General features: G+C 43.1%; 7 protein-coding genes and 1 long non-coding RNA gene across 11 annotated transcripts; 4 read left to right on the top strand and 4 right to left on the bottom strand.

The window, feature by feature from the left end:
- Window positions 1-6,403: 6,403 nt before the first annotated feature.
- On the bottom strand, window positions 6,404-46,836 carry ARK2C (arkadia (RNF111) C-terminal like ring finger ubiquitin ligase 2C). The gene is made up of 8 exons (XM_031597076.2): window positions 46,661-46,836; window positions 17,044-17,353; window positions 14,976-15,101; window positions 11,403-11,532; window positions 10,299-10,403; window positions 9,667-9,762; window positions 8,614-8,720; window positions 6,404-7,225 (listed from the first exon to the last, which is right to left on the bottom strand). The coding sequence occupies exons 1-8, from the start codon at window positions 46,719-46,721 to the stop codon at window positions 7,108-7,110; spliced, it is 1,053 nt and encodes a 350-aa protein (XP_031452936.1). The 5' UTR covers window positions 46,722-46,836; the 3' UTR covers window positions 6,404-7,107.
- A 4,918-nt stretch (window positions 46,837-51,754) lies between these two features.
- ARK2N (arkadia (RNF111) N-terminal like PKA signaling regulator 2N) lies at window positions 51,755-96,474 on the bottom strand. Of its 3 annotated transcripts, none has more exons than XM_031597074.2 (5): window positions 96,320-96,469; window positions 79,295-80,111; window positions 61,202-61,384; window positions 58,068-58,194; window positions 51,755-54,519 (listed from the first exon to the last, which is right to left on the bottom strand). In XM_031597074.2, exons 2-5 carry the CDS (start codon window positions 80,016-80,018, stop codon window positions 54,330-54,332), a joined length of 1,224 nt encoding a protein of 407 aa, XP_031452934.2. In that variant the 5' UTR covers window positions 80,019-80,111; window positions 96,320-96,469; the 3' UTR covers window positions 51,755-54,329. The 3 variants fall into 3 exon arrangements, with proteins under 3 accessions (XP_031452934.2, XP_089986735.1, XP_089986736.1); XM_090130609.1 differs by lacking the exon at window positions 96,320-96,469 and adding an exon at window positions 91,948-92,087; XM_090130610.1 differs by lacking the exons at window positions 51,755-54,519; window positions 58,068-58,194; window positions 61,202-61,384 and adding an exon at window positions 72,469-73,043 and having other exon boundaries at window positions 96,320-96,474.
- LOC116231362 (uncharacterized) lies at window positions 92,331-107,134 on the top strand. 2 transcript variants are annotated; one of them, XR_004167438.2, is made up of 3 exons: window positions 92,331-93,358; window positions 99,733-99,797; window positions 106,139-107,134. It is a non-coding gene; the product is annotated as an uncharacterized LOC116231362 (long non-coding RNA). The 2 variants fall into 2 exon arrangements; XR_004167439.2 differs by lacking the exon at window positions 92,331-93,358 and adding an exon at window positions 96,607-96,691.
- HAUS1 (HAUS augmin like complex subunit 1) lies at window positions 104,276-112,969 on the bottom strand. The gene is made up of 9 exons (XM_031597075.2): window positions 112,806-112,969; window positions 112,413-112,587; window positions 111,366-111,501; window positions 110,216-110,350; window positions 109,544-109,667; window positions 108,552-108,617; window positions 107,147-107,218; window positions 105,567-105,614; window positions 104,276-104,567 (listed from the first exon to the last, which is right to left on the bottom strand). The coding sequence occupies exons 1-9, from the start codon at window positions 112,863-112,865 to the stop codon at window positions 104,493-104,495; spliced, it is 891 nt and encodes a 296-aa protein (XP_031452935.2). The 5' UTR covers window positions 112,866-112,969; the 3' UTR covers window positions 104,276-104,492.
- A 2,964-nt stretch (window positions 112,970-115,933) lies between these two features.
- ATP5F1A (ATP synthase F1 subunit alpha) lies at window positions 115,934-123,397 on the top strand. The gene is made up of 12 exons (XM_031597071.2): window positions 115,934-116,101; window positions 116,660-116,738; window positions 117,838-118,007; window positions 118,778-118,951; window positions 119,046-119,212; window positions 119,349-119,497; window positions 120,388-120,539; window positions 120,673-120,897; window positions 120,997-121,104; window positions 122,081-122,225; window positions 122,426-122,576; window positions 123,189-123,397. The coding sequence occupies exons 1-12, from the start codon at window positions 116,042-116,044 to the stop codon at window positions 123,268-123,270; spliced, it is 1,662 nt and encodes a 553-aa protein (XP_031452931.1). The 5' UTR covers window positions 115,934-116,041; the 3' UTR covers window positions 123,271-123,397.
- Window positions 123,398-124,848: 1,451 nt separating this feature from the next.
- PSTPIP2 (proline-serine-threonine phosphatase interacting protein 2) lies at window positions 124,849-141,408 on the top strand. Its single transcript, XM_031597069.2, has 15 exons — window positions 124,849-124,951; window positions 131,577-131,677; window positions 133,273-133,350; window positions 134,262-134,296; window positions 135,439-135,545; window positions 136,298-136,360; window positions 136,487-136,585; window positions 136,780-136,825; window positions 137,136-137,215; window positions 138,234-138,332; window positions 138,737-138,833; window positions 139,149-139,230; window positions 139,789-139,823; window positions 140,317-140,374; window positions 140,558-141,408. Exons 1-14 carry the CDS (start codon window positions 124,919-124,921, stop codon window positions 140,364-140,366), a joined length of 1,005 nt encoding a protein of 334 aa, XP_031452929.2. The 5' UTR covers window positions 124,849-124,918; the 3' UTR covers window positions 140,367-140,374; window positions 140,558-141,408.
- A 657-nt stretch (window positions 141,409-142,065) lies between these two features.
- On the top strand, window positions 142,066-193,921 carry EPG5 (ectopic P-granules 5 autophagy tethering factor). Its single transcript, XM_031597067.2, has 44 exons — window positions 142,066-142,187; window positions 145,219-146,157; window positions 147,886-148,129; window positions 148,970-149,106; window positions 149,698-149,805; window positions 150,465-150,538; window positions 152,523-152,631; window positions 153,085-153,199; window positions 153,757-153,907; window positions 154,757-154,912; window positions 155,275-155,432; window positions 158,581-158,735; window positions 159,268-159,408; window positions 159,616-159,780; window positions 160,646-160,768; window positions 162,331-162,590; window positions 165,148-165,288; window positions 166,423-166,567; window positions 167,402-167,599; window positions 168,102-168,212; window positions 168,827-168,946; window positions 169,706-169,872; window positions 170,040-170,267; window positions 172,151-172,274; window positions 172,992-173,136; window positions 173,996-174,167; window positions 175,123-175,285; window positions 175,883-176,025; window positions 176,651-176,807; window positions 177,790-177,984; window positions 178,876-179,089; window positions 179,540-179,700; window positions 179,818-180,025; window positions 180,901-180,976; window positions 181,785-181,888; window positions 182,777-182,952; window positions 183,323-183,508; window positions 184,879-185,088; window positions 185,238-185,382; window positions 187,323-187,565; window positions 187,830-188,049; window positions 189,445-189,660; window positions 190,325-190,439; window positions 190,904-193,921. The coding sequence occupies exons 1-44, from the start codon at window positions 142,134-142,136 to the stop codon at window positions 191,084-191,086; spliced, it is 7,755 nt and encodes a 2,584-aa protein (XP_031452927.2). The 5' UTR covers window positions 142,066-142,133; the 3' UTR covers window positions 191,087-193,921.
- A 19-nt stretch (window positions 193,922-193,940) lies between these two features.
- Window positions 193,941-201,268, bottom strand: SIGLEC15 (sialic acid binding Ig like lectin 15). The gene is made up of 5 exons (XM_031597068.2): window positions 201,193-201,268; window positions 199,019-199,402; window positions 196,137-196,493; window positions 195,431-195,461; window positions 193,941-194,483 (listed from the first exon to the last, which is right to left on the bottom strand). Exons 1-5 carry the CDS (start codon window positions 201,242-201,244, stop codon window positions 194,387-194,389), a joined length of 921 nt encoding a protein of 306 aa, XP_031452928.2. The 5' UTR covers window positions 201,245-201,268; the 3' UTR covers window positions 193,941-194,386.
- Between the last annotated feature and the right edge of the window lie 8,377 nt (window positions 201,269-209,645).

Here is a 209,645-nt window from a genome sequence, read left to right as displayed (position 1 = left end):
ACATATTCCTGCTAAATGGAGAATGGAGAGGAAAAAAAAAAAAAAAAAGCCAAAATTGTCCTAGTGCAGGGCTCAGGGCATCTACTTGCTGAACTGGAGTCTGCTGAAGCCATGTGTTGGGTAGAGTGTCCTGTACCTTCCACCTTATTTTTTGCTCTTTACTTTTGCCTTCAGCCAAAAACCATGAATGTGAGTGAGAAGCAATAGCAAAGGACAAGGATGGGTGCCCAGCAGGAACCTGCAAAAGCAGACTGTCCCCTCTGTCTCTGTAATCCCCATTACTGGGGGTTCACAATGATGTCCTGTGATTATAAACGCTTTGGTGCTTCCAATGAAACCAAGGAGTCTTTTGCAGTGCCACATGCTGGGAGGGATGGGCTATTTCTTACTGCAGGATGTAGACAATCCAAAAATCTCCACAAAGTTGCTGTGAAACATCTGGTGGCATTCAATTTACCCACACCAACCCCATGTGTGCAAAGGGAGAGTAATTGAAGGCTATGAAGCATCTATCCTAAAACCTCTCCTACCTTGTCATTATGTGGAAGGAGAAGGAGGAGAAGGGGAAAAGGAAGGGGAAGGGGAAAGGGAAGGAGAAGGAGAAGGAGAAGGAGAAGGAGAAGGAGAAGGAGAAGGAGAAGGAGAAGGAGAAGGAGAAGGAGAAGGAGAAGGAGAAGGAGAAGGAGAAGGAGAAGGAGAAGGAGAAGGAGAAGGAGAAGGAGAAGGAGGGAAAGGGGAAGGAGGAGAAGGAGGGGAAGAAGGAGAAAAGAGAAAGGAGGGGAAGAAGGAAGGGGAGAAGGAGAAGGAGAAGGAGAAGGAGAAGAGAGAAGTAGGAGGAAGGAGGAAGAAAGAGGAAGAAGGAGGAAGAAGGAGAAAGAAAGAGAAAGAAAGAAGGAGAAAGAAGGAGGAGAAGAGGAAGAAGTCAAATAAGGGAAAGAAGAAGGAAGAAGGAGAGAAAGAAGGAGAAAGAAGGAGAAGGAGAAAACAAAGAAGGAGAAGGAGAAAGACTTACTCATAGTGTTGCACAGCTCTGGGCCGCAACCCATGGGCCAGCCAAAGGCTTGTATCCCACAAAAAACAAATAAGAGGTGATACAGGGAGAGTGAATGTTCACAGTGAATACCAGTGTCACAACATGGTCGGTGCTGCTGTCCCTTAAAGGGTGCAACTCCCTCCCTCCTCACTGCAGCGCCCAGTGGGGCTGTTATCAGATCACAGAGGCATACTCGTGTTCTGCTGCAGCAGCTTTGAAGCAGAACAGATTGCAATCTCAAGCAACTCTCAGAGCTGTAACCCTTTGGAAGGACATCAGCAAGATCTCAGTGAGCAAGTGTGCTTTCCATGTTTTCTGATAGGATTTGTAACAGTTTCCTGTAACGGCAGTCTCTTTTTGCCTGAATATGGTGTGTCCCTTACGCAGCCTTACAGGTTGCTGGGGGATCCAGCAGGTCCCCAGATTTCTATTATCAGCAGCACTTGTCCCCAGGATGTGCTCAACCCAATCACAAAGGGACTGCACAGGATGCAAAGTTAGGTGTTGACATGCTTTGGTTCTCCAAGGGTGACAAAAGGATGGAAAACGCGTTCAGCTCTCCCTGCATTAATATAAAAGTGCTTTTTAAAATTCCATTTTCCAGTAGATTTCTCTTTTCCTACTCATTCAGGGTTGGAAGAGGCAGAATAAAGCTCTACCACCATGCACTTGCTAAAGGATTTGCCCTAAAGAGGCCGCAGGCATCAACCTGGAGGGGATTTTACATGATGGAATGGAGTCAGGGTCAGGATGGTAAATAAAGACCACACAAGAGCCCTTCCAGCTCATTTTGTACGGCACAGATTTATAGTTAGCAATGCAGTTCATTTTATTAGTTATAAATAAAGTACAAAAAATCCACCAAAAGTGAATCTAAGCATTTACACAATTTCTAATGTCTTTTCATTTCTTCAATGCACTATTGCTTTAATATTAATAATAAATATTTTTCTAGCTTTCTTCTATAAAATAGTCTATGTAGCAAAATGTTGCACAGCACAACAGAACAGCAGTAGGAGTACAAAAATGTGGGTGATCCTTTCACTGGCTCGGGCCATTAAAGGAGAGGATTTTTGTTTGCTCGCTCCGTGCTTTATGCGTCCCTTTCTCGGTGTCTTTGCGGGGTTGACAACCAACCCCCATCCCCACACCGCCCAAAACCATGGCTCCAGGCTCCAAGGGAGGAGCAGCAAAGGGAAAAAACGTGAGTCTGAAACTTGGGGTAAGGCAAAGGCAAAGGCAACAAAGCAGAGCAGCACCCTGAAGGGAAAAGAGGAGGCATGAAGGTACGGTTACGTTATGCCTTCCGGCCCCAAAAGAGAATTGCATCCAAAGCCTTTTGGGGTGGAGATGCATCAAACTCCGTTTCAGCGCGGCTGAGCGTCTGCGTGGACCCAGAGCAGTTATGGCTTAAAGCTTAAAATAGTGTCAAGGGTGCTTTAACCTTCCTGCATGGCGCAAGCACTGGGTATCTGGGCTCCTCTGGGGAAGGGGCAGCATGTTAGCAGTACTGTGGTCATGGATGCAGATGGGGATGTGGACACTTGGACACCTGCACTGGGGATGGAGATATGGACCAATACAGGAATGGTACATCAGCTGGGAGCTGGTCCTCCTTAGGGTGACCCATTGAGGTCACAGGAGGGTTCTGGTGTAGCCCCAGTAACACAGTGGATTTAACAAGCCTCAAGTTGAGGTTTTTCTGCCCCGACTGTGGGAGCAAAACTGATTGAAAGGCTTTCAAGGTCATTTTGGAGGGCTGGATTATAGCCCAGTGTTTGTGTTCATCGCCCGGTGTTACAAATGGATCCCAGATCATCCCCAAAACCGTCCTATCCTTCTCTGCCCCATCCTTCCAGCCATATCTGGAAGCAGTGAAGGAGCTGAAGTCCCACCATCCCGATGAGCAGGAACCTCCATGTCAAAGAAGATGGGAGGCTCAGCTTCTATAAACTGCAGAAAAACTCTTGGGTTTGTAGTCTGTGAGCTCATCGATTCCCTCCTGCATCCTCCCCTGGAGCACCCAGCTGGGTGCTCATGGAGACGGTTTGACAGGGTGCACATAGCCAGAACAAGCACTGAAAATTAAACAGAACTGCAGCACCAGGGCTCCCTACCTCATCGTATGAAGCAATTTGCAGAGTCATGCACTGAAGGCATGCATTGCCCCTAGCACAGCCTTGCATTCGTTATTGCAGAAAGCATGCAGCAACAGCGGGAGCATCACCAGTGGCACTGGGACAGGGCACGAATCAACTGAAACATTTTGGTTTTGGAGAACGCCATTAATCCCCTTCAATGCACGAGGACGTGAGTGAAAGGATCACCAGAGTTTGATTATGAGTGCAAATAATATTCATATATATGTGCTAAACACAGTCACTATATTGCAGTTTTCCACTATGTCACAGCATACAGAATCAAAGGTTTGCATTTTTATGGAATGTATCCAAGGTAACAGCACCACAGTAATACAGTTTGTAATCACACACCCTGATTTTTTTTCTTTTTTTCTTTTGTTTTCGACAAGATAAGCATTATCCCCGACATCCCATGTTGAATTTCTTTTTAAAGTACCGACGCATGCAAAGCATTCCATTCCCAGAAACAATGCAAAAATGAGGTAATAGGAGTAATAAAAAAAATTAGTATTAATTTCTAAATAAATAAATTATAATTAAAAATGCAAAAAAAACCAACTATAAAAATAATTAAATAAGAACCCACAATATCTACAAGTTAGTCATAAATTATGATTGTTAAATATAAGGCATTTAAACTCACAAAACCCTGTAAACTATCAATGTTTTTGTTCCTGGAGTGTGTGTTTCTATTCCAGCTCCTCCTACTGTCGTGTACACACGATTTCAACCCACACAGGAACCTGCAGGTCCTCACGCACCGCGGGATCAGTCACTCACAACGGACCATGGGACTTTTGGTGCTTTTCTTCACCAATTGTTTTTTTTTTTTAAATCTTGTTCTTGTTTGTTAGTTAGTTTGTTTTTCCTTGCGTGTGTGTATGTGTGTGTTTCTTCTTCTTCTTTTTTTTTTTTTTTCTTTTTCTGGTTTTTCATCTAAAAACTGTGCTTGTTCATTAGGCAAATAGTAATACTTTCGCATAGGCTTTAAGAAAACACGCGGTTTGGATGCGCTCCTCCTTTCCTCCCTGCCCAGCCAGGGGCCCTATGGCCTCGCTCCTCCCCTGCTTTGCCCCCAGCTCACACCTAGGTGCACCAGGACAGCTTACAGTGTCTCTCAGGAACGACGTCTTGCTTTTTTCCTGTCCGTATTATTAGTAGCATGAGTGTTATTTTTAATGCTGCTCCAATCTGCTGCTGCTGGAGCAAGCCCCATGTGTGTCATTGAACCATGGAGCGGGTTGAGTTGGAAGGGAGCCTTCAAAGCCACCTGGTCCTGCAATGAACGGGGACACCCACAAGTCCATCGGGTGCTCGAGCCCTGTACAGTCTGACCTTGGGTGTCTCCATGGTACATCTCTCTGGATGTACTCACGGGTCATTCCTTGCCCCAAGGAGCCCATATCCCTCCTCACACTGGGGTCCCGTGCTCAGGCCAGGTGGTAAATATTTGTCCCTATGGCAATTATATGTCATCATGACCCTCCCCTTGCTTCCTCCCTTTGCTTCCTCCTTCCTACAGGCACAGAAAGAGGAGGAAGAAAGGCTTTTTGATCCCCATGTCACTTCCTTCACTTCTCTTTATGTTGTAAAAATTAGAATAGGAAACATTGGAGGAGGGCACTTTCCACTTAGATCTTACAGGAATGCCACCATCTCCCAGATGGCAATTTAGGGACATTTCTATTTGAGGAGCATCGCTTGGCTCAGAGGAGCCAGTGCTCAGCTCTGCACATCTGTTTTTTGAATATATAAAGTTTCCAATTCATCCTTCTGGCTCCTCAGCATACCTGTTTTGCTATCCCAGTGTGGGAAAAAAAAAAAGTATTTTCTTTTTTTTTTAAAAAAAAAAGGTTGTGAGTACTGGTTCTCTGGAGAGCTGTCCTCTGGCTCTCTATGGCTGATGTCTGTGTTTTGGGGGATGGAAATGTCCCGTTCCTCTGAGGAATGCCTCCAATTTTATACATTATTTTAATGAACATTGATAGATTAGATTCCATTTTAATAACCATCTCATTCTCCATATGAATACGGAGTGAAATATCTAACAATGCTCCAATGCAGGGCTAAACCAAGCCTTCCAGAAAGCATCAAACCCTCTAGATCCAGCATTCCCCTACTGTGCCCAAACAACCAATGCATCAGCAATTCCTCATGAGCAACGAGTTTCCTCCCATCCCATTATCAGAGCTGCTCGGGGAGATTCAGCCCTGCAGACTAAGAGCTTGAGTGGATTAAGGGGGAAAAAAAATGAAAAGAAAGGAAAAAAGGCTTCTACCTGTGTTGTACATCTGCTTATTCTCTCTACGCTGTGTTTTCTCACCAGGGAGGTGAAGCACGGCGTCTGCATGCAATAGAGTGATCCCCCACTCCCTTTCTCCCATCTACTATGGGTTGGGATGGGGGATGGAAATGGGGCAGTTTGGCTGCTGCTCTGCCCTGCCCAGTCACAGAGTGAGAAATCTTCCCAAAATCATAGAATCGCAGAATGAATCATAGAATCATAAAACCATAGAATGCCTTGGGTTGAAAGGGACCTCAAGGATCACCAAGTTCCAATCCCTCTGCCACAGGTGATCAGCTTCTAGATCAAGTACTAGATCAGATTGCCCAGAGTCCCATCCACCCTGGCCTTAAACACCTCTAGGGCCAGGGCATCCACAGCCTCTCTGGGAAGGGACCCTTAAAGGCCATCAGGTCCCACTCCCTGCAGTGCACAGGGACACCCACAGCTCCAGCAGTGCTCCATCCAGCCTAACCTTGGCTGTCTGCAGGGATGGGGCACCACCACTTCTCTGGGCAGCCTGTGCCAGGGCCTCGCCATCCTTATTGTAAAGGACTTCCTCCTTATATCCAGTTTTATCTCCCCTCTTTTAATTTGAAACCGTTTCCCTTCGTCCTATTGCAATGTTTCTGAGAAGCTATACCCTAAATCACAGGAGATGTCCAACCCTGGGGAGACTTGAGCCACGGGTGCTCTGAAGCCAGCCAGCCTCCAGCTTACCATATCAGTAAAATCATTCACAATGGATAACAGAGATCATGGAGACAGCCCACAGCTTAGCGTGGATTTCAGCATGCTGAGCTACACAAAGAGCAAAGAAACAGTATCCACCTCAACACTATGCCCCTACAGAAAGCATTCAGCAGCAGCAGAACGGCAGGAATGAAGCATCTCCTTATTGCTTCATTCATTCCATTTTCAATTTGTCAGTCGTTTCTTTTTTTTTTTTTTTTTTTTTTTTTTTTTTTTTTTGTTAATGTTTTTTAAGCATCTCTAAATTTGCAACACTGTAAAGGCAAGGGAAGAAAGCACGCGTGGCTGAGAAAAAGAGCGCAACCCTTCTGATTGTAAACAGGATTTTGCTTTTTCGCCTCTTCCCCCCAAGGGTGGGAAAGCTTGACCTCTGCATTCCCCTTTTGCAATGTATTAATCAGGCACCAACATAAGGAATCTATGAAAAAATATTTGGTGCAAATTAGGTAACAGCAACATGTCCACCACAAGATGAGTAGGGCATCAAACACAACATTTCTTAAGCTAACATGCTCCAGCTGCCATCCATAGAAATAGCTAAAGGACCCCTATAACATGTTTCTACGTATTCGAGAGGTATATATACAATCCTCATGAAATGCAGGATTGACAGGCCAGACTACCACAACTAGTTCCTTCATGTTCAACACTAAATCTTCTGTAGCATGGGGTCTCTGAGCTCCGGGAATGCCAGCTCCCTTTCACCAGGCCCGTATCCTGCGCATGTGCAATATCTCCTACCGCTAGATATTGTACCGACACCTCCTCCTCTCCCTCTCTAACGTGCCTGCAGACTTTTCCTCTCAATCAAATGGCTCAGAAGGCAAAAAATTTTGCTGCAAGGGTTTATGGCCATACGACCTGATAAGGAAAAATGGTGTGTCCAGCCAATTCTTTCAGCTGTCCGAGCCGAGCTGTGTTTCAATGTCCACCCTGCAGATTGGGCACTTCTTGCTGGTGGCCAGCCACTGGTCCACGCATACTTGGTGGAAGAGATGCATGCAGGGTAACCTCCTGTGGGAAGAGAAGCACCGTCAACTTTTTAAAATTGCAGAAAACCCTTTAGTTTTATAGTCTACGAGCTCATTGATTTCCTTCTGCACCCCCCATTAGGAAAAATGTTTTCTCAGAAAGAGTGGTGATGCAGTGGCATAGGCTTCCCAGGAAGGTGGGGGTGTCCCCATCCCTGAAGGCATCCAAGAACCATGGAGACTTGGCACTTGGTGACATACTTTAGTGCACATGGTCAGGGTGCTGGGGTTGTACTGGATGATTAGTGGCCTTTTGCAACCTGAATGATTCTATGATTTTGTAATTTTATTCTACTATCCATTAGGCACAATGTGGATGGAAGAAGCCTAAGAAATCCAGAAAACAGAATCCAGGACTGGGGAATGCAGCAATGCAGTGACACTTGTGCTTCCCAGGCCATACAGCCTCCACCAGCAACGTCAGCAGTAGGTCAGAGATTATTGTCCTCGGATATAAATCTTCTAGAAAACCCCGTGCCCTCCTGGCCCGAGTTGCAGTGACCAACTGCAATCAGCAATTACCCTGGCTACTACTTTAGACATCTCAGGAGTATTAAGTTATTGGGTTCTTGATGGTTGTGACTTCAGTGTCTTCCACTACTCCTACTTGAGTGACTGGAGTGCTCCAGGAAATGAGCTTGCTTTTCACCTGTGTCACCTTTGTCATCTCTTTGGTGGTTCTCATGAGCCAGAGGGATCCCAAATCACAAGGATCCACAGCAAGAGGATCAGAGCTTTTCATGATGGCTGGCTAATGTGTGAGGAGAAGGACTAAGTAGTGCCAACTCACAGCTCTTTCACCTATGGTAGCTCAGCCTCCTGCAATTTCTTGGCCCCATCCTCTGTCACAAGCAGAGCTTCAGCACAGCCAAGAGTCTGGGGATCTCTCTGATGGCTACCAGGGGTTTTGCTGTCACTCACAATGGCTGCTTGAAGACATACAGCCTGAGTAACCTCACTTATTCTGCAAGAAAATAGCCCTCTCCTGGCCACAAGCCAAATTCCCCCGTATTTGACATCCATGTTATCTTTTATCGTGCACTGGTCATCTGCAAAGGCCACACACTGATGACCACAAATCCCAGATGGCTTCCTGTGCCTTGCCACCCACACTTCTCTAACATCTGACCAACAGTATGGTTTTGGAGCAGGTGATCCACACCCATGAGGTCCTACTGCTCAGAGCTCTGATAACTATGGCCCTTACCAATGACCAATTAAAAAGAGTTTTCTTTCCTAAACCCTGAAATAACCCAAGTGAGCTTGTCAGGACAAGAACAGGGACAGTCTCATGAAAGCACAGCGGTGTTATTGAACAAACACAATTCAGGTGTCACTGAGAGACAGTCAAGAAGTGGGAAAGGGTCATACCTGACATCTTCTCCATCTTCAAGCATGGACAGGCAGATTGTGCATTTCTCATCAGTATCTGACTCTTCTCCATCCTCTTGCTCAGCTTTACCCTCCTGTGGTCTTCTCTGCAGCAAGAAGAAAGACATAGTTTGGTTACGACTCAATTTTCTAACACTCTGCTAAGCCTGTGTAGTTGCAACAAGGCAAAAAATAAGAGCTTAGGAGAGCCAGACAAAATAGTCACCACCTCCTCTGTTCTCCTAGGGGCAAGGATGGCCCCACAGTATCCCTTGATGGGGGCTTCTCTTGACGACTCCAAAAATATATAGAGTCACCTCTGCCAGTAAGGGCAACCACTGTGACCTATTGGCACAGCCATGGAGCAGAGCTTGCACTTTCAGCTCCTTTCTTTCCTTTTTCTCCAATGTATCCATTCCAACTAATAGAATTTCTCTGGATCCACTGGAGATGTGGTCACAGATAAGCGCAGCAAAGAGTTGACTCGCTTCCAAAGTGGACAGTGCAATATAGCTCCTTGTTCCCGCTCAGCTGGGAATGACAAAAATGAAATTTCTACCCAAGTGAGCAATATTATCATTTTATATTTAGTACAGCCCAAAAATTTGGCACACACATCCTTACAGACAGGAGATCAGCTCCAGCAGAGATGTCCCTTCGCAAAGCAAAGGGAGAAAAAATGCCCTGCCAGTGCCACCTTCTTGCAGAAAAGGGTGTGTTTCCATGCACGAAGCCCTCTTGCTGTAGACACTTCCTTTCCCACTGGGTGGGAGAAGGTTGAGAACCTTTTGAAAATTTGACTTGTAATTTCCTAGTCTAGAAGCAAGAATCAACCAGCTGAGCTTCCTCACTGCACCAACCTGGGAGTCTCACAAGTTATTAAAGAACCAAAAAGTACTCCTCCTTTTTGGGGTATATTTGAGCTGGTGGTGTTGGTTTGGCAGTGCTGAGGATTGCAACCCACCAAAATCCTTCCTTCTGAGCATTCTACACACACAGCACTCGGCCAACCAAGGGGGGCTGGTGGCTGCGTTGTGATTTCAGGGCTCTCACCTTCTTGTACTTGTGGGGGAAGGTGAATCTCTCAATGGTGTTCTGGACAGCCCCCCGACTCACACTGCCCAGCCTGTCCTCCAGCTGCAGCAGCTCCTGAAGCACAGAAAAACAGATGGCAAAAAAGCATCAGTGGAAGAACGCAAGGTTCCACTACCCCACTGCCAAGGAGCAAAGCTCCATCCTGCCCTGTCCTTGGTGGAAATGTCCATTGAACCCAAATCAGTCATAATTTGGTGATAGATCTGAGTTTTGGCTCTTGGGCCATATTCACCGAGGGATCAAGGCAAGGAGCTGAAAGCTGGATATCCACTAGTTAAGAAATCAGGGTGAAGTTCATTTGTCAGTTTGGAAAAATCAATCATCAATCAATCAAACAGTCGATAAAACAAAGAACTGGAGCACTTTTTTCCCAGACTTGGGAGCCAGACCAAAGCATGTGGGGTAGACCATCTTTCACCAAATCCACTCAACAGCTTTGGCTTCTTGGTTATTATTAATTGCTGCAGGTTCAGTCCCGTTCTTATCTGAGACTCCCATGCCAGAAGGCAGGGTCTGATGAGTTTATGCCAGTGCTTGCATGGATTCCCAGGGTTTAAAAACATAATTATTCCTGTCCCCAGGATACATACTTCATAGCTCTCCCGCACAGCCGATGTGTGCCTGCTTGGGTTCAGTCCCTGAAGAGCAAGTAACTGGAGCTGAGGATAAGGGTAATTTCTGATTTCATGAACAACCTGCAAGAAGCAAGGGAGAAAAATAAAGCCACCTGTGCTAGTGCAAAGAAATCCCTCGTGTACCCTGATTTAAATTTAGTGCTTAAAAAAATTGAAAATGAAAGAGCAGGCCAGCACCTTCCCCAGTGGGAATCTTTTAATAAGCAAAATGGAACAGAATAACAACAACAACAGCAACAAAATTAAATAGATATCCTATAAATGATAACAACCAGCAGGCATGTCTTCTGAATTAACTCTTTGCTATAATAATTCCCACTGCATCTGTAACACTGAAGTTCCAATCTCTCAACATGGACTGGATTGAAAAGAGATTTAGTTTAATTTTTATTTTTAAGTCGGTGCAATTTTCTTCATCCAGGCTCCAATACTGAAAGCCTTGTCGTAGTGTACAATTGTCAGGTTCTGAACATGGCAGGATGGGAAAGAACATCTGTGAGCTTTATAAGGCTGCTTTAAGGACGAGCAGGGTGGCTCAGCTCCAAATGCAACTCCCTGCTAGGAGAAGAACATGGAAGTGACCCTTCACATCTAATCCCACCTCCACTGGTGCAACAGGTCATGAAAAACTCAACGTGTGACATCAAGGCTGATGCTGATGGCAAACGTGATGAAGGTCCGTGAGCATGGGAAGGTGCCACCTACCACCAATCCTTCGGCTTGCAGGGAGCCCTGGCAACCCATGCTTTACTCCAGTATACCATAATAATATTATTACCAATAACTGCTAAGTCTCACATCCTGCCAAGGCTTATGCAGATCAGACTGTGAGTGCTCCGCAGGCAACGGACTGACTGTTTCCAGAGCAGCTGAGCTTTTCTTTCCTGTCTCTAATCCAGAGTGCAATGATGCAACATTATCCTTTCAGACACTCCCTCCCACGGCCGGAGATAAGTGGGATTCGCAGGAGACAGGTGATAGAAAGATAGCAGCCTTTATTTTGACTGCCTTCTGGCAGACAATGCATAAAACATTTCTCAGCGAAAGTGTTTCACTTACCATCTGTGTTGAGGATGTGCTTCTGGGGAAGTGATGCATCCGAGGTGTAGCCAAGTAATGCTGATAGGGCTGAGGGACCGGGCGGACCTGGAACTGGGCGTGAGTCAGTCCTGCATCGACACTGAGGTCCCTGTGGGTGCAAGGATGAAGATATGGTTCTGAATGTCTTCTTTCATGGTCCAGAGCCTGACAAAAGGGCTTACCTCTCTTCCCTCCCCTCCCCTCCCTAAAAATGGAGTGAGGGGTTGATTTTATGCCACTTAGCATTGGTGATAGCTGGGGACAGGAGCTATAGGATGCAGCGTGACAATTCTGGTGGCTTCATCAATCCCCAGGATGAGTAGCTCAACCTGGCCAACCAGGTCCTCTCTCTGTCACCAGTACTGCAGATGATTACACTTTGCCCAGAATATTTTGCAGAAATAGAGGAATGGTGGGTACTGTTAGGACATAGCTAAGCATCATCCATGCTGATGATCTCCCTGAAAGTGTCCCCACACAGGTCATGGTACAGTTTTGTGAGGAACAAGAGGGACTGCATCAAACTTGACCTCTTGGATTCCCAGACATTTTCTTTGTGAAAAAGAAAGAAAGGAAGAAAGGAAGGAAGGAAGAAAGGAAGGAAGGAAGGAAGGAAGGAAGGAAGGAAGGAAGGAAGGAAGGAAGGGAAAGGAAGGGAAGGGAAGGGAAGGAAGGAAGGAAGGAAGGAAGGAAGGAAGGAAGGAAGGAAGGAAGGAAGGAAGGAAGGAAGGAAGGAAGGAAGGAAGGAAGGAAGGAAGGAAGGAAGGAAGGAAGGAAGGAAGAAATTAAAAAAAATTAGGTTTTGGGAAATATCTGGATGATGAATCTCTAGGAAGCAGCATCACACCACCAGCAGGACGCCACTGATGCAACAGGACATCCCTGGAAGTCCCACTCAACCACACACATCATGGATGGGTTCCTTCCAGAAATCATTCCAGCTCCATCCTGGGATTTCAAATAAGCAAGATCCCAGCAAACACTGCAGCACTGCTCAATCCAGAAAGCAGAGCTGAACCTCAAATTCCATTCCAGCACTGCATGGATGGGATGAGAGGATACCTAACACAGCATCTCCATCTATCATCCAATTAGCTGGTCCCTTGTCTCTCCAGTCAAAGAGTCTTTCAGCAAACAAGTGCTTTGTATGTCATTTACTTTATCATAATTACAAAAGCTGGCACTCTGATAACCACTGTTTTCATGTTTGCCAAGGCAAAGCTAATTAGGGCATGAGGGCTTCTCATTTCAGCCTGAACTTCTCATCTCCATGGAGGAGAGTAGCAAGATCCATGGCTTACTAAGATCAGCCCAGTTGTGTCTTGGAGCAGCTGTGAAACTGCTGATGGCCAGCACCAGTTAATGGGGGACAGTAAGTGCAGAAATCCTTTAGCCAACACAGACTGTGTACCAGATAACAACTTCAGGGTATTGATACCCTGTAATAAGTTGCCAAGATGGAGTAAAAAGAGGATCTGTCTTTGCTGGCTATGTGCTGGCAAAACTTAGCAGAGAATAAATCACAGCAGGAGACTGGCAGGAACAAAACTGTGGTGGGAATCTACAAGGATGGGTATTTTCCAGCCCCTCCATCACATTTTTGGAGATTTATCCCATTACTTAAGACTGTTGAAGTTTGGAATGTTGTACTGGAAATGAGGAGACAGTGAGGTCATTCCTGGTGCTGGCATAAGGCATGACCTTGGCTATCTCCTCTCTGCCTCCCTATATTCTCTGCCTACAAAGTAGATGTGATAACCCACAGGGTGAGATCAGGGACTGAAGGAGTCTCTGAGAGATGAATGGATGTTATTAACTTGCATGAGTAATTGCAATGACAATACTTCTATTGTGCAGTGGATCCTTAAAACCACAAATAAATGTTCCTATGTAATGCTGTGAGCCAAAGCATAATGCTGGTGTTTGAAAATGAATAAGCAAAGCACATTAGCTGAAGAAAACAAAAAGAACCATCACCTTCCAGCCTGTGCTATGTGTACAGCACCAGGATGCTCTGAAATGAGGTTAAATAGTTGTGATGCCTGTAGTATATGGGCTGCCAACAACCAAAAACCAAAGGATAATGGCAACAGGTTGAATGGTCGTCAGTAGATGCATATCAGAAAACAACTGAAGAAATGAAATGGGAATTTATTTCTTCTTCTCCAGAAGGTTTTAACCTAGGGTTGACTGTCCGAGATGACAAATCACTGACAGCTCCAACTTCCATCCCTGTTTCCTGTGGCAGTGCCTACTACCCCCTGCCTCCAAGCAAGAGCTGTCTCTGCTCATGCGGTGGTAACACATTAGATGAAAGTTTTTGTATCTGTCACTGGGCAAAATTGTACATATGCCCCAAGGGGAAATGAGTCACCCAAATATATACACACAGTGTATGATTTCTGTCATCCTCACTCCTTAGGTTTATAAAGCTATGGAACAACACAGGAGGGGAGGAGGGAGAAGGAAGGGATGATTAAACGACAGTTTATCAGATCCTCCTAATGATTGTAATTAAGCATTATGCACAGAAAGAGGGGAAGATAAAAAAATGGCTGTATTTAGATGAAATGTGAATTGCTTTGCAACCTTATCTGTACAATGTCCCATCAGCCAAATTTGTTGCATCGTGGTGCCAACAATGGGAACACCTGAGAAGAAAACGACAAAGGGATCTGGCCATGTTTTAGGTTGTATATTATTAACCTGGAAGGGGAAAAATCCCTGTGTTAAAAGAACTCTCCATTTGCAGAGCAAAGTGCTCAGATGTTAGAAAATGTCACAATTAAGATTTCCTGTACCATTTTATTTTGGTCTCCTTGTGCTTATACATTATGATTGTCTATAATTGCATGTTCACATGCTATTTTCTGCATTCAGTGCAGAGAATGGACTTTGCTCAGCTAACAAGCAGCTATTCAGAAGCATGTTTCTATTTTCCTCTTCTTCCAAGTAGGGCTCTGTGTCTTATTGAGCATGCTAATGCTCAAAGCTTGCTCTGAAAACAGAGCTATCAATCATTTCTTAGGCTCTTCCAGAGTATCAGACATTAAGATGGGAGGATCATTAACAGCTATTTATCCATGCACCCCATCCTGGGGGGTGGAGCAGCACCATGCTCTCTAATTTCAACCATGGAAAAACTGTGGCTGAATCACGGGATCAAATTTTGAGTTCCTGGTGGACAACAGAAGACCTCATTCAGACGGAGGTGCTGGTCTGTGGGAAGCAGCCCCTGAGTTGTGCTTCCCTGCAGGCTGTGCCTTGCACCAGGCGCAAGTCCTGGGGAAATTAATGTATAGGTGTGTTATGCATCCATGGGGTGGAAAGATGTGATCAATCTCAGTGTTACCAACCACACACTGAGTGTGTACTCATGGCTCTCCCAAGGATGAATTTCCCCATCACACACTCTCCACGTTGTATTTGTTGAACTGAACCATCAACTCTCATGGAAGCACTGAGCCACGAAGGCATTCGCTTACCCATCCAGCCTCCTTAGGGCTTTCCGAGCAGCTCATTCTACATACTGAGGAAATGAGGATGACTTACCAGTCTGTACCTTCGGCCAAGTATCTGGGCTGGGGTGCCATGGGCTGTGGGGTTTGCAGTTGGTGGCTGAAGTCAAAGCTGGGGTGCAGACGGTGAGGCTGAACGGACATGCGCTCCTGAGCCCGCCTGGGGAGGAGACCAGAAGTGAGTCAGTGGACACTGCTGAGCTAAGCCAACACTGATAAACAGTGGGAAAATCCAAAACTTTGGGCTTGCGAGCATGCATCTGAGAGAGAGGAGTCTAGGTAGAGGTAAGGAATGATGGGAAGAGGAGTGCAGAAGCACAGAATTTTATCATCATGGACATGATGCAGACCTCCACTCTCACCTCTTGCAGCATCCATATGTTTACAGGAGCTGCAGCGTGAGAGGAAAAAGAGGAAACTAAACCTCTTCCTTAGCCATTCTGTGATAGTGGCACTATTTTCTTTTCCCTGCTGTCAGCCCCATAAACAACAGTTACAAGATAAAACGTCTTCCTGGTCCAAGCATTATCCATCATCATAAAGAAGCTGCAGGTTGTCTCATCTCCCTGCACAGTCCATAAACTCTTGGGGAACCTCATTCTTAACAGAATCAGTCAGGAGAAACTGCAGACAGAATTTTCTCCCACCAATATTTCCATGGATGATGGATATGCCAGGCTGGTACCAGCTCCTCCTGCTCCTGCTCTGCTGAGTTTGGAGTGGAAATACACTGAGATCTTTCTAAGGACTTCAGTCTTTTCTCACCTTTGAAGGCACCATCTAGAATCCAATTCATAGGACTTCACATCCCATGTCTGAAAGGTTTCTGAGCCCCTCCTGCTATGCTGGATGCTTTCAGAACCAGGCTGCGAGGCTGGGTGAGAGGCTGCTGCCCTCCTTGTATCACACTTCCTTCTCTCTGACAGCCCACTGGCTGAGATAATACTGCCAGTAGGTATCAAAGCAACTTCTACATGGAGCTGTGCTCTGTGGTTTTATTTGAACTGAGCTTATGACTAAGAGATAAATGCTTGTATCATCAGTGCCTCAGCCTTGCACATATTTGCTACCCAATTATTAACTAATCATTAAATCCACCTAAAATCCAGCTTATGCAAAATAAAAGCAGGGTGAGAAGAATCCACAGTTTGCAGACAGAAAAAGAAAGAAAGACCTTCCTGTCTGTAGCATTCTTTCCAAATGAGGCGTCACTGCAAAGACTCGTTCCCTCATTCTTGGTCTATGGGTACAATCCATAAATAGCTTCCATATATTTCCAAAAAAAGCACTCCTCTCCTACGTGTTATCTGAGCTTCTCTCTCAAGAAACACTATCAGGATAAGGCCAGGCATCCCTTCCCACCTCTCCTGAGCTACAGTAATCCTCCCTGCAGTCATCAGACCAACATGAATCTAGGCTGCTTTTCTTGATTGAAAGTGCTCCAAATCAGTGTCTTTATTCCCTCCCTGCACAGAGCCTGGATCCAGAGGAGTGAGCTCTTCAAGCGAAAAACCCAATGGGTTGAGTGGATGCCATGTCTCACGTGCTTTTGAAGCAGCAGCTATGAGAAGACGGCTCACTCATGCAGTCTGCTGCTCCCTCTGAGATGCAGGATAGGCTCACAGCAACATCAAGGTGTTTCCACTGTAACCGATGATGATGTGACTGACTGATCACGTAGGGCTGATGACCAGTGTGACTGACTGAGAGATGACACCAGGTGACGTTTGGACATGCTAGGTGAGCACAGCATGGATCCCTGCGGGAGAGGTTCACCCACTGGTGCAACCTAGCATGCAGCTTTCTGGTAGATGTGTTTTGAGAGAACGTGGGTGATCTTATGAAAAGAACCCGATGTTATTAGGAAGTTCTGCCAGAGCTTTGCTGAAGTGACACTGGCAGCTTCCCAGCATCACAGAGAAGGTGTGGATGCTCCATCCCTTGGGTGCTCAAGGCCAGGTTGGATGGGACCCTTGGCAGTTTGGTCTGGTGGTGGTGTCCCTGCCCATGGCAGCAGCTTGGATGCATATGACGCAAAGCATTCTGTGAACCTATGACTTCATACACTGTAGACCACATTTGGGAAACACAAGACCCCTTACCTGGGATGGGGCATGAGCCGGCGGTGCTGGGCCTCAAGGAGCTGCTGCTGGAGGAGGTATTGCTGGTGTAGCGCCTGAGGTAGGAAGGATGGTCCGGCCACATCTTGGAAGGGCAGGGCTGGCACTGGGGCTAGGGATTGGTGCAGGGGACCGCTGTGCTGGTGTGCAGGGGTCATGTGTGGGGTCAGCCCCGGCTGGGGCTGCACCGTGTGAGGCAGGGTGAAGTCGGCGGAGAGCTGAGGCTGGGGACCCAGGTGGAAATGTCGGCAGGAGGTAGCATGGGGATGCTGAGACCTTTGAAATGGAGCACCTGGAAGAGAAGAGCACGGCCGTCACCGGGGCCGGTGAGGTTCAGGGCACCTGGTTGCCCATCCAGAGCTGGAACTGGGCACACAGATGTTTGTCTCCTCTTCCAGAAGGCAGAGGGAGAAAGAAAAGGTCAGCTAACGCTGATTACACAGAAAACAAATGTTGATTTTGACTTTTTTTCCTCCAAAACACATCGGAATCAAAACATGGGATTGGGTTCAAAGCTGATTTTGGCTTCAAAGTGAAGTGTGTACTGCTGGAAACTGATTCAGCTTGTTTTGGTTTGTCTGTCTCAAAGAGAAGAGGAACAAAAGTCTCAATGTTTCAGAGAAGGAAAAAAGAAGTGTTGTCTGAAATTTGTTTCTGTTATCAGCTCAGAGAAGTTTCCAAAGGTTGCTGACTTTCCATGCAAGTCAAGGTAGTTCTTTGCCTGTCTAAAAAGAACAGAAATAATCTCTGTTTCCTCCTGACTGCAAGACATGAGAGGGACGTGCTGTCGTCGTGCTTTTTTGCTGAGGCCCTTTCCAGCTGATGGAGAGTGGCAGTAGAAAGCACAACATGAGCTGCTGTGAGATCAGCCATGAGACTGGTGGGGATGAAGGGGAAATGAGGTGTGAAAGATATCCACACTGGAGGCTTTTTGCAAACATCTGGTTCTGGCTTTCATCTCCCAAAAGATCTTTGCTTGGATGAGCCTATGACCCAAACCAGCACGTTCATTTCTACATTCCCAGAGCACTGCCAGGCATTGTGACAAAAATTTGGCTCTTAAACTAAGGAGAGAGGCAGTTCAGCACTGGAGAATGGGACTTGAGAGAGTCTATCCTTGATAGATGCCTCCTTGCTGGGGATCAGCCCCAGGACGGGACACCTGCCTCTTTATACACTTATTTGGACACCTCATCTTCCTAAAACCCACATAATTGTTGCAATCTTCAAAAATGGCTCAAAATTTCAAGGAGTAACAGCACCATCAGACACCGACTGCCATCCCAGACATGCACATGGTGCCTCACCAGCTTGAAACCCTTCTGCTTCCATCTCCCTTCCATCCAGCACAGGAGCTCAGGGAGCCCCAAGCACTTTCTATTCACATCCTTTTGGGAGCAGAAGGTGTACAAAGAAAGCCAGATGCCAGTAAAAGGAAACAGTGAGAGAATCTAGGAGAAACAAATGTTTTGCAAAACAGTGCATCAGTAATCGTACACAACATCTCTTAAATACAAACTAATCCTTCACAGTGCCCTCCGAGAGTAGCAACAGGTAGCAAATGTGTCTGTCACCAGCAGCAGAGCTTCTTAAATTGATAATTTCTCATGTTGTCAGATAACTGCATTATTCAACTGTCTCATTAATTAAAAGTGGAGGAGGTACAATCACACCCTGTATTCCTCAGGGGCAGAGCTACAAAACAAAGCTCACAAGATGTCTGGTTGCCCCCCGTATGGCAAGCTGTATTTGCTGCCCTAGGGCAGGATCCAGTTCCCAGGTAAAGGATGAATAATGAAATTTGGGCCTGCCCTTTGTTGGCATATTGCTCAAGCTGAGCAACACTGCAGTCAAGGAGAAGTGCCTTCTGTGTTTGCTCACAGAGCAGCTCATGCTGAATAGCTCAACATCTAATGGCCGTGGGTCCTCCCAATGGAAAATAGCTACAGCAAGTTGTGGGTGACCAATTTAACACCACTAAGTCTTCCCAGAACCTGAAGAAAAGGTGCAAGAGCAGGTTAAAGTGTGAATCCCACTGCTCACCCAAAAAGGACAGGCTGTGTTTTGTTGTATGGCGTCAGGCAAAACTGGCTTAAGACAACACAAGGCAATGGAGCTGAGTGACATTTCCTCCAGTTTCCTAAGCCAAATTCTGCAGCACATAAAAAAACCAAACAAACTAGACTCTCATCCTCTGCATTTCTCTCTTCTCTTGATGCTTGGTGGCAGTTTACCAAGGATTTTTGGCTTTTTGGTATGTTCTGGGAGGCCTCAGTCTGCTTTACCAAAACATCTGTAGGATCTCTAATGGTGGAGCCAATTGTGACCCAGAGGACATAGGGTAGGCAGATCATGCTGGCAGAGCTTTGACCTGATTTTTTTACTCATGCCAGGACAGCTCTAACAAAGGACTTGGTCATACCCTGTGGCCCAGAAAGCTCAAACTTTGCTTTTGATGTTTGTGTAGGAAGGATTTCATGGCCCATGTATAGCCAATATAACATGAATTAAAAGTCTAACAGTGTTTATTGGGGGGGGATTGGGTTTTTTTTTTTATTTGGAGGGGGGAACTGTGTTATGGACAGTTAGGCACTTGTTTTAGGCAACAGTCCATTAACTATTAATGAACTTAATATATTTTTTTTTAGTATTAAAAAAATACTTAGCTATTTTTTAGTATTTTTCCCTTGTATCCGCTGGTTCAATGATGTATTTAACTCCATAGAGAAAACACTATCAAGATTTGACTCAGACCGGAGGATTAAATAACTCCCACCAATTTACATAATCCACTATCTTGTGTTGTAGCTGCTCATTTTCTACAGCTAATCCAACTGCTGATGAAGATTTTGATAGCAAAGCTACCAAACAGAGAATATTTCAGCAAATCTGTGCTTATTAGCTGTCATCTAATCATACAGCTGGCATAACTGAGGCAGCTCGCACAACAGAGCCAATCCTTGCCAAACAGAGAACTGATGGACCCCAGAAAGATTTGGCAGACCAATAAACCATGAAAAACAGAATATCTCATACCTATACTGTCTACTATCAAGTTTACCCTGTTCTGCTCATATCTAGCTGCAAAGTGTCTTGTTGGAGAGTTCTTTCTATGTGTTGATCTTCTCTGGTTTAGTGAGTACTATTGGTGATAGGTTGGACTGGATGATCTTGAAGGTCTCTTCCAACCTTGGTGATTCTGTGATCCTGTGATTCGGTGATTCTGTGCACAGGGGCAATGCAGTGTCATCCTTCTGACACCGGAACACTATTCCAGATAACCCACCATGACCATAACCAGAATCCTGCTCATCACTTACCACCCTTACTCAATGACTGTTCATGATTACTCACTAGCACATCTTCCTTCTCTTTCCTGAGACTCAGTTTGGTCCCCAGATCATGCCAACTTAAAATCACTGCCTATAAAATGCTTCAAGAAAATATGATTTGTGAATTTAATATATATATATATTTTTCCATCTGGACATAACATCTGTGAAAACAGAGGACAATCACTGACTCAAAGTCAGTCCAGATACCTCACTCCATATTTTATTTCTACTCTCATGACAGTGGCAGGAATGACATTTTCATTTCTCAAGGACTTCTCTACATCAAAGATGGTGAAGTCAGAATCTGTGTCTATCAAGCTCCAGAGCCCCTAATTGCATCTCTATGAGCCTCATTCCCCACTGCCTGCCCTGGTAGTGATTGCAGGAAGACAACGCTGCTCCGCAAGGCAAAGACCATTTCCTCAACACAATGGGCTCCAGAGTTTTGGTCCTCACCCTACATCAGGATTATCCTTCCCACCTGTGTGTTTTGACTTTGTAGGAAGAGGAGCTGGCCAGCTCTTGGATTGTTTTTGATGACCAACCCTCAAGTATGGTTCATCATCATATGAATCATATAGAATCATATAGAATCATAGAATAGCTATGGTTGGAAGGGACCTTAAAGATCCTTTAGTTCCAACCCCTCAGACTCTGGGCAGTGTTGCATCACAGAATCATTAAAAAAAAAAAAAAAAAGGGGGTCAGAAAAGCACTTGTTTTCTTTTCTTCTTCTACCAGTTCCTCACTTACCTCTGTTGACCATGCACATCATTTAACAGCTATTTGGGAACTGCTCACAATACTGACTATAGTCTCAAGTTTAGGAATGATAAATCTGTTTTTGGAAATTCATCATCTCCTCATAGCTTCTTTCATTTTTCCAAATCTATTTATTTTTTTCCTCAATTCTACAGTCATATTTATTGTTTCTATAAACTATTTGAAGCTGCCTGAGCCTTTTTTCATTGAAGGATATGCTCTGAATTATTTAGCATTCCCAGGTGAACCATTGCAAATGAGGCAGGCACGCATATATTTTTACAGGTTGGTAGGTGACACTGAATCTCAGAAATGCACTGGTCTGCTACTGGCTACTTCTGCCTCTTTGGCATCAGGCAAGATTTGACTGTGGATAAGCACACGTGGATTTACTCAGTATTTCAGCCCGAAGGATGCTGGGATGAGCGTGCTCATTAAACACTGACCCATCCTGGAGATGTGAGAGGTGGAGCAGGGGATACCACAGGCTTTCTAAAATCAAAACCCCAGAAAGAAGAACAATCTCCTCTCCCTCTCCTCGTGGCAGAAACACTTTTGCAGCAGTCCGGCAGCTCCTTGGGGAGGCAGGATCAGGCCTGCAGCTCACTGGAGATGGGCATCTCAAGCAGACAGATGCAGCCCAGGGACCGCAGCCACGTTTGTAGGGAAAACAAAATCTGTCCGATGCTGTTAAGCTGCCTGTGATGCTTGTGAATTTTTCCCCCTGGGTAAAGCAACCTGGCCCTGCTCGCTGAGGCATTAGCAGCCGGTGTGTGAGTGTGCACGGGGCCAGGGATGCTGGGGCTATTTATACATCCCCATCCCAGTGTGGTGCGGAGGAGGATGGCAGCTCCTGGCTTCACTCACTGACAAATGGAAGCTCTGCCCTTTGCAATCTGCTGAGCCGGGGGCTGGAGACACACTGTCTCAGCCATTTGGGGCTGATTACAGCCCTTCTCCTGCCCGGGGAAGGCAGATAAAGCCCCCAGACCAGACCAGGCTTAGAATAGCATCACCACACACCAGACGCCTGAGCTTTGTTTCTCTAGATGTGCCCATGGGTCTGCATTCAAGTCCCCCCCACTGAAAGCAACTCAGCTGTACATTAACATCAGTCCCTATGCTTGAAATACAGAAATACAGATAACACAGCCAGGAAATCATGGGAGCAGCTCTGGGTTCACGTAGCCACGGGGGCTCACATCAAATTTACAGACAAGCCACAGATTGCCTAGTGCTGTGAGTTCACACCATCCATCATGTGTTAACCCCATGCAATTTTTTTTTTTTTTTTGGTGCATATATGCTTATTAAAATGGCTGAACTGACAATGCATCTGAAATAATATATATATAATAAAAAAATTAATCTCCAGACCGATCCCACAGAGCATTCTGCTGCATGAAAATGGAGTGGGCTTGCACAGATGGAGATATCATGTCACCTCCCTGCTGTTGTAGGACAACAAACCACACGGAGAGGAGATCAGGGAAGGGAGGACAGAGGAAGAAGAGGATGAAAGAACCGGAGAAAGATTTATCAGATTGGAAGGAATCTGTGCCAGTTTAAGCACCTTCGCCAACAGCTTTGTCATTTCGTTTAGCAAATGGGAAAATCTGTGCCAAAAATAATAGGCAGCCAGCTCCAACCCAGCCCGGGGTGCAGGCAGCCATCCCACGCGTCTAGTGCTGTGCAGAGAGATGCAAACCTCAGCACCAGCCCTGGAAAACGTTAGGGATAGATAAGGAGAGTCTTGGTCTTCCTAATGGGCTTAGCCAGGGATTGAGTCAGGATTCAGCTACTGCTGTGGGCAAAGGGATGGTCCATGTGGTTGGTGGAGCGTGGCTGGACTCTGTGTGGGAGCACCAGGATTTGGGGATTCCTGTGTTGTTGTCCTCCCTCTCGTGGTCTTGCATGTTTGCTTGGATTAAAGCATCATAAAGAATCATATTTAGATCATACGATTCTATGATTCTATGAAAGGGAAAGGGGCTGAGAGGGGACGCTCCTCATTGCCGTTTTAATGGGTTGATGACAACTGCCATACAACAACCCTGATTGAATCCCACCTCTCTGGACCAACTTGCTAGCATAGCAAAGCACAGCTCTTGTCATGAGCAGAGACTCATGTATGAACCCACAGCTCCCATCATTGCCCTCCTGAGCTTGCAAGATGCCCTGTGCCCTATGGAGCACCTCCTGTCCTACACACACTGCCCACACACCTGGAGTACCCAAAAAAAGGCTTCTTCCATACACCAGGCTCAGCATTCAGAAAACTGCTGACAACCAACATTTCTCAGCACAAGGATGAAAAGAAGCACTGAAATGATGCTGAGCAGTGGGACACAGTGAGATGGGTGATGAGATATAGCCTGGGTCCTTCACAGGATACACCTTCCATGATTTTCTTTCCTGCAGTCCTTTTCCACAGTCTTCAGAGTGGGGAAAGGGTTTTAGTGAAGATGCTGTTTCACAGGAATGTGTTGAATTCAGCAATGTTTTCAGAGGAGAAAGGAAAAACACTTTGGCAGTGTTGCTACACTTTAAGTCATCTTTTTGCTTTTGTACTTCGCACTAGGTTTTAATTATAGCTTTATTCTAATGCATGGCATTCGAGGGTGTATGTATGCTTTACAGATCATCACACCAAAAAAAAAAAAAAAAAAAAAAAAGTCAAAACGTGCTGGAAGAGATCTTTTTTTTTTCCTAAGATCCTGATTTCACTCCATCACTGCATCTGGATGCAATGAAAGAAGGGGAGAAGGTGAGCTAAGGGAGCTTGCAACATCCCCAATTTTATATGCCCTAGAGGGGAAAGGTAAGCAGATATGGAGTTTTTGCTGATTTCCTCTTCTGTAGGGATTAGGCTATTAGTCCCATTCACCAAAAAGGTTGGAAGATGATTTGGAAGGCCTTTGATCAACCAAAGCAAGAAACTTGGGCTTCCAGTGTTTTCTTGCTTTCAATGTGGCCAACACTGCCATGTGGAAATGCTCAGCACCTGGTTTAAAGGATGCTTTGCTGTCCACAACAAGCTGACAGGATATCTGCTGCCCCTTCCAGCATCCCTGCAAGCCTAAAACAGGCAGAAAGCCTGAATCATACACACACCAAAAAAAAAAAAACAACCAACCAACCAAAAAAAAACAAAAAAAAAACCCCACACCAACCAAACAATGCAAGGATCCAGAGGGACATGGAGTGTTGGGCTGCATCACTCACAGATCCTATTAATTCTGCCTACCCTGGTGGGTTTGAAAACCAAATGCAACTTCCACCTTCCTCTGGAGATGGTGTTAATGGGGAGAACCAATGCTCTGAGTCGGATTTCATTTAGCCCCACAGCCAGCAGCAGTGATGTGGGTAACATTTCACTACCTCTGGAACCCAAACATCAGGATGAGTGGGAACATTTTCTTACCCAGCCTATTTTTCTTTGCTAACTTCTCCAGCACATCAGCTCCAAAAACCAGAACGCATTGACAGATCCCATGAGCTCATCTTCTGGTCCTACAGCATCCCATCCCCCATTTACCCAAGGGTCTCTGCAAGTCAGAGCATCACCGTGTGTTGGCTGGAGGAATCATGCCCAGACTAGTTTGCACCACTGCAACAGTCAGAGCTGCTGCAGAGCTGTGTTCCCATCCTGATGAGGACAAGAGATGCTGAGCTGACCTGAACTCAAGGCTGGGGAAACCTGAGGTCCTGCCCTGTTTTACACTCCTGTTTTCCCTTTTTTTCACTCCGTGCTTAAAGAAGTTTCCAGCTAAAATCAGAGATCCTGGAAGCCTGCTGCCTATTAAACTTAACATCCTGAATTTCAGAGGTATGTGTTGCTCCAGGAAATGGAACTGTGTTTAAAGAACAAGTAAAACATCAGTATCTCAAGGCAGAAATAGCTCTTGCTTTACATTTCTGCGTGCAATCCTGGCATGAATTAGTGCTGCTAAGCCTTGCTGTAATAAGACAGAACAGAAAACTCGACCCAGACAGCAAGAAATACCTGTTTTATGAGTGTAGATGTAGAGTTATCCATCTAGGAAAAAGCATGCTGGGAGCAACCAGCCCCTTTTGTTGGTGCCAGAGGTGGGCAGAAGGGTACCAAGAGGAGAGGATTGATGACAAGGGACAATGTTGATGGCATTCAAGTGGCCCAGTGGTTGCAGACAGCCTCATTTCTCCCTGGAGGTGGCTTCTAATATAGCCCACGAACATCCATAGCCCCCTTTGGGTTAAGACTCAGTCAATGTTTCTGTCATCAACCTCTCTTTCAAGGGGCTCATAACTCTCCACACGAATGCTGTCAGGAGGCCAAAACTTGGCACAAAAGCAGATGGCCCAGATGCAGTTTTATTTGGTAATAAATTGCTTAAATCTCATAAGTCCTTTTTTTTTTTTTTTTTTTTTTCTTTTTTCTCTAACAGCTTAAAAATGTAAAATGGGAAAAGAAAAAATGTTTGGGGATTCTTCTTTTTTTCCTGTCTTCAGGTAATTTTGGAAAAGCAGCTTATGCTGAAGAAGGGCAGGTTGGTTTTATTTCAGACACACACAACCTGCTGTGCCACTTCTCACAGCTCTCTCCTTTTTAATACCCACTGTGTAACAGGATCAATGTCCTTTGCACGGCGCAGTGCTCTTCACACAGCTGAGATTTCCAGGGGTGGTTACAGCAAAGGATGTTTCGATTTCTGGCACATCAAGCTTGATGCTCAGGAAGAGCCAAAACACGAAACTCCCCAAGACCTTTCAGTCCATGTTGGTAACATTTTGAGGATGGAGTTCTGTTTTAATTGTGTCCCTGTGACATCTCACTTTTCCAGTTATTGGAGTCAGCACGTTCTTCTCACCAACTTTGGCTGGGGTTTCCATCACGCATCTGCTTCATTTTCTACCAGGGCCAGCTACTTTTTGGTGGCCATAAAGCCAAAGAGATGCTCCAAGCCCTCAACCCTAGGATCTGAGCAGGCTTTAGACATCTGCCTCAGCTAGATTTTGCACTGTAGGTCAGCCTCAGATGTCAGAGGGTCCCGAGTGTGATGCTATTATCTGAAAACTTCCTTCTCTATAGGGCTGCTTTGTTTTGTTTTTTTTCTGGATATCTGGGAAAGCTGTGCTGTTATAGGAGTGGGTGCTGGGTCAGGTTCCTGCAGCATGGCCTGAGGAAGGCTGTGCAGATGTTGAACTAGGAATGCTGATTCTGCAGATGCTGACCTCTCCCTGCAATAAGGATCTACCTACTGGCCCTTAGGAGCCATATTCATATTTAATAGGAGGAAGGATTGAAGGTAACCTTTCATGGTTGGAAATTTCCCTCCAGAACAGCCTCCCACCACCTCCTCCACCTCAGATCTGGGCTCTTGACCTAACCCTGTGTCTGGAGGCTTCCCGTGCTGTGACCACTCCACATCCCAGCAGACCTGGTGCAAGAGAGGGATCGGGATTTTTCTGGTTGAAAGCAAGGCTGGTGGCTCATCCTCACCCCAGAATGCCTCACTGCCTCCATGCAGTCTCCAGAGGGACAGGAACGTTTTGGAGGTACCTACAGTTGTAACAGAGTCTTCCCATCTCTTGTTCATACAAAATGCAAGAAAGAACAAAGCATGACCCAAGGCTGGGAGAATAGTTTTGTCACCTCAGGAGGTCAGAGAGCTAAAATGGGCACCTTGGGGTAGGATGCTGGTTCCAGAATCCCTGCCTGCACCATTCTTGTTGGCATGTAGCAGGCTCCTTGCGAGATGGAGAATGCTGGGGGACCAAGGAGAGAAAAGGAGCTCCCCAGAAGGCAACAAGCAAAACTGAATGACCTCTAAAAGGGTGGTTTCCAAGGCCATGGCAGGTAGTTCAGCTCCCTGAACCACTTTATTTTAAAGAACTCCCTCCTCCTATTGCATAGCACAGGAACACACTGCCTGCCTGGCACCCCGACTGACCTCTCATTATGATTTTTACCATTCCTGACAGTGGTTTTGCTAAGCCTGCTCAGACAGAAACATTCTTCCTCTGTCACGTGGATGTTGTTTTGTTACATCCACCTCGGAAACCTATGTGCTGCCATTCAGAGCAACAGCAAGCGCAGCAGGGACGGGGGCACGCAGCTCACTCCCTTGGAGAAGCCTGTTAGCAGCACCAGGTAGCCACTCTTATCTTGTTTTCCAAAGCTTTTGAGAAACAAAGCAGGAATTGAGAGCAGATTCAGCTCCTGGGGCCACAGGTGCTGCTCTTACAGCGGCGGAGAAATAAAAGGCAGAGCTGTTGGGTCTCGTTGCATTTGAGCAGCTTGCTCAGGTTATAGACTAACCCGTAAATTGTGGTTTACAGGGACGGTTAAGTGTCCCATAAATACTGATAGAGGCGATGAGTGGAGTGAGGGTGAACTGTCAGCAGGGAGGAAGGAAGGATGCTGCAGTGGCAGAATATTCCCTGGGCTTTCTGCATCACTGCTGTGCTCCTGCAAGCAGGGAGGAAAAATTTTAGCCTAATCCAGAGCATCCACTCGCATATTTTTGGGACCAGTCACTACCCACCACATATGAGGTGCTATTTTTCACACTCATGATTATTTTTTTCATGTTTGCAATGTATCATACAGACTTCTCATGGTTTTAATTGGCGTGAGGCTCAGCACCTCTCCAAAATCCTGGTGTTGGACCTCTAGAGATGGTAGAAGATCCCATTGTTGGACACTAGGAATTAGATTGGGAAAGAATTGCTGAGCCTAATTAGAACAGCCATTCATGCCAGCACAAGAACCACGGGACTCATGAGGTTGATCTGCACCATGCTGTTGGAGGAGGTTGGTGGCCTTGGTGAGACACCTGAAGCTCTGATGAACTCTTTCCACAAGATTCTAAGCCCCCATTTAACTGATGCTTTAACTCTGATTTTCCCAGCTGAGAATCAACACGGTTCCTGCACTGCCAACATTTAGGCAAGACAAAGCCTTTCAGAGTACAAATTTTCAAACCAGCACTGGATCTGGTGCTGTACATGGTGGATATCCCAAAATGGCCATGCAGATCCCAACAGGACTGACTACTCCCACCTCAGTGCAGATCTAGACAAACAGTTAACACATAATTGGACTGGCTCAATCTCTCCTCCACCCCCAGAAATTCATCCTTGACAATGGCAGTCCATCCATCAGCTGGCAGATGGACAACACTCTGCTTTACAGCTGCTGATTAAACTGGGATGGTGATGCTTGGCAAAATACCAAATTAATTACTCCTAGCCACAAGATCTGTAGGTCCCGTTTGGCTTCGAAATTTTAGAACCAATCAGATTCATTTTCACATGCCTCACAGCCTCGAATTTGCTGTTTCTGAAGCTGTATCTTGGACAAAAGGGGTTTGTGCCATTTTTAAACACCACGAGTTTGAGCACACGACAAGAGGAGCTCAGAGCATTTACAGCTCTTGGCCCTTCAGAGAGGATGGACTAATCCATGGCAGAGGCTTGCAGTGCAGCACACCACCTCCTGCTTGATATTACCATGACCTTTCAGCTTCATTTCTGAGGCCATTTGAAATTTGGTTTTGTCTCCTTTGCAGGGCCCTCCAGGAGATTTTTAATGCCATGGTAAGTCATGGCACAGCCACCACAGTGCTTTCCCAGGGTGGTGAGAACCAAACTGATTGTTAGTCCCTGTTTTATGGTGAAGACAAGAGGGAGGCTGGCCTGGCAGCTGAAGTGTTTAGTGGTAGACTAAACAAACAAACAAACAAAAAATTGCTTGTACAACCACAGATCCCTCCCATGCACATCCTTTCCCTCGTTGCCTATTGGTGATTCACTGGGGACCAAAGCCACTTTATCACTTTGGTCAAGGTCTCCCACATCACCCATGTTTGCTTTATGGGTATCCCAACCCGACTGATGTGTGACCATGCCTTCCAAAGAAGAACAGCAGGGCTGATTTCCTATTAGTAGCATCTCAAGTTCATCAGAGCACCTTCTAATTTAGCAATTAGTGTAACCCTGGATATTCAAGAAGCATTTAGAAAGTTTTAGCTCCCTTTAACTGGCACTGTGCCTGCCCAGAGCTTCCTCCTGGCTCCAGAGTGACATCTTCATCTGCTCCAGACCAAGAAAAAAGACTAATTTTCCTGCCAATCAGCTGGGATGCTGAACTCGTTCTCCAGCTGTTCTTTATCCTGCAGCAGCCCAGTCTTGGGAGCTCCTTTTGCTCAACATTCTTGCTGGCAAAAGCATCTAAAATCAGTGCAAGCTCCCAACATCAGCTTGTACTTTCCAATGGAGCACAGACAGTAACAGAGCACCAGGGATGGTGGAAGATCACGTTCGCACAGTGCACCCAGCTGGATTTTAGCAGATGACTGTCCCCAAGGCCAGGTGGGGACCACAGGAGTGCAGTTGCTGCAGATAACACACTGCTGGGTCGGGCAAGGAGGCACCCAATGGAGTGATGGGTGCACTGGGCAGGGATTTCAGGGCACAGAGCCTATGCACCTTTGAGAAGAAAAGGAGATCAGGAGGGTGAAGGTGATGGCTGTGGGACTGAGGCATCACAAAACGTCCCACCAGTTCAGCAAAAGCAGACCATGCCACTCTCCTTCCCACAGCACTATCAAGCCTATCAAGAGTGTGCAGTTTTGAAGTGGAAAACATAGACTGTTCTAGTCCCACCTGTGACCTCTAGGCCCCAATTACTAATTGCTAAATTTAATATATTTTGCTGCCTTCTCAGGGCAAAGGCTTTGCCTTGCTGGGCCAGTTTTGTTTCCATTACAGCTTGCTGGCGTTCAGAGAAACTTCAAATTAAATATCAGTCACACATTAAGGTCAGGCAGCTTGGTTTCATTAACAAGTGGTGAGATTCAGCCTCTGTGTAACGAATGCTGCCCGTGTCTCTTAATGACACACCAGCCCAGGGACTGGGCAGCACCAGCAAGCAGCGATTGGCACCCTGCTGACACCAGGACCACACCATTGATTTTAAAAGTCCATTCATCTTCTACAAATCGAGCATTTCGGTTTTCCTGACCTGTGACAAATCAGCATGAGCCTCAACTGAAAGAAAGAGCCAAGAAAGAAAAAGTAAAGGAAAATACACACACACACACGCACAAAGAAGAAAAGAAAAGAAAAAGCAAGAAACAGTTTTCAGCAAGGTTGTTCTGTCCCAATCTCTGTCATTCGTTTTGTGAGAAAAGATCAAGGTTTTCCAGCCTGCTTTTATATTCCTGCTTGCCACAAAGAGGGCACAGGTAATTTGAGGATGATTCAAGATCCCCCCTGTTGCTAGACTCATGCATTTTGGGACTGGAATACTTCACCTCAGTCAGCCCCATTGAGTGCTATTCTCCATCTGGCTGTTCACAGTCCAGTGGCCATCGACACTGGGACCACATTGTGCTCTGCACACAGCCTGGATGAGGCTCTGGGATGCCAGGGGCTGCGTGGCAAGGAGATGTCACCTCCTCATCCCTTCATGGCATGGCTCCAACCAGCAGTTTCTCTCTCTGCTTCTATTACAGAGTGGTATAGCTACTGTCACCCATGGGCAAAGGAGGGTCTACTGTTAAAAAAATGTCAGAATACACTTTTCCTACTCTTTAGCACAGTTAATCCAAACCCAAGGGTGCAGCCAGGGCCGGTACAAGTGGCACCTTCTTGTACAGCCTTTATTTATCAAAGCCCCAGCCAAGACTCGAGGTGAGGATGTTTTCCAACACGTAATGCAAAAATAGGTTGGAGAAGAAATCACCTTGTACTGGGCTGAAATCAGGACTTGCTCCATTGAAGCAAGGTGAAAATTTTAGCCACTTGTGACAACTTGTGCCTGTTTTGTGCCCAGCATTTCAGAGGCATTTTGTGAGTGTGGTCAGGGCGGGGAAGAAGAGGTTGTTGTGAAGAGGAGGGCACAGGGACTAGGGCCCAACAGCATAGAAAGTCTGGGTTGCAGGCTGTAAGCTGTCATGTTGTCATTGCCAAAGCATTTGGGATGTTTACAATAGCTCTTTTACTCTGTAAAATTCATTCTTCCTAAAGCAAAACATTTATTCCACTCGAGTACAAATACTAGTTAAATGTAGGGAAATCAGCTTAATAGTGTAGTTATGCCTATTAAAGTGACTGTTAAACTAACATTAAGGCATTTCACATTAATTCCCTCTCAGTGGCCCCCAGATCTGATTTACTTCGACAAATCTCCTGCTATTGAGACGTGGCCACAAGGCTCCATGGCTCTGCATCAGATGGCACTGCAGAATGCAGGCGTCAGACTCAAAAAGTCAAGATCTATCAGCTACAGGAGGAAAGCAAACCTATTGATCAAAGCAGCTAGATAAGGATGTCATGCCACCACTGATGGCAGCCAGGTTTTCCCCAGCCCGTTATTTTTAAGCAGATATCATAAGAAAGATGTGGCCTGAGCCACTCTTCCCACTATTGCAGTGAGCAGCAAGGGGGACATGCGTGACCTCAGATTAAAACAAACAAAAAAAAATGTTAAAACCATGTGAGAGAGAGAGATCTTGCTCCAAGGCATTAGACCAGACCCATGCCAGTTGGGCACCATGGAGTTTTGGGGACCAGTCCCATGGAGTTTGGGAGGCAACTCCCATGGTGGTTGAGAATCATCCCTATGGTGTTTTGAGGACCAACCCTGTGGGGGTTGGAGCCCAGTCCCATGGCGTTTGGAGACTGTCTCCATGCAGATGTGGCCATGGAAGTGGATCTTCCTCCTCGTGCTATGTGCCCTGGTTTGAGAGGGAAACTTGTGCAAAGTAAAAGGAAAGTGTCCAAAGCTAAGTTTTATGAGAAGGAAGATCTTGGCTTTAGCCTGTGCGAGATGGGGTGGGAGGAGACAATTGTTTTTCTATTGTATTCTTAATTGTTGTGCTTTGGGCAGTGCTCCATCTGCAACTTGCTCAGCTATCTCTAGGAGGCATATGCCCTCTGGACTGCTGACCTGAGCAGGCACCACCAATGTGCTGTCATCTCCATCCTTGATGTGTCTCAGCATTGGTTAGGTAAGATCCTGAGCCACCCTGCTCTTAGCATGAGACTTGGCTAGACATCTCCAGAGGTCCCTTCCTATCTGAATTACTCTGTCAGCCAGTGAGAGATGCTCTAGAAAATGCAGAAAGCACTCACAGCAGCAAAATGGGGCAGCTGGATAAGTGCCTCTGCATTACAGCTCTGTAAACACCAACAAGAATCTCCTATTGCTCAGCTGCAATGGATGTGCTTGTGAACGCACAGAGTGCAGGGCATAGCACTTCTGCATCACAAAGACTGCAGATTTTATTCAAATATGGAATAAAAATAGTATTAGGTGCATAGAACTAAGTGAGCTTTTTTCATTTATGCCATCAGCTCACTGCATACCTGAGCCATTATAGGAGGCAGAAATAAATTATAAGGGGCTTTTTTTTTTTTTTCACAGTGCTCCCTGCTGAATCCACTGAGTTAAAATAATGCTAACCCATGTAATGCACACTGGTTAGTGGTTCTGGTAGAAATCGAGTAGAAGAAAGAAAAGCAGCAATTATAAAGATTCAACCCAGGTCTGGGGAAAAATGCCATCTGTTGGAGCCACAAAACCTGTTGACACCGCAGAGCTTCCAGTAGCAAACAAAAAGGAATTAAAGTTGGGATGTGAACTTTTAAGTTTATGTTAATTAAAGCCTGGTGTCTCTAGGACACCAGCTGAGCTGCACACTGCCTTTCTAAAATCTCTCCTGTGTTTTTTGAGAAAGATAGACTACAAAGCATACGATGCAGTTCCTCCGTTTAGAAGAAGCACTTTGACCAAGCAAATCAAACAGAGCCCCATTAGAAGCTGTCAGCTGGTTCAGAAGTCACCCAAGATCTGGCAGATTCAAAAACATCTACTTTTGAGAGGAGCCTGCAGGCTGTTCCCTAGCTTTGAGTACCCTCAAAGCTTGATTTTTGACATTCTGCACTGGGAGAGCTATTCTTTTTTAGAGTAACAACACAAGCTGTACGGATGGAAAACCTCCTCCCAAGGCCCCTGGGTTCAGGTCATTTACTGCCCTGCCTTAATGGAGTGTATGGAATTCTGCTCTCTGTGATATGGATAGCTGAACAGTGGTAAACCCCCCACTAGCATTAACCTGCATATAATTTTAAATGCACAGATGCCTTTGTGTTATGAATGCAGCTTGGGCAGAGATGCTTTTGAGCGCCCCATTTTCTCAGTGAAGGGTTGAGCCTCATTCAACTGAGATGTTTAGAGCAGCTGTGCTTGTTGGGCAAAAGTTTTCTTTCTTCTTCATTTTGTGGGAAGTTAGCAACAGCCACCCCTGCCCCTGCTCAGCTTGGATGTGGTGGATACCCACGTTTCTCCTAACCATTGCCTTTGAGTAGGATACCCAGCCCATGCTGGGGACTTTCTCTTCATTGATGCTTTTCCTTGACTTCATGCTCCAGCCCAAGAGCTACTCCACTGTGCCCAGAAATAGTCACCAAGGCACTCTTCATCATATTTGAAAAGTCATGGCTGTCAGGTGAAGTCCATAGAGACTGGAAAAAGAGAACCACGACTCCAATTTTTAAGAAAGGGAGAAAGGAAGACTCGGGGAACTGCAGGCTGGTGAACCTCACATCTGTGCCTGAAAATCATGGAGAAGACTCTCCTAGAAGCTATGTTAAGGATGTGACCTGAGACAGCCAGAATGGCTTCACCAAGGCAGATCGTGTCTGACCCATCTGGTGGCCTCCTATGATGGAGTGACAGCATTGGAAGGGCAACTGATGTTATCTACCTGGACTTGTGCAAGGCCTTTGACACATCCCATCCCACAAAGTCCCACATCCCATCCCTATCTCTAAATTGGAAAGAGATTGGTTTGAAGGGTGGATTATTCAATGGATAAAGGATTGGTTGGAAGGTCACAGCCACACTGTTGTGGTCAATGCTCCATGCCCAGGTGGAGGTGGTGACAAATGGTGTCCCACAAGGGCCCAGGAGCAGTGTCTGGGACCAGTGCACTTCAACATCTTTATCAACAATGCAGAAGCCAGGATTCAGTGCACTGTCAGCAATTTGCTATTGACACCAAGCTGAGTGGTGGGGTTCATTGAACAGGAGAAAGAAACGTCATGGAAGGGACCTGGACAGGCTGGAGAAGTGGGACCATGTGAATGTGATGAGGTTCAACAAGGCCAAGTGCAGGGAATTGGGTAGGGGCAATCCCAGACGTGTGGGTGGAAAGTGACATTTTACACTGCCTGATAATGTAGGACAAATGGGAATTGTTTTAAACTAAAAGAAGAGAGATTTAGGTTAGGTATTAGAAAGAAATTCTTTACTATGAGGGTGGTGAGTTGCTGGAACTGGTTGCCAGAGACCTGTGGATATCCCATCCCCAGAGGTGCCCAAGGCCATGGATGGGCCCCTGGGCAGCCTGAGCTGGTGGGTAGCAACCAGCCCACAGCAGGGGCTGGAACTGGATGGACTTTAAAGCCCCTTCCAAGCTAAGGCATTCTACAATTCTATGAAGAACAAAGTACCTTTTCTTTAGCTTTCTAATGTCTGGACCTTGGCAAACAATTTGCATTTTTATGTTACTGTTGTGTTCTAGGCTTTTATTCCTCCCAACTATTTTTTTTTTTTTAAACAAACCACAAATCTCATTCTATTTGTTGGCTTTCTCAGAACTCCAGCTCCCTGGTGTGACGTGGAAATGCATGCTTCATGGCAGCACTAGAAACAGACTTGTCCTTTGCATCGGGAAAAGAAAAAAAAAAAAAAGAAAGAAAAGAAAAGCAACCAGAAGCTGGGTCTATCCACTCACTGGAGAGAAGCATTTTAGCTAACTCTGCTCCTTTGAACTTACCTTCAACAGGCTGTATTCAAAGAGGACTCCCCAGGGTCCTCCTCAGTGGTGTCAGCTCCAAGTGGGGTTAGTTGTTGGGTGCCCTGGTACATCCCTCCTCCCCATCACCACCTCCCTGCCCAGCCCTTGCTAGCAAGGACCCAACACCAATTTGAGGCCCGTTGGCTCTCACAATGGCCTGGATGTTACCTCCCCCATCTAGGGATGTCACTTCCCAACCAAGGAATGTTGCTGATGGGTTGGGTTTCTGTAAAGCATTCCCTTCCCTACATTTCTTGTTTAATGGCCCTCATTACCATCCCTGTACCCATTGCGGAGACCAGGAGGCTGTGACTGGCAGTGCCAGTGCACCAAAACCAGGAGGTGAGGAAGAAGAGAGCCACCAGATACACTCCTTCATAGTTGTTTTATAAGAAAGCATCTGCCAACTCCTCCCTCCTAACAGCAGTATTTTCCAGGAGCTAAATGACCAACGTGCCACTTGCTTTAAAGCTGGAAGGTACACCCAGTTATGTGAGCAGTCCCATCACTGCATTCCCATCATCAGTTATTGCAGCATCAACAACAGCTACCCCCAGGGCACAGGATGGAGGCTCATTCTTCAGACTCTAAAAGCACAACCTCTTCATCCCTTCAGCTCCCGTCTTCTGGACAAAAAATCCCACAGACAGCAGTGCCATACCCTCCCCTCCACCAACACACACATTGGATCAGAGTCCTGGAGCATCTCAGATGTCTGAGAGCCAGAGATAGCACCAGCCCTGGGGAAGACTTCGGTCTCTGAGTCAGAGGATGAGTGTGAGGAAGGAGCAGTTTGGAAAAACCCACCGCATCCACAGGGAAAAGTGTAGCACGCGTTTTTAAAAAAACACAGTGGGAAAGGGGAGAAGTGAAGGTGAAGCAGACAAGGGAGAAGAACACCAACAGCAGCACAGGCTAGGAGGGCTTGTCTGGCGTATGAGAGTTTCAATGTGAGAAGAGGTGAGCTTTGATGCAAATTTGGCTTCCAGCCTACCTTGTCCAGCTCCCTGCACTAATCAACGGCAGTGACCACCTTCGGCTCTAAGATCTGGGACCAACCTCGTAACAGCATTTGCAAACAAGCAGCAGCTGTGTCTGCAGATGGGTTCAAGTCTGTGTCTCCCAGCATGATTCACTTTGCCTCCTTCCCATGGTCCACGTCCCATTTTTCTAAGGTCATAACAGCCTCCTGGCAATATTATCCTCCCCAGACCCCAGCACAGCCCCAGTACACTCCTGCACTCTACAAAAGAAGAACCTGGATGGCATCACAGGATTTTCAAGCTCTTTCTGTTGATTAAATACATATGATTCCTGCAAAAGCCAACATAACAACAGGATTTCACAGTATGGGGGCACGGGGGACTGGGGCAGTCCATCCATTTCATGCTTTCCAAGTGAGCAATGAATACTAAGCCCATTTCTCTGACACGAAGAAAATTGCAGTGAGATGAAATGGTTCTGTATGAAAAGGAACGACTGAAAGATGGTGATGCAATGATTTTATTCTCTGCTTCCAGTTGGTGCTGTTTTATTCCTTGCTGTAAGATAACATTCACTTCTGGGGCTGTGGCCTATTTCATCTCAGTTCAAATGAACCATTTAAAAGCCTTTTTTCCCTCATTTTGCTGAAAAACTCAAAAACAATATAAAGTCAGGAAAACAAGTTTTCAGCCAGTGGACCAGAAAATAATCATCATAATCAAAACCAGATATATCTGTTTTCACATAGCCCCAGCCCCAAGCAATGCAGAAAAGAGACGTGTGCCCTGGGCTGTCGGGTCACCCTTCATCCCTTGCAGATGGGATGCTGAGGAGCTCTCAATCCACATCCCCCAACCTTCAGCCACCTCCTGTCCACCCAGTCTGACCCATGCTGTCTTTTCCCACCCAAGCCAGATCTACGTGCCTGTAATCAAAATGCCAGATGGTGCATGCCAGTCTGCAGCCCCAAAACGAGTTCGTTACGACCTCCAGGCTCTTCCCTGGGTTTGGCACACAATATATCATTATCTCCTGCTAAATGCAGATGTTTCCTTTTTAGGTCAACGAGGGCTGGAGCAAAAAAACAGACTATAAGCTTTGAAATGGGGTTCTGAGTTGTGGGTCACTGCAAACTCAGCACTTCTTCCATCTGGGAGCTTTCTTATAGAATTGCATGCAACAGATTTTAACGATAAAAAAAAAAAAATTGCTCTCAGAATCATTAAGAGTTGGAGGGGGGACATTTAAAGGTCATCTGGTCCAACTCTCGTGCAATGAATAGAGACACCCACAGCTCCATCAGCTGCTCAGAGCCCTGTCCAGATTGAACTTGGGTGTCTCCAGGGACAGGCACCCACCACATCTCTGGGCAGCCTGTGCCAGTGCATCATCAGCCTCACTGTGGAAAACTTATTCCTTATATCCAATATAAATCTCCCCTCCTTTAGTTTGAAACCATTTCCCCCTGTCCCGTCAGAACAGACCATGAACTGTAGCTCCCCTTTAGAAGCTGAAAGTCCACTATCAGCTCTTGCACTTGGGATTTGTTGAATCTCCTGAGGTTCACCTACACTCACTGCTGGAGCCTGGCTGGGACTCTCTGGGTGGAATCCCATCCCTCTGGTGTGTCAAAATGCACCACAAGGCTTGGGTCAACTGCAAACTTCCTGAGGGTACACTGAATCCCACTGTTGATGTCCCTGATGAAGATATTAAAGAGCACTGGTCCCAGTTCTGACTCCTGGGGGACATCACTCATCACTGATCTCCATCCAGACACTGACCCCTTCTTTCTGTGCATGACCTCGTTCCTTGTCCATCAAACAGTCCACCCATCAAATACATATTTTTCCAATTTGGTGAGAATATTATGGGAGATCATGTAAAAAGCTCAAGTGGATGACATCAGTGGCTCTTCCCTTGTCCAGTGATGCAGCTACGCCATCACAGAAGGCCACTACATTGGTCAGGCAGGACTCATCCCTGGTTGAAGCCATGTTGGTTATTCCACGTCACCTCTCTCTGTTCCATGTGCCCTAGCATAGCTTCAGAGAGGATCTGTTCCATGACCACCTCTGGCACAGAGGTGAGGCTGACAGGACAGTAGCTCCATCCAACCCTAGCAGCACCCTTGTGCACCATTGGTAAGAGCAGAGACCAAAGATGCTCAATTTTGGCCATGTAAAGCTTAAAGCTCTCCCTGTCCCTTCCAGCTCCAAGTGTTGAGGGAGCTTAATTTCAATTAGCCATTCCAGCAGTAAAACACCCCTCTGAAGTGGCAAGCTGTCAGGAAAACCAGCCCTCTGGGGCTTACCATTGTGGTAATGTGAAACCAGGTTAACTGGCAATATGATGCTTATAGACCAGTGATTCATAATGCTGCAGAGTTTGAGGGAAATGTAGAGCCATTCATGATTAAGAAATGGCTCTTATTTTCTGCTAAATATATAAAATAATCACTCATCCCTTGAGCAGCAGATGCAAATTATACATAGTATTAGCCTCATATGCCAACCACTATAATTCTGGTGCAGAATGAAGCCACTTCCCAAGGCTCCAGAAGTCCTTTAATCTGTCTTTTGACGTCAAATGACAAATTTCTTGCTGGGGATCATTAATGGGATGACTAATGAAAGCTGATAAGCGAATTTACAAATGAAATTAAGATATTAATACTAAAGGCCACGCAAGAAGAAAGAGAAATGTGGATTTAGCAACAACAAGAAGAAATGTGGTAATCTGCATGGAATTTACAGCTCCCTTCCTGCCAGGCACATTGGAGATGTGGTATTTGCTGCCTGGGGAATGTAGAAAGTACCAGACTTGATGGACACCTCTCCTGGAGCATTGGCATCCCAGTACCTTCAGACACTGCCTGAGGTTTATAAAGTCTGGGCTCCTTCCCTCAAATTGGACAACAAATGTCACTCTAGATTGAAAACATGCTGATAGTCTCGTAAAGATCATTAAACCCACACAAAAACAAAATAACTTTGTGGCTTTTGCTGCCAATTACTTCTTTTCTTAGCACCTCAAACTAGATCTTCACCTTACTCATCCCACTATAAATCCCAAGCAACTCTTTAAAAAAAAAACAACACAGGGCTCGTTTTGGATTTGTGCACGCATGGGCAAGTTTAGATATTGAAAGCTTAGTGTCCAGTCCCATGTCCTAGCAGCTTCACCATGAACCTGAAACTCATTTTCAGTTTCTCCTTACAAAGATTTGGGGCTCACAGCTGAGCCTGTGTAAGCCTTAGCTCCCACCAGTTGACAAGAAATGGTCTGAATGGACCAGACAAACACTCTCTGATGCACCAAGGAGCACATAGGAATGAGATCCTATCCCACGCTGCAGGCTGCACAAGAAAGAAGACTTTCTTTGCTATCACAAAAAAAAGAAAAAAGAAAAAAAAAAGAAAAAAAGAAAAGGAAAAGTTTTTTTTTTTGTTTTTTAAATTCTGTATATGCCCAGTTTCCAAGCAAATGTATCATGGAAGTTAGCTGACTGGGCAAGTGCTCACAAGATGTGCCTCTGATATCCACTCCTTCCAAAATCACCAACATCCTTTTGGATATCTCACTGTTTGAATTCTCAGCGTGTCTGAAGGAAGAGCCAGAGCCAACCAGAAGGCAGGTAAGGAAGTCCAGAGACACAGCTGAGGAGGGCACATTTGTTGGGAAGGCAGTTTCCCAATGCCACTCTCCCTTGGAGGATCTCAACACAAGGTGGGTGCCCAGGGCACTGTGTTTTTGGATGCCTTTTAGAAACTTTCCAGACCTGGAGAAGACAAAAGCAGGTTTTTGGAGCAGCTCCATCTGAACCCCAGCATATGGTAGCTGGACACCAGGGTGACTACCAGCATTGGGTGGGCTGTCCAGCACCAACAATGCTCCTTAAGGTCCCTTCAAATGAATGCCATGTACCAAAAGGTACCTATTGCCCAGCTTTCTCATGGTTAGGGAAATGCCTGCTCCTTGCATGATTCATTTATGGAGGTGGAAGAGATGAACAATAACAGCTCCAGAGCACCACCTGAGCCCTCAGAGGAAAAACAGCACTGGCTGAAAGCACCATCATAACTGATAGTCCCCAAAAATACCACCCCCAAGGCAAGACATTCCTAGGAGCAATCAAATTCAAAGGAGGCTTTTGCTAGACTGCAGGGCTTCTGCTCAGTGGACTTTCTGGACTCCTCAAATCAGTTTCTTCAAAGTAGGGAAGAAAATCTCTGGCTTCAGATAGGTAGAAGAAAGAGAAATGTTTGTAAAAAAAAAAAATCTGAAAATCAAAACAGATGGCCAAGCTCGTCAAATCAGTGGTGCATATGCATGAAAATATCAGCAACCCCTTCCAGAGGTCTACTGATGATGACAGGGCAGATGTTCCTTGTCAGGGAAGATGCTCTCATCTCATGGAAATGATATATTTCATCTTTTTCGGGTAGATTTCTGTACAGGGGTACCCAGACTTCTCCACATACCCACACCTTGGAGTGCCACTTCCAGGAAGGAGGTGGTTAACCTCATCTCCTGCTTTTCTTTCAGAAGGAGGATTTCTTCCTGCAGGCATCAGCATTTTGTGCATCCTGCAGCCCCAACCCACCATGGTGGCCCTCATTTTGGGAGCCATTATGCCAGGGCATGAGAAGTTGTGTTTCTTCAGTTGTTTGTGGAGAATGCTAGGTCCTTCTCAGAGACTCAGATATCCTCATACAAACGTCTCCCTATAGGCACATCATCACTTTGAAAGGACTGAGCCCGCAGCCCCAATGTGCCCCTCAGTGCCTCTCCCCTTAACTGCAACTTCACTGCACCTTTGCTCCTAACCCTGCTTAGCTTATTCACCTCAAGCAAAGCAATAATTCTCACTCATGAGCATGCAGCTTCCCTGCAGGAACACTTAAAGGAAAGGAAAGAAAACAGCTGTGATTAAGGACACTTACCAAGAGGGTTGCATAGTATGGATAGCCCAGCAGTGCAACCCAGCTACTGCTGGGGCTGTGTAATGCAAAGGACCAGCAGGCAGGAAAATGGGTGAGAAAAGGTTCTGGAGGCTGCAAAACTGAGGAGAAGGAGGAGCAGAAAGGGTTAAGCAAAGGGGGTTCGGGGCAGAAATGAGTCTGATTTCACTGAATCTCAGCTGCTCTGGGGCTCAGCAGACCGGAGTGCTCCAGCACCCAGTGGTCAGTCCCTGTCACAAGTAGTGTTGGTTGCGTGGGCTGAAACATGAGAAGGGGCTTTGTGACTTCAGAGAATGAGTCTAGCAGTTCCCAAAAGACCTGAGTTTCTCCGTAAGAAGGTTTGGGAATAAGACAAGACCAAGCAACAATTAAATTGGGGTCTCCCATTAGGTCCTGTGTGGGCAGTAAGGGGAACTGCGACCCCGACCAGCCAAACTGCACAGCAACCCAATCTAAACCCAGAAAAGGAGAAAAATTAACACTTTCTTCAATGGGTGTAAGCACAGCTCTTGCTGCTCAGAGCTGGCACTGGCAGGTCCCTGCCATGAGCCCCATGCAGCTGCTGTGCTTCAAAGCCACTTCAAAGCACTGCTCCTTCCTTAAATGACTGCATTGCCTTAAACTCCTCGGTGTTGCAGGGACTTTAAGCCCAGAAGTGACGTTCTGAAGCTTTTTAGAGACCACTGTTTAATGGGAAAGTGATGCTTTGTGTTGAATCTGCGAGCTGCGAGTTCTGCAAATGCACCCAAATAGCACGTTACCCAGAGTGACAATGTTTAGTAATACGATTCCCCCAGCTGCAAAGTCATCTCTCCCATGAGAGATAACAGATATTGAAGATTAATGAGATACAGGGTTAAGATCTTCTGAAGGTCCCCACGCCCCTTTATTGCCAGTATCTTTACTTGCTGCTTTCCAAAACCAGCACACCTCCAAAAACAAGGATCTTCCAGGGATGACATCAGGCAGCCCTAATGCAGAACTTGGTGTTAAACCACCACATACATGCCAATGACCCGCAGGGCAGGAGGGGATGCCTGTGCCCTCTACTCCCAGCACTGCACCCCTAAAAGACCCATTCCCTCCTGTAAGAGCTGTTCTTCGGATGAAGGTGGGCCACGGGGAGAGGCTGCTCCCCCCTCTGCTGCGGGGTCTGGTGCAACAGAATGAGATGAGATGGTCAGGGATGTCACACAGGCTCCCAGTGGCATGCAGGGTTTGTGGGGTGTGAGGCTGCAGCAACACGGAATCACAGAACACAGAGGGAATCCAAGCTGGAAGAAACCCACAAAGATCACCGAGTCCAACCCCTGGCTTCACATAGCACCACCCAAACCCTGTGTCTGAGAGTGATGTCCCAATGCTCCATGAGTTCTGGCTCAGCTTGGGGCTGTGCTCACTGCTCCGGGGAGCCCGTGCCATGCCCACTGCCCTCTGGTGAAGAACCTTTTCCTAATGCCCAGCCTGACCCTCCCCTGGCATAGCCCCATGCCATTCCCTCAGGCCCTGTCGCTGCCACCAAAGGGCAGAGATCAATGCTCCCTGTGAGAGGCTGTAGGGTCAGGAGGGGCTGAAGGGCTATAGGGAACTGTAGAACCATGAGGAGCTGTAAGGTTATATGAAGGGTTGCAGGGTTATGAGGAGCTGTAGGGCCATGAGAGGCTGTAAGGCCTTGAGGGGCTACAGACCATGAGAGGTTGTAGGGCCATGAGGGGCTGTAGGGCCATGAGGGGCTATAGACCATAAGGGGCTGTAGGGCCATAATGGGCTGTAGGGCCACAATGGGCTGTAGGGCTATGAGGGGCTGTAGGGCCATAATGGGCTGTAGGGCCATGAAGGGCTGTAGGGCCATGAAGGGCTGTAGGGCCATAATGGGCTGTAGGGCCACAAGGGGCTGTAGGCTGCAGGTCTCCCCTCAGTCTCCTCTCCTCTGGGACAAACAAACCTGGGACTTCTGCCACTCCTCACACACCCTACCCTGCCCCAGCAACCCCTAGGAGGGATTTTGGGAGCCCCCCATCCCACAGGCCCTGCCCAGCCATCTTGTTTTTTTTGCACTTGGACATGAAACTCATTGCTTTTTTAATAACACACCTGCACAGGGCCTGATCCACGCACGGTCTGGTCCAACGCTCATTAGGCTTTGCTTATTATTCCCCCAACCAACAGGAAAAAACGACTGCCATTCATTTCTCTCATCCCTAACCATGATGGAAATGGTGACCACAACCCAAACCTCTTGTGAGACCCCTGCACAGAAACAGATGGGGCTGGCTCCCGTTCCACAACACGGCGCTGGAATTCCTGCAGATGTGTTTAAGACCTTTATATAACCCTTATATAAACCCATCTCAGAGCCAGTTTTGCCCATGTTTGAGATTATCCTTCTTCCTGTTGGAGAAAGAGGTCATTCAGAGCAACCACGGGCTGGAAACGACCCACGTGCATCCGTGCCCACAGCATGGGATTTCTCCCAGGCTTTCTCCACCCGTGGATGCTAAAATGAAGGAAGATGATTTCCTTTGTACAGGTGCCTTCGTGAGTGTCAAAGGAATTAAGCCATTAACGTGCGGATGCGTTTGATGGATTATGAGCCATGAAAGCCTGCTGGTTACTGACTAATAATGCTGGGAGGTGGAGTTGGAAAAGGGGAAGGGGGGAGATGTTTCTTCTCGTAGCAATGTGTTTCTAACAAGACAGGTCAAAAATACGATGTGGATGATAAATTGCTCAGTGCGAGCTACCATTAACCCAGCAGCTTTCTGTATTATTAGATCAGCGAGGTATCCTCAGAGCACGTGGACCAAATGGTTTTGCTCTGGATCATTCATGAGGAAAGGACCTCAGGGTGAACCCACTGCTCCCGTAGGGTTCTGTGGGGAGCTGGGTTTGGTGTCAGGGTTTCAGGGTGGGGTGAAAGGAAAGGGGGTTCATTTAAATTAAAAAAAAAAAAAAAAAAAGCCTCATCTCACGTGGGATGGAGGGGTTGAGTAATCATCGAAATAATAATAATAATAAAAAAAAATAATAATAAATGAAAAAAGTCACATCAGAAAATGATCAGCCCCCAACAGGCATGCATTTCTCCCTTCATGCAAGCGAGAAGCACAGCCTCCCTCCTCCTCAGGGTGTGTAAGGGATACATGTGTCACACACGGAGCCCAGCGCTGGCCCAGGGCGAAGATGGAGCGAGAACAAAGGGCCACAGCATACACTACATCCAGGGGAGCAGGGGAGCCCGCCGTTGCTCATACAGGGGGGACAGGATGGCCAAACAGGCATTGAGATACACGGAAAAAGAAAGTATGGAGAAGGAAATCATAAACGGAACGAAAACGAGAAACTGAGGGTAAAGCTAGGAGGGAGGTGGAAAGGCACGGCCTTGCGAAATGATGCATCTCCTGGAGGGATGCTGGGGAAGGCAGGGCGGGCGCCTGGGAACACTTTTGTTTGGCTTTCTAGGGAGGGTGGAGAGGGGTTTTCCTTGCCATTACAGCAGTGGGAAGCACGGAGAGGCTGAGATCTGCCTTCTCCTCGCTACAAAACCCATCCCTGTGGCTGCCTTTGGGAACGCTACCCCCAGCCCCTCTCCTGCTGTCGGGAGCCGTGGCATCCACATCTCACCCTAAAGCCAAAACCTGAGGGGTTTACAGGACCTGGGGAAACGAGGCCTGGTGCAGTGACCACTACTTTGCAGCCAAACTGCCCGCTAACCGCAATTATTTCTCGGTGCATCCCTCTGTGCTGCCACATCTTAAAGCTGCTAGGAACTTCCCCAAGCCCACGTTTTGACCATGGGGAAGATGGGGGCTCCTGGTAGGAAAACGCAGCCGTGGCATGAGGACCTGGGGGGGGTTTGTGGGGGTATTTTATAGGGTGCCAATCACTGGGACCAAGCACCGCAGCTCCTGCCTGGCAGCAGATGGTGGGCAGGGCACTCAATGTACGTACGTGCCCGACTGCAGGGCTAAAAGAGGAGGTTATGGGGTGTTGTTTCTTTCTTTCTTTTTTTTTAAATTAATTTCCAGGTCCTTTTACCTCTCGTTAATCAAAAAAAATGACTCCCCCCATCCATCCGCGAGTCATCCCTCTCCTGTTGGTAGCACTCAGGTGAGGAATGTGTAATTCGACTAAAAATAAGCAGCATCCCCTTCGTTAAATCTCTCTGATTAATAACTGATTGCTGGGATTTATGCACTCTTTTTTGCCGTTTGGTTTGACAAGAGGATTCTGCATCAGCACGCTACGGATATGGCATGGGAGCATGTACACACAGGCTAATGCCAGGACATGGGACGGGCGGGGGGGGGGGGAAATATATATAAATATATATTTATGTTAAATATACGTTAAAAGCCCCCCTGTCTGCGCTAGGGGAAGATCCACTCACTCCAACCTCACGATGGGGTGAAAGCAAGGAAAAAATCTAAACAGCAGGATACGACAATAAATGGGAAAACAGCAATAGAAAAAGCACACTAGGTTAATATAGGAAAACTAGTTTCTTTATTGAGAGATCGTATATTAGTATTAGTGGAATCGTGTGTAACAATGTCATCATGCACACAATACAAAAAGGCAAGGCCCACCATGCTATGGAAGGGCAACAGAACAAAAGCAGCGTACACTGAGCAGATGTATAGGCTACAGCACATTACATTTCAGCAGGGTATGTCTCTACAGAGAGATTTACATCAGAAACTAGGTAATGTAAAAAAATACAGACCATGCTTTAGTTTTAGTACAAGAAAAAAGGTGGAGATACACAACCAAAGGATATTCGGTACAGAAAAAATTACCCACAAAATAAGAACAGGAAGTAATTCAGCACAGCAGAAAATAATGTTTATCCCTGTTTAATGGAAAGCCATTGTGCCGCTCGGGGGTGGGGGGGCTGGGGGGGTGGGGGGGGGCGTGGGGCCGGGCTCGCACCGCCGCCGGGGGCTCATTGATTCTTTTTTCCTCTTTTTTTTTTTTTTTTTTTTGGAAATTTGTCAATTGCGATGAATCGAAGTATCCCCGTCCGACCAGGTTTTTTTAATTATTATAATTTTTCTTTTTTTTTTTTTTCCCCCCAGTATATTTTTAGGGTCTTAACCCCCCCCCTCCCCCTTCCACACACACTTTTTCTCCCACCTCTCCTTTTCCCCCCCCGCCCCAGCTGCAGCAGAAGGCGCCCACTCGGCAGGGATTTACAGAGCGATGCCCTCAGCTACACGGATGGCACAGAACACGGCTGGAACCAGCTACACTACGCGGGGGGAGGGACTGGGGGAGAGAGAAAGGGGAGGGAAAGGGTGAGAAAACAACAAAGCAACGATAAAAATAAAAATAAAAAAGGATGGGGAGGGGGGAGGAAGGGTGGGAATGGAGCTACCGAAGCGCAGGCGGGAGCGATACAAGCGGGTATCCCGGAGGTGGAGAGGTGGAAATGAGTGCGGGGGGTGGGGGGGGAGAGAATGAGAGGGGAAAGGGGGGGAGGGAAAAAAAGAAAAAAAAAGAAGAAGAAAAAAAAAACCCATCTCGGGATCTGCTGTAGGACGGAGCACTGAGCGGGGCTCGGAGGTGCGGCCCCACCGCTCCCCATCCTTTTCATTTCTCAACTCCCCCAACCCCGCCGCTCCCCTCCCCAACCCAACCCAGTAACACCGAGCGGTGCGGTCCCGGGACGCGAACCCGCGGCCACCGGCGCACGACGCGGTACCTCTGTTGCGCACGGAGCCGAAGACGGGCAGCACCAGGTAACCGACGTGCACCAGGACCATGCTGCGGCCTTCGTGGCGCGCGCGGGCGGCGCGGCCCGGCCCGCCTCGCTCCCCGTCGGGTCTCTCCGACGCGGCGCCAGCGGCGGTCCGGGCTGCTCCGCTCACACAAAGGCGACCGCCGCCAATGGCAGAACGCCGCGCGCCCGCGGGACACGCCCCCTTCTCATTGGCCGCGTCCGCGACGGGACACGCCCACCTGGCGGAGAGCTCGGCCAATGGGAAGCGGAGGGAGGGAGGGGAGCGCGCGCGCGGGAACGCGGATAGCGGTGGGGAGTGGGGGGGGTGGGAGGGGGGGAGGTTGTGTGCGTGCGGCGCGCGCGGGCGCACGTGGCGCGTTGGTGCTCGCGTGTTGTGTGTGTCCGTGCACGCATGACGCACGCGTGTGGTTGGTGGCTGTGAAGGGCACGTACGACGCATCGTGCGGATGCATGCGTGCCCGTGTTCACGCACGCGTGTGCAACTGGGGATGCAACCTTTGGATGCGATGCTTGGGTTGTTAGGGGTAGTGTGGTTAGCTCGTGGTTGGGCTCGATGATCTTTAAGGTCTTTTCCAACCTGAGCGATGGTATGACAGCGTGCCAACGCACGCATGCACGCATGCACACACAGTCGCATGCACGCACTCATGCATGTGTGCCCCCGTGCATCGGTCATGCATGCGTGCCCACCACGCGTACACCTGCCACGTACAAAGGCACACGGGCAGATGGTGAAATACACACACATCCCTCCTGCACCGACGTGCACGTCGACATGTCACACGCACAAATGCACACACAAGCATGAATACATGCCCTCCTGCATCAGCACACGGGCACTGGTGCATGCACGCCCACTGCACGTGTACGCACTGTGTACACAGTCACGTGCGCACACACACGCACACCCCCCCAGGCTGTGCTGGCAGCCCGGCTGTCACCCCCCCCAGCAGCACACACTGCGGCAGGACAACGGCCCGTTGTGTGCATTGATGCCCCAGTTCTGGCATCTCCAGCTTAAAACGGCGCCACGAGGTGCAAACTGTCGGTGCACGGTGACCTCGGTGGGCACAGGCGTGGGGATGTGCGGGGGGACAAAACCCTCAAAATAAATAAATCAATCAATGAAAACCCCAAATCATTGCAAGGATTTGGCTTTGTTGTCAAATCCAGGTTTTGTTCAGCGACCGAAGAGAAAACCTGTTGTTTTTTGTTTGTATTTCCCCCCCCCCTCCCCCCGCCCCCCCAGGAGAACAGGGACCCTAGGGGGTGACAATGGGTGCGTTTGTTACGAGGTGCAGTTGGCCATAGGGTTGCAGCTGTTGCTGTGAGCACTTGGGTCACAGCAGAGCAGAGCATGTGCTGCTTCTCGCCCGTGGGGCTGCTGTCCCTGTGCCGCCCAGGGACTCCACTAATCCCTGCTTAGCTTTATCCGTGTGCTGCATCTGGAGGGCTTCAGCCTCACAACGGAGGCGTGCGGCGGATTTGTCTGTCTGGATTAGTGCATTTGTGGGGTTTTCAGCACCGGGCATCCCTTACTATTTAACCCTCTCCCTGCTAGCACTAGCTGGAAGAAAGGGTAGGGTGTGTGTGATCTTTCTTTTTTTCTTTTTCTTTTTTTGGGCTGTGATGTGCACAAAAGAAAATACTCTTTTTGCTAAATTTTGCACTCCCACCAGGGTCTCCCCTAACCTCCGTGGTTCCTATGGCCTGGGACAGCAGCTGAGCTGCAGCTGCCAGGGGTGTCAGTGCCTCAGCACCACACACATCCCCCCAGCAATCCGATCCCCCATGTCACACAGATGCTGCTTGCTTTTTGGCATTGAAAATAACTCACAGCCATCCCCAAGACAGCTTTTGGGGTCCACGGTGATCCCAGCACCACCCGTTTGCAATGTCCACATCCTTTGGCTTGCCTTCATGGGAGGATTGCATGGTGTTGTTTCACCTCCTCTGCAAAACCAAGGTGAAATCCTTTGGGATAACAGAGTGGGATCCATCTGTCAATTGAAAAAGCTGATGCACCGCCCTCATTCCCACCTGGGTTGCCTTGCAGATCTGCACCAAGATGGCCAGATGATGGCCTAGCAAAGAATGCATAAAATTGCACTTACACCAAATTTTTGTCCTGTGAGGGTACAACACGATGGGCTTGCTCTGTCTGTAGCCAGGAGCTGCAAGCAGGCATGAACACTAACATACAGACAAGGCCAGGTGCTGTGTCCTACCCAGCAATGTCATTTTTTTTCTGACATGGGGCAGTTGTTGCACAGTGGGAGCTCTGCCCATGTGTCCCAGCAGAGACTTGGGATGGGGATACTGGGACCGCTTTGGTTTTCCTCTGTTCTGAAGGTTGCAGCCGAGGATGCGTCCGCAGCTCGTTCCTATGGTGCCATCTAGTGCCCAGATTTCCCCAGCGAAAATGTCGGTTTGCATTAAATTGCATCAAAAACCACTGTGAAGCACTACAACAACATTTTTTTTTCCTTGTCTTTTTTCCGTGGTGGGACGGTTGGGTCCTTGGTAAGCATGCTTGCTACAATGTGCAAAACCCATGAAAGATTACTGCCCCTATTCTTCCTCTCAATGAAGGCATGGATCAAGGAAGACAGCAGCCCTACAGGATGAGGTTTTAGCAACCTGATACCACTGGAACATCCCCTGGGTGCTTCCATGATATGGGGAAGGTCCTTGGATGCTCCTGAGAAGTGTGGAGGAATCAATCTTCGTTTGCAGTGGGGGAGAGGAACTTTTCAGTGTTTTCCATTTGCTGAGTCTTGTCCCAGACACTCTGCCTTTTGAAGTCATCCCTCTTTTCGTTAGGATTCGTTGTGTTTTGTAAGCTGCTCTGTGTGTCTTTAACTCCCACTCTTCACCTTCCCATTCTTTTTTTCCGTATGGCTGCAACCCAACCTAATGTCTTCACATCTGTAGGCTGTGGTGGGCTTAGAACCCAACTCATGGGAGGACTGAACTCATGGGATAACCCATAGGAGGACCCATGCCACAAACCAAAGAAAACCCATAGGAGAACTCATGGAGAACCTCTGGGAAGACCCAAAGAGAACCTATGAGAGTATCCAAAGAAAATCCATGGGAGAATCCCAGGAATGGGAAACCCTTGGGAGAAACCAAGTGGAACTCAAGGGAGGACACAAGAGAACCTGTGGGAGAATCCAGGGAAAACCCATGGGAGAAACCAAGGAGAACGTGTGAGAGGACCCATGGGAGAAACCACCTACGTCCTTGTCTCGACTGAGGATAAAGCTGAAAAAAAGATGGGAAAAATAAAGCCTGAGTGAATTAGGAACGAGACATTGTGTGGTTCCACACCTCACTCAGGAAGCACTCTCCCATATCATGTCCCAGGTAGTTGTGTGGCAGAGCCCGGGGTGGTGATGTGGGCTTTGGTTGTACAACAGGATGACAGCTGTCACCAAGACTTTGCAATGGCAAACTTTCTTTTTCGAGAGGTTCTTGGAAGGTGCCAACAATGCCAATTTGTGACCACAGCAGCTTATAGAAATGTGCTAGGGGGACTCGAATGCTTTGTGTGGAGATCCCACAAAAGTGCCTGTCTGGCTTTGGGGCACATGCCAAAGGAAAACACATGTGCTCCTCAGTTATTAAAGGGAATTCAAGCAATACATGGTCATCTGAGCTGCTCTGCACCTTCTCCGAAGCCTACAGACACCAAAAAGCCACGGGGCACTTGCAGGTACTAAGCACAGCTTGAAATTTCCAGCTCTTACCTTTCTGGAGAAAAAAAAAAAAGAAAAAAGCTGGGAACAGTACCCTGAGCCTCCCACACTAAGGGTGAGCTCCCATCGCTGTCTGTCCGTCCTGATGTTGGGATGGGATAGGAAACGTGGCACTGAGAGCCCAGGAAAAGACCCAACATGTGAAGAAATGAAAACAATTTGACCATATACCTCAAATCTGGATATTGTTTGTTATTTGGGGTTTTGTCACACATGGTCCAGGGAGAGTGTGAACAGATGGAGCCGAATAGGAAGTGCAGCCATGTGGAAAAGCAATAGAATTACCCCTTTGTGAATCTGTCCTATCCCATGCCAGGCAGGATGAGCTTTGAGTGAGAACACGCAGCACACTGCAAGAGGGACAGACTTCCCATTAGAGTCTTAAGAGCAACACTCAGCCCAACCAAAACCAGAAAGGAGGTGGGGAAAGTTTTGGGGGTCCTGGATTATGGGCCAGCTGAAGGCTGTCTGTCACTGTTTGAAGCTGTGGACAAAGTAGATGTGATAGATGTGATCCTCAGCTGCACAAGATATTTTGTCAGAGCTGCACAGAGGAAACACAATAGGAAAGGCACTGGCCGAGCTGCACTGCATTCTTTTGTGCAGTAATGAAAAATGGATTTTGCAGAGAACTCTTCTTTCTTTTCCATCGTTTTGCCTTGTTTGCATCAAAGGTGGAAGCAAACACAGGATTTGTCTGCCACAAATTTTGCAGGAGTGCTGCTCCTGACCTTGGAAAGAGAGGAGTGTTGGAGCTCCATCCCCGCGCTATTCTGGAAACACAGGAGCTGGCACCCACAAACTACAGCCCTAAAAAGAAGAGGGGAAATACAACTAGTATGTCAGCAAACTGCACTGATGCACACTGCAAAGGACACGATCTGCAGACCCTCAAGGGAAGGGGAGAACTAAACTGCTCAGTAGAACTTTTGCAGTTCCCTTTTCAATCTTTACAGGCTGCAGATGCTGACATCCATAGGCTGTGGGTATCTCCTGGGTGCTGGGGAAATTGCCTCTCATCCACATCTGCAGTGCTGAATTCGGGAGTGCTGTAAGCCCATCCTGGAGCTGAAAGGGATTATTTTGGGGATGTGTCAAAGAGAGCCGTGCACCGGTTGAAAATGGAAGGAAGAAATCTCCAACAAGACAGCGTTGTTTAAATAATACACTCTATTTTATTTCGTCTTAAAATAGTTTAACCTTTATGCTACAGACTTGTTTCAAAAAAACGGAAGGTCTCATCTTGCACCAAAAATATATATTTTTTTATATATTTATATAACACTCTGTTTGCTTATTATTTATTTTTTTTTTTTCTCCGAAGACCATTAAATACTAGATGGAAAAATGAGAACTAAATAATGAGTGTCGAAAAGAATCAATTTTTTTTTTTTTAATTTTTTTTTTTTTTTAAAGCTACAGTCGCACGTTTTGAACATTTAAATTCTAAGCAATTATTTGTCTTTGCTACAGAAGATCCCACGTTCACTCTCAAGCAATTCAGGAACTGCTGAACCAAGAAGGACGTGAGCCAATGCACAGTGCAGCTGAGGGGAAACCCCCATCAGCTCCAGTGGGTTCTGGATCAGGCCCTGCGTGCATTGGTTCTTGGCCATACAATGGCTGAACATTTCACTTTCCTGCTGAGAAGAGCAAAACTGTCCAGGCACCTTTTGCTCTTATTTTTAATACAAAAAGAATAAAACAACAATAATAATCATCATTAAAAAAAAAAAAAAGCAAAATGAAAACACTTCCCTAGCTATCCAGTGATTGTGTTTTTCAGGCCACTACCTTTCTCAAATTTGATAAGGACAAAAGAAAATACGTAGTGTTTTAAATAAAAGAAGACCTGCATCGGACTACAATGCATGGATTGTTGAAACAAATACAGTGCACAATGGGAGGAAGTCTGGTTAGGACACGGTTGTTATTATATATACATGGAGGTCACATAATATACAAACTTTAAAGAAAAAAAAAAAACAGTTTGCATTTTAATGGCAGGACTACCGATGGGTCCCTGCAGCGTTCATTGAAACTGATCTCTACAAGACTTCATGGAACAGCAAAAAGCACTAAACCATGGTTCCAAAGTTGCAGTTTGTTACCAGCCACACCAACACTCATTGGGTTTTGGTGGTCTCTTTTTTCTCCCTTTTTTTTTTTTTTTTTTTTTTTTTTCCTTTCTATTTTTGGCTCGCAGAGAAAAATTGGTGGGAGCCAAATGTATTTAACAACAACAAAAAAAAAACAAACAGACAACACAAAAAGGAAATGTAACTCCCCATGATGTAATTATCCCCTGTTTCAGCCATAACTGGCCAAAAAAAAAACCAAAAAACAAAAAAACAAAATCCTGCTGATGGAGCTGTGTAAAATTTCCATCAGGAACATTTCGAATACAAGGGAGTATTTTAATTGCACAACAGACATTTAAAGTGAATATCAACCTGCGGAAGTCTAATCTTTGGTTTTTGCCTGGAGAAAAGGCTCAAAATGACAGATTAGGGCTAAGAATTTCCATACGTGCTGCTGAAACTGGAGCCCACTGAAGTGCACAGTTCTGCTCGTCTCGGTCAAGCAAACAAAGTGTTTCCTGGATTGTACCCTAAAAGCAATTCCAAAACTAGGACAAGAGACGTGAGCTGCAGGGAAATGGTACAGATCTGGTCAAAGAAAAGACCACAACCTTATGCTCTGATCCAGCAATACCTTTATGGGGCAGAGTCTGAAGCACGTGAAGCATAGGTTGGAGAAGACCTCAAAGATCCCCAAGTCAAACTCCAACCCATCCTCACCGTGCCCACTAACCAAGTCCCCACATGCCACATTTATGTGTTTCCTGGGAACATGGACTCTGTCACTTCCCCAGTGGCCCCACAACTTCAGGAAACTGTCTGCGATTAACACTATGCATCTGTTAAAGTGCTGTGCCAGACTGGGACTTCACACGTGTTTTGAGATGGTCAACGAAAGCAAATGAGCAATAGCAGAAATGAAGATTAGGAGCAAGTATGTCTCCATTCTCTCCTTTCCCTACTCCAGGCAAGATTCAGAAATAGGGAAAAAGTTTGTATACATTTAAAAAGCAGACGGATGTTGGGTCTTTTTATTACTTATCATGTTCTTGTGCTTTTGCAATGGACAGCTGCTAGACAGTTTCTACTACCGCTGCTCTAAACCATAACAAGCCGTGGGATGTGATCAGTGAAACACAGTAGTCAAGTAGACAGAAGAGTCAGCACTGAAAAGAGTGTAAACTATAAATTATATTGAAAATAAAAGTCCTTTAATTAGAAGCTGTTCAGTGCATATGTTATGGGCCTTTTGTATTCAAGACAGTCCCTCCTGCGGGTAACACAACCAAATCATCTCAGATATAAATACTCCTGGCCCAGTTTTCCAAAGTGTTGAATACCTCCAGGTCCACTGAAACCAGTGAGGACACAGCATTTCTCAAAACCACTGATGCTCACACTGCAAAACACTAACTGCTACTTACAAACTCAATATACTGATAAATTAAAAATGTTCTGAAGTTGGAGGCGGGGATGAGTGGGAAGACGTAACTTTGCACACAATGATTTCTTCAAATTAACACTCAAATTAGTAAATATGGATGTGTCTTAAATTTGGAGCTACTGGGTTTTAATTCAGGAAGGAATCCTCCCTTAAGAAGGCAAGAACAAGAAAAAAGATTTAAGTGATATTAAAATTATACTGCATTCTTATGGAAATAAACAGAAAACAAAAAACTTCATGGGCTTGAGACTCATAATGCCAGGAATGGGGCTTCTGAAGCTGAAGCTATGACTTCTGTGCCACAAAAGGAGAAGGGATGGGGACAGAAACACAGTGACACGGCATTACAGTAGATATTTGCGCCTGGTATCCTCATCCAAAGTCAGGTCTACTACTTCTGGGGGAGAAGACCAATTCTGCTGGGGAGTCACAGCTGTCCATGATTGTGTTTGCTGAGCGTTAATGTACTGAGAGCTCGAGCCATGCTTCCAGGAAGACACACTCTGGATCACACCTCCCCTCGGATGAACATACCTGTAGCAAGGCAAAAAGCAAAAAAGCATTAAAGCTACTACCGAATTCAGGCACAAGATTCTTAGCTGCAGTGTTTCATCCCTTATACATCTTATTAACACATCCCTCCCCAAAATTTCATTGGTGTTTTCCCATTTGCAGGGTCCACGCCATCTTAAAAAGCCACTGATCTGTAAGTTCACGAAGCTGAGACCAGACTTAAAGTCATCCTTTGGGAAAAGAGGGGAGAGGGGCTGGATTCTGCCAGCAGGTGCAAATGCATGGATCTCAAGGATCCTGGGGAGTGCTGTCCCACCATGTACACTGCCACGCATTATTCAGAAGCATCCAGTTGGCAGTTTTACTGACTGGAATCTTAAAAAGAGACAAACTTGAAGTGAGGCTCGGAATCAACACCATGTTGCAGTAAGGACAAAGTGACAGCTTTATGACAGCAATACAGCAACGACACTTGATTTTTCTTGGGTCATCTTAGCTAAGATTCACAGAAATGCTGGGAAATGCTCCCTGCTAATGGCACAGCCCTACTTCAGCAAAACATTTCAGTGGTGATGCAATGGAACAGGTTGCCCAAGGAGGTTGTGGATGCCCCATCCCTGCAGGCATTCAAGGCCAGGCTAGATGTGGCTCTGGGCAGCCTGGTCTGCTGGTTGGCGACCACAATATAGCAGAGGGTTGAAACTAGATGAACACTGTGGTCCTTTTCAACCCAGGCCATTCTACGATGCTATGATTACAGTCAATGAAATGTATTTAAAGATAAGCATGCACTCAAGTGCCTTGCTGAAGTGCTCATCTACTGATTTGCACAGTACTTTTACCTATTGTATTGATAATAGATACTTGGGAAAGGAAGGGCAAGCTAATAGAAATGAAGGATTTTGTTATACAAAGTGATGACAGGAATTAAGATGGTTTTACTATCCATATGTTATTATATGTTTCTTATGTTTTACTAGCAGATGCATAAGATTTCCAGATATGAATGGAGGGACATTCATATCTGGAAATCTTATGCATCTGCTAGTAAAACTTTGCTCCTCTTGCTCCAGAAATGGTTTTGCTCCTCTAAGTGCTGGTGGTGGCTGCGTTCTTAAGCAGGACATTTTGGGCTGCTGGTAAACTATCTCTGACATTTACATTCTATTTAACTCAAACCAGCCCAGTTTAGTTTCTGCACATCTTCTGAGGTTATGCTCTTCTATTTCTTTTTTCATCTCTGGTTACAAAAAGTGAAACGGAAAGGAGAAGCTCATTCTCAGAGCTCTAATTCATCCAAATCTTAATGTCTCATTTCCTTCTCAGAAATGCTGTTTAGTTTTGGATGCTCAGAATGACTTTTTCATTATGTCTTCCATGTAAAAAATGCTTACTTAAAAAACGTATCTACAAAGAATTAGCAAAAAGAGATTGGAACTCTAACAAATAGAGGGGATTTTATTTATTTATTTATTTATTTATTTTAAGCCTTAAGATGAAATATTTTAAAGCATTAACTGACAAGTAAAGATTGCAGCCAAAGCAAAGTAAATACAGTGTTCCATCTCCGGGCCTATGGTCCATCCTTCTAACATAGAACAGTCCTTAACACTTAGGCAAGGCTAATGCTAACTTTTTTCCCTGAAGATGACAAAAAGCAGACTGTGAATTATCTCATGGAAATGATACATGGCAAAAAAAGAAGTGTTCATCCTCACGCAAATCAAACAAGCAGCCAATGACAAAATGTCCAATCAAACGTTAGCTTAGGGGATGTGCTTTCCACCTGAGCAGAAAGTAAAGGCAACAAAAATAAGTAAAGAAGAAAAAAAAAAAAACAACCCAAAACAGAGGAAGAGCATTTTATATACATGCATTGTTTAAAAAATATTCAACTGGGTGAAAATTAAAGGAACTGAGGAACATATCATATCATATCATAGAATGGCCTGGGTTGAAAAGGACCTCAAAGATCATCTAGTTTCAACGCCCTGCTATGTGTAGAGTCACCAACCAGCAGACCAGGCTGCCCAGAGCCACATCCAGCCTGGCCTTGAATGCCTCCAGGGATGGGGCATCCACAACATGACTTGATGTCCTACGTGAATGCCAAGGGATATTCTTAACAATGAGAAACGGCACCCATTCATTGGCTGTCTGAAGAACTAGAGATGGCAGACAAAGCTAAACCTATTCCAAGTGACAGCCCTGTCAGAAGCTCATCAGTACTTTGTAACTGCAGGCTTAGACCTGCAAGAGAAATACAACTCTGAATAGGATCTGAGCAATCAAAATGTGCAAATATTCAATGGAAACTGTAGGAACTACTCTTTGATCGATGACAAAGGGGTCACATGAAAAAAGGAAATCACAAGAAGAGTTTGATATACATCTTTCTTTGCTGAAATTATCTTGGACCCTGTCTAATAAACCTGATTTTGAACAGCAGCTCTCCCTGTACTTTAATTTCCCTTTCCTTTTCCTGTACATGACAAACGTGAATGAGGCAAGCAGCAGCATAGAAGTTTGCTGTGGGGACCTCAAGCAGGAGCTTGATCCATGAAAAGACTGTCACAGTTCTACAAGCTTAGACTAAATCTTTTCTCCTTTAACACCTTAATATATATATATTTTTTTCCTATACCCAGCAGTGCTGGACTGCATCTACACTATCTGTGCAGGAAATTGGGTACTGCACACCTTGCTTCTTCTTTCCTCAAGAAAAGGAGAAGGAATTATGGAGAAAAGCTCTGTTCCTTCTCCCACGCACCCTTTTTCTGCTGGTTTTGTTCATATTGCCTCAAGACAAGCAAAATTCTAAAGATTTTAATCTTTATTCTAAAGATTAAGGGAGACATCAAAAATGCTTACCGAGGTAGCAGCCAAAGCACAGCTGGATTGTTAATTACCAGCTTGGAAAGAAACCTCTGGCTTTCTTACTCTGATCTAGTTGGGGGCTCTGACCTAACTTGTGTCTTCTTAAGGAGCTGATCTTTAGGTTATCTTATCGCATCAATCACTGAAAGGTTGACAGCAGTTTTACTTCTACAATGACTGATCATTTAAACAAATTTAAATGCTTAAAGTGAATATTTTAAAGTGAAACAAGAACCTACATCATTATTTTGGTTTTATGTATTGGAACATTTACAGCACACACCTAAAACTGAACTTCTAATAAAGATTCCTAGTGTCTATAAACTTGGTATCTCAATGCTTGATATTTTAATATTTCACACATTTTGCCCACTGATATTTGATATCAAGTCCCAAGCTTAATCTAAATACATATGGCAATGATAACTGTTCTATAGAAAAACACATTCTGACGTCTGATGCTGTGAATCTTTTCCAACCTGAGTGATTCTATGTCACCATGACAAGGAGAACAGAAAAACAGAACAAAAAATCCACAAGTGTAATGTTCTCTACCTTTGGGGCATCGGTCATAGATGGATAACTAGAGAAGGGGAATTTAGCAATTCTTTCTTTATTAATTTTGGCAACACAGATATTCTGATGGAACTAATGAAATACTAAGACTGAACGTAAGTAAAAGGAATTCATACCTGGCATGCTCCTGAACTCCAACAATCTCTACTTCACTGTCAGAAGACGTGATATTAATTTCTTCATTGATCTGGGTGTTACCAGGAGAGGGCTTGTCAATTGCAAGGAAGCCTGGATCCAAACGACCTATACATGGGACAAATGCAAACAGACACAATACTTAACAGCTTGCATGACTCAGAAACGAGTTGGAGAAGGACTTTCTCAGGCTAACCCAAAAAGATTGGAATACCGTGATTGGAAAAGCTTTGATAGCTCTACTGATGGTGCTGTCACACAGATGTGAATGAGACATATTGTGTTAGGAGCACTTCCCTGCTTTAGGTGTAGTCAGGCTACACCTAAACTGCTGTTTTACTATGCTAAGAGCTAGACCGCACCTAAACCTCTCTGATTTACAGCAAGATGACAATCAGTAAATCAAATCCAGTGATACTATGGCAAATTATGCCTACAGGATGGATGGAAACATCACACATGCCAGGAAAATAGAAATATGGTGTCCCAAACCAAGGGATGACAGTCAGTGGGAAAACAGGAAAACAAAGCCACTGATTTCTGGCCATACTGCTTCACATCTGTTCCATTATTATTATTATGACAAATACTTGAAAGCAATTTTTTTTTTTTTTTTTTTACAAAAGCTCCACAATGCAGCAGTGTGGTTTTTCGTGATAGCTCCTCAACAGCTATCCAGTTCATCAGTCTGTGTTTATAAAGGACTTGTCTGACAAGAAAAAAAAGGACCTACTTCTATTGTCCCCCTTTAGCACTAACATGGGAGAAGCTGGGCAGCCTGGAAGGAGCTGAGACCGCCCGCCGACTGCTTGGGAACAGCTCACATATTGGATTACATGGGGGGGGAAACCATTTGTAGAGCATGACATTTTGTATTTATCTGATTATACTGTGTTATATATTGTGTTATATATGCTAGAGGGTGTGCCAGGAAAGCTTTCTATTGGCTGCTTACAATACTCAGAAAAGGTGGAGGAAAAATAGAGGGACAGAGTGAGCACTCTGTTCTCTGTCTTAGGAAAATGAAGGGTGTTGGTGCACAGGGTTGGGAAGGAGGCATTGGTATTGGTCTGCCTTTATATGCTAACTGCTAGGACTGATGCATGCCATTCTGCAACCTCTGCCCAGGGCAGAAGACGGAGCAGCCCTGAAATGAGTCCCCAGAGACATTACCAAGAGCCCCCAAAGACTGGGTTATTGACACAGCTTGGAGTTCAGACAATAAAGTAACTAGCAGTGGAGAAACCATGATTAGCAGAGTCAATATTACAACATGTAGCTGAGTGTAAATCAGGATTAGAGCACGCAGGCAGATTTACAGCCTCTGGTCATACAAATTTCACGCCTAATAACATGCCTACACACTTAATATCCTTGCAAGAACATTAAGATGACGCACAAAGGAGATGTTTTGTTTGCCCTACAACATCAGCTTGCAAAACAACCCAAAATATTTGCCTGTGCACAAAGATGTGATAGTGTGCCCTAGTAAGATTTTTCACATAGATTAAGCTTATGTTGCTATTTTCCCATGGGAACCCATCACGTAACATCTCCTAAGCTAGATACACGCTGAAGATTAATTTGGGAAGATGTAAGATGTGAAAGCTCCATTTTCCAAACGTGCAGTTCTAGGCATGGTATAAGGAAAGGCTGGTCCTGACAGACATAGAGTCAGCAGTGTGTAGAAGTACAAGGCTCTGGGGCAAAGTGTACACAGGAAGTAAAAAGATTCGTCCCTACGGATGCTTTCCCAGCACCAGGAATGAATTTGCCTGGACATGTTCCCACTGGCTCAAGGATAAAGAGTTTTCCTGAAGGGATCCATTTAGTTGGCAACCTCGTCCTTGCAGAAGTTTGTGCCCTTGGATATAGGAGGAAGGATGACAAATTTCTACCTGCATCACAGCTTCGTACTCATAAAGAGGAAAGTGGAATGCTGCTTGGTAAGAAACCTTCATTTTTTGTTTCCTTACATTCCTTTCTTTCTGCTGAAGTACCAAGCCATCGGTGCTATGTTGGGCTTCAATAAGGCTGGAACAACATCCCAGCCACAATCTGTAGTGAAGGCAACACAACAGAGATCCTCATATTCAAAAAGAGAACCTAGGTAATAATGGAACACCTCTTTCAAAATGTGCTATGCATTTGTATTTGTTTAAGCTTTATGGATGCTGTAAAGCAGCTCAGAGCTACCCGCTCTGTATAGCCTGCATTTAAAAAACAGAGTGAAACACAAAACTCTGCTCCACCACAAGCAAGCCTCCATGTCCTACACATGTGAAAACCTTAATGGTGTACCAAAAATGACTGGCAAGGAAGGCAATATGTTGGCACTTGGGGCTATGGGGTGAAGTCAATAGAAAACACTCCCTGCTAACACAGCTCTCCCCCAGTCCTTGGAGCACCTTGTCTTAGTGCGTAGCTCTTTTGTGACAAGTGGAGCTGAGCAATGTTATGAGGTTCATGAACTTCTTTACAGCCTTCTACAGTATTCCTGCTCTCACTTTCTTGTAGGAGGTTTCAGCCCACTGATGTGAAGCCTAATTACAAGCAGCACCTTTTCACCCTTTGTCTTTATCTGAACCTGGAATGTTCAATTTTCTAGAGTATGTTAAAAATGCAGACGGCATGTGGGAAAAAAAAAATGAATGCTTGTATTTTACAGATCAAAAAGATGAGAGAGACCCCTAAAAAAGACAATTACAATAATTAAAATGAGGTGATGATTGGTTTACTAGCTGGTGGATAGCTGGGTCGTCATGATTAACTATTCAGTAGTGAGAGTAGCTCACTTTCATAAGAGAGCAGGAAAACACTCCTGCCAAATCACCACCAAAACAAACAAACAAACAAAGCAAACCAGATTTCTGAAGAGTAATTAGAGCGGGAGAAAAAATTATTAAGAGACTTAGTGTCAGAAACTTTGTCAGTTTTTTATCAGTTGTTCGTCTGTTGAGTAAAGGTCAGACACTTTCAATAAGCACCTATACTGTTTTATTGCATATAGGGTGCTTTAAAGCTGTATAAATCACAAAAACACTGAAAGGATGGGAGGTGGACATACTGAGTGAGAAGCAGGAATAAACATCAGAGGAAGGGAGCCCAAACCAACCTGCATCAGCACCCAGCTCATCCAGCAGCCCTCTGTTTCTCCAGGTAGATCCCAGGTCTTGGTTTCCTAAGGAATTATTGTGCTCTTGCACCACTGCAGCCGCCAAGAGATTGTCCACGTTTACCACTTCTGGGTCTGAGTTTGTGTCTGATATATCATAATGAGCTACAATTGGAGGTCCATCTGCAAAAGGAGAGAAAAGCAGCTGCTGTCAGACATCAGTATACAGTAAGACACCTTTAGAAGTACAAATAAGTTAAGAATTAAGCAATTTCCTAGCGAGGCTCTTAAAGGAATGTAAATTATATGAATTATTGAACTTTGGATAATGAACAGTCTGATTACAGAGACATTTTAACCTTTGCATGTACAGAAAACACAAAGATGAGGCAGTTATATCTGTATTACCTTTTACATCAGCACATAAACATCTCCGTATCTGACAGCATTACATTTACAATCCCAAAAGTATAGGAACTTCATTTTAAAATAAGAAATGCTCTATTAGAAGACATTAAATTTGCCAAACCATCTAACTAAAGAATTTTACAAATAATCTCAAGCTACAATTTACATTATGGTAGGGCTGATTGAATAAAGCTAACTTTCTAAGTGATCCAGGTGCAATAATTTAACACTAACTTAACACTACCTTACAAAGTTTGTACCTTAAAAACACTAACAAACACTACCTATCCATCAGGGACATGGGAATTTTTCAAAACTGCAATGTTTTGGGCTTTGTTTTCCAAAATCAAGGCTAACAAGAAGCAGAACTATGGTGTGCAGTGATAAATATGCTTTTCCCTAACTGCCATATGTGCTCTTGGCTGCCAAAAATAAGGGGAGGAAAGAGGGAGAGGGAACTTGCATGATTAGTGGAAGCCATAAAGGTGATTTGTATAAAATCAACGTATCTTATAACTGCCTTCAATAGATGTTAATGATAGTCATAAATAATGTTTTTTTCTTGAATTTCTTATGTCTCTAATATTTGAATAATAAAAATGATAACAACTGATTAAGCATTAATAAAAATAAACTGATCTTTTATATGGTGTCTTATCTGTGTAATTTTATTATGATGGCAAGTAAACCTGAGTTCCTGGACAAATCTCACACTCTTACAGAGGCAGACAAGGACATATATGCAAGTATTTGCACATAGCCTAGAGGGGATGTGGAGTTAGCCTGGCTGGCCTCAATGTGTGTATAAGGGTTCCTTGTGTTGTTGGTGCCTGGGATCTGCAAATAGCCTTGGACTTGTGAGAGGAGAACACCCCTATGAAGGTGTTCAAGGGCAGGCTGGATGTCATTGTGGGCAGCCTGACTTAAGTGATTAGCAACCAGCCCATGACAGGAGATTGGAGCTCGATCATCACTAAGGTCTCCTCCAACCGAAGCCATTCTATGATTCTGAAATCTATTTTTGAGGGGTAACAAAAAGCTGGTTTTGGTCCATTTGATTACAGTGGTGTATTTTCTTTTTGAGGCGTGAAAATCTCCCATCGTTGGAAAGCAGACTAGAAACAGAAGAGGCTCAGGAAAAAAAGAAGACAACTACAAGGTAAAGATTAATGTAGGAGCAAAGAGAGATTGGACGAATATTCTAATGTTGAAAGGACGCACATCTTAATTCAGACACTTTGTCTCTGCTAATTACTACAGTTTATCAATTCAGAGTGGGTGGCAGCAGTTGGGGTTCTTGTTCCTCAAATGGCAGAATGAAAACTTTGTTTGGGCTCAGTCTTCAGCCATCAAAATGAGCATGAAATGCAAAAATGTTCTGGGCCAAACCACTGCACTTTGCACAGCTCCACAGGAGTCTGAGCAGCTGCATGGCTGGGGGGCTTCTTCATTACATGATACACACACAGTATCACCTCAATGGGACAATAATTATGCACTAAGCAAGACAGGACCTTCAGCACTGCAGAATGACAACAGATTTCTTTTTTAAAAAATGACAAGGAATAAAAAGAAAAAAAAAAAGTTCAGAATCATAGAATCACAGAATCACAGAATGGCCAGGGTTGGAAGGGACCTCAAGGATCATGAATCTCCAACCCCCCTGCCACATGCAGGGCCACCAACCTCCTCATTTAATGCTAGACCAGGCTACCCAGGGCCCCATCCAACCTGGCCTTGAACACCTCCAGGGATGGACGGGGCATCCACAGCCTCTCTGGGCAGCTGTTCCAGCCCCTCACCACTCTCTATGTAAAGAACTTCCCCCTGACATCCAACCTCAATCTCCCTTCCCTCAACTTCAAACCATTTCCCCTTGTCCTGCAGTTATCCACCCTTTCAAAGAGTTGATTCCCCTCCTGTCTGTAGGCTCCCTTTAGGTACTGAAAGGCTGCAATGAGCTCACGCCGCAGCCTTCTTTTCTCCAGGCTGAGCAAGCCCAGCTCCCTCAGCCTGTCCTCATAGGGGAGGTGCTGCAGTCCCCTGATCATCTTTGTGGCTCTCCTCTGGACCCTCTCCAACAGCTCTCTGTCTTTCTTGTACTGGGGGCTCCAGACCTGGACACAGCACTGCAGATGGGGCCTCACAAGGGCAGAGTAGAGGGGGACAATCACCTCCCTGTCCCTGCTGGCCACCCCTCTTCTGATGGAGCCCAGGATCCCATTTGCTTTCCGAGCTGCAGAGGACACTGCTGGCTCATGTTAAGCTTTTCATCCATCCGGACCCCCAGGTCCTTGTCTGCAAGGCTGCTCTCAAGGACCGCTCCTTCCAGTCTGTATGGATGCCTGGGATTCCTCTGGCTCAAGTGCAAAACCTTGCACTGTGCTGTGTTGAAAGGGAAGTCTGGTTTCATTTAGAAGGAGCAAATGTCTACTGTTGAAGACAGAAAGAATGCAACGAACTGAAAGATTCAAATCTAAGTATCTGAAGAGCTCTTCCTAGTAAGGTTTTCCTGAGTAACTTGTTCTCTGAAATATAATTCAACACAATATTCTAAGAACAGCCAATTATCATTAGCAACACACTTCATTAAAGAGTTACTATATTTCTTAAGTAGTATTGCTTCAGTTTTGCAATGAGGTGTGAAGAAATCCACAAAACAGAACAAACAAAAAGAAAAATCAGACCAGACCTGCCTCCAAAACAACGACTCTGTAAAATGACATTATATTACAAACTTAAAACAGACCCGAAAAAAAAAAATAAAAATAAATGAGTAGTTAAATGCCAATGTATCAAAGACCAATCTGTTCACAACATGAAACACTGATGATTACGACTGGAAAAGAAATCCTGATAATTAACTGAAAGGCAATCTTTTGCTTTGGAAAAAGCAATTACAAAATAATGGCTTTCCCAGCTCAGGATTGAGCTGGCTGCTCTGCAAATTATTTGTGCAAAAGGATGGCTGAATTACATGCAGAAGACAACTGGACCAAATCACGAGTGGAATGTTTCCTTTCAGTCTTATCATCAGAGTTCAGGGTGAACATGTATAATATGGCCCATAAAAATAAACAGTTGAGTGCAGAAGATACGAGGGTCAAGTACAATATTGACTATTTGACCATTCTGGAAGTAGGTTATTTCTAAATTTCAAGACCTGTGTCCTGCTCCTTTGAGTCTTTGTTTCTCTCACTTCTTACTAATACCTCCAAAAGCAGAAGCGAGATTTGATTTAGATAGACAAGTCTGCACAAGTACAATTATATTTGGACAAAAGGCACCAATAGTCTCAAGTCAAAATTGTACCACTCCTACATGTATAATCATGCAAAAATGTATAATAAATGTATATACATGCAGAGTGATATTCTCATCACCTACCCATAGAAATAACTTGTGCGAAAGTCTTCATCAGTAGGAAATACAAGCATAAACTTGTTATCTGTAGCTCCACTCTTGTATCTTCCACACTTCCAAAGAGCACACCTTATGACTTAGCTTAAATTTAGTATACATCAAACAGACAAAAATATTTTCAATATAATTTACATACTGTAATTATATTTGTCAGCGTTACGAGCCACCAATTTAAAGTTCTGCAAACAAGCAAGCTGCCTATTCACAAGGCAACTAAGCTGAGGAACGTTTGTGCTTCTCTCAGCCTTGCCTTTCAAAAGCAGATTTGGAGTTAAAGGACCCTGGTGCCAGGGTTACCCATATCTACCATCAGCGAATGGCCACAGTAACTGCAGCAAGCCCTAGGAAATCCAACACTCATAGGAGGAAATAAGCAGTAAATGCTTCGCTGTGTCACAGAGACAACGAGATGCAAATTGCAGTGAAGGCATATCCAAAAACCCTCTAAAATACCTCAAATCCCAAAAGCCTGCTTCCTTTTGCATGCCACAGGGACAGGACAGGAGGGGTTAAGTTAGGAAAGACTTTGCTGGCCAACTACACCATCATCTGATGATGTGATGCAAAGCGACGGCGTGGTGCCAAGGAATCTGGGTGACTGGCTTCAGCTGGGAAATGAGAACTGAAAAAAGGCTTTCAGGTTGGAAAGGTAAAAAGATCCACTGGAAGCACAGCCGGGTATTTTATCGGTTTGTCTTTTGTGGAGCTGCTCTTCATCATAACCAGTTGTAAAAGATAGAAAAAACAAAGGCAGGAAAACAAAACCATGATGGAATCACAGTTTAATGCAGCAGAATTAGGAGGATTGCTCCTCAGTAATTTAAATAGAACCTTTAGCAAAAATTGCATCTCCTGAGAACCCAAGGTAGATGGAAAATGTGTGTTTCACTGGTGATAGGCTATAATTCACTATTAAAGCATGAAATGCTTGAAAAAGACAAGGGCTGAAAGTTAATAAGTACCAGCAGCAAAATACAGCTGTTGACATTTACTGTGAACAGGAGGAGGGAAAGACCGTAAGGATTTATTGTTTTTTTTTAGAGGTCATCGCAGGGACAACGCTTCCAAGTGTCCAATTCTCCCTTAATTTACAGAGCTCATCAAAACTAAAAGCAGTGATGCCGTACAAGGCGCTGTTACCTTTGTGCTGCGATAGCTGTTTATCAATGCAGTTTATCATAGCAGCTTATCATAGGACAAAAAGGGCATCAGAACCTGAAATGGGGAATTCAGCCCTGCAAGCTGTTCTGGCTCTTCAGCTGTCTTAGATTTGGGCACGGAGCCCTCAGCTCACTGCTGGATGTAGGAACTCTGGGGGTTCTCATACAGGAACGGATGATGAAGGCTGATGGTTTGAACCTCTCCATCATCTGCCTCCCACCCCAGCACTGGAGCTGAGGCTTCAGCATGGCATCCAACCTCTGCACCACTGAAGCTCAGCAAGATGACTGCCAGCCCTCGGGAGGAGATTTATAACTGCTTTACGTATTTCAATTCCTTACATCTTCCACACAAGCTAAGGAAAAAGACTGAAGTCTCCAGAGGACAATCCCAGTGGAAATCACTCCAAAATTAATAGGCTAATTGTGGTGGCTAAAATTGCCCTCTGGAGTCACCGAGTGAAGCCTTGTGTAGGTATGAACAGCGTGCAGAAGAGGTACCATAATAATCACAGTAACAATTACAGCCCTTTATTCTTAACAGAGCTTTCCATTGCTGAGCTCAGAGGGTTCTGAGGTGGCTGTTCGCCTCGTTTTGCCAATGGGGGAACTGAGGCACGCAGACATGTGCTCAGGGCTAATAAGGAGGAGAGCTCAGCACTGCTGAAAACAACGTTCCCCTCCAATCACTGAGCTAATTTTAACTGGAAAATCATTGAGTTTAAAAATAGTGCTTGGGAATGCTTTCTTGTAACATGCAAAAGCTAAAAAGGCAACATGGAGGGACCCAGATATGTATGCAAGCCCAAAGAGCAAGGGCTGCTTCTTAATTAAGCTGAACTGGCTCTTATATTAAAAAAAAAAGAGAATACTGAGACATTTTAAAAGAATAAAAGATCCCCCAAATGCCATCATTTACACCTCACATGGATTTAAGAGAATTACATTTGCTTGGAGATTATGCAAAACAAAGAACGGGCCTTAATAACCATACATAAATCAAAAGCTCCAATTCTCACTGCAGTAAGCAAAGCAATGAGATTTTGCATGCCAGAAGCTAAGATCTAGAGGATTCCACGCAAGTGAAATAGTTTGGTAGCAGACACATCCATAAGCTTCACCTGAATAGAAGGGCTTCATCATTAACGCTATGGGCTAAAGGAACTGCTTCTTTTGTTCCAGGTAGATATTGCAAACCTGGTATTACTTAAGACATGATCCAGAGCTACAGGCAAAGCATTTGCAGTTCAATGGCATAAACCAGCTACCTCTGCTGCAGTCCCCAGAGGAGGATGAGGGCAAGAGACCTTTGTTGTTTAGCAACATGAAACGCTTCATTACTATTTAGGTTTATTTATTTATTCCAGGTTACAGGAGTTACATTTCAGAATGTACAGGGTTAGGCGAAGAATACATGGTCACTACAATTTAAAAAAAAAAAAAGGAAAGAAAAACAACAGTAGTGTAACAACATTCTCCCTAAAATCATAAGGTGAGCAACAACAAAAAAAAATGACCAATGAATCAGTTTCTTTCACAGTTTCCTTCATTTCACACAGTAAACTATAAAACAGTGAAGTTAAAACAACATAATCAAGTGAGTGTCTGTTCTCAGACTGGATTGCTTATAATGCATCACACGAGAAGAGATCTCAAATGCAAGTCTCACTGACCAACATTCATGTTCTTTCAGGCTTTTTGATGAGCAGGTGGAAAATAGCTTGGATTCATTTCACCAAATTGCACAGAGGGTCACAAAGTTATTCTCATTGTGCGTTCAGCAAAGGCACGTGGAGACGGTGTTTGCTGAGAATATCAGCAGTGTGTGCTTCACATGGAGACAGAGCTCGTTTTCACTGGTGCTGCTTAATGACCCCCTAATTGTGAAAGCAGACCTATCACTCAGATCTCTTCCACTGCGGAAGACATCTCACCTTGCTCTGGCATCTCTATGAGAACAAGAATGCCCCCGTGTAAATCCTCCAATGGCACATGGCAGGTGAGCAGATGCACCTCTCCAGAAAACACTATTTGGAATCAAAATCCTTAGAGTTGGAAATCTGGGGAGTGCACACTGCATCCTCCCATGCATGGCAGGGCTCAGTGCAGCACCTGATCCAGGCTCACCGCTGCCTGGCTAGCCTGAGATTTAACACAGCTCTCAAAATCACTTCTAATTTAATAAGCTTGTTTTCCATGTGCCTTCGTTGCTCTGATCCAACACCATGAGACTAATAAAATTTCTCAGAAAGACCAGTTTCTAGCTTCATGTTTTTGCAAAATACTGTCCATCCTCATCAATCAGCCTGAGGATTTCGCTGCTACAGTACAAGTTGTTCGACTGCTCTCAATGCAGACCTCCAGCATTACAGGAGCATCTGCTCAGGGATCCCAACTTACACCTCCCACAGGGCAGGGGCTCCCTTAAAGCAGTCTGCATCCAAAAAACTGCTCAGCAAATTCAGCTTTTAATGAGGTGAAATGTTAGCCCCATTGAAATGGGTAGTAGTTTTCTACTGGTTTTAATGGGGTAGGATTTAATTTCCAATGCCTTTGGTGACGTTTACAGTATGTGATACAGGAAGAAACAAAATACATCAACGAGAAACATCTGTCATAACATAAATATGCTTCGGTTTGCAAAATAACTGCCAGACATAACCCCAGTTCATTGGAGTCAAGATTGGTCCTCTGCTCCTGAGTTTAGCAGCTCCAATAAGGTAACACAACAATCCTGCAACAACACTACAAGACACCATGAACTTAAATACAGTTCCAGCTCTGCCTGCATTATTTTGCCATAACACCAAAAAACAGTCTGTCTGAAGATCTAAGAAGTTGGTTTGTTGGTGTTTTTTTTTTTCCCCCACTTTTTGCAATAGAAATACTGACTTGGAATTTGTTTTACGCTGTGTGCTGCTTTAAAAAACATATATTTATTTCCTAAATAAACCCTGCAAACTCGTCTTAATTCAATGTTAAAAATGGTAATCCAGGAGCTTGAATGGGCCACTGGAGCTCTACCTGTCTGCACTAGCCTGACTCATTTGCTCTTTTCAAGCCATAAAATTGCAAATATTTATTTAGGAAACGAACAAACAAAAAAAGATGTTTCTTTTCTCCATTCTGAAGTATAAGGAAAAGTATAAAAATTCCAAATCTGATTCTCCACCTCTGGGCAAAACTCCTACTCATTTCTGTTTGCTAAATTCAGTGGTTTTGGAGCAACATGTTGAGATGTGAACATAAACATACATTCAAAACCTATCTCCGACCGGGAGTGAGAGATTGCTCCTGATAACCTTAAATAAAAGTGGACTACTTCAATGAAATACTTGAATGGATGAGATCAAAAATGATGTTAAAATTTCAGCTAAAGAAGTTCTAACTCCCTGAAAGTTTCTAGTCAAAGCCCTTTGAAAATAAGCCTAGAATGGAAACCAAGACAAACCAACTGCAGTCATGCACTGCACCAAGAATATTTCCAGTTTTCCAGAAGAACAAAAAAAAGAAAAAAAAAAAAAGGAAAATCTGAAGTTACCTATCAGGAGCCCTGAAAGCTGCTGGCTCAAAGAGATGTCCAATCTGAAACACAGAATCATCACGGCACTGGCACTGCTGCCTGCAGGGCACTGCATCGTGGTGCTCCAAAGCCATCGGATGCTCCTGCTAGGTCAGACCATAGGATGCCTGAGCAGACAACAATGATCTCAACAACAACAGAGCAGTATTCCCTAACTCATGCACTGAAGGTAGTTAGGACAGCTGAAGGCTCTGATGTATGTGGTTTCCATTTTGAAAGAAAGAAAGAAAGAAAGAAAAAGCACTAAACAAGATACTGAAGGTTGGCAGAGATTTCACTGGCTACATCCCCAAAGTTAATCTCCATATATGAGATCAATACATAAAAGTCAGTTTAAATCTCAGCGAAAAATAAGTTCAGCAGATCCCCTTACAAAATTTGTTTGGAAACACTTAACTGCTCCATATATACTATTTTATTTATTAAAAAAAGTTAACAGCATGCTTACAGAGACACCGAGTCAAAGCAATGCCTGCACATGGAAAGAAAGCAGTCACTGCAAAAAGCTGCTTCTGCATGCATGGGAAGGCTTGTAAAGTTGTCATGCTTTGAAATATGCTGCTCTTATCATTGTCATAAAGATATACATAGCAAATCTATGAACAACAGGAGGACTTTTTTTCATATCAGTAAATGATCTTCCCTGAAAGGATCTTTAAACAAGACAAGTGTATTAAATGGCAAATAAACATAATTTAACCTCTGTGACATTTACCTACAGCTCAGTTAAAAATGTAGACCATTTCAGATGAGGGAGTTTTCTCCTAAAGTTGTATCAAAATCTCTGTATCAAAATTATGAAGGTCATCTGCAAAGAATTTATTCCAGTCCTTAAAAATCACCTCCTGCACAGTCCTCCAGACAGGTCCTCTGAAAGTAACGTCTCTCTAAGCTCTCTTTTAACGAAGGCATCAGGTATTTAAAAAAAAAAATAATGGGGAAAAATAATAATGTTAAAGCACCCGTGACAGTGCTGAGAATAAAAAGCATTTATTGGGTTTCCCTTACAGGATTGATCCAAAAACTGCAAATTGATGGAAAAACACCTGCTGACTTCAAGAAGGAAGAAAACGAAGAGAGAGGAAGATACAGTGCTAAATTCCAACAGAAAGGAACTGCACTAAAATAATTAAAAATAAAAAAATAATCAGCAGTGATTGATGTACAAGAACCAGAGCCTAAAGAGACCTACAGCGTTCTCTTTGCTTAAAACTATGCCTACGCAAAGACTCTCCACTTCCTCCATCACAATTTCTATTTTATGTGCATTAGAATCGCTTAAGTTCTAACTGATGAGAAACGTACATTTTTTGGTAGCTATGGAGAAGTTACTTCACGTGAAGAAAGGCCTTACTGGAGAGGTGAACAACAATCCCTGTGTGTAGCGATAACAGTAAGAATTAAATAGAGGTTTCTAAATATATATTTTAAATTAATTCTACTTTAAACATCACAGTTTCGAGCCTGCCTATTCAGGATAACTATCAGTATAAAAAAATCCACACGATAGCAAGTTATTGTATTATTTAAATAAAACTAATGTCCTGGCATTCCCAGTCACAGGTAAATAACCATCTAAGTGGCATTTCAGCGTGGTTCAGAAGCTCTGGCTCTGATCCAGAGCAACAAACCACACCTTCAGACCAGCACAGTGCTTACTGATCTGTCTGTCACACCTTTGCTTAAATTCCTGTGCAAAGAACCAACCCGTCCACCAGTGGCTGCTTATCTCAGGACTGACACCCCTATTTGTATTGCAGCATAAAGGATGCAGATTGCTCGTATATACATAAGGAAGCAGCAGTGCTTTGTGTGCACGGGTCATGCATGCACACAACGTACTTTGGGCGTGATTCATCTCGCCTAACTTTAGCCCAAAATTATCTTAACTGTCTGGGAGTTGAGATAACTCATGGAAGAGGAAGATGCTGCCAGGGGATATCCTCTGTAGGCGCTTCTCTCTTTCCTGAGATCTGCAGAACAGCAAACCAGACACCTAAAGTTAGAGGAGATGATTTCCACCCAAACTGACCACATACATATGTATACATGTGCATATTTTTTGCACACGCTGTAAAGACAGCTGCTTCCATAAATATGCCATATGCAACACAGCAGTGACATTAATAAAAACTCCAGACAGAAATGATCTACTAAACAGGAGACAAAATGTCAGTTGTGCACATTGGTTATATATAGCTAAATCTTTAGGGTAAGCTTATTTATTACTTCTGCCTGAAAAGGAAGAAGAAAAAGTAATGCGTGCCGTATTCAAGCTGCAGAACTTGGGAGTGAGCACAGAGTTAAGGAAATGTTACAGGTCTGTAACTAGCCTGGTTCTCTAAGGTACATCCTTAAATATAAAACTTATTTCCTTACTTAAATGTTTTATCATGCAGGAAGAGCATTTGGATGAACAGTCTAAACGCTCGTAACAAATGCAGCTCTATGGCTTCTGGAGTATTTAAACAAGGATTCTAACTTATATCTTCCCAAGTCACGTGATGAAAGCCCACAGCTTTTCCCCTCCCACCCCCTTCCTCTGCAGATGTTTATGTCTGTGCTGGCACATGCACATAGGTATGCTGTGTTTGTTTGTTTTGTTTTGTTTTGTTGTTTTTTTTTGTTTTTGTTTTTAATTTAAACTACATATATATACTCTATAAATTAAAATAAAGTTGCCACGGTAATCAAACCCAGAAGGGAAAAACAAAACAAATAAATATGAAAAGCAAACCTTGTTTTTAGCATAATCCAAAGTAACATCAAGATTGCAAAGATACGAGATATAGATATATATATTGTTTTTAAGTTTATGATTGATTCAAATCAGGCTCTGCAATATTCCCATTCTCTGGAAAGATAGGTGGAAAATTGTTATTAAAAGTCGCTGGAAATTCTAGCGTAGCATCGACATTCTGATAGCCCGCGTAAGTATTAAACGACTGCTGAGGAAGTACTTGGCTATCAGGCATCTGTATGAAAGCCCCTGACTGTGTGGTAGGGGGGACTCTTTGGCCAACTAGTTGCATTTTAGGTTCCCTGGGCTCCAGTTGCTGCTTGCTTTCTTCATCCGTGTCAAGACGGGTTAGCTTTTCTATCCACATGCGAAATTTCTCCTCTGTCTGCCTCTGCATCTCGGCAAAGCAGTTCATGGCCTCTTCCAGGACATTGCCTATGCAGTTCCTATCCCACACGGTGCCCCTGTCAAGCAATCCTGGAATTTCCCTGGTCGCTCCTCCAGATCCCCCAGCACGACTGAAGCCAGCTTTAAAGACATTGAGGCCATTTGATGAGACATCATGAAGTAAGAACATCATTTTGTTTATTAAGGCATGTTAGGAAAACAAACTTTTCTAATTGCATCCCTTGGATATTAACACAGGGGAGGAATTAGCAAACATCAAATTAACTAACATTGTTCACGTCAAAATAAATAACATTTTGCACTCGCTGAGGTTATAATAAATTTTGGCTTCAAAATTACTCTTATTCTAGAATTCTCAGACGATTCTGTCACAAAGATCTTGTTGGTTTTATGAACCAAATTAGCCCAATTCCCTTGCGATTTTCAATTTTTCTTTCAACTGAAGGCATCTGAAACATCGTACAGCATCAAGAGGTTTGCTTCTGCTAAGCTTTGATCCAATAGACTGTTGCTTTAGCTGATAAACCTGAAGAGTTACATGTTATTTTATTTAGGTACTCGAACCCCTTTGTAACAGCCTGATAAATGCACACCAAACTGCAGACAGTAACAGATAGAAGACCAACATGGTGACTGCAGTGCCTGAAGTAGCCAAGCCCAGACCTTACCGCTCTTGGTTTAATTCTGGAAAAAAGGCTCAACACCCATGAAGAGAACACACAACAAAAACACACACATAAGCACACAGAAACATGAATACTATGCTGACACATGAGGTGGAAGCAAATTTTGTCGGGTCTGAGAGGAAAACACAGCTACAGGAATAACCCACAGGACAGGTCAGTGACGATGTGGATGCCAACCACAAGCCTCACACACCAACCACGTGTGCCCTTCATCTTGAGAATTACCAGCTGGCCATGCACAATTTTTCACGTGACTTCAAGTGCAAAAGAAGAGACTGGGCAAAGCTGGAAGGAAGCTGTTTCTCCTTCCATCTAGCAAAAACATTATGACTTTGAGACTACCAGGAAGAATTTTAGCAGCAAGAAGACAAAGCCATCCTTACTATCCTACTCTACATGTCAACTAAAAAACCTACAGACACCATTGCCCCTTCTAGTTCACTTGGGAAACCTCTAGGAAGCAACAAACCCCAGGACAGCTGGACTTTGGATCTATTTGAGAAAACAATGTCTGCATGCTATTCTAACATAAGAACATTACCTATGGTAATTCCAGGATGAGACAAACATCACATCCAACTACACAAAGCAGCTATCTAAACCAATGATTTAATACGTTAACAGGTTGTCTCAGGTAAAACTAGAAGAAAACATGCTGAGAATGAGAGAACTCACTGCACAACCTTGCAAAGTCTACTAATAAAAGCATAATGCACTAACTCTTCAATGGGATTCCACTGTCCATATGAAATTACAGTATCACCTATCAATACATTCTTTTAAAAGCTATTTAAATGAGGTATTCTGAAGTCTTTCAGTAAGCAACAGCTAAGCAAAGCCCAAGATTATTCTCTTTTTGTTTTCAAGCCATAGCAATGCTACCACTTGAGCACCAGAGACTTTCTATTTAAGATCCAATTTTCAAAGTCTCATCTGTTTACCTGCCAGATAAGCTGGAAATTCAGCATTTCGGTCCTCTGCTCAAAAATGAATTGCCTTATAGTAATTATCTTCCATCACTATGTTGGCACTGAACTGAAAATAATAAAGTAAAATAGTGCCTTCTTTCCTAAAATGTAGTTCCTTTTGAATATTAAATGCCTTTTGGCTCCCCAAAACAGAAAAAAAAATATATCACACTGTCCACATACTCCAGTGTGACTCTATTAGTTCTTCAGTCAGGGATTTATCCCAAGACAAAAGAACTAAACAGGAATCTTTCTGCCTTTCATAAGTTTAAGAGTAGAAACATGTAAGTAATATTAAGCAAGATTAAACTGCAATTTAAACAAAAAAAGTATTATAGATAGTGGTACATGATATAAAATAAGCTAGGCTTCTAAAGTTAAGAATGAATTAGCACAGTCAAAGCTGACAAAACTGTTTTGTGAACTAAAGGGCCTAGGTATTGAAAGATATATTACCCTGCAATATAGTATTTAGTTTTAAAGGCATCATAGTACATCCACAATTGACAGTGGCAGCAAAGCAAACTGCTTCAAGTGCTCCCTTTGCTGCTCTACTTACAACAGGCTCTACTCACTTCTTTACTTGTTATCTTTAGTATTAAAAAAAATTGAGTCTAAAAGTGCATTTCTAATTATTATATAAAAGAGCTAGAATTTATCAAATTGGTCCCACTGCTAACTGTAAGCTTGTGGTCCTACAGTTTTAGAAGCTATACCAAGACAGTATCACCTGCAGAACAGTACCTAAGAAATTCCCAGCGCTGTCTCTTTATGGGATCTGTTAAATACCACCAACTAAACACCAACTTCAAATTTAATTTAAGGGATCAGACAATGTAACAGTGAAGAAGATACACTGCACCTCCATTCTAGTCAGCAGTGGACCACGTGTAGTCATTATGCTATCTTGCCTTTCCAAATGAGTATCTCATTGCAAATCTCTGATTTTTCCCTTTTATACTACTGCGTGGAACTCCAATAAAACTCACCCCTTGGCAGATGCTCCATTCAAAGCTCTGTGTGCTAATCTTAGGAGGAAGTAAACTGGCTCATACACATTGTGCTTTTTTTTTTTTTTCTTTTTTGCTTTTCCTTTTTAAACCATTGAGCTGCAATACGTTCTTCAGCATCAGTACTCAAAACAGATTTTTGAAAGTAACAAGAGTCTCCTCCTTTGAATGCAGACTTCAATCTGAGTTGCAGAAAGCACAGTGGTGGCAAAATCACCATTTTTTCACATTATGATCTGTTAAGCAAACCTTCCTCCCTCCAAAGAAAAGCATTTACAAAGAAATAGATATTAATTCCTAGACTCGTTCTCATCCTAATTTAATTCAGAGTTAATTTGCATGATTAAATTTGAAATAGTTTAAAGAAAAATCTTTCAGCAGCAGTAAGTCTAGCAGAACCTGTTTCAGGACTCAAAGATCATATCCTTATGCCTGAAGTGAATGCTATCTGGTATTCCTTAATGAACAGTAAAATTTTAAATGCCAACAGAGAGGCTCAGTCATTAGGATATAATAGATTATTCCTCATCTACAATAATTAAAAAACATTGCATTGAATGAAATAAAAATCCCAAACGTACAACTGCTCAGGTCAGTCAACAAATTCTCAGGAGTATCCATGAAATTTTGATCAAACCTGCATTTTCAGGTTGAATATACATATTATATGGTGCCAAGTTAAGAATAACACATCACACTGAGCTTGGTTCCTATTAAATGACCAATTAGATCTCAACTCTTCAGTCTTTGTGGAGAAGAAAAACAAGCCAGAGCATTTTAATGGAGTTCAGCAGAGGACTGCTGACTCTATTGCACAACTGCTTAATTCACAACTTGGGTGCACACACAACAAAATGAAGCTAATTATACTACATCTGTTCAGGGCACCATTGTGCATCTGTGTGAATGTTTTCCTTATCTTACTCACCTATCCTAATGTATTTCAGAATCAGTCATGTGAATGGTTTAAAAAAATAAAATAAAATGATTGCACTATTAGGATGGAAGTGGTGATTGACATCAAATTTGGCACTTCAAATTTCAGACCTTGCACAAGTATACTATCTTCTGTTATAAGTTTCAGCAGAAGGTTAAGAGTTAGAGTACACACAGCCTACACATAGCCTCTGTTATGAAGGCCATATTAAATGAACTATCGCTAAGAGTTTTAGAGCATCTCTGTTGGCAAAGCTGTTTTCCAGACAACAGACAGGTTTGAAAATCAGTCCCAGTAATAAGCCACATTGAGGCTGGAACAAACAGTACTGCTGAGGCGTCCAAATACAGTAAGACTACGGGAAACACAAATTCCTCTGCATTGAGAGGTACAGACTTCTTCAAAAGTAAATGACAGTGCTTTTTCCTTGCTTATGTTCTGACAGATGCACTGCAGTTTCTGGACAATGAAGTTCAAGTGTGAAGTTAAAAATGAAGTCTATTACTTTTTGACTTTGTGCAGAGGATACCCATGGCTGAATTTCCAGGAAAGCTTACCCTGCGGTATTTTCTAATTGTTAATTCCTAACTTTTGAGGCTGTTTAGAGCCTAGCGCTAAGCGCATTAAAAATGCTTTCTGTTCAGAAAAATGACTTCAGCTAAGCTCTCTGTAAATCCAACAGGAGGGACTGCAGGAAGCACACGGACCTGACACTGCAATGGAGCACAGGGAGTCCCTGCCAGGCTCACAGCTCCACTGCATCTGTGAAGACCATGCTTTATTAACCCAAAGGAACACAGGATGCATTTTTTGCTACCTTTGTCCTTATCTCTATAGAGCATGTTTTTCTCTTGCACTAACTCTCCTACAAGCCAAAGATGTCTCTGTCTAAAAAAACCCACAATCTGCCAGGCACGCATTGTACCTAATTCCAGAGTTTTAATGTCATAATGTAATTTATTATTACACGGATGATAGGAGCTATGAACTAACAATAAAGGTCACTGTTCTCCAGGCCGGCTTTTGCACACCCACACACTGCAACGGAGGCAAAAATCAGGTCTTGGTTTAATAATCATTAAATTTACAAGTTCTCTATATACTACAGTGGGATCATTTCACTACACTGAAATGCTGGAGCCCAGTGGCACAGAAAAGTACTCAAGAGTGGTTTCCAAACTCAGCAATGCAAGTCAGAAATCTAGGCAGATCTGACAAATAGCAAGTGGGGACCTTTCTGGGTCAAAAGGTGCTTTATGACTTTATTAAAAAAAAAAAAGTATATATCCTGGGGGATTTGGTGAGGGTTTTTTTGGGGGGAGAAGACGGGTTGACCCATCTGAAAACTGAATGAAAGTTTTCTTCCATGGGCTTTATATTAAGTCTTAATTGCCCTGTAAAGTGTAAACATAGTTTAAAAAAAAAAAAACAGTTAAAAAAGGCACAGAGCTATGAAAACCAGAAGGCTGACCAACTACTAAATTGGAAAAATAGTTTTAAAGCATCTATTAAAAGTTTACTACACGTTACAAGAAGAATATGCCTTTCCCAGACTTTCCAATAATAAACATTAACTTCCTTTGTGCAACCTGCTTCCTAGCAATATGTGGGAGAAAGGCCAGTTCTCATGGCAGCAAAATTGTTCACTGTCATCAAGCCAGTTAGAACAGAGACCATCATGTGCAAAATCTGATGCAGATATTTTAAATAAGACATCTAGTAAACATTAGTTCAGACAGTGAAGACCAGCTATTGCAGTTTTCCTTTAAGTTTTCTCACCCTATGTAAACTTAAACTTATCTCAAAAAAAATCTTCTAGCACAAAAGGCAAAAAGTCATGTAACTCAGTAAAAATTGGCAAGTCAAAAACTTTATTCTTACGTAACTTTATTTTTGATTGTCATATGATGATGGTTCTGTGTTATAGTATTCTGTAAGAGCAGTACACAAAATCCTGTCCGTGGCACTTGGGCTAAAAAAACAAAGACTCTGCAGACAAGAAACTTCAAGAATTTATCTTTCTTTCAACTAATAAAACCATAAAAATCTCCCTATAATTTGCTGCCCCCAATCTTTTAGCATGGATGTGTCAGCAAATTAAAAGCATAGATGTTATAGATTCTTATCACATAGGAAAACGATAACAGCTTTGTCTGAAATGCTGCAAATTTATAAATGGAAACAGTTTGGGCATCTGTGTAAACAAATTCATATTTATGTCCTAAAATAGGTGACCAGCTGCAATCTGCAAGAATTTGGAATAAGGCTAAGTACATTTGTCATGCACTGAAACAGAGCTGAAAGCACAGCATAAGTGCAACAGTAAGTAAGGGCCTTATTGTAACACAGGCAAGAGGTATGCTATATTGTTCCCAACACAGCTGCCAAGCTGTGGTCTTAGTATATTAAAGCAAAGCTGGCCACTTATCTTAAGAATGAATTTATTAGATTATCACCATCTAATGGGATTTAACAACGCTGATAGGAATTCATATAGGCTTAGAGAGGAAAAGATCTGAAAATTCCAGAATTCAATGACAGTCCTTCCTCCAATTTACCACTTCTAAAATTTGTTGGTGTGCAAAAGTGCACTAAAACCTCAGAACAGATTTTGAAATTTGCCCACATCTTGTTAATATACTGCAGTCTTCAAATTTACACAGAGCTGCAGTTCTCCTGGGTTTTCTCAAGTGTCACTCATCTAACTTAGCATGACAGCTGAGAAACGATGCCAGATGCGTTACAGTTCAGTTTAAAAAACATCCTCTACCTGGTATCTCTGCAGTGATTGTCTTGCTGCTCCCTGAAACCTCTTCATCATCATCGGAAGAACTCGTGCTCGAGTCACACGTCAGGTCACTATCACTGGTACTGCTGTCCTGCAGCAGGTTGTACTTCTTGCGAGCAGCTGCTTCCCGTTTCTGCCTTAACAGTCGGATTCTTTCTTTGTGCTTTTGGCTTCGGTGACCTTTTACCTTGGTAACTCGACCATTCTGCTTATCGACAGACTGTCGGTTTTTCTTGGCAGCCATTGTTGAAGTTTCACTTTCAGACCTTGATCGCCTGGATTTCCTCCCAGCTGCAGACCCAGAGACCCCAGAAGGGTCTTCTTCCACAGCAGCTTCAGCTTGACAGGGCTCATTCTCTTCTGTGGAAGACAATGTATCTGAATCAGCCAAATGCCCACTGGAAGAAGGAGAAAGCATGCAATGATTGGAAGAGTCACTCTCATAAACTCGACCATCTGCTGGCTTATCACTCTCAGTAGATGCTAGCTGAGACTCTGAGGAATCTCGTCTTAGTTCCATCAGTAAGCAAGGCATTGAAGAGAGCACTGCAGAGTCTGATGCAGTGGGCACGCTGTCTTTCTGAGTATGCGCCTCCAGTTCTATAGGTCCATCTTCATCAGGAGCTGTCTCCTGCTTCTCAGAAGCCTTTGGTGGAACTTCTGAATCCAAAAGTTCTTCTGCTTTTCCCACTGCCTCCATCTTCATTTCAGAACACCAAGGTCCTCTCGGTCTCAAAACATGGAGCACACAGCCTGGAAGACGGGGTCAGCTAGTTATGGCTTTCAGCAACACAGCAGCCTGCACAAGAACAGAACAGTAAGAATAATTGACCCAAGCAACTCACTCAGTCCAAGTCTTCACAGTATTACCTAATCAATTGGTTGCTTTCAGTTACAGGCAGCATGACTCAATACCACACTGGTTTTCTCTATTTACTTTTTCCTCGTGAACTCATCCTGTTACACCAATCTATTCCTCCTTTTTTCACATTTATGAAAGATAGGGTTGGAATCACATTAAATGGGGCTCATCTCACTGGCATACCAAAGCAGATCAGAAAATGACAAAAGCATTTCTAAACATTTTCTTTATAAAATTTAAACCAATGTGTTCTAAGCAACATATGCTAACTTCTTTACTCCTTCACCAAGAACTTTAAACATTTTAATGAAGAATTTTAGCACTTATGAACAAAGCCAGAGTGAAAATTCCCAGACTTGGCAGCCATCTGCCTAAACAGATCAGAATGCAGGTCTGTTTCCATATCGATGAGAAATCTATTTTCAGTTGATCAGGACTTCAAACTTTAAAATTTTTAGTTTTTATGATAATCGACAAATTTACAGTACCAACGTGGCATAAACAAAATCCAGACGTTTTGGCTTGAAACCAAAGTTGCTGCTGAATATTATGGAGCAAGACTACAAAGCGATACCATATTCTCAGGGACATGGGATTTACAACACTTCAGGCAGTGTCTATAGAAGCCTTGGCTATATAATAAAAGATTTCTTCTCAGCACAGAGAAATGCTGGTAAGCCATGTGTAAAGCTTATTAGGAGCATTTAGAAAACCACTTGGGTGCTCCTCAAAAAGCTGCCATAAAAGCCCTGGCTGTATGAGAACCTACAAGCTGGCCTAGACTGTCTCCTAAATCTGCCAGGAAAACAGCATCAAATAGCACGGGCTGCAAGCAAGAAAAAGTATCCACCCACACCACAATCCTACATTTACTTTAAATTATTTTTTAACAAATTGCATTTCTTCAGCATAAGTATGAAAATCAAGCTATGATCTGACTGATAACTTGCACATTATCAACCAAAAAGCATCTAGAGCACCTTCAGGGAATCTTTTTTTTTTTTTTTAAGCAATACAATATTTATCATTTTATCTTAATTTTTCATACTCTGACTTCGACCCAAATCCTCATTTGTAATTCAGTACAGAATAAAATGAAGGAGGATCTTTCAATTTCCACATTCACTTGCAGATGAACTGTATGGAACAAACTGGTCATGGGTTTAGAGCAGTGAAAAACAAACGTATGGCACTTCAAAAAAAAAAAATAGCACAGACACATAAGGAAAAGCAATATTAAGCTTTAACCTACTGTTTTGAAAAATATATTTAGGTGGAAAAGGATGATTAGTACTTCAGCAGTCTGAGATGGTTACCTAAAGGGAGCCTACAAACAGATGAGGAATTAACTCTTCTCTTTACAAGGGTAGATAAAGGCAGGACAAGGGGAAATGGTTTGAAGCTGAGGGAGGGAAGATTGGATGTCAGGGGGAAATTCTTTACAGAGAGAGTGGTGAGGTGCTGGAACAGCTGCCCAGAGAGACTGTGGATGCCCCGTCCCTGTTCAAGGCCAGGTTGGATGGGGCCCTGGGCACCTGGTCTAGTATTAAATGTGGAGGTTGGTGGCCCTGCACACAGTGGCAGGGTTGGAGCCTGGTGATCCTTGAGGTCCCTTCCAACCCAGGCCATTCTGTGACGGTATGGATGGGTTTGAGAGATTCTTCTATCCCTTCTATCCTCCTTCAGTTTCCCAATCCATCTGTATGGATAGCCTGTAACTGCATGCTGCTTATCTAGAGCAAGTCTTAGAAAGATTCTGTCAAAAGCTCTCTACACTGTGCCATTTGCCCCATCTCACTTTGAAACTTCATTTTTATAACAATATTAAAATAGAGCTTGTGCTTCTTTCAGGCTAATGAATGAAACGATGCAAGAGAGTTATGAAAATATTTATAGGGAACACACGTTATGGAAAGAAATCTTAGTTAATAACAGACAACACAAGAAAGACAGGGGTGACAACTGTAAGTCTACTTAAAAAAAACAAAACAGCAACAACAACAAAAACACAGGAAAGTGTATATAAAGGAAAATGTCTCCAATACTTGCACTGAGCAAAATTATCTTGAAAGCAACTTAAAAAAAGAATTTACAGAGATGGTAATTTAAGGTAGGTAATAAATATCACATAGGAGCCCATTTATTTTCTTGGCCACAGCACTGTATCAACAAACCCACATGATGAATTTGCATGTTTCGAGACAAAGGCATCCCAATACTGTAATAAAAGCAGTATTTCTACACATTTCATCTGCAAATCCATCTTATCAAATAATTTTCCCATTTTAAAGTGAAACATACTTGATGACTAAATGGCTTGCCAAGAATTATAGACAGTGGGGTGGATAGTAAATATATGCCAGCGTAACTCCTGGCTTTTCCTGTGGTAATATGCTTTGAAAAGAAAAACACATTTCCCAAGAACTCTGAAATTCGATTTCTGCTTATGCAAGGAAAAATATGGTTGCTCACATACATAAAGAGATAACCAAAAGAAATGCATTTTGAAGTCCAAGCTAGGAACCGTAGAACTGCTTTTGCACCATCTATCGTTTTAGCACAAAGAGTGGAGATTAGCACAGAGGATGGAGCTCAACACAAAGCTAAAGGGCAGCCAAAATGAACTGGAGATTCATTTTTCACAGGCGTTTTATTTGGGAACATCATATACCCCGGAGCTCCCAAAGGAAAAACAAGAATATCAGTACTTGACTTTCCATCTCTCTAACCTACCAGCCAGGAAAAAAAACCAAACAAGTCTCATCTGCGTGTTCTGACCTTGATAAGAACATAACTACGAAAAGAAGCTTTTTTTATTATTACTAAGTAGGATCTTATTTTGACTACTCAAACCATGCCAGATCTCTTCCAACTCATGTTGTGAAAGCATCTCATCTAGCTGTAGAAATCCCTGTTCATTGCAGGGGAGCTGGACTAGAGGTGGCCTTCAAATGTCCTTTCCAACTCAAACAATTCTATGAAGAACACAAAAAAAAAACAAAAACAAGCTCTAACAATCCAAGTTCTGGCAGTCAGGGAATCACAGAAGTTTTCTGTACAAAGGAGCTGGTCCAAAGGTGCAGAGGGGTCTGCTCCAACCTCCTGGTCCTACTCAGGGCTGATCATATCAAGTTGGCTGCAGCCTTGTCCTGTCAGATTTTAAGCATAGACAGAAACCACCCATCCCTCCCAGCTTCCCCTGAACAAACTAAGCTATCCCAGCCCCCCCTCACACTTCACTATGCTGCAGCTCTTAGTGTTTCTGTCAGCACACTTTTCTAGCCCATTGCAGTCCCTCTGAGTAAGCAGCCTGCCCTCCAATATAGCAAACCCTCCCTGCAGTGTGCCATCATCCACAAACTCAGTGAGTGCACCTCATCCCATTGTCCAGCTTGTTAGGAACAGTCCGTGTCTCACTGATGTGACCACAACAGTATACAGAATAACAGCAAAGGTCTTGCTGAAGTCAAGGGTAATGCATGCCCACTGCCCACATAGTCACTGATCTCAGCCCAAAAGGCACCAGTTGGTCACACAAGAGGTGCCTGATTCACAAATCAATACAGCTGTTTTTCAACCACCTCTGTGGTTGAATTCACACGCTTGTGAATGGCCTCCAGGAGAACCTGCACTGTGATTTTACTCACACTGAGGTGATGCTGACCAGATCTTTCTCCTAGCTCTTGGGAGTCTGCTTTTCTCCAGCCATTAGGAATCTCTCCTAGACACCAGGAGGTTTCATAGGTGGTAGAGATATCAGTGACAACCATCAGCTTCCTCTGTGGCTCTCCAGATGCCATGGACTCAGTAGGTCCTACCAGTTTATGTGAATCTGCAGTAATTGTAGCATTAGTATGTATATAAAAAAAGTACTCCATATTTACATCAAGGGAAGAGGGTCTGTTGTGACTCAAACAGACTTTTGCTGTAGGAAAGAATGCAGACAGTGGGGGTAATAACACATCTATGCCAAGGAAAGCAACAAATCAAAGAAAAAAAACTGACTTAGTACTGATTGAGAAATACATAGATCATAAAGAGGAATACTAAAGAAGTCCTGCTCTTTCTTGCCCCTCTTTTATCTAGTAATAGCATGAAGAAAAAGGCGATTTCAAGGCAGAATTAGAGAAAGACCAGTTTTTTTCTGAAAGGAGAATATATCATCGAAAAAAATAAAGCTGTGATGCTTACAGACACATATGGATACTTAATTACACACTGCTCAGAAATGTCATTCTCCTTTTTTTGATGCAGATACACACACAAAAAAAACAAAAAACAAACAAAAAAAGCAATTCTACAAGAACTTCTGTGCTAGATTTTACTTTTTAACCATACAAAGTACCAGTATGCAGAAACCTTAAATATCTACCCACAGTTTTACATGGGAGATACTTTTAAACCACACAGTCATTTGTAAAGGCACATAATCCCTACTCTTAGAAATATGTGCTTCTGTGAAGAAAGCCAGAAGGATTCCAAAGGTCAGCTCAGCAGACAGCCCACCCAATATAACAGATCAGTGCCATCAGTCCAGAACTATTTTTTACCCCCTACTCACAACTGAATAGTCCCGTTCCCTCCTTTGCACCAAAACTGGTTTGCTGTTTCTTGGGTAAATTCTTTTCACTAAGCTAGAAGAAAACAAAACCAGAAAACAAAAAAATGTTCTGCCAGAGCTGGCAGTAAGACCAGGGAATGGAGAGCAAGGAACAAATTATCCCTTCAGATAAAAACAAATCTGATGGAAAGCTACCTGCTGCTTGCTCCCATCACACCTTGAGCTCAAACTAGGCATAGAAGGGGGTACTGAAGAGTTTTTCACAGCACTGTTTGATCTGAGAAGAGATTTTTGAAGATAAAAAGTGGATTAAAAAGCAGAAAAGGAAATGTAAACTTACAGGTATTAGTAGATCCTGAATAACATAATTCTGAGAACAACTGTTGTAAAATTTATGCTATTAATAAACACTGACACACAGAGTTGTATCAAGGACAGCATGCATGCTCTTTATCAGTCAGTAACTGGACATGTACACATCCTTCATGGGATTTTTGCTTGTTTTGTTCTCAGCAAAATAAATGTTTTTAGAATTGTCATGCCATTAGGAAATTAGTTTCCCCCAAGAACACGATAAGGCCTGACATAATAAACATCACAATAGCTTCACTTTAATTGCACATCGCCTTTTTAGGTGCTATTGAACTGATTCATAATCAAGAATGCCCAACACACATGAAGTGCAAATCACCTCTCACCCTCACCAGCTGTGGGTAGGACAGATTCTTATTTCAGGAGAACTGAGTTCCTTACAGCAGCTTTCTCTTAAAAGCCAGTTTAGTTTACTACTGACACATTTCACAGAGCAGCCCAGACTGGAAGGAACTTCAAAAGATCACCTGGTCCAACCTTTTATGGAAAAAGAACCTAGTTTAACTAGCACCATGCCCAGTCACACCCTGAAGACCACTTTTTCTTCCTTGTGACCACTCCTATGTCTAAGAATTTTTATATTAAAATATATCCAGCAAAACTTTGTCTTTTAATACCATTTTAGCACTGACAGAAAAAGAAAATTGGAAACCACCTCCTCACACCACAAGTCATTCATTACAAGTTAAAATTTGAAAAATGAGAAACTACCTACATTTTCATCTAAGATAATATAAAGTATGAATTGCGACTACATAAACAAGAAATTAAGCTGCAGTGCTGCACAGGAATTACTTGTTTAGAATACAGAGCTACAGAGGTCCATCCAGAGGAAATGTATCTAGCAGTTCCAATGTCATAGATACCAATGCCTTCACTTAAATCTAAATATTTTTCTATTTATATGGAACTGAAGAATACAGTGACTCAGATTCACATAAACAATTATTTCCATCACCAGCGAATTATCTCATGTTTACCAAAAGCAATTGAGCATGGATGGAATAAGAATTAAGAGAGTCACGGACAAATGTATGCTACTTAGTCCTATACCATTTCATAAAATAGTGGATTTTTCTTTTAATTTCTTTCTTTTTTTTTTTTTTCTTTCTTTTTTAATAAGATAAACACTCTGGCAAGAGCAGCAAGAACTGAACCAAGCACTCGATTGATTCTGCATCTAAGGGAAAGGGAGAGAGAGAGGACAGACACAGCACATGGCCTGGATACTGAGGAGTTGGCCATAACATTCAGGTGCACCTCATAAGACAAGAAGGGAAAACTCTGGCAAACATCAGATTCTCCGGCAGAGAACCACATGATTCTGAAGATGTGGAGTATGACTGACTGGCTGCTTCTCAGTATTTGCCTAAACTTTTCTGGGTATACCCATGCCTTCTTTTCTACTGCAATTTGCTTCCTTAACATTAAAACTAATCAAATACTTAGACTGCTATAAAAAAAAAAAAAAACTATTTTGCATCATGACAAAGGAGGAAGTACCAGTGCTTTCTGGTCTTTCCAAGTGCTGTCTTTTGTATTCCTTCTCCTCCCGTGGGATACTGTACATTCTTACAAGATGTTTTTGATTTTCTTTTAAGTGTCACACATACCTTTGCACTTAACAGAAGTGCAAGCAGCACTCGATCTGACTGAAGCCGATTGACTCAGCTCTGTGTGGATGTGTGCACGATGCTCTACAGCAGATTTCTCATAACACTAAGCCACCCCCACATGGATACTGTGTAATTTATATAGTGTTCCTTTGAAAATGCTGCCCTGAAGCTGACTCACCAGCATACAATTCTACCTAAGGCACATTTCTGGGAGTGGAGTTGGCTCTTTATCAGATGATTCACAAATCAGGCCTGGTAGCGATCCTAAAGAATAAGACCCTTTGCAATCGACATGCTAAGAGAATTGAGGTGTGAAACAAAAGAAGAAAGGATTAAACTAATGCTCTGTTTCAACTGGTTTTGCATAAACAAACCAAGGTTAAAAATAGGCTGCTCCTACTGAGTGCTCAGCAGGCTGGATATACAAATTATACAAAACAGAAGAGAAACTACAAGTATATGTATTAAAGCAAAGGTTTCTAAAGCATCCTTAGCAACCCTGAAAAGCAACATTTTTTTCATCATTAACAAGAAACAAGTTTTTACATTTAAATACAGGTCTACACATTGTAATTTTAAAGCACATGTTCTGCCTCTTCCAAACAAAATGTAACCACCAGTACAGAGTTAGTTTACCAGCTGACACACAGGCTTCCAGAAACATACACCAGCTGCACTGGAATTCCACAAAATCACAGTGCTTGTGAAAATAAATTAATTAGCACATAGACAAGGGCACAGAGGTTGCATTTAATCTTCTAAAATATCATTTCTGTTTCAAAGTGTAACTGTTTTTCTTGAGTGCACAGTGATTTAAAGTCCTCAGCACTCCACATTCCATTAGTTGCCAGAGGCATAAATTTTCCTACCCTGTTCCTAAAAATTTAGGAGATTAATTTGTGGATTATCATGCTTCTTTCAACAAAACTAGTTGAAGAAATCAATGCTGGGCTAGCTATGCTACATTTCTTGCACAGGACCAGCCTACTAAGTATAGTCATACAGATGCACCATCTCCTCCTAGGAACTGTAGTTTAACGAAACCCCATTTTACCTACCTACTTCTGTTACTCAAGATAAATGCATGCTGTGCTTCCTCCATTGATTCATGCCATGTTATACAAACAGACTAAAATAGCCTGTTAAACAGATCAACCGGAAATGTTGGCCTATTGTTCTACTGTGGTCAATAAAGTAATGCTCCCAGAAATATCGCATATTAAGTTGCTTGGGAACAATGGTAACGCTTAAATTAATCCTGATTGCCAGAGTGGAGATTTGCTTTCTATTCTGAAATTTTTTTCTGTAATACCCAGAAAGTGATCACACACTTTGTTATCTGCTAATAGGTTCAAACAGATCAGGACAACAACAACGCAGCTTTGATGCACTACTAGTCATCTCACTGCTGTCTCCAGGAAAGTTAAAGCAGATCTATCCCAGACAGACACAAACGAACACTCTGTACCCTACTGCTATATGGAAAATTCGAAGCAGCAATGAGTGGTATAGGTCACAGTTCCATGAATCCTTCAATCCCTCTGGCTGTCTGCTGCCACTGTAATGAGGCAGAACTGCCCACTGCTGGTCCTTCTGTAACCCTGCTCCCTAGAAGGAAGCTCTGCACCTTACAGAAGACTAAGAGAAGCACAGGGCAGGAGAGCTAAGTGAGCAGTTGAACAGAACAGCAGCAGTGACAAGTCCAGAATGAGGGGAGCACTAGAACCAGTCACCAGGCCTAGCAAATCATAATCCGTCAGTTCCTGACATCAGGAACACAGATATTCTTAATAGAGAAGTGCCACTTGGCAATTATTTGCAACTTTTCCTTTCCTGGAACAGGACTCCCTACCTACCTTATGCTAGATATGCACCTCTGCACAGTCTTGCACTACTTCTCTAGCTGATGTTGGTGATCCCTTTGTCTGTTGCATCTCATAATAAAGTCATCCAGAGAAAGTCATCAAACTAGACATTGCAAGAGTTTAAAACAGCCATTTGTTTATAACAAAGCTGAGTTAGCAAAGAGATATTAAGCAAGTTTACAGCTCGTCTGCAAGTACTTCACAATCAGCCTGTTTTACATGCTGGCATAGAAGAAAAAATAAATCAGCTTCGGGGTATTTTAAAGCTTCAAAAAAACATCATTCAGTAGCAGTTTTGCTTTAGGCAAAAACACAGTATCTTCCTGTCATATCTGGCAGCAATATAACTATTTAATGGTCTGGCCAACTGAAGAAGAGAAATTAGGTGATAGGCCTAAGTTCTACACAAAGTCTGGAAAGGATCTACAAGCCAAAACCAATCCTCAGGTCATTTTCACACTCACAAGCTACTAATGCTTGTTTGTTATTTAACTATTAAGCTAGTTGTACAAGATTAAATGCTGAACATGAAATTGTAACAGAAATACCAGTGAAGAAAAAGCCTTAAATACCCTAAAGGTAATGCATGTTGCCTTCAAATTATGAAATTTCAGCATCAGTAACCATCAGCTGCTGCTGAGCTGTTCCTGGCACCAAAGCTTTGATTTTTTTTTTTTTTTTTTGACCAATAAGATGACATAACATTTGATTTTGTTGTCTAGCAGATGTGTAATGCAGTCTAGCAGATGTGTATGTCTAGTGTGCTCTGCTGAACGAAGTGCTCATGATACTGGTTATAACCTTAGTAACCAGTAAGCAGCAGATACAGCTCCAGTGCAAACAACCTGCTGCCTTCTTACTGGAAAAAACCTACCTGTGCTGCTGGACCCAACTCAAGACCACATGCAGAATGACAGCCAACCTTTTAGTGCGCATCTTTACAAAACCCAATGCACTGCACCCTATTCGAGGTTTCCTGAGAAACTGTTCCAATGAAACAACAAAAAAGGAATCCTCACAGGAAATAGCAACCACAGACATCTGTGGATGCAGGCAGAATTAGTGGCAGACTTTGGCACAACCTGTACCACAGGAGAAAAAAGCACGGTAAGGAAAAAAAGACAATGCAGGAGAGGGTTAATTCAGAACCCTCAAGCTTTTGACAAACAGCAGATGAAGAAGTTGATGCAAAGTACACTCAGGTTCATTTTAAAAAATGATCAAAAGTTAGTCTGGGTATTTCTAAAACACAACCAACTGTGTCAAAAGCCAGTTCCAAGTGCATTACAAACGATGTCTTTAACACTGCTGTCACGATCAGATACTTCTTACATTTACTCCTAGTCAGCATACCTCAAGAAATTTGACCCCCACTTTGAAAGAGCAACAGAAAGACTGGTAAACATACAGAAGGCTTTCCATATATTTGACTTCAAGAGTTAAATATAAGAGAATGCCAAGTTATCTATTATAAAAAGAGTCAAAAAAAAAAACCCTAAAAACCTAGATGGTAGTTATTGTTGGTACTGTGCAGGTACTAACAGAAAAATATCCCAACGTAGCCTTAATTAAAAGCACTATGCATCCTAAAATAGTTTGTTGCATTATTGTTCTCTTAAGAACAGCTGGGAGAGCTTTCTTAAGAATAGAATAATTATCAGTAGAAGATATGTAAATAATATATATGTACAAATTTTCTAGCCAAAGGAGAGGCAGAAGGAAAAAAGACCATTAAGTCTGGTGTATTATGCCCAACAAAATCTTACTACTGGAGCTTTATGAATTCCACGAGACAGTGAAATTCACTACAGATGTTAGAAAGTAGAAAAAGCATCATCTTGTAACACAAAAAGGAGAAATCAACTGTATGTTAACAAACTAACTTTTAAATTGTGTGAGGTCCATAGCTGCACAATACCCCCAAAATTAAAAACCCTGGCATGATACTCTCTAGAGTTCTTTGACTTAATTTTGCAGTGTTCAACAAGTTCTGGATTTTCTCTTGTGACAGTAGGCTGAAATAACCTGTACATAAACCATGGCCTGGGATCCAAATGCTGTAAATTACCTTTGAGATCACTTATTAATGCCAGTAGGTAAAATCATGCAAAGTAAAACTTCATTTCACTGTCTTTTCAAAAGTAATGCTTAGAGAAATGCTTGTCTGTTTTAGCTCCTCACAGTCCTCACACAATGTTAATCAAAAGACATTACAAGCTCTGAAAACCACAGCTACTGACAGCACAAACTGTATTTATCAGCCATTCAGCTTATGGGCACAGGCCCGTTCTTTCCCACACAGATAACTACATTTTCAAAAGACATCTTGTTGAACAAAATGAGGCCTCGGGCTATCAGAATTTCTTCCAGCTTACCTCCTTAACGGAACGTTTCCTAAAAAACAAAAACAACATCTTATCTTACATTGTCTTCCAGTCAGAGTACATGGAATTAATAGACAACTTCCTGACCTTGTCATCACCACTTCTTCCCCAAAACTCTGCTTGTGCCAGCAGATTTAGATTCCTTTTCATAGCAAGAGCTGCCATACCCAGAGAACACGAACTGGGAAAATAAATGGAGGGGTCAGGAGACTACCAGTTGATTAAAAAGACACAGCACAAGAACACAGTACATACCATCCTAAGCTTATCTGGCTATCATATTAACTTCCTTCTTTTCACTTCACTGAGTTAAACAATATTATTTGGAACATGCAGTGCCAACCAGTATACCATGAAAATGTAAGGTTCTCAATGAAAAACAAATTACTGATATGGTGGAAGCCACATAATTTCACAGACAACTGATATGACAAAGTCTGGCATTTAGTTATTCTGAGCTCTGCTACTGTGAATCACTTGGACTCTGCTCATTTGGGATGAATGAAAGTGAAATCTGCTTTCTCCAAAAGTCTTGAAAGACTAATGACCAAGCACAAGGAGACAAGACGTTACAGAAGAAATGCAGCAAGAACACTGTCCAACCATAGTCAGTCTCTGCCATTTACAAAAGCTGAAAAGCAGTCTGCAGGACGCTGCAGAAGTTGCACTGCAAAGTCAAAGGTAAAATCCAAGTATATGGAAGCAAAAATACAGGCTTGAGTCTTAAATACTTGCAGTTAATTGAAGCAACCACCTGTTCTTATAATTTAAGAGCCCTCAGATGGAGTACTAACAGCTTTTAGCTGTGTTACTGGAGATGACTATCACAAGGCTGAAGCCTGTTCAGTATTTTTCTAATGAAATTTTATCCTGAATATTCAAGAGACAGATTAAGAGGTAAAACTGATAAAAAACTAAATATCCTCTTAAAAATGGGTTCTATATTGGACCACAGCGAATCTAAAGCTGACTCACCACACGACCATGGCACGTTACTTGACCTCTCTGTGCTTTCATTAATGCATCTGCAATGGTGTAACAGCAACACCTCAGTGCTGAGCTGCATCTCATTTCAGTCCTGAATGAGTAATCAACATGTGCCTGAGCTGCAGAAACAAAGTCACATCCGTGGAGAAATTGCTATACTGCACCAACTCTACTCAAGTTGATCAGATCTGTGAGGAGGGAACACAAACAAGTGTGAACAGGCAATCAACCACAAATTTAATTTCTAACTCATAACAATAATTGAGTGCCACTGCATCAGTCATTCCGGCCTAGTTCAGAGATGGATTTATAATAAAGCAGCTGCAAAGGTTAATACTTATGCTACATCCACACTTTTATTTACATCTTTCAGTTTCCTTTATGATCAGAATTGCCCATTTGTAGACATTATTTTCTAGATCTCAAATTGGAGAGTCATAGGCAGCGATTTTTGTTGCAGCAGATTCCAGTGTCATAGCAGCTCAACTGTGTTAAGAGCACAACCATTTGTTACCTGCTGAGCTTCAATTTGTGCACTGAAAAACTGAGACAGACAGTTTCCTTACCATCCTGCACACAAGGAAACAAGACAAGGAAACAACACAGCAGCACGTAGAGCACAGAGCTCTTTCCCAGCACTAAGCCAGTCCCTCTCTCCCACTGCTGTTTCACTTTTGGTTCCCTGCTGCTACTCAAGCACATTCAGGTCAGTAAAAACTTATCAAGTTTCAGAACGTCTTTCCAAGTGTCTCTTCTGAAGTGCTAGATATGTGCTTGCAACTATGCTGTTTAGATCTTGCTCTCTGATCTGGTAAATATGTTATTAAGTCTTCTGCTGAGTTTCTGTCAATGTTTACAGTTCTGTAAGTCATCTAATCAAATGCACATAAACTGATCACTGATCCAGTTCTGTCTAAAAGTACCATGGACACATAAACAGACATTACAGAAAGTGAAACACAGGTTGCTTGAAACGATCTATTCATTTGAAAAGTTTTCACACTTAAATGCTTTTAGTGGTAACAGTCTGGCCAGAGTGTAATCAGGTGTCCTTGTTTCAGTTGGGAAAGTATTTTTTCCCCACTTCACAGTATCTGATATGATGCTATGTTTTGGCTTTAGGAGAAAACCAAAGCTGATAACGCATGGATGTTTCAGCTGTCACTGGGCAGTGCTGCACACAGCCAAGGACATCTCAGTTTCTCAGCTTCTAAGTTAACATAAAAGTCCTGCCAGCTGTGGGGCTGGGAGGGAGCAGAACCAGGGCACGCTGACCTAAACTGGCCAAAGGGCTCTTCTACGCTGCATAGCAACATGTGACAAAAAAGGAAAACAGTGGGGAGTTGGGCAGGGGGGGCTGCTGCTGCTCAGGAACTGTCTGGGTGTCAGTCTTCAGGTGGTAAGCAATTGCTTTGTGCATCACCTATTATGTCAACATATTTATTACTGTTATGCCTCTCCTTCTTTTCTCTCTCTGTAATTGGTTTATAGCTCAGCCTATGAATTCTATCTTTTTTTTTTCCCTGATTCTCCCTCCTTCATTCCAGTGGGAAAGAGAGGGAGGTGAGTACACGGCTGTGCAGTGCTGAGCTGCTTGCCAGGTTAAACCACAACAGCAGGCAGCTCCAAATGCTCATGCACTCAGGAGCCACTTCAGCAGGGTTTGTGGAAGCTTACATCTCACTGACAGATGTTTAAGTGAGATTGGTAATAACCTCCCTGGTCCTGCATGGCACATGCATTTTTAGTGGAACACAGTGATAATATACAAGAGATAGTGAAGCAAGTGAACAAAACTAGTTATGGACTTTAAAGGCAAAGTGGGAAAACTTGCACTTTAAAGGTAAGCACCTATAAAGGAGACAGGCATCAGGACAAAGAAGACAATTATTTCTCTTTCTGACCAGTACTGATTAACTTAATTCCCAAATGCTTAGCGTTCAAAGCCCCTCCTGATACTTTGTATCTACACTATGTTCATCTAGTCCTACCATACCTCATTAATCCCGCAACTCCTCCACACTGTCAGCTGCCAGCATGATCTGCCCATTTATCAAACACGCATCAACATCCTTCCTATCTCCCTTTTATCAGTTATAGCAGAGCTTGGTTTGCACGTGTGGTTACCACTGCATGTATGCCATTCTCAACTGCCTTGCGGTTGTCCTCAGATTCCTTCCCCTTTTGCCAGTACCCAGTTTAATGCCTCCAATCATTTCCCAACTTGTTTGTGCCCTTCAGATTTCGCCAAGCAGGCAACCTTTGTGCACTTATCAAGTGCAAACACAGAGGGCCAGGCCATACTAAGACACGTATCATGTTCTTGAACATGCAAGACCACAGTCCTTTCCTCTTCCTGATTTCTAAGGAATTTCTCATCGCAACTTTTTGTGATGCCTATATGCTAGCCAACCAGCAATTAATTTCAAAAGGAAACAGAAATAGTCAACACGCTATAATTAAAAATGCAAGCGCTTAAAAATGAATCAGAAGTGTTATCCTCATAGCTGAGCATAAATACTATCTGCCTATGTTCATGCACTACCTTCCCTCACCTCTACAGTCACGCAGACAAAACACTACTATTTCTGGTACCCCAGAAAGCAGCACTGATTAGTAGCCACATAATCGCCCTCACTGGAGCTTCTTCAATCAGCACCAAGCTCCTCTAGATCACTGGGCACGTGAAATACTCAGAGAACTGCTGGAGTACTATTGCTCATAGGCAGATGAGTTCACAGCACTTCATCTCCCTGCTTGTTTACCTGTGATCTGAACTCCACATAAACTCACTGTTCTCCTCGCAGGCTGCTACAAACTCATTCACTCCACAAAGGCAGTGTTTCCCTGAGAAGCTGCACGGTTGGGACTGCCTGACTTCAGCTCTTCTATCATAGAAAGAGCAATTACAGATATTAACTGAGGCAGGATGAACACTTGAACGGAGCACCGTGCTCTGTTTTAAGCACATTACAACTGCTCAAGCGTGAAATTATTGATAGATTTAAGCAACATAAAGCACTTCAAAACAAACATTTAAATGTAAAAGTTCGTCTGCCGTTTTGGGCCAAGAAATAATATTGTTTGCACTTTAAAACCTTTTCTAGAAAACTAGAAATACCTTAGCACATGCCTAGGAGTGGAACTACTATCTGACTGTATGCTTAAGAAGTACCTGAGAAGACTTACAGTGTATATGGAGTGAGGATTGCTCAGGAAGAAAACTTACATTTTTAAAGAGATGATTACTTAAAAGACGATTCAGATTTGGAGATTTACTGCTTGTTCATTTCTTTAAAAGCCAGAATTACAGCCAGCAAAAACAAGAAATCAGGACTTACACCTACGCACAGCATCTATATACACAAGTTCTTTACTATGACAGTGGTGAGGTGCTGGAACAGCTGCCCAGAGAGGCTGTGGATGCCCCGTCCATCCCTGGAGGTGTTCAAGGCCAGGCTGGATGGGGCCCTGGGCAGCCTGGGCTGCTATGAAATGTGGAGGTTGGTGGCCTTGCCTGTGGTGGGGGGATTGGAGATTCATGACCCTTGAGGTCCCTTCCAACCACGTCCATTCTGTGATTGTTACAGCCCTCCAAATGCAGAGGTACTTTATATGTAAGTATACTTAGTAAGTATGTAAGAAGTAGTTACAATCAGGACCTCGTCTAACTCAGATGCTGCAGTTACGGCTGCACAAAGATGCAGACAGACGCCAACACAAGTAGCCCAGCTCCACAAATAATAAACCAAGACGCGTTCACAGCTTGACGCTACTGAACCATGGTGGGGGCTTTCATAACCACCTCCACTCTCCCAACTAAAAGAAAGACCAACACCTTCCACCGAGCAGCCATTCAATACCTGCCTGATAGCGCAAAGTTACAAGCCTGAAACCGAGCAGATTTAGCCCAGCTATCACCAGTCTGTGCAGTTTTGCCTTTTTGCTCATTCAAAGAGCTGAGCTTCAGATTCTCCTTGCTCACAACCACACCTGCAGCCCGTTAAACCCTACAAAAACGAAAGGCGAGATAAGCGACGAACCACCTGAACTTTCTCCCACGTAAGAGCAAACACCAGAACATCAAAGTTTCCCCTCCTCAGCCCACAGCCGAAGCACTGCGGTTCGATTCGGGTTCGAGATTCGGTTCGCCGCGCGAGGCCGCGCGGAGCTCCAGCCACGTCCGGATGGTCCGTGACGAGAGGCCCCGCTCTCCGCGGATCCCGCTTCCCTCCTCCTCCTCAGGGTGAAGGGGAAAGAGATCGGGACTCGCCGCCGGCTAACGGTAACGGCTCCGCCGCGGCCAAGCGGCACGGCCACGGAACGGCGGGAGAGCCCAAGCCGCGTCGGTTCGACTCACCTGAACGGCGAAGGCCCCTCCTGGCCTCCCACCCGGGGGGAAGCAGCTGGAGCATGGGCAGCCGGGAGGAGCCGGGTCTCCGCCGCGCCCCCGACGCCAGAGAAAATGTCAGCGGAGGCCGCGGGGCTCTTCTACGTGACGTCACTTCCGCCGCCGGAGCAGTCGAGCGACGCGTAGAGCGGCCGCGTCCGACAGCGCCCCCCTGCGGCGGAGAGCGGTCCAGAACCTCCTTCTAAAGGGGAGAACGCAGTTCGGAGGCGCGACTCTATGAGACCCGCGTGTTGTTGCGCACGTGTTAGGGCAGCACAGCAAGGAACAGGCGGTGCAGATTTGGATGGTGTACAAAAAGGCATAACAAGGCAGGCGAGGGCGGTAAGCATCTGCCTCGTGTTTGCAAGAGGAGTGAGAGGTGGAAAAAAGAGCTCAAAGAGCTGCAGCTGAAGGAATCGGCAGCCTGGAGGCATTACAAAAGGGAAGAGAAAAAAAAAAAGAGAGAAAAAAAACACAAAACACAGATTCTGAGTATAATAGGTACAATATAATTAGTAATTATACTAAACTAAGCAGAGACACCTTAGTGATCTGTAAATATTTGAATGAAGTAAATGGCATGAAGGGAGAAGACTGGTGATACAGTAATGATTTTAATGGGGTAAAATTAAGACGGGGCATGTTTAAGCTGAGAATCAGAGTGCTTTTGAACAGAGAACTGTAGGCTGGAAAATTGTCTCCCTAAGGAAAGTGGTGAAAGCTTTATTGCTTGAGACTTTAATGCAAGATTAGGAGAAACACCGGGGGGAAGATTTTGAATTTTCGGAGAGAATGGGCTGAAAGATTAGGAGAGGAAGAAGAAAACTGAGTGCTACTGCTATCTTCAGGAATTTAAGGAGTAAGGACTAGCATCTCCCTTGGCTCTGCCTTATCACTCTTAGACTGCATCTGCTAAGAGTGAAATTATTTCAGAGCTAGTTATCTCCACAAGGAAGTGATAAGAACTCATCTGCCATGGCTGAGAGCTGTGAATCTCTCTGGGACACCTCTAGAAATGATCACTGGGGAAGCACAGAAGGTTCTTTAGATACAAAAGGCTTTGGAGGTGCAGCCTGAGCTTCCAAGGGACAGTGACATCACCTTTGCAGCACTTGTGCTTCCCCAAAGACAATTGGAGGAAATTAGCTCAGTGCTTGCTTGAGACGTGACAGTGTCTAGAAAACAGTGGGAGTGACCCTGAGCTTTGCTCCCACGTCAAAGTAAAAGCTGGCTGCAAGGCAGCTGTTGCAAGCAAATGTTTCCAGGTTTTTTCCTTCACTGGATTGTGCAGGCAGAGCAAAATTTCTCTGTACTTGTTCGCATCTCTACCCAAGGTCAAAAGTTTCCCTCTGTCTCCAGACTGAGAGAATGGCTTTTCAAGAGCCCATTCCCCTTGGGTTCAGTGGCAGCGTCTGCAAGCATGTCGTATGATCATAGAATCATAGAATGGTTTAGTTTGGAAGGGATATTAAAGATTATCTAATTCCAACCCCCCTGTTGTGGGCTGGTTTGCACCTACTAGATCAGACTGCCCAAAGCTCCATCGTACCTGGCCTTGAGCAACTCCATGGATGGGGTACCCACACCTTCTTTGGCCAGCAGTGTTGTGCCTCACCACCCTCTGAGGAAAGAATTTCTTCCTAACATCTGAACTAAACCTCACATATGGTGGTTTAAAGCCACTGGCCCTTATCCTATCACTGTCTGCCTATGAAAAAAGTTGGTCCCCCTTCTGCTTATATTTCCTTAAGTAAAGAAAGGCTGCAGTGATGTTTCCCCATCGTCCTCTCCAGACTTAACAATTCAGTTTTTCGCCCACAGAACCCCCAGGTCCACCTCCACAGGGCTGTTTTCAGGGAGTTCTTCTCCCAGTCTTTATGCATTTGTGGGATTTCCCTGTCCCAAGTGCAACACCTTGTCCTTGTCCTTGTTGAACCTCATTAGATCCCTATGGGTCCGCTTCTCCAGCCTGTCCAGGTCCCTCTGGATCACATCTCTTCCTTCTGTTGATTCAGTGCACCACTCAGCTTCGTGCCATCAGTAAACTGCTGAGGATACACTCAGTCCTGTCATCTGTATCACTGATAAAACGCTGAAGAGCACCAGAACCCTACAGGATACCACTTGTCACTGCCTCCACCCAGGCATAGAGCCATTGACCACAACAATCTAGTTGCAACTGCCCAACCAATTCCTTAGCCATCAAATAGTACACCCTTCAAACCCATATCTCTTCAACTTAGAGGTAGGGATGTGATGTGGGACCATGTCAAAGGCCTTGTGCAAGTCCAGGTAGGCAATATCACCTGCCCTTCCTTTGTCCACCCGTGCTGTCACTCCATCACAGAAGGCCACCAGATGGGTCAGGCAAGATCTGCTCTCGGTGAAGCTGTGCTGGCTGTCTTATATCACCTGCTCATCCCTCAAGTGCCTTAACATAACTTCCAGGGGGATCTGCTCCGTGATCTTCCCAGGTACAGAGGTGAGGCTCACCAGATTGTAGTTCCCAGGTCTTCAAATGGCTTAATGGCCAGTGAAGACTGAGGCAAAGAACTTGTTGAGTGCCTCAGCCTTCTCCATGCCTATTGAAGCCAGTTCTTCTTTCTCGTTTATCAGAGGGGACACACTCTCTCTCCCTGGTCTGTGTCTTCTGACCACATTACTAAGCATCCATCTTCCACTTCCAAGTAACATTTGAGATACACCCATTTTCCAAGCTCAGCTGCGTGCTGCAAGCATCTGAAATCACAAATGTAATGCTTCTGCCATTCAAGCCATCCTCTTACTGCACTCCTGCTCCTCACAGTGTTGTGCTGTCTCCCCTGTTCTACCTGTGCAAGCAGAACTGGGACCATGAGAAAGGCATCCAGGATACCAGCAAGGTAGTGGCAATGCCCCACAGATCCCCATGGAGTTAAACCCTTTCTCCAGCTACAATCCCCATCTCCCAGAAAAGGAAGAAAAAGAAACATACTTTGCTGCTGGATTTGCCAGCCAATATTGTCTAATTAAGCAACTGTGCCATGCTGCTTAATTAGAATTAAGGGCGGAACTGGCATGGGGTTAGAGGAAGCATTTGTTAAGTTAGCTCATGGTTTTGGAATAGATTTTGTTGTGGGGTTTTTTGTTATTGTTGTTATTTTTGTTGATTATTTTTTTACTGGAGATTACATGGTTCAGTAAGGAGGACAGTATAATATTACTGAATTACTTTAAGGCAGATGGAGGCAGTGCTGTGTCCTACCACGTAGGTGCTACTCATCTAAGAGAGAAGGAACTGCAGGTTTGACTTTAAACACACAATTATTGGTAAAGCCTCTGCTTACTCAATTGAAATATATATATATATATATTTAAATTAAATTTATTTATTTATTTTTCAGGAGAAATATTTCTGAATTGGAGAAAAAGGAATCTTCCCAGCCTGGTACAGAATTGCTGAAATGAGGTTAGTGTATACCAAAATGTAAAATGTTTTTAAAGCCACTTGAAGTTGCTGACAGCAACTGCAGACTCAGAGACAAAGCTGAAGGATTTCCTGCAGTGTGCGAGGCTACGCAGACCAGAATTAATATTGTTTCAGTGCTGCCCTGTTATTTAAAAACTCAAAGAGCTCAGAAGTAAAAGATCTTTCCCAGTCCTACTTGGTACTGTATACGATTAAAAAAACAAAACAAAACAAACAAACAAAAAAAAAACACTTGAGTATATTTACAAGCATGTTGATACATCATGATTTTGTTTAGAAGTTCCCATAATGGAATTGTGTATTGAGAGAAGTGTTTTAATCCAGACAGTACAACATGCAGCCAGCTTCCTCTTCAAATATATCTTGAAACTATTTTAAGATTTTTAAATGTATTCAACTCTCAATTCAACCGTGGCTTCAAGTTGTGCCAGGGAGGTTCAGATTGGATATTAGGAGAAATTTCTCATCTGAAAGAGTGGAGAGGTGCTGGCAGAGCTGCCCGGGGAGGTGGTGGGGTCACCATCCCTGGAGGTGTACAAGAAACCTCTAGATTTAGTCCTTTAGTGGTACTAAAGGATGTGGCTTAGTGGGGAAATACTGGTGATTCTATCGTTTCTATGATAACTCCATATTATTATTCTGCATTTACTAAAGGACTGAGATGAATGAAGAACATTTTGAACCCTTTCAGCCAAAGGAAGCCTGAAAAGCAACCTGAACCATTTGCAATCAGTGGAATATTTACGTAAAACGGACTAGACAAAATATATAGCCAAGAGATTTCACATACATCTTTTGATCCAGTGCATTTTGAGTAAGAACTTACAAATTTCAGCTCAATACCCTTACTTTTGCCTTATGGCTTGGTATTTTTTTCTCTATCACTTTGTTTTTATTACTGTGTTTTTGGTATGTAAATGTTTTCCTTTACATAGATCTGAATCACTAAACCAACGTGAAGACTGTTTTTTAACTTCCTAAAGCAGTTGTTGCTTTGCATATTAGCACGATAAGAACAGTGTTTCACTTTGTGATAAAATTCCTTGGCCACTTATACGAGTTCATGCTTGAAGCTGACCACTGTTTTCACATCTAGCATTTTAAATCCTTTTTTATAGGTGGAGTTTGGGATCCTCTTGTTTCCAAGGGGAAGCAATTGAACACTCTGTGATGACGCATGCACATCCCTTGTGGCTGGGCACAGAAATGGAGCAATGCACTGATCTGCACAGCCTGTGCAGCATCTCCCACCATGAGTGGTGGCTGTGGGAACCTCACGTGAAGCTCTGAGCAAGCACGAGCACGTGCAGGTGTTAATACTCAGCGTCTCCAAAAATAAGGCTCAGAGCAGAGCAACTGATGTAATCTGAAATTAGGCTGAAGAAGCAAAAGCATCCGCAGGCGTTTGTGTCGTTCCCAGCTGGGTAATTATTTTGTAATATACAACAGTAGACAGGTCCAGCTGGCTGCCTCCCTCCTGGCTGTGTGCAGCTCCTCAGCTCCTCCGTGGAAACACTCAACAACTGTCAGGGCAGAGGGCAAAGCCCAGAATCAAACATTTACTCAGCCAAGTCCTGAGACTGGTGTGTTTCCTGTCTCGGCAGGACCTTTGTGTTTTGTTCCTGAGCTGACATCCAATCCCTACTTTGGAAATGCTGTGCTGTGCTGAGATACCAACAGCGAGGAGGGATGTCTGCTTGCACTGCAAGGCACCCTGCTCGTGCAAATGTGTGTAGAGCTGAATAGTCTTACTGACAGCCTGTTTGCTGTGTAAATCTCATTTATTTGACTTTCCCTATTCCCATGTTTTAAAGCTGAACTGTAGGACCTGACAACTGGCCCCTGATTTGTGCTGCATGTGCTGCAGGTGGTTCAGTTGTGGCACACAGCTTGCATGCTGCTGATGGGTGTTTTTTCTGCTTATGCTCCCAGCCCTGGGAAGAGACAGACAGCCATCGTTGGACATCTCTAGAGTCCAAGTCCAGCCTGCTGATATCTGTCACTGGGCTCTTCGCCATGAAGGAATGGGGCACAAACAGGAACCACCACCTGCACTGCAGGTGCAGAGGTGGAGACTTCTCCAGCCAAATTTCAAAATTAGGGGGATATTGTGTGATGAAGTAGTGCTAAGGGAGTGCCACCACCACAGGAAGTCTACCCAAGCCTTGAGTCATCATAATACAATACAGAGATCTCAAATAGTGTTAGCTGAGTAAGTCCCGAGGCTTTCATAGACAAACAGGGCAGGTAGCATCCTCAAGCAGTCATCCATCTTCCTATCTCAAAGTGTGATCAACTCTCCTTAGCATTATAAATGCTTAGGCAAAGGATTTCTGATCTGCTCTTAAAAGCCTCAAGTGATTAAGGTTCCTTAATTGTCAGGTCACAACCTCCAGTACCTTACAATGGCTTTCTTGTTAAACAGTTCTCTAACATCTGCCCTTGTATGTTCTGATGCCTCACAAAGACTACTTTTTTTTTTTTTTTTCTTTCTCTTTGGGAAAAGAGAGTTCAGATTACACTACTTCTCTTTCCAGATCCAAATACTCCACTCTTGTCATCATTCAGTCTGGTTTTTGGTCAGTAATAACTACTTGTAGTCATCCCTGCATTACTATCACTGCTCTAGATTTCACATCAGTTAACTCAGAGTAATTTCCCCTTCTCCTCTTCAGCTCATGAGTACGTGTAAAAGCTTGCTCCTCCACTTGATCTTGCCATCCTAATTTTTTTTGCCCAGAAACAGTTGAAGATATTTCTCACAAAACTGAGGCAACTAATCCTTTCCCACTTTTTAATTTAAAAACCTAAAGCTCAACACCAATTCCCTCTGGCATTTGGGGAGAAGAGACAGAAGATCACACAGGCATCAGCTCTTTGAATATTCTTCAGTTCTTCTGCATCAAGGTGAAAGAAATGAAGTGAGGAGAGCCACAAGCTGATGAGGCAGTGGCACTTTATTGACACAGCTGTCTTCTGAGCTTGCAGCTTCTTAGAAACTTAGAGATGCATCCTAAGTACAATCATCAGATGCCAAACTCATGATCCTATTGCTTCCAGGGAGGACATGAAGCAATAGGAAGAATCTCTTTTCCTTCAGATCAGTGAAATCAATTAAAGTAAGCAGCACGACCTAGGGACAGGCACACCATGCTAAACCATTACCATAATCTTTTGCAACTAATTGCCAACAGATGTCATGGAGAGCAGCACAGCTGTCAGTCTGGACACTGCCTGGTACAAATAGCCCAAAGTACATGCCCTTAGGTGCTGACACAATTACTAGAGAAGTACTTTTAAAAAGTCAGATGCTTATAGCTCCGTATGGTGGTGGCACGTAAAGAGGAGTGCTATGGGGACCCTTCAGGAAGATGGCATTTGAGGTAGAATTGGAAAGCACAATCCAGCTTCAAACTGGTGACATCTTGCAGAGGTTCTGCAAAAATACCCATGTATCTTCAGGCCTTGAAAGGTTTTATGATAAAGTTCATCTTGAAAGCAAAATTAAAAAAAATCACACAACTATCCACAAAATTCTAAAAATAATGGTTAATGTAATCATGTTAGGAAGAAAAAAAAAAACATAGATTGTTGACTACTAGCTATTAATGTGCTCAACATAGGCAGACCTTAATGGTTAGTGTAGTTAGTTTCTTTTCCTTCTGAGGAAAACATAAACCCCAGATTCTCAGGCAGCTGATGCTGTGACAGTTCATCCCAGCTCTTACTTGTGTGAGCAGTGGAATTTGATGTGCAAAACCAGTGCTGTAACCCCTATGAAGTAAATAATTAACATTTACATTCCTCCTGAAAGAAAAGCCCAAAATTAGAAGCTATCTGAATACATCTTAGAACTTGTCTTCACAAACTTGATCAACATTCTATGTATAGAAAAAATATATATATATATGATTCCTCAGTTCTGGCTTTTGCTCTTCTTTTTATTTCAGTGATGTAGTAGATGGAAAGAATCATTGTAATTGTCATTACAATGCTTGCACCACCAAAGCAAGAACAGGGAAAAAAAAAATACAATCCAGAGTCTGGACGTGCAGAAGGAGGAAAGGTAGATTTCCTGATCAGTCATATTCTAGGTGGTAACAGCCTATCAAATCCTGATAAGAACACTTCCTGGTGAAGAGCAGAGAATTGCTTGGCTTGGAGGGATCCTAAAGCTCCACCACCCCACCTTCTGCAGTGAGCTGGCTGCCCCCCAGCTCAGGCTCCCCCATCCATGGCCTCAGGCACCTTGAAAGATGGGGCACCCACAGCTCTTGGCAGCAGTGCTGGGGCTTCACTGCCTTCTGCATAAAGAATTTCCCCCTCACATCTGACCTAAATCTGCCCTCCTCAGTTTAAAGCCATTTCTTTTTGTCCTATTACTATCAGTCTGGTATTAGCTGGATGAAGTATTTGTACCACATATGGGAAAAAAAGAAAAAAAAAGAAGTTTGGGAAGAAAGAATTTTATTGGAAAAATAGGTGACATTTACAAATGCACTGCTACATGAACCACTAAAGAGAAGAGCTTGCTTGCTGAAAGGTCACAAGCATGCCATCCAACCATGATAAGAGTAAGGCAGAAAGCTGCAGAATATACTAAGTCCAAAATGTTTAATTAGTGCCAATAAATAGACAAGAAGGAAATCTTCTATTCAGGACACTTCAGGTGAACTAGAGTCTTCTGGTTTCCAGCATATCGTGAGTCAGCATTTCAATCTTCTTTGAGAACTTTTCCTCCAAGGCATTCTGGCAGGAGAGAAAACCAACAGGACTCAGTAACTGCAAAGCAGTTTTTGTATATTCTTCTTGCACAAGCACATCTACAACAATCAAACCTTAAGATATTATTAGCACTGATTAACCCAAGCATCAGACTGGTAGTTCTCAGTACTCCAAGCAGCAACGGTCTCAATAGTCACCTATGGAGAATTCTCCAAATGAAGCACTAAATATGCTCAGTGGCCCTTATACCCTAATGGGACATCAGATATCTTCAAGCTGAGCTACAGAATGCATGCACCCAACAAAAGCCTGGCATGCTGGTAAGGTGAGCTTGCATTACAAAGCAAGTATCCTACCAGTCTGAGCAGACCCATCTGAAAATGTACAGAGTATTTAAAAATGCAATTAGAAATCACATTTGAATGACTTATCATTGAATACTTTGTGCTGTGTCTATGAGCAAGTAAGTACTAACATAAAGAAACAAAGACAGCTTTTATGCTCAAATATGGACCAGCTTACTCTGGAAAGCTTCATACAGACCTTCTAAACATTGCTAGATTAAATGTTTCCCAAGAATGCCTGCAGGTTACACACACACATATATGAAATGGGTATTATGTTCTGTAGGGAAAAGTCCCTGTTGCAATCTACAGGGCAGCTGTTCAATAACACATGGGCCTTACTACACTTTGAGAATTCAGGAGCAGTAGAAGTTTTGGAACTAAAAAGCTGCAACACAATGGAGTGAATACGCATTCTGACAATGAATCAGACAAAAATCCAGAGAGACATATACCTAACCCCCATTATGTCCAACTGCCTCTACACCGTTAGGTATCATTCCTCCTACAGTTCCTCCTACCAATATGCACTGCTTCTGCCTTACCAGAGCAAAATTTCCCTCTAGAGATCATTAAGACTACAATCCAAGGTTGATAAATCCACAAGCAATTAATGCATACAGATCGTCCTAGTATGACAGCACCCATTTAAATATTTGTGAAAGATAAAATCTCTTACCAGTTCTCGTTTTGCTTCTTCAACCTTCACTCGTGCAAGGGAAAGATTCTAATGAGAAAAAATGGCATGAAAATCAATATTTCAGCTTGAATTACAGAGTTCCTGAATCATTGCAATACTCTAATTATATGCCACAGGGGAATTCAAGGATAATGAAATCAGTTTTGTGTATGCTTTTCACATATGAAAGGTACTGACATTAAAAGCCCATTATCAGCTTCATTTGAACAACCAGATATTTTTCAGAAATCTGGTATGGCCTAATATCTAAAAAATACCCCCTTTTCCATATTAGCCAATCAACAAACTGTTTTTTAAACACATCCAAGAATGAATTTTCCAGAGCACAATGCAGTTTTAGCACAAACCATCCTTCATTCTGTCTGCACCAGAAGCAGGGCATTAGGGCTCTTCCTGTCTCTTCTGACAGGGAGTTGGGGGAAGGAGGAATTGGGAAACCTAATGCAATTTGAACGTCCTGTTTTGGTTGAGATGAGGCAGCTGCTTCTTTGACTAAGATGAAGTTAAAGGAGAAGCAGTCACACGCTCTACTTTCATCCATTTCCTTACAGGAGGATGTGTTGAGTGGCAAGACCACTATGGAAGAGTTGAAGAGGTGAAGACAGAAGGACGGTGCAACAGACAAGTACCTTTGTTCACAACACAAATGATGCAATTAATCACAATTTCTGTGCAACTTTTGATAAGGTCCTTTGTTTCTCTGTACCCCTGTGCTCCACTTAGAAAAACTGGAACAAACCTTTATTTAACTCTCAGAAATTAGCCATATCACGTGCTCTGGGTTGTCAGATAAGAATGTAACAGGCAGTATTAGGTAAGTCAAAATTGTGACTGTTTTGCTTACTGTTCTGTTTATTAAACCTAAAACCCATTCAACTATTTGCTCTACTTTTTACCAATTCTGGACATGCTTAATACTCATCTGTAAACGTATAGGCAATTTTCCAAAGATCAGAAATATTTGGGTTTAGCTGTCTGATGCACTTCAGATAGTATAGAACAGATATCACACAAAACCAAGGCCTTTCCCACTCCTCCAGACTAAAGCTCTGTTTGCCCATGATTTCTTTGAGCCGCTGTGAAGTGGTTTACAGAACTACTCTCAACTGAAAGTCTTCTGTAACACTGGTTCTTCTTATTTGAAATAGGTAAAATCCTTTTTACACAAGGTGCTCTGCAGAGCAGCCTGATTGTAACTCTTGGCATAGTGACCAGAAGCAGAAAAAGCCAGAAATTAAAGCAGTGAACAGAAGGACAAGGTCTCTCAAAACAGCAATTCAGAAAGAAAATGTGCAGGCTTTCTTGGTTGTTTTTTTGTCATACTCCTACAGATTTTGTTAGAAGAAAGTTTATCTGGCAAGCATACAATTATTTTTAGCTTAGCTTAATCAATAAATAGCCTTGTGTTGAAGTAAAGTTTTTAGTTAACACTGTTAACAGATATTTAGAGAGCTTTCTAGCCACTGAAATATAGCAAGAGCTTCCTTTATTTTGAGAACTCTGTTAAAATTAACTTAAATTGATTGCAAATATAAAATAACCATTGAGAAAATAATTACAGGAGGTAGATCAAGATAGCAGTCAAGTTTCCTCTTCACATGCACCATTTCTTTCTGCATTCCATCCAGTTTCTGTGAACAGAGCAAAGTAGATTATATTCGATAGTCTTCCTCGTATTGATTTATACCACTTCTACATTTACAATTATCTACAGCATTTTGGAATGCAGATGTTGGTTAGAGCTCTTGTTAGATCCTTCTCAAAACATATAGAAAACTGAAGATCAACCATTCACTCAGCGATGAGTCAGTTAAACCCAGTACAAGTTTTACACAGAGCTATTTTCCTTTGCTTTCTGAAAGCATACGACACTGTTTCTAACAGCAGAACCACCTGATCTCACCTCCCTGAAAAAAGAGATTTCAAAGAAGGATCCACCAGGCAGACAACTTTCAGAGTTAACATCACTGCAGGTCACATAAAGAACAGAGCCAAGGAAGAAGATGCATTCTCATGCCTTAATTGTGAAAACACAGTTTTGCACATGCAGCAGAAAAAAAAAAATCCCCAACATTTGCAATGCTTTGGTCATTCTGTTAAGAAGAGGAGGTAATTTCTCCTGGAGGCTGAAAGTTAATCACATTACAAAGCACTTAACTCTTCTCAAATATTCAATCTGAAATAAAAAAAAAAATAATAATAAAAAACATTCAGAAGAGGAAGTCATTCATGCTATTTTAACTGAACTCTTGGCAAAGCTCGTAGAGACGCCAGTGACTCAATTATCCCTTTTACTCAGGTTTTAGAAGATGACAGAGGTCAGATAAAGACTAGAAGGGTCCCTATGCTACTTTGTATGTAGAATTCCAACTCAAATGATTTTTAGTTAGTACTATTCTCAAATGTTGAGCAGTGTCAACAATGCCACCCAGTGCTGCATCCTGAGAATGACAGTTTAAAAAAAAAAATAAAAATCAGGGAACCTACTTTCATAGTTCAGCTTAATAGGCAGAAAAAGCTAGAAAAAGAAACAGGGAGAAGGATTCAAGTTCCCATTAGAGTAATAGCAAATAATGTTAAAGTGTGCTGAGTGCAGAACACAAATATATTACAGGTGTACAGATACTTCAGCACAAAGCTGGAGAACAGCTTGCAACTCCAGAAGCATTTTTTATTTTAACGCATTTTCTTTTTGGGCTTATGATTTCGCCCAAAAAGCTATGTCTAAAGTCACAAGAAAAAAAACACACAGTGGTTTGGGATCTAGGATTCACTCAACCTACTCCTCCTCTCATTGAGAAGCATCTGAGGGAAAGTTTACTTTGCACAAACTAGAAGAAGTTACCCAGATCACTTTAACTAGTAATTGCAATACATAGGCAGCTATGTAATGAAACATATTCCATAGAAATTCCACTCTGTTTAGAAAATGGATCACTGTAGAAACCTCCATCCTGTACCTACCTCAGACAGGTTCACTAATGATTCATGCATCAATGATTGGTTTAACCCACTGGTAGTAAGCTTCTCCTAGAAACAAAAAAGAGCTCATACATAACTGATCACAAAATCTGGCAAAATCTTTCTCCTCTCCGTCATTTTGAATGAAATAGGCAGACAAGAACACAATTCAGTAAGAGTACAAATATGTGCCATTTGAACCATAGCTCTAGATGTTATATGAAATCAGTTCCTAGTGAAATTTATAGCATGAATATCAAATCTTTACAGAAAATTAGTGGGAGAAAAACACATGGCAACGTTAGGAAGAGATTTCTCAGTAAAATGTCTTAACACTAGTGCAATGTTTTCTGTTTGGTGTTTGTCAAGATATTGAAGAGCAGCCAGGTGAGGTATTGGAACAGGTTTCCCAGGGAGGTGGTGGAGTAACTGTCCCTGGAGGTGCTCAGTAGATGTTGCACTGAGTGACACGGTCTAGAGAGGTCATAGGCATTGCTTGACAGTTAGACTAGATGACCTTAGTGGTCTTCCCAACTTTAATGATTCTATGATAAATAAAGCATTAATGTATCCATCATCATACAGGAAAGGTACAACTCCAGTCTTCAACATTTAATCATTTATTAATCTCAAAAAAATGTCTTTACTCAGAATTTTGACACAATTTATCTCAGTGAAGCATATGGTCTACTGATAACTCTTCAGTATACCCTTACACTATCATACATTACAATAAGCATAAAGTAGTCTGAACTATTACTGTTGTCAGTTATAGAAGGAAAAGTATCCTTGCATTTACCATAGGATGTTCTGGAAAAGGAGCATAAAAATAGCAGGAACAATTGAAGTGTGGTAACTCGTCCTATTAGACCAGAAGTCCTAAGGCCAGGAGTTTAAGAGGCTCCAGGGATACCCTTAACTACAATTTTGGACCCAACCAACTATGACTGTTGCAACCTGTCACAGCATTATGTTAGATAATTCTTTCTACTTACCTCAGCAATCTTAATCCTAATTCTTAAATCCTCAGATTTGTCTTTCAGGAACTGCAGGTTTTGAAGTCGGCTCTCAGATTTGGCTTCTTCAATCTCAAGATGTGTCTTTACTTTTTCAAGATCCCTTAAATAGAAAAGAAACAAACCCTTACATTCAAAGAGATACCAGTACACATACACCATTCGGCCATCTATGCTCAAGCTGAACTTCTTAATACAACCAACACCAAAAGGAGAGAATGAAGAAAACATTTGCATTTTGCTGTGAGATTCCCCAGTGCAAATATCTATGGAACTATCCATCTACCTCCAGACTCACAAAGGCCATGCTCACACTCAGTGTTCTCTAGAGGCTTCTTCTAACCCCTACAGTTTTGTGATTTGCCTTCAACCTCAGTGGAAGGCAGTGGGTGGAAGTTGCCAGCCCACATCTGAAAACTCCTTGCAAACTACTTTTAGTTTAAAACAGATATAATTGTAACCCAAAACTTTTTCTGACCCCTGAATGTATCCATAGAATACAGCTTTTGACTGATACTTCCCAATATTAAGTAGAAATGTGTCAAAAACTTAACAATTAAATTACTCTTGTTAGTTGTCACGAGAAATGCATGACATCACAAAGATGCACAGTATTGCTCACATATTTCCCCTTTTTCATCCATTACTCACTTCTCTAACTGCTCTTCCAGCAACAGCGTAGCAGTCAGTTTTTTCTTAGAGTTGAGCAATTCCTGTTCCATTTCTTTGTTTTTTAATTCTGCTGCATGCAGTTCCAAACTCCTATCATTCATGGCACAGAAGAAGCTGGAGAAAAGAGTGGGAAGGAACAACTCAGAATCAGTACTATTGTTGTTTCCTCTCCTCTTACCCTCACCACAAAACACTTGTTTTTCCTCATGTTATGATATATCTCGTAAATAGCAAGTGTTTAAGAAGAAGAAGAAAATATAATACATCTCTGAGGGTATTTGCTTTCTTTAAGTAACAAAATTTTATCTAGGAGGGGAAACAGTCTAACAACCTAAGCACTGGGAAACACTAAACAACACCTGGCATTCTAGTGAATGAAACAACCAGGCCTGAAATAATTACATGCTCCACTCACAGCTTGTCAGATTGCCTTTGAGAGAAACTCTATTTAGCCTGTGAAAATCTATGTCCCTAGTACACAACCAGAAGTATCTCAGTCACTTACTCTTCCCAATGGTAACTGTTTGCTCCTCTGGCTCAGAAAAGAACAGTAAGAGCAAAGCTCTTAAACATGATTAAACAAAAAACACTGGATTTTAAGGCAGATTTTGTCTTTTCCTTACTCACAATGCTCAATGCACTCCTGCTGTTACAGTTTAAAATCAGACAGAGAAGTCTGAAAGAACAGACTAACAGCTGCCATTTTTCTGTGTCAGAGCCCAGGAAATCTCCTTACATGAACTGAAGCGAGATAACAAACGAAACAGATGAGCTGAAACTGCATCACCAGCTACATTTTCAGTCCTTGCTTGCCTAAACAGTATGAAAGCTGCTCTAGCTTGTGCTACCTGGCATGAGCTAGTAACAAAATTCTACAGCAACTGACCACAAAATTATAGGCCGAGAAGAGATTTAACTGAGGCTCCTGCTGGGCTTCAGATGCTTTCCTTAATGGGAAGGACATGAGAGCTTTGTGCTTTCTGTGCCTTCTAAAGCTGCCCAAGTGGTGCAAAAGCTGGACAAGTAGGATTCCTGGTGTAAAAACTCACTTTGAAATGATTGAATTGAAAAAAAAAACAGAGGGAAGCAGCACAGATCAACAACTCTGCTGCACAGTGGGAAGAATTACCTGGTAAGAGAAAGGTCCTCCACTTCAAGTATCATTGCACTGTCTACCAGAGTTTTAAGGTGGGCAGTGCCTTCTTTGGACAGACTGGATGGTGAAAGATCGAGGCTTTCTGTGAGAACGCTCTGCAAATATTCAGCTAAAAAACAAACAACAAAAAAGATTTATTTTCAATACTGCTGTTCTTTCAGGTTCTAGATGGGTCTATCCAAAGCTACAACCCAATTTTAGCCTAGAAATTCTGTTTATCTCTCCACCATTAGGGAAAGAGCCATCATGCTTGTCATATCAAAACTTTATTAGTAAAGACATTCCCTTGTATCAGGGCAGCCTCACTGCAGCCTCATTTGCAGAAGAGCTTGCATCCACACCTGTCTGTCAGTGCTCACATTTTTTAACAGCCTAAATCAACTGTCTAGCCTCCATCATTATTAATATATTAATGATGGCAAGTCACTAGAAGACCTGAAGAAAAAAAATCGAGTAGGGTTTTACAATGTCAGTCTTTTCAAAGAAAAGTGCAATTCCTTTCTGAATGAAGCCAATGAAGGGATTATCCTTTAGAATACGTTAAAAACATTACAGTTCCCTGTGTGTTTTCAGGACCAAGTGAGTGGCACGTGATTAGACACACACTCCATGCAGCGTAAGTAAAACTTAATCACTTCACTGCCATTTCAAATTCCTCAAATGCTTACCTGAACAGGGGATTACCATCAGCTCAGACTCTTAAATCAGCTGTAGGGCTGCTCCTCTATGTATCCAGCCAATATTTGAATACTGCTGTGCTACTCAGCCCAGTAGGCCAGGAGGTCTTAACAATTAATCTGCTGTCTCAAGCCAGCATAAAAACTTGTTCTTGACCAACCACACAATTAGATTGCATTTTGCTGAAAGAATGGATTGCCTTGCAGTAAAAGCTGTAGTACAACAAATGCTTAGCCTACTACTATTTCTTTTTTAATATAGTTGAGCTTCACATTTTGACAGTCTACGAGATCACTAGGAAAAATCTTCTGAAGAAGCTAACAAGTAGAACCCTTAGCTCACCTTCTGCATCGTATTCTGCCGCCCTTTGCTTCATGTCTTCTATCAGAAACGAAACATCTCTCTCTCTTTCTTCACTGTATTCCACGAGCATATGCAAGAGATTAATGGTCTGCGCGTTCACATTGAACTCTGGCACCGGCTGATTTTCAAACGTTTTCTTTAGCCATGAAGTAATCTGCCGGGGAAATAAAAGAAGAAGAGCCCAGTGAAAAGACAGAAAGTAACAGCTGGACGTAAGAAAAGTAATGTGCTGAAAGCTCTGCATTCCAGAGAAATGACCCCTGCGACATCACTCAAAGCACAAAGTGTAAACAGACGGCATCCCAAATCTCTGCTGCAGGCACCCTTTGAAGGGTGGCGTTTCCCGCCTCCATCCCCCGGCCCCACAGTTACCCGCTGCACTTTCTCCCGCACAAAGGCTGCCGTCTCCCGCCTCGAGCCTCCCGCCTCCATCCCGGCATTCCCCGCGCTCAGAGTTCGCGCCGCGCGGCCTGCTGGGAGCTGCGGCGCCGCGCGGCCTGCTGGGAGCTGCGGCGCCGCGCGGCCTGCTGGGAGCTGCGGCGCCGCGCGGCCTGCTGGGAGCTGCGGCGCCGCGCGGCCTGCTGGGAGCTGCGGCGCCGCGCGGCCTGCTGGGAGCTGCGGCGCCGCGCGGCCTGCTGGGAGCTGTAGTGCCGGGAGGAGGGCTGGCTGGGCCATTCGTTATGCGCAGCGGGAGTATAACAGCTGATTTTAAAGCTCTCCGTGTTCCCAGAGAATTTGCTTTTCCCCTTAAGGACTCCAAACATTTAAGGAAATAAGGCTTTGAAGTAGTACAGTGATTTGAGGTGATTATTTTCTGATGCAGTTGTGTGTATCCATTCATATCACGCTAAATCCTTTCCCCAGAAGGGATGAAAACTGTTTCTAAGCTAAAGGGCAAAATATGTGTGTTATTTCTTACATTAAAAAAGTTAGGGTCTTTCTTGGAAAATACATCATCAAAGCAGCCGAGCTGCTGTGGTGTCACACATTTTCATCTGGCTCAAGGTTGAAGCCCCACTTTAAGTTCCACATGTCCTGCTTATCTAGGATAAGCAACCTTCCCAAAACTGGATGTTTCTCCTAAAAGATCCAAGATGGCTATAAATAAGAAACAAGGACGCACAAACATGTCCTTGAGATGAGGCACAAGTCCAAAACAGTAACAAAACAGAGGAAATTAAGTGTCCTTGCATTCAAGTGTGAATAAAATGAGTGGGACCACCAAAGAACCCATGCAAGCACAGAAGATTCAGTTATGTTATGTAACCTTGTACTTACATAATACTGTGAATATGTAGTAGGTAGGACTTACACATCAAGTAGGGTGCAGGGAAAACTTTTTGGACTATAAATATAAGCTCGTATGAACAGTTGGCATGCTTGATTTGTGGGAATATTCCACCTTGCGTCCGGTGCGGAATAAAGCAATGTCACCTCTCAAAACCCATCTTTTTTTATTGTGTTTCAAGAGATTTATAATTAACAACAATATAATTAAGGAGACTGGCAAGGAGCTGCACACTCTCAGCCCCTTCCCAGATTGCAGGAAGGATTAAAGCACTTTTTGGCCTCATTTTCACAGAATCACTAGATTGTAGGTGTTGGAAGGAGCCTCTGGAGATCAGCTAGTCCAACAGCCTGCTAAGGCAGGTTTCCTACAGCGCAGTTAGTTACACAGGAAAGTGTCCAGGCAAGTTGTATCTCCAGACATGGAGACTCCACCACCTCTCTGGGTAGCCTGTGCCAGTGTTCTATCACCTCGTGTACGTACAGAACTTCCTACGGAATCACAGAAATACAGAACATGCTGAGTTGGAATGAATCCATAAGAATAACTGAGTCCAGTTCCTGGCTCCACACAGGACTGAACAAACCAAAGGACCTCAGCTGCTCTTCACATGCTTTGCCTTCCAGATCCCTCACCATCTTCATAGCCCTCCTTTGGACACTCTTTAAGAGTTTTACGTTGTTTCTGTATTGTGGTGCTGAGAACTGCACACTACTTAATATGAGGATGCAACCATGCAGTGCAGACTGGAACAATCACTTCCCCTGACCTGTCAGTACTGCTGTGCTCCATGCACCTCAGGATATAGTTGGCCTTCCTGGCTGCCTGGGCACACAGCTGACTCATGTTTAACTTGCCATCTGCCAAGACCCCCAAATCTTTTTTAGCAGGGCTGTTCTCCTGCACCTCATCTCTTGCCTGTATGTACAGCCCAGTGCCTCCCCAGATACTGAATTCTTGCTCTTGTTAAACTTCATGTGGTTGGCAATTGCTCAGCTCTCTAATTTGTCTGTGTGTCTCTGTAAGTCCTCTCTACCCTTGACAGAACCAACAGCTCCTCTCTGTTGAGTGCTGACAACGATTTTGCTCAAAACACCGCCTAGTGCTACACCCAAGTCATTCATGAAAACATAAGGAGAACTGAAGCTAAAATAGAGTCCTGGGGGGCTCCGCTAGAGATTGGGTGCCACCCTGATCATAGCATCACAGAAATGTAGAGGTTGGAAGGGACCTCTAGAGATCATCGAATCCAACCCCGTTCTAGAGCAGGTTCCCTACAATAGGCCATACAGGTGGGCATCCTGACAGGTTTTGAATATCTCCGGAGGAGAAACCCTTTGTTTTTCATACTATAGGGTTAATATATCAAGGGGTTACTATAATTCTTTGGGCTCCATGCCTCAGCTGATTGCTCACATATCACATTATATTTCTGTATTTCTCCCCCTGTGTGAGGAACAGTGTCAAAAGCTTTACTGAAATGCAAAAAGGTCATGTCAACTGGGTCCTCTTGGTCAACAATATGGGTGACCTTATAACAAAAGGACATGAAATTTGTTAAACATGACCTTCCCCTTATGAACCCACTGTGGCTGTATTCAATGACCACATTATCCTTCAGGTGTTTTCCAGTAACTCCCAGCATAATTTCCTCCATAAGGAAGGAAGTCAGTGAGACTGACAAGTCTGTCATTGGCATTCTTCTTTCTTGCCCATCTTCACAGTCAGAAGTTTGTCAGCTTCCAGCCAACTGGACCTCTCTAGAATCCTGAAAACCGTGAAAAGATAATTGAGAGGGGGCTTGCTATGACACCGGGCAGCTTTCTGAGCACCCTGGGCAGAATCCCATCAGTCCCATGGACTTACATGCAGCCAGATGCAGCAGCAAACTGCACACAAGCTCAGGGTTTGACTGAGCATCAATCACTACCACAGCCATGGTTTATGTTCCTGTTTTTGCCCACTGTCTCTTGTCCTGTCACTGGGCACCACCAAAAAGAGCCTGGCCCCATCCACTGACTCCCACTCATGAAGATATGGATAAGCACTGACAAGACCTCCTCTCAGCCTTCTCCATGCTCCATTCTCGTCGCTCTCCCCCCGCCCGCTCCCAGGGAGGGAGGTCCTCCGAACGCCGCACTTCGTACGAAGCACCGCATCCATTGGCCGGGCCGCAGGGCGGAGCGCTGAAAGAGCGGTTCCGCTCCCAAACCGCCCAACGGGGCGGGGCGAGGCGACGCCATTTTGTACAGAGAGAGAGCGCGCCGTGGGCCGGCAGCCGCTTCCCGCCCGCCTCGCTCCGCTCTCCTCCGCCGCCGCCATGCTGTCCGCCCGCGTGGCCGCCGTCCTCGCCCGCTCCCTGCCGCGGCAGGCCGGCTTGGTGAGCGCGTCTTCCCTCGCGTCGCGGGCGGGAAGAGGGCGGCGAGCTGCCGCCATCTTGGGAGCGCGGTGACATTGAGGGACCGCGGCCTTGTGCGGTCGGGGCGCACGCTGAGGGGCTGCTGGGGGTGTCTGGAGGGATGGGAGGGGAGGTGGTTCAGAGCTGTGCCCGCTGGTAACCTCAGCTGGAAGGCGGGCGGGGAACGGGGCGCCGTGCCCTTTGAAGGTGGGCCGGTGTATTCGTGCTCCTGACCTTGTCAGAGTATCCTCTCAGATACTCTGTCGCCCGGGATGCTGCAGAGGTGACACACAGAAAAACGCGGGTGGTAATTTACAGCAGGCTCTTCTGCTGTCAGTCCTTGCCCTACCCCTCTCCCCCCCCCCACCCCCAATAAAAAAAAAAAGGGCTGGGTTTGATGCCGTAACTGCAGCTTTTTGGCATTGCAGCAAAACGACTCAAAATGGAGACAGGGTAGATATCTAAGCGTCATTGAAAAATTAACATAACCTCCCTTCTGTATGGTCAAGGAAACCTTAATGAAACAAGTGCTTATTTTAGGTTTCCAGGAACGCCCTTGGTGCAGCATTTGTTGCTACTAGAAACATCCATGCCTCCAAAATGGGTTTTCAGAAAACAGGTAAGTCTGTAGAAGGATCTGTATTATAGGAATATTGTTTAAAAGCCTGATCAGTCAGCTGCTCCAGGGTGTGAGGTGCATGTGTCAGCTGATAAAATCCACCAGGATGTCAGTGTACTGTGTAGGAAAGCGAAATACCATTTACGGGGGGGTCACATCCAGGAGATGTCACTTTAATAATTGATCGAGTTATGCCTGAACCAAAAGAATGATCACGTATCAACTTAAATGCCTGACAGAGATCCACCTCAGTCTTTAAGCTCTGCAGAACTATCTGGAGGGGAAAAAAAAAAAAAAAAAAAAAAAAGGAAAGGAAAGAACCCCAAACCACCTCAAATTCCAGTTTCCTATCTGCTTGGTAGAGGAATATTTAGGGAATGGATGACTTTCTCAGGCTTGCTTGAATTTGACCTTGTGTCCTTGGGTATAACTCTTGTGGCTGATAGCATCTCAACGAAGCTGCAGCACTGCATAGCAGTGTTTGGTTGTGGCCCACCTGCAATTTTTGACACTGCTTAGACCGATGAAGGATATTATGAAGAAATAATTTTCACTGTGTTCCTTGTGGCATCCTAGCTGAGGAAATAAAATGTTGTTCCAGGCATGCTACCAAATTGGAGAAGACAGAGTACTCATTAATAATGCATTAAATAGCTTATATTGAACAACTTGCTTCTTAAATGTATTAAGTGCCTTTAAAATACACTTGGTTATGGGGTTACCAGTGAGTTGGCAGTGTTCTGGTGTATCCAGTTCTCTGCCTGTAGAACTAGCATGTCTTCTTTTTTAGCTAAGTCTGACCTATTCAGTCTGATGTCTGTCCAGGGACTGTAGGGCATTCTGAAGCAAACTGATCACTAAACTAAGTGTCTATCGCTGTTATGATTGAAACTGATTTAGTAATGAGTTGAAACTGCTTTTATTAGCTGTGTACACAGAAGCTGTCGCTTACCTCATGCATCATATGTAAGGAAAAGCATTGTTTTCCATGTTTTATGACAGATTTAAGAAAGGGTACGTTAACTTGTGAATTTGAGACAAGCTTACTGTGTTTGTACTGTGCATTAATTCACTGAATCTGGTTTGAAATATCTCCTAGGCACTGCTGAGGTATCTTCTATTCTTGAGGAACGTATTTTGGGAGCTGACACCTCTGCTGAACTTGAGGAGACTGGCCGTGTGCTCTCGATTGGTGATGGTATTGCCCGTGTGTATGGCCTAAGAAATGTCCAAGCAGAGGAAATGGTTGAGTTCTCTTCTGGGCTGAAGGTTAGCTTTCACTAAAGCATTTTACTTAGTATAGAAGTAGAAAGATGGCTTTTGTAAAAAGAATCTGATACTGTTTTTGGGATGACCCACATGGAGCTTTTACAGACTTAATTGTAACTTGAATATACGATATGTCAAAATAATGCTACAGAAAGCAAACCCTCATTTTGGATTTGTGATGGTTTGCTTTTTGGTGTTGTTAACTGATTTTGGCCAGCACTTCAGCTTTATTTGCTTTACTATAGGAAGTATTAATCCAGTGTCAAATTAGCTCTTTTGTTTTCATTGGTTTCAGATGGGCTTTTCTGATTACTGTTGAGAAACAAACTCTGATCCAGTATACTCTGCCATATGCTGACTTCTTATAGTCTTCAGGGTAGGCCTAAGCTAGAAAGTTGACTGTTCCCTGGGAGTTCTGCAGTATTTATCTTTCTTCCAATGTGTTTTTTTTTAATGCTATAAGTTGCTTTATGTAGATAATCCAGTTCTTTTCTCTTGTTGAATTCCAAGGCAAGATAAATATATTTGAACCTGATAATCCTTTCAGTTTTACTTAGCAGGAGTGATGAGTACTGGAAGTGCAACTAAAAATGTCATGAATTCAAGGTTTATGCAGATATTCATGCATGAGATGCAAGCAGAACATTGATTGTTCTAAATTAGATTGAAATCATCAGTGATCCATGTTAACCGCATCAGTACTAAACTGTCAGGAGTTCAGCATAGATGTAGATATCATTCTTCTCATGATACCATTATTGTTGTCCTAGGGAATGTCCTTGAACTTGGAGCCCGACAATGTTGGTGTTGTCGTGTTTGGTAATGACAGACTGATCAAGGAAGGGGATGTTGTGAAGAGGACTGGTGCCATTGTGGATGTTCCAGTTGGGGAAGAGCTGCTGGGCCGTGTTGTAGATGCCCTGGGCAATCCAATTGATGGGAAGGTAAGTGTAACTAAGTCTAATAACACTAAATCTTAAGCTTGCTTCTGTGTGATAGAGACTGCAGTATGTTTTTTTTTTTCCCTTCTCTTTTAAGGGTCCTATTACATCTAAGACACGTAGAAGAGTTGGCTTGAAGGCCCCTGGCATCATTCCCAGAATCTCTGTGCGGGAGCCTATGCAGACTGGTATTAAGGCTGTGGATAGCTTGGTGCCCATTGGTCGTGGCCAGCGTGAACTGATTATCGGTGACAGGCAGACTGGGTGAGTTAAGTGCTCAGACTAAAAGTGTTTCTATAAACAGACTTGTGTTCACCTTTATACAACATTCTGTACATAATTGAGTGGAGACTGGGAGAAAAATGGGCAGCTTAGTTTAACCTAACCCTGCATTATACAGGAAGACTTCAATTGCCATTGACACAATAATCAACCAAAAACGATTTAATGATGGAACAGATGAGAAAAAGAAGCTGTACTGTATCTATGTTGCCATCGGCCAGAAGAGATCTACTGTTGCTCAGCTGGTGAAGAGGCTCACTGATGCAGGTAACAGGTTTTTTCTGATCCTTGAGCTTGGCTAAAGGTAACATCTTATTATATAACACTGAATACTTCTATGAAATCTTCCAACTGAAAACATAGACAGAATTCTTTTCATACTAGACCAGAGAGAACTACTTGCTTTTATGGACAGGGAGTCTTTTCAGTTGTTGGGGGAGAGAGTAGGTGGCGTTCTTTTCATCACAGTGCAGTAGAAACCTCCAAACTGTTGAATTGCTTCTGAAAAGGTTACTCTTTTTTTTTCCATCAGAGTTTAGGAATTTGACAGTTAGGTAGGCCTGATTTACAAGCTGTGTTGCGTGAGTATTGGTGAACTTAAGTTGGTGTGAATGGCAGTTCAGTGAGGAGTCTACTGACCAGACACACAGATTACTTGATAACTTCTTTTCAGAAACAGTAACATGTTTGACAAAAGTGGCTGCATATGTAATGTATACACTTGACTGCAAATGTAGCTCAGAAGAAATTAAGCAGCTTACCTCTGTTCTGCTGGTCAAGCAGAATTATGGTTGGTAGGAAAAAAAAAAAAAAAGTATTTCAGTAACAACTTGGACTGTGAAACATTGTAGTACCTCCTTTCAAAAGCTAAAAAATCAGACACACTGGGCTCGAAATGACTTGTAGAGTTTGGGCGTGTCCTAGTTGAAGTTTAAACCTCACTTCAAACGAGAAAGATGTCTGCAAGTGCTAGACATAAATTTACTCTTGAAACTTCATGAGTTAGGCTGATATGTTGGTATAGTGTTCTTCCATGCACTGGTGTGGTGATGTTGTCTGGCTTTGCTTCAGCAACTAGAATTTTGCATATTGTATTTGTTGGTTATTTGCATGATAATGTAATGGACTTACGGTGCTCTCTCTCACGCTCTCTCCAGATGCCATGAAGTACACAATTGTGGTGTCTGCAACAGCATCTGATGCTGCACCCCTTCAGTATCTGGCTCCTTACTCAGGCTGCTCCATGGGGGAATACTTCAGAGACAATGGGAAACATGCATTGATCATCTATGATGACTTGTCCAAACAGGTTCGGAATCATAGTTTACAGACCTCATAGTCCAGCATTGGTGCTTAGAGCAGTGTGATCTTCCCAGTCTTGTAAATTCAAAATTCTAAGTGAGCTACTGAAATCTGAGAGATTTCTTTGTATTCCTGTGCAGGCTGTTGCCTACCGTCAGATGTCTCTGCTGCTGCGTCGTCCGCCTGGCCGTGAAGCCTACCCAGGTGATGTGTTCTACCTGCACTCTCGCCTGCTGGAGAGAGCAGCCAAAATGAATGATTCCTTTGGAGGTGGCTCTCTGACTGCTTTGCCTGTCATTGAAACTCAGGCTGGTGATGTGTCTGCTTACATTCCAACCAATGTCATCTCCATCACTGATGGACAGGTAGGACTTGCTCTTTATATACCAGTACTTCTGTGTAGTTCACTCTAAGAGATGCTTGTAGTTTTCTGAAGAAACTAGTAAGGCAACTTTCTCCTGCAGATCTTCTTGGAAACTGAGCTGTTCTACAAAGGTATCCGTCCAGCCATCAACGTTGGTCTGTCTGTGTCCCGCGTAGGTTCTGCTGCTCAGACCAGGGCAATGAAACAGGTAAACATAAAACTGCTGCTTTTTACCGCATCAGAGATGAGTAACCTGGAGGATGTGCAACCCGTTTCATTCTTTCATAGAAAGTTACAAATACAAAGGGAATTAAGCTTAGGATTCCTTGACGTTATGAAATAAGTACAAACTTACAGGATCTCCTTGATATTTCCATTGCTGCAGATAGGAAGCAGGAGGTGGAGAGTGAGGGGGAAGACTATTTGCAGAGGTATTTGATAAGTTTCATTGTGCTGAAATGGATGCTGAGCTAGCTAGGTACAGAAAATACTCCTAATCCCACTTTTTCATCCCGGTATAAATTAGAAAGGCCACATCTGGAATACTGAGTTCAGTTCTGGGCTCCCCAGATTTAAAAAAAAAAAAAAAAAGGTAGGGATCTCCTAGAATGAGTCCAGGAGAGGGTGACAGAGATGATTAAGGGCCTGAAGCATCTCCTGTGTGAGGAAAGGCTGAAGGATGTGTTCAGCTGTTCAACCTGGAGAAGAGAAGACTGAGAGGAGGTCTTACCAATGTTTGCAAATATCTAGCCTGTGGGAGTCAAGTCAGTGGGTGTGGACTCTTTGGTGAGCAGCAACAGAACAAGGGGCAGTGGACAGAAACTGGAACTTAGGAAGTTCCATACTAGTGCACAGGAGAACATCTGCACTGTCAGAGTGACAGAGCACTGTCACAGGCTGCCCAGAGTGCTGGTGGAGTCTGCTTCTCTGGAAGTATTCCAGACCCAGCTGTAGCCTTCCTGTGTGACTTGCTGCAGGGAACCTCTTTTAGGAAGGGGGTTGGACTCAATGATTTCTGGAGGTTCCTTTCAACTCCTACAGTTCTATCTATGAAAGGTACAAAATCAGTTACGAATCTTTCAGGGAGGCATAAAATGTTAAAAGGACAAACAGCTGTCTTCTGAAGGTAATCTACTGACTACTAGGTTCAGTGGGTGGAACTCATTGTGACCTGTGTTTTGTAGGTGGCTGGTACCATGAAGCTGGAGCTGGCTCAGTACCGTGAAGTGGCTGCCTTTGCTCAGTTTGGGTCTGATTTGGATGCTGCCACACAACAGCTGCTGAATCGTGGTGTGCGTCTGACAGAGCTCCTGAAACAAGGACAGTATGGTCAGTGTCCAGGATGTGATGTGTCTGGATTTCCCATTCATAGTTGGCCTCTGGCAGCAGTAAGATGTTCTTTGGACATCATAAATGAAAGCTTGAGCTGTGTTGCCTGCATGCAATTGATTTCAGAGAAAGCTGCTGCGTAACACTGATGTATTGCGGTAGAAAAATTGCTGATGGTGTGAATGTTTTCTTTCATGTAGTTCCCATGGCTATTGAGGAACAGGTTGCAGTCATCTATGCTGGTGTAAGAGGTCACTTGGACAAGCTGGAGCCAAGCAAAATCACTAAATTTGAGAGTGCTTTTCTGGCTCATGTACTGAGCCAGCACCAGGCCCTCCTCTCCACCATCAGGTATGATTTTTTTATCTTTCTTCATCACAAGAGCACGGATAGCAATCACCTTACCGTTAAGGTAATCTATCCTAGAGCATCAGGCCTTCTGTATTACCGCTGACTGGAGATTAAATCAGATTGTCTTCTGTCCTTGTGCTGTTATCCAGAGCTGAGCATTTTACAGTTAAGTTTAGAAACCCTGCTGGTGCTTAAAGCGAACCTACTTCTGTGCCTGTCCTGTAAGCTGATACTGAAATCGCTTTGTGCAGTCAGTTACCATGTTTTAATAGCTTTAGTGCTGTAGATTAAGTGCTGCCTAGTGCCTTGTTACTGAGCTGACTGCGGATTTCAGTATTAACATTGTCCTGCTCTCTGAGCTGGTTCTAGCTTGCTTTATCCTAAGTTGTCTCAAGTGCATTCTCTCTGGGGCATAGCTATACAGAAGATAGCTGTACTACCTAGCTCAGCGAGGCTCTGCTTTGAGAGTATTTGTTGACAAAATTTAGTCCTTAAACAGAGCAAACTCTTTTGGAGAAGGGATGGTGGTAGATTTTTTTTTTTTTTCTCCTAAGCAATTGACAGTGCATTTATTCCCATGTCAGACGCTTAATTAAACTCTTTTTTTGACAGGACTGAAGGGAAGATATCTGACCAGACGGAAGCTAAGCTGAAGGAAATAGTCACAAATTTCCTGTCTACTTTCGAGGCATAAACTCATTATCTGTTCAAACAGACCAGGCTGTTTTTGTTGTTATGTGCTTTGGCTCCATCAAAGACCTAAACGTATGTGCGACTTGAATGTACAGATCTCACTGAAATAAAAGTTTCCATGTAAAAAGGTTTGGATATGCTGTTCTCAATTACTGCTTTTCTGGCTGGCTACTTGAACAGTGCACTAGAGGAAAGTTAAATTTCTCTGGATGCACTCTTGCTTGAAGAATCCTGAAAAATCAGGGGACATCTAGTTGTTGAGTGGATGAAACTCCTTATATGAAAGCTGCCAGTAAGATTATGTGGCTGACTGCAGTTTCCACTGTGACAAATGTGGTTTGCTTGTGCAGCTTTTCTCTTTTTCACCAGGTAACTTTCAGAAGATGGCATGCAGCTGTGAAGCTGTTCATGCTCTTTTGGAATGTGTAGTAGCTATCTCATAGTGTTGTCCTCTAGCAGTCTAACACTGTGGTAGAGTACAGTATGTTTTAGAACTGCAAAGTCATGTTCCTGGTGGCTGGCTTTCAAATGTGTTCTTTCAAAATTATTTTCCTTGTATCTAAGGATGCAACTGCACATTTAGAGATTTAAATGTGGTCTTCTGGTTCACTCCAGTTCTGCCAAAATAAGCTTTTCAGTTGTGATATGGGGGAGGTTCTATTGCCAAACATCTATTCCATCCCTGACTTCCTGGAGACATGAGGTGTGAGATCCCAGCGTTGCCAGCGTTGCAGTGTGTAGCTGGGATGGGAGAAGCTTCCTTCCAGCTCTGGCAGTGAGTGGAAGGGCCAAGCAGAGCAATGGGCCGCTGGGTGGTGCTGTGAGGCAGAGAAATTGCATGGGTTGTGATGGAGATTCCTGGCAAGGACTGCGGGCTTTGGGCCCTCTTCTGGTTGAAATATTCATTCCACTATTTCCAGCGACGCATCGCTGTCAGCACTGCGGTAATGCTGATCCCATGTGCAGGCGGTGCCCAGCAGTGCCGTAGCTGCGATGTGTGGCTGCTGCTGTGCTGATGGTGATGACTGTCTGCTGCCCCGGGTGCTTTGACCGCTGCTACTCTGTCCTGCAGTCTTTCTGTCTTAGCCTCAGTTGGGTGTACCTGCCTGTCTCGAAGTGTACTCTTCCAGTACTATCAAATCAGTTGGGAAGTGTGTACATGGAAGGAAAGAGAAAATTTGTTCTAGGACACAGCTTTTAGTGTGCTTGCAAGAAACCAGATTGCACCACAGCTGATACGTTGTCAGATTGCTAAAACCTTCAGAGCCTCGACCTGAAGTGTGGACCTTATACTTCTGAAACAAGTGTGACATTGCTACTGGGGCAGAAACTGGAGGCATGGGCACTGAAAGAAAAAGTTTTGCTATAAATCTCAGCTTCACTGCGTTCGCACAACAGGGCCCTTGGGTCACAAGTCAGCAGATTTAAGTAAGTGGAAAATGCTTTTTTTTTTTTTTTCTTGCTTTTTTTTCCTCTCTCTTTTTTAACCTCACAGGGCTATCTTGGTTGTCCCTTTGTCAGAGCAGAGGCAGCACGTTACCGCTGTGGGTTCTGAATCAGGCTTTCCTGTGCCTGCGGACGCAGCGGGGTGGGAGGGCGCGGGGTGGGGCAGTGCTGGGAGCAGCGGCGGTGCTGGCAGCAGGAGCAGCATGAGGGAGGTTTGGTTCCGGGACCACTTCTGGGTGAGTTGGGGTCTGGGGGAACAGGAGAGCGACCCAGGGCACTTAGCAGGACACCTGATGCCTTGGGGGGCTCATCCTGTCTTCACACTGGCTCAAGCCTCTGGAGGAAGCTGAGCTATTGATGGCAGCAGACCCAAAGCCCGCTGCGTGGTTGAGGGGTTGTGGACATCCTCTGGCTGGTGCTGCTTATCCACTTGCATCTGAAAGCCACTTAGGCTTTGCAACCTGCCCTGTGCAGATGAATTAACAACCCGTGAGCTGATTCTGCAGGGCTGGAGGAAGTTGGTGCTGGACCAAAGGTTTGATATTAATAACTGACTGCTTGTGAACTATTTGAGAACGCTGCTGTCAAAAAGTGTCCTTTGGTGAGTTGCTTCTTGTCTGGGAGCTGATCTTTTGGCTGGCTGCTGATGAGCTGCAGAGGAAAAGTCGTAGCTCGGGGGAAGCTGCAATTTATTCTTTTGAGTCTGAACTATGCTTTTGGGCACGCAGAAGTGCCAAGCAAGTGCTTATCTGCTGCAGAGTATTGTGGCTGTTTGGTTCCCCTTGGCGTCTCAGCTTTCAACGGGGTACGAGAAATTAGGAAACTGGTGCCAAAGTCTGAGCCCTTGAGACTGTGCCTATCAGAATGGCAGATGCCCAGGGAGCAGCTCCTATGTGCTGAGATTAGGGTAGGTGTCTGGCTGCTGAGGAAGCGTGCATGGTGATTTTAGCCAACACCATGAGCAAAGTAGCTAATGCAGAGCCATCAGTATGCATATCAAACTGCCTGGGAAATTAAAGCTAGCTTTGCGTATGGCAGCTGTTTCTCAACCACTCATTGCCAAGAAATTTCCAGAGTGCCCCTTTTGTTTTGCACATGTGCAGCAAGGGAAGACAGCCAGGGTGGTTGTGGTGGAAATACTGCTCCAGTGCCTGTCTGATGCCAATGGATGCTCTGTGTCAGGGGAAATCATCGCCATGCCAAGTTGAAATGCTTTGTGCTCGAAAAAATGAGGTATTACCCAAACAGCCTACAAACACCACAGCAATATCTACATTGCCTGCAAGGAAGAAGGAAGGAGTGAGAAATGGAGAGAAAAGCCCAAATTTGGCCAGGTGCAGGGCTGCTGATAAAGGTTCCGTTTGCTGTAATGCAAAGAGAGAATGCAAACTTCCTCCTGCGATTTTTCTCTGATGCTTGAGGCAAAAAGGGAAGAAGGAGGAGAATGCTGCTTTGCCAAAGCAGAGGATTACACAGGGCTCAGGACAGCTGAGTGGGAAAGCGTGGGTTTGGGGAAGGCTGTGGCTGCCACAGGATGCAGTGCAGGATAGAGGTGCTGCAGAAGGAGAGGATTCAGTACTCCAGCTGATGGAACAACATGTCGTGTGCTACGCATGATCAGCTACATGATTTAGGCTATAATTTTGTTTCTGGGGTCACAAAAAAAAAAAAAAAAGTAGCGCCATTTGCTCTTGAACCTTTTCTTCTGTTCTCTTGTTTTTCTGCTCACCCTGTTAGGTCTAAGCATAAGGTGCTAAATTCCCTACAAGGGCTTGGCACCCCAGGAGCTGCTGAAGCTGCATGCTGCCCCAAATGCCCCTGCTTGCACCATGCCTAGTCCTGCCCACGCTTGCTGCAGCCTCCTACAAGAGTAAAAACATGCCAGAAATGCTCTTTGTTTCCTCTTGCCCTGTCTGCAGTGATCTCTGAGAGTTGAGCAAGCACAGCATTGTCTTCATCCGTGTTTTTTGGTTGTTTTTTTTTTTTTTTGTGGCCTACTGTTCTTCTTTCACTGTACAAACTCTCTTCTTTCATTCTGATGCTTTTCATGAGAAGCGCCCAGTTCTCCCCAAACCCTCTTATAGCAGCTTCTTTTGGGCAGCTCAGCAGCAAGCACTGGGTATCACGAGAGCACTTGGTTCTCATAAAACAACATGGGGAAAAAGGGAAATTTGGCCAAACTTTGCCTTTAGGTATGTATCCGTGTGGGCTTCTAGGCCATGGGGGAAAAATACACCTTGGAGTGATGCAGACTGCTTTTCCTTCCTCCAGCTCAGCAACTGTGGCCAACTCGGTTGTGTGCTCAATGCTGTTCCCACGCAGGTGTTACTGCATGTTGCAATGTGACGTTTCTGCCCGTGGGACCAAGCTCTTTTCTTTTGCACGTTGCATGAGAAAGCCTCTCTCTGGGTTAAGGCTTGATTTCTTCTGCTCCCTGCAGAAATCCTCCCAAAGGTCTCAGCAAGCTCTGCAGGACCATGAGCAACTTCGAGATCACTGATAGCAAGCAGGGCACAGTCAGTGTATCGCCTGGTGTTTCTAAAAGCAAAAATAGACATCCAGCTTCTGCAGGGCTTCTCAGAGCAGATGTGGTTGAGTATTTCAAGCAGCGGTCCATGAGCAGCTTCTTTTCTCACAGCTCTGTTCACATAAGGTTTGTGTCCAGCGTCTGGGGATTGATGTGAAGAAGCTGAAAATACGTGAGCGATATTAATATTTAATTATAATTAGTTTAATTATAATTAATACGTAATTTCACAGCGGTCTGAAACACCACGCTTTTTAGAAGAGAAGTGGCACTTTTCCACTCGTGCTGCAGTGTGAATCTCACATTTCTCACTGTGTGAAACCTTGTGTTATTTCTCCTTGCTAGCATTGCTCCTGGCCCTGTGAACTCCTCCTCGAGAGCCTCAGGGGTACAATACAAACCTAAAAAGGCAGGAATGGGAATTTCCACTCCTCAGAAGCCCTGTGGATCTGGGAAGCATCAGCTGCTGCTTTGTCACCTTGAAATCATCTGTTCACAGTTTCCATGGGCTGTCCTCTAAATAGCACATCTGCTGTTAATGCTGTGGGAGAAGGGCTTTGGGGACCTTGTACTTTGCAGACCCAGCACTGGATGCGGACCCTAGACAGAAACCTACCCATTACACCCATAGGGTGCATTCCTCCCAATGCATTTACTCCAGGCACAGAATCACAGAATGGCTGGGTTGGAAGGGATCTTAAAGCCCACCCAGTTCCAACCCCTGCCATGGGCTGGCTGCCCCACCAGCTCAGGCTGCCCAGGACCCATCCATGGCCTTGGGCACCTCCAGGGATGGGGCACTCACAGCTCTGGGTAGTGGTGCCAATGCCTCATCACCCTCTGAGCAATTAATTTCCTTTCAATATCCAATCTATATCTGCCCTCTTCTAGTTTAAAACTGTTTCCCTTTGTCCTATCACTGTCTGTTTGTGTAAAAAAATCACTCTCTCTCCTGTTTAAAAGCTCGCTTTCAAGTACTGGATGACTGCAATGAGGTCTCCTCAGAGCCTTCTCTTCTCCAAGCTGATTGAGCCCAGATTTCTCAACCTTTCTTCAAAAGAGAAGTGCTCCAGTCCTCTGATCATCTTAGAGGCCCTTTTATGGACCCACTCCAACAGCTCCATATTTTACTCAGTGCCCCGTGCCTGGATGCAGAACTCCAGATGGGGCTGTACTAGGGCAGAGCAAAGGGGGCAACCCCCTTCCTGCCCTCTGTTGATGAAGTCCAGGACATTATTGGCCTTCCAGGCTGTAAACTCGTGTCCTGCTTTTTGTCCACCAGGACCCCCAAGTCCTTCTCTGCAGGGCTGCTCACAGTGAGTTCTTCTCCAAGTCTGAAGGTACATCTGGGATTGCCCCAACCCAACACACTGCACTTGGCCTTGTTGAATCTCATGAGGTTCATGTGGGTCCACTTCTCCAGCCTGTCCTGGAGACGTCTCTTCCTTCTGCTTGGTGTCATTGCTAAACTGTCGAAAGTGCACTTCATCCCTTCATCTGTGTCACTGATAAAGATGATGAAGAGCACCAGACTTAGACAGACCCCTGGGAGACACCACTCTTCACCACCCCCACCTGGACATAGATCTATTGACCACAATTTTTTGGCTGTGGCCATCCAACCAATTCTCCACTGACTAGTCCAGCCTTCAAACCCATATTTCTCCTATTTAGAAACGTGAATGCAGGAAACTAAGAATGTGGCAAAACCTTGGTAAGTGCAAGAAGCTCAAGCCATTCAGGTTAACTTATTTCCAACAGCAGGTGCTCAATGATTTGCCTGTTCACCATCATTTTCAGCATGGCAAGCTGGGTGCCATGCTGCTGGGAAGATGCTGTTTATGGTACAACACAGCTGGTGCAGCAATTTGTGCTCGATTTTTATTCTCTTAGATGACAACAACACAACACCTGTTTCTTTTTTTCCCTTCTTACGGGGAACCTCTTCTCTCATACAGCCTTATGCCTTATTACTGCTGTAAACTGGAAGGATTCAGCAGGCTGTGAGGGTGACGACTTTCAAGGTTGTTTGGTGAATGCTTGGTGCTACCCTGGTTTTCCAGAACTCTTTTTGTTTTAGTTTATCATGGCTTTGAACCCCGTCCTCACTGCATTCCCTTTCCTCTTTCACTGCTCTCCTAAGGGCAGCCATGGTGGTTCTCTGTGTTCTTTCCATGCTGATGTCTGCCCAAAGGCTGCATACGACCCTGCCCAGCCCAGCTCCATCACAACCCCTTCTGTGTCTATTTTATTTCCTTTAAAATGGGGTAGGAGGCCAAGCTAGGATGTTCCTGAGTTTTGCAACTGTCATGAAAAGCCATTTCAGTGCAAGTGCGCTTCCTTCTTTTGCAGATCTGATTAGCAAAGAGGTGACCTAAATTGAGAACTGCTCGGGTGTTTTCAGAAATAAGCTCATTACGGGGGGAGGTTTGTGCTTAGTAGAGAAACAGAGAGTGTTTGGAGATGTCAGAAGGTCTTCTGTTCCCCCTCTCTGATGTATGGAGCAAGACTGGCCTGGGATTCATGGGGATTTCCTGCTGCCCCACTCCACCCCAGCTCTGCTTTCTCTCTTGCTTTCTGCCACTGATTTTAAGTCCCTGACTGCTTAAGGAAGTCCACAGTGATGAAATCCTACGTTTACCACAAAGATCAGCCCTGTTCCTCCTCAGTTCTTGCTCTGGGTACAAATTCCTGAAAAATCCACCTCTCTGCTGTCAGTGTTTTCACAAACAGCTATCTGCTTGCTGTCATATAGGCTCGGAACACTTCCTGCATCTCTCCATCCTGCCATTATTCCTCTTTAAGCTTCGTAATAAATATTTGCGGCTTTTGCTTCCTTTCTCACAGCTTCGTATCTGCTCTTGCCATTGCTTCCTTTCTGCAGCCTGCTTCCCTGTTCCTTCATGTGATCTTTCCCACAGCTTTTACAGAAGGTAGCACCTTTTGCTCAGCCACAAATGTACGTATATATCTGTTTTAATGACCATCACAGTAAAATACGTGTGATTTGCCAGAAAGCACTGATCCCTCAGATGCCTGCGGGAAGCCTAGAGAAGCACTGGGGCTGGGACTTCTGGGTTTGGTGGTGATGGGTGGCAGACTGAAGACCTCTCACGGCCCTATGTGATATGTTAAAAGCCACAGGGCAGGATCTGGAAAGGACATGGAACTTAGGGAAGTGGTCTGTCAGTGGTGTTTTGAACTGATGTAAGCAGGTGTCAGTTGCTTTTCACAAGACCACGGAGAAAGCTATCACAGCAGTGCTGGTTGGATGCATCCACACACTGTGAGTAGTGGGGGAAGCCTGTAGCTCACTGATGATGTGTATTTTATTTTGTGAAATTGGAGCTAATAGTTAGGCTTATAGGAGGAGATGTCCCCTGGGGCCATGTGGCCATGAAACTTGTTTTTAATCGAATCTGCAGGCGAAACCTGGGTGATTCATGTACGTCCCTTTTCTCCTGAAAACCATCTAGGTTCTGGCATTTTTATAAGAATCTGAATCTGCTGAGGTGTATCTCAGGTCCTCCTATGGACAATGAGGTCAGACATCACAAACTGGAAGGAGGGAAAGTGCTACAGCAGTTTTTGGGAGGTCACGGTGCATTGCAGGGCCAACGATGCCAAGGAAGGACCAATAGAATGTAGCAGGACTGAGCTGTGCTTTGTTCCAAATTTAAGGCCAGGTGGAATGGGGCCTTGGGCAGCTTGATCTGGTCGGTGGCAGAACTCCCCATGGCAGGGGGTTGGAACTGGATGGGCTTTAAGGTCTCTTCCATCCCAGCCATTCCATGCTTCTGTCAAGCTGCGATCACCATTCTCATCAAAGAATCATAGAATGGCTTGGGTTGGCAGGGACCTTAAGGATCATCCAGTTCCAACTTTGCCACAGGCAGGGCTGCCAGCTGCTAAATCAGTCACTGTATCAGAATGCACAGGGACCCATCCAACCTGGCCTTGATCACCCCCAGGGATGGGGCATCCACAACATCTCTGGGCAGCCTGTGCCAACCCCTCAGCGCTCCGTCAGTAAAGAACTTCCCCCTGATATCCAACCTAAATCTCCCCTCCTTTAGTTTAAAACCATTCTTCCTTGTCCTATCACTATCTACCTGTGTAAAATTTGATTTCCCTCATGTTTATAAGCTCCCTCATCCTGTACTCTTGCCCACCCAAAAAGAAAAAGAGTATTTAATGTAATTTATAGGCAAAACATAAAGAGGCACTGGCATGCTTGCTCCCAGCAGAGCCATTCGTCGTATCAGTGCTGGTGGAGGTACAAGTGATCATGGACTGCACTAACAGGCATGTGAATCCCATTCTTGTGTTTTCAGAGCACAGATCTGACAAGCACGGTTGGCTATGACAGCATCATTCAACATTTGAACGATGGCAGGAAGAACTGCAAAGAGTTTGAAGACTTTCTGAAAGAAAGGTACGGAGCAGTCTCTGACAGTGGGTTTGGTTGGACCTGGAAAACGAGGCAGTGACACTACTTCTGTTTCTTGTATTCTCATTTTGGTTTCCATCATGTTTAACTGTCCACTGTCTTAAAGCATCTTTGATTTTTGACTCACTTGCTTTTTTAACATTCTTCTTTCCCTGCACAGCTGGTCCTGTGAAATCAAGTCTATACCTGGGTTTTCTCAATTGGGAGGCAGTGATGGCATTGCTCACAAAGCCCAAGAGCATACTGTTAAGGCCATTATCCAAATGCCTCTTGAACACTGACAGGTATAGGGCATCTCTCTAGGAAGTCTGTTCCTATGTTTGCCCACCTTCAGAGAATTGTGGAATAAAATAAACAGCTTCCTAAAATGTCTGTCTCTCTAACACAAATGCACACGTCTATGTCGTTGATTTCTGTAGATGTAGATTCATTAGACATTTTGAATTGCAGGTTCTCCTGCTCTGCCTCCCCACCACGTTTGTCCCAGGCTGTTTTGTCCCAAGTCTTGTATTCACATTTGCTTTCCCCAAGCTGTCAACATCAAAATTACATTAATGCAGGATTTTTCTAAAACAGTCTTGATATCTCATTTGGTTGGCCTTGAGGTGATCAGGCAGTTGAATTCAATCTTTGTAGGTCTCTCAGCTCACTTCTATTCTACTTCACTCCACTCCATTCTGGTCCATCCCATTCTGTCCTACCCCAACCCATCCTCCAGGAGACCTTCTAATGCAAATCACCAGCAGTACTTGTTTCTCTCCAAGGTAATCTTGCCCTGATGGAGATATCTATATTTTACCGAGCAAGTCTAGCCTTGAATGCCTGTACAGAACTCAAAGCAAATTCTTAAATGGCAGCACATGGGTTTTCTTGGTTTTCCCTCTCTTTTCCAAGAGGTGAGGGCAATGTCACTTTCCAGAGATGTTTATATATTACCACCACAAGGTCTGGCCTCCTCAGATGTTGTCTTTAAGGAATAGAGGCAGGCAGGAGAGCATACCTATTGGCTTTAAAAAGTGCTGCACAAGTTTTGAACAGCTGAAACATCCCAGCTGAACTTCAGGCAAGTGTAGGGAATCTGAGTGTCTATGAGATGCCTGCTTCATTCTGTCACATTTGGCTGAAGTCAGGCAATAAAGACTTCAAATGGATGGACTGACAGACACCGATGAGCAAAATGCTAATAAGGTGATTGTGCAAATCTTGTTCCCATTGAAAAGCAGAGATAAAAAATACTTTGATGGCTTACCTGGCTGCATTCATCTGGCAGCTGCATGGGCTGCTTAGTTCTCCATCCCTTGGGGAGATGGTGGTTGTACCTATCAGCAATAGGGAGACAGGGAGGGCAGCTGGCAGGACTTTGCATGCAGACAAACCAAACTGCAAGCTCCAGGATGTTTTGTGGTGGTCTTGGAGGTAGATGTCCATGCTGTCACTCTGATGTAACAGCCTGGGATATTCTGTACACTCGCTCTTCCATTATTTGTGCTCAGGGATGTTCTTACGAAACTCCTGCTCTTGTAAGCAAGTTTTGGTTTCTGAAATGAGATTTTCTTCTCATTTCTCTTTTTCCTCAACAGGGCAGTTATAGAAGAAAAATATGGCAAAGAGCTCATCAACTTGTCGAAGAAGAAGCCCTGCGGGCAGACGGAGCTGAAGTAAGTTCAGAGTACAGTGCCTTTTGCTTTTACAGGTGTCTGTAATTGGAACAATGAATGAGGAAGAGGGAGAAGGAAGGAGGCAGAGAGGAAGAAAATAGTGTTGGGATGTCAACGGGACATTGCCAGATATTCAGAAGTCAGTCTTGTGAATGAATACTGACTTGGCCTTTGCCTTTTCCAGCAACCAAGTTGGGATTTACCAACTTCCCACTAGCTGTAGGCCAATCAAAGCGTCATGGGCACGCAGGAGAGAAGTAGGCTGGTGACTGTCCGAGGATCATGAGGCCTTGGGTTTGCTCCTCACCCTCTCTATGGCCAGAAGGAAGTCCACCTACTTCTTCAAGTCAAACCACATGAACATTCAAACCTAGTGCTTTGTCACCCTGCATGGATATTGTGGCTACTGTGGTTGGCTCAATGAGTGTCCCTTGTCATCTTCTGCTTGATATTTTGGTTTGATCTTCCTTGACCACTTGTTTAGAGTTTTATATTGGGCTGACAGTTTTTTCTTTTTTTTTTTTCTTCTGAAATCTGCATGACTTTGTCTTAAGAGGTAGAAAAGTTCCCCACATTTCCAAGCACTCACCTCATGCAATGTGTAGAAAATATTCATATGTTCTGAGTGATACGTTTTGGAGTTTGCTAATAACGTTTGTTTTGAAACTCAATATTTAGTAGCATCCAGTGTTCAGGACAAAGGTGTAAGGTCAAATCGAGTGAACTGCGTTATACTCACAGATAGATGAAAATCTGGAAGTGTGAGGAGAGTAAATAAACCTGTTTTGAGCTCTCTGCTCCTGAGTGTGGGACTTGCTCTCCAGTTCAGAAGTGCTCTGCTGTCACCGTTGAATCCTGTACTTGCATCAGGTAGTGATCTCTTCTAATGCTCTGCCTGTGTTTTTTTTCAGTACCCTGAAGAGATCCCTGGATGCTTTCAAGCAACGTAAGTAATTCTTCTTTTTTTTCATGTGTTGGGACACTTGGCAGTGCTGAAGCCTTTGGGCTATTGCTTAGGAAGAAGCAGAGAAACCTCCAAAACTGTATGATATAGGATCAGGTGTAGGCTGTCCTTTTGGTCCAGCTCAGCCCAGAGTGTGGAGTTTGGAACAGAGTGTTCCAAGGCATGGGTGTCAGAGTGGAATCATGGCGATTCCCTTTTGGAATAACTTGGGCTTTTGGAGTGAGCAGCATCTTACAAGTTGCGTGGCACCAGAAGCCATCCATGAAGAATTCAGCTGAGTTTTTTTTTGGGCTGGCTCACCTTGCCCTATTCGCACAAATGTTCAGTAATCAAAGCATCAGAAAGGTTATGCTTTGCCCATCTTAGTGTCCACTACTCACCATGCATTGCAGCCTGCTGGGGAGGATACAGCCAGCACCTGTACTCTGAAGGCTGGAACTCTGCTATCCTGTGACAAAATCTGGCAGCTACAAATCCACCACCATCTGTCCTGGTCATATTTGTCAGCTGCCATGTTCCTGAGCTGATGTCCTTAACAAATCAGTCCTCCAGCAGCTGAGACATTAATAGTTGTGAGTCTGGAACAGCTTTAGGTGTTGAAACATGAGCTATAGCCTGTCTTACCTGCAAGTGATCTGCTTTGCTTGCTGGGTGGATGTTTCATGGTATGACTGCTCTCCTGCTGGATCCGCTCAGTGTGGCACTGAGCATGAGACAGAGATTTACTAAGCAATAGCTCTTCTGTGCTCTAAGGTGCTTCTCTGCTAGCCTTCCTTCAGACTGATGCTGTAGGGTGTGATGTGCTGAAACATGCCTGAATTAATCCGGATGAGGAGGGAAAGCAACTGTGCTCATTTTAATCACTTTTCTTAGTATGAGTTTTCCTAAATGAAATGCAAGCCACAGCATGACTACGAAACACTCCCTGCATAGGCAGACCCTGCTTGGAAGCTGCTTTGAAAGTGATGCTGCAGCTGCAAGGAAATGGATGAGGTGGGACCGTGGGTCACTGAGTCAGTTTGATCTCACCAAGAAATCTGGCCTGAAAAGCACAGTATTTTTAGGGATATGTACATGCATGCACAAACACAAATGTGTCTTTTTTTTTTTTTTTTCCTTCACAGAGATAGATAATGTGGGACAAGGTCACATCCAGCTGGCACAAACTCTACGGGAGGAAGCAAAGAAAATGGAGGAATTCAGGGAAAAGCAAAAGCTTCATCGAAAAAAGGTAAAGCACTGCACTGGCACCTTCACTGCAGGCCACTGTCTCACCTACTGTGCCACAGATCCCTTTGTGTCCTTGTGCCCATGAGGGTGAAAAAGTTCTGAGCTCCTTCCTACATGTTGTAACTATGCTGTAACTGTGCAGCAACCTCTGACTTCCTTCTTCTCACAATGTCCTTCAGGGTTCTTTGAGGGACAGAGATAGAAAGCATTCCTCCATTAATGCCAGCCTCAATTAGGAATTTTTTAAGATGTATAGATAGCGTTGTACGATCTACACAATGTCTGGTAAAATCTGCAAGCTCTTTAACTTCTTATGGTTTGAGATTCCCTTGACTGGAAAATGAGGAAAAGCTGTCGGAACCAGAGGCTGAGCAGGACTTAGCAGAGATGAGTGAGCTTGACAATTCTATCTGACTCTGTGGAGGTGATACAGTACCACACACTGTTAGTATTCATTTGTACAGCTTCTCTGCATACACAATGGAAGCTTAGATAGGAGTATAGAAGGATGAATGCCCTGGATGGGTTTTGTGAACTTTGACGAGTTGTTATTCTTGCCCATGGCAGCTGGATTGGAGCTAGATGATCTTTAAGACCCCTTCCAACCCAAGCCCTTCTATGATTCTAGGATACTGGAGTACCTAATTCCAGGCAGAGGAAGGTCCTTACAGCCATCATTCTGTAATCCCATCATATGGTCCACGACTCTTCCTTTCCTAAGCCATGCTGACTCTGGCTCTGTTGTCTTCACAGATAGAGCTCATAATGGAGGCGATTCACAAGAACAGGAATTTGCAGTACAAGAAAGCCATGGAGGTAATGCAAGCATGCTGCTGTCTCTTGCCATATGGGTTAATGCTGCTAAAATACACATGCATGCAGCCATATTTGCATCTCATTTGCTTGCTGACACGTTCCTGCTCCATTTGGTGTCTCTCCTAGGCCAAGCGGCTCTATGAGCAGCGCTGCAGGGATAAGGATGAAGCAGAGCAGGCTGTGCACCGCAATGCGAACCTGGTCACACAGAAGCAGCAGGAGAAGGTAAGGAGAGTAAGGCTGTGCAACATAGGACAGGAGTGTCTCTTCTCGCAGGTATCCCACCCCAAGTCCTTCTCTCAGTTCTGGGGTTAGGGTGGAATGAGTGGGCTGCTGACCTTCCCTGCTGGGGCTACTCTGCTGTGAGTGATCCACCAGGGCTCTTCTATACCTTTTCTTCTCTCTCCCACCTTTGGCAGCTCTTCCTGAAGCTGGCTCAGACAAAATCAGCTCTGGAAGATTCAGGTGAGCATGGAGACACATCATACTGGTTTGGAGGGGGGCTGGGAGGAGGGAGGAGGAAGCTAAGCCATAGATCCTCAGAAACATGAGCAGAGATCCAGGAGGCAACACCTGTTTTGGAGAAGCCCACGTGGCCCCACCACACTCCCTATATTCTCTCCAGACATGACCTCAGTTTTGGGCTTTGCATCCCACTATTACTGGGTTCTCTCCAGGCCCCTCTAGCCACTTTTGGCTGGAGAAGGTACTATCCAGCAAAAAATATATATCTTTAATTAATATTAACCAGTTGACAATTTGGTTTCCTTCATAGACAGGAGTTACCAACAGAGCATTACTTCACTTGAGAAGATCCGGGAGGAATGGCAGAAAGAGCACATCAAGGCTTGCGAGGTAAATGCCACAGAATTGTTTCACAGTGCACTGTGGTCCCATGGATGTCCATCCCCTTGCTGCAGGATTTAGGGATAAAGTGCCTCTGTATTCCCTTCATGTACATCAGGATGTATTGCAGGTAACCCTGCAAGTTTCTCCTGCTTGGCTTCTGGATTCAAGATCCCACCACTTCAAGGTTTCCACTACATTATTTTCTTTTTCTCCCACCACCTTTTAAAACAACAGAGTAGAGGCACTTTGTGGTGACTTTTTTGCTTGTTGCCTGCTTGCATGTTTGGTGCTGCCATCATCTGGCTCAAACTGTTGAAGTCTGAACACCTCTTGACTCGAGGCTACAACCACATGAACACCTAGCAACATTTGTCTTGGATGCTGACACCCTAAATGCATGGAGCATCCATGCCTCTGTTTCCATACATCCTTGGCTTTTTTAAATTTCTCTGCATATGTGGGAGGGAGGTGAGAGGACAGCTGGGACTACAGGACCAGAGGGTGCAGGGTGGTCCCTTCCCCTCCAGCACAGCAGAGCACTGAGACCTTCCTGAGCTTAGCACCCAGCTTGGAAACACCTGGTTGCACAGATAAATGGTTTATTCTCTGGGCAAGCTGGAATACTTGTGGATTCATAGAATCATTTGAGTTGGAAGGGACGTTTAAAAGGCTATCTAGTCCAACGTGTCTGCAATGAACATCCAAAGCTAGATGTGCGCCGGCCCTTCTGGAGATCAACCCCACCTGTTCCTTGCTGACCCAGTCATCTTTTTCATGTTATTTGGGGTAGAAGAGGATCTTAGATGTTACTGGATGGTGGATTGTGGGGTCGTAGTAGGTGCCCTTGCTCAACCCCTTTTCTTTACTGCTAGTCAGAGAAAGCTTTCTAGAACAAAATGTGATTGAGAGGTGAACTTGAATCACCTGAGGACATGTGAACAATAAGTCTCAGAGGACACCATCCTCAAATTGCATTTATGGCTGTACTGACATGGGATCCACCAACTTGTCCTTGTCATTGCAGTTCTTTGAGACTCAGGAGTGTGAGCGCATCAGCTACTTCCGCAATGCCCTCTGGCTTCATGTCAACCAGCTCTCCCAGAGCTGTGTCCAGAATGATGAGGTGAGTCATTCTTTCTCTTTTGGAACAGAAAACTCTCCTTTTGAATCTCAGCTGCCCACCTGGGTTCTCTTTTCTCATCTTTTTTGTACAGCTGTAGTAACAGAAATGATCTCCTGAGTGCAAGCTTTTCTCATATTTGCAGTTGGAAAAAAAGGGAGTAAGCAGAACACAAATGAAAATGTGTCCTCAGCTCTCTGCCATCAACACCATACAAAAGCACTCACTTCTCCCTGGTTAAAGAAAATTGTGGTTGAAAACAGTGAAACAAATGAAAGGCAGAGGGAGGTGACCTTGCCAAACATTACACAGGATCATGTCACACCCCATGTGAGACAACTGACTGAAAAAAGACCTTTTGGTTTCTGACCTGACGTATAGGAATGCTTTTCATTTTCTTTCCGCAGAAATATGAGGAAATCCGCAAAAGCTTAGAAATGTGCAGCATTGAGAAGGATATTGAGTTTTTTGTAAATTTACGCAAAACTGGAAGTTCGGCACCAGGTAAGAGCCCAGTTCAACCTCCCAAAGTAGCTCTGACTTGCTTCTATTCCTCATCTCTCTGACTTGCTTCTATTCCTCATCTCTCTGTTGTCCTCATCAGCGTCAGTTTGGATGCAAAAACCACTGATTTTGTAACATCCTCCTCTCATTCTCTGGCATGTAGCACCAGCCCCTAGAGTTAATCTCCTCTTTTTGGAACACTGAAGTTCCAATCAAACATCTTCCCACAGAGAAGGGGGGGAAGGACAGCTGAATGTTTTTATTGGCAGGTAACAAATTAAAGGTCTGTACTTTGCTGTTGTTACCTTTTCATAGCTCCCATTGTTTACGAAAACTACTACAATACTCAGAGGAATGTGACTCCTGTGAGAAGTCCAGCTTCTGTACCTATATCAAGGTAAGGCACATTGGCTGGGAATCTTATTCTTCCTGAAAGTGCTTCTGGTGAGTATGTGCTCAGTTTTTCTTGTGCCAAACCTATTCAAAAATCCTGTGTATTGAGGATATTGGCAGCTGAAAAGCAAGATAGCTTTGAGGTCAGGGTGGAAGAAGGTTCTGCCATGGGGAAGATGAAGATTCATGGCTAAAGTCTCTTGCCAAGGATGAGCATTCCTTCTGGCTGTCACGTTGGGAGAGAAGTCATGCACAGTTATACCTTCCTAATGTCTCATCCTGGGTGGAGGCATGTGAAAAGGCATGCCCTGGGGCTTACCTGTGGATGGTTTGTCAACAAAGTGCTTGTTTTCCTCTCCTGCACTAGACTGTTGTTGGTGAGCTAGCCATGACATCCTTTAGTACCAGTTATTCAGAAAGCCCAGTGCTGCCAAAGCTCTGCCCTCCCGTAAGCTCTGGGAGGATGATTTGGGACCTACAGAACCAGAGCAGTTGGGATATTGAGGGGATCCCATAGTCACTCAGATCCTTAGCTCTGTGGTTTTTTTTTTTTTTTGTGCAGGAGGGGGCCTCTACCCACCCCGACCAGTGGGCCAGGTGAGTTCCTTGGGCTTCTGACCCCACAGAGTATCTCTCTGATCTTGCTCTTCCCCACAGGATCACAAACTTGATCTTTCTAAAGGGCTTGCTTGCAGTCTAGCTCCTGCTATGAGTCTAGTCTCCACAGAAAGATGGTGGGAAGTTGTCCACTGAATTTGGATACAAGGTTCAATCCAGAAGATCTGTTCAAAGCCCTCTGTATGGGAATTTCTGAAGACTTAGAATGCCCAAACTTGGAATCTCAGCAGGCTCTGGAGTTTAGGCTCTTCTCTATTTAAATAGCATGAGTTGTATCACTTCCAGGTCACTTCAGGAATGGGATTCTGCAGCGAGACTCAGAATAAACAGGTTCTGCTTTGGCATTCTGGCAAATCAACTGATCTCTCTGAGCACCATTCATTCCTGGCTCCCATCCCTTTAACACAGTTTGCCAGTGCATATTGATTTTGCCCTGCATAAAATCCCTTAATACGTTTTTGTGCTGTTTTAGGTGAACCTGATTATGCCACAATTGATGGCTACAGCTTGATACACCATTAATAGCCACTGTAAGTACTGAAGGAAGGGATTAATAATAGACACGGCTACAAAATAAGAATGGTGGAAAAAGAAAAGCCACCATCCAGAGGGGTGATAATTGGGGATGATTAATGGGAAGGGATAATCATGTCAACCCTCTTGTCCTTGTCTGAGCTGAATCTGTGATTGAGACTGTTGATCCTGTTCTGTAGGTTCTTCAGGCAGAAGATACTGTTGGCCTGGTCAGCATGGCATAATTGGTGTTTTCAGTTTTTCCCAGCAACACACAGCTGCAGCGCTTCTCCACTCAAGAAAACATTTGAAGACTCTGATAATTATTTGTACATGTAGAAAGTACCTACTAAAAATCTTTTCCTTTGATTAGAAGACTTCTTGGACAGATATCCAGTTTTTACACTCAGGAGAAGAAAAGGCAAAAAATAAAAGGCGATGGACTGGGACATTATCTCCACCTGAAGAAGGTCTTAATTTCAAGTTCTTCCAATATGCCACCAGCTGGGAGAGCCTGAAGCCTTTTTCTCTCCAGAAAAGTAACTTGCTGAGTGGGAGCTGTGCAAGGCTTTGGGCATGCTGGCTTGTGTTCAGAGCTAAGGTTGCATTTTGACCTGTCTCTAAAATCTTTCATTAGTAGCGATTAAACTTGTAATTTGGATTTAGTTTCAGTTATGTTTCTCAAGCAGCTTTTGCAGAGGTGCACTATGACTTACACTGTGGGTAGGCTATGCTGTTTTTCAGGCTGATGGTATAACTTGTTCTGGTAGGCTGTGTTTAAATCTGTAACACCAGGAGCTGCTGGCTGTATGATCTTCAGGTTGAATCCACATGACTTCTCTATGTGCCTAAGCCCATTGGTTCCCAGAGATTTACGTTATTTCCTCATGTGGAAAGTATCATAATGAGCTTTAAATTCTGTCCCGCTACACTGCAATGAAATGTACAAGAAAAGGAATAGTTTGTCCTGTTTTTTTTTGTTTTCCATAAAAGATCAAGTATACAAATATGCCTGTTGTAGTTTTAGTTCTTTAAATACATATATATTTAAAATAACAACTCTGAGTTGTGTGCTGGATTTGTTTTTTTTTTTTTTTCCTACAATGTCCTGTCCACTTTCTGTCAGGGCTGAGGCTGACACACCTCCAAAGCATCCTACTGAGATCAGGTGAGCTGCTGAAAGGCAGCTTTCCCTGGCTTCCTGTTTTTCAGCTGAATTTTTCCTTTTGAGGGTTGGATAGGATCTGTAATTCATCAGACACGTTTGCACAGATTCTGGACATGACTGCACCACTTGTAAGCAGCAAAGCTTCCTTCATGGCTCCTACAGGTTGCTGCTGCAACAGTGTTAGCATGGCAACTAGCTACTCCATAAGACATTGTACAAATTCTTTTTGAGGATTTTTCAGCTGACAAAGCACAATAGAGGCTGTTAAGCTGAATATTGTTGTCCAAGAAATTTGGATAGAGCTCTCAGAACTCAGGGTTTGGGTTTGAGTGGTGCTGTGTGAGGGCTCAGTGACGCATTCCTTCCATCTTGGGACATTCAATGACAATTAATACTGGGGATCCTTGTAAGGTGGCCAAGCGTCCCCCCACACCCGCAAATAAAAGCTCCCAGTCGAGCAGCCCGCGAGCCCGCCCTCTATCCTTTTTGTCCCTCTGCGCCTACCGTACCCTTCCTCGCAGCTGATTGGCCAAGCGCGCCGCCGTGGGGCGGGGCCAAGCATCTCCTCTTCCGGTTGTACCCGCAGCCGCCGGGATAGCGGCGGGGTCATGGCTGAGGCCGTGCGCGCCCCTCGGAGGGGCCGCCCCAAGGGCAAGGCGAAGGTAGGGTCGGTGACGGGGCTGGGGTGGCTTTCGTGGAGGGTTTCTAAGCGTTGGAGTTTCTCTGAAAACGTGGGGAGGTTGGGAGTGAAGAGCGTGATGTAACGCGGAAGGGCGTAAACAAGGTGTTTGCCTCACGCCTTGCCGGGTAGCGGGGCCTGGCGATGTGCCTATAGGCCAACAGAGCTCCTCGGTGGTTAGCAGTGCTTTGGTGCGGGTTGGGCTTTGAAAAGCCCAGAGCTGCAGGCAGAAGGCAGCGTGTTCAGTGTCTCTTCAGTGTTTGGTGCTGCTGCTGTGGCTGTGCTTTCGTTCTGACCTGTGCTCCCTGCCCTCGCTTGCTGCAGCCTTGGTTTCTCTTGGAGCTGCCCTCAGGGTTGAATCGAAGTGAAAATGTTTCCTCGAATCAGCTGTTATGTTTTCTGTGTCACAGAGTGTAAATTGAAGCCATGCTTGTCAGAGCTTTCTGAGACAAATCACAGGTACAGCTGTGATTCCTGAACTCCAGGCAGCTAAGAATTCAAGGAAATGTTTTTCCTTGAATGACATTTCCCCATGCCAGAACGGTCAGCGTGTCATAGTTTGTTTTGATTCAGCTCCACAATTTGTGCCAGGCAGTCAAGTTTAAAGATTGCTGTCTGGAGGAATCATTCTCCCAGGAAGGGAATGAATCACAGGTGATGGACAGCTCATTAAAAACGTGTGTGGTGACGGCAGTGGCCACTGCCCTTTGCCATTCCTTCCAGGTGTAATTAACTGCTAAACAATTCCTGGGTGATGTGTAGTGAAGTGTTGTATGTGAGAATCCAGAGTGCTTCAGCATTGCATGTGACCCACTGCTGATGTCTGTGTTGCTGTTGTTACAGTCAGCATCCTTTTGAGGACTCATCTGGAATGCGGTGTCCAGGTCTGGGGCACAAGAAGGACGCAGTGATGTTGGAGTGGGTGCATAAGAGATCCACAAGGTGCTCAGAGGGCTGGAGCATCTCTGCTATGAAGGCAGGCTGAGGAATCTGGGGGTGTTCAGTCTGAAGAAGGGAAGGCTCCATAGGGACTTCCAGTACTTACAAGAAGCTTATAAACAGGAGGAGACTCACTTTTTGCAAGTCTGGTAGTGACAGAACAAAAAAAAATGATTTTAAACTAAAAGAGGAGAGATTTAGGTTGGATGTTAGTAGGAAATTATTTTCTGATAGGGTGGTGAGGCCCTGGCACTGCTACCCAGAGAAGTGTGGCTGCCCAATCCATGGAGGTGCTCCAGGACAGACTGGGGTGGGAACTGGGTTTAAGGTTCCTTTCACTCCAAGCCATTCTGTGATTCTCACAGAATCATAGAACATATGAGGTTGTTTGAAGATACAGCCTGAGGCCAAATCACATTGAGGATGATTTCATTCCTGTGCCTTAGCAATGGTCGTAATCTTTTGAAAACTAGGTAACCTTTGAATTTCCTTCCAATTGAAGCCATTCTGTGATACAAGAAGCCAGAATGTGTGCAAGTTGGGGAAAAAGGCTGGTTCAGCTGAGGAACTGTTAGGTAGAGGAACGGAGCTTGTGGAGGCCCCAAAGTTGAGCCTGCCCAGCACTGGTAACAACAATCTGATAAAAAGTCAGTGAGATGCTAAAACCAGAGGACTTGTGACCGACCATGCGTCTGTGAGCATCCCAAGGAATAGCACTGAATTATTGCAGAAGTGATTCCTGGAAAATAGTAGGTTGTCTTATGGCGTGAGGTGTCATTCACTGAAAATAGTGCACTAAAATGCTAGGCAAGGAGGACAGCTAGGCACAGGGCATGTCTGTTGAGCAGGTGCCATTTTTGACTTAAAGGATAAACCCTTAGAAGCAGACTAACACCTCAGAATGCATGATTTGCTTTTTTGTTGGTGCAGGACCTGATTTATCTCATCCTTTCTCAGATGAAAAACTTGTTAACGTGATGACATTTTCTGCCTTGAAATACAAGAACTGAAAGGACTTCATAAATTTTACAAGATTTTTTTTTTTTTGTCTAACAATAGCATTAGAGCGTCAGAAGTATTTTGTGATCAGGAGTGTTTGCAGGTTTTAGCATAATGGAAAGTGCAGTCTGAAAGCAAAGCTACTCTATTTACCATTTTGTGAAGAAGCTGTGAGCATATGGTTAAAATCAAAGTAGGCTTGAGATTGCACTTCGGAAGGGCCTTGCCTTCTCGTAAGGCAGAGTCTTGTCAGCTGCTTAGAGAAAGTTTGTGTGAAGTTGTCACTAAGTTTGCAAAGCTGTCATCTCTTCTTCAGTCTTGGAGGGGTATTTTCCCTGTTTTAGCTGTGCTCTCTGTTATGTTGTCTGGGTTGCCTACAAGCAAAGTGGGCTTATCCAACTCTTCACACTTTTAAGTAGATAAGTCCACACAAACTACTTGTCAGTGTACCTTTAGCAAAATCTTTACTGAGTTCCCTTGCCATATTATTTCCTATGCTGTGCTTTGAGAAGGAAACTACTGATACACCCTTCAGACTGGATTCATGGGAATCTAAATCAGATAACTCGTCACAGTTTTAATGTCACTTCTGAGTTGTGCTGTGTCTCTGGTCTGTGATGCCTGTTTTCAATAGGTATTATTTCAGAGGTTGTATTTGATGTAATTAGAAGATGTGTTCTAGATTTTCTCTGTCCAGAAATTGCTTTTTGAAAATAATTTTCTGACCACCAAGTAATTCTATAAAACTTGAGGTGAATTTCTTTTTGTTATGTGGATTATTTGTAAATTGGTGGAACACCTTGTTCTGGGATGTCTGTGGCTTTTCATGTAGAAATATTGAAATGTCTTTCAAGAGCTGACCGAAAAGACAGACACCGATGCACAATATTTGAAGGGCAATTAAAGACCAATGATCTGTGTGATGCATTTCCTTTTACCTTATTATTTTGAAAATTAACCTGTTAAGATGTTTTTTAGAGTTGTGGTGTTGACTAATGGTGGTTTTGGTGATGGTGTGGTTTGGGATGTGAGGAGGGGGGATTTGCTTGTTAATAATGCTATTAATTTATTTCTAGGAGAAGAAGAAAAGGAGTAACGAGGACTCCCAGATACAAGAGCCTGATGATGTTTTCCTCCCTCCTGTGGCAGAAGTATCTTCTCAGGCCACTACAGTGCAAGTGGAGCAACCAGGAGAGTTTACAGAAATTAAGCTCAGTGATGAAGCAGAGCATGAAAAAGCTGTGACTGATTCGTGTGACATCTCCCTCAGTAATTTAACTTTAGCAAGCCAAGGATCTCTGACAGCAGCTGCAGAGCCTTCTGCGGATGGAGAAGAGACTAAAGCTGGTCCTTCACATGAGCAGTGTGAAGGGGATGTTGAGAAAAGTGAAAAAAGCAAGCTGGACAAACCTCCCAGCTTTGAGGAGGTGGTTGCTGGTGGATTAGGAAACTCTGATGTGTTGAGCAGTTCCTTTCATTCCAGTGCAGCTGTTTCTCAGGCAGTAGTGGGCATTGCAAGGGGCAAAGAAACTGAAAATGTACAAGATACTAAAAGTCCTCTTGTCAGTTTCTCAGAGAAGCCTCCTTTGAGTCCCTCTCAGCCTTGTGAGAAATCCAGAACACGTGTTCATCGTTTGGGGTTGAAATCAGTTTATCCAGACTTGTCAACTGAGTTGTCCTATGAGAGACCAACCATAATGGCAGTCAAACCATTGTTGCACAATGAAAAGCTTTATCCGGAGCTGCCAACTGAACCTGAACTCATGCCTTTTACCAGAGAACAGCTGAAAATTTTTGAACCCTGTTCATGGCTTGAGAATGTTGACTCCTACACAGAGGAATTTGAAAGTGTTGCTCATCAGGACAGGCACGAATTTTATGAACTGCTCCTGAACTACATGCGCTGTCGGAAGCAGCTTTTGCTGGCGGAGGCGGAGCTGCAGGCTATGACGACAGACTGCCAAAATATTAAGGGGAGGTTATGGACTTTTAAAGAAGAACAGAAGACTGTGCAGGTGCTGTTATAAAGCTACTTTTGAGGCGTAACTATTTGGATGTGATTCTGAACGCTTCTTTTGGTCACTGTTCTGAAATTGATGTTTGACTTTGCTTTTTTCTTCCACCAAACCCAGCTTTGAATTTCAGAGTATCACCCTGTTGCAATTTAAGACAGTTTGTTGTTAGATATAGAATTAAGTATGAGGTGTAGGATCTGTTTTATTGATCTCTTTTGGATCCAGGCTTGTGTTTGAGCTGTGTCCATCAAGTTCTGCCTGTAGTGTTGGATTAAGTTTGTGCCACAATACTTGCAGAAAATGAAAGATGTACATAGTAAGATAGGGCTGTCTGTAGAATGTCAGAATAACCATAGTGGTGATGTCCCATCTGTCTTGCTGCATGTAGTGATAGTTTTCTCTGCCATCATTCTTGGCCGTGTCCCACTGTCAGAGGTGCAGATGTTGAGGAGTTGGAGTTGTACAGTCTTGCATGTGACCCTTTTACTGGGAGCACAAGGTGTATGATGTACATCCACCTTCAGGAACAGCTGCTCCACATGTGTGTCTGTGGTTGTAGTCACTGCTGTGGTGCTCATGTACTCCTGTAGCATTGCTGTTTGCAATCCAGAGGGAATCTGAGGAACTTCAGATGAATGTTCCCCCCAAACTCATTCAGTGTAGTTCATTTGTGGAGCTTTGTGGTGGTTGTGGGAGTGAGTGAAATTGTTCTGGTGCTCCTGTGCTGTTTCTAGCCAGCACATCATCAAAATGGCTACTAGGTGTTAAATACCTATGTATGTGGTGGTTCTCACTATTCCTGTGAGTACACATCTAAAACTAGTGCCTCTCATGTGCAGTTCCTCAGAGTTTAATGTTGAGTAATGTCTGCTGGGCAGATTGGAATCTTCTTTTTTACTTGGGATGTAATGGACCTGTGTCACTGAACCTCACTGGACTCTCAGCTTTGTGCTGTTAAGTGCCTACGTGGACGGTGGTTTTGGCTCCACTCTTAATCCTTTTTTTGCATTTTATGGTTGGCTAAGCTTGCTGCCTTCTTTATTCCCTCCTGCTTCATTATTTATTGCATTTCCAGAATAGTTGTTTTCTGAATACCAATTTAAAATTCTTATAATTTAAAAAATACAAGACCAAACTCCCAAAGTGCATGATCTGAAAGTGTGTTTTCTGGTTGCATAACAGAATAATAGACGTGTCGTGGCTTTCTTTAGCTGAAAAGTTGGAGATAGGAAGAATAGAAGACTGTTCTCATCTTCTAATTCTAGTTTGGAAAAATGAATGCAGTTCATTTCAGAAGCCTTAAACTTATTATGGGAAAATTGCTATAAATACAGAGTTCTGGGACTTTTTAAAAAAGATTTCACTTGTTTCAGTTTAAAATATCAGATTTAAATACTTATGGAAATCTATAAACTGCTGATCATGTACAGTCACTGGGAGTAGAAGGATCTGGGTTTGTTCACATCTGTCGGTGATACAGGCAGGTCACTTCACGTCTATTTCTAAATTTGAGTTGTTGAGGATTTATAAGAATCATTTTTTATGAAGTCCAGGACATGCATCTTCATTGTTCAGTACTTCTGAAAAATATGAAGAACGTTCCCGAATGTTTGTGGTTCTGTAAGCTTTGAAATATACTGAGGGGAAAGTTATATCTGGGTCACTTTCTGTAAGCACGTTTGACTGAATGGCAGAATCACTTACATGATATAACTGCTTTCTTTTCAGGGTGTCTGTGCAGATCAGTGCAAAGTGACAGGTCACCATCGCTACCAGACAGTGGAGATGAATGGAAGTGTGTTGGGAGAACTGAAAAAGCTGTTTGAAGCCAAAGCAGAGCACGTGCATCAGACACTGGCACTGCACTCCTACACATCAGTGCTGTCTCGGTTACAGGTGGAGTCCTATGTGTACAGGTTGCTCAACAGTTCCTCCCTGCTGAGATCAGTGGCTCTTCAGCAGCAAGAACAAGGTGTGTTCCTAGTCCACTGCCATGCTATTGGGGGTGCCCAGCACCTTTCACCTGAAGTTTTAGAGTCTTGTTGATGGGATTCGTGTATTGGTGTGTAGCTTCTCTGATATAAAAACCTGTTGATTTTTATGGAGGGAGCAGTGAAACACTTTTCTCATGTAAGAATTCTAGTTCTATAACCTTATTGTCCTGGAGAGTGGAAGTTGAGTGCACAATTCCCTTCTGTCTAGGCTATATGCTGCCATGGATTACTCTAGAGGAACAGCAGGTGGGTTGGGACACCTGGAGCTCAATCTGTTGTTATCAAAGGTGCCATATAATAACGCAATCCCTTTTCCAAACTGATGATGCACAATTTTAGAAACTGCTTCCTGCTTCACTGCTTTTGGAAGGCTGTTTGAAATCTTGCAGCTCTAATACCTGAAAATAATTTTAGTTTTCATCCTATACATATTACTTACTTGGGTTTCTGCCTATGTCATACTTGGACTAAAGTATGAATCTTTCTGATACTTATCTTTCTTTGACATCCTCACTTTGTCCTCCACCTCCTGGTTGGTTTATATGCATAGTAAATGGAGATGCTTATAAAATCTGTGTTGAGGGAAGGCCTTTAGTGAGAGTAAATGGAGTATTCTTGTAATTAACCTTCAATGCTTGATTATAAGATTAAAGTTTGCTACGTAAGCGTTCTTTGTCAGTTTTAACAAGCAGGCGTGTTGAAATATCTTGGTATCTATAGAGGTTTTCTATATAGCCTCAGAACAACTATGTGCTCTACTATTCTGAAAGCTGTTGGTGAATGCTCCTTAATTCTTTTTTTTTTTTTTTGATTTGCAGTTTCAAAACAGTCTGAAAATCTTTCTTCAGACCTGAGCCACTTGAAAGAGTGTATCAGCGTTCTCTTCAGTTTCACTCGCAGAGTTATTGAAGATCCTCAGTTTAAGAGTGACCTTCTCATGTGGCTGCAGAGACTGGTGAGGGTGTAAGCAGGGATGGAGCTGTTAGATCCAACGCATGGGAAGAATTACAGACATAGTTCTGAAAATGCTATTGTCTTTCCTGCTGACACATCAGCAACTAATCTTTTGGGCTTGTGCTCTTTTGTGAGCAGAATGTCTTACTGGATTAGAATGAGTTCCCTGGTTTGATGAAGTCAGTGAAGGTCAACTGTAGTAATGAGGGCTGGCACATGAGCAGACAACACTGCACACATTGGATTTAAGTTTATTTTTTTGTAATGCATATGGAATATTAATGCTTTTACTTATTTTGTAATTTGGATCAGCATTTTTCAGAAACTTCTGTTCTTGCTTATTTTTAAATGAGAAAGTTTTTAATATAGTTATAATTAACTTTCTGCACTGTAAAGAATAATTATCATTGTGTCTTATAAGCCAGGCAAACAGGCCTTTAAATATTGTTCTACTGTAAGTTGCTCTGGAAACTGAGACTTTGTCAAAAATGTGAGAGGAGAAAGGAAAATGCAGTATTATTCTACTTAGCAAGACTATAAAGGAATGAACCTTGAAATTATGTACAACAGTCCAATATTTTTTTTCTTTTAGGTTTCAGTATTGCAACGAATTGGCTGTCCTGGTGACCATCTCTTCCTTTTTAACCACATCTTGCGTTGTCCAGCTGGGATTGGTGAATGGGCTGTTCCGTTCATTCAGGTGTGAATGTTTAATTCCTTGGTTTTGGAAGGCTGGAATGGGTGAGGTGAGATTGGAAACACCTCTCTGTGTGTATCACAAGGGTTGAGGGAGAACAGTTTTTACAGCATGTCCATTCAAACTTGTGTTTCCCTGAAAAGTTTATTAGCTGGGTAATTTTGAAAGCAAGGAAGAGGATTCACTTTGTATGTTTTAAAGAGGGCACGCATATCCACAGACATTGGAACTCTGTTTCAGAGAGGGAAAGACATTGGAAATCTAGCCATAAGAAAAGATCCCAATTGTGCTTACAGGGAAAAGGCAAACAATGAAGTAAAAGGGTCATTGAAGGTAGCATTGTAACTTCCCCTTTGCTCAACTCCTAGCTTCCCCTTTGGTGCCAAGATGTATATGGGAGGGGCAGAGAGTTTTTCTTTTGTGGTCTTCTTGGTGTTTTTTGTCCTTATTTAAGTTCCTTTCCATAAGTACTTCACAGTAGTACCCAGTATTGTGCCATAGCTCCTGAATGTTGGAACTGTCTTTTATGAATAGTTTTCGGTCTGAACAAGAAGCTAGTAGAATATGTGAAACTCAGAATATGAATTTTGCACTTACAACTGATTTTCCCATTGTTTTACTTGGACTGTAACTTAGTCTTTTATTTTCATGTTTAATTGCAGATCAAAGTCTTGGATAACCCATCAGGTGTCTTTCATTTCATGCAATCTCTTGCCTTGCTTATGTCTCCTGTTAAGTAAGTATGAAAATAAAATTTTATAAAATTCTGCTGATTTAAAACACCATGATAGAAAACCTTTTTTTTCCACAGCCCTGAAAGTGCTCAAATAGATTCACAGTTAAAGATTTTTACTCATTCACCTTGAAATACAGCCATGGCAGTACATTCTCCTTTTGCACAAGATGTGGTTAAGGCTTGCTTTTAACCGTGAAATAACTGTGACTGCTGATTCTGTGGTTATTATGTGTGAGTTCTGAAATGGAGTTCTTGCCTTGCAGGATGACCTGTTCAGAATACTGTTTCTGCAACAGATGGCCTTGAATAAAGTGGTTACTAAATAGGTGTAAATGCTGGTTGTGTTTCTTAATTTGTTTTTCATGCTGTTTTATATCTGGATGGAGTATATTGTGCTTGAAGGGGCTAGCTACTGAAACCAGTCATTAGTGAAAGCTCCTATTATGTGCTTTAGATAAAATGTATTACTTACTTTGACTCTCCGACTCAGATCTTAATGTCAGAGGAGCAATCTGCTGGTATTTAGGGTTTTCTGAACTTGATAGTCTGATCCGGAGTTAACAGGGACTTCTGCTTGTTGTAGAATATTGTTTTAAAATGTTTTGTTTTTCCTTTTCCAGTCTAGAGATTTTTGGGGGTAACAAGTGTGTCCTCAGAGCATGTGTGTTGCTGGTGTGTTATTAGCATGTCCTTCAACAAAACTGATACAAAATGTCTGGAGTGGCTCTCTTAACTGTTCATATAAGAACATGGAGACTCCACATGGCTTTAATGTTAGAGGTCTGACACTTGTCTGGTACAGCACCTGTGTATCAGGAGCCAGTTTAAATTTTAAACCCAATTTAGAATAGGCTACTAGTATTGTGAAATTTGTAATTGTGAAACTGGTATGTTTCTGTTCTCAGTGTAGGTATTCAGAGGGTAATATGGTGCCAGAATTTTGTTGCTGTGTTTCAGAGTTCTGCCATGACATTCCTACTTAAAAGGAAGTTAGGTGTTACCATTTTAACTTCTTATATAGCCTTTCTGTATGTTTGTTTAACTTGCTGGTATATATTTGAAGAGTCAAGGATTTATGTGACAGAGAGTCTTAAAACTAGTGTCCCAGACTCACAGAAGTATAACATGGAACTGGAGCTGGCTTGATATGAAGCAATTCTTTCCTGGAAGTTCTTTTGTTGTGGTAGCTCAATGTACTAATGTTGGCATGGTGTTAGCTAGTGCAGTCTCGAAAGTTGTATAGTGAAGCTGACCTGCACAAGTCTTGTAGGACACCAGGTTATTTAACATACTTGTTAATATCTTGTTGTTTTATTTGTTTTGACTTGTCTTCTTGGATGTGTGTTAACTCCAGAAGGCAGCTAAGCCTCACACAGCTACGTATTTCCCCTGTAGTTGGAAGGGTAAAAAGTAAGTGCAAAATCTTGTGGGTTCAGATAAAGACAAATTAATAGGTGAAGCAGAAGTTGTGCAGTGCATGCAAACAAAACAAAATAAGGAATTCATTTCATACTTCCCTGCTAGCAGGTAGGTGGAGAGCCATTTCCAGAAAAGCAGGACTTATTGTATGTAGTGTTTATTGGGAAGACAAATGCCATCACTCAGAACATCCCCTCCCCCCCTTCCTCCTTCTTTCCTCCAGCATTTACAGCTGAGACATGGCACTGTAAGATGTGGAATATCCTGTTGGTCCATCTTGGTCAGCTGTTCTGGCTATGTCCCCTTGCAGCATCTGGAGCACTCCAAGTTAGCAGGGTAGCATGGGAAGCAGAAAAAGCACTGTGTGAGCATTGCTCTGCAACTAAAACATCAGTGTTTTACCAAGACTGTTATCGTTGTTCAAAGCACAGCACCACAAAGGCTGCTGTGAAGAAAATCTACTCTGTCCCAATCAAAACCAATACAGTCTTGTAAGGAAAAGATAATGAAATTCAGAGTTTTTAGTTTTCTGGTTTCCCTAAACTTGATTTTTATTTTAAATTAGAAATCGGGTAGAGTTCATGTGCCATATGAAACCAAATGAAAGGAAAAGCTCCTCTTCCTCTGGGAAAGAATCTGGAAACTGGACACTGGTAGATGAAGGAGGAGAAGAGGTACAGCAAATGACCTTTTTTTTTTTTTCCTTTTTGTGCTTTTATGCAGCCTTACTGTATTGATCTTGTGAAATGGAGTAAGAAAGACTGACTGTTGTTTAGTGGTATCATATGAACTTCAGATAATTTTTATTTTCCTTCTACCTCTGTGATGTAATAATAGATGATCATGGTAGAAAATAGACTTTCTAGAAATGAATAATATAAAGGGGTTGTTGCATGGAAATAGTCCATTTGAATTCTGCTTCTCTTCATAAACCACATTTCTGAAAAAAGCATTTCTAGTTCTGTTTCAAACACAGCCAGGAATTTTGGAGCTTATATATGTAGGAGAAAGAGTTTAGTTATACTTTGTTTTGCTCCTTTAAGTAAACTGGACTTAGTGCAAATTGTGAAGCCCTTTACTGTACTTTTTGATGGAAAGCAAGTTAAACTGATTGAGTTTATCTACAGGATGAGGATCCCGAAACAAGCTGGATTCTGCTTTTGGAAGATGACCTGATTGTTCTTTTGTCCCAGTTTCCATTTCATGAACTGTTTCAGCACTTCCTTGGGTTTAAGTCTGCAGGTAAAACAGCTGTTTTTCTTATAGTAATTGTGTTAACGATTATAAAGGCCAGGAATACTGCTGTGTTATGGGAGTCTCTGATTTGAAGTTATAGTGCAAGAATTCACAGACTAAACAGATAAGGTAGAAATGTGTGATATTTAGATGGGATAACTTAAAATGTTACAGCAACACTAGCAAGCAAAACACTAGAGTCCCTTAGTGTTATCTTCTAAGGGTTTATCCTCATAAATGTGCCTTTCAGAAATAATTTTTCCTTCTTGCCTGTGAGCTGTACTGTATTGTGACTGTTCTCCAATTGTTTCTTCATTCTTGTTAAATCTATGGACTGTTACATGAAGCAACTGCTTGTTAGAGATTTTAAAAGCTGCAGACTATTTGTACTTTCATACTTAGCAGGTATTTGTTGTCTGTTTCATAAAGGAAATATAAATCTTAATGTCTGTCTGTCTGACAGACAGTGAAAATGATCTTTGTTGCTTTGAGTGCTTCTGAAGGAAAGAATCTAGAATTCATGCATGTTTTTTGAGACTTAATTTCTTCTATCTTGGTCTTAGGTACTTATTTTCCTGAGAAAACAACTTCTCAGGAGATGATGAAGATTTTTGCTTTTGCAAACTCCTTGGTGGAACTTCTTTCTGTGGGATTAGAAACATTTAACAGAGCACGATACCGACAGTTTGTGAAGCGAATTGGTCAGCTGATCAAGTAAGGGAGTATCTCCTGTATGGTATGGTTGAATCTTTTTCGTGCATTCTGGTTTAAAATATAGATTTCCTTAAGGAATAAGGTAGCTAAGAGCTGGTTTTGGTTTATTTTTGTTTTGGCAGTTAGTTGGTTTAGGGTTAACTGATCTGTTATCTGAAGTCCCTGCATCCTTTACTTGAAAACTACCTGTGAAGTAAAGAGCTGCAGAAACTAAATGCTATAGCTGCGGAAGAGAGCCAGGTGAACTGTGAAACACCAGCAAAGTTTCTTTAATCTTCCTTTCTTACAGATTGTGCTCCTGCTTACTTGCAGTTATAATATAGAATTGTTCTAGTTTTACGTTGGTGTTTTTTTTTTTTTTTAAAAACCTTGAAAAACCTTTGGTTTTTTTGCACCTTGAAAGTGTTCTTATTGCTGCACTAAGCAAGTGTAATTGGAAGCTAAAAGTTGCTCTTTATTTTTAAATGGTTAGCACTCACTTGCCTTCTATGAGTGTGCTTTTAAGGGGGATGCATTTAAATTGCTTACTGTAATTAATCTTTTATGATTTTGTTGCGTGCTCTGTCATTTTTTAATGTAGGATTATAGAACCTGAAAGATCATACGCAAATTAATGTGATATAACAGAATATTATGCATTGTTTGCTTGCAAAACCAAGGAAACATGAGACACTCTCTCTAAAACAGGAGTTTAAAACAACATGCTACTCATATGGCAGTCTCTGGAAAACAGAGGACAGAGTGTTAAATATGTCTCTTGTAACTAGACCAGAGACTGGCTGCACGTCTGTGTTTTGTATGGTGATGATGTGCTTAATGATACCTCTACAATTTTGTTCTGCTGTGTAGGATGACACTTTGTCATGTGAGTGACCACTGGGCCCAGTACATTAGTGGCAATAAAAAATATGGATCAATAGGGCATCCGTACTCCATGGACAAATTACAGCTGGAGTTTGATGAGCTGTTTTTCAGAGCTGTTCTGCATGTTCTGAAGGCAAAAAGGTAAGTTGTTCAGTGTGGCTGATACTGGCTTCATTTTGGAGGTGTGAGACATTTGAAACTGGGAATCACAGTAACTTTAGATACTTCATGGTTTAAACAAGACTGTAATATGCAGGATTTTTCAGCACATTGCTAGCATTAAGATGGGAAGAATTACACCTTGAATACTAGTATCTATCTGGCAGAAGCTCTGGGGACTTGTTCAGTTGAGAAATAGGTTAACTTAAAACTGGAGATACAAAACACATCTTCACGTTTCTAATTCTGTCCTAACTGTATGGCAGGGCTGTGGGCATTTGGCTTTTTTATGTTGAGGTTTATCAGGATGAAACTCTTTCTGTTTGTCTCTTCAAACCTAACAGGCTGGGAGTCTGGCTCTTCATGTCCGAGATGCCTTATGGAACATTATCCAGTAACATGCTCTGGAAGCTCTTCTTTGTCATGCACAGTGCAGAGAGTGAGAACCTGGAAAAGCTCTGCTCTACTTTACAGCCTGCTGACTGCAAACAGAGACTTGAAGGTAGAATTTCTTCACTCAGAACCAATTCTAACAAATTCAGCTGCAGTTGCATGAGCAACAGGTTTAATTCTTTGCAGGTTCCACTGTTAAATATACCTTCTGCAGCTTGACTGGCCCAGTGGCCTGAGAATTGTCTTGGGTAGTTTAACAGGAATTAATTTTCTCTCTCTCCCATCTGCTTCAGAGAGATGCAAGAGTTCCATGCAGCAGGTACATCTTGTGTGTTCTCATGTCAAGTTCCATCTTGACCTTCAACAGCATTTGGAGAGTGATTTAGCTCCTGAAATACAGAGTTTTGTATTACTTGGATTTTTAAGAGCTATTTTTTGTTTGTTAGAATTGGAATCATAGGGGTTGGAAGAGACCTCTGAAGACTGAGTCCAGCCCCCTTGCTGAGAGCAGGTTCCCTACAGTAGGTTGAGCAGGAAAGACTGTTAATTCTTCAGCTATTGCTAGCTGTATAAATATTCCTTCATCTTTTTCTAAACTTGGTATTGCTGCTTTCAGCAGTTTGTGTTGTGTGGATATTTGCTTACCTTCCACAGCTACAGTTACTCTGTACAGATGCTTTCTTTGTCCTATATAGTTCTTCCTTCTCTTTTCCCTTAACTTTGATCTTCTCAGCCATCATGCAGGCTTCAGCTATAGCAGAGATGTGTAGAAGCCAGTTTGAATGCTTCCTTTCCTTTGCTTCTTTCTTCCTGAGAAAACATTTCAGGACTTGATTAACAGGGAAACAGATAACCAAAGCAGTGACTGCCTACTCCACAACCTCTTTTTTGTCTCAAGAAAGAGCAAGTCTCACTGCCTGTCAGTTTTACTTTTCAGCTAGCTGGTAGCCTAGATACCTTTCACCACATTAGCAAAATCTTGAAGAAAATTGTGGTCTTGAGAAATTACTAAGTGTCTTAACTCTGTTTGCAACGTAGCATTCATTTACAGCAATTAATACAGGTGCAAGAGGGATGTCAAGACTGTAGCTGTATATATTTTATGAAGTACTGATCGATTCTGACTGGCCAGTGCTAATCAGTAATGGTTATTCAGTTTCAGTGACAGCAGGTTTTTTTTTTTCTTTTTGCATTTTAAGCAAAGGGAAAGTAATACGATGTGGTGGGTTGCAGCTGCAACAAAAAAAGCACTGATTTAAATTTTTTTTTTTGTTCAAGCTTTGTATTGCTTCTTCTAACTTTTGTTTTGAAGTCTGCTATGCTGATGCAGGATGTTTTTCTCCTCTCCTTTCTCCTCAGTTGGTTATGTCAGCACACTGGTATTTTTCATGAATGCTTGGGCAGAGAATATCAGCAGTTTTTCATGAAATCCATCTAATCTTCTCAAATAGCTTATTTTTCCTGACATCAGTATGATACTGATTTATTTCCCTTAATTCGTACCATAATGCAGCATGGCTTAGACATTCTCTTTGGATGTACCCCACTTATTGATAGTGGTGGGGATGTCATTGATTGACTGTGAGGTGATGAGGTGGAGGCTCTTATTTTCTTGATCCTTGCCTGCATTCACTGCCATCGTATGGCTCAGTGGGAGTTTGTGAGTTCAGCATGGGACATGACACTGCATGGAGCTCAGGTACAGTGCAGAGAAAGTTGTTGTTTATGCAGGAATCTGCAGAGAATATACTCTGCACATGTACTCAGCAGCAATTTGCCTCCCATTTTGGTCTCTGTTCATGAATTTATCAGGCTATTCATCTCTCTTCTAACCACTTTGTCACACCTGCCCTGTGGTTTATCTGGTTTGTGCCTAACGAAGTGTGCAAGTCACGGTGTTAATGTGACAATTGCTGTACTGGTTCATTTTTTGCTTTCATGTTCTTTTCCTTTCCCATGTGGTTTATTCTGCTGTGCCTTTTTACACAGTAATGACCAAGTCTTTTCTTGTTCTTAAATAAGGACATGAGTGGATGGGACATCAGCTATGTGTCTATTGTATCTTTCAAGATTGCAGTTTGTATTACTGTATGGAAAAACTCTTCATTAAATTGCACAGTTTTCCAGCACATTGTTCATGTGTTGCGTTGGCTGTAGCAGCTTGATCTCAGGCTGAAATACAGTTGCAAGATTCTTGAAAGGTCTTGGTACAGAACCTAACCTCAGTGAATCTGCTTAATCACAAGAGTGCAAAATGCCTGCCTGTGCCAGCTAAGTGCTAGCATAGGACAGAGTGCTTTTTCAGCATGTCCAGCTGCTGTGGTAAAATCACTGTAAACTGTTTATGGTGGTGTGTTTTTCTTCAGAGGAAACAGGCCACTATGCAAACTGTTTGACAGCTGAAGTGCAGCTTTCAGTGTGTGCTTTGATTCTGAGAGGAATAAAATACACGTACACACACGTATATAGTTAAAATCCTGTTCAGATTTCTTCTCTTCTTCAGTATTCTTCTCTTTCTGTTTTCTTCCAATAAGAGGATTGTGGGTTTTTTTCTTTCTGTTTGCCTGCATTTCGCTCTTGAATTTAAGGAACTTCGATTCTTTGCTTTCAGATGTATTTTCCAAACAAGTATATTCAGTAATTTTGTCAAATTGAGTTTGAGAAGCAGAAATTGATCTTTGTAACTCGTCAGCATATCTTAGGCCCAGTGCTAGATGTTTTTGTTTGTAATCAGCGTAGAATGATCTCTCTAGTTTAATTGGTACTTGAAATCATGGTATGTGGAATTATCAGAGACTCTTGACTTGATCTAAATCTCTCTGCTCAGCTTGGGTGAGCTTAGTTTTAGTGTTTTCTTGAATGTGACACTGGTTGAAAACAGAATGCTTCCGTGTAATTTAGACTTCATCTGATGTCCTTATTGCTGCAATGTATCGTGGAAGCTGAAACCATGAGAACATTTTTAAAAAACAAAGACTCAAGCAGTTCTTCCTGTGGGTGAGCTTTTCTTGAAGCAATTTTAGCTTTCACTTTGGATGACTGGTATGTTTTCTGAATCGCATGGGCTCACTACATATTACTGTGTTCCTTGCACCTTTTTTAAAATCAACTGGCACTGGTCATTTCTGAAGAGAGAATCATGACTTGCAGGCCTCCATTAATGATAATTGCTTTGTAACCGATTCTTTCTCTGGGATCAAGCTGTGTAGAAGTATTGATTATGTATGTCCTAAAACACTACTATGTGACTTTTTTAGACCCACAGCACCTTGAAAGTTTTGAAAAGTATCTCCAGTCAATGAACTGCTCAGAAGAAATTTGCCTGCTCACCACATTTGCTCAGATGGCACAAACCAAACGGGCTGATGTTGATGAGGATTTCATTAAAATCATTGTTTTGGAGATATATGAGGTGAGAAATATCACTGGTCCATTCGGCAGAGGATGGAGGTGTTCATGTTCATTGTAACTGTGTGAACTGTCTGTTTAAACATGAAACATTCATGGTTTCTGTAGTGTTGCAGTTAAAGAACAACTGATATAGTCCTGTTCTGAGGTTTATAATTTAGTGCTGAATTAAAATATTCTAAATTGTTTTCTTTTTCTTTTTGGAGCAGATTTTCTAAGACTAAGCCAGAATGAAACACAAACAAAACCACATTTGTGGTTTTTTTTTTTTTAATTGTACTCTAAAATTCCTTGTGTAGCATGTTGCTTTTTTTTTGTTGTTGTTTGTTTTTTGTTGTATTTATATGCTTAGTTTTGGTCTTTTTCTTTGCTGCTGACCTCATAATTTCATCAGCTATTTAGACAGTTGTTTTTAATGTTGGCGTTTTTCAACCTTGGTGACCAGGATCAGGAAGAATAACTTGGTTCAGTTTTCACAAAGATGGTATACTGCAGTGTCAGTGAAGATAATGAGTAACTTCTCCTCATCTTCTCAGGTGTCGTATGTTAGTCTTTCAACAAGAGAGACATTTTCAAAAGTTGGTCGAGAGCTCTTGGGAGCAATTGCCAGCGTCCATACACAGATTATTTCTGTGTTGTTGGATCGAGTTAAAGAGACAATTGAGAGAGTTGGAATGGTAAGTGATAACCTCTGTCATTTAAAGCAAGCGCCCAGTTAAAACTAGGTAGAAGTCATACAAACCATGTACAGATACAGCTCAGTATGAATGGGTCATGTCTGGGGTTTTAATTTTTGCTATATTACTGTTTAAAGCATAAGAGCATAGTACAGGTTATTATTCCATGCTAAATACTGAATTGCCTTTTATTTTCTGTCCTCAAAGGTTTCTTTGTATCTGTTTAAAGAATTGCCTTTGTACCTGTGGAAACCTTCTTCATCTGAAATAGCACTGATTCGAGACTGGTTATTGAATTACAGTCTAACCACCGTGGAGAATAAACTGGCCTGCATTATCTTGGAAGGTCTAAACTGGGGATTGGATGAGCAGGTATGTATTAAAGTCAGGAGGCTTGAACCTGGGTGAGTTTCCAGAGAAGAAAGTATTACTCAGCCTGGGACTATAATTGAATTTGGAGACAGTTAGTTATATACTGTCGATACTATAGCTGTACATTTAAAGGCATGGGATGGGAAATTCACAGTGACTTTCTAGCCTTCTGCCTGAGGATTTGCTTGTGTTGGTTTCCTGTAGCACTGTAGCTGAAATTGAAAGAGACTGAAGCAGGAATTTTTTTTTGTCTCCAATAAAGGGAATAGCTGACAAAACTGCTGGCAGGATACTTCTTGTCAATCACTTGATAAAGATATCTGTGACAGCAGAAAATAGAGAGATCCTCAGGTGGTGGTTATGAGGGTGGTGTGACTGTAGTTTGCAGAATTGTATCCAGATATATTTTCTCAATGTAGGAAAACTCATGATTGAAATAGAGGTTTCAAAGCCTTGACGCTTTCTTAAATGATGGGGGAACATTGCATAGAAGTTTTGCTCTAGAAGCTTAATCTGTCTAGGATTCAATCCAAGCTGAGTATACTTTTTTTAAAGAGAAACAGGAATAGAATTGGGAAAAGTCCTGTAGCTTATGTTCAGTCATTCATTTTGGCATTGTAATGATTGTACAAAATTCTTCCCTTTGCTGCATAGATAACTTGAGTACTTGGAGACATAAGGTTGCTTTACTTTTTCTCCCTATTTTTGACTACAGTTGAAAACAGGTAAATAAGTGGGAAAATTTAACTGGGAAGTCTTTGCAATAGCAGTTGTGTCAGATATGGGAGTGAAAATACTTCATTGAAGTTGCAGAAACCTCTTAAATGAAGCAGAATTCTGATGTGATTCTGGATTCTATTTTTAGAAGGATGCTCTTCATCTGGATCCAGCCATCCATTCTGAAGTTGCATTGATGGTCCTCGAAGCATACCTGAAATATCTCTCCCAGAAACCATACGCTGGATTGCTTTCTGAAAGCATAAAGCAGGTATTCCTTCTTCAAATCTACAGGGAAAAAGGTACTGCTAGTGACAGATAAGAAAAACTACATATAAAGACTATTTTCTTTCTTATCCTCCTTTTAAGAGGAGATAATATGATATTATCATCGTAATATCCCAAATCTGAATATTTTTGCACTCACAGTGCTGTCTGAAAATAATGCTGTTTTTCTGTGGGACATCTATATGAGAAAATAAGTGTTTTTTAATTTGTCCTGTTGTAGATTTGCATTGTTATCTAGCCTGTAGTTACATCATTACAGTCTGTTCTTTCTAAGCATCATCTGCTCATGCAGAGTAGGACAGGGCTTGCTTATTGAAAGGTTATTGAATGAAAGGGGTAAACATAAGAGACGTCCTTCCAGTGTCTCCAGTTCTTAGTTTTACTTTAATTGAAGACTGGAGTGTTAACCTCTTTTAGGAGCTTTTTAATAGTGATCAGTGCTGTGTTCCCTGAACACCCTACAAACACTTTTATATTGATTTTTACAGCAGACTGATGACTGAGGAAGGTATGGCTCCAAGTTACAGAAGGGGAATGGAAGGTTGGAAAGACCAAAGTTAAAAATACCTTTTTTAGATACTCCATCCAAGATGCTTGCATATATTTATTCAGAGCTCCTAGCATTGTATTGCTGCTTTGTCTCAGTATTTCCTATATAGTGTTTTTTCCTTTCCTGCACTCCTGTGCTTTTTTTTTCCCCCAAGTCTCTTTTTCCCACACTTTGGCACTTCATTATTTTCTCTGCACTTTTCTGTCTTCTCTCTGCTGTACTTAATTATATTTTGTTGTCTTGTGACATCTAGATGAGTTCTCTGCCCAAACCTGCTACAACCTAGGTTGCTACTTGTATTGTTGGGTCTGTACTAACTGAAGCTTGAGGAACATTTCTGCTTAGGTTTTTCTATATCCCCACTAAAAATGGAAGGAATGTCTGCATTGACTCATAAACCTGAAATTTACACTGATCTGTCAGAGCTTGCACACTATTTTTCCTAAAGATTAGATGAAATTTGTAATCTTTTGATCTAAGCAGACTGTTCATGATAGCAGGCACATATGTGCTGCACAAAGACTTTGCCTGTCTACGTTAAAAACTTCTCTTTAAGAGGAAACTATAGGTTTTTAGACTTTGTTGACAGGTGGTAATTTTTATGTGTATTTGTTTATTTAAAAAAATGCCAAACACCTTCAAAGATGTGTGATGCTTGGTGGTTTTTTTTTTCCTTTTTTGAATACGAATATTTAACCCCAGGCTGATATTTAATAGGGGAAACTTCAGTGGTTTGATAACTTTTAACAAAAGAGATGGGTGAAGGGAGAGAAGAGATGGAAATCAAGGTCACAGAAACACAGATTTGAAGTTAAATTAATTGGTGGTGCTACAAGGTGAGTCTGAAAAATAATTACTGTGGTACTGGTTGATTGTCATGGTATTTTGATGGGATAAGCTCATCCAAGCTGACTGGAGTTCTCCCAGACTGCTGCTGTATGTAATGTAGTATGGATGTGCTTTCCCTCATTGCTGCTACTTCTGCTTTGTTTCAGGTCTCCTACCTAGCTAGCATTGTTCGTTATGGAGAAACACCAGAGAGTTCCTTTAACCAATGGGCATGGGGCTTGATTTTGAGGTTAAAGCTTCACAGAAATGACCGTGGCATACAGTGTGGCTGGCCTGCAGTTCCTGTATCTGACAGCGTGCTCGACGTGACAGAATCAATCACACTTCACCCCCTCCTGAAGGCTGTTAAAGCAGGCATCCCTATCGGCTGCTACCTTGCACTGGCAATGACTACACTAGGTCACAGGTAAGTGTGTTTTCTGGGTTTGCTATAAATGGATGACCCAGTAACAGAGTATACTGCTCACTCTAATAGTGAGCTAAGAGCCATTAACATCATATGTAAGTTGGAAGATGATAACTGACTTCTGATATGATGGATTGAGCAGTCAAACAGACAGTTTTGAACAGTACAACTACCTTTATTTTCCAAAAACTTTTCCAAAAATTGCCTTTTCTAAAACATTAGGATCAAAACAGTGATTAGACCTAATATGGAAGCTGAGGCTTTGTTTCTGGCCATTATGATCACATTATTTTTTAACCACACTTAGCTACAGGACAACTCCTAACAACTTTCTAGCTGAGCTGCCATAAAAGTATTCAGAAAATACTAAGGAGGAAACTGCTCAAGCTGATAATAATCAGTGAGTAAGTGAGAACTTTTTAACCTCAATATTGAACCTCCTAGTTGTTTCCAGTACTTTCAGCTGGTTTGTAGGTAAAGCTCTTGGAAATAATCAGGTGTACTATTTGAATAAGATGCAGAGGTAGGGATAGATTAGATTTGATTAATCAGTCTCTCCCAAGTTTTGAAAATATTTCTTGCTCCTAATAGAAGTTCTAAATAACTTGTTTCCTTCATATAATATTGCTGTTTTTCAAAACAAATTGTCTTTTATTTCTTCCTCTAACCACTGCTTGGTGCTATGGCTGTGCTATTGATTCATACATGCTTATTCATAGTGCTAGGTTAATTTGGGACCACTGTGAAGGTATTCTGGTTTGAAGATGGATGTTTTTACGTGACTGAACACAGAATGAAGAACAGGGATCCTCTTTACTTTTGATATTTTTTCCAAACACCCTTTATGACCGTGTTAAGAACCTTTCAAATAATCTCCTATCTAAATAAAAGTGCTGGTATTTCTCAGACAAAAGAGCAAGGCCAGTAATGTTAATAGACAGAGGAAATAGTTAATAGACAGAGCTTTAATGTATGCTAGTAGTTTAATGCTTAATTTAATAGAATCATAGAGTATCCTGAATTGGAAAGTGCCCCCAGGGATCTGTGAGTCCAGCCTGTGTCCCCATGCAGGACCACCCAAAATCCAAGCCTGTTGTCCAGATGCTCCTCAAGTTCTGGCAGCTCAAGGCCATGACCGCTGCCTGGAATAGTCTGTCTGAGCCATGCCCACCAACCTCTGGTGAGGAACTCTTTCTTGTCACCCAGCCTGACCTTGCCATGATGCAGCCCCATGCTATCCCTCTTGTCCTGTTGACGCCACTAGAGGGCAGAGCTTAACACTGTCCCTTTGCTCCCCTGCAGGCTGCCATGAGTCTTCCCCTCAGCCTCCTCAGGGCTGAACAAACAAGGGACCTCAGCTGGTCTTCATATGTCTTGCCTTCATACCCTTCACCATCTGCATAGCTCTGGTTTAGATATTCTCTAGTACTTTTATGTCCTTCTGACACTGTGGTTCCCAAACCAAAGCATCCAGTGCTGCAGTAGCACATAGCAGAGCAGGACAATCCCTCCCTTCTCCTGGATGGCAGTCCTGGGCCTGATGCATTTCAGGGTATGATTAGTTCTTTGAGCTGCAGTGCACACTTCTGCTCTGATTCAAGTTGTCAGCAACCAGAACCCCCACATTCCTTCCTTTAGGGCTGTTCTCCAGCTCCTCATCTACAAGTCTGTACAAATAGCCAGAGTTGCCCCATCTGAGGTGCAGAATCTGGCACTTGCACTTTTTAAACTTGGTATGGTTCGTGATCATCCAGCCCTCTAATTCATCCAGATCTTTCTGCAAGGCCTCTCTATCCTTCCAAAATCTGCAAACTTAGTATGCATTTGAGTCCTGTATCCAAGAATTTATTAAAGCAGTAAAGATAACTGGCCCCAAAATGGAGCCATGAGGAACCCCGCATTTCTGTGGCTACAGATTAGACATAAGATTAATGTTTACCATCTTGTATGAGCATGCAGTACTTTTTTCCCCTATCAAAACCTGATGCAGAGCAGTGTGCCAAGAAGCTCAGTAGTCAGTTTTCTGGACAACAGTGGCAGAGTTCATCAGATCTAGCTGTAACTGCAGTACAAACTGTAAGGTAATGCTTGAGCTTTATCCTTAGTGAGTGGAGAAAAAAGTCCAGAGGATCATCTATCCTAAGGCGATATCAAGGCAGGTAATATGAGACTCTTTCTGTAGATATTGCCAGTGCCTTGAGGGAGAGATTGGTTGACAAGGTTAGGCAGGAGCCATGAGCTTTAAATTATTGTTTCAAACTTGGTGAAGGCTCCCATCTTCATTGATATATGGATGTGTGTGTATGTATATATGTGTATATATACATTTAAGTCCCCCAAAAGATAGGAAATACTTAAGAAATCTTTCAGTTATTTAGTAACTTCTTCAGCTGAAGAAAAAATTTCTGAATTTTGCTCTTTGGGATGTCAAAGTTTTGTGTAAATATATAAATGTCTTTCTGCCTCATTTCACAAAAAAGACCAACATTCCACGTCTTTTTTTTTTTTTTCAGTATCTACATGGTTTTCCTTTTTTGTTGTTGTTCTATTTTTACAGCATTGAGAAGTTCTGTGCTGAAGGGATCCCTCTTTTGGGTGTACTTGTCCAGTCTAGATACTTGAGAACAGTAGTCCATGTACTGGATAAAGTTTTACCCATATTTTACTCTTGCCAATATTATCTCCTGAAGAATGAACAGTAAGTGTGATATATTCCTAACGTGTTTATTGCTTAAGACCAGTGAAAGTTAATCTTAAGTGTATTATTCATTCTGGGTTTTGTGTTTAGTGAGAATGTGATGTGACAGGGAAGAATATCTTCTTTATTTGCCAAAATCTTTTTGGCTTGTGGTTGAGAAGGCGGTTGTGGAAATGTCTACTTTGAACATCATGTACAAATACCACTCAGTGTTGCTTTGCAATGGAAGGGGGCTGTGAAGAGCTGTGCTTGAGGTACAAGAGCTCTTGGCTTGAGGTGATTGGGAAAGATAAATAGTTGATACTGTCTGTGTCCTTACTGGTAAGTTTAGCAACAAATGGGAATGTTCCCAAGTGCTCAGCCTCAGTTCTTTGTCCTGGTAAATTAGTAATGTGGTCTCTCCCATGTGCTCTTGCTTTGTACCACATGGTAGCTTCTCAGACAAATCCTGGCCTGGACTTGTGTGCTGATGTGGGTCAAGAACTATTCCCAAAAGGCAGCCTTGCTGTGACCCACCTCCTTGGGAGGGTAGGAGAATTAACTGCAGATGCAAAGTTTGTTCTGCTGCTTAGTTTTGGTACCAGACAGTGGTCTGAAATGTCTTTAACTGAATAGATTGAATGAGTCTCTTTCAAAGAGTTAGAGCTCTTCTGTGGAGGTTTCTGTGACTGGAATATCTGGTGCAGCCCATCTGTTCCTTCCAGGAAGCACTGCCTTTTCTAAAAAGCTAAATGGAAACTACAAGCTACTGCTTGCTGTCTACACAGCTGTATACTTGCAGTTTCCATTGTGGCCACATTTCAAGATTTATGCTGTGTCATGTACTGTTCAGTTCTCAGATTTTGGAAATGTCCCACAGTTTCAGATACTTTCAGTTCTGGTAAAGCAGCCTGGAACTACAGTCTGCTTTGAACTGCTCGAACTGTGCAAGTGATGTGGTTAAAATGGAGCTATTAACTTTGTAGCATGGTTGTAAAGCAAAACCCTAGTATGTGGGTGGGTGTCATTAGTGGGTTTCTGTGCTGAATTTCTGTGCTCAAGTTTTAAATTCTCTAGAAACAGTTCTTCTATTTGTCATGCTGTACAATTTATTTTAGGATTAATTAATGGAATTTAATTTGTTGATATTCTTAGGTTTTTATCTCATGTTCAGCTGTTCCTTCAGCTGGATAGTGGAGTCCCTCAAGGCATGACCCAGCAGGTCACACATAAGGTAACACAGCACTTGACAGGAGCGAGTTACGGAGAAAATGTTAAACTGCTCAATAGTATGATACAGGTAAGAAGAAAAAAAAACCAACAAAACAGTTGTGGGAGAAATTCTTAAAAACATATGTGTGTATATACGTATGTACATTTACATTTTATATAAATATTTATATGTTTAATTAAGTTCATGCTTAAAGTTACAAAGGTACTGAATGTGTCAGTTCTGCATCCACAGAATGTTCTTTATTGGGCTTGAAGTGTTGGCTTTGGTTTCCTGAAATATTTTGGTTCAAGCTTGCCTAAATTTGGCAATTCGCTGAACCATATGTGCCTGGAAAACTACTTGGAAGATGGATTTCCTACTATCAGAACTCTTTCTGAAAAGGGAAAGTGACACAAATCACTATTATCTCACTTGAGATAGTTGAAGAGTGAGGCAGATACATAAATGTTTGAAAGCTTTGCTTTAACCATCAATTTATAACCATAGCTTGACAAAAAGTTTCTGTGTTCAGAAACAGCAGTCAAGAACCAAAGCCCACTACCATCTGAAAGTAAGGACTAAAAGATACTTGTTTACTCTGGGAGATCCTTTTGCAGGAACAGCAGGCAACACTTTAGAAACAGGTGCTATTTATTTCTGCAGGTTGTAGGGGATCCTGCTTATTGTGGACTTTGTTTTTGCTAATCCCATCAGATGCATGGATCTCTAAGATGCTCTAAGAATCTCTTTTGGAGGTTGGAGATGACAAAGCTATATTTTTGCGTAGGTATAGAGAGAACTGCTGTGTGTTAAGGACAGGCCCATAGCCTCATGCAAGCTGAACGGTTGTTTAGCGCATCTTTAAGCTTCAATTCAAGCTGAAGGAAGGTTCTTGAATAATTCTACCCTTGAATTTGTCAGACTCACATTTTCCGAAGTGGCCAGCCAAACGGAGTGGGGCCGACTGCAGTACTGGAGTTCTGGGTTCAGGTCCTCATCAGCCAGCAGCTGTGGCACAGGGACCAGGCAACTCTCTACTTACTGGATCACTTATGTAAAGCTGCTTTTCAGTACAGCCAGGAAGACTGCATACAAAAGCTGCTTTACCAGCAGCACAAGGTACATGGGTGTGGTGTGTTCCTGTGGCTGTTGGATAAATCTGATTTTGATATGAATCTGTTTTCCTGAAAGACAAGAAGAACAGTTGCAATAATGAGTGACAATGTGGTTATGCTGTTTGATTTGGTTCTGAATAGCTCAAGATGAGTGGAATAGTTGATAATTGATAATTTAAAACCTATCTGAAACTCAGATTTCATTCAGAGGAGTTCCACCATACTATTTTAGTTTGTATTCTTTGCATTTTGTATGTTAAACAGTATCTTTAGAGCAAAGTAGAGCATCCTCTCTTGATAAAACAGTGTCACTGTAAAAACAATCTTTTCACTGATGTGAAATAAGGTACAAGCATGGGATTCAGTGGTAACTGGCTGAGCTGTGGTTGGAAAGTAATTGTTTGAGTCAGACAGGAACCTCAGGAAAAGCAGCATGATATCTCTGTAGCTTGTAAATCATCTATTAGGCCTCTTAGGGGAAAAAAATGTTTTGTGTTTCCTTGCAGAATGCTTTAGGTTATCATTGTGACAAAGGTCTGCTGTCTTCTCTTGTTAGCTGGATTGTGGCAGGCAATGTGACTCCCTCTTTTGTTGAGGGCAATGCCAACTCATCTCAGGTAAGTGGTATGATGGTGTTACTTAAACAGCCCTGGGAAAAGCAACACACAGGTGTTTGTTTTTTTCTGCTTTCGTGGGTTTTTGTAGATTTTCTCTTGCTCTTTGTTTCACCCTACCTCTCTTTCTACAAGTATTCTTGTGATAAAATCCTAATTTAGCTAAACAAAGCATTGCAGATTTCATATACCAGTGAGAGCAGGGGCATTCTTCCACAGAGGAATTTTCTTGGATCTGTGTCCATGAATGCATAAGTAGAATTAATTTGTTAAGACTAATACAAATCCTTAGTTGCTTTTGATATATTTAGCAGGGGAAAGTGTGTAAAGGCTGGCTCTTCTCCTAAACCCATCCATTTCTGATTAACATTTTCCCTTCTGCTCAAACATAAAGGAAAACAAAGTAAAGTCTAGCAGTATCCCAGCTGGAGATGGAGTGCTTAAAATTAGATGCTGTACAAAAAGGATACGTGCCTGTAGATAAGGAAGAAACTGTTTTTCAGTTTCCTTTTCTTGATGTGACACTACTTCTGCAGATTTTTAATGAGAATCTGGAAAAGAAAGAAAACAGCAAGCAACTTTGTTATCAGTATTTCCATTGTTATTGTGCTGTACAGGTCTGGTTTTCGTGGATGGTGTTAAATATTGAATCCATATTTGAAGAAGATTCACAGCTTCGCAGAGTTGTGGAGGGGGAGTTAATTATTAATGATTTGTCTCCTGATCAAGCTTTGAAGGTGAGAGAACTGTTCATTCTCTACTCACAGGGGAACTGCTGTAGAAAAATACTCTTCTCTATTGTGCAGCTTTTATCTCTTTCATTTTTTTTTTTTTTCCAGGACAAAAGTGTAACTAACATCTTACCTGCTTGGCTTTCCAGGGGGGAAATGTATTTAATGGAAGCTTTGCTTTGTATTTTGAGTTGAATATTTAAAGACTACTGTATAAATCTGTTTTTAATATGTAATTGTTTACAGAGAACTTCATTTGGTAACTAGTGCGTTTCTTTGATATCCTGGGTCATCTGAATGCCTTTCAGTCTGTGGGGCATTGATTCTATACCACTGAGATAGGTGCTCTTATTTTACAGCTGGGAAAATCTCTGTCAGAAAGCATGTTTTAAATCTGAATTTTACAAAAAGTGAATGCCGTGTTTCTCCCTGCTGCTGCTTTGTTCTCTAACCAGTCTTACTGAAAACAGGAACGTCTGCCTCTGTGAGGAAGACCTGTAATTAGCACCAAAGGATTTTCATTATAGTAGTACTCCCATTCATGCTTTTCTAATTTTTTCACAAGCATCAGTGGCAGCAAGCATTGTTCTCTAAAAGCTGTTACATGATGTATAGATGTATCATAAATTTACATAGGAACGTATTCAAACTTTTCTCCTTGTAATTGCTGAGTTTTCGTGCTGTGCTGATCTGCTGGGATAAGCTGTCACAACCTGCTGCAGGGAACTGCACCAGGGCACTTGTCTGAAAACATTTTCTTTGCAGAAAGCCCAGACCCAGCTGAAGCTGCCCGTCGTACCTTCACTTCAGAGGCTCATGATTTATCGCTGGGCCCATCAAGCCCTTGCTACCCCTGCTGATCACCCTCTCATGCCACTAATCTGGCAGAAATTCTTCCTGCTTTACCTTCACAGACCGGGACCACAGTATGGGTGAGTCTGATCATAAAGGCTGTGGCAAAATAGCAAGCACTAAGATGTTTGCAGTGTAGTAAATGCCTCACTCATCTGAGAACAGTGGATACCAGTAACTACTCGAGTCGGTTCAGTTGCAGATGTCCTGATTTGGCAGTTGACTTTTCTTCTTTACTCATTTTCAGATTACCTGTAGATGGCTGTATTGGCAAACGATTTTTCCAGAGTGCAGCCCACGTTAACTTATTAAATGAAATGAAGCAGCGCTTAACAGAGGTGGCAGATTTCCACCATGCTGCCAGCAAAGCACTGAAAGTGGAGAGTCCTGTAAAGAGCAGTGACAGATCACCGGAGAAAGCGAGCTGCTTGCCAGGTCACCTGACTTCACCAGAATTGCATAAGGAGCTCGTCAGGTAAAGAAGGCCTGCTCTGTTCAGTTTCATTCAAGACAGATGCCTGAGCTGCTAGCTGCTGTGCTAGACATGGGAGATGTGAAGGGTTGCAGCTCTTGGCTGACCTAGAGTACCTAAGTACTTGTTACATACCGAGTTGTGGTCATATCTCTGTTGATACAAGGTGTTTTGTTGAAGGGAGTTGATATTACACGACATTATTGATAGAGTTGTCGCTCTCCTTAAAGAGAGCTTTGTGTTTTAATTAATACTATTCCCATTTTGTTAAAATACTTCTTGTTTAGGCATATCTGCTACTTTTATGTACGTTACTGGCTATCAGTGTAAGAGCTGCATTGTGTGTATATATACATTTGACACAGACTGGGCCCCAGCTTCCATCTGGATACAGCAGAGAATTCACTGGGAACTTCAGCACATGAGTCAGTTAGCACAGTTTATCAACTTAGTGTGCCAGAGCTGAGCTGTGATTGTGTTACGTGCTAGCCTACCCAAAACCTTAGTGAAAGCATCTCCTCATTTTTGAGTAGGTTAAGAAGATATTCAGTTACTGCAACTCAGCTGATGAACAGTCATCTTTGTAAGGAATGGCAAATTGGCTGTTTCTAGGAGCCATGTATCTCAGTGAAACCATAAGTAAATACAGAAGTGCGTGTTTCTGTTGCACAGGCTTGTGATTTAAGAAATGTACCTTAAAAAATATCTGCAGTGTTACGGTGTCTGAATTTTCCTAGAAACAACAGTTGGAAAAGGTAACTAGGAAGGAGTCCCTTGATGAGGGGGGTTGGGCATACAGCATCTGAGCTGCTGATAAGTGTTTTCCCCCAGCAATCAATATGTACTGTACAAACAAACAAGGGAGCTTGTAAATCCTTCTCAGTCATAGGTGAAAAATAATCTAGAGATGTTCACTGACTATAACTTGATTTAATATTTTGTGAGCCTTTCGTTTCAAAGGATCTCCCCACTCCATCATAAATCTGGAGTGTTCTACAGCCAAATAAATCTTATGCTCGGGAAGTTTAATGGCCATCTAGACAAAAGAGAAAATATGGGCTGAATTAATCAGGGCTGACTTCTGAACTTTCATTTTCTCATCAGTGACATTGATGCAGAAAACAGGAGTTTGTTTGTGATATTTAATACTATGCTACAAAGATGTGGTTATGTTCTTCCCTGTATTCAATCAGGAAAACTTGGGTGGTAGGATTTGAAAAATAGGTAGCACTCATCATAGTGAAGGATGAGATATGTGTATTTTTTGAAGTACAGGGTTAGGAGAGAAAGAAATGAGGATAAAGTTGGTGTGAATCTGAAAAAAAAAATACTAGGGCAATGCAGGTATGAGCTTTCAGAGCAGGCTTCTTAGGTATGTATATATCTTCCTTGGTCTTTTGCATGGGCTTATTGATGTAATTCTCTAACACAGGACCCAGGGTTGGAATTTTTTCTTATGTACTGTTTAGTGTAAATGTCTTCCTGTTCTAAATTTGTACAGTTACTCTTGGTTGTTGCACTTCTTGAGTGGTGAGTGTGGAACAGGCTCCCCAGGGCTACTGGAGCTGAAGGAGCATTTGGACACTGCTCTGAAATGTATGTAGAGTTAGCATTTGGGCTGTCCTGTGTAGAGTCCAGTGCTGGACCCATGATGTTTGTGGGTCCCTTCCAACTCTGGATGCTCCATGGCTCTAGTTTTCTTTGCACTGCTGCTCTTAGAGCTCAGACTTAAAAAACTAATCAGAAAGCCTCTGAGAGGTGTAAATTTTGACCTGTATCAACTGTTATCAGTTTGTTGCCTTAACTTTAAGCCTCCAGAATGAGACTACTGTGTAATATATGCTGTGTATATTGATTTATGTTTTCATTTTTTTTTTTCTTCTCAGGCTTTGCAATGTTTTTGTTTTGTGGTTAGAAGAAGAGAGCTTTCAGAAGGGAGACACATACATTCCTTCTTTACCAAAGCAGTATGATGCACACAGACTCGCTAAAATCATGCAGAATCAACAGGTGATGTATTAATGACATTGGCAAGATGGGATCCAAAATTTGCTTCATTTGCTAACGTGGGTCCTCTAAAGAAGTGAGAGACTTAGTGTCACTGATCTTCAGTACTCCTCTATCATACATGATAGCTTTAAGAAAAAGGTCAGAACAGTAAAAATCCTGTGCTTTCTTAAGCTGCCTTTCTTTATATTTAAGACAGCATAATGTATAGATTTTTTAGTCTGTCTTAGTGAGAATACAGTCTTTATTTTTTTTTACTGTTCTACAGTTCTTTCTATGTTGTGACTTTAGAGAAATATCTGATCTGGACCTTTAAATTGGAAGTACAAATCTGCTTATATTTGTAATCCGTAAAATACCAGGTTCGGATTTAAGCTAGTGAGCAAGAAATACATGTTATTAAACCTGAGTAATTATTAACCTGAGGAATTATTAGAATTTAAATGCCTGCAAGAGGAAGACTTATGGATGAGCATTTCTTTGTGCCTGCCTTATTCTGATTCCTCTAGTGTTTGTCAGATTTCTTCTCTATTTTTCAGTAATTGTATGTATACATATTACATTTTTTTCATCAGATACTTTTTAATATAATTTTCCCGTAACTTAAAATTGCAGAGTCCAATTTTATTTGTTTCAGCATCCTAGCTAATGCAGTGGGTATGTAACTTACGATAATTAACAGAATTATGGTGATTTAAGTTAACAATTCTGTCCCTTTAGGATCTGTGGATGGAATATGTCAATATTGAACTGATACACCACGAGTTTCAGGAAGCTATAAACCTTTGGACACGGGCTCAACTTGAATCATACACACCAGCTGCTATTTCTGCAGGGCAAACAGATTTCACCAACCCTTTGTCAGGTAAGAGACAGCAATAGTGTTGGTGAAACTGGGATAGGAAGGGTTACTATTATGGGTTAACTTACCCAAAAGAGCATCTTCAAAACATGCTGGATCTTCACAAAGTGTAGGTAAAAGGCAGCTGCAAGCACAGACAAAAACCACTATGACTAATCCCAGAAAGTTTGTTTGTTATTTTTGTTAGCTGTATGTTTCCTTGCTGTTTGCTTGGAATTTTAATGCAGCAAAAGCTTTGTAGGTGTATTAAGGATATGGTGAGATAAGATTTTGGGGGGGCTGATTAAAAAAGGGAAGGAGGAAGTAGAAGGAGTCTGGAATATCTTTACAGGTGAATTGCATTATTTGGGTAAACTGAGTGGGAATCAGCAGAAGAGAACTGAACTGGAAGGAGAGTATGCTTTGGGAAGGAATTGGAGCTGACAAAACTAGAGACGGGTGAATTGTAGGGAAAGGAAGATGAATTTGGCTTAGAAGGAATAATGAGCCTCTGTCAGAGGAGGAGAATAAGTGGAGGTGGTAAGAGGAAAACTGAAGAGTGTGTAAGTAGGAGTGGCTAAGGGTAAACCAGGAAAGCTTTAGCTCCTTGAATCCTCACAGTGTTTGATGGAGCAGGTCATGGAAATTAGCTTTCTGAAATAAAAAAAGATTAAAAGGATGGAGTACTGAGAGTGGTGCTAAAAGTGTTTCATGTTATAAAAAAAAAAAACAAAAACAATCAAGCCAAAACCATGACAGAAACACAACCAAACAAAAAATAAAACACACACACAAAAAAACCCACCCAGAATGAAATAATAATTTTGTTCAATTTATTCTAAAGTTTTCTTATTGAGCAAATGATTTCTGCTTTCTCTTCTAGCCAAAGAGAGGATAATGAATAATTTGAAGAAGTTTGATTTGCCCAAGCCTCCTCTTTCACTCCAGCCTATGAAAGCCCCTGTGCCAGTTATTTCCTCTGCCAGTCTGATAAATCAGAAAGAAGCAATTCAGCTCACGCACACTGACCTTAAAGTCTTGCAGGGACATGCCAAGTAAGACTTTGCTGTTTTCCTTCTGCCTCCCAACTGTCCAACAGTGTCTTCAGGTCTCTTTTACAGCAGTCTAATTGGTGGTGTTAGCACAAGGCTGACAGTAGTTGGCTTCTACCTGTTTGCCCAGGTTATTTTTTTGCTGCTACACCAGCCCTTTAATTGACTGCACAAGTCTTATCTAATGACTGAGATTACATCAGCTGGCATCTGACAGCTACATATTCTTTTCTCATTCAGTATACTTCTTAATTACATCTTCCCTTTAGCCTAGGCTTACTGAAAATTAGTTAACCATTTTGCACTAGTTTAGTGGTGATAATCTGAAGCACAGGAATTCTAGAGAAAGAGACTTCATTTCTGAGAACTGTTAGGTCTGAGGATGAAAGAGGGGAAACTTTATTCTTACTAAGAGAATTCAGGTGAAGTATTTTTGAAGTTTCAGACACAGCTGATGGCTCATAGCCATTTCCACACAATGTCGTCATTTAATAATATTATTTAGAATAAATTAAAAAAAAATATCCTTGTTAAACCTAAGGAAGAATGTACCTAAATGATTCCAGCAGCAATGTCAAGTGGGTTCTTTTCTGTTGACTGAGTCATTCCACAGTCCAGTTTTTTTTTTCCTTTTTTGCCTGGCAGAAAATTTCTTCTCCTGCAGAAGGAGATCTATTTAATTTTTCATCTGGTCATTGAAAATAATTAAATTTCTTATGCAGGCTTAAGCAGTTTTGCTCTTATGAAGCGTTTTCTGTTAGAACTTTAAAGTTCTGTTAGGACTAAAATTAACACAATTTCCCAAGTTTTTGTTTTCCATTATATAAATATATGTATATATTTCTGTTATGAGTTTTTGTATAGCCCATTAAATTGAAGCCTCAGCTCTTCCTTTTAAATTCCTACCGTTACTATTCTTGCTAAAGATTCTGTAATCTCGTTAATAAATAATTTTCAGAACTGCAGCTCTTTGGGAATCCCAACACGTTGCTCTGAACAGTGAAATACTGGACACCATACCTAAGCTGTATGTCAATCGGGAGGAGCAGATCACCCTCCATCTGGAGTGCCGGGGAGCTTCAAGTAAAGGGTGCCAGGGAGCAGCTCTTGTAACAATCCAGGTTAGAGATAGGGCATCCTTTCTGTTTTGGGACTAGTGGACATGGGTAATAGAAGTGAAATGCTTGAATGGTTACAAGAATGGATTTATTTGGTGAGGTGCTGCCATACGCCTGTTAAAATAAGTAAATATTAAGAAAAATCAAACAACTGAAGCTTGAAATACCTCATATGTAATTCTCTGAAGCAGATCAACAGAAGAACAAATTTTGTACACAGCTTTGGATTACTTACAGTGTCTGTGCTAAATTGCTTCCCAATGTGTGAATGTAGGAGTATACTCACAGATAAGAATGAAGGTATCAGAATGTTCATAGATTAATTCCTATTTTGCTTGCTAAGTGAATGTATTGATTTCGCTTAAGTTTCTTTTCTTGTGGATTAAGTCTTTTGTCAAAGACATGGATTATATTAGTGTGTCATAATTGAATGTGACTAAGGGGTAGAATGCAGTAAATCTTATCAAAACTCACAGGGGAAAACCACCTATAGTCAGAAGATTTAGTCTTACAAGGCTCTGCTTCATTTTTTAATTGCAACATTAAAGAATTTTTGGAAAAGATACTATTCTGAAATGAATGTCTCTTTCTGTCATTTAGTTTGAGGGGAAACATAAAAACGAAGCAGTGAGCCAGCAGCTTCATGCTCTGCGTAAAGAAGTGAGACAGCTGCAAGCAGAAGCCACAAAGCCACCTTCTCTGGGTGTTGTGGAAGCAGCAGTACATGTGGAAAACTTTATAACGTAAGTTGATCAGGCAGAGTTTTAGGTAGCCTAACCAATTTGCTTGCTTTTTATAATGTATGTCAGTGTAAATCAGCAGCAGAGCTGGAACCCTGAGACCTGCATGTTTATGATAGACCTCTAAAGGAATAAGCCTATGTGTTATCACAGGAGCTAACTGCTCATCATTCAAGCATAACATGGAATACGATATGTTTTCTACTTCAACATATTATTTTCTGCATTAGAATACACTTTTTAACCATGCAAGAGCAAGATGAGTGATGGCAGTGATGCTTTGTTAAGCTTTAAAATATGGTAAAGTTTATTATTCTGAGGGTGAAAGGCACTGGCTCTCGTTGCCCAGAGGAGCGGAATTTCCCTCCTGAAGATCTTCAGAAGCCACCTGTTCATTGGTCTGGATTCTCTACTCAGCATGACCCTGCTGGGGCAGGTGGGACCAGGGGGGCACAGAGGTCCCTGCACAACCCAACCATTCAGTGATCCTGTGAAACCACGCTTGATTATCTTGTAAACCAGAAACATTTATCGTAATGCAATGTGTTGACACAAGAAACCTTTCTTTAGTAATACAGATTACTTTCCATATGCAAATTGAATCTGCTTTTTTTTTTTTTTTTAACAGGACCTTAATAAATATCTACAAAGTACAGCCTATGCCTGCAATTAAGAAAGTTGGAATTAGTTTGTTTTTTGTCGTAGTGGAGTACGTGTGTGATGAAACTCAACGCAATCCTCCCACAAGGCAGTTCTTCACTTCCTGCATAGAGATCCTAGGACAGGTGAGTATATTTTCTAATATTGTATACTTAACACTTACCCTGCTGCCTGCAGATATCGAGTGTCTAAAACCTTCAGAAGCCCGGAAATTAAATTCTAAGCTTCTATCCCATTCCTCACTCAGCAAGTTGTGTAATGTACATAGTATATTGGACAGTTTAGGCATGCATGTGTGTGGAAGAAAAACCTCTGAGATGCTTGCTCAGCACTGAAGGATGGTCCCTATTAATTACATGCAACACTAATTAAATGCTGAAGCAGGCTGGATTTTCATGGGGATTCTTAAAGTTTGTTACAGTACGTGAAGGAGTGGTTTGGCATGTGTTTCTCTGCTATGGATCATTTTCTAGCTGACACAAATCTGTGTTTAGTTGTTTCATCTTTTAAAGCCTTGCAGAGTTCTTTCTGCACTGAGTTGGCAAAAAGATTGCTGCTGCTTTGTGGTAATGTTTGCTATGGGATTGCCTTACTTAGATGCTCTGTGAAAAAGCATTATCCTCTGCTGTGTGTCCAGATATTTATTTTGATCCCTTAGATACAGTATTTTTCCCATGTCCAACTGTACATTAGAAGTTGGGTTGCAGAACAGCTTTCTATAGCCACAGTTCTATGGAAATCTTTACTACTGTCAAATAGGACAGCTGAAATCTGCATTCACCTTCTTAAATTAATTTATCAGAAAAATTGGATTTCTGAATATTTTGTGCAGTGGTTGTGCTCACAAGTACTATTCTTCAGTGTGCTAGGGAAGAAATGTTTATTTTACAATTACCTTTGGTGGAATATTAAGTAATATTTACTTAAAGTTGCTCTCATACAATCAGCCTTTGCTTTTTAGGATATATGTTTTTTAAATAGTACAGTTGTGTTTATCTCTACAAAAAGTTGTTAGGGATATTTTTTTGCTTTTTTGTTTTGTTTTTGTTTTTTTGTTTTCTTTTCCCGCTAGATTCATGTTGGACCATTTTTCTCATTATTCCTTAGGTGTTCATCAGTGGGACCAAGTCAGAGTGCAAACGTCTCCTCCAGACAATCCTGCACAACCGAAGGCTCTGTACGCTGCTTTCACCATACTTCACTCCTGTTGCTTCTCCTGATGAGTTTGTGGCTTTATATGAAAAAGTTGTGACCTTCCTGAGTGAGGACAACAGTGATGTTGTCTTCATGCTGTTGACAAAGGTAAAATACCTATGAGTATTGAATCTGTTCTATGGGTGGAAGAGAAACCTGGTACTCAAAATATCTTTGACAGCTTTTATGTGTTGCTCGTACTAAATGCTGTTTGTTATTATTTAAGCTAAAGAGAGGCTGGAAGCAAATCCAGATGGGAATGTTGAACTATCCTTTCCTAGTCCAGATAATATCAGTGTGTGCTTCCTATGGCTTCCTCTTTGGTACACTCTTACTCTTGAGGTGAAATCAAAGCAGGCACTGCACAGTATCTTCTGTTTGATATCTCTGAGGAGGTGTTCATCCAAATTGCCAGTGAATCCCATCTGTCTTTAAAAAAAAAAAAAACAAAACAAGCAAACAAAAAAAAAGCAGACAAACAGAAATCTTTCTTTTCATTAGATTCCACAGAGAAGGAGCTCTACAGCTGTGACTGTCAGCTGGGTCTTGTTTGGGCATGACGGAGCTTTCCTTGTTGGCATAAATCACCACTGTCTCTGCTGAGCCAGTTGGGAACAGATTGCCTGGAGGCTACAAAAGCTTTGAATCTCTGTATTAAAACTTAGGGACTTCAAGGACTAGCCCAGCATAATGCATTTAAGTGTTTGTTTCATAGAAGTACTGAAGCGTGGAAGCTCATATGCATTTCTATAAATTGGAGAACCCCCTGATAAAAGTCTCTGTGTAAATTCAGTGACATCTCTAATATGCTGAATCACAACCTTTATGGAGAGTTACCTTGGTTTTAGGATGGGGGTTAGTAAAATGAAAATTCCTTAGGTTTTCCTTAAGTACATAAAACCTAGGGAGGCTTTTCACTCTGATGGTTTCTCCCTTTTCCTGGAGGTGCTGTGGCCATGAAAACTTCTACTTACAAATGCTTCCTGTTCTTTGTTCTAGTTTGACCTTATGCAGTGGTTAAATGTCACTAAGCCGCCTCTATCTGAACGTACCAGGCTTCTGGAATCTATTCACTTGGCTCTCAATGCATGTGGCCTTGAACCCGAAGAAGATATTTTGATGCCGTTCAATATCTTCTGCAATCATTGGACTAACCTTCTCCAATATCAGTTCCCTGATCACTATAGTGATTTTCTAAGACTGTTTGTACAAAGTGAGTATCTGAATTGATAGTGTGCTAAGCTTTTTATACTCTTCTGGGTTATTTACAAAGAGAGACGAGAAGAATAATAAGAGTAGTGTGATATGCCCAGCCAGTCCTCAGGGCTGGCCCTCCTGCCCAACGCCCCACTATTTTCCTTTCTTTGTCACATGTTGCCATGCAGTGTAGAAGACCCCTTTGGCCAGTTTAGGTTAGTATGCCTTAGTTCTGCCCCCTCCCAGCTCCTTGTGCCCCCAGCCCCACAGCTGGCAGGACAGTATGAGAAGCTGAGAAACTGAGATGTTCTTGGGTACGTGCAGCACTGCCCAGTGACAGCTAAAACATCCATGTGTTACCAGCTTTGGTTTTCTCCTAAAGCCAAAACATAGCACTGTACAAGACACTATGAATAGGGAAATAACGTGTCCCCGCTGAAACCAGAATGCTTTCTGTTTCTCCCAGGCTCCTCAGAGCAGCTTCTAAGCCCCGACTGTTGGAAGGCAGCACTTAAAGCTTTGGGATGTGGTTCATCAATGGCTGAACAGGGGAGCTTCAAGAAAAGTGATTGCACTGAAAGTCCTGTATTACGAGATGCTGGAGAAATCCTCCTGTCTGCAGAACAGGTGAGTAGCTCTCTGGTTGACTTACTGTGTTCTGCAGCTGAACAGGTGTCCCAACAGTGACAAATAACACTACTGTGCAATCTGTCTTCAGCTGATTAGTGTTTTTCCTTTTTACAGGTTAGAGAGACAATAGAATGGCTTTCTACCTCTTTCTGCAAGCTTCGTCTAGCTTCAGTGGACTTCAGGACCTTTGGTCTCTATTCAAAATGGAGTCCTTATGTGGCTGAAGTAAACACATTTTTGGAGTATCTTATTAAACGGCTTGTTGAAACTGAAGTTGTCAGTTTAGCCCAAGAGCCTGTTGGCAGCAACAGAGTTTTAGCAGGTAATACGCCTTAAGAGCACATCACAGAATGGCCAGGGTTGGAAGGGACCTCAAAGATCATCAAGCTCCAACCCCCCTGCCACATGCAGGACCACCAACCTCCCCATTTAATACTAGATCAGGCTGCCCAGGGCCCCATCCAACCTGACCCTGAACACCTCCAGGGATGTGGCATCCACAACCTTTATGAGCAGGTGTTTCAGCACCTCACCACTCTCTGTAAAGAACTTACCTGTTGCTTGCTCTCTGTAAAGAACTTCACATGACTTGAAGCTGAGTGCTTGTTCTTGATTTCTTCTGATAAAGGCCATTTAATTTTCTCTGTGTTTATATAATGATGACAGCATTGAAATACAAACAAGCTCTGCAGGGAGCCAGTTGGGACTTCCTTTGTTCTTATATTCCTGCTTGCTGGAGAATCCTTCTTTATTTTTCCTGATCTGGAGTTTGGTTTCAGATTATTTTATGGACTGATCCCTCTTTAAAGAAAAATACGATCTTTTGCACTGAGCACAAGTTTGGAAACAGGGGAGAACTCTATGTCATCATGGTATCATGATATATGGTTTTTAATTTGGAGAAAATTGTCTGTGCATCTTGTATTTTAGTATGTGGATAAACATTTTGTGTGCAATCTGAAAGATATTCTAAAGTGAATAATAATAAGAAAATCTAAACAATACAAAATGCTTATGATTGTTGTTAAAACAGTCATAATATTGATGGAAGTTACAGACCTTTTGCATCCAATTTTTGATTATAGAGAACTGATATCATGTTGTAATAAAGAGAGAGCATTTTCTCCAGGTTTGGAGAAATAATTTATTAATGGCTGCTGATTTGAGACATTATCTTCTTCACTTTGTTTTTTCTAGCATTGCAATCCTTGTATTCAGTTATTGCTGGACTCTTTAAGCCATGGATACTAGTCTTAGACAAGGAAGATGCAAGGTATGAATTGCATTAGCAAAAATTTATTTAGTTTTGAATAGGAAGAGCATTAGCTCTGTAAGAATGGCTTTTACTGTTGTGATTTTTTAAATTGTATTATGACTTTCTGCTTAAATAGCTGTTGTATGTGTCATATTGTTAATGGTTATTTAATGAACTGCATAAGGAAATTGTACAGTACTTACACTACAGTACAAGAAATAGGAACAGAGATGAGAAAAATAGGGGTAGGATGCAGTTAGTTCTGGAAAAAAAACATTAAAATTTAATTTTTTAATTCATTTGTTTAATAACAAAAAAAAAAAACAAAAAAAGAAAAGCCTAGCAAATGCAACCTCATGCTAGTGCTGTATAAAAGAACCCTGGATGATATCAGTCCTATGATGATCTGCTAACTTGTTATACCTTTGTTTTCACACAGAATTATTTTTTGTGGTAGGCACCTAGAATTGACTTTATTCCAGAACCACAGGCTTTTTGAGCTCTGAGCATGTCTCCTGTATTTCACCTGAATGTTGACTGTTGGTGGTATGCACCATCATCTGGAGGTTCCTACATTTTGATCTTTAATTACTGTAGGAAATATCAAACAAGTAATTTCCACTTATTTGATGGTATCACGTGTCTTCAGTATAGCATTAATGTATGCAAGGAAGGAAAGGACGCTCCTGAAGTACTGAGTTTTGAATGAAAGAGCTGCTGATACCTGTACTGTACTAAATGTGCTGTACAATATGTCTGCACACCTGTATGATTTCTAGTAACTAACTCAGCACTGACGTTTTTGTTGCTTTATTTCTGCTTTCAGTAACCAGCCCTGCTACCCTTGGTTGGAGAGTGACACTCCTGCAGCATCTAGCATGGTCCGTTTGTTTACGGATTGCATCAAGCTTTTGCATGAGAGCTTTAAAGGTATGTGAAGGTCCGTATTGTTTTAAGGTAGAGGCATGACTCATCAAATGAGATGTGGACGTGAGGGGATTTTGTTTGTTAGGAACTTTTGGCCACGATGATTACTGCTGTGGTACCATAGCATGTTTCTTTGTTGTTGTTGTTGTTAAAAGACAGTTTTTTGATTTGGGGAGGGCAGAGGATATGGTTACCTTTGTCATCCAGTAGGTATGTATTTGTATGAAGGAAAGTGAAACAAAATAAGCTATAATGACAAGCACTTGACTCCATTCCAGGTCTGAGTTTTCCATACAACATAAAAAGCAGAAGTATGTCATGGTAACAAGTGATGTGTCTCAGGAGCTGGCCTTGGGGTTCATTTAATCTCCAGGTCTGATCATCTTGAGCTGGTATTTGTATTTGTGCATTGTTTCTAATGTATAATGAGGAGTAGGAATGAAATAAATGAGCTTCACAAATACCTTTTAATTGCTTTTAATGATGAACTGGATTTCAAACCAGCTTATAGAAATAAATGTGTAAAAATAATATCATGCGTTTTGTAAGACTTCAGATTCATAAGATTACAAAGAAATAAGATAATGCAGCTAACAGAGAATACCAGCATCATAAAAACAGGGAACTTTTGTTGATGTCCAGCGTTTGCTCAAAAGAACATAACATAAAGTCATAAGCTGCCTAACTTTAAGGAAAAAAACGGGGGAAAAAAAAAAAAAGGAAAACAAGAGTGCACACTGAAAGCTTAATCTTTTTTTTTTTTTTAAATGCGTGTGCTTTGGTGAATCTTGCATTTATGGTTTTTCATCCTCAGAATTGCATCTTCTTCTGTACTCATGCTTCCCTCAATTTTTATCCTGCTGCTAATTCAGTTATTTCCTTTGGATTTAGATAAGCTGCTGCCAAGCCATCATGGTGCTCTCTGGTTGCATCTGATGCATTACTGTGGATGTTGCACAGCCCCCAAAATGCCAGAGTTTATTCTCTATACTTTCCATACTGAATTCAGGAGGCTTCCATGGAAGGAAATGCATCCAGACCAGATGCTTATGGAAGAGTTCTTTAAAGTGAGTATGTAGCATCAGTTGAAATAAGGCCATAATTACTGTTGCTTTTGGAAATAACTGCAGAGCTGAAGAATGTCTTGTAAGAAGGAAGCTTTTAAAGTTTGTTTATTTATGAATTACTCCAAAAGTAAATCATAGCTACTCGTTTTATGTTTCACAGATGCTTATGAAGGAGTGCTATCAAATCTTATATGAAGTTGTGGGGAGCTGTAGAGGTGGCATTCTTTGTAATCTACTGCTGCTTAATTGATATATTCAATACGTATCTAGTTAGAGTTTATGTATTTTACTATTGCTGTGTTCTTATGAATGCACTTTTATCTTACATGGTTTCGTATGCCTTTTTTTTGTTTTCCTTTCTCCTTTACAGGTTGAAAGAGGCAGCCCCAAGAGTTGTTTCTTATTCTTGGGTTATGTTTTATGTGAAATAAACTGGGTCAGCGTCCTTTCTGATGCCTGGAATCCCAACCCTCATCCTCAGACTCACAACATGATTGTCTGTTTGCTGTATATGATGGTCCTGTTGGCAAAGGAGGAACAGCTTATAGGCAAAGAGGTACATTTTGAAAACGTTTATTCCTGTCCCTCTTTAAAGAGGGATCGTCCTTTGGTGACAAGGAAACAGGCTGTGACTTTTTCCTCACTTGCAGAATTATGAACTCTGGAGTGTTTCATAAAATGGCATAAGCAGTATGCTTGTTATAGCACTAACAAAATCCTTCTGTGAGGCGTTCTGTGTGAGCTGTGTGAAAAAGGAAGTAACTGCTGTTTGTTTTGAGAAGCTTCTGTAGGAGCTGTGATCCAGTAGTGGTGTAAGGAATAAACAAATAAACACAGACTGTTTTCTCTGATTACAGAATGACTCTTTGAGTTTTGGAATGAACAGATACTTATGGTGGTGTCTTTTAAAAATCAGCAACAACAATAAAAAACCCTAAACTAAATCAAACCAAAACAAAAAACCCTGTTGTTAAGTAAAACTGCTGTGCAGTTGTCTCTTGCCATAGTTAAGCTTGGAATGCTGCATAGTTCTTGTCTCTTAAGTTAATCCTTAATTCAAATGTCTTTTATCCTTCTTTTTTTCCCATTTTGGTGTACGCACATGGGAAGCAGAGGTAGCAGTAGCAAGGATATGTGCATATGCACACATGTAATACATTGCATGTATATATTAAAGTGAAGCTTTTTATGAAAGTGAGTGAAAATGGGTGTCTGAATCATAGTAGACTGATGCTAGCAGTCTGCTGGAGTAAGTGCAGGAAAGGCTTTGACACCTGTGGCAGTCATGCCTGTAACACCTGCAGTAACACCTTACATTGCAATTTTAAGTGCAATGTCTCATGCTGACCTTACCAGTTTTTGTGGCAGGATCAGATAGCCGTTTGTTTAACTGAAGACCTAAAGCTGATTCCACTTATACAGACTTTCAGCTTTAATCACTCAAGACTGTAAGCCAAAAAGATGTGATATGTGAAAGATGGCATTGCAACTATCATGAAGATCAGATGCATCTTTTAAGAACCTTGTCACTGCCTGCTTCTGGTGAAGCAGAGATCACTTTGTCTTTTGAATCTCGGTTTTCTTTTTCTTTTATTCTGAAAGGGTATTTCACCAATACTTTAACCATTTGTGATTTCATTCCAGTATTTGAGTTGTCAGAATAAGAAGAAAGAACTGGTATTGAGATGAACTTTCCAAACCCTGCTTTTGCTAAGCACCATGTGTAGATAAGTCTTGCATGATACAGTTTGATTCAGTGCAGTCTTTCTGGGAGACTCTTCTAGAAGGGCTGGTAAATCTTCAGGGGGTCCCATTTCATACCTGCTGGTCTTTTCCTACTTGTGGTAACTTCCTGTTACCACTTTGAGGCACTGTCAAGATAACACCAGCAGTTGATAAAGAAACTTATGTCTTTTAAATCTTTAGGAATCGCCGCTCATAAATCTTCTTGGACAGACCAGCTCCCTTCCTTGGCAGCTTGTGGGCATTTCGTCTTATCAAAGCATCATCAGCTATTGTAACAGTCACTACCCTCCCTCTGTTATCCTTGCTAAGGATGCTGCATCTGAACAGATAGTGAAGCTCCTGAAAATCTCAGCAGGCTTTGGCACATCTTCAGATAGTCACGTCCATCTTGTAAGTGGTATTGGTTTTTTGTTGTCTCTGAGCTGTTCTTCTCATTTACAGTGTTCTCCTTTTATATATTATAGACAGAGTGTGGAAACAATTTCAGATATGATTGTTGGGCTTTTTTTTTCCTAATTATTTTAATTTTTAATTAATAGGATGCAACACTGAAGTGCCAAGCGTACATCCGCCAGGTGGTTCAGTTCCTCAGCACCTTGGAACAAAGTGGAAAGATTACTCTTGCAGTTTTAGAGCAAGAAATGTCCAAATTGCTAGACGATGTAGTCATCTTTAATCCTCCAGGTTTGTATTGAAGAAGTGCAAATTACTTTAAAACTGTCAAGATCCTTCATTCTAGCGCATCGGTCTCTCTATGGGCAGGGTGTGTTGCTTCTGATGTATGTGTGAGATAGATGAGCATAAAACAGAAGTGGGATCATTTTCTCAATGAACTGTCAAGAGTGGCAGCACCAACAGAAGAAACAGGAGTTTTAAGTAAAACTGACTAATATACAGGCGTTTGAGGGTTGTATTTTCTTTGCTGTCTCGTTTCTGAATTTCTTTAGTTGATGCTGCCATCTGTTTTTAAAAAGTAGAGATGACTCTTAGAAATACACTCCCTGAGCCCTGAGGGGTGGGGTTTTAAGAGCAGATTATAAAACTCTGCATGATCAGAGTTGGTGTTGCAGTTACGTTGGTGTATGCTGATGGCATGATGTGTCTGTATCCATAGCATTTATATCAATCTCAGTTTTTAGTGCTAGTGCTGCTCTGACCTTTCGTTGTCAAAATGAGATCACAGCAGCTGTCTCACTGTGTTACACCAAAATACTTGTCAGGAGTCATATCTTTTGCTGTCCGTGACCTACACACAGTGGAAACTATTAAAAGATTTGTGACATTGATAGTCTTTTCTCAGTGTTGCTGTTGTACACGGAGAAGCTCTCTAGGACAGCCCCATTGTCACAGAACTGTTGTGACATGGCTGTAAAACTGTGACCATAGGCAAGTCAGGTAACCTGCTGGCATTATTGTTTTCAATCAGACTGTGATAAGAGAGATTTACCTTAGTGGAGAGTTGTGCACTGATAGTGTCTAGAGGTCGTCTTTTTTTTTCCTTCACATTTTTCATATTAGGTTGATGCAGACACAAGGACTTTATTTGAAATGAATCTCTGGAGGCCTGCAGTCCACCTTCCTCCTCAAAACAGGGCTAGCTTGTCAGATCCGGCCCTTCAGGGCTTAGTCCTGTCTGCTTCTGACTGTCTGGAGGTCTCAGTTTTTTAGGGCAGTGCTTTTTCAGTGATTAATCCCTGTTTCTGCAGAAGTTGAGATGAAACTTTTCCTTACTAAAACACCTGACACTGATTGAAAATCCTTTTATAACAATGGTGGCTCTTTCATAAAATACAGCTTATTCTACTGTTAGGCTTTTTAAGCACTGAGTGCAGGAAAGATTTGTAGTTGGAAGGTAGTGTTACAAGTGGCCCATGATAACATGTTCAGGCAATGACAAGAGATGGTTTCAGAAAAATTTTCTGAAGTTGAATGCAGTGATTAACAGGAAATCCAGAATCTTGGAAATACACTGAGAGCCTGCAATGTTTCAGGGCTCATTGTATTTTGAACAGAATAATCTAAAATCCCAGTTATTTCATTCTGATCTGTGCTGTAAAGTGTGTTTTAATACGCATATTTTTCTTGGAGATGATAAACATGCTTCATCATTCAATTTATTTTCACTGTAGGCATGCTAAAAGGCTAACTGAATGATTTGCTTTGACGTACTCTTGTATCCAGACTTATCAACTATTTCAGTTTAATAAATTAGGAACTGCCTTATCAAGGGAAGAGACTGCAAGGAATCATAGAATCATAGAATGGCTTGGGTTCGAAGGGACCTTAAGGATCATCAAGCTCCAACCCTTCTGCCACATGCAGGGCCACCAACCTCCCCATTTAATACTAGATCAGGCTGCCCAGGGCCCCATCCAACCTGACCCTGAACACCTCCAGGGATGTGGCATCCACAACCTTCATGAGCAGGTGTTTCAGCACCTCACCACTCTCTTGGTAATAAGTGTCTTTTTGTGGCTTCATAGATACAAACAAGGAAATAAGGAGTTTAGTGATCGGGGGTCTTTTCCCAGTATTTACAGGGAGTATTCAGTAGTGATGCTAAGTTCAGGTCGTTTAGTTCCTAGTGCCTATTTACTGCAATAATTCTTGAATTTGACTTTCAGATATGGATCTGCAGACTCGTCACCTGGCCCTCAGCAGTCTCTTTACGGAAACGCTGATGATGTTGAACAATTCCAGTGTTACAACAGCTGAGTCACTACGGGGGAGCTTACGAAAGTGGATTGACAGTAAAGTGCACGGATTGCTAGCAATGCCCCTTCTGACAGCAGCATGTCAGAGCCTGGCCTCTGTGCGACACATGGCAGAGACGACAGAAGCCTGTATCACCTCTTACTTCAATAAAGGCAGGAGCATCTATTGTTCTGCTGCTTAAGTAAAAAATGTTGATTGGTCTTTGGGTGCTTATTAAGCATGAGTCACTTAAAATTCTAGTAGCTTAATGCTTCCTCATACTGGAACTACATTTTCAACTGGTTTTCATAATCAGGGCCCTGTTCTTTCTATTTATGACATTTTTAATATTCTGTAATTTAAAGGAACATGGTGAGGTGGCTTCAGTTTATAGATTTTACCAACTGCTGCTTACTTATATGTTTCTGTCTTTATAGATCTTCCTCACCATCAGGATTTGGGCTGGGGCCCTGTACTTGCCTCCCTCCAAGTTCCTGAGCTAACCATGGAAGAATTCCTGCAAGAGTGTTTGTCCTTAGGAAGCTACTTGACCCTCTATGTCTACCTGCTGCAGTGCCTGAATACTGACCAAACTCTGACCAATGAAATGAAAATCCTGATCACCACCAGCAAGTGGCTGGAGCAAGTGTATCCAAGGTATGGAGCTCAGGGCTTCTTTCTGTAATCTTTCAAATATGGCTGTAATTGTATAGTCAGTATAATCAGTCAGGCTGCTGACTGAAATTGCCAGTCCTTCCATACCTGCTGTTAGTCTGCTCATCCTCTGGTGCCAACACTAGTACTATCTGATGAAACAGAAGAAGGAATTTTACACAAACATTTCTTGTTTTGTTTTGCTTGGTTTCCACTTGGAGAGGCTTGATTTTGCTGGCAGCCTGGATTTGTGCTCAATTCAGTTTATTTCAAGCAAATCCTTAATCACTGTGAGTTCCACTTTCCTGGATGTCCACTAGGTGGGATGAATTATATGTTAAATATTCAGTTGAACACTCAAAGCCAGGTGTTCAGAGCTGCTTGGTGTGGACCAAATATGAACCCTGTGAAGTTAGTATTGCTGTAAAACAACTTAATAGGTAATTGGGTTCAGGTGAGACAGAATAGATGGCTCATAGTAGCTTTGAGTTTAAAGCAATGGTACTTTGTATTTAAAGCATGCAACAACTGTCTTTACTGTTGTTGCTGAAATTAGCAGAATTTAGCAAATGTAATGATTTTTTTTTTTAATATTAACGTTGATAATATTTATGTTGCCATGAAAGAGCATTGTAGGAAAATGCACATTCCTCCATTTCTTGAAATTAAAAGAATACTTTGACTCTTGTAGTACCACATAGTTGCACTACTTTTATTGCCAAAGTGAAAAGAAGATAGCAAAGCCACTTTATGTTGCAAATTATAACTTGTTCTTAAGATGAAAGCTGAGGGTGTCTGAGATGGGAAGTGACTGGGTGGAGTCATTTGATGATATGCTGATGCAGAAAACTCGTGCCTGTGCTATATGTGGAAACTCTGAGCTTGTTAATTTAAACTGCAGTTTCAGTCTGTGTGGGGAAGGGTTAAAAATACCACAGGGGAAACTTGACTTTGTGCTTTACTCAACTAAAGCCTTCACTATTTCCTTTCTGAGAAGAATCTTAAATTGTTGTGTAAGCAACAGCTATTGTTTCCTAAGGTAAGGAAAGAAAGACTAGAGGCTTCCCTAAAAATTTTTAGACCGATTTAAATCCATTTCTGGCTGCAATATCATTATTCTGAGATCTAAAGACTAAAAAGAAGTCTTGTTCGTTGTTCTCTTACAAGCAATGAAAAACCTGCTTGCTGATACTGGCATTGAGCTTGTAACAATAGCAGTTATATCAGTGTAACTGGGATAATATAGCTATACTGGCTTAATATATTAAGATTACCAATCCTTAATTTATAATCTGAATTCTCCATGATCGTAATGAAGAGAGACACAAACTTCTTAAGCAGTTTTCCTGCCCTTTTTAAAATCAATGTTTTGTTTTGTTTTTGAAATCTTGCTTACAGTTCAGCAAAGGAAGAGGCAAAGCTGTTCCTTTGGTGGCATAAAGCTATGCAGTTATCCTTAATTCAGATGGAGCAAGATGATGCCATTGTGATGGAATCTGTCATTCGGACACTGCTGTCCATCCAGGGCAGGCAGAGTCAGCTGGCTGAGGAGAGACTCACTTCTGGAATACTTGGAGCTATTGGGTTGGGCAGGAGGTCTCCTTTGTCACCCAGGTAGGAATTGAAGCTGCAGTGAATTAAATAATGCATTATGATTTGTCATATTAAAACAAACAAAAAACCCCATAAAGAAAAGCTGCAGCCTGGATCCATACAGCACAGGGGAATCTCAAAAGATGTTCTGAATCCCAATTGCCCTCTATATCTCTGAAGTTTAGACAGAAAAACTGTAATGAGTGTTTGAATGTGGTTAAGAAATGTGTAAGAACTTCTTGTTCAAGCCTGTAGTGCGTATATAAAGAAAGTGCAGCTGTGATTCTCTGGCATAATGTTCATTTCTAGTGAAGTTGTGGTTGACATCACAAGAATTTTGTACAACCACATGCATATTGCCTTTTCTGTCTGGGCTTTGAGATGCTGCAAAATATTAAGAGAAAATCGAACATCTCCTTACTTATTACTCAGTTTGTTTTCTAAAAAACATGCTTGGGTCAGATGTTACCTTTCGTATGTATGGTAGCTTGTATGTATGATGTACCTGTAATGTGTATGTTACAATGATATTTTTTCCTTAATACATTGCAAATGATCTTCTGAAGCTGTTAAGTATGTTCCTCATGCAGGAGATCTCTCATGGGATAGAACTTGTAGTTTATCTGCTGCTGAGGACTTCACAATTGACACCACTTTCTCTGTCTGCCCTCTATCCCTCTGCAAGGTTTCGGCTGGTTGCCCGCAGTTTGTCTGCCTTCATCCTGGTGCAGATTCCTGCAGAGGGTCAGGTCCGCCTGAAGGCGGGCTCAGAACCAAAGCTGACACAGAAGGCCCAGCAGGTAGTGTGTGCCAGTCTTTGGCTTCTTAAATTATCTTCTTCCTATGCTACAGAGACAAGTTAAGTTGGAAATTGTAGTGTTATTAATGGGAGCAAAATGATACCTTGATAAAAGTCAACTGTTCCTATCAGGCTATTCTTAATGAAATTTTTAAGTGTGTCATATTTTGTGTTTTGGTGTGGTTTCTCTAAAAACATGTCTTGAGTTTGTGAAGTAAACATTGGAGCAATCATTGCAAGCCTTGGGAGAGCACTTGTGCTTGTGTTGGGATGCAACAACTTGAAAGAGGAGGTGGATTGAAGCAATACATGTGACTATATTTTATGAATATTTAGTTCAAAATATAGCAGGCTCTTTAGTAGATAATGATCTTCCAGTGGAATCTTTCTTATGATGCCTAGTGAACTGGTTTGTTGTGGGCCAAAATGCAAACAGCTAACATAATTTTTTCCTTGTGTCTATAGGCACTGAGTGCTCTTGAAGCAATGGCATCAAACAAACAATATATGGATTTTCAAGAGCAGATCTCCCAGGCTTCTCTGTTCATCAAGCATCCAGAACATTGTCTTCGAGATGGCAATAATCTTTTGGCTCTCCTTGTAAACAGTCTGTACCCAGAAGTGCATTATTTGGACTGCATACGGTAGCAGCACTGAGCTCACAAAAGGATCATGCAGTGTTGACAATTCTGGTTTACATTTAAAGTTGTTCTTGCACAAGGAATTTTTACTTTAAGAGTTCCATTTGAAGTAAGTCATAAGTGTAAATAGGAGCTGCACACTGGCAAATTTTATCCTCTTTGAGGTTTTTGTTTTTTTTTTTTCCTTAAAGCTCTTAGGATATTTAGGCCTGTGGAATTGTTCAGTTTTTATCAACTGAAAACAGTTGAATATGTTCCTGTGCAAGGTGCACGTCTACGGGGATACATGTACAAATCATTAGACAGCAAAGACCATTTTTGTTTCTTGTAGCATCTTTTTTTTTCTGTGCCTTTTTCGTTTTCCCGTCTGTCATGATTTGAGCCAGTGCAAAGTGAATGGGGGGTTGTGTATTAAACGGTTTTTGACTCTCTTAGTAGGATACCTCTAAAGCTTATGTGAGTGTGTGTGGTGTGTGTGCAGGGAGATTTGTCCCTGCATTCCAACAGGTGGTATTTTAAATTTTGACTCTTTTGATATTCTGCAGAACTCTGTAGTTTAAAGGCATGCCTACAATCTTCTCCCATGTCTGTAATTACAGACTGAAAATTGAACTAAAGAACTTTGCTTTTGCCTAATTCCTAAATATTATTGAGTCTGCCTCTATACTGGTTGATTAAACAAAAGTGATTTATGGCCATGTTGTTTCTAAGTCAGGTGATGTCAGACTGATTTTTCTGCTTCCTCAGTGTCCAGGAGGGAAGCAGTTATGTTCTTGCTGGATAATAATCCTTAATTCTGAAAATCTGGTTGTTTAGGAATAGAGGTTTAGTAAGTGGACACCACTGAAGTTCATTGTTCCTAGTTGGGCATGACGTGGCAGAACTTCAGATGACACTGTGAAAAGCTATTTAGCTTGTATTAAATCACTTTGTTAAAATTGTATTATGAGCCTGTAAATCTATTGTTTTGGCTGAATGATCACTGTTTTTGTTGCTTTGTCTGATGTTGCACCTTTTCTTCAGTGGAAGCAGAAAGTGAATTTCCCTGCTTGCTCGTGTAACGTTGGCCTTTTCATGGCTGATCTACTTGAGGTAGCCCAAGGTCCTACATTCTCAACCTGTGCACCTCTACAAAGGAAGGAACAGTGAAAGCTTCTTCTCTTTCTGCATTAATTGTGCCTTTGTGTTTAGAACATGTAACCGTGTTTAAGCATTTGTTCAGGTCACATGGGGATAATAGATATTCAATAATGGATTATTTTGCAGTGTTGCTTTTAACTGTGATTTTGGTGCTGGAAAGCGAACCAACTTTTTTCTTCTTGACAAATTTGGCTAACTGTGCCAGCTGTGTCATCAGATCACCCACATCTGTGTGTGGTTTTAGGCACACAGATTGAGCAAAGAACTGTATGTATGTATATGTACATCTCTCTATATGCTAACCAGGTAAGGGTGCAGCATGATATCTAACAGACTCCTTTGGGAAAGTGATGCCTGGAAGAATACGTTATTTTCTTTTTCAACCCCTGCAGAGAGTTAAAAGCACTGGTTTATTAGATTCAATGTTATTGATCAATTGCATAAAAAAAATGTGAAGAATTGAGAGATATATGTATTTGACATGCACTTTTGAAAGAAGGTATTGTTTCAGCTGTTGAGTTTTTACAAGTGTGTTTATAACATGCTGTGTCTGCAAAAACAAACAAACAAACAAAAAAAACCTGCAAAATAAAAAAAGAAAAATGGGTAATTTGTGACAAATTTGTGGTGTTTTCAACTTGCTGGAAGAGATAGTATCTGGTATTACATGCTTGTTCTCAGAGATTAAAGTATGATGGGGGAATGCCATGCAGGTTCTTAGTTGGTGGAGGCTTGGAGAATCTTGTCTTTGATGTCATGATTTTAACATGCCTGTGACGCAACTGTTTGGTTTAGTGGCCAGACCCCACGAGAAAGCTCATCTGTATAATGACAGAAATAATGCTTCTCTGTTTTAGCAAGAGTTCACTGAGCTCTGTGATGGTTGTAGGTTTGTACACAGGTCTTTCAGCACTCACAGCTGACCCAGACCATGCGATCCGGCTTTTGTTCCAAACGAGGATGAAGCAGGTAATGCAGAGGGAAATAGACAAAAGCCATACCTTCAGTGCCTGCCCATGAGTTTCCTCACATATAAATGTCCACAGCTGTTGTGATACACATTTGCTGGCAGTAGATAATGTGTGAGATGCAGATTACATACAACAGGGCACACTTTCTGCATAGCAGGTTGTTATGGAGCATGACATCAGATGCTCCTATTTGCAAGTAGGACCACAGGCTTGATGGCAGTTGAAGCAGAAGGCTTGTGCTCCTGGTCTGGGATGCTTCTTACCAGAAGTGAGATTGTTAGAAGAGCTTTGGAGCTGCTGCACTGGGATGGTCACAGGAAGCATTGAATCCAATGGTAAAAGCTCATGTCACTCCTTTTTCTCTCTTGTTTTTTTCTTTTGGTTCTTTTTCCTCCTATATTCCAATCTTCTGCTGTTTGCAGCCCTCTCCTGGAACTTTGTCTACCAGACCAAACATGACTTGTGCTGTTCTGTCCCATAAGCTCAGTTCTGTTCTCTTTTTGGAGTGTATTCACACTGGATATGTCTGGGAATGGTCAATTTTTTTTAATAAATAGTGTGAAGTCACTAAGAGGTGGTCAGGATCTTTTCATGTAGCATGGAGATGAAAACTGTTTAGGAGTAATTTTTTCTTTTTTAGTGACATGAAAGTTGTTTTCTTTGTCTTCCCTGCTTGGGGAAAGAGGTTGATGGACAGGACAACATGGGTGCCTTGGTTTCCAGTTCTCATCAAAATGACTCTTCCTGCTTTAATATGAGGCAAATACAGTATGGTGTTTTATCCAAAAATACCCGTAACGAGAAGCCATTTTTCACCAGGAAAAACTGCAACACAAGATGAGACCAACTACAACTCTTGAATGTGTCTGTTACAGAACTTTGTGACACAGGTTAGAAATATGCAGGTTGGTTAGAACTGGCATCTCACACATTTTCTGCTTTTCCAACTCCACCATTTCTTCATTTTCTCTCTTTTTTTTTTTTTTCCCCAATCTGTCTTTGCTTTAAAGTCTTGTGTTAATTTAAGTCTCAACAGAGATGGAAAACATGCACCTAGAAGGCTCACTTGACCCGTGCATCAGTCAACAGCAGTCTTATGTTCAGTGGGAAAAGGCACCCTAAGATGATCCAGCTTTGTATGGAGCAGACAGGGGTTCAGACCATGCAAGTGGGTATGGGTGGGACAGCCCAGGTCTTCAGCTGCATCTTGCTGCAGGTTGTTCTGTTGGCAGGCTGTGGCTGCCGTCGCATCTGCGGTCAAAGTTCTCATAGGTGGAGTCCTGTGGCTGTGGCCTGGTGATGGAAAAAGGGAAGCTTTCATCTGTGTGTTTATGAATACAGTCGGTTGTGCAGTATTGTGTAGATACTAAATCAGCAACACCATGCTTCTGCTAATAATTATTACAAATTTAACTCTAGGATTAAATTCCCTATTGCCTCTTGGGCTGCAGCCTGATGCTGTGCACATCCTCCTGAGATGAATGAATTTCCAGGGTAAGGTGGGGGAAACATATCACAGATAAGTAGGGCTGGAAGGGAGCAAATCCAAGCATATGCTAGCTTCATATACAGTTTCTGTCTGTTTAACCTAAGGGTTGTCTTACATTTTTACCCATCTGTCATGAGTTTGACCCCCACAGATGTCAGGAGTCTCCTTGCTTTGGGTATTGGGAGATGCTGGTGGTGCTGTGGGAGGATGGTTCAGATTGTAGCAAGGCAGAGGTTTGGACCCAGCCACATCTCAGCTGGCTCTGACATGGACTATTTGGTATCTCCATACCTTCTTCCACGCTTGGCAGAACACATCAGTTCTGGCATAGGTTCTGGTCTGGTGATTGGCAGCCCTGCTCATAGCGGGGGGGTTGAAATAATGATCCTTGTGGTTCTTTTCAACCTAGGCCATTCTATGATTCTATAATAGGCTCTCCTTCTGCCCCATTAGAAACTGGAATTCTTATGCTAGTTTAATGTGATATCCTAACACTTCTGGTCATCCCCTGCTTCTGCTACATCCATGTCTCTCCAGGTTCCTTGTCCTTGAGATTTGTTCTCAGTTGCCCCCCAAGCTTTGGTTCTTTACATCAGCTTGTTTGACTATCAGCCCAACCCTGTCTTCATCCCAGGAGCCTGCTATGAGGCCAGAAATTGTAGCCAAGACAAGAGAGGACAAACTGTACTCCTCTGCTTGTCATCTCTACCCTCCTGCTGGATAACATGAGTAGAAGGTGGGGTACTCTTACCGGGCCAGGATGGATGGAGCGGTGGAAGGACCTGTTAAATGAGAACAGATATACAAGTTAGCAAAATGATCTGGGGAGCCAGGACTGATTGAGAGCCATAGGCAACATGCACTAGAGGATAACTGATACTCTGGTGAATGGTTCACTGTTACCAGGATAGGAATCAACTTTGCGGCCTGAGTCCTGTGGAGCCCTGTGCACAGCAGGGATACTGGCCTGAACAGGTGTAAAATGGGATTACACTGCTGACACTGGGAAGCATGCAGGTGGAGATGCTCTGGGGAGCAAGAAGGATGCTGATTCCAGGAGATCTAGCTGCTGTGTGGGATGCAGTGGAAGTAAATCCTGCCCATGGGCTGGAGAAGTAGTAGTAATTAGTCTGTTTAATAAAAATCTGATTGTGTAGGCAGCAGGTTCGTTACTAATTGCACACCTGTTGATTTATTAACCTTTTTCACTGGGCACAGGGAAGCTCCTGCTTGCTCTGTTTAAAGATCCCATCCTGAATGACACTTGGCATCTGCAGGCTGTAACTAGCCAGCCAGGAGGTCCCTCTTATTTGTTCTTAATATTCCACTATGCATGTCATTTTCCTAGGGTGGAAATGAAGGTAATAAAAAACAGACTTCCCCCCTCCCTTGTCTGATTTTATCTGCTGCATCACATCGTGCGTTACCAGTCTGATGTTGGAAATAGAGAAACGTACCTCTGGGGAACAGGGTCAAGCCCAGTATCACCAGCAAAACAAGGACCTTAATTCCCAGCGGCACAAAAATTAGGATCAGGAAAAAGGAGCTGTTGGATGCCCTGAATTTGTAGAAGTAGACTGTCCCCTCCGCTCTCCCGTGGCTGTTGACAGCAGTGCAGGTGTATTTGCCATCGTGTGTCAGGTACTGGAGCTCCTTGGTGACGCGGTGGTTTGTGTTAGTGACCGAGGTGAGGTTGCTGGAGTGGGGACTGGTCCATGTCAGGGCAGGTGCTGGTTCACCCTCAGCAGTGCAGCTGGCTTTGAAGGTGTGATCCCCATTGGAACTGACCGTGATGTTAATGATCCTGGGGGAAGCTGTGGAAATTACAGGAAAAGATGGGGGATACATCAGATTTCAATGATGGGTTTGATGCACAGTGTAACAAGATAACATCAGCATCAAACTTCCTCTTCCTTATTCCTTGGACCCTGGCCTCCAGAACACACAAGGAAGGATCTGCTCATGTGAGCCTTTTCCTTGGTGTCTCAGGCTTGTCAAGGACCTCTCTGAATGGTGGTAAAATCCATCTCAGGGGATGCACAAAATTTAGAGGTACTGTTGAACTTGCAGCCTTTGGATTTGTTCTCTAAAGAAGCAGGGCAGACATGAAAAATCTTGGCTTTCCCAGTGGTTTTCTTCTGGATCTGTGAACTATTTCATACACTTAGTTCTCAGTAGCATTGTAAAGACTGAGAGAAACAAAATGAGCATCCTCATACGGGAAAAGCAGGTGCTCAGAATTGATTTCTTTCATCAGGCAAGACAGCATGGGTCATTGTAATGCAAGAAGACCGATCCGTATCATAGATCACAGAATTGTTTGAGTTGGAAGGGACCCTTAAAGGTCATCAGGTCCCACTCCCTGCAGTGCATAGGGATACCCACAGCTCCAGCAGTGCTCAGAGCCCATCCAGCCTGACCTTGGGGTCACCAGGGATGGGGCACCGACATCTCTCTGTGCAGCCTGTGCCAGGCCCTCGCTATGAGAACAAGCTGTGTTGTGTATCTGTGTGTTTTGGTGTACAAGCTGACCCCTAAAGAATTATTTAATTCCTGCCCTTTGTACTGCAGGGATCTGTTCCCAAAGCAGAGAGCAGTGGGGAAACTGGGCCGATGCAGCACCTGAGCTCTGCTTCTCTCATCATCAGCACAGCTTGTTGTTGCCCTGCCAGACCAAGCTCTCTGTGGGATATTTCAGATCTGCTCCACAGAGGCAGAGCCCTGACTGCTCAGCACTTCTCTGCAGTACACCAACTCCTCCTCAGGCCTCACCTGGCTGCCTGCAGCGCACAGAGTCTGTGAGGCAGTTTCACTTCACAGACAAAACCGTCCAACATGCAGCGTCTGTGTGCTGTTGGTTAAGGTATGAGCCCACTCCTGAGGCCACGTGGGTGTCCTTGCTCTTGCTTGATCAGTGAGGACACCCTCTGAGAGGGGCCAAGCACTCTCCTTCACTACAAGCACAGCACGGGGGAAGCCCTGAGATGGAGTGCAGAGGCAGAGTGCTGGAAACCCACCTCCAATTGCCTAGCTCTCTGTCCCTTCTCCAGGCTGAACAAGCCCAGCTCCCTCATCCTGTGTTTGCAGGAGAGGTGCTCCAGCTCTCTGAGCATCTTCATGGCCTCCTCTGGACCCGCTCCAAAAGCTTTGCATCCTTCTTGTACTGGGGCCCCCAGACCTGGACACAGTGTTCCAGATGGGCCTCACCAGGACAGAACAGAGCGGGACAATGCCCTCCCTGCCCAGTGAAGCTGTGGAAGATGTGGAGCACAAGTCTTGTAAGGAATGGCTGAGAGAACTGAGATAGTTCATTCTGGAGAAGAGGAGGCCCAGGGGAGACCTGACCACTCTCTGTAGCTCCCTGAAAAGAGGTTATGAAAGGAGGGAATTGGCCTCTTCAATCATATAACAGTGGTGGGACAAGAGATAATTTCCCCAGTTTGTGCCAGGTAGGATATTAGGAAAAACTTCTCCAAAGAGTGGATAGGCATTGGAATGGGCTGCCCATTGGATGGAGTCCCTACACCTTGAAATGTTCTAGGAATGTTTATAAATGTAGTACTTAGGGACATGGTTTAGTGGGCAGTATTAGTGGTAGGTGGGTGGTTGAGCAAAGTGATCTTGGAGGTCTTTTCCAGCCTTAATGGTTCTCTGATTCTATGATTCAGGATTCAAATGTCATTTCCATGCAGATGTCCATCCTTAAGAAGGGTTTCTTACCTTGTGCTGCCACAAGGATGCTGTGCAATGCCTATTCACTATTCACTGTGATTTCTCATCCCAAGGCTGCATGGATCTCTCAGAGGGACAGAATCGTATGCACCGAGCTAAGTGTGACTGGGCTGAGATGCTGGTGCCATCCAGGCCTGCTTGTGCTTACATCTCCTAACGCCTGCTCAGCAGCTGCATTCTCCAGCTTAAATCCTGATGAAGAGGCCATCTGCAGCCTTGCTCCAGGAGCTGCAGACCTCAGCTTCTCACTCTGCAGCCTGCACTGATCCCATGCTGCAGGGACAACATGCAAGACTCACCAGGCTCTCACATGGGCAGCCACAACCCATCTATATAACCCTATATATAAATCTCCTGCAGTGTTTAGCTCCCGTTCCCTTCCTTGCAGTGTGCACATCACTTCAGGCTGGAAGCCTGCAGTGAGTACTCCTTGCCAATATGTTACAAGTCCTCCTCAGGGCTGACTAGACCTGGAAAAGCCAATGTTTTGGAAGAGCAAATATCTCGGATAACCTTCTGTTACTATCTCATCACTTTCCACATCTCACAGCTCTCCAGTTTCCCTCTGGGGTGGCTTTGCCTCCCTGGACGCTTGATGCTGTCTTACCAATCAAATGCAGCTTTATCCCATTCCTGCTTTCATACTTGTCGTGGATGTCCCCAGAGAACTCCACACGGCAGAAGTACCTCTCACTGTCACTCCAGGTCAGGTTGTCGATCCTGATGGAGAGGTCTTTGTGCCGGGGGTTGCCGAAGAGTTTGTATTTGTTTTTGTAGCTGATGGCGGTCTTGCAGAGTTCACTGGCACTCTGGCTGGTGCACTTAAACACTACAGTGCCATTGTACGGCTCTTTGATCCTCCAGATGGCAGTGAGGGTACGGTCAAAGGTTTTGTAAGGGTGTGTGAAGGTGCAGGGCAGAATAACCATCTTTCCAAGTTCACCAGTGACGTCAGATGGGACGTGAATGGACCAGCTATTGCACTGCACGCCTAGAAGCAACAACAGATAATCAGGACTGATTTACACAGGGCGTTAAAGAGGGAAATTGATCATCCTTCTTGTCCCGTCTCTCTCATTCGTCAGAAAATGGATGCCCTTTTTTTCCACCCAGGATGGTTCCCTGTGCGGGGGACTTGCAGGTGGTTACTCAGCCCACTTACTGGGGCTGGGTTTGGTACCAGCCTGCAACAGAGCTGAGGGGGCTGCCTCGCTCATATTGAAAGCAATTTAATTTTCAAGCAGGTCTTGCCATGTCAGCTGACCTGTGGATGTCCACTGTGAAGTTGTGTAACATGAGTGTTTGCAGTTGGAAGATGTTTGTGTGCTTGCAGACGCACACTTCCTAATGCATGTATGTGTACATACATATATATAATATACTCAGAGATCTGGTGGCTTCAAGCACAAATCCAGTTAAATGCAACCACTCTGTGTTTGAGTGCATGCACACAGGAGGATGCATAGCAAGCAGCTCCGTGTTAACAGAGCAGGTTGACAACACGTGGACTCCAGCTGCCTGCATCTTCCCAGACAGGCCTTGTCCTGGCCTCACAGGAGGGGAATTTCTGGGTTTTCCAGCCAGGATGTCATGAACGGTTGGAATTTGACCACTGTAAATCCTTGTCATGGTAAATGGTCACAGTAAATCCAAGCCATTGCCACCAGACCCAGTTTCATCCGTTCTGTCTGGTGATGAAAACAGTCTTCACCTGAATGAATGTTCTCCAGCCTTGAAATATATCAGGAAAACTCAGTGTCTCATCATTTCCCTTCTCCAGTAACCAATAACACCAACAAATAGCAATTGTAGGCAGCTCTTTCTATACAGATACCTATGTCTATCAACTGTATTTCTGTCTGCAACAGCTGCAGCACCAGACTGTGGTTTCAGGAATGTCTGTGGCTACATTCCTGTCTCATATAACTTACTTGGTGGCTTTGTTAAATCAGGAGGTTTATCCTCCACAGTTGAGAATAATTGGAGAAAAATGTAAATAATTTACCTCGTGTAAATAGATTGCTGACTTTGCTGTGATCTGTGGACATTCATCTGTCAGATTGATCGAGTAAAGGCTAAGTTAAGATTGGTGCTTGTGTTTATTTCTGCTGTCCATAATATTTGAGAAATATCCCAGTGGCTGTGCAGGCAGTATTAATGTTCTTGTGTGTTGCACAGTGGATAAAGGCTGATGTAGGACTGGTTCTCCTCCATTAAGTTATTTAGCTGGAATTTGTGCCAAGCCAATATTTTAATTACTGAAGTCTGGAGTCGTGGTGCCTTTTGTCACTCACTGTAATGATGTGATTACCTTCTGCAGCTTGGATTATCTACTGTACAAGGCAATATGGCCATGGGAACTCCAAGAAGCTCATGGGCTCCTGGAATGAATGCCCCATTGATAAAACCAAAGAACTCTAATTATATCTACTAGTTGTCAGTGGAAAGGATTTGAGTTCATGATAACCAGATCAAGAGCTGGAGCCCACCACAGCCATTAAACTTGCTCAGTCAAAAAGTCTGAAGGTATATTTAACCAAATCCTGTTGACTTTAATAAAACTTAAGTATATACTTCAAGTTAACCATGGGCTAAAGTGCACGGTGGAGCTGGAGCAAATTGTATGAATTGCATATCAACTCTGAGGAACATGAAACAGTATGAAACAGGGCTTCTGAGTGATGAGAAAGATGAATTTCCTGCACGAGTTATAAAAACAGAGGAAAAAGGGAAAAAAAAAAAGCCCTTATCAGACGGAACTGTAGCAAGCTCAGAACTCACCCTTCTTGAAGACGGAAAGGACGAACAGAAGAAACAAACTGTACTCTCTCATGATGGTTGAGGTTCTCCACTGGGGTGTATCAGCAAACCAGAACTGTCTCTGCTACATCTGCACTGCTGATCTTGTCATCACAAAAGGTTTTTCCAGAGATGGAAGAAGCTGTGGTTTTCCTCTCCTTGGAGGGAATGAGTTGTCCAGCTGAACCGACTCTGGTTATATTAATAGTTTTGTGGTCAGTCATGTGAAAAATACAACAGAGAGAAGCAGTGTGTTGCCATTTTCCAGCTGAAGGAAAGGGTCTTAAAGATGGGGCTGCAAGCACCCACTCCATGAGGGTTATGGGATAGACGGGATGTTTGGGGCTTTCAGGTGCTCACTGGTCTGGAGGAAGTTCTTGCAGTCTGCACCAGAAGATAGCAAGCATGACCCACCTACAATTTGTTTGAGGCAGTGGAGCCTGCAAGCCAGTGGTGCTTTACCACTTGCACATGATGTTTGTCATCATCCCTACGTGTAAATCCCCCTGAGCAGGCACAGGGGCAGGGCTGTGTGGTCTGGCTGGTTGAGGTATACTGCTCTGTCCATGTTTCTGTGACTCTGATTGCTACTATCTCATTGCTACTATTCTGCACTGGAGGTGAACTGAGCTTCCTGTCTGGAGTGCTGCATCCAGGCCTAGAGCCCCCAGCACAAAGAGGATGTTGGAGTGGGTCTGGAGGAGGCTATGAAGATGCTCAGGGGGCTGGAGAACCTCTGCTAGGAAGGCTGAGAGAGCTGGGGCATGGATGGGCATTGTCATCTACTGGGAGGCACCCAGCCCATGGCAGGGTAAGTCTGAGTGGGCTTTAAGGTCTCTTCCAACCCAATCATTCTAAACCAGGATGCTGCTGCTGAAACAGAACATGTGGAGCAGGATTAGAAAGATAGGGCCTTCATAGGGCAGACCAAAAATCCACCATGCCCGATAGTGTCAGCCTGAGAGGGAGCATGAGCAGGTAGTTATGGAAAAGCTATCGGAACAAGTAAGGATGCTATAACAGCACTTCTATGATTCTGAAGTCCCAGCCATTCTCCCCTCCTATACAGTGACCCTGAGATGTTAAATTTAACCCGGGAGCATATACTCCCCATCAGGTCTTAACATGAGATTTGCTGCCCTCCGTTCGCACCATAGGAAGGGGTGATGTCTGACTGCTGCTTATCTCGGCAGCTGTAGGGCTCTTCTTCCCTCATCTCCCAGCGCAGCACCGGCTGGGCTGCTCCTGCAGCAGGCAGCAGTGGGTGCACGGCCGCTGGAGGGCTCCCCGAGCCCAGGGAAGAGGATGCTGCTGGGCTCCCAGGGATTGCGATTCCTTCCCTTCTGTACTGGGCACACGAATTCTTACACCGCTTTACACCCTCCCCGTGTTCCCATCTGAAATCTCCGTGCAAATACTTCCAGAGCTGGGACGCGGAGATGTGGCAATGTGTCAAAATTAACACAGAATCGTAGAATGGTTAAGGTTGGAGGGGACCTTAAAGGGAATTGAGCTCTGATCCCTGCCATGGGCTGATTGCCCATCACTCAACCAGAACGCCCAGCCTGGACTTGGATGCCACCAGAGATGGGGCAAGTTCATTGTTCCAGGCCCTTACTCTCTGGGTAAACATTTCTTCCTAACATCTGACCCAAATCTCCCCTCTTCAGGTTTAAAGCTGGTCCTCCTCCTGCTTGTAAACTCCCTTAGTTGCTCTCCAAATGCCTGCAAAGGAGAAGGGTTTTCTGTTAGAGTTGTTGGAGGAAGCTCTGAGTACCTCAGTGTAATTGGCTGCAGCATGGACCTCTCGCTGCCCTGCAGAGGAACCTGAGGTCATGAAACAGAAACAGTAAACGAGGAACCTGCACCCCAGAATCAACAGTTCCGTGCCTTTTCTGCCTTCTGCATTTTTCTTTGTGTGCTATTTGATTTTATCTTTTTGTGAGGTGAGATTGTTGCTACTGTCTCTCAGCCCTTGGCACAGAGGATCTCAGTGGATTGGTGCAAAAGATTAAAGGGAAGTCTGTGCTCAAAACGTATTTTCAGTGTAAGGAATAGTTGCAGCCTTGATGTCATACTCTAATATCTCCTGGTCAAGTATCTGGTAAATCAATGCATTCCTGGACACCCTGCATGCTGTTAGAGTTGCATCTTGCCTAGGTTAAGTGGCTTACTGAACCTTTGTTTTTAAAAAGAGACAGCAGGAATACCTTCATCTTCTCTCTCACTCTTTTCAGCAGACAAATTTCATTGAGTTCTGCCATACACATAGTCTTTGTTTATTAAAAACTCTGACAATACAATGTGTGTGAGCAAGAAACCATCTCTACTATCCAACCTCTTATTTCCACTAAGCCAATGGTTGTGTTTATAGCTGTTTATAAATATCTAAAGAGAGATGGGAGACAAATGGTTGAGGCTAGGCTGTTCTTGGTGGTGTGTAGCAACAGGGCAAGGAGCAATGGCATAAAGCTTGAACATAGGAATTTCCTTAATAACACACAGAAAACTTATTTATGATAAGGGTGACGGAGCACTGGCTCAGGCAGCCCAGAGAGGTTGTGGAGTCTCCTTCTATGGAGATACTGACCTGTGCAACCTATTGTAGGGCACATGCTTTAGCAGAGGGTTGGACTCAGTGATCTCTTGAGGTCTCTCCCAACCCTTTTGATTCTGTGATTCTATGCAGATTTGGTAAACAGGTAAGCAGGGGAAAGATGTTTGTTACAAAAACTATTCTGCAAACAGTAGTTTTTCCTCTCAGGCTGTGATTTAGACTTTCTGGTAGGCACTGGATCACAGCAAAGTAAAATGGACATCATTTTCTTGTTCTTCACTCCTGTAAAATGCTTGTTGGAGCAGATCCATGGGGAGTAAGGGAGTTTGACTCAATTTTCTCCTCGTGTTACCAGTGTTATCAGTTTTAGGAAAATTCACTGTGAGTGATTCTACTTACAAATCCATCTTTCAGAGCAGTATTTTGCTCATGTAGCTTGTTTAAATGCCATGGCATACATAAAACCATCTTGATTTTCAAGGCATGGTTGAGGTTAGGTATGAAGAAATGATCCTTGTCTTCTGTTGATTCTGTATGATTCAAAACCTGTTACCTACGATTTTTTCTTCCAGTTCTGTGCTTAAGTGGCATCTAAGCAAGTTGCTTCTGGTCTAGCACCAAAACCAGTGTGCCTTCCATATTCATAGAATCATTGAATCATTAGGTTGGAAAAGGCCTCCAAAGTTCCCAAACCCAACCCCAACCCATCCTGACTATGCCCACTATCCATGTCCCCAGGTGCCACATCTCCACAGTTCTTGAACATCCCCAGGGATGGAGACTTCACAACATCTCTGAGCAGCCTCTGCCAGTGCCCTACCACTCTTTCTGAGAAATCCTTCCTAATATACAATATACATCTGGTCCCAAAGACTGTGGATAGTCTTCACACCACTCAAGGACCAAACTGGAGTCATTTCTTCCCCCCTCCCTCCCTTTGAGTCTTAATTCCAGTTCCAATGCTTTCTACTTTGATTACTCCAGCAGCATCTACGAATCCTGCCCCTAATCCTTCAAGTGTGTCAATCTGCACACATTTTTATGATTTGTCAGATCTGGCACCCTTTCCTGAAGGGATTGGGCCTATGAAGTAGCTAGGAGGTGAGACTGGGGACCCAGAGGAATTTTCCTTCCTTCTAGTTTCTACTGGCAGGGACACGTAAAAGGTGGGTCATGCTGAGCTTCTTGGAGTTGTTATGGGCTCTGCCATGCATCCCTTTGGTCCTCAAACCAACAGCAAAGTACCTAGAGTGCAAGGAAAGTGCAAGGGGAGGGAGGGATGAAGGGCATCAAGCCAGGAGCTGTTCCTGTAGGTGACACTGATCCTGCTTCTTGGCACCAAGTGAACGTGTAGAACACAGTCATCACTACGTCAAGCTTCCTCTGATCCAATTTGAAAGTCTTGCAGGTTCACTCACTTGCCTGTGGTTTTTGCTTAGCCTATTACAAATGCTCCTGACCTGAGAAATTCTCCTGCTTGCCATTTCGTCACTGCTACGTTTTGGACTGTTCCACTGCCAAAGCTGTGGCAGTGAATTGATGAACAGCTATGGGCTGCTGGTGAGCCCCTGTCACCTCTGCTAAATGTCAGCTGCTGAAAGTCAGGTGTGTACTAGGATACTTCTCACCTAACAGGCAATTGCTGTAGGAAAAACAGCTTGTATCTGAATATGGACAGAATGTCATGGATGGAAGAAGAAATAGCATGCCACTGTTAATGCCTCTGTTGACTTCTACATGTTCACATATTGAGATGGAGAACGTCTCATCTCTCAGACCAGTGTGTTTCTTTCCCCTTTCAAAGCTCCGTGCTCTGAGTAGCAAGAAGTGGGCTTGGAATGCACACATTCAGGCAGGAACATGGTTTATTCAGCCTCGCCCATACCAATAGGACAAAAATTATATAAAAGAATGAGCCTGAGGCTATGAGAACTAACATCCACCTTCTCCAAGTAGCTCTAGAGCTCAGGATAACGCAAGCTTTTATTACAGACTTGCAGATGTTAAAGTGGAATTGCCTCATCTCAGCATAGGCCAACACGGTATTACCTGCATTGTTTTCACCAATTTCCTCCTGAACTTTATTCCAAAACCTGAATCTGACATAGCATCAAGTTACCATGAATGGTAGAAATGAGTGAGGGAGGGCACAGTGCCATGAGCCCTCCCAGGGAAAACCTGGGAGGAAAGGTGAGACGTGGACGTCAGTTCAAGCTATTGAGGTAATGAATGAGCTGTACCCAAAAGCAATGTTCTTTGACAGCCTTGACCTGGTTGTCCCAGAGTTGCCTTCTGGACTGGACAGGCAGGAGAAGTGGACCCATGTGAACCTAATGAGGTTCAATAAGGCCAAGTCCAAGGTGCTGCACTTGGGCTGGGGCAATCCCAGGTGTTTATACAGACTGGGGGAGGATCTCTTTGAGAATGGTCCTGTGGAGAAAGACTTGGGGGTCCTGGTAGATGAGGAGCTGGATATGAGCCAGCAGTGTGTGCTTGCAGCCCGGAAGGCCAGCTGTGTTCTGGGCTGCATTAAAAAAGGGGTGGCCAGCAGGGAGAGGGAGGTGATTGTCCTCCTCTACTCGGCTCTTGTGAGGCCCCATCTGCAGTGCTGCGTCCAGGCCTGGGGTCCTCAGTTCAGGAAGGACATGGAGCTCTTGGAGCGGGTCCACTAAGATGATCAGAGGGCTGGAGCACCTCTCCTATGAGGAAAGTCTGAGGGAATTGGGATTGACAGCTTGGAGAAGAGAAGGCTTTGGGGAGACTTCATTGTGCCCTTCCAGTGCTTGAAGGGAGCGTATAAACAGGAGGGGGAATGGCTGTTTACCAGGGTGTATAGTGATAGGACAAAGGGGAATGATCTGAAACTGAGACAGGGGAGGTTTAGGTTAGATGTGAGGAGGAAGTTTTTCACACAGAGGGTGGTGAGGCACTGGAACAGGTTGCCCAAGGAGTCTGTGGATGCCCCATCCCTGCAGGCATTCAAGGCTAGGCTGGATGTGGCTCTGGGCAGCCTGGTCTGCTGGTTGGCGACCTGCACATTGCACAGAGGGGTTGAAACTAGATGAGCACTGTGGTCCTTTTCAACCTTGGCCATTCTACGGTTCTATGATTCACTGCAGTTAAATCTGAATGTGAGTGACAGGCAGAGGCACGTGTATTTTAAGAGCAGTGTAGACACTTCTTGACTAACAGGAGCACTGCAAACTTGTTGCAGTTCATGACCTGCATGGATGTGGCCTTTACTTGAATCACAAGTATACAATCATAGCATCATAGCACCAAATTATCACAGCAAAATATTGTGGCTTGGATTGCAAGGGCCCTTAAGAGTCCATCCAGTTCCAACCCCTTTGCCATGGGTAGAGTTGCCACTCATGAGATCAGGTTTCCTAGGGCTCCATCCAACCAAGACCAGCTCCTTCCTAGCTGATACTAGAATAAAGTGAGATGAAGGTAGCACCTTCACTTGCCCTGATGGTACGACCTGTCCCAGAAGAAGAAATAATTTTTACTATGTATATCAGAGGCTTCTGGATGGCAAGATGAAGATGGGATTGTGTTGCTGCTTTATTTGGAGTTATTGTTCTACAGTTCAGTTTGCTGAGAGGTTCTGATATTTTAATTGATGCAGACAACATAGTTAAATAGAACATAGTGGTAAATTGTTACTGCCTCTGTGTTTATTCACTGCCTTCACCTCTGGAAACATTTCTGGTAGCAAATGGAACATATAGCAGCAACAAATGGCAAACAGTTTTCAGCATTTCTCCAGCGTGCTTCCTGCCTTCAGAGAATGACTCTTACTAATTTCTATATTGGTAGGTGTCCAAGGCTGGTGGTTTTTCTTTCTGGGCTGTTCATACTGGAATCTGCCAGGTGGGAAGGTCCCAGCAATGGAGTGCCAATAAGAGGCATGTGAGCTGCAGCGTGTATAAGAATTTGCTTTTTCTTCTTTTGATCTTGATACTAGAGAAGTGTTCCCAAAGGCCAGTGCTAACACTTTCGGGACAATGTAACCTTTACTTAATTGCTCATTTGCCATAACCTTGCATGGTGCTTTAGACACCAAGTGAGATAAGGTCCCTGCCCAGGGGAGCTTGCACTCATTTAGCATGATGCATTATAGCATTGACTCCTGGAATGAAGATCAGAGGCTGATAACAGGGAGAAGTGCTTTGAAGAGTTCACTGTTCTCATCAATTCTCACCGCAGTGGGGTTGAAGCAAACAATGGATCAATTTGCATTGCTTCATGCAGCCTACAAGCAGACGTACAAGTGGCTGCTGACTCACCAGTAGGACCTTGCTGGAAGCTTGGTCTTCCTGTCAAGGCAAGATTAGAAAGTGAAGTTGCACCAGGGGAGGCAACACAGAGCACAGTGAAGAGGCTGAGACACCACAGTTGGAAAGTGAGATGAAAAAGAGAGGCAACTTGGGGCTGGGCCCAAGTCTGGATGGCCCTTCCATCAGCTGGACCTTTTGATAAAGGCAGTTCTCTCTTCTCTGATCCTGAACCCTATTTCTGTTGTTTGATTTTAGGCCATGGTCCTTCCTTGCCTTAAAGTGATAGACTTAAAGCACAATAGGATGGAGTAAGGGCATGAGGGAGATGAAATTTTGTCATGCTATAAAGTAAATAGAACGCTGGTATTTGGAAGCTGGAAACTGGGTATAGCTGGTGGGGAGGAGAAACTTCTGGTTAGGAGTGGATATGGTAAATGGAAAGAGGATTTATGGCATGTGAGGTAGGCAGGCTTGGCACAAATTCCTACTTCATATGACATCCACAGAGACCTTTCTAAGTCAACTGGAGAGGCTCCGCAGTCCCTGAAGGCTGAAGGTAAACTCCTTAGATTTCCACAATCTACTGGAGCAGGTATGAGCTTACCAATGTATGTTTGAAGATTACTGTGTCTATTCCTAGCATGTCTTTAAGTGAAAAATACATGGCCCTATGATTCCCCATATTGTACTTTCCAACATTAAGAAGGGAAAGGAAGTTTTTCATTTTGTTAGGGACTTGGGTTATTAACACTGTCCACAGATGTGCTTTGAAAGAGTAAACTGTAGGTGACTGTCACACAGAAGGGCTTTGATCTAGCCCATGTTGGTGGAACAGCCACATTCTTCTAGGCAAAAAGCATTAACTACTCTGTAACAGATAACTGTACCGTGGAAAGGTTAGCCTGTGGCTTAGTATGGAGGGGAAGAACAGTCACATGCCTTCTCTGAGGTGCCATTATTCATTTCCCTGTCGGGCTTCATTATATTGAATAATGAGGCCTTTGGCCCTATTTCTCTTTGAGTGTGTAAGTGATTCTCAGTTACCATTTGAATGCTTTTGGATGTTTTCCCAGAAGAATTTACATCCTGGAAGGCTTTGTGACATGCGTGAAAGCACCTGTCTTCTCCAGCATTGATGTAGTTACTTCCCACATCACCAGGAGACATTTGGCAAAGTGTTTTAGAAGAGCACGTGTCTGAGCTGTTTGGGTGGATTTTGTCCATTGCTTGCTTCATGTAAAAGCACGGGTTTCTGCAACCCTTACAAATAGCCATCATTCTTTGAAAGGACAATGGAACAAATGAGCTTGCAGAACTTGCCAGTGTGATTATCAGTTACAGGCAAATGGTTTCCTCTGACCTCCTTAGCTTTATTACGCAAATCTACAACACACGAGTTAGTGGCCTCCTCTGGGAGCAGGAAGTTGTAAGGACAATGTGCCTCCTGCATGACATTCTTGCTGACATTCCTCTTCTGATATTGTGGACTTCAAACCCCCTTGGCGTGCTATGTGCTTCTAGCTTGAAGGACAGATTGGATTTGCATGATTGGTCTATGTGAGTCCTGTGAATTCCTGCTTGTTTGCAAAACTGCC

The sequence above is a fragment of the Phasianus colchicus genome, chromosome Z (genome assembly GCF_987193195.1).
Source record: "Phasianus colchicus chromosome Z, bPhaCol1.hap1.1, whole genome shotgun sequence".
Taxonomy (NCBI): domain Eukaryota; kingdom Metazoa; phylum Chordata; class Aves; order Galliformes; family Phasianidae; genus Phasianus; species Phasianus colchicus.
Note: the sequence above shows the minus strand (reverse complement) of the source record. Positions and strands in the feature narration are given on the sequence as shown.

Coding starts and splice junctions, on each gene's coding strand:
- PSTPIP2 (XM_031597069.2), top strand. CDS start 124,919: ATGAGGGAGGTTTGGTTCCGGGACCACTTCTGG. Junction 133,351..134,261: donor TGCGGGCAGACGGAGCTGAA/GTAAGTTCAGAG, acceptor GTTTTTTTTCAG/TACCCTGAAGAGATCCCTGG. Junction 136,586..136,779: donor CACAGAAGCAGCAGGAGAAG/GTAAGGAGAGTA, acceptor CACCTTTGGCAG/CTCTTCCTGAAGCTGGCTCA.
- EPG5 (XM_031597067.2), top strand. CDS start 142,134: ATGGCTGAGGCCGTGCGCGCCCCTCGGAGGGGCCGCCCCAAGGGCAAG. Junction 153,908..154,756: donor CGAATTGGTCAGCTGATCAA/GTAAGGGAGTAT, acceptor TCTGCTGTGTAG/GATGACACTTTGTCATGTGA. Junction 179,090..179,539: donor TCTAAGACTGTTTGTACAAA/GTGAGTATCTGA, acceptor TGTTTCTCCCAG/GCTCCTCAGAGCAGCTTCTA.
- ARK2C (XM_031597076.2), bottom strand. CDS start 46,721: ATGGTCCTGGTGCACGTCGGTTACCTGGTGCTGCCCGTCTTCGGCTCC. Junction 15,102..17,043: donor CGGCTCATGCCCCATCCCAG/GTAAGGGGTCTT, acceptor TCTCCTCCCCAG/GCGGGCTCAGGAGCGCATGT. Junction 9,763..10,298: donor CTGTGCGGGAGAGCTATGAA/GTATGTATCCTG, acceptor TCTGTGCTTCAG/GAGCTGCTGCAGCTGGAGGA.
- SIGLEC15 (XM_031597068.2), bottom strand. CDS start 201,244: ATGAGAGAGTACAGTTTGTTTCTTCTGTTCGTCCTTTCCGTCTTCAAG. Junction 196,494..199,018: donor GATAAAGCTGCATTTGATTG/GTAAGACAGCAT, acceptor TAATTTCCACAG/CTTCCCCCAGGATCATTAAC. Junction 195,462..196,136: donor CTTGACCCTGTTCCCCAGAG/GTACGTTTCTCT, acceptor CTCATTTAACAG/GTCCTTCCACCGCTCCATCC.
- ATP5F1A (XM_031597071.2), top strand. CDS start 116,042: ATGCTGTCCGCCCGCGTGGCCGCCGTCCTCGCCCGCTCCCTGCCGCGG. Junction 118,008..118,777: donor AGTTCTCTTCTGGGCTGAAG/GTTAGCTTTCAC, acceptor TTGTTGTCCTAG/GGAATGTCCTTGAACTTGGA. Junction 122,226..122,425: donor CCTGAAACAAGGACAGTATG/GTCAGTGTCCAG, acceptor TCTTTCATGTAG/TTCCCATGGCTATTGAGGAA.
- HAUS1 (XM_031597075.2), bottom strand. CDS start 112,865: ATGGAGGCGGGAGGCTCGAGGCGGGAGACGGCAGCCTTTGTGCGGGAG. Junction 110,351..111,365: donor GAGGACCTTTCTCTTACCAG/GTAATTCTTCCC, acceptor TCTTTTCTCCAG/CTTCTTCTGTGCCATGAATG. Junction 104,568..105,566: donor AAGAAGCAAAACGAGAACTG/GTAAGAGATTTT, acceptor CTCTCCTGCCAG/AATGCCTTGGAGGAAAAGTT.
- ARK2N (XM_031597074.2), bottom strand. CDS start 80,018: ATGAAGATGGAGGCAGTGGGAAAAGCAGAAGAACTTTTGGATTCAGAA. Junction 58,195..61,201: donor TGAGCTGGGTGCTGATGCAG/GTTGGTTTGGGC, acceptor TCCCATGTATAG/GTCGTTTGGATCCAGGCTTC. Junction 54,520..58,067: donor GGAGTTCAGGAGCATGCCAG/GTATGAATTCCT, acceptor GCCTTGCTACAG/GTATGTTCATCCGAGGGGAG.